The sequence below is a fragment of the Pan troglodytes genome, chromosome X (assembly GCF_028858775.2).
Source record: "Pan troglodytes isolate AG18354 chromosome X, NHGRI_mPanTro3-v2.0_pri, whole genome shotgun sequence".
NCBI classification, from domain to species: Eukaryota; Metazoa; Chordata; class Mammalia; order Primates; family Hominidae; genus Pan; species Pan troglodytes.
This window is the reverse complement of record NC_072421.2, coordinates 138,974,092-139,262,449: the sequence shown is the minus strand read 5'-3', so window position 1 is coordinate 139,262,449 and position 288,358 is coordinate 138,974,092. Positions and strand designations below refer to the sequence as shown.

General features: G+C 38.5%; 3 protein-coding genes across 3 annotated transcripts; 1 reads left to right on the top strand and 2 right to left on the bottom strand.

Annotated features, from left to right (window-relative positions):
- Nucleotides 1-55,588: 55,588 nt before the first annotated feature.
- Nucleotides 55,589-261,128, bottom strand: LOC134809307 (uncharacterized). The gene is made up of 7 exons (XM_063804242.1): nt 260,869-261,128; nt 252,545-252,585; nt 249,324-249,441; nt 243,644-243,691; nt 62,302-62,472; nt 58,331-58,399; nt 55,589-55,683 (listed from the first exon to the last, which is right to left on the bottom strand). Exons 1-7 carry the CDS (start codon nt 261,126-261,128, stop codon nt 55,671-55,673), a joined length of 720 nt encoding a protein of 239 aa, XP_063660312.1. The 3' UTR covers nt 55,589-55,670.
- LOC112206915 (sperm protein associated with the nucleus on the X chromosome C) lies at nt 78,802-79,893 on the top strand. The gene is made up of 2 exons (XM_024353218.2): nt 78,802-78,966; nt 79,618-79,893. Exons 1-2 carry the CDS (start codon nt 78,895-78,897, stop codon nt 79,837-79,839), a joined length of 294 nt encoding a protein of 97 aa, XP_024208986.1. The 5' UTR covers nt 78,802-78,894; the 3' UTR covers nt 79,840-79,893.
- Nucleotides 150,152-151,144, bottom strand: LOC741617 (uncharacterized). Its single transcript, XM_009439716.5, has 2 exons — nt 150,655-151,144; nt 150,152-150,465 (listed from the first exon to the last, which is right to left on the bottom strand). Exons 1-2 carry the CDS (start codon nt 150,952-150,954, stop codon nt 150,250-150,252), a joined length of 516 nt encoding a protein of 171 aa, XP_009437991.1. The 5' UTR covers nt 150,955-151,144; the 3' UTR covers nt 150,152-150,249.
- Nucleotides 261,129-288,358: the final 27,230 nt, after the last annotated feature.

Here is a 288,358-nt window from a genome sequence, read left to right as displayed (position 1 = left end):
ATGAGATCAATGTTTTTCTCTTCAATATATGAGTAAGAATATGCAATATTTGTCTTCCTGTGTCTGCCTTATTTCACTTAACATAATGTCCCCTAGTTCCGTCCATGTTGTTGAAAATGACAGAATTTTCTTTTTCTGCCTGAATAATATTCAATTTTGTGTTTGTACCACATTTTCTTTATCCATTCATCCATTTGTGGGCACTTAGGTTAATTCCGTATCTTGGCTTATTGTGAATAGTGCTGCAATAAACATGGGAGTGAAGATATACTTTTGATTTGTGACAAGGTCTCACTGTGTTGTCCAGGCTAAAGTAGTGATACAATTTTGGCTCACTGCAGCCTCTACCTCCAAGACTCAAGTTATCCTCCCACCTCAGCTTCCTGAGTAGATGGGACTACAAGTGCGTGCCATGATACCCGGCTAATTTTTTTGTACTTTTTGTAGAAACAGTGTTTTGCCATGTTGCCCAGGCTGGTCTCAAACTCCTGGGCTACATATACTGAGTTCATTTATTTTGCATATATACCTAGCAGTGGGATTTCTGGATCATATGGTAGTTCTATTTTTAGTTCTTCTGAGGAACCCTCATATTATTCTCTATAGTGGCTCTACTATTTTCCATTCTCTAAGGAGATTCTTGATAGAACTTGACATGTATGTGAACATGAAAACTAGTGTCCATATTTCTGAAAATTTCTGAAGGTTAACAAATTGGTAGAATAGTAACCAATACAAGGCAGGCAAGAAAGGACTGCAGAATAATAGGACAAGAAATTGTCAGGGGAGGAAGGATGTGGAGTGATAAGATAGCATCAGACAGGTCCTTAGTAGTTCTCATAGCTATATATAAAGAACACAGAGGATAGATACGGAGCAGGTTCCATTGGGTGACCCAGACAGACACCAGTTTACAAGATGTGCTACCTAGAGAAAGAGTTGGTGGGTACACTGCTGACAATATACTTTTACACGGGTCAAAGGGAAATACGAGTTTCTCTCTGTCTCTCTCTCTCTCACCTATAAGACCATGGAGCTGAAATAAGACTGAAGAACATCCAAAGAAACTACACACATTAACTGTGAGAAGACTGTAACACTAGAATAGGCCACCACTAGATGAAAACAGACTAAACCAGAGCAAGAACAGGGATGCTTTCTGTCCACCTATGGTGAATCCTGGTGCACTGGTCCCTCCTTGTGCTTTTCCTCCTAGAGAAGTCAGACTCAGGAAACAGGGAGAGAGATGATATTCCTGAGCCTGCCTAAAGGTGGTATGAAGGGTGAGGTAAAAGAATAGACCACTCTTTCCTCTTTCTTCGGGGTATATGTAACCTCAAACTAAAGATACGAGAAAGAGAGAAGTTGAAATTACATTTGAATCGAATTAGAGATTAGGGGAGGGGGGAGGGATAGCATTAGGAGATATACCTAATGTTAAATGATGAGTTAATGGGTGCAGCACACCAACATGGCACATGTATACATATGTAACTAACCTGCACGTTGTGCACATCTACCCTAAAACTTAAAGTATAATAAAAAAAAAAAGAAATTGCAAACTCTATTGGATTGAAAGTGACAGAAAGGGTGGAATTTACCCTAGATAGCATTTATGGATGCAAGCCAAAAATTAAAAGCAGTGATTTTTAAAAAACAGAACCATTTCATGTTTTCTCCATTAAGCTGACACTTCTTAATAAATTTGTTATATTTATTATATTCAATTATATTCAGTGAAAAGAAAACTCACTGTATGTAAACACACACACAGAGTTGTAATAAACCTCTGATATGTAGAAATAAATATCTATATTTACACCTGTGTCTCTATATGAATTCTTGAGTAAGGCAGTCAAATGCATGCAGTCTTTCTTTTTTTTTTTTTTTTTTTTGAGAGGGAGTCTCGCTCCATCTCCCAGGCTAGAATGCGGTGGTACAACCTCGGCTCACTGCAATCTCTGCCTCCTGGGTTCGAGCAATTCTCCTATCTCAGCCTCCCGAGGAGCTGGGACTACAGGTGCCTCCCACCATGAATGGTTAGTTTTTGTATTTTTAGTAGAGACGGGGTTTCACCTCGTTGGTCAGGCTGGTCTCGAACTCCTGACCTCAGGTGATCCACCCGCCTCGGCCTCCCAAAGTGCTGGGATTACAGGCATGAACCACCCGCCTGGCCATACATGCAGTCTTTCTATCTTCTCTTGGACACATACAAATGAGCCTTGGTCCAGGAGCACTTAGAGAAAAAGAATCCTCACAGCCTGTCCTAAACTTGTCACCTTGTGTGGGGATATTTTTCTGTTTTAGACTCAATGTTCACTCCTTTGAACTGGCCAACCCCAGTGGGGAGGAGGTAAAGTCCTTCTGCTGTGACACAAGAGGGATGTGTACAGGCCAATTGCCCTGTGTCAACGGCCAAGAGGGACCCACTGGCCATGGGGGACTGGCACCCACCACTGAAGCTGATCTTTCTCTGTTTCTTCTCTATGCACCAGTGCTTGACTGCCTTCTGCTTTCCTCAGTGACTCCAATACCAAGAAGTGGGCAGAAGTGCTCAGACTTCCACTCTTGATAATAAGCAGCAGATGTAACTTGCTCAACATGAAAATAATAATCAGTAGACAAACCATATGCATAAATACAAACTAAGAATAAGGTGACACTACTGTTTGGGAAACACTCTGTGGTGCTAGGCACTGTGTTCAACGCTTATTTAATTATCACTACAACCTCGTGTTGTAGGTACTACTCTTTAGCAATGAAAGCAGAGGTTCTGGTTGGTAAAGTGATTTATTTGAAGACTTATACCTTGTATGCAGTAAAAGCCGGATATAAATCCAATTTTTTCTCACCCCAAAGCCCATGCGATAAATCATTTGAAAATGGAAGACGTCTTTTCAGTTTTGAGTAACCTGGCTGGAAACCACATGGCCACATCCGAGTTTACTTCACCCTCACTCCACTTTCCCTTAACAAGGAAGAGGTAATGCAGTTGTCTTTTCCAATATGGAATGCATGTTTCTGGAAAAAGAGTCAGGGTCTGCACAATGTGGTTCCTGTTTCCTCTAGATCAAGAGTTGGCCCCCCTGTGACCTATGTGTTGAATTCTGCCTACTCTCTCTTTGTGTATGCTTTGTGAGACAGGAATAATTTTTTACATATTTAAATGGTTAAAAAAAGTCAAAAATGAACAGTATTGTGATGTGGAAAGTACAGAAGATTCAAATGTCACTGTTTATAAATCAAGTTTTGTCGGAACACAGTCACGCTAATTCTTTTACATATGGTCTATGGCTGCTTTTGTGTTGCATCAATGGAGTTGAGCAGTTGAGAAAAAGACCATAAGGCGTGTCAGGCATATCTGGCCCTTTACAGAATGAGATTGTCAACCTCACCCTTAACAGTACTTGATAATAGTTGCTTGAAAAGGGGATGGGTAGGGGGTCCTGCAGTCAAATGCTTTATTTTTCATTTATAGTTTTTCCATATGTATTGACATTGTAAAGTCTCAGAAAAGTCCTACAATGTTATGAGCTTATTTTGCCACGAAAGACCTTCCTTTTCTTTTTTTGTCTTTCTTTTTTTTCTTTTTAACATTAACACTTCTTAGCTCGCCATAAAATAAAATCTGAAGAACGCCGTTTTGAAAAGGCTGGAGTAGCTAATCGCTGGCATATTCTTTTCCTTTGGCCCTTTTATTTTCCCCTTCATAAGTCACTGTAGAACTTTCTTCTACTGTTATGGTATTATATAAAATGTGACAATTAGCTCACAACTTATTTGCATTGGTTTAGTGTGTAGCCTTTATAATTTTTTTAAACCAAGAAAATAAATAATCAAATAACAGACCAATTACTGAGGCTTAACTGGCTACTGAATTTGGATAAATTTTATTAGAAGATTGACAGCTATATATTTCTGACACGCCACAATGAGGAAACTACAATGAAAGGTCAGAATTATAAATGTTAATATTTTACTGAACTGTTATTTGTCAGATTCAGAAGTGGATGTAACCTGATTTTATTGTGTAAGTGGTGTTTATTTTTATGAACTATATATAGATTAGTTCTGTACAACTGTACAAGCTTTAATGGAGAGAGTGAAAACTAATGTTAATTTTCTTTTTGTGTATGACCTTAAGGAGTCTAAATTTATGAAGTAACTAATCGAAATTAAATTAGAATATGAACATTTTAATATAGCCAAAGACCTAGTTAATGGAAACCTTTCGCAGAAATTAATTTAGCTACTTCCTCACTTCAACTACTTTTGAAGGAAAGAACTCTGAGGCCTTCTGAGACCAATAAGGGCATCTCACAAGGGGGTCATCTGGGACAGTCACATTAGAAGCCTTTCAAATTAGATGCTAAGCTCATTGAAGACAAGTTTCATGCTTTATATACCCTCGTAGCTCCTTTACTGCTTAGCACAGCACTAAACACAAGGCACGTATTCAGTCATTTGAGTATTTAAAAATTTTCAGATTTCCTGTATATGCCAACTTAAAATTATCATAACACATTAGTTTTAAGAAAAACAACTTGCTACAAACTTTTAGAATTCTGAGCCACATAAATATTTAACTAGTTAGTGCTACCTAGTCATACATTCTATATGCATGTTCCTTAATATTCTATTATTTTGTGAAATAAAGGCTGGTGATTTCTCAACAGGTTTCTCTTCCATTAAATATCTTCTATCTTGCACATATGTGTATATATCTCTCTTCTTTTGTAAATAAAAATAAAATAATACATAAATAGAAATAGCTATTATATTTGGCTTAGTTGGATGGCCTTTATTTCTTCTTACCATATTTTTAGAAATTTGTATAGGAGATACGTCTTGTGATGTATCTCATGATGTATATGCCTTAATCTATAAATGGTACACTGTCTTATACAAATTACAATATTGTAGAGCTTGTTGGATCAGTTTCAAAATTTTTCCATACATATTGTTCTAAATGAATAAAGACAAGAATGAGTAAATGAATAACTGAATATTATGTCAATTGAGAATTTGATTTTCGGTAAGTCTCTAGTCAATGTTATTTTAGAGGTCTTAGGAGGAAAATCAATGAAGACATTGTAACTGTACTCCTCCTTTTCAGAGTATTTTGACAATCATTTGTATGAAGAAAGTCAGACATTTATTATGCTATATCTGGAACATTCTCTTTTTAATTTCTCTACATAAAGGAAAGATCATTCTTGGCTCAAAATTATAGCACATGAGGGAATGGTGGACATTGGCTTAATGACAGAGCAATATGCATCTAAGAAAACCACTTTTCAAAATGTTGTTTGAAAGTTCTTGGATTAAGCTATCTAGAAAAAGGCAATCCAAGCAACACAATTAATTCATACTTTATAGAGACCAATGCAAGTATGGATTGGGTATACTAAAATAGGCTTAATAACATCTTACTTAACTTATAACTCTCAGTTATCTATTGGCTGCAGGCCATGGAAGTTCAATGAGAAGTAACAGAATTGTTAGCACAAAGTCCTTTAAGGAGAAGAGTGAAAACAGTTGGCATTCCTGAAGCCAATTTATTGTAGAAAACTTGGGTTAACACTAAATCCCTCTGACCCCCATACTCAGCTGTGTCCCACTCAGATTCTCTGTCAAGCTTGTGGCTGTATTTTCATTTGATTTTGGAGAAAATGAGTTACATGAATGATATGTGTTGGAATGGTGTAGCATGGAATTTCTCAGCATTTTAAAAGAGGACTGAAGTTTTTTAAAAAGTTGAGGAAGAGTTTGATTTGTAGATGAGGAGTGTCAGTGCATCCAGGGGTTAAGAAAAAGACAAGCAAATACGTGGACATTTGATGTTAAGATATTTAGGTCATGATGTGTAGGCCAGTGTAGCCTGGCTATAAATAATATGGGAGTTAATGCACCATCTCTGTACTCAAAGTGGCTATTTTGCTTTGGGCAAGTTACCTATCCTTTTTGAGCCTCAAATTGCACATCTCAAAAATGAAAGCTAGTAAGAAGTTTGTTGTGAAGATTAAATTAGATAATGTATATAATGGGCTTAAAACAGTTAACGGCGCCTTGTCAGAAATCATCAGCAAAATGTACTATTAATATTAGCACTATTATTATCATTTAGAGGGATAATATGAGAAAAATGGTTTGGAGCCAAATTGTAACTGACTCTGAAATCAATGATAAATAATTTGCCTTCTAGTCTATACAATAAGGAGCTTTTGTCTGTTTTGAGGAATAAAGCAAGAAAAATAAAAAAGGTGAAAGAAAATTATATACTCTCACTGAAGAAATGCTCAGCAATGAAGTAAAAAAAAAAAGTCTGTTCTTTAAGAGTTAATGAACGTAGACGTGTCTCCAATGAGAAACTCAATTTAAATATTAATAGAACTTATCTTGGTTGTGTCTCAAGCCCCATTTCTTTGTTTCTCAGTTACGATCTGTGTTAACACCAACTTTTGCAACATGCCAGTGAAATTTCATTCTTTGTACATCCATAGTGGTTTTTCTCCGGTATGCAAATAGAAATATGATAAGAGAAAAACTCTGATGATTGACAGTCAAATTCAAAATCGAGAATCTATAGCGACTTCAAGAGACCTCAAGAAATGTATTCTTTTCCACTGTGGCCATCATAAATACCATATTTGATCACAAGCATATTTGCATAATGAGGATTACTTGATTTAATAAAGTATTCATTCTAGCAAAGAAAAACTTGTTAAATGCCATAAATACTCAGAGCTTGGTTCTCTCTTGAACATTTCTTTGCTTCCTGAGCTATCACAAATACACTAAGATCATTTGCTAATCTCTTCAAGTGTGTGTGTGTGTGTGTGTGTGTGTGTGTGTTTAAGAATCACTATTAAAAGGGGAAATTACAAGAAGGCTAACAGATTTCATTGACTAATAACTAAACTACCTTGAACGTTATTAAAAAACTAAAATTAAGCGTCAAAATATAAATAACGTGAACCACATTTGTAGGTCATAAGAACCGATGAGGGGCCGGGTGTGGTGGTTCACGCCTGTAATCCCAGCACTTTGGGAGGCGGAGGCGGGTGGATCACGAGGTCAGGAGATCGAGAGCATCCTGACTAACACGATGAAACCCCGTCTCTACTAAAAATACAAACATTAGCCGAGCGTGGTGGCGGGCGCCTGTAGTCTCAGCTACTCGGGAGGCTGAGGCAGGAGAATGGTGTGAACCCAGGAGGCGGAGCTTGCGGTGAGCAGAGATCACGCCACTGCACTCCAGCCTGGGCGACAGAGCAAGCGCCACTGCACTCCAGCCTGGGCGACAGAGCGAGACTCTGCCTCAAAACAAAAAACAAAAAACAAAAAACCGATGAGGAAAAGAGCAAGTTTCAAAAAGACAAATGGGGAAGAGAATATTAAAACCTAATTTACTAAAATAAAAGATGAAACATTAGCAACAATATAGGGAAATGTTCAACTTCACTAGTAGTAATCACACTTAAGTAGTAATCTTAGCTCATGCCCACTATTTCTTAGTATTTTATATTAGCTCAATTCTAGCTCCATACTTCTAACCTTGATTAGTTTCCCACATAAGGTGGATGACTGAGCATATACTAAAACTTCCTCCTTCACTGAAAATGTGGGAGCATGTGTGCGTTTCTTAAAAAAATTTAAAAATGCCTAACTGCACTGACATAGTAATGGTAGACTATCTGTGGGCCAGGGAAAGGGGAAACTCACAGTGCAGAACCCTAACTAAAGGTGAAAGACATCACAATCAGAAACAAGCAGCAGGGGTCTAGTTTTAATGTCCTGCAGTAACAGAGAATGACCTCATCCCTTAAGTGGATGGATAGCAAAACCAGGCTTCCTTCATGAAGCCAGGGCCTAGAATTGCGCTCTCTGACTGTTTAGGAGAAGACGTAACTGTCCATCCAAAGCTGCCTGTGGAACAGGAAGGAAGCTGAGACGCTGCTACGAAATTAGGACCCAGCCTGAACTGCACACAAACATAGTGACTAGGATTATGTTGTACAAATAAAGAGTTCCAAGCTGCTCACGTGACTCTCTTTTGAATCCCCAGATCGAAAACGTGTAGCAGAAGCAACCATGAAATTGCCAAATGTGGAAGAAGATGTATGATTTGAAACAAAATAAAACAGCCACCTCCCAGTCAGGACAGCCCTCCATCAAAAAGCACAAATGGACATCCAGATTCATGAAACAGATAGCATTGCAATAGGAAAATCTAAATTAAGAAAATCAAGATATTACAGCAAGCTGCCTTAGAAAGATAGACATACTAATATTAGATTTTTAATAAAAGCTTTGAGATAAAATATCATAAAACACACCCTTTTCAACTTTACAATTCAGTGTTTTTAAGTGTATTCACAGAATTATGCAACCATTACAACTTTCTACTTTTAGAACATTTTCAGCTCTTACATTTAGGTCTACGATGCATTTTGAGTTAAGTTTTACATACGGTTTAAGATAGAGATCACACTTCATTATTTTACAGGTAGATATCCAGCTGTCCCAGTAATTTCAGAGTTTTGTTTAAACGGTAAAAATGTAAGGTAAATTAGAGAAAGACTAGAAAATGAAAGTTTAATCTAATAGAGAAGTACATGGAATAAGCTCCACAATCCAAAATGAAATGGGAGAGGAAAACAGATGTGATGCTGAAGATGGTATATACAAACACACATGAAAACAGACCAGTGATCTCAGGAAAAGGAAATAAATTAAGCATGCCTATTAAAAGGCAAGTATTCAAATCAGAACCATAATAATTCCTGCTATATACTATCTACTACAGTCATATGTAAACAAAATAATATGTTTAAAATAAGATATCAAGTAAATTATTAACAAATAAATCAAAGAAATATTAGTATTCAGCAAAATAGAATTGAAAGTGGAAAAGCATTAATGTGAACACAGACAGATTCCACACTAGCAAAAAAACAATCCTCCAAGAACATGATAATCATGAACTGGTATGGACCAAATATCTAGATTTGAACAATATAAAACAAATCCACAAAGAATTACACAAACAAAATAGTATCGCCTGTCTTTTCTCACCTTCTTGTAATTTACATCATTTTGCCATATTACATGTGATTTGGAAGACACCATGCTTTATTGTGGCATTGTGGTATAAAGATGTGTATAAATAAATACATATGAGACAAATAATGATATAAAGAGACTATTTTCCACCTTTCAAATTTGGAAATGTCTTCAGAAGTGATAATATTCAAATGATGCTGGCAGCAGTGCTGTGCACAGCCATATTGGAACCTGAGGCAAAATGAAGAAATTGGAGCCTCTCTTTATTGGAAATGTGATTTTGTTCATCATGGGTTTTTGCTATAATTTTGTTTTAAAATATTGCATTTAAACACTATTAAAATCTTTTGTCCAAGGTAAATGCCTCCCTTGTACTTAGTACCCGTGTACTTAGTATCGACCTGCCTGGCAACATTCATAACCTTTGATCCAGTTATTCCACGTCTGAAAAGTGAACCAAACTAGAACATATGAAATAAGAAGAAAAAAGGAAAAAGAATTATTAAACAATAAGTCTATTTGCAGTATTATATATAAAGGAATCTAAAAGAATAATCAAATCAGCTACATGAAAAGGCATGGAATAAAAGGTCTATTTTTTTATTTTATTTACTTATTTATTTTTGAGACGGAGTCTTGCTCTGTTGCCCAGGCTAGAGTGCAGTGGTGTGATCTTGGCTGACTGCAAACTCTGCCTCCCGGGTTCAAGCAATTCTCCTGCCTCAGCCTCCCAAGTAGCTGGGATTACAGGCGCCCACAACCGCGCCTGGCTAATTTTTGTATTTTTAGTAGAGACAGGGTTTCACCATCTTGGCCAGGCTGGTCTCGAACTCTTGACCTCAGGTGATCCACCCGCCTCGGCCTCCCAAAGTGCTGGGATTACAGGCATGAGCCACCATGCCTGGCCAAAAGGTCTATTTTTAAATTTGACCAATATATGTCTGTGGTCAATTAAACAGCTCTAAGAAGTGTTTAAAACAGGGGTTCCAAAATTTGGGCCTTTGGGAAAGAGGGTCCATGAGATTCACATAGAGAACATATTTAACAAAACATTTAAAAAAACTACAGACCTCCAGAATATCTAAAGGTGGGGTCACAGTATCTAAAATATTAAATACCTCTTCAGAAGGTGTAGTAGTAGCAAGCCTGCCATTGGGAACAATTATTTATAATAAAATTTGTTCAGGCTTTAACTACTTCATTGACGCTTGTTAGAGAATTTTTTCTGTCTTATATTACAAATAAGTAAATTGAGTCCAAGAGTGATATAGTCTGATCTTACAAGGTAAAACCAAGACAGAAAGGCAAAACTTTGTTCTATGATCTCTATTAGATCTTGCTGTGTTTTCCTGAACAGAGAGATTGTCTCTAGACAGAAAATTTAACAAACCGAGTTTTTAAATTCACATTTGCATAAATTGGGACTTCATAAATTGGGGCACACTTATATTGATTTAAATCTACATTTCCCTTTGAGAAACAATGCACAATGTTGCCAAGTTTTCTATGAGAAGGGCAAGGAAAACCATTCAAAAATATATTTTTTCAAAATGTATATATTCAATAGCTGTTAATAACACACAGCTTCTTTTCAAACTTTTTATAATGAAAAGCTTTTAAAATGATTAGAATGGTCTCTTGATTCAGACTCTAAAAATGAAATGACAGGATGTTTTCGAGAACATCTGCAAATCAGTGAACACACAAATGGAATACTTAAAATGGCTCTTCCGATATTGGTAATTGTATCCACCATGTGTTAACATTCTGTCTGCTATCTCCTTTCATCCCAGCTGACCCTATACAACTGCCTACCAATTCCTTGCCACATCTGCTACTACACAAGACAGACCTATTTTATCGAATAAAGGACAAAAGATTATTCATAATGAGAAAATGCTATCAGACATGCTAGGCCATACTCAAGACTTTGAGAGTCACTGTTAAATAGAAAAAAAATTAAATCTACTCTGAGAGAAACATGATAACTCGCTTGCCCTTATGACACTGGGAAAACTTGTAAAGCATGGTTCTAATTCTGAATCATCAAGGGAAGTTTCTCAAACTACAACTCCTGCCCCAGATATATTCTTGGAACAGCTAGCCCACCTGTTGAAAACTGCTACTGTAGAGCTGGCACTGTGGGTCCTTTTTTCACTGATAACACACAATTAATATGCACCAAATAGTGAATGTTGAGCCATAATTATTCACTTGTGTATTCATTCAAGAAATGTTTACTGAGTGCATACTCTGGGCCGTGTACTGTCCAAGAAACTACAATTGTAGTAGTGAATAAACAGGCAAAAATCCTTTTTTCATGCTCCTTATATTTTGGTGTTGTGGCTCTAAGTATCTTCCACCTTAGGTTGAGTGGGAGATATTTTAATTTTACAAAATGCATATCTTATTTTCAAATATGTTTAAATTGTTGTTAATGAAAGTCTGAAATCATACTTAAATGGTAGCCAATAGAAAAATCAATAAGATGGTGCCAATTTTAGTAAATTTAAATTTCAAAATCTATATTTTTTCTCTAAGTCAATCAATTTTCCATCTTCAGTTTAAAGTAGTCAATATTTAATAAGCACTTTTATTTCCAGCTTGATATCTACAATTAAATTATATTATGGGTATTCTTATTGTCATACTAGAGGAATGTTTCTGAATAGTGGAATAACAGATCTTCAAGTTCATTTAATTCTATTTCAATTGAAACTAGAAAGTAAAGATTTCTTTTTTGTAAAGTGCACATATTTATAATGAATAACTGTTTTGTGATTGAGAAAATACTTTTGTTGGAGAGGCCTGAAGGTTACAGCAGACATGTCTGTAGACTAGAAATCTTAAGAATTAGGCAATGTGAATTGTAGTCGCTCAATGGTGTTGCCTTGGTAAGAAAAGATATTTGAAAGCAAATTGTCCAATTGTCCAAAATAACCTGCAGAGATAAAAGTTTGGCAAAAAGAAAAACACCTGGATAGTCAAGACTCAAGAAAATCAGTCAAAAATGAATGTTTCTACTTCACACATTTTGTCACTAATTGATATGTGTGTGTGTGTGTGTGTGTGCGTGTGTGTCTTAAAATAGCTTTACATCAGTTTTTATTCCTTAAATAGAACTTGGAAATTGTGTGTGTATATGTGAATGCGTGTGTGTGTGTATGTGTGTTTGTTCAATTTCCACATTTTTGCTGTATGTCTCAAAATGTAAACTGGGTCCAAAGCACACTTTGACCACTTAATAGCTCTTTGAACTTAACCAAGTTATTTATTTTTAGAGTTTCAGTTTCCTGAGTTATTTTTGTACTGCTCCATATAGATGATGTTAAACTGATGTCAGAATTTAACTATTATTATGAGCTATTAGGTTTACTTTTAAGTAATTTTCAGCCAACCAAGACTATTGTTGGTAATAGTGAAGTTTGGAAACCATCTGAATGTCCAACAAAAGTGAGTTGGACAAATGCTGACTTGTCAAAATAATTAATGGAACACTACGTGATTAAAATGATATGAGAAAAATTATTTATTAAAATATATTTGGATTTATTTTCTGTTAACAGGGAAGACTATATCTTCACAGAAAATCAAAACAGAACTGAAAATACTGAATAATACAAGTATATAATTTGGGATGTTGTGATTGGAGTTCAAGCATTCTAATATTTTCATATAATTTAAGGAAAGAGAAAGAAATTATTAATTTTAGAATTTTTGAGGTTTAAAAACATATTAAATTTCCTCAATTAACTACTAAATAAATAAAACAGAATGTACAACTTCCAGAACAGTACAACAAAAAATGAAACCAAGAGGAATAAACAGGATCAAACCAAAAGTAATCAAGTAAGCAAGAAAAAAAAACTATAAAAGTGGGACACACAGAAAATACTAAATAAGACAATAGAAATAAATCAAATGCCAATTATCCTGATTTAACCATTATGCAATATACACATGTATCAAACATCATACTGTACCCAGTAAATATGTATACTTATTATGTGTCAATTAAAAAGAAAATGAAACAAAGAATATACGTGTATATGCATGTATATATGCACGTATACATGCACCTATACATGCACCTATGTATGCACGTACACATGCACCTATATATGCACGTATATATGCACCTATAATATACACGTATATATGCACCTATATATGCACCTATACATGCACGTATATATGCACGTATACATGCACGCATACACGCACCTATACATGCACCTATATATGCACCTATAAATGCACGCATACATGCACCTATACATGCACCTATATATGCACGTATACATGCACGCATACACGCACCTATACATGCACCTATAAATGTATGCATACATGCACCTATATATGCACCTATAAATGCACGCATACATACACCTATATATGCACGCATATATGCACCTATATATGCACGCATATATGTGCCTATATATGCACCTATATATGCACGCATATATGCACCTTTATATGCACGTATATATCCACCTCTATATGTGCCTATATATGCACGCATATATGCGCCTATATATGCACCTATATATGCACGCATATATGCGCCTATATATGTGCCTATATATGCGCCTTTATATGCACATATATATCCACCTATATATGCACCTGTATATGCACCTGTATATGCACCTATATATGCACTTATATATGCACGCATATATGCGCCTATATATGCACCTATATATGCACGCATAAATGCACCTGTATATGCACGCATCTATGCACCTGTATACGCACCTGCATATGCACCTCTGTATGCACGTATATACGCACGTATATGCGCATGCATATACGCACCTATATGCGCGCGCATATATGCAAGTGTATATGCACGCGTATATGCACGTGTATATGCCCTGTACATGCACCTGTATATGCGCCTGTATATGCACGTATACGCACCTATATATGCACGTATATGCGCACGTATATATGCACGTATATGCGCACGTATATATGCACGTATATACATATACTACAAATCACAAACCAACTATGCTGTTCACTCTCAGATCATATTTTTAAAATATATTTGTGCATTGTTTACAAAAGTCATTTAAACATAAGGACACAAGAACTATATTAGTAAAATGATATACAAAATAAATGTGAAACAAGATATTTGGCACAGTTACATTAGTATCGGACAAAATAAATTTTAGGCAACATTTATTTCTATAGATAAAGAGGGCCAATATATATTTATAGAAGTATTAATTCATTATCGAGATTAAGCAATTCTAAACCTTATGGGACCTAGTAAAAATAGTTTTGAAAATAGTTTAAAAGTAAAATTTGACCAAACTACAAAGGAAAAGAAACTAACAAATCCAGCCGTCATATTTGAATTTTTTGTTTTCTTTTTTGAGACGGAGTCTCACTCTGTTGCCCAGGCTGGAGTGCAGTACAGGCTGGAATGCAGGGGCACAATCTCGGCTCACTGCAACCTCTGCCTGCTGGGTTCAAGCAAGTCTCCTGCCTCAGCCTCCTGAGTAGCTGGGACTACAGGGGCATGCCACCATGTCCAGCTAATTTATATTTTGTATTTTTAGTAGAGACAGGGTTTTACCATGTTGGCCAGGCTGGTCTCGAACTCCTGACCTCAAGTGATCCATCCACCTCAGCCTCCCAGAGTGCTAAGATTACAGGCGTGAGCCACTGCGCCCAGTCGCATATTTGAAAATTTTAACGTACCTCTCTAAATAGTTGATAGGTTAAGCAGAAAAATATCAGTGAATATCTGGAAGATTTGAATAGCATAGATAGCACGCTTAATCAAATGGACATCTAAATATAACATGATGGCACTGAACAACTGGATAATGCACATTTTAAATGCATAGAAAATATTAACATAAACTGACCATCTGCCAGACCTTAAGTCAATTCTCAAAAAAATTAGGAGACATGCCCTACAAGTTATTCCAGTATTTTTTTTATAGAGCTACAATAGTTACATTATGTGTTTTGGGCTCAGTGACAGATGATAGGAACAATGGAACTAAATGGAGATCCTGGAAGCCAGTCTATACACATGTGATGAACAAAAACTAATGTTAATATCAAAAGATAAGCCACAAAATGGGAGCCTATTATGCAACATATAAACCAACAATGGTTAGTATCCAGAACATATAAAGAAATTCTCTAACCCCTGAAACTGATAACACATAGAAAAAGGAGGCACAATACATAAGTGGGCATCTCACAGGAGCAGAAACACAAATGGTCCACAGTTATTTGAAAAGATACTCAACTTCATTAGTAATGTGGGAAACTGAAATTCAAACCACAATGATATAAAATTTGACACTCATCAAATTGGTAAAGTTCTAAAGTCGGACAATACTATGCATTAGTGAAGATACTAAGTGATGAGCATTCCAATAGAACCACAAATAGATATATAAATCAATATCACCAATTTGGAAATAAATTGAACACACTTATTTCCCAAGACATAACAATTACACACGTAGGTATCTATCCTACTTAACTTCCTAAAAATTTGTACCATGTAGAGTGTTGCCAGATTCGGCAAATAATAATACATGACTCTCAGTTAAATTTAATATGAATAATAAAAAATAGTGTACGTATGTTCTATGCAATATTGGGAATATACTTTTACTAAAAAAATTTGTTTATCTGAAATTCAAATTAAACGAAACATCTTGTATTTTATCTAGCAGCCATAACCATGTACAGAAATACAGGAACGTTGTTTGTGCCATCAAAACACTAAAATTAACCAAAAAATTCATGGACAATACAACCATGTTTATTTGCCGGGCATGGTGGCCCAAACCTGTAGTCCCAGCTACTAGGGAGACTGAGGCAGGAGAATCGCTGGAACCCGGGAGGTGTAGGTTGCAGTGAGCCAGTTCATGCCACCGTGCTCCAGCCTGAGTGACAGAGTGAGACCCAGTCTCAAAAACAAACAAACAAACAAAACAAAACAAAACAAAAAAAACGTTTTATGCCTACAACGGAATACTAAATACTACATACGTTACGAAAACTACATGAAATGTGGCTACTTGTATCAACACAGAGACAAAAATATAATGAGCACAAGCTGCAGAAAAACACTTAAGATTCCAATAATAAAAAGTCAAATACAGGAAAAATCAAACATTATGTCATTTAAAGATACATACATAGGTGGTGAAATATGAAAGAGGGCATGGGAGTAATTACCATAATATGCAGAATAGTAGTTACCTGAGAGAGAAGGGAATAACACTAAGAAGGAATAATCAGAGAGCATCATACATATTGGCAAAGTATATACATCAGTCTTTTATGTATATGATATATTTTATAATGAAGCTTAAAAATAAAAGATGTTTGTGAAATATTGTATTAAGTTAAACACGGACTGTAGATGAACATTCTTGGCATAATCTCTGTTAAGGGGGTGAGGAGAGTGAGAGCAAGACAAAAGGATCTAGAAAAATAGATCTTGAGGTCTCGATAGGTGAAGTCTCTGAGTTTTATGGGATTATGGGCATCAGTTGCATTCTTTTTGTTAGAAAGCCTTTTCTGACTTTTTTTCTTTTTTCTATAATAAAAAAGCAAATGAAAGGTAAGCAGTAAAACCATAAAACTCTTTTTTCTTTCATTTTCTAATTTTAAAATTCTACTTTCAAACCATGTTTCTTATTTGGTAGTGCTCTCATGATTTTAAATATCTTTCAAGTATATTGAAAATGATTATTGCTAATCACTAAAAAACAATTTTATGACTTACATGTAGCACCTCATAAAAAGGGTATATGTGGGATTTATGAGTATGGATTTTTGAGTTGTTTTTAATTTTCATGTGATGTATATTTAAGTTTTCACTTCTCATTATTGCCAATAACATAGAGAAGACGTAATTAGGTTAATCATGTTTTTCATTAATGAGAGAAAAAAAGAAAATAAATAAAAATCCAATAATTTGTCATAGTTGTTATCTAATAGCTTGCAGTTGTGACTAAATTTTCATCATGTCCAAAGTTGTTTGTATTCTATTTCTTTTTCCCAAAATTCCCTTCAGCTAAATTCTTTTCGATTGTCCTCTGCTACCACACTAACCTCCAGGGCACTACTAATTTGATTTCATATCTTATGCCAACACAATAGTTAGATTAAAGCATATATAATTTTGAGTATACTCACTTTCTAAAAAATGTCACCTAAAATACTGTTCTTAATAGAGTATTTTCACTGAGTGGGTGTGTGAAAAGCTCTCTTACTTCCTGCCAGGCATGGTGGCTCACGCCTGTAATCCCAGCACTTTGGGAGGCCAAAGCAGGGAGATCACGAGGTCAGGAGTTCGAGGCCCGGCAAACATGGTGAAATCCCATCTCTACTAAAGATACAAAAAATTAGCCTGGTGTGGTGGCGGGTGCCTGTAATTCCAGCTACTCGGGAGGCTGAGGCAGGAGAATTGCACGAACCTGGGAGATGGAGGTTGCAGTGAACCGAGATCGCCCCACTGCACTCCAGCCTGGGCAACAGGGCAAGACTCTGTCTTAAAGAAAAAAGCTCACTTACTTCCTAACTATGCAATTGGCCACAAGGGACCTTTCTCCACATCATGTGTCTGAGGAATGACTACACTAGCAAATGCTATGACACTTTGTTCATCTTGCCCTAGTCCACTCCATATGTACCCCTAAAGTCCCTTACCTTAAGAACTAAAATCACTGGGATTTTCATTGACAAACTGAGAGCATGTGTACCAGACATGAAGTAATCATGTTAAAGTATTGAGAATTCTAAGAAATATAAAGTTACCATATATTTTCTTTTGAACTCACTCTGGCCAATCTCAGAATCATCTGTGAAAAGTAGGTTAGACTGTTTTCTTACCAAAACACTTGAGTAATTCTCATGAACTCGAGGAACTTTGCTACTCATCTTATTTATACTGCTAAGGATGCCATCTACAATGATGCAGACAGAACATTAGAGCTGAGTGGCACATGGAGTGAGTGACTAACTTATCAGAGAAGAAAACTGGGACACAAGCATACCAGACAAAAATCTATACTAACATAAACTATAATAAAGTTATACCTATATGTGTTATTATTTAAACTTTGAGAAATGAATAGATTTTTGGAATTATACATTATTCTGTATTTACTTCTGTTACATAAATCCTATAATTTATACTTAAAAATCAAACAAGTTAACAGTGGCAATTAGTAGTAATTTATATAAATTAAAATTATGGGTGTGAGAAAAATATAATATTTTATAATGTATTATTGTGTCTTCTGATATAGCAATTCAACTCTTTTAAACACTACTGAATATTTAAACATTGTAGGCTATATTGTTGTATAGCCTTTTTGTTTTTTCATGTAGCTTTATTATTTTTGTTAATATTTTTAATTAATAAATACTAATTATATACATTTATGGGGCATAATGTGATATTTTGATGTATGTATGCAATATGAAATGATTAAGTCAAGCTAATTAACATATCCATCACTTTGCTTACCTTTAACATCTTATAGGTTGAGACATTTGAAAGACTCTTAGAAAAGATAACTCTCCCCAAAAGACACCAATGCATAGTTGAAAACACTTGAGTCTAAAAAAGACTCTTAAAAAAGAGAACACGACATGATTTTAAAAAGAATAGGACATGATTTTAAGTTACCTGTATTTAATAAATATGACTTTTTTTTCTGTCATATGATGTTTCTACTATTACTGATGCATTTCCAATACTACATAATGTCTGAATTGCCTACAGCCTTTAAGACATCCCTCTTTTCCTTTATATAATAATAAAACTGAATGCAGCCAAATATAACATTTATTTTGACTTGCAACTCTGCTCTTATCAAGACCACATTAAAATGATTACTGATGTCAGTCCAGTATGATGGCATCATGCTAACTATCCTCACAAAAACTATTTAAGGGTCGGGTGTGGTGGCTCACACCTGTAATCCCAGCACTTTGGGAGGCTGAGGCAGGTGGATCATGAGGTCAGGAGATCGAGACCATCCTGGCTAACACAGTGAAACCCTGTCTCTACTAAAAATACAAAAAAATTAGCTGGGCATGGTGGCGTGCCCTATAGTCCCAGCTACTCGGGAGGCTGAGGCAGGAGGATCGCTTGAACCTGGGAGATGGAGGTTGCAGTGAGCTGAGATTGTGCCACTGCACTCCAGTCTGGGCGAAAAAGCGAGACTGCATCTCAAAGAAAAAAAAAAAACAAATTCATCAAGTGCTACTGCACATTTTGGGAAACCAAAAATGTTCAATTACAAAAATTACAAAAGCCTTAATGGTACAAGTAAGCAAATCACACCCTTTTTCAGAAGTGCTGTGGGTAAGGCCTAAAGAACATTTACTAGATAAGATCTTTTAACCTTCTTTGGTAAGAAGTGTATACATTGAAAGAAATGTGCCAAAATTGAGCTTTGTACTCTCTGCTGAATATGCAGATAAATGAGCAAAATTTAATTTATATCTTTTATGTTTGCTATATCATTATTAAAGTCTTCATATAATAAGACTGGTTGAAACTCCATATTTCAAATCAAAGCACCTGAAAGCTAGAGACTTGTTGCCATGATTCAAAGTATCAATTGATATACTGTAGAAAGCATGATAGTTGGTAGAAAATGGACAGAATCAGCTTTACAGTGTAAGAAACAAACACATCCATTATCAAATCCCTTTTTTCATTCACACAGATGTTTTAGTTGAAACCTCTGAATCAGGAAATGTAAGTTTATTCAGATTTATAGAGCAATCAAAGGAATGATATGATAATGAATGTACTTTCAGGTGGTATGTCCAGGTTAATTCAGTGACAAGGGTTTTAAGCATTGGTGTCTTTTGGGGAGACAAAAACTTTTCTCACCTGTCTCACCCAAGACTTCTGAAATTCACTCTACATATGTGCTTTCACATCCCCTTCTCCATTATGTTTAATCCCAAATTCTTTTCTGCATATTGTACAGTATTCTCTGTTTGGGTTATTTACTTCCTTTATCTCATATCTGAGTCCTTCTGTCAGTATTAAAATCACACAGTCATTTAACCTTCATTTTCAATGATCTCCAGGTAAGTTCTGTGTTGTTATTGCAGTTGTCTCTTTGTCATTATCTGAACTGTTACAAAACATGGTAACATGACTCCCAATGTTAAAAAGTTATACTAACAATATCTTGATACAAAGCACAACAGCTAGCCTACAGGCAAAATAAAAACTGAACTGTTAACACAATTACAGTACACGTAAGTTGCACACACTCTAGTCTGTGTACCACAGATCAGGGTTGCAACATTAGCAATAAGCCGGCAGGGTTGGGGGGCGGTGGGGGTGGGCCGGGGGAACAACAGAAAACACAGAAGGCAAATAATCTGAGACTTATCCATTTAACACTGAAAATAGTATTACTTTCAGCCCCTATTGTGGAGGCTGCCCGTTTCCTCCCCATCCCTCTCCAGTGATAAACAGAATCTGGGTCTTTTCACATCCCAGGGTAGAGATTTTCTGGTAGGTGGGACCTTTGGGGCTAAAACCAAGACAGTCTCAGGAAAACCCAGTCATTTGGTCGTTCAAGTGATTCATTAAAATTACCATAATTCAGTTCATACTTTTTTTTCTAGTGAGTAAGGTAAGGCTAAGAAAGAGCAAGTGAAGGTTACACAGCAAATTAGTGCCAAATTTAACACTCCCCACTCTATATCACTGACTCCCAGTTTAAATCTCTTGCTACCACAGCACCTATTTTTGATAGATACAAATCTGGCTGACTGACCAAAATGTGTGAGTAGAGGAAAAAATAATGGCACAGCATAGACAAATTACTGAGATGTGGAGAATACATTTTTGTTCAACTTTATAGGAGGATATAAAGTTAGAATAAAACATAACAAGTAATTTCTTATCTCAATTATTTGAAATATTTAAAACTTTTTCATCAGCATTTAGCATAAATTTCACCATACACATATGGTGAAATATATAAATATTTCCCATATTTTACGGACTGAATGTTTGTGTCCCCCCAAAATGCATATGTTGAAGCCCTAACCCACAGTGTAATAGCATTTGGAGATAGAGCACTTGGGAAGTCATTAGGATTAGATGACATAAGGATAGGGCCCTCATGATGCGCCTTATAAGAAGAGACACCAGCTGGGTGTGGTGGCTCACACCTGTAATCCCAGCACTTTGGGAGGCCGAGGCCCTTGGACCACAAGGTCAGGAGCTTGAGACCATCCTGGCCAACATGGTGAAACCCCGTCTCTACTAAAAATACAAAAAAAAAAAAAAAAAATTAGCCAGGCATGGTGGCACTTGCCTGTAATCCTAGCTACTCGGGAGGCTGAGGCAGGAGAATTGCTTGAACCCGGGAGGTAGAGGCTGCAGTAAGCTGAGATCACGCCACTACACTCCAGCCTGAGTGACAGAGAAAGACTTCGTCTCAAAAGAAAAAAAAAAAAGAGAGAGAGAGAGACACCACACCAGAGAGGTAGTGTGAGTGCACTGTGAGATGGTAGCTGCTTATGAGCCAAGAGAAAAAGCTTCAGAATGAGGTCTTATTTGCTAGTACATTTTTTTTTTTTTGAGAAGGAGTCCCACTCTGTTGCCCAGGCTGGAGTGCAATGGTGCAATCTCGGCTCACTGCAACCCCCGCCTCCCGGGTTCAAGTGATTCTCCTGCCTCAGCCTCCCGAGTAGCTGAGATTACAGGCGTACACCACCACTCCTGGCTAATTTTTCGTATTTTTAGTGGAGATGGGGTTTCACCATGCTGGGCAGGGTGGTCTCAAACTCCTGACCTGAGGTGATCCACCTGCCTGAGGCCTGAGGCTGAGGCCTCCCAAAGTACTGGGATTACAAGCATGAGCCACCGCACCTGGCCATTTGCTGGTAATTTGACCTTGGACTTCCCAGCTTCCATAATTATGAGAAATAAAATTCTGTTGTTTATACCACCCATTCTACAGTATTTTCTTATGGCAGCTCAAGCAGATTATGATATAATATGTTTGGAACAAAACATTATATTCATCAAACTATATATTAGCTATCTACAAGTGTTACCAAAAAAAAAACCCTAAATTTCATGGAAGAATTCACACATAATATTAGATAATTTCAACTTGCAATATGATATAATAAAATTTTAAAAATACTCCTAAGGAAAAACTAGATTTGACATTGGAGATTAATGTGCGTGCGTGTGTGCGTGTGTGTGTGTGTGTGTGTGTGTGTGTGGTGGATTTGAAGTATCGACCACATATTCAGATCAACACACACCTGTTTGTTTACCACTATGTTTTAGTAGCCTTCTCATTCTAGCCAATTCTCACTTAATGAACTCCTCCTTGCTACCTCATGTCTTCTGAGTCCTACTGATCTAGCTTCGGAACTGTAATTAATGTAGAAGAATGAGCTGAAAAGGCCTCACTCCTTTATTTTTGCACCAGCATAGCTCTGCACCATGACCACACACTGATACATAACCTCAGTTCCCTTCCTTGGCCCACTGGGTTACAGCTGCACACTTTCCCTAACCGGTCAGATGATGACTTTATCTATTGTAGAACATACCAGAATGTTCTGGAATGTTCTTTCGTAGCGCTATCAACCTCTCTACACACCTCAGCCTTGTGACAGATGCAGGAGTACAATCTTCACATAGCCCTCAGCTTTTATACTTTCATGCAAGACTGCTTAGAAGAATCCCATGCCTATTCTGCTGTCCATTTACATTACCCTTGTTCTTCCAAACATTCTACTTCCTCTTTTCTATATTGTCTTAACAGTCAAGCTTTGATCCTCTTGCTTTTCACTCTGGATTTCTCTGCACTTCTATGGAGCCTTTCTTACCTACATACCCTCCAAAGAAGCTAGGGATTATGGGGATAAAGAGTATAAACTCTAGACTAGAGTCAGTGTGCTTGGGTTAAAATTCCTTCTTCCCCTACTTCCTACTTCAATGACCTTGAGAAAAGTTACTTAACCTCTCACTGTGCTTTATTTGTCCAGATCATAAAATGATAATGAGAATAGCCGTATTAAGATGTTGAAAGGATTTAGATGACGCATGTAAACCACTGATGTAACTGGGCCAAAATAAGTGATAAATAAATTGTAGTTGTTAACAATTTATTCTTTCTACTATCTTCAGGCTACAGGGCTAAGTGACATAGGTCAAACCTGTGATTTGAATGTATTTCGTGTTTAAGTTATAGCAATTTTGAAACATACTTCAATTCATTTGTTCTTTGGGATATATTGTTAACAACATTAACTAAAATAAATTTAATAAGTCCAAATCACATTGATCAATACAATATAATAAAACTGAACTAATAGTGACATGTAAATCTTCATATTTAGCAATAATTCAGCTGAATCATTAAGACGACTTCTAACAATACAACTGTTATTAAAATCTGTATGACTTTGAGAATGTGACTTAAATTGCATTGCAATACCCTCACATGATAAAATGGAAAAATTCATTTGAGCAAATATTTGTTGAGCATCTAATATGTGTCAGTGTCTACAGTAGATGATTTGCAAACATTATCTCAGTCATCCTTATAGCAGTACTATGTAATAAGAGTGACTATCCTGATTTAATAGCAGAAAAATGTATGTTTTTCTTCAACATTTATTTTAAGTTCTGGGGTACACGTGCAGGATGTGCAGGTCTATTACATAGGTAGGTAAACATGTTATGGTGGTTTGCTGCACAGATCAACCCATCACCTCGGTATTAAGCCCAGCATCCATTAAGTATTCTTCCTGATGTTCTCCCTCTCACCACCCCCAGACCCCAGTGTGTTGTCTCCCCAGTGTGTCCATGTGTTCTCATTATTCAGCTCCCACTTACAAGTGAGAACATGTGGTGTTTGGATTTCTGTTCCTGCGTGAGTTTGATGAAGATAACAACTTCCAGCTCCATCCATGTCCTTGCAAAGGAGATGATCTTGTTCCTTTTTATGGCTTCACAGTATCCCATGGTGTGTATGTACCACATTTTCTTTATCCAGTCTATCATTGATGAGCATTTGGGTTGATTCCATGTCTTTGCTATCATGAATAGTGCTGCAGTGCATATATGCATGCATGTATCTTTACAACAGAATGATTTCTATTCCTTTGGGTATATACCCAATAATGGGATTGCTAGGTCAAATGGTATTCCGGGTTCTATATCTTTGAGGAATCACCACACTGTCTTCTACAATGGTTGAACTAATTTAGATTCCCACCAACAACGTGAAAGCATTCCTTTATCTCCACAACCTCTCCAGCATCTGTTTCTTGACTTTATAATAATTGTCATTCTAACTGGAATGAGACGGCATCTCACTGTGGTTTTGATTTGCATTTCTCTAATCATCAGTGATGCTCGGGGTTTTTTTTGTATGTTTCTTGGACACACGAATGTCTTCTTTTAAGAAAAGGCCTTTGACAAAATTCAACAACCCTTCATGCTAAAAACTCTCGATAAATTAGGTATTGATGGGACGTATCTCAAAATAACAAGAGCTATCTATGACAAACCCACAGCCAATATCATACTGAATGGGCAAAAACTGGAAGCATTCCCTTTGAAAACTGGCACAAGACAGGGATGCCCTCTCTCGCCACTCCTATTCAACATAGTGTTGGAAGTTCTGGCCAGGGCAATTAGGCAGGAGAAGGAAATAAAGGGTATTCAATTCGGAAAAGAGGAAGTCAAATTGTCCCTGTTTGCAGATGACATGATTGTATATCTAGAAAACCCCATTGTCTCAGCCCAAATTCTCCTTAAGCTGATAAGCAACTTCAGCAAAGTCTCAGGATACAAAATCAATGTACAAAAATCACAAGCATTCTTACAAACCAATAACAGACAAACAGAGAACCAAATCATGAGTGAACTCCCATTCACGATTGCTTCAAAGAGAATAAAACACCTAGGAATACAACTTACAAGGGACGTGAAGGACTTCTTCAAGGAGAACTACAAACCACTGCTCAATGAAATAAAAGAGGATACCAACAAATGGAAGAACATTCCATGCTCATGGGTAGGAAGAATCAATATCGTGAAAATGGCCATACTGCCCAAGGTAATTTATAGATTCAATGCCATCCCCATCAAGCTACCAATGACTTTCTTCACAGAATTGGAAAAAAATACTTTAAAGTTCACATGGAACCAAAAAAGAGCCCGCATCGCCAAGCCAATCCTAAGCCAAAACAACAAAGCTGGAGGCATCATGCTACCTGACTTCAAACTATACTACAAGGCTACAGTAACCAAAACAGCATGGTACTGGTACCAAAACAGAGATATAGATCAATGGAACAGAACAGAGCCCTCAGAAATAATGCCGCATATCTACAACTATTTGATCTTTGACAAACCTGAGAAAAACAAGCAATGGGGAAAGGATTCCCTATTTAATAAATGGTGCTGGGAAAACTGGCTAGCCATATGTAGAAAGCTGAAACTGGATCCCCTCCTTACACCTTATACAAAAATTAATTCAAGATGGATTAAAGACTTAAATGTTAGACCTAAAACCATAAAAACCCTGAAAGAAAATCTAGGCATTACCATTCAGGACATAGGCATGGGCAAGGACTTCATGTCTAAAACACCAAAAGCAATGGCAACAAAAGACAAAATTGACAAATGGGATCTAATTAAACTAAAGAGCTTCTGCACAGCAAAAGAAACTACCATCAGAGTGAACAGGCAACCTACAAAATGGGAAAAAATTTTCACAACCTACTCATCTGACAAAGGGCTAATATCCAGAATCTACAATGAACTCAAACAAATTTACAAGAAAAAAACAAACAACCCCATCAAAAAGTGGGTGAAGGACATGAACAGACACTTCTCAAAAGAAGACATTTATGCAGCCAAAAAACACATGAAAAAATGCTCATCATCACTGGCCATCAGAGAAATGCAAATCAAAACCACAATGAGATACCATCTCACACCAGTTAGAATGGCAATCATTAAAAAGTCAGGAAACAACAGGTGCTGGAGAGGATGTGGAGAAATAGGAATGCTTTTACACTGTTGGTGGGACTGTAAACTAGTTCAACCATTGTGGAAGTCAGTGTGGCGATTCCTCAGGGATCTAGAACTAGAAATACCATTTGACCCAGCCATCCCATTACTGGGTATATACCCAAAGGACTATAAATCATGCTGCTATAAAGACACATGCACATGTATGTTTATTGCGGCACTATTCACAATAGCAGACTTGGAACCAACCCAAACGTCCAACAATGATAGACTGGATTAAGAAAATATGGCACATATACACCATGGAATACTATGCAGCCATAAAAAATGATGAGTTCATGTCCTTTGTAGGGACATGGATGAAATTGGAAACCATCATTCTCAGTAAACTATCACAAGAACAAAAAACCAAACACCGCATATTCTCACTCATAGGTGGGAATTGAACAATGAGAACACATGGACACAGGAAGGGGAACATCACACTCTGGGAACTGTTGTGGGGTGGGGGGAGGGGGGAGGGATAGCATTAGGAGATATACCTAATGCTAGATGACGAGTTAATGGGTGCAGCACACCAGCATGGCACATGTATACATATGTAACTAACCTGCACATTGTGCACATGTACCCTAAAACTTAAAGTATAATAATAATAAATTAAAAAAATAAAATAAAAAAAGTAAAAAAAAGAGAAAACAGTATCTAAACTATATAGATAAAAAAAGAAGTGTCTGTTCATATCTTTTGTCCACTTTTAATGAGGTTGTTTGTTTTTTCTTGTAAATTTGTTTAACTTTCTTGCAGTCTCTGGATATTAGACCACTGTCAGATGGATAAGTTGCAAAAATTTTCTCTCATTATGTGGGCTGTATGTTCACTCTGATGATAGTTTCTTTTGCTGTGCAGAAGCTCTCTAGTTTAATTAGATCCCATTTGTCAATTTTTGCTTTTGTTGCAATTGCTTTTGGCATTGTCATCATGAAATCTTTGCCCGTGCCTATGTCCTGAATGGTATTACCTAGTTATTCTTGTAGGGTTGTCATAGTTTTGAGTTTTACATTTAAGCCTTTAATCCATCTTAATTTTTGCATAAGGTATAAGGAAGAAGTCCAGTTTTAATTTTCTGCACATGGCTGCCCACTTCTCCCAGCAACATTTATTAAATCCTTTCCCCATTGGTTGTTTTTGTCAGGTTTGTCAAAGGTCAGATGGTTGTAGGTGTGCAGTCTTATTTGTGAGTTCTCTATTCTATTCCATTGATCTAATGTGTCTGTTTTTTGACCAGTACCATGCTGTTTTGTTTACTATAGCCTTGTAGTATATTTTGAAGTCCCATAGAGTGATACCTCCAGCTTTTTTCTTTTTGAGTAGCAGAAAAATATCAAGGCCCTGCCTATCTCCTTGGGTTAAGGGGATCAAATGGGCAAAAATGTGAAAGCGCTTTATAAATTAGAAAGTACTTACCAAATATAGTATTACTTTAAGTTTGATGTATTTGTTTTAACAAAGCATATTATTTCAGTAATTAAATTGTTGTCTCTTCTTTCCCCCTGTGTTTTGATGAAAACTCTGAATAATCATAACCACTGGTAATTATTTGTAGAGTTAGATATAATGATCAAATTAAAATCATAGTCTTATAATTAAGACTATTAACTGAATATTACAAGGAAGCTTTAAAAAATAAGTTTTAGATTAGATAAATGTCACTGCTCTAGAAACTTATACTATATACCACTAAATCTTTGTGCCACAAATTAAAACGGTTGTTTTATATATTTTTAAAATGTTAAGAACTTTTTATTTTAGCACAAATGTTGAAGAAAAAAAGGATTTTTGAAATCTACAAATTAAATTTAACTATTTTTTAAAAACAGAAGACGTTAAGAAAGATTAGTGTGAAATTGTTTTACCTATGATAGAGCTGCCCTTTCATTATTTACAACCTGGGGATTTCTTCTTAGAAGAAGTTGATGATATATATGGCATTCCAAAAGTTCCATGTCTTTGCCAAGGATATCCAACTATTTTTATTGGACAAGTGTCGCTTTTAAACTTGATGAATAGCAAACGTGAAGTAGTAATATCTAATACTGAAAAATGAAGCTACCCAAGGAGGAAGAAATGATAGATAACTTGGTGCTTTTTTAATATCATAAAAAGTTCATAAATGAGAAATATTTTTGATGATGCCTCAGTTTTGATTTGTGGCCTGTAACTCCACCACACCATTTCAGATTGACCCTTCTTTATAGTAGAATAAAAATGAAACATTTCATTTTCTCCTGAAAATACCCAATATGGCTACTTAAGTATATTTTTGTGGGTAATTGAAACACATTCCCTACTAATACTCCATAACATTCTGCAGGGGTCTGCTGGGACCTGGGATTTTGCCTACAGAAATCTGTAATAGCAATTTTAAGCAGTTGTAGGATAATGAGAAAATTTAGGCATTTTCAATAATATCATCCAATGCAGTGTATCTTCATTTCTTTAAAAATAAAGGAAAGTCCTGCTGATCCAGTATTACATAGCTTAAGGCTCATTCGGGGGCAAGTAATGGCAAAGCCTAATTTATGCCTTTAGGGTTCATCTCAATAATAACCTTTTATGATTCCAGTGGGGTTAGAGCTTAATAGAATGAGGTGAAGTTATTAAAACATATAACTCTATAATATACACTTTTTTCACTGTTCCCTCCAGAGTCTAAATGTTTCTTTCAATCTGAATGAGGCAGGCAACGATTTATCCATACAGTCTTCCCAGTTCACATTTATCCTTAATGAGAACTTTGCCAGTTAATTTATTTTTGTAATTAATAATACTGTGCTCCAGAAAGAAATGGATGTCAATCAATATTAACTAAAAGAGAGCCCATATAAGCTTAATTTATACACACACACACACACACACATTTATATAAAGTCCCTTTATTTTTATATATAAAATATATAAGGAATCTGGATTGCTGACACACACACACACACACACACACACACACATATATATATAAAACTGTTATTAAAATCTGTATGATCTTGAGAAAGTTACTTAAATTGAATTGCAATATCCTCACATGATTAAATGGAAAAATTCATTTCAGCAAATATTTGTTGAGCATCAACTATGTGTCAGTGTTTACAATAGATACTTTGCATACATCAGTCATCCTTATAGCAGTACCATATAATAAGAGTGATTATAGCTCATATCTAAGGTGATATATGTGTGTGTGTGCGTGTGTGTGTGTGTGTGCAATCCAGAGTCCTTGGATATGTGTGTGTGAACTTTGTATGTAGTTTTAGAATCACAAAGTATAACCTTCTTTTCCAATATTCCTTACTAAAGGAAGTTTTGCCAAAATGCTGCCTGATGCTTTCTGAAGGACAATTGAAAGTGAGTCTGTGGCATGGTCAGATAAGGGAACACTACCTGGAGCCATGCTATCCACATCATTAATCAGAAAGTGAAAAATTTAGAATGAGCCTGGAAATATGAGTTATGTGGGCTAGAGAAGAATGTATAATCCCGTTCAATAGAGTGCGAAAGTTTCCATATATCTGCTACTCCTAAATCCTTAATAGCTGAGGATGAAGCTTTATGAGCTTTTTAAATAAAATGCTATTCTTGATAATATATGCCAAATCTCTGAAGCAGTATGCAAGGACATAGTAAGTCACCACTCCAAATTTTTTTAGTAAGGGCATTATTTTGAATTTTGAGAGAACTGTATGTGTTATCATGTAGTTTTTAAAGTTGGATAATTCATGAAAGAAGTACAATACCACCAAATATTTTATGTTCTTCGGACTTCTCAGACATGAACTACTTAGGGTGTTGGGATGGTTTGGCAGGAACAAGAGACTAAGTAAAAATATACTGAAGTCCTAGTATATTCCACGTTGCTTTGTATATTATTTGATTTGCTCAGTACACACACAGATGCACACACATATGAACTATTGAGGTAGGAGTTTTCATCATTTCCACTTTACAGTTGGAAAAACTGGGACTTGAAGTTTAATAAATTGTCCCAGGTCAAAAAACATTTAGGTCACACACTTGCGTCCATATTAGTGTGAAATTAATGTTCTTTTCCCTACACCACGAGGCCTCCCTTAGACTACACTAAGAAAATGTATGCTGTGCTATATTTTACTTTTGTAATATATACGTATTTATCTTAGTGAAACCTTTATCTCCTGTAGGGCATAAACTTCAACTAGTTAATCTTTGCTGCCTCACAACACTTGACTCAATGCTGTGCAACTATCTGGTGCTCAATGGAGGGGGATTAGTGAAATGAACTAGTGAATAATGACCTCAAGAATTGGCAATAAAAATCTAAATGTCTGCTGAGAATGATGGTTTCCAGCTTCATCCACATCCCTACATATGTAACAAACCTGCACTTTGTGCACATGTACCCTAAAACTTAAAGTATAATAAAAAAAATTAAATGTAATGTGAGCAATCAATGTATTTTGGAAAATTGATCTTAAGGTACAAATATGAAGATACTGATCCTCCCCTCCGTATTCTATACTCTGAACTATGTTTCTCTTGTAGTTGGAAGGAACCTGCAGTTGGTGTCTCATTCTAGCACCACTGGCAATATGAATAACAAGAAACAGAGATATGACCCTTACTACGGAAACTGAACTAAACTTACCGGCTGATGTGAGCATCACATAAAGTAGACACTGGTGGGAAAAATAAAATTATTATCTTCACACTCTACCTGTGCTTTTAATGACAGGAACATTATTATCTCTATATTCCTGGTACCTGGCACAGACTAGGGTTCTATTTTTTCCTAAGGGTAAAGTGAAAGAGTTATATAATCTTTAAGATCACCTTTGGCTTTCACCAGACATCATTAATTTGAACAGGTTTTTCCCTGCACCTGCAATGTCTTTCTTGCTCTCCCCTTCTCTATCTACCTTGGTTATTTTCATACGTCGAATGTTACATCCTCTGAGTAACTTTCCCTGACTCCTCTAGTGACACTGAAGTTCTCCTTTCCCTATACTCCCAGTGTGCTTTAATTATACCTCCAAATGATGTAGGAAAATGTTTCTACATGTGTAGGGAACAACTGAACTGGCTTTGAATTCTGGTTCCACGATTACCATCATTCAGAAAGTCTTATGACTTTCTATTAATATATTTCAGCATTCTCAATTGTAAAGGAGGGTTTGGGTAAGATACAATGTTGCTCAGCTGAGAACTGGGGTAATAGCTCATATCTATGGTGGGAACCATTGAAAGCTCTGGTCAGAGAATGATTTGCACTGGGTTCTGCTGGTGCACTTTCTGCCTTTTTTCTAGTTCATTCTCGTTCTACTGAGGGGTGATGCTTTTAATGATAGAAGATTCTCATAACCAATTTCCACGTTAGTAACTCTAACACTTTATTATCATCAACCCAGAGAACACACCAGTTCACAGGAGAGAGAAAAATAATGGACAAAGCAAACCATACAGCTATGATAAGGGTTGTCCTTCCCCATCTCTGGTCAGAGCACTATAGCTTTAAATTAGTGGTTAAGTAAAAGAAGCCATAAGATAAATTTGGAAGGCCTATAGTACCAGCAACCTTTTCTCTACTTTGTCAGGCTGCCCTACTTGCTCCAGAGGTTGTAGTGTCTATACTGATTTTATATAACTTACTCTTGAGAACAGGTATCTAAAAGTTCCTTCCCCCTCCCCTGCACAACTGCCTTCTAAGTTGTAGACAGGTTTGGCATGACCTCTGAGTTTCAACATTCCATGAAGAAACCTACATAAGATACAGGCAATGTTTAAGAGAAAAGTTTTAATTTTTTTAATAAAAGCTTTTGTAAGAGGAAAGATACAAGCTTACGGCAAAAGAGATTTCTTAACTATTTTACAGGCCAATCATAGAAAACTTCATTTTTATTGTTTGTTATATATTTTATACAGTATGAGAAAAAGAAATAGGCAATATATGAAATCTAGACTGAGAGAAAGAGGATCCACCTTTCTGGCCTTGGTTTTCCATATGTTCCACCATGCCAGAAAATATATGTACGTGTCAGTGTGTGTACTCAACCTAGTAGCCTAAATACAAAAAGGGAAAAGTGCACATTAATAGCTATAACTGGTGTTTTTTTCATTCCTAGCTATATATTAAAATCATTTGTGGGGCTATATAAAACATTCTAATGTATGGACCCTACTCCTTACCAGTCGATGTATCTGAATTTACAGACACCAAGCTCTGATCATTAGTTTTTTGGTGGATCTTTTCAATCTGAAGTCCTGAGTCCCTAATCTCTGTACTACTCTCTCTTCATTAATTCCCATCTCCCTATATTCTCTGTCTGCTCTTTCAATGTTTTTCCTACGCTGTCTTGGGATTTCTGAAATGTCTGATCATCTCAGGGTTGCTTATTCACATTTAAGATTAAATCAGGCTGGGTGTGGTGGCTCATGCCTGTAATCCCAGCACTTTGGGAGGCCCAGGTGGGTGGATCATGAGGTCAGGAGTTCAAGACCAGCCTGGCCAATATGGTGTAACCCTGTCTCTACTGAAAATATGAAAATTAGCTGGTCCTGGTGGTGCAAGCCTGTAGTCCCAGCTGCTCGGGAGGCTGAGGTAGGATAATTGCTTGAACTCCAGAGGTGGAGTTTGCAGTGAGCTGAGATTGAGCCACTGCACTGCAGCCTGGATGACAGAGCGAGATTCCGTCTCAAAAAAAAAAAAAAAAAAGATTACATCAAACACATACTCGTTGAGAGCTCTGTTTGACTCTTCTTATTGAGAGACCACTGAATGTCAGTATCTGGAAATAATTTTTATGAGGTCAGTCAGTTTCTCAATAGAAAAATCCACCAATGTCATCTCAGGGTGCCATAACCTAGTGTTCTGGGAAGAAGAAATTGATAGACACATAGGAATCTCAGTATGCACGTCTTCACTTCATCCTTTTTTTTTGTTATCCACTCTGGATCTTGCCACTGCCAGCCAATGTTAGGTGTCTCAAAGTCTAGAACTTCACAAGTTCAACTTTCAGAAAGAAAACATTTAGTCTCTTATCTGAGAGGAGCAGAAAGTGGAGGGCAGCAGGGGGAGACCTGGAACTCTATCACCTATAAACACAGACTTTCAACAACTCTCTCTGTTTTAATTCCAGCTTTCCATACCTGTCTTCTGCAGTATCTGATGCCTCAAGACCTGACCTATCCTGGGTTCTGTGTGGCAAATTGTCTCACCTCCTTTTATGTCTGCCCCATGTTGACATTTTTAACTTCCTCTACTTTGCTAAATCAATCGCTATCCTTCCATCACTTTCAGGCTTCTTTTGGAAATGCGCTCTGGCCGCTAGAACATTGGATACATGATGGCAGGAATTTTTGTCTGTTCAGCTTACTGATTTGTTGTCAGCGTTGAGAAGAGTACCTGGCGCATAGCAAGGCATTCTGGACAGTTTCAAAAATGAATGGATGTTGAAATCTCTTTTGGGTCAGTGACTTCTCTTATTTTCTTTATCCTTGGGTTTTACACAATTTTTATTCCTTTACAATCATTTAAACAATGTTTTTGAAGAGAGGTGGTAAACATGAGAAGTTAATCAACCATATGAATAAGAAATAGAACTTTTTTTTTCATGGTAACTAAATCAGACCTTCTGAGTATCCTCTTAGAAGACATCAAAGGAGTTCATTTTCCTGACTCCTTAGGAGTTACATCCTTAGCCCAATCTGGCCCTTGCTGCTTTCCAGCCATTCCAGCTTCTATTCTTAATACTGTATTCATTCATTTATTTATTAACTTACCCATTCATTTACTCATTCCTTTACAGTTACTTACTCATCTATTTTAGAAATACTTACTGAGCACCTACCTTGTCAAATATCTTTGCCAGGTGCCAGGTATATAATGATAGGTCCAGTACAGGCCACACCATTGAAGTGTTCAAACTTCCAGAAAGGAAACCAGCAAAGGGTTGAGAGGCCCTCCAACTCTGTATTTTTAGTGAGCCTGTGCTCTAAGGAAAAAATTGAGATTGTGTCCAGGTCCTTGTTCGCAAGAGGACTCTCGGTGGTTAAATGAAAAGGATCTCTTCTAAATAAATGCATACACACACACACACACACACACACACACACACACACACACACCAAAAACAACCTTCTTCCACCAGTATTGTTTACATACACTATTTTTAGACCAAGAAGATACTGTTCCTCAAGTTACTATACATGTTGATGGAAGAAGAGCAAACAGAGACCATGCCAAAAAAAAACAATTTGGTACAAAATAATGGATTGAAATTCTGGCAATTTACTTTAGAGAAAGAAAATAATAATGAGTGGTTCTTCCTAGTCATACACCCAAATAATTTCCTGCCTGTTCCCTTCAGGAGCCCATGAAGTTGAAATTTCCAGCAAAGTGTAAAAACTAACAGACTATTTGGAAAATATCCTTGCTGCTGGAAGAATTAGAGAATAATGTGTAGAGAAATGAAAAAGGAAATGAGAGCAGTGCCTCTACAACAGTAGCTTTGTTTAAGGTATCTGTCTATTTGCAAGGCTGCTCGAAAAGACTCACAACCACAACAAACCACAGATTTTCTAGACCTTGTGCTGAGTATAGAATAGGTTCAGTGGAAAGAAGATGTTTAATATGAGAACGAAACCTGCTTGGGTAGCTCCACCCTAAATCTTGCACCATACAAATAAGAACATCATCCAACAAAGTCACTAACACTGAAGCCAAAAACTCTGAGTACCTGTATTATCAATTATTTATTAATTTATTCATTATCAAACCATTATGTTTCATTTTAGTGAGACAGTGTGGAAAAATGAAAAAAGAAGGATTTGGAGTCAAACAGAGTCAAATCGTCTTCCACCACTTGATGGTGTGTGATTTGTAGCTAATTATTTGAACTCTTTGAACCTTGATTCTTCCCTATGTTAAAATGGAGATTATACTAGCTTTGCTGTTTTCCTGGTTTGTTATGAAGTTTAAATGTGATAATGCATGTAAAAGTGGGCCAGTAGTACATATATTTGTAACTGACATTTTATATACATGGCTAGTACAATCAATCTGCAATAATAGTTCCCAAATGATTAAAATCCTAATAACTTAGGCCCTGCATTTGTCAGAGTTCTCCAGAAAAACAAAACAAATAAAAAACATATATAATAATATAAGATTCTTATATATGTAATATATATGTATTCTTATATATGTAATATAAGATATTTATATATCAGCCTCCAAATTCACGAGTCAATTCCATATTTTATTGTGAGAAGTCTCACAATCTGCTCTCTGCAAGCGAGAAAACAAGGAGAACCAACGGTGTAAATTCGAGTCCATGTTTAAGATCTGAGAACCAGGAGTGCTGACTATGTAAGTCCCAGTACAAGGGCAGGAGAAGACTGATGCCCCAGCCCAATCAGTAAGGTGGAGAAACAATTCTTATTCTGTCTTTTTGTTTTATTCAGGCCCTCAATTGATTGGATGATGCCCATCCACATCAGGGAGGGCAATCTGCTTTACTCAGTCTACCCACTCAAATCCATCCAAAAACACCTTCACAGACAAACCAGCATAATATTTAACTAAATATATGGACACCCAGTGGCCCAGTCAAGTTGGCAATTAAAATGGACTATCATAGACCCCATCTAAGCTTCAGGTATAAACCTCAAGAATGGAATTGCTGTCTTTATAGTGTAGGTGCTTTGCAGGATGTATTAATTTGGAAAAGATGATCATTACTTTCTTATTACAACATTTATCATATTAGTGTTATAGGTCTGCTTAGCATTCACCTTGGCTCTGAACTCTGCTCATTGCTACTCATAGGAACTCCTCAGACTTCCTGTCATTGATGTCTTATGTCCTCCAGGCTCCCAAGCTTTATCTCTTCATTAGGGCTTTATTCCATGCTTTTTTTTTTTCCAACTGGTAGAATTCATGCAGTAAATTCAGCTTAGCAGTCAGTGAAAGTAGAAAGCTAAGGAAAGTAGCACTGACTAAGGAATGAGATCAAAGATATGAAGGTAAAAAGAGATGTTTGTTACTTTGTAATAAAGTGAATCAAAATAAAGAACAGAGAGTCAATAAAATAAGATAAATGATCAGTACTAGGATGTGCAAGGAGATTATAGAATATGTGTTAGGTGTAAGGAATGTGAGAGGCATTTACAGCCACTATCTAACTTAAAACTCACAATTGACCTATGAGGGTTGTACTGGCATTATGTAGCTGCAGTCTTCCTACTTAGGAAATAACCTTCCATAACACAGTGTCAGTCTCTAGATAACTCAAAGGCAGGGCACAGACAGAGGCAGTGTAATAAAATGGAACAATGAACTTGCCTTGAGACCTGAGTTTTATTCCCAGGTGCATCATATTTGCTGCTAAGGGGTTATTTTGGACAATTTTCTAACCTCTCTGAATTTTCGGTTCCTCATCTGGAGAACCTGGATGCTATGTCATGCTTACCTTACACGGCTGCTGTCGATCTCACATGAGGTGACACGCTGCTATCATGGTTAAAGCTGTGAGCTCTATGGAATAGGGCTTGGCTTCCAACCTGGAGAACTAATTGTGTGACTTTGAGCAAATGTCAGCCACCTACGTCTTTCAGTCCCCTTTTCTCTAATATTAGGATAATAATGGAAACTTCCACTAGATTGTGGAAGAATTAAATTAGATAATTTATGTAAAAGTGCTTCTGACAGGGCCTAGTTAACACTTTTCTATGAATTCTTTTCTTTTTTTTTTTTTTTGAGACAGAGTCTTGCTCTGTCACCCAGGCTGGAGTGCAGTGGCTCGATCTCAGCTCTCTGCATCCTCCACCTCTCGGGTTCAAGTGGTTCTCATGCCTCAGCCTCCCAAGCAGCTGGGATTACAGGTGCCTGCCATGACACTTGGCTAATTTTTTTTTTTTTGGTATTTTTACTAGAGACCGGGGGGTTACTAGAGACAAGACCAGGCTGGTCTTGAACTCCTGACCTCAGGTGATCCACCCACCTCAGCCTCCCAAAGTGCTGGGATTACAGGCGTGAGTCACCGCACCTGACCCATTCTTCCTGTAATAACTCATTTAGCTAGTAGAGAAAGAACATTTTAAACAGGACACTATCCACTATACAAGTGTAAGAAATTATTCTTAACAAAACAATCTAACTTTTATGTATTTCGTTAATGGGTTGTATTCTTTAACAGTAGCAGCTTATAAAGAAGGTTTATACACACAATGTTAATTAATTGGTTTACTAAGTGACCTAGCTTCCAAATTTCTATTGATGAGAAACCACTCACACAAATATGAATTTATTTAAATGTGTCATTACATAGATGTAGTTGACACTATCCCAAAGTCATTTCTGCCAAGCTGAATCTTGCCCATTATTTGGGACTGAATGGTGTACTGGTTAGCAGGGCAATTGAAAAAGACTAATCAAGGCCTCAAAACCTTCTCTAGAACTTCTGAGAAAGGAAGTGGCATAACTGCACACCGACAATGCTTCCTCTCTAACAGCCACCAAAACAAACAAAATAAATATACCTCCACGAAGACCAGGAAAAGTCACAAGGACATACTAGAATCTCCAGATAATATTACTGGTCAAGAACAATACAGTTAGACCAAAAGGAGAGTGGATACAACAATTCAGACTCTGCAGGTTATGAATGCCATATATAACTGATTTTCTTCATTAAGTAAGTGGAAGAAGTTATTAATATTTCCAGTGATAGGTCTCAGCTTAGAAGGCTGGGGACAGGAAGCAAAAGCAAATCATAAGAAATAGCACACCCCACTTGCTTTGTACTCCTTGACCTCAGCTCTCTACAGGGAAGGGAGGGCTAGAGGAACAGCCACATGACTAAATGCATCACCATGTTTTTCCTGGCCCAGCTTCCTAAACAGAGTCTTGAGGCAACTCTTTTAGAGCTACGAGTCAGGGGTTACTGTGTAGAAAACAATGTACTGACCCATAAAGCAATTGATGATTATAGAATATATGTACACACACACACACACACACACACACACACACCCTTGAAAAATGAGCAAAATAGTTTATAAATAATTACAATGTAATATGTTATAAATAATTACAGCATAATGGGGCCAATATCCCCAAAATTTCAGATAGAAAATGAGGAGACTGGGTATGAACACAGAGGAACAACTATGAATATCTGTGTAAGGGCAGCTATTCTTTCATCTTTTCTTCGGGTTATAATAGAAAAAAACGGCCTTTCTTAAGCATGCACCGAATTCCTTTCATCTTTCATCTTCTAAGGGAATTAACTTTTTAGACATTCACCCTTTTTTATCTCCAGTTATGTCATTGATCTGTCACATCTCCATATAAATATGCTAACATATTTTTCATCTTAACCTTTGCTTCTCTCCAAATCCCACCAGCTACTGCCCTATATCTTTCCTCTGTCTTAGCTGAAAATTGCTTCACAGACAACTTCCCACTGTAATTGGAATTCTGTTCCTTCCAGTCCTCTGAAACTATTCTCATAAGTTCATTAATAATATTTCTATATTTCTCAGTCTTTTGATCTATGGCCACTTCTCATTGTGCTATGAGCAAACTCAGCCACTCCAATGGATTCAGTTACCATTGATGAAATGTTTCAATAAAAGCCCATAGAGTAATTATCAAAGTATCTAGAAGTGCATGATAGGGGAGAATACGTAGTTTGAAAAACACATATTACAAGTAGCAATCATTTTTAATATAGAATATTGAATATAAACAGTAAAAATATGAGATAGTAGATAAATAAAGTAGATTAAGGAAGAGCGCAAGAGTTACTTATTTAGAAAGGGTGAAAAACAATAATACTAATGAAAAGAAGTTCCAAATCCAAATTACCATTTGGACCAATTTCTTAATCTCCAACTCTTATACTGAACTGCCTCGCAGACATCCACTTGAAAATCTCACTAGCACTTCCAACTCAACTGTTAAACACAAATTTATCTTCTCCCATGGATCTGGTTTCTCCTCCTGTGTTTGTCAATATAGTGAATCTCAAGACTGTAATCCCTGTTACTCAATCCAGAGCCTTGGGTATTATGGCAAAGTGTTTTCATTCCCCATTCTGTCACATGAAATCACCAAATCTATCGTTTCTTAATATTACTTGCATAAACTGTTTTCTATACTTTCTTGACTTTAACAGCTTTACTGAGGAATAATTGACATACCATAAAGGTTATGAATTATAAATTACGCAATTTAATGATATTTAGTTCATTTATGCAGTTGTGCAATCATCATAAGAATCCAGTTACAGAACATTTTCATTGCCCAAAAAGAGCCCTAAGAGAGAATATGAGAACCAAGAGAAAGGGGTTTCCCCTTATAAAACCATCAGCTCGCATGAGACTTATTCACTACCACAGGAACAGTATGGGGGAAACAACCCCTAAGTTTCAATTGTCTCCCACCAGGACCCTCCCACAAGACACGGGAATTATGGGGGCTACAATCCAAGATGAGATTTGGGTGGAGACACAGCCAAATCGTATCAATTATTATAACCATTTTATAAATGTAAAAACAAAGAGTAGGTAGAAGAGTAGGTAAATCCAGATTTTGAATCTTTGCCTCTCTCTCTCTCTCTCTCTCTCTCTCCCTCCCTCCCTCTCTCCCATTCTCTGGCTAGAGAGGTCATTCCTTTAACCAGTATAATTGCTACATATTTAAAACTCTTTCAGAGTGTGGAAGACAACAAAACTCTTCTAATTGTTTCATTAAAGAAGCATAATACTAATACCCAAATGAACCTAAGAGCAATAATGAATGCAGAGAAATCTACTGAAAAATATATCTTAACACAAAAGTCTGAAATAAAGTATTTGAAAATATTTGTAAAAATAATCCAACAGTATATCAATAAAATAATATATAATGATGAAGTGGGAGACATTCTAAGAATGAAAAGCATTCAAAATCAGGAATCCTGTAAAGAATTACATAAATATAATTTACCATATTAATAAGCCAAAGGAGGGAAGAAATATGGTCATTCTGGTAGATGTCAATGAGGGAATTTATAAAGTTAAACCTTCATTTAAATATAAGTGCTTTCTTAAAATGTGTAACATATGATTCAAATTAAAAGCCTTATGTTTAATTGTAAAAATAATTGAAAAATTTAAAATTTATATATGAACAAGATTAGGATGCGGCTTTTGACAGTTATATAAAATTACTTTAAAATTGATAGATTTTATGCTGTATATGTGTATCTTATAACATCACATTTTATACCTTGAATATATACAAAAAATATTTTTTAACAATTGCTACATAATACATTTAGAAAAGAAAAGAAAAAGCCCAGGCACAGTGGCTCGTGCCTGTAATCCCAGCACTATGGGAGACCGAGGTGGGTGGATCAGCCGAGGCCAGGGGTTCCAGAACTGCCTGGCCAACATGGTGAAATCCCGTCTCTACTAAAAATACAAAAATTAGTTGGGCATGGTGATGTGTGCCTGTAATCCCAGCTACTTGGGAGGCTGAGGCACAAGGATCACTTGAACCTGGGAGGTAGAGGTTGCAGTGAGCTGAGATTACGCCACTGCACTCCAGCCTGGGCAACAGAGTGAGAGTGTGTCTCAAAAAAGAAAAAAAAAAAGAAAAGGGTAGAAAAATTTTACATGTTTGATATGAAAGTGACTGTAAAATTAATATATAATGTCTAATATCTTCCTTTCATACCAACAAAAAGCTAAAATGAAATGAAAAAGCCCATTCACACAAGCAGTCAAAACTAAAATGAAAAAAAAATAACAAGGAATAAATTAAATAAGGGATGCATGAGTACTAAATGAAGAAAACTACCATATAAAACTTTACTGGGAGAGATTAAAAGAAAAAGGCCTGAATCAAAGTAGAGAAACATAGAAAAGGCAGTGATTTAAAGATATCAGTTCTTCCTCTGTCTATAAAGAGATTAAAATGAGATATTTGACCTTTCAAAATGATAACAAAAACATCAGCAAAAAGGAAAGAACATAAGGAAATCTGCTGTCAGGGATGTCATGGAATGTGGGCATATTTATGCACACTGTTGCAAATGCAAATTTTTCTAGCTTTTTGGATGGGCAATTAGCATTGTGCTTTCTTAACAACTTAAAAATGACTCAAACTAAAAACAGCATATTTAATCATAAAAAAAAAGAAAGTTCAAAATTACTTCCAGAAACAAGTGAAGGATGCTTACTGTTATTGAAAATTCTTTTGGGTGGGCGCGGTGGCTCACGTCTGTAATCCCAGCACTTTGGGAGGCCGAGGCGGACGGATCACGAGGGCAGGAGATCGAGACCATCCTGGCTAACACGGTGAAACCCCATCTCTACAAAAAATACAAAAAATTAGCTGGAGTCCCAGCTACTCAGGAGGCTGAGGCAGGAGAATCGCTTGAACCGGGGAGGCAGAGGTTGCAGTGAGCCAAGATTGCACCACAGCACTCCAGCCTGGGCGACAGAGCAAGACTCTATCTCAAAAAACAACAAAAAAAAATATTTTGAGAGTACTCTAATGTTTTTGGAAAAGACAACATCATTTTTTTTACACATCAGAAATGAATGCAACTGACAGCAAAATTAATATATAATTATAATATCGTTCTTTCATTTAAAAAACAAGTTAAAAATATTACTGAATGGGATTCCGTGTGTGTGTGAATCTCAACCCAATAGTTCCAAAGTGTACCTGGAGGGAAATAATATGGAAGAATATCTATACAAAGACCAAGTAAAGTAGAGTAATGGCAGGGACCTTGCCCACTAGACATTAAAAACTACCCTAAATGCTCTTGTAATTCAAAAGACGTTACCCAGATGCGCAGGCGGAACAATATGGCAGATTAGAGGGTTTGAACATTTAGACATATATCTAATCGTATATTGTAATTAAGTATGTATTGAAGATAACATTTTCAATCTTTAGGTAAAAGGTAGACTAATCAATAAATCATTTGGGGAAAACTGTTTACTTACTTGGAATAGTAATAATAACAAGACAAAGTCCAGCTAACATTAATAATATGCTTAATATGTTCCAACATTTGCTCTAAATTCTGTGAACTGTCATTTTCATCACAAACCCGTGAGTTAGGGAGTATGATTGTCCCTTTTCACAGATTAAAAAAAAAAACAGGCTTCAAAGGGTTAAGTGATTTTTTTCAAGGTCACTTGGCAATTAAGTGATGGAGCTCAGACCTTAATACAAGTCTTTCTTATTATATAGCCTAACCACTAGTTACTAAGCTTGATTACAGTACCTCACTCCAAAGCTCTCAGATCAATTCCAGATAGAGCAAATATTTAAATGTTAAAAATTAAATTATAGTTGAAGGAGTTATGTATGAATGCTTTTTATAATCTTCATGTAGGTCATGCCTTTCTAAACCTCACTAGCATACCAAGAACTTCTAAAAAATGATAAATATAATGACATAAAAACGTAAGTTTCTTTTTAGCTAAAAAATACCATAATGAGAGTTAAAAGGCAATCTGGGAAACATATGTGTAATACATTTGACAGATTAATTTTCTTAATATTCAAAGAGCTTGTATAAATTAAAACTAAAAAGATGAGTAACATTTTTTAAAACTGAGCAACAAACATGAAAAGCCAATTAAGAATGGAAAATGCCAAAATAAGAATTGAATAAACCAAAATAAGAATTCAAAATTGTTAGTAAAAATGAAAACATGTTCACCTTCACTATTTATCAACAATTTAGATGAAAATGAAGGTTTTTTTACCCTTCATAGTGATAATTAAGAAAATATTAACAAAGCTGGAGGAGCCTGATGTCTCCCGCTGTCAGGAAAGGTGTATGATGTGGGCATATCTGTGCACTGGTGGGAATGCAACTTGTCCCAGCCTTTCCAGAAGGTGAATTAGCATTGTGCTTCAAAACTGTTTAAATTAAATATTATTTGGCTTAACAGATCTTGCAGGAATATTTCTGAAGATGATAGCAAAAAATGCGTAAAGAGTTTGCACAAGCATGATCACTCCAGCATTGTTTTATCAGGGAACCTCTGTTAACAAACCACCTAAATTCCAATCAAGAAAAGCATAGCTTAGTAAAGAACTGTAAAGCCATGAACCATTCATCAGCTATGAAAATAGTGATGTAAGTGGAAATAAAAAGGCATTTACGAGAAATTCATGAGTAAAAGTAGCAAAGTAGCAGATAACATATACATTATGGATTTATATGTGTAAAGGCGTGTGTGTGCACTCCTGTGCACATATATGAATGTATGGCTAAAATAATCTTGACCTTCATGTTCTCTCATTAAAGTCTATTTCCAGTGTTTCTCATTCAAAGAAACAACAGTCGTCTGGGCACAGTGGCTCACACCTGTAATCCCAGCAGTTTGGGAGGCCGAGGCAGGCGGATCACCTGAGGTGAGGAGTTCGACACCAGCCTGACCAACATGGTGAAACCCCGTTTTTACTAAAAAATACAAAAATAAGCCAGGCATAGGAGACTGAGGCAGGAGAATCACTAGAACCCGGGAGGCGGAGGTTGCGGTGAGCCGAGATGGCGCCATTGCATTCCAGCCTGGGCAACAAGAGCGAAACTCCGTCACAAAAAAAAAGAAAGACAGGAGCCAAGATGGCCGAATAGGAACAGCTCCGGTCTACAGCTCCCAGCGTGAGCGACGCAGAAGACGGGTGATTTCTACATTTCCATCTGAGGAACCGGGTTCATCTCACTAGGGAGTGCCAGACAGTGGGCGCAGGTCAGTGGGTGTGCGCACCGTGCGCGAGCCGAAGCAGGGCGAGGCATTGCCTCACTTGGGAAGCGCAAGGGGTCAGGGAGTTCCCTTTCTGAGTCAAAGAAAGGGGTGACAGACGGCACCTGGAAAATCGGGTCACTCCCACCCGAATACTGCGCTTTTCCAACGGGCTTAAAAAACGGCACACCACGAGATTATATCCCGCACCTGGCTCGGAGGGTCCTACGCCCACGGAGTCTCGCTGATTGCTAGCACAGCTGTCTGAGATCAAACTGCAAGGCGGCAGCGAGGCTGGGGGAGGGGCGCCTGCCATTGCCCAGGCTTGATTACGTAAACAAAGCAGCCAGGAAGCTCCAACTGGGTGGAGCCCACCACAACTCAAGGAGGCCTGCCTGCCTCTGTAGGCTCCACCTCTGGGGGCAGGGCACAGACAAACAAAAAGACAGCAGTAACCTCTGCAGACTTAAATGTCCCTGTCTGACAGCTTTGAAGAGAGCAGTGGTTCTCCCAGCAGGCAGCTGGAGATCTGAGAGGGCAGACTGCCTCCTCAAGTGGGTCCCTGATCCCTGACCCCCGAGCAGCCTAACTGGGAGGCACGCCCCAGCAGGGGCACACTGACACCTCACACAGCAGGGTATTCCAACAGACCTGCAGCTGAAGGTCCTCTCTGTTAGAAGGAAAACCAACAAACAGAAAGGACATCCACACCAAAAACCCATCTGTACATCAACATCATCAAAGACCAAAAGTAGATAAAACCACAAAGATGGGGAAAAAACAGAACAGAAAAACTGGAAACTCTAAAAAGCAGAGCGCCTCTCCTCCTCCAAAGGAACGCAGTTCCTCACCAGCAACGGAACAAAGCTGGATGGAGAATGACTTTGACGACCTGAGAGAAGAAGGCTTCAGACGATCAAATTACTCTGAGCTACGGGAGGACATTCAAACCAAAGGCAAAGAAGTTGAAAACTTGGAAAAAAATTTAGAAGAATGTATAACTAGAATAATCAATAAAGAGAAGTGCTTAAAGGAGCTGATGGAGCTGAAAACCAAGGCTCGACAACTATCTGAAGAATGCAGAAGCCTCAGGAGCCAATGCGATCAACTGGAAGAAAGGGTATCAGTGATGGAAGATGAAATGAATGAAATGAAGCGAGAAGGGAAGTTTAGAGAAAAAAGAATAAAAAGAAATGAACAAAGCCTCCAAGAAATATGGGACTATGTGTAAAGACCAAATCTACATCTGATTGGTGTACCTGAAAGTGATGGGGAGAATGGAACCAAGTTGGAAAACACTCTGCAGGATATTATCCAGGAGAACTTCCCCAATCTAGCAAGGCAGGCCAACGTTCAGATTCAGGAAATACAGAGAACGCCACAAAGATACTCCTCGAGAAGAGCAACTCCAAGACACATAATTGTCAGATTCACCAAAGTTGAAATGAAGGAAAAAATGTTAAGGGCAGCCAGAGAGAAAGGTCAGGTTACCCTCAAAGGGAAGCCCATCAGACTAACAGCGGATCTCTCGGCAGAAACCCTACAAGCCAGAAAAGAGTGGAGGCCAATATTCAACATTCTTAAAGAAAAGAATTTTCAACCCAGAATTTCATATCCAGCCAAACTAAGCTTCATAAGTGAAGGAGAAATAAAATACTTTACAGACAAGCAAATGCTGAGAGATTTTGTCACCACCAGGCCTGCCTTACAAGAGCTCTTGAAGGAAGCACCAAACATGGAAAGGAACAACCGGTACCAGCCGCTGCAAAATCATGCCAAAATGTAAAGACCATCGAGACTAGGAAGAAACTGCATCAACTAACGAGCAAAATCACCAGCTAACATCATAATGACAGGATCAAATTCACACATAACAATATTAACTTTAAATGTAAATGGACTAAATGCTCCAATTAAAAGACACAGACTGGCAAATTGGATAAAGAGTCAAGACCCATCAGTGTGCTGTATTCAGGAAACCCATCTCACGTGCAGAGACACACATAGGCTCAAAATAAAAGGATGGAGGAAGATCTACCAAGCAAATGGAAAACAAAAAAAGGCAGGGGTTGCAATCCTAGTCTCTGATAAAACAGACTTTAAACTAACAAACATCAAAAGAGACAAAGAAGGCCATTACATAATGGTAAAGGGATCAATTCAACAAGAAGAGCTAACTAACCTAAATATATATGCAACCAATATAGGAGCACCAAGATTCATAAAGCAAGTCCTGAGTGACCTACAAAGAGACTTAGACTCCCACACAATAATAATGGGAGACTTTAACACCCCACTGTCAACATTAGACAGATCAACGAGACAGAAAGTCAACAAGGATACCCAGGAATTGAACTCAGCTCTGCACCAAGCGGACCTAATAGACATCTAGAGAACTCTCCACCCCAAATCAACAGAATATACATTTTTTTCAGCACCACACCACACCTATTCCAAAATTGACCACATACTGGGAAGTAAAGCTCTCCTCAGCAAATGTAAAAGAACAGAAATTATAACAAACTGTCTCTCAGACCACAGTGCAATCAAACTAGAACTCAGGATTAAGAATCTCACTCAAAACCGCTCAACTACATGGAAACTGAACAACCTGCTCCTGAATGACTACTGGGTACATAACGAAATGAAGGCAGAAATAAAGATGTTCTTTGAAACCAACGAGAACAAAGACATAACATACCAGAATCTCTGACACGCATTCAAAGCAGTGTGTAGAGGGAAATTTATAGCACTAAATGCCCACAAGAGAAAGCAGGAAAGATCCAAAATTGACACCCTAACATCACAATTGAAAGAACTAGAAAAGCAAGAGCAAACACATTCAAAAGCTAGCAGAAGGCAAGAAATAACTAAAATCAGAGCAGAACTGAAGGAAATAGAGACACAAAAAACCCTTCAAAAAATTAATGAATCCAGGAGCTGGTTTTTTGAAAGGATCAACAAAATTGATAGACCGCTAGCAAGACTAATAAAGAAAAAAAGAGAGAAGAATCAAATAGATGCAATAAAAAATGATAAAGGGGATATCACCACCGATCCCACAGAAATAAAAACTACCATCAGAGAATACTACAAACACCTCTACACAAATAAACTAGAAAATCTAGAAGAAATGGATAAATTCCTGGACACATACACTATCCCAAAACTAAACCAGGAAGAAGTTGAATCTCTGAATAGACCAATAACAGGAGCCGAAATTGTGGGAATACTCAATAGCTTACCAACCAAAAAGAGTCCAGGACCAGATGGATTCACAGCCGAATTCTACCAGAGGTACAAGGAGGAACTGGTACCATTCCTCCTGAACTATTCCAATCAATAGAAAAAGAGGGAATCCTCCCTAACTCATTTTATGAGGCCAGCATCATTCTGATACCAAAGCCAGGCAGAGACATAACAAAAAAAGAGAATTTTAGACCAATATCCTTGATGAACATTGATGCAAAAATCCTCAATAAAATACTGGCAAAACAAATCCAGCAGCACATCAAAAAGCTTATCCACCATGAGCAAGTGGGCTTCATCCCTGGGATGCAAGGCTGGTTCAATATACGCAGATCCATAAATGTAATCCAGCATATAAACAGAGCCAAAGACAAAAACCACATGATTATCTCAATAGATGCAGAAAAAGCCTTTGACAAAATTCAACAACCCTTCATGCCAAAAACTCTCAATAAATTAGGTATTGATGGGACGTATTTCAAAATAATAAGAGCTATCTATGACAAACCCACAGCCAATATCATACTGAATGGGCAAAAACTGGAAGCATTCCCTTTGAAAACTGGCACAAGACAGGGATGCCCTCTCTCACCACTCCTATTCAACATAGTGTTGGAAGTTCTGGCCAGGGCAATGAGGCAGGAGAAGGAAATAAAGGGTATTCAATTAGGAAAAGAGGAAGTCAAACTGTCCCTGTTTGCAGACGACATGATTGTATATCTAGAAAACCCCATTGTCTCAGCCCAAAATCTCTTTAAGCTGATAAGCAACTGCAGCAAAGTCTCAGGATACAAAATCAATGTACAAAAATCACAAGCATTCTTATACACCAACAACAGACAAACAGACAGCCAAATCATGAGTGAACTCCCATTCACAATTGCTTCAAAGAGAATAAAATACCTAGGAATCCAACTTACAAGGGATGTGAAGGACCTCTTCAAGGAGAACTACAAACCACTGCTCAGCGAAATAAAAGAGGATACAAAGAAATGGAAGAACATTCCATGCTCATGGGTAGGAAGAATCAATATCGTGAAAATGGCCATACTGCCCAAGGTAATTTACAGATTCAATGCCATCCCCATCAAGCTACCAATGACTTTCTTCACAGAATTGGAAAAAACTACTTTAAAGTTCATATGGAACCAAAAAGAGCCCGCATCGCCAAGTCAATCCTAAGCCAAAAGAACAAAGCTGGAGGCATCACACTACCTGACTTCAAACTATACTACAAGGCTACAGTAACCAAAACAGCATGGTACTGGTACCAAAACAGAGATATAGATCAATGGAACAGAACGGAGCCCTCAGAATTAACGCTGCATATCTACAACTATCTGATCTTTGACAAACCTGAGAAAAACAAGCAATGGGGAAAGGATTCCCTATTTAATAAATGATGCTGGGAAAACTGGCTAGCCATATGTAGAAAGCTGAAACTGGATCCCTTCCTTACACCTTATACAAAAATCAATTCAAGATGGATTAAAGACTTAAACGTTAGACCTAAAACCATAAAAACCCTAGAAGAAAACCTAGGCATTACCATTCAGGACATAGGCATGGGCAAGGACTTCATGTCTAAAACACCAAAAGCAATGGCAACAAAAGCCAAAATTGACAAATGGGATCTAATTCAACTAAAGAGCTTCTGCACAGCAAAAGAAACTACCATCAGAGTGAACAGGCAACCTACAAAATGGGAGAAAATTTTCGCAACCTACTCATCTGACAAAGGGCTAATATCCAGAATCTACAATGAACTCAAACAAATTTACAAGAAAAAAACAAACAACCCCATCAAAAAGTGGGTGAAGGACATGAACAGACACTTCTCAAAAGAAGACATTTATGCAGCCAAAAAACACATGAAAAAATGCTCATCATCACTGGCCATCAGAGAAATGCAAATCAAAACCACAATGAGATACCATCTCACACCAGTTAGAATGGCAATCATTAAAAAGTCAGGAAACAACAGGTGCTGGAGAGGATGTGGAGAAATAGGAACACTTTTACACAGTTGGTGGGACTGTAAACTAGTTCAACCATTGTGGAAGTCAGTGTGGCGATTCCTCAGTGATCTAGAACTGGAAATACCATTTGACCCAGCCATCCCATTACTGGGTATATACCCAAAGGACTGTAAATCATGCTGCTATAAAGACACATGCACACGTATGTTTATTGCGGCATTATTCACAATAGCAAAGACTTGGAACCAACCCCAATGTCCAACAATGATAGACTGGATTAAGAAAATGTGGCACATATACACCATGGAATACTATGCAGCCATAAAAAATGATGAGTTCATGTCCTTTGTAGGAACATGGATGAAATTGGAAATCATCATTCTCAGTAAACTATCGCAAGAACAAAAAACCAAACACCGCATATTCTCACTCATAGGTGGGAATTGAACAATGAGATCACATGGACACAGGAAGGGGAATATCACACTCTGGGGACTGTTGTGGGGTGGGGGGAGGGGGGAGGGATAGCATCGGGAGATATACCTAATGCTAGATGACCAGTTACTGGGTGCAGCGCACCAGCATGGCACATGTATACATATGTAACTAACCTGCACATTGTGCACATGTACCCTAAAACTTAAAGTATAATAAAAAAAAAAGAAACAAACAAACAACAGTCTATTATTGCCAGTATGCACAAAGCAACTTTATTTTTTATTTCCTACTTTTGAAAATGTGCCAGAGTGGAAAATACATTCATAACACACAGAAGAGCTTATGACACAACTTCTTCCTCTTTTGGTTTATCTCTGTCTCCCTCTAGATCTTCAGTGCTTCTTCAATTCATGTAATCAAAAGTACGGCCTTAGAAATATCTGGTACATTGTGTGTTATAGGTTTAGTCACCATAGGGAAAGAAAGAGAGAGTAGATTCTCACTCCCAATGTCTTTCCCCAAATTTCCAGGGTCAAAGCTTATATTTGGCAGCTCCTCTAGTACTCAAGTATGGGTAGCAAAGAAATGGAATAGAATGACAGCAATTAATAGAAAAAAAATGTTCTGTGCAGATGTAACTACGAAGATAACTACAAACAAAAATATATATTCTTAATCAAATCCTCCTGGTCATTTCTCAAGGAAAAATATATTAATTTGGGTGCATTGTAAGACTCTCTACTTTGCAATTTTCTTAATATAAGAGTAGATTGAATACCATCAGAAACAAAGCTTCTAGCACTTTCCTGTAAAACTTTCCCATATGTACTGTAAGGACTTATGGCATGTTAAAGATTTGTGCTATGATATAGAATTGCTTGAATTATCTGTGTACATTTTTACATGCTTTTAGACCAGACCTGAATTTTTTAGACCTGGACACTGTTGGTAACTTGAACTGGATATTTTTGTTTTCCTTATTGGGGATGAGGGTCTGGACTGTGCATAGCAAGACCATTGGCAAAATCCCTGACATGTACCCATTAGATGCAACTAGTATCTCTCCCTGTCTCCTCTCACCCCAGGTTGTGAGAGCCGAAAATGTCTCCAAACATTTCCAAATGTGTGACATGGGATAAAACTGCATCTCATTGAGAACCAGTGGAATTGACAGATTCTTTACACGGCACCAGGTTGTAATAACAAAATGGATCATGTCAAAAGTAAGCACAATAATGTTGAAGCTCATACAATAAATACATATTTATTTATAAAATTCATGAAAGGTTGATCAGATAAAAAATCATGAGAAAAATGTCATTATCAGAAAAAAAAACAAACACTGATAAAAATGTTATCCAGAACTGAAAAATGCAGCTATCAGGGGTAAGGAACTGACAGAATTCAATTAAATCTAATTAGAAATATTCTACAGGGCAAATAGAAGACTACTGAAATTTATGTTTTAATCATTTTTGGTGTGTTTTTTTTTCATTCTTCAAGGCAGAATATGCTTAAGCTCATACTGGGCTTATTTCTGTATAATTCTAGAATGATGAAATGAATCAGAGAATTGCATAAACTCCCTGGTGAATTCACCATCTGCCCATGCCCTCTGAATATTTTCTATGACTGAAGTCACTGAGCAAGTGAAGTTGAAGGTATAGCAGAACAGAAACAAACAATGAGAATAGAAAATAAAGAGAACATGCAAATATCAAAACACTTGCTGATTTAGGAGCCCATACTGCAAGTCTTGCTTTGGGGATATTTGTCAATGTGCCCAAAGTTTCCTCCAGCTTCAGAAGTACTTCTTGCTGTGATGAAAACCTTTGGTGATACACATTGCCATCAGATTCATCTTTAGCACAAAGAGCTAGCTGAATTAAACAAGAGCAAAAGAAAAGAAAGTTCTAAAGTAATGCTTTAGTAATACTAATGCTTTAGTAATACTAAAGTAATACCATTGTTGAACTGGCCAAGCCATACATAAAGAAAAACTTAGAGTACACAGACCTAAAGTTATATTATTGTTCAAATGCTGGCTTCGACAGTGATTTCCAAGTCACTTTCCTGTGATGGTTGCTTAACCTAATCAAATACCTTTAACAGGCCATTTGTCCATCTACCATCTTCAGAAATACATGAAAATTCTTAATTCCCCTCTGTTCCCCATCCTTTGTGAAACATTCTCCTATAGCTAAGAAGCCTCATTAAAGACCTCTGTGCATTTCATAAAAGCAATACATTTGATAACTTAAAACACAATCCAACGTGTATTTTGATTGGTGTCAATATACTGGCTAGGATGCTGTGATAATGTAATCACACATAAAAATTGGAACAAATAGGTGAGAGTAGGATCTTAAATCTATCCAAATTCATAACTATCATATAACTTTTATTCATTAATGTTTTCTTCATTTCTGTCATGTTCATATGTAGAACATGATAGTATTCATGTATGCTTAAGATAGCCAATGCTGTTCTTAATAAGCTACAGCCAAAAACCTGTCTATTTACTTCTCAAAATTCTCAGCTTAATTCTGACTGAAACAAAAAAGATTGAAGCACATAAGTAAACTCCACTTCAACAGAGAGACACCTTTAGGCGAGGCATGAACAAAATTAGTTCTGACTATATTGATCCAAACAGAAAAAGGAAGAGTGGAATTGGTCACACACAAAATTCTTCATTGCTCCATAGACCAGGGCTCATCAAACTAAGTTCTCTGGGCTAAATTCAGGCCACAATCTGTTTTGTAAGTAGAGTTTTACTCTAATGTAATCATGCCAATTAATTTACATATTATCTACAGCTGTCTTTGTTCTGTACAGATAGAGTTGAGTAGTTTTGACAGAGACATTATGGTCTGCAAAGCCTAAAATATTTACTATCTGGCCCTTTGTAGAAGATAGTTGCCAATTCCCGGCATAGAATATCAAAGGGAAGGGTTTGCAGAAATAATCCAATCCTCTCATTTTAAGAAGGCGGCAGAAATGGGAGCACATAGCTTGTCTAAAGTCACGCATCTTATCAACAACAAAGTAGTTACTAGATGCCAGGTTTCCTGATGTCCTTTGGGAGAAATGGATATTGCCTCCCAGCATTACAGCTAAGGTTCACAGTTATTCAGAGTTCATATTTCAGCCTCTTCTATTATTATAATTCACAAAAGTTTTTGGTTTTTTAGATAGAAGAGTGAAAAGACAAGTCTGTGCACTAATGGTTCTTTGCTTTTTTCTGGAGATTAGATGAGACAATGTACATACGTCTGTAGCCCAGCTCCCAACCCAAGTTAATTTCCTTTCTACATTCATTTTTCCAGATGAGGAAACAGGTTTGACAGGTGGAGTGACTTGTAATGAGGACATATATGCAATAAGAGTTAAAGGTAGAATTCACCTTCCATGTTTAAGATTCCAAGTTCAGTCTTCATTCTATAATGCTAAATAAACAATTTGAATACAGATTATTAGGATTTAGGAATAAGTTGGATTAATGGTTTTTCTTTTTGCTGCTTATGAATGGTTTCTTAACTAGGAATGTCAAAAGTCCTCTCTGTTGCATTGTCATGTCCCGTGATGAGAACAGGAAGCAGAGAAGCACCCACATAACTCTAAGTTGTGGTGAGCATCTACATTCCTGTGCTTTGCACTTGTAGTTTCTAAAAGTAAAGTATCCTGTCTGTAAGCAATAGCAAGAGTAAGTTAATGCATAATGAATGATCTAAATAAAACAAATCTCACATGGAAACAGGGGGTAAAAAACCAACTTCCTTCACGCTGGTGGCTCTCGCTAAAGCACCTCTCATCTACTTCTACATACTCCCCTGTGTCATGGCATGCATTTTAGAATGATGGATCACTTTGCACAAATGTGGACCAAGGCATAAGTGTAGAAGGCAAGAAAACTAGCAAAGATAATACCACAAATATTCAGTGGAGAGAAAATGAGGTACTGAATTAAACGAAAATAAAGCCAGAAAAGATGAACTTTTTTGAAGATATTAACCCAGTAAGAACATTAAATCCTTTCTAAGACAACATGGTGGTGAGGGAGTGATAAGCCAACAAAAATTAAAGATAAAACCCACACAAATTTTCATTATGACTATGATAGAAATGGTGGAGAGGTACAAAGAAAAGTTAACGATGACTATCAGTTTCCTAGTGTTGCTGTAACAAATTACCACAAACTTAGTGGCTTAAAATAGCAAAAACGTATTATCATACAATTCTGGGAGTCAGAAGTATTAATGGATCCCATTGGACAAAAATCAAAGTACACAGAGCTATATTCCTTTTGAAGACTGTAGGGGAAAATCTGGATTATTTGCCTTTTCCAACTTCCAGAGGCCACCCACATTTCCTGGCTCATGGCCCCATTTTCCATCTTCAAGCCAGCAATGTCAGACCATGGCCTCTCACAGTGCCATCTCTTTAATTATCTTTTATTCTGCAAGCTCATTTCACTTTTAAGAACCCTTCTGATTACTTTGGCCATACCCAGATAATTTTTCTATCTGTTGATTAGCAACATTAATTCCATCTGTAACCCTAATTCCTCTTTGCCATGTAATGTAACAGATTTATAGATTACAGGGATTAGGACATAGATATCTGCAGGCAGGGTCCACTTTTCTGCCTACCAGAGTGACTTCTCAAATACTTACTTGGGCAACTGAGATATCATTGTAGTATAAAATATACATTTCATGCTGAGTAAAATCTAGAGTTCTGATAATGTTCTATATGGCTCTCTATGTAGTTAAGGACTATGACCGTGAATATACACTGAATTTGAGTAATGTTACTGTCACTTAATAGTTTGGTAAATATATATATATATATATATGTATATATATACACACATATATATGTGTGTGTGTGTGTATATATATATATATATCTCACAGCTTCGGTTTCCTCATCTGTAAAATGTGAAAACCAGCTATCTCTAACAAATAAGAGTTATGGTGAAGATCAAATAAGATAATGATACAGTGCTTAGCCTAGTGTCCTACTCAAAGAATTTTAGATACTAATGAGCACTGAATAGTAATGCAGGTGAAGGAAAGTTGGGATTTAATTTTTAGTATATAGATTTCAGTTATGTGAAAGACATCCAATCCCATCTCCTGTATTATTCCATTCGCACACTGCTATGAATAAGTACCTGAGACAGGGTAATTTATAAAGAAAAGAGATGTAATTGACTCACAGTTCCGCATGGCTGGGGAGGCCTCAGGAAACTTATAATCATGGTGGAAGGCACCTCTTCACAGGGAGGCAGGACAGAGAATGAGTACAAATAGGGGAAATGCCAGACACTGATAAAACCATCAGATCCTGTGAGACTCACTCACTATCATGAGAACAGTACGAGGGAAACCTCCCCCATGATCCTGTTACTTCCACCTGGTCCTGCCCTTGATACATGTGGATTATGGAGATTACAATTCAAGATGAGATTTTGGGTGGGGACACAGCCAAACCATATCATCTCCCTAGAACATACTTTTCCATCACCTAGAGGGCCATATTATACTTTCTTTTCTCTTTTCCATTTTTTAAAAGCTCTTTGCCCATGCTCATCCTCTGCAAAAGATAGAAACAGCCAAAATTTTCCAAAGCTCTTACTTCTTCATCTAGACACCCACCTGTGACTACGGCCATGTATTCTACCTTCTTTCTTGTTGCTATGTGTAATTGTCCATGATCCTGACTAACTACAGAGCTCACTGCCATTTACACGCTAGATTCGGTCCCTTATTGCCTATTCAAGCAATATCCCCTTTCTCGTCTGCATCATCAAATTCTTCCCTGCTATCATTTGAATGTGTTCCCAAAGTTCATACGTGGAAAACTTGGTTCCCAGTGCAATGGTGTTGGGTGGTGGGGTGTAATAAGAGGTGATTGAGTCACGAGGGCTCTGCTTTTATGAATAAATTAATGTCATTATTACTGGAGTCAGTTAGTTATCATGAGAGTGGCTTAACCTCACCTTATCTTGCCTTTCGGCCTTTCACCAGGAGATGACACAGCATGAAGCTCCCTGCCTAGATGCCAGGGCCATGGTCTTGGTCTTCCTAGCTTGCAGAACTGTAACACAAATAAATTTTTATTACACATTTTCCAATCTATGGAAATTTATTATGGCAACATAAAACAGACCAAAAACAACACCTCTCTGCTAGATCATTGCCTTTAGCATACAGACATTTCAATATTGCTCTCACTGTGTTCACAAAAAAGCTCCAACTGTACCTCATTTTAACCTGCAACAAATGCCCCATTTTCTTTTCCTCTTGACAGAAAAACTCCTTGAAACAGCTGTCTGTATTCCTTGCCAAAATTGTATCTCTTCTTGTTTTCTGTTGAACTATCCAAATAAGCTTTTTACCACACCACTCCACTGAAACTGCTCTTATCCCAGGTTGCCAAATAGTATTTCTATTGCTAGATGCAGTGATTATTTCTGTCTTCGTCTTATTTGAGCCGTCAGCAGGATATGACACAGTTGATGACTCCTGATTTCTTAAAATACTCTTCTCACCTGGCTTCTAAGACATCACACTCATTTTGTTTTCCCTGCGTTTTTGACCAGTCTTGCATGTCTCTTTTCCTAGTTCTTCTTCATACTCTGCCCCCTACACATTAGAATATTTCAGTTCCAGTACTTGAATTATTTTGCTTTCCTGTCTAGTTTTACTCACAAGCTGATTGTATTCAGTCACATGACTTTAGACATTTATCTGTTGATGACTTCCAGATTTATGTCTATAGTCTAAACTGAAATGCACATTCTTATATCCAACTGCCTAATCAACACCACCACTTAAAGGTTTAACAAGCACCTTAAAACATCCAAAAATGAGTTTTTGACAATCTCCTCTAATCTGAGGATTAATGTAATACAAGTATCAATCAAAATTTAGTCTGTTAGTCTTCCCTATCTACTCTTAGTCTTTTCTACAGTGGATGGTAATTCCAAATTTCCTGTTGCTTAGGCCGAAAACCTTGGACTATTTTTTTTCTTGAAATGGAGTCTCACTCTGTTGCCCAAGCTGGAGTGCAGTAGCGTGATCTCGGCTCACCACAACCTCCGCCTCCCAGGTTCAAGCGATTCTCCTGCCTCAGCCTCCCGAGTAGCTGGGACTACAGGTGTGCACCACCATGCCTGGCTACTTTTTTGTATTTTTAGTAGGGACGGGGTTTCACTATGTTGATCAGGCTGGTCTTGAACTCCTGACCTCATGATCCACCAACATCGGCCTCCCAAAGTGCTGGGATTACAGACTTGAGTCACAGTGCCCAGCCTGGACTAATTTTTAATTCCACTTTTCTTTTCAAAATGTACATTTAATCCATCAACAATCCTGTGGATTCTAACTTCAAAATATATGCAAGAGCTGACAACTTCTCGCTATCCCTACTCATACTATCCTGGTTTCAGCCACCATAGTCTATGACCTGGAATATTGCCAGTAGCCTCCTAGGTTTTCCTATGTTTACAACTGTGCTCTCAGTCTGTCCTTAACATGCAAGCTATAGTGATCCTGTTACATCCTGTTAAATCATAAGTTAAATTATGTTATTTCCTCTCCTAAAAACCCCCTCCATGCCTTCCTATCTCACAATAATTAAAATCCAGAATGTCACATAGGTTCTATGTCAATAGTGCACCAGCAATTCCTTAACACCCAGTTTTATATTAAAACAAAAATACTGCATATGGGTGTGAGTGGTGTGACATCCACCAGTATACATATGCACACATATTTACATTTAAGGTTTATTGTTTTAAAGAAGTACTAGCATATAATTTACAAATATTACTCAAATATACAACACTTTTTTGAAAATATCGAAGAACCTATTGATTCTTACAAAATGCTTTTATTGAATTTTGCAAAACTCTTGTTTCCATAACCAAACTATGGCTGCAGCTGATGAATGTGTTTAGTTTCTTTTCTTTTCTTTTTTTTTTTTTTTTTATTTTTGGAGATGGAATCTCCTCACTCTGTCTCCCAGGCTGGAGTGCGGTGGCGGGATCTTCGCTCTCTGCAACCTGTGCCTCCCGGGTTCAAGCGATTCTTCTGCCTCAGCCTCCCGATAAGCTGGGATTGGATTACAGGCATGCACCACCAAGCCCAGCTAACTTTTGTATTTTCGGTAGAGATGGGGTTTCACCATGTTGACCAGGCTGGTCTCGAACTCCTGGCCTCAAATGATCCGTCCGCTTCGGCCTCCCAAAGTGCTGGGATTACAGACGTGAGCCACCATGCCCAGCCATGTGTTTAGTTTCCACATAAATGTTGGTTGATATTTGTATGTGTTTTAATGAGTAAGATAAAAGTGAAACAAGAAAGATATCTGTTGGAACATCACTGGTTCATCAATGACAGGAATAGCTTCTTCATTGAATCAGATAGTAGTTTTCAAATAGTGGAAGGATATTTTCTCAGTTTTTTACGATTCACAATGCAATGCCTACAGCCATGACACCCTTTTAGGTTAATAATCTGCATTGTTAACATTTTCTCCATCATATTTTTAAGTGTAGATGATCAGAAAAACAATAAACTAGCCCTTATTTGAAGCATTTTTAAATTTCCCTAGTGTAAATATTCCCACCATGGTTGATTTCAATGTGATGTCACTAAATGCAGAAATATTACTAGATTTTTAAAATGCTGCACTGCCATCACACATACAAAAAATCTATACAAGCTGGAGTCGTGGTTACCTGTTATAGGACACGTGTTCAAGGTCATTCTTCTGTAGAGGAGTTGAACTGCTCCCTGAAAAATGGTAGCTGGATAACAGTAAGAGATTACAGATATAATTGCAAGGTGTCAGAATCAACCTAAGAACTTCCTGTGACTTTGATTGAAAGGTTTGAGGCTTAGGGGTATTAGAATATCTATAACTACAACACAATTTTACATATCTGAAATTTGAAACTTTTATGTTTTCTCCAAGCCTTTGTTAAAGTCTGGTTAAATTGTTTCAACACAGCCTCATCTTATGCTGTAGAGAACTGAAGAAAAGGCCTTTTTCTATACTTGTGGAAAAACAGTAAAGGGAAGAATGGCAGCTGAGCAATGGAAGCAAGTTAGGAGCTGGCAGTAAGGAGATAACAAGCTGGAATCAGACAACTGGTTGAGATGAAAAATGAGAACAAGCTGGATGCGTGAAACATGGACAGATTCCGTTGGGATTTCTAGAGTTACATAAGGAAAGGAACTTGGTAGAAGACAGAGCTAGTAAAATGTTGATAAATATTAACTGTATCATCTTGTGATGATAATGGTGCAGAGAAACTGGTACCTTTGAATACTGCTGCTAAATGTTCACAGGATTTTTTGAGAGGAAAATGATAATATTTATTAAAAGCTTAAGGAATTTATACCTCTGGACTCAGTAATTTCACTTATAAGAATTTATTTTAAGGAAATGTTCAGAGAGACAGACTTATGTACAATATTGTTGATAATAGCATTATTTATGAGCAAAAAACCATGAAAACAGCCAGGTGCGGTGGCTCACGACTATAATCCCAGCACTTTGGCATGCCAAGGCGGACGGATCACTTGAGGTCAGGAGTTTGAGACCAGCCTGGCCAACATGGTGAAACCCTGTCTCTACTAAAAATACAAAAAATAGTCGGGCATGGTGGTGCACATTTGTAATCCCGGCTACTTGAGAGGCTGAGGTGGGAGAATCGCTTGAACCGAGGAGGTGGAGGTAGCAATGAGCCGAGACGGTGCCACTGCACTCCAGCCTGGGCGACAGAGCCAGACTCCATCTGAAAAAAAAAAAAACACAAAACCAAGAAAACAACTTAAATTCTATGCAGATGAGACTAGTAAAATAAGATATGGCATATCCATATAATGCAATACTACTTCGGTATTATAAATCATATTTTCAAAACATATTTCATGACATTCAGAATTTACGAAAAATAATATATAGTATCAAAAGTAGGATACAATCCACATGTACCATGACTCTAGTTTTGTTTAAAAAGAGTAATAATAGCAGAATAATAAAATAAAATGTCAGCACTGGCTATAATGTGGAGATAGAATTTTGGGTAATTTTTAGTTATCTTTCTTTTTTCAACTATTCTAAAAAATATGTAATTATAAATATAATGTTTTTGCCATGATCCTGTATTTAAAAGTTTGTATTTAATATAGTACATATACAGAGAATCAAACACATTAGGAGGATTTATCTTGCTGAATTTTCACAAATTGAATGAACCCCATGTAACTTGCACCATGATTAAGAATAAGATATCACCATCACTGGTCCTCTTCATGCACCCCAGAGGTTTTCACTCACTAACCCTCCCAATACATACACGAACGTGCACACACACACACACACACGCACACATACACAGCCTTTTCCACCTAGGGTCACAATTATTCTGACTCTAACAGATTATATTAGCTTTACCTGTTTATACAGTTTACACAAATACAATTATATAGCATGTAGTCTTCTTTTTCCCAACAATTTAAGTTGCATTTCTCTATCTATGTTTCAATACCTGCTATGATTTGAGTATGTCCCTTCCAAAATTTTGGTGTTGCCAGTGTGATGGTTTTAAGAGGTGGAGCCTTTAAGATATAATTAGGCCTTGAGGGCGCCTCTCTCACGAATGGGATTAGGTGCCCTTTTAAAGGGGCTTGACAGAGGAAGTTCTTCCTCTCTTGCCCTTCTGCCTTCCACTACTGAGGACACAGCAAGAAGGTCCCCATCAGATGTTGGTGCCTTCATCTGGAATTTCCCAGCCTCCAGACCTGTGAGAAATAAATTTCTGTTCTTTATACATTACCCCGTCTCAGGTATTCTGTTATAGTAGCCCAGACAAAGACAATGAACTAAAAGGAAAACATGAGGCTGGAAATAACAATGAACACTTCTTGTCTCCTGCAATGTCCTTTGTGAATGAGTAGCTCACAACACAGCTACTCTTTCTGAAATGTCAGGATTGTTTAGTTTCTGGACAATTCTCCAAATCATCATAAACTGATCAATTAAAATACTACTGTGGCACTATTCACAATAGCAAAGACTTGGAACCAACCCAAATGTCCATCAGTGATAGACTGGATTAAGAAAATGTGGCACATATACACCATGGAATACTATACAGCCATAAAAAAGGACGAGTTCATGTCCTTTGTAGGGACATGGATGAAGCTGGACACCATCATTCTCAGCAGACTATCACAAGGACAAAAAACCAAACACCGCATGTTCTCACTCATAGGTGGAAACTGAACAATGAGAACACTTGGACACAGGAAGGGGAACATCACACACTGGGGCCTGTTGCGGGGTGAGGGGAGAGGGGAGGGATAGCATTAGGAGATATACCTAATGTAAATGATGAGTTAATGGGTGCAGCACACCAACATGGCACATGGATACATATATAACAAACCTGCATGTTGTGCACATGTACCCTAGAACTTCACGTATAACAAAAATAAATACATTTTTAAAATAAAAAAGAAATAATAATTGTGATAGTAAAAATAATAAAACATAAATTCTCAGGAGGAAAAGACAATCTGTGGGAATTTATTTTAAATTTATACATTAGATTCTACATGAAGATAAATTAGTTGAGAATAAGGCAAATCAATAAATTTTATATAGTAGCTACTATTTGCATGTACCTGTTATATGCTAGGCATTTTACATATATTGTCTCATTGTTTAACCTTTACAATAAACTAAAGGATTAGAAGATAATATTCCTATACTACAAATAAGTAAGTCTCTGAGAGGTTTTCTGCTCAAGATTGCTAAAATGCAGAGAACAGTATTATAATCCAGGTTTCTCTGATTTTAGAGCCTGGACTGTTTCTGCTGTGATGCTTACTGGTAGTTATTTCAGGAAATTGTGTTTTTAGTTCACTTCCTTTTGAGTTCACATAGTAGCATCTGATTTTGATTCAGAGTGTGATTAACGCAGGGAACTTTGAGCGGTAACAAAGTGCTGATTGTCAGGAAGGCCTGTTTATACCTTACCTGTTTTACTTTAATCAGCAATACACTTATAAATTATGCATCAATTTATACTGATAATAAAATTTGCATTTTTTAAACATCCTGGATTCCATAGAAACTGAATGCATTGTTGCTTTTCAGTTAGATGTGGCAAAAAAAATGCTCAGAATTATTGAAATGACTATTTCATCAGAAACCACCTTTCAATGTTCAATGAATAACACACCATTTCAGCTTTGTCATGCTCCCGGCATGCTGTGCAGGTCTGCTTGTTTCCTGAGGGCGTGGGGTAGCCATGCAGTTTTGGATGTCAAGGTCTCGGTCATTCAGTCTGGCCTAGGCTCTGGGCAGCTGGGGTCGTGATGCTGCAGGCAACCATACGCACCTGGTGGCACGACGGTGGGACCTCAGAGATGAAGAGAGTCCGTTGCTACTGGTCCCCAGAGCAGGATGCACTGTATTAGTGGGTCCATTTCAAGATGGTGCTGAGTCACAGCAGTTTAGGTCGCTGGTGCGCAGGGTGCTCATGTTGAGCTCCTACTCTGAGGCAATGCAGCTACACAAACTCCCAGCTACTCTCCAAACTGGATTCAGAGACTGTGAGGACTGGGGGACTCTCTTGTAGCAAGGATTGTTAATGTTTGTGGCATAAATGAGGACTACTGTGGATCTCCAGCTTACCTTTTAACTGTAAGATTAATTTCCTCCTGACTCTGAGCTGATCCCCATGGGGGAAACGGTGTTGCAAAGGCAGGCTTCCTCATTCCCCTTGCTATGGTGCTGTCCTGGATTTCATTGCTCTGTGGGGTTTTCACCACTCCCCTGGTGCTCTCCAGAGTGCTTCCTCGGTCACTGTACACAAAATATAGTTGTTCATTTGCTTTTTGTCCCTTTTTGTGGAGAAAATGGGCACCACTTAACTCTTGTTAGCCATCTTGGTGACGTCACTCTGTACCCTGGTCTTTTAAGTGGCCATAGTTTGCCCATTTCTATTATGGAGGGATAGAAATAACCCCAACTGTGTAACATTATTTATTCACATAATTATTTTGCTTTTTTTCCCTAGATTAGCCAACTGTCTTTATGGCCACTGCTTGTTCTGCCACCTGGGTCAGGCTGGCAGAACAAGCAGGAACATTTCTCAGCAGACTGCCTGCCTTCTGACTTCCTCATTCAACAGAAGCCAGGAGACTCGCTTGTCCTACAATTTCACTTTGCTTCCCTAATAACCATCTCATTGAATCCTTTAGACATCTAAGTCATAGGACCACTAGTTATCTTTCCTTGTCACCAGCAGTCTTAAATCAACACTGTTAAAACCTACCTTTAGTGACAAATAGCAAATTCAATGTGCTTTCCAGAGGTGAGCTGATAAAACCACTCATGTAGGTATATAAATGACGGGCAGAGTTTAATTTATAAGCTTTCATAAGGGTTTACTCCCCCAAAATGTGTATGTGGTGTGTGTGTGTGTGTGCGCGCGCGCGCGCGTTTGAGTGTTATTTTGGAGAATCATTTCATAGATGACTAACCCTGTCTCTGTTAGGTAATCATCCATTTTTAATACATTTTTTATATCGTGGAAGACTCGGACCTCTTCACCCATAGATATTCATTGTGTGAAATTAAGCTTTTAACATTATTTTTCTCATGAGGCCAAATGAGTGTGGTTTTAGAGTTAGGTTTACTGCACCTCCTGGGACAGATCAGGCACCTATGCACGGACTTCCCAGCGGACTGCATTTTAGCTTCCTGGTTAATCAGAAATCTGCAGCTTGTTCTGTCCTGCCACCGCGCTTTCCCACCACGAGAACATGACTGATGCCTTGATCTCAACAGATGTAAGACTGTATAAGTGATGAGACACTTTCATATTCACTTAACATTGAAACTATAACATAGATAGCACCAACTTGATTTTAGTAGAGAAGGAAGGGAAAAGGGACAAGTTAAAAAAATCCTGTTTCTCAGAGAGAAAGAAGTAAAAGAAAAAGAAACTTTAAGGCAGGTGCCATTAATTGCCTCTTTCCCGGAGGGAAGTGTTTAGAGAGCTTGAAGCTAACAGGAGAGAAGATAGCTAGATAATGGCTACACATCTGTGGCTTCTGATTTAGAAAAATAATTGTTACGATATGTTGTAATCATTTTCTCACCAGCAACATTTTCTCATTGGCTACTATTGCACCAGGTGACTATTCCTTCACGTTTTGGCATCCTCTCTTTCCCTAGCAATAATGGAAAAGACAAGGGAAATGGATTCTGCTGAGTTCTTCTTCAGCCAATCACCTTCTGACTGTCCCGGCCTTTAACATCTTTCCAATAGCCCCAGCTATTCCCATTCAGATTTCTGTGTGTCCTATAAGCTCTGAGGTAATCTGTCCTACCCCAATAGCCCAACCTAAACTAAGACAAGGAAGGCTTCATCCTACACCAGAGTTTTCATCGTCAGCACTATTGTTTTAAGCCTGATAATTCTTTGCACAGAGACTCTCCTGTGCATTGCAGGATATTCAGAAGCATCTCTGGCCTTCACCCACTGTTAGGAGCACTCACCTCCCACCAGTTATAGCAACCAAAAATGTCTCCAGACATTGAAGAATGTTCCCAGAAACAAGGAGGTGGAAATCACTCCCAGTTTGATAATGACACTGATGGGAAAACATAATTGCAGGAGAGCTTGCTGTGAGACAGTGGGTCTTTTGTCCTCCCCTTACATGGCACCAGGACATGCTCTGTGTCCAGGTGTGAGTCTACACTATGGATACAGCATGCCCAGAGCACTCAGCAATGGCTGGAGCTCCTATGAGCTTCTGAGAAGACGCTAAGCCAAGGCCTGAGCTTTCTTGAGTGGTTGGCCCTACAGAACACAGATAAAACATAAAGGAGTAGCAGCTGATAAACACACACAGGTTGACTGACCTCCTCTGATCACTCCATGTCTCTCAATTAATATCTGCTCACTCATCAAAACTATGAAATAATTCCCCAATGTGGCATTCCAGCAAACAACAAAATTTCCACATTAATTTCATTTTGGTTGACAAATTGTGTTACACCCTTTTAGGCAAAATAAGCACATGCCTATGTATGGATGAAATGGAAAGCCTATTTTTTTAAAAATACGGCCAATTAAGAAATTGTCCATTGACTATCTCTCTGTAGAACACTACTGGAGTTTGGGGGGGCTTCTAACATCCTGCACAGGGAAAAGAGTCAATGTTTGGGGTAGCAGGTATCTCCCTGGGCCTCTTAGCACCACTCCTGCTCTTGGCTGCTGAGCTCACAAAAACACTGGCCTCCTTTATTCTCATGGATCCCAGACCCTGGCCCTAACATTCCTTCAAAGCATCCATCCATGATGCAGTACTTAAAATCATGAACTCTGTAGCTGCACTGTCTCGGTTTGAATCTTGGATCCACTATTTACTAGCTGCATGGCATGGGCTAAGCTAGTCATCCTCTCTGTGCCTCAATTAGTAAATATTGAGTACTCATATGTTCCAGGAATTATTTCTTCATTGTTTCTAAAAACTAAATTAGCTAATACTTATTTAAAAATTTAATAGTGTTGAATATGTATTAAGTGCAAATGCATTAGCTATTATTATTATGCCCAACTCCTCTCCTTTTTTTACCCCAAATCCAATTCATCAGCAAATCCTCTATGCTCTTTTAAAATACTTTTCAAACTGGCCCACTTCTCACCATCTCTAACATTACAACTCTCAACCAAATCATCATTATCCCTCATCTGGATTACTGGAATAGACTCCTACTTGGTATTTCTGCGCCATCCTTATCAATCTGTAGTTCATTCTGCACACAGCTTCTAGAATGATCTTTTAAAAATTTATCACATCACTCCTTCACTCAAAACTGGCAATGGCTTTCCAGCTCGCTCAAAGCAAAAAAAAAAACAAAACACACTTTATGTCATTTGGAACCTGCTACCTCTGTGACTTTAGCCTCCATTATTGTGCCTGTTTCTTATTCTTCTTAGGTCGATATGACCTCCCCATGATTCTCTATATATGCCAAGCACATTTCTGCTTCAAGAATTCAGCCTTTGTTCTGAATGAAAAACAGTTCATTATTGTTTTGAACTGCTTTTCCTCAAATATCTACATTACTGGCTCCCTCATTTTCTCGCGGTTTTTTCTCAAATATCACCTTTTCAGTGAGGTTTTACTTGAACTCCCTATTTAAAACAACATCCCCTCAGCATTCCCTGAACTCCCATGTTCTACATTATTTCCCCCATTTCAATGTATACTATCTCAAATAGTATATATTTAGCATATTTATTTTCGCTTATTGCCTGCCCCCTCTCCCCAGAATATAAGCCACGTGAAGGAAAAAAAAATAAATGTTTGTTCACTGCTATATCTCTAATATCTAGAGCAGTGCTTGATTCAAAATATGTGCTCAATCAATTAAAGTATGCATTGAACATAATAAATAATTATAAGCTAATTGATTGGTTTTCTTTCTGAGATGGAGTCTCGCTCTGTTGCCCAGGCTGGAGTGCAGTGGCATGATCTCGGTTCACTGCAACCTCCACCTCCCGGGTTCAAGCGATTCTCCTGCCTCAGCCTCCCAAGTAGCTGGGATTACAAGCATGCACCACCATGCCCCAGCTAATTTTTGTATTTTTAGTAGAGACGGGGTTTCACCATGTTGGTCAGGCTGGTCTTGAACTCCTGACCTCGTGATCTGCCCGCCTTGGCCTCCCAAAGTGCTGGCATTACAGGCATGAGCCACCATGCCCGGCCAGCTAATAGAATTATTGGTAACAGTGATGTTAATGTAGCTGGAGCATGTGATACAGGGCTAAGTAAATATAAAGATTTTATATGAGATGTGATCTTTGGAAATGCTAACGAATGTTTATTGAAAGCTTACCTATTATCTCATTTAATCCTTGAAGCAACCATATAAAATTGATAATCTAATTATTATTTCACAGATGCAGAAAATAAGGCCAAGGTGGTTAGGGTCACACAGTAAGTGGCTTAGAGAGGATTTTAACTCAAGGTGTTTGGCTTCAGAGCCCTTGTGCGTAACAACTAAGTGTTTTATTGTCCCTAAAATGCAGTTTGGGTAATAGTTTGAAAGATGAATATTTAATCAGAGAGCAAGAGAGTAGAGAAACTGGCTTTGAAACTACACTTCATTGAGGAATTATGTACTCATTCTTTTGAACAGCTAATATTGATCAAGCTCTGTACTAATCGTGAATAATGTACAGAAGAAATAGCATATTTGCAGTCTTTCTAACCCACAGTTAAATGAGGAAACAAACACATAAATAATTTGTGAAAAAACATAAGATAAGCACTGTTCTACACATACATATGAGGATTTACAGAAATTTAGAGAAAGGATCAGTCAACCAGTCTCCAGGTAAGTGAAGGTGAGTTTACTAGAGGAGATGATATTTAAGTTATCTTTATAGTATAATTAAGAGTTCACATTGACCAAGACGGAAAGAATATTCCAAGCAAAGGAACCAATAGCATGTGGAAGTATTAGAAATCACAAAGATCATAGCCCACTCAAAAACTCAGAGAAATTCAAATTTGCAATTAAGGTTTTCTGAGGGGAAAACGTAGCAGGTGAAGACATGAAGGAGAATGGGGTGCAAATCCTAAATAATTTATATATTTTTAAAAGCTTCAGAATTTTTGTGCAGATCATAAAAACTCTTGTTCCCCTTCTCCTCTATCCTCTCAGGCATTTTTCCCAATAAATCTTTTGCACTTCTAATTATGCCTCGACATCTGCTTCCCAGACGTCCAGAAATGACACATAATGTAGTAAAGGGTGCTCTTTCACAAAATATTTTTAACTGTAATCCAATCAAGCCTTCAGATTGAACTACCAGTTTATAGAAAATACAATAGCTATCAAAAGTAAATTACACCATGAGTAAATAAGCACACAATTTCAGAATCCTGGGATCAAGATATCGGCCCATCTTGGTATTGCAAATGTTGAGATTACGGGCATGAGCCACTGTGCCTGGCCTTAGAAGATATTACTTTTGTTTGCTATCTTAATAGTATTGCAGTTTATTTTTTAATGTTGCTTTTTAGAGATACATACTAATATGGTTTGGCTGTGTTCCCACCCAAATCTCACCTTGAATTGTAGTTCCCATAATCCCCATGTGTCATGGGAAAAATAGGTGAAGATAATTGAATTATGGGGACAGATTCCCCTATATTGTTCTCATGATAGTGAGTTAGTTCTCACAAGATCTGGTGGTTTTATAAGAGGCTTCCCCCTTTGCAGGACACTGATATGGTTTGGCTGTGTCCCCACCCAAATCTCATCTTAAATTCCCACATGCTGTGGGAGGTACCCTGTGAGAGGTAATTAAATCATGAGGGCAGGTTTTTCCCATGCTGTTCTCTTAATAGTGAATAAGTCTCACGAGATCTGATGGCTTTATAAGGCAGAGTTTCCCTGCACAAGCTCTCTTTTTGCCTGCCACCATTCATGTAAGATATCACGAACTCTCCCTTGCCTTCCGCCATGACTGTGAGGCCTCCCCAGCCACTTGGAACTGTAAGTCCAATAGGCCTCTTTCCTCTGTAAAATTGCCCAGATTCAGGTATCTCTTTATCAGTTGCCTGAAAACAAATGAATACAGTAAGTTGGTGCCAGGGGCATTGCTGAAATTATACCCAAAAATGTGGAAGTGACTTTGGAACTGAGTAACAGGAAGAGGTTGGAACAGTTTGGAGGGCTCAGAAGAAGACAGGAAAATATGGGAAAGTTTGGAACTCCACAGAGACTTCCTGAATGGCTTTACTAAAATGCTGATAATGATATGGACAATGAAATCCAGGCTGAGGTGGTCTCGGATGGAGATGAGGAACTTGTTGGGAAATGGAGCAAAGGTGACTCTTGTTATGTTTTAGCAAAGAGACTGGTGACATTTTGCCCCTGCCCTAGAGATTTGTGGAACTTTGAACTTGAGAGAGATGATTTTGGGTATCTGGCAGAAGACATTTCTAAGCAGCAACACATTCAAGAGGTGACTTGGGTGCTGATAAAGGCATTCAGTTTTATAAGGGAAGCACAGCATAAAATTTTGGAAAATTTGTAGCCTGACAATCCAATAGAAGAGAAAATCCCATTTTCTGAAGAGTAATTCAAGTCAGTTGCAGAAATGTGCATGAGTAACCAGGAGCCAAATGGTAATCCCCAAGACAATGGGGAAAATGTCTCCAGAACATGTCACAGGTCTTCACAGCAGCCCCTCCCAACACAGACCTGGAGGCCTAGAAGGAAAACATGGTTTCGTGGGCCAGATCCAGGGTCCCTGTGCTGTGTGCAGTCTAGGGACTTGGTGCCCTGCATCCCAGCTACTCCAGCCATGACTAAAAGGGGTCAAGATGCAGCTCAGGCTGTGGCTTCAGAGGGTGCAAGCTCTAAGCCTTGTCAGCTTCCACATGCTGTTGAGCCTGTGGGTGCACAGAAGTCAAGAATAGAGGTTTGGGAACCTATACCTAGATTTCAGAAGATGTAAGGAAATGCCTGGGTGTCCAGGCAGAAGTTTGCTGCAGGGGTGGGGCTCTCATGGAGAACCTCTACTAAGGCAGTGTGGAAGGGAAATGTGGGGTTGGAGCCCCCACACAGAGTCCCTATTGGGGCACCGCTTCGTGGAGCCGTGAAAGGAGGGGTACCATCTCCCAGACCCAAGAATGGCAGATCCACCGACAGCTTGCACCGTGTGCCTGGAAAAGCCACAGACACCCAACACCAGCCTGTGAAAGCACCTGGGAGGGAGGCTGTACACTGCAAAGCCACAGGGGTGGAGCTGCCCAAGACCATGGGAACCCATCTCTTGCATCAGCGTGACCCAGACGTGAGACATGGAGTCAAAGGAGATCATTTTGGAGCTTTAATATGTGACTCCCCTACTTGATTTTGGACTTGCATGGGGCCTGTAGCCCCTTGTTTTGGCTAATTTCTCCCCTTTAGAGTGGCTATATTTACCCAATTCCTGTACTCCCATTGTGTCTAGGAAGTAACTAACTTGCTTTTGATTTTACAGGCTCATAGGTGAAAGAGACTTGCCTTGTCTCAGATGAGACTTTGGACTGTGGACTTTGAGTTCATGTTGAAATGAGTTAAGACTCTGGGGGACTGTTGGGAAGGCATGATTGGTTTTGACATGTGAAGACATGAGATTTGGAAGGGCCAGGGGCATAATGATACAGTTTGGCTGTGTTCCCACCCAAATCTCAACTTGAATTTCCACATATTGTGGGAGGCGCCTGGTGGGAGGTAATTGAATCATGGGGGCAGGTCTTTCCCATGCTGTTCTTTTGATAGTGAATAAGTCTCATGAGATTTGAAGGCTTTATAAGGCAGAGTTTCCCTGCACAAGCTCTCTTTTTGTCTGCCGCCATTCACATAAGATGTGATTTGCTCCTCCTTGCCCTCTGCCATGATTGTGAGGCCTCCCCAGCCATGTGGAACTGTAAGTCCAATAAACCTCTTTTTTTACTAAAATTGCGCAGTCTCAGGTATGTCTTTATCAGCAGCATGAAGATGGACTAACGCAACACTCATTTTTCTCCCTGCTGCCATGTGAAGAAGGATGTGTTTGCTTCCTCTTCTGTTATCATTTGTAAGTTTCCTGGGGCCTCTGCAGCCATGCTGAACTGGGAGTCAATTAAACCTCTTTCCTTTATAAATAACTCAGTCTTGGGTATGTCTTTATTAGCAGCATGAGAACGGACTAATACACATACCAATAAATTAAGTTACAAAATGTCAAAATGTCTATAAGTTTAAATACTTCATAATGTAAAAATATAGATGAAATAAACATGTAAAAGAAATCTCTAAAGGCTATCATCCCTAAGATAAAGAGCAAAATAAAGATGTTTACTTACACCACTATTATTTCTCTTTTCAAGTTGCGGCCAATAAAATAATATTAATAATGGCAGCAGCAACAAAAAAACCCTTTATAGTGCTTATTATGTGATAGGCATTGTTCTAAGCATTTTGTCTAAATGAACTCATGTGATCCTTTGATGGTCCAAATCACCTTGTGTGTTAAGTAACTGTCTCTCGGTTTTAAAGAAAGTTGAGGTTAAGAGATGTAAAGTATCACAGCTGGTAAGTGGTGAAGCCATATTAAAATATATGAGCTCTAGTTCCTATAAATAAATAAACAAATGAATATACACATATGTGTAATAACAATGTGTAATTCCTTATAAGATATGTAATTATCTGTAGATTACATTCTTATATACCGAGAAAATCTGAGAAAATTCATTCTATATCTTTTTAGAACTAATTAGAGGTTCAGTATGGTAAAAAGTGGGCATATTTATTATAGTAAACAACAACAGAATGTATTTAGGAATAATCAAAGTAAAAATTTCTATTTTATGTAAATGTAATTATAATTTTTATTCTGTTCCAATCAAAATATTATTTAAAAATAAACTGGCAAAAGGACTCAAAGATATACCTGGAATAACAGGTGATACTAAGATACTTTTGATAAAGACGAATGAGGGAAGACCGGTCCCAACATCAATGCCATTATAAAGATAGAAAAAACAAAACAGTTGGTATTGGCAAAGAGCAATAGCTAAAAGGAACACAGTACAAAGTCTGCATTTAGACTCAAGAATATATAATTTAGTATATGATAAGGCAGCATTTAAAACAAACACAGTCATATCAAATTGGCATGTAATGTACCCCATCTTGAAACTTGCTACTATCTTGTCTTGTGTGTGGATAGCATATTATATTAATGCCGAACAAATTAGTAACGCCGAAGTAGCTGGCACCTAAATGGCTTAAACGCGGAGAAACCACTTACTGATGATGGAACAAAAACTGACCAATCAGATTATAGAGCGGGCTTTTTAAAATTTAAGAAGCTTCTTTGTAGCTAAACCAACAAGAACAAAGACACAACATACCAGAATCTCTGAGACACATTCAAAGCAGTGCGTAGAGGGAAATTTATAGCACTAAATGCCTACAAGAGAAAGCAGGACAGATCTAAAATTGACACCCTAACATCACAATTAAAAGAACTAGAGAAGAAAGAGCAAACACGTTCAAAAGCTAGCAGAAGACAAGAAATAACTAAGATCAGAGCAGAACTGAAGGAGACAGAGACACAAAAAACGCTCCAAAAAACCAATGAATCCAGGAGCTGGTTTTCTTAAAAGATCAACACAACTGATAGACTGCTAGCAAGACTAATAAAAAAGAAAAGAGAGAAGAATCAAATACACGCAATAAAAAATGATAAAGGGGATATCACCACTGATGCCACAGAAATACAAACTACCATCAGAGAATACTACAAACACCTCTATGCAAATGAACTAGAAAATCTAGAAGAAATGGATAAATTCCTCGACACATACACCCTACCAAGACTAAACCAGGAAGAAGTTGAATCCCTGAAGAGACCAATAACAGGCTCTGAAATTGAGGCAATAATTAATAGTTTACCAACCAAAAAAAGTCCAGGAATAGAAGGATTCACAGCCAAATTCTACCAGAGTTATAAGGAGGAGCTGGTACCATTCCTTCTGAAAATATTCCGATCAACAGAAAAAGAGGGAATCCTCCCTAACTCATTTTATGAGGCCAGCATCATCCTGATACCAAAGCCTGGCAGGGACACAACAAAAAAACAGAATTTTAGACCAATATCCCTGATGAACATAGATGCAAAAATCCTCAATAAAATACTGGCAAACAGAATCCAGCAGCACATCAAAAAGATTATCCACCATGATCAAGTTGGCTTCATCCCTGGAATGCAAGGCTGCTTCAACATACACAAATCAATAAACGTAATCCAGCATATAAACAGAACCAAAGACAAAAACCACATGAGTATCTCAATAGATGCAGAAAAGGCCTTTGACAAAATTCAACAGCCCTTCATGCTAAAAACTCTCAATAAATTAGGTACTATTGGGATGTATCTCAAAATAATAAGAGCTGTCTATGACAAACCCACAGCCCATATCCTGCTGAATGGGCAAAACCTGGAAGCATTCCCTTTGAAAACTGGCACAAGACAGGGATGCCCTCTCTCACCACTCCTATTCAACATACTGTTGGAAGTTCTCGCCAGGGCAATCAGGCAGGAGAAAGAAATAAAGGGTATTCAATTCGGAAAAGAGGAAGTCAAATCGTCCCTGTTTGCAGATGACATGATTGTATATCTAGAATACCCCATCGTCTCAGCCCAAAATCTCCTTAAGCTGATAGGCAACTTCAGCAAAGTCTCAGGATACAAAATCAATGTGCAAAAACCACAAGCATTCCTATACACCAATAACAGACAGAGAGCCAAATCATGAGTGAACTCCCATTCACAATTGCTTCAAAGAGAATAAAACAGCTAGGAATCCAACTTACAAGGGATGTGAAGGACCTCTTCAAGGAGAACTACAAACCACTGCTCAAGGAAATAAAAGAGGACACAAACAAATGGAAGAACAGTCCATACTCATGGATAGGAAGAATCAATATCATGAAAATGGCCATACTGCCCAAGGTAATTTATAGATTCAATGCCATCCCCATCAAGCTACCAATGACTTTCTTCACAGAATTGGAAAAAACTACTTTCAAGTTCAAATGGCACCAAAAAAGAGCTCGCATCGCCAAGTCAATCCTAAGCCGAAAGAATAAAGCTGGAGGCATCACGCTACCTGACTTCAAACTGTACTACAAGGCTACAGTAACCAAAACACAGATATAGCATGGTACTGGTACCGAAACAGAGATATAGACCAATGGAACAGAACAGAGCCCTCAGAAATAATGCCACACATCTACAACTATCTGATCTTTGACAAATCTGACAAAAACAAGAAATGGGGAAACGATTCCCTACTTAATAAATGGTGCTGGGAAAACTGGCTAGCCGTATGTAGAAAGCTGAAACTGGATCCCTTCCTTACACCTTATACAAAAATTAATTCAAGATGGATTAAAGACGTAAATGTTACACCTAAAACCATAAAAACCCTAGAAGAAAACCTAGGCAATACCATTCAGGACATAGGCATGGGCAAGGACTTCATGTCTAAAACACCAAAAGCAATGGCAACAAAAGCCAAAATTGACAAATGGGATCTAATTAAACTAAAGAGCTTCTGCACAGCAAAAGAAACTACCATCAGAGTGAACAGGCAACCTACAGAACAGGAGAAAATTTTTGAAATCTACCCTTCTGACAAAGGGCTAATATCCAGAATCTACAATGAACTCAAACAAATTTACAAGAAAAAAACAACCCCATCGACAAGTGGGTGAAGGATATGAACAGACACTTCTCAAAAGAAGACATTTATGCAGCCAAAGAACACATGAAAAAATGCTCATCATCACCGGCCATCAGAGAAATGCAAATCAAAACCACAATGAGATACCATCTCACACCAGTTAGAATGGCGATCATTAAAAAGTCAGGAATAAACAGGTGCTGGAGAGGATGTGGAGAAATAGGAACATTTTCACACTGTTGGTGGGACTGAAAACTAGTTCAACCATTGTGGAAGACAGTGTGGCGATTCCTCAGGGATCTAGAACTAGAAATACCATTTGACCCAGCCATCCCATTACTGGGTATATACGCAAAGGATTATGAATCATGCTGCTATAAAAACACATGCACACATATGTTTATTGTGGCACTATTCACAACAGCAAAGACTTGGAACCAACCCTAATGTCCAACAGTGATAGACTGGATTAAGAAAATGTGGCACATATACACCATGGAATACTATGCAGCCATAAAAATTGATGAATTCATGTCCTTTGTAGGGATATGGATGAAGCTGGACACCATCATTCTCAGCAAACTATCGCAAGGACAAAAAACCAAACACCGCATGTTCTCACTCATAGGTGGGAATTGAACAATGAGAACACTTGCACACAGGAAGGGGAACATCACACACCGGGGCCTGTTGTGGAGTAGGGGGAGTGGGGAGGGATAGCGTCAGGAGATACACCTAATGTAAATGACGAGTTAATGGGTGCAGCACAGCAACATGGCACATCTATACATATGTAACAAACCTGCACGTTGTGCACATGTACCCTAGAACTTAAAATATAATTTTAAAAACTGTAAAAAAAAAGTACAAAAATAAAATAAAATAAAATAAGCAGCAAGAATGTCAATTATTTAATTTCCTTGTGATTACTAGTTAACCATTTGTTAAAAACTAAAACGGTTTCTCAACTCAAATAAATGCAAGGATATATCAAATACTTTAAAACATTAAAGATGAAGTGTTAACATAAATAATTACTAGTGACTTAACTACTAAATATCTTTAGGTAGAGTGGTTATTTCTAAGCATATAATGAAAGCTAAGAAACATAAAAAAGGTTAATAGAATTAAATGTAATATATAACCTTTATTTAAAAAAAGAACAAAATTTGTCAATGTATAAATAATAACTAAATGGGAGAGTATTTGCAATACCAGTAACAAAGGGCTAATATCTTGAAGGCAAAAAATCCCTTTCTACTAAAATATGATTACCCTCATAGAAAATTGCAAATATCAGTTAAAATATAGATGGACACTAAATAAGAAAATACTTTAAAATTGTAAGGTAATTAAAGATAATTCCTCATTTATCAAAAATTGTCGAGCACCTCATTGTATACAGATGCTGTTTCCTCTATCTGGGATGCTCTCTTCATAAATCCACTTGGCCAGCTCTTTCTCAAGATTAAATATCATCTCCTCATTGAAGTAGTTCCTGATCAAAAGCTTAATTTAAATATCTCCCCGAACAGTTTTCATTATAGCAACCATTACCATCTGACCTTATCTCACTCATTTAGTTGTGTTTTATTTGCCCCCTGAGGTTTCCCAAGGGTATGTGTAAATCCTCAGTGCCTAAAATAGAGCCTGATCCACACCAGACATTCAATAAACCTGTAAAAAATTGCCAAATGAATAATAGCTACCACGATTCCTTCCAGCTTCAAGATGTGATAGTGATCATAAGTAGAAATAGGGAAGCCAGGAAAGGTAAACTTGGGTAAGATTTGCCCAACTGTCTATTATACACACAATTGCAAAGTACCCACAAAACCAAGAGCATTGGAAATCTCTTTGCAAAAGGAATTATTTTCCCAAAATGAGTAAAATATTAGAGAAAAGTATATATTTTCAGATGATATACGTCATTTTTCTTATGTATTAGCCCCACCTATGTGTCTAATTTAGCCTAATATTTATTATCTAAGCAACAATTCCAAACACTTGGTGGGAAATTTTTAGCAATATCTACAAACTCAGACCTACTCGGCAGATTAGGAAACAGAAGTTTCCACGGTTTTATAGGTGATCGTGTGGCTGCATTTTGCAATTTAAATTTAAAAAATGTCTTGGTGATAAACAGACACCTAGAGCTTTTGTCTGATCAACTGGAATAAAATGTGAAAACTTTCTATGGAAACCTCAGGGGAACGAAGGTGAGGTTGGTGATTTCACTGTGTTAGCAAATGGAAATGCATTGGGAGTGATGACGAATGTTATTGTCTGTGTTCCTGGGAGATAACACAATTGCAATCCAGTGGCTTTTAATGAGTTTCCACTTGAGATACAGTGAGTACATCTGCATGTCAACTACAGAGACCAAAAATATATTTCTTGTCATCACTGCAGGAGGAGAAATCATTTCTGTGCTGTATAAAGTAGAAGGAAAGTAGGTTCATGTACTGCCTTTTGTATTAATGATAAATAATTGAGTTCAGTTAGCTTGTTCTTACACAATCTGAGGAAGAAGAACTGAGTACAGTGGCTCCCATTTTGTAACAGTTTGTTACTTTTTTCTGGGATGACCTGAAGCTAAGAACATGGGGGTAGACACATGTCTCATAATTTTTTTCTTTTTTTTGACACAGGGTCTCACTCTGTCACCCAGGCTGAGAGTGCAGTGGCACAATCTTGGCTCACTGCAACCTCCCCCTTCCAGGTTCAAGCAATTCTCCTGCCACCACGCCCGGCTAATTTTTGTATTTGTAGTAGAGACAGGGTTTCACCGTGTTGGCCAGGCTGGTCTCGAACTTCTGACCTCAAGTGATCCACCTGCTTCAGCCTCCCAAAGTGCTGGGATAACAGGTATGAGCCACAATGACAGGCCCAAAATTTTTTCTTCAAGGTCTAAAAAAGTGTTTTCTTCCATCTGTGTAACTTTCTGTATGTGCTTTTAAAGTCCTTGTGCCATTGAGCTATAGGGCTTTGACTTCTGGGTCTAAAAAGGACACCAAGTTCTGCTATATCTTAAACACTGACAGCAATTACAGCCTTATCTTCAGGCCCAGTAGAAGATGCTAATCAAAGTAAACTGCGTTCATGAGATGCAGGGCCAGAAATTAAAACTATTCAACTCCTCAAGGCCCAAGGACTATTGTGGAAGAGGTGGGCATGTGAGATTGTAAGGGCTGATATTAAGAGAAAAGTAGCTCAGTTTCTCTAGGAAGGAACCATTAATATCAAAGGCAAACTAAAGCAAAACCAGTATCTAGGTTGCTCTGTCAGTTTAACAAGGCTTTCTTGGAGCATTAACTCACTCCTTCATGCAAAATGATGAAGGTTACAAGGTTTATAGAAATTATATTTTATAGTCAAGATGATTAAACTTTTATTATAAAATTTCAAAAAAACAAATTTAATTTGCCGCATCCTGTTTTTAATTAGGGCTTATTGTTTGGGATATTAAGCCTCCTCTCTCAAAGAATAAAGATTTTCACCTTTTTTTTTTTTTCTTTTTTGAAATCTTTGAGTTACTGCTTTGGTTAAATGAATGACTTATTTTACAATGACCCATGACCCTATTTCGTGATATCAAGCATTTTAAACTTTTTATCTTTGACGAAGTTTCCAAAGTCAAATTCTAACTTCATTCCTCATTAATTTTTTGATATGAGTCCTCTGAAGTCCAAAAGAGACATATTGGTCTTATTTGGTATAAAAATCATACAAGAAGCATCGTCAAATATAAAATGGTGTTTGACTTTCTTTGGGCTGTATTTATAGAAATGTTATTGATATGTGCTCCAAAATTATGGGAAACTCTTATAATTCTGAAATAACTTCTGTATGTTATTAATTATAAATTTTATGTTAAATTGTTGTATGCTACAGAAGTAACCAAAATTTCCTTGTCAATGGTGTTTTAATAATGGCCGTCCTGGCTGGGTGTGGTGGCTCACGCCTGTAATCCCAGCACTTTGGAGGCCAAGGCGGGTGGATCACGAGGTCAGGAGTTCAAGACCAGCTTGGCCAAGATGGTGAGACCACCGTCTCTCCTAAAAATACAAAAATTAGCCGGGTGTGGTGGCACAGGCCTGTAATCCCAGCTACTCAGGAGGCTGAGCCAGAGAATCACTTAAACCCAGGAGGCAGAGGTTGCAGGGAGCTGAGATCATGCCATTGCACTCCAGCCTGGGCAACAAGAGTGAAACTCCATTTCAAAAACAGAAAAAAATATACACCCCTGATTTGAAACAAGACTAGGATACACGGTAAAGAATGTTGATTCACTAAACTTTTGACAGACTGAAGGCCATTATTTCAGATTGGAGATAGGAAACTTAAAAGAACTACATGGACATTGGGTAAAAGAACATGGGTTGAAATTTGCCTGGCAGTAGCCCAAAAGTAAATGGTCTTCGAGGTGCATGTGAAGGAACTGTAGGAGGGAAATGGGATAATTCACATCTCCACCAATAAATAAATGTAGCCACACTAGCTTGGGGGATTTGAGGTGAGACATCGAAATACTAAGTCATGGTGAGGGCTGGAAGACAAAAGAATGAATCACTTCATAGGAATGGCTGTGGGGAAGGGCTTGAAGGAATCATCCTCTGACTTCCATGTGAACCATGAACATTAAACATGGAGAAACGAGGAGCGGCAACAGATCGGTTTGGGATGCAACTTCAGGGGATGCTGAAACAACAACAGCATTTGGTTTGCTCTACACCCCTGTCACCCCTTGCCCGCAAGCCCAGGGAGTGGTCAGCAGTGGGGCTTTATGATGTGAAGCCACCCTAGGGCTGCCATTGGCTGGGACACTGCCTGTATGATCAAACAAAGCTCAAGGGTGTGGCTTTGCCTTGTCACCAGGAGGGTATATATAGGGAGGGCAAGAGCTCTGGGCCACTGCGAAGTTTCAAAAGCTACAAAGCCTCCCGCAGACATTGACAAACTAATATATACAATGGACGAAAAATCCAGGGCCGGCGGGGTGAAGAGAAGCGCCCCCTGTGATTCCAACGAGGCCAACGAGGCGGTAAGATTGTTAGGTTTTGAAGCGAAGGCGAGGGTGAAAGAAAGACACACAGAGCGGGGGCGGCTCAAACAACAACACAGGAATATTGCAGACAATTGTGGAAGTGGGGGACCCGCTTAATGCCAGAGCCCACCGCCGCTTACAGGCTGGGGTGCTTGTAGGTAGGGGTGGGAGGGGCCTGGGCAGTATGGCTTGCTGCCCGGCAGGATATTGATAAGATGTTCTTATGATCAGGTGGTTTGGCCCTTTTTCTGGTGGAATATCATTGTGGTGTTCCTTAGAACATTGCCAAGCAAGATATGATAGGGATCTTTCTTTAGTTGGGCCTTTGTCCGCCTTGCAGACAGGTGGTTAGGCAGGATGTTTCTCATGGCCTGAACCCCCATGGGATGTTTCACTTTGACCAAGGTCTGCAAAATAGCAAAGAACTTACAAAACGGTGCAGTTTGGACTAACAGATGACCCTACCCACGCTCCTCTTCTTCTTCTTCCCCATAGATCCCTACTCTGTGGTTCAACCTTGTTCTTCTCTGGATCAAACCCCTTCCTCAACCTGCATTCCTTCTTCTCATGAAGCCCCCCTTGCTATCCAGTCTCTATCCTGTTCACCCAAAATAATGTCCTCCTGGCCTCTCCCTGTTTTCTTAACAGATGCCGGAGACCCAAAGTGGGGACTCACACCCACAACCTGCTCCTAAAAAACTCAAAACATCTGAGTCCTCGACCACAATAGTGCTTTCCTACAGGAGGAACGTTAAAATAACATCTGCACAGGAACTGGTGAATGACCACGCCCGAGAGAACCGAATCAACACCCTCCAAATGGAGGAGGAGGAATTCATAGAAATAACGACTGAAATACCTGAAAAGTAGCAACAGGCTGCAGCCCTAAAACTTGGGCAATGAAAATAAAGTTTGAGAAGCTGATGGCTGTGCATATCTCTGCCTGTTTTCTGATGGTGGTGGGGGGGAAGGGAAGGGAAGAGGTAGGCATTTGAGAAGGGAGGGATATGAGGTCCTGTAGGGTTGGTGGACACACCCACAGGTGGACAGTAAGCCAGACATTGTAAATAAGGCCTGGGGGAGGACTGATTCCTAAAGAAAATTTCCTTCTTAAACTTTTATCTCACAGGAAGTGGAGATGTGTATATGTTCACGCAACTGTACCCGGCAGCACATAGTTCTGCTGAATGCACATATCGAAGGTATTCCCATCCCCTTTCCATTTGATATTTTCCTAGGTTAGAAATATATGCTTTATAAAGAGTAAATGTTCTGTAAAACACAAAGCACAATACAAAAGAAGATAGTAGATGTAGGAGTAAGTAAACGGCAGGAAAGCATTGCTTGTAATGAAATGATTGAAAAGCCAATTCTAAAACAAAATGTTCAATGCATCTTAAATATTTGTTACTGTTTTAATGACCTCAGCAGTCTTTAATCAAGATAAGTATGCTTTAGAAATGTGTTGATATCCGCAAAGTGTGAATATTCAAAATCGCCATGACTTGGGAAAAGGAAAATAAAACACTCTTAAGTATGAGGAGCTTTTTGCCATGGAATGTGAACTGCAAGGTGGTGAGAAGGGTTAGGTGTGATGTGGTGAGATCATTTTTAGGAGAGTGTGTCTATTATCGGCTTCCTAACACTTCCATTTTGCATGATAATTTCCTGATATTCATCATTTAATTAAGGCTATAGATTTTGATTACAATGTGTCTTAAAATGTCAAACAGTATAATATTTATAGTGAAAAAGAAAACTGCTTGGTGGATACACATCGGTTAGCGGGAAAAGACACCACAGGGATTCACCATGGAGTCACCCGTGGATGGGGTTTTAGTTTCTGTCTTTGAATTGACCTTCACATAGTGTCTACCTCTTGAGAGTTCAGGGGATGTTGGACAGATCATTAGGTAAAACAAGAAGGTCTTCTCAGGATACATGAGGGAGTTAAATAAAAATGCAGGCGCAATTACAATTTTAGTTATTTGTAACTGTTGTTTGCTAAGTCATAACACGGTCATGGATAACATGAAAAAATAAAATATACTAAATATCAATAGACAAAAACCAGTTTGCTTTTCTCCAACCAAATACCTAAATACCTAGCACTGATTTCCAGAACAAAATCCCCCACGTACCATCTTTGGAATAAAAGAATATTCTTTCAAGTTGTCAGACCACAAGGTAAAAACAAAAAATCCCAGTGCTTTTTTTCTTACTCTTTGATATGTATAATTGAAGGTATTCCTCATTGCAAACTAATATTTCCATCCAGCACGTGACATTAAAGAATTTTTCATATTTAGGATAGTACTACGGGATCACATTCTTTAGCCTTAGGCATTGCAGAGGAAAAACAAACAAACAAAAACAAACCAAAACTAAGCTGAGAGAGGCGGAGCAAGAAAAGCAGAATAGAAGGCTGCACACATCAGCCCCCTCGCAAGGACACAAATTTAACAACTATCCACACAGTAGAAAACACCTCCATAAGAACCCAAAATCAGGGGAACTCTCATAGTACCTGGTGGTATCACTGAAAGAGGCACTGAAGAGTTAGAAGAAACAGTCTTAAATCGCTGACCCCACCCCTTCCCTATCCTAGGCAGTGGCAGTGTGGTGTAAAGAGCATCTCTGGAAGCTGGAAGAGCAAGAGCAGAGCAGTTGTGGGTCACTGAACTCAGTGCTGTCTCTTACAGGAGAAAGGAAAACCAGACCAAACTTAGCTGACTCCCATCTGGGAAGGGAGCATTGAAACCACCTCTAGCCAGAGGGAAATTACCCATCCCAGGAATCAGAACTTGAGTTTCTGCAAACCTTGCCACCAAGGGCTAAAAAACGGTTCCAGGTTTCTCAGACAACCTTAAAGGCAGTCTAGGCCATAAGACCTGTAACTCGTAGGTGAGTTCTAGCGTAGAATTGGGCCCAGAGGCAGTGGATTGTGGCGGGTATGTGGAGGGGTACACATGACCTACTGAGATACCAGCTGGGGCAGCCAAGTGAGTGCTGGTGTCACCCCTGCCCTAGCCCCAGACTGCCCAGCTAGCGGCTCCATAAAAGACCCCCTCCTTCCACTTGAGGAGATGCAATAGTGAGGAGCGTTTTTTTTCTTGCATCTTGAATACCAGCTCAACTACAACGGGACAGGGCACCGGTCGGGGTTGTGAAGCCCCTGTTCCAGGCACTAGCTCCTGGATAACATTTCTAGACACACCCTAGGCCAGAAAGAAACCTGCTGCCTTGAAAGAAATGAAAAGAGAACACCTATACACTGTTTATGGCAATGTAACTTAGTTCAGCCATTGTAGAAAGCAGTTTGGTGATTTCTGCAAGAACTTAGAATTACCATTCATCTCAGCAATCACATTACTGGATATATACCCAAAGGATATATATCATTCTACCATTAAGACATATGCATGCGTATGTTCTTGACAGCACTATTCACAATAGCAAAGATACTGAATCAACCTAAAGGCCCATCAGCAGCAGACTGGATAAAGACAATGTGGTACACAAACAGCACGGAATACTATGCAGCCATAAAAAAACGAGATCATGTCTTTTGCAGCAACATGGATGGAGCTGGAGGCCATTACTCTAAGCGAACTCACGTGGGAACAGAAAATGGAATACCACCTTTTTCCATTTATAAGCAAGAGCTAAACATCGGTACGCATGGACACAAAGAAGGGAGCAACAGACACCCGTGTCTACTTGGGGGTAAAGGATGGGGAGGAGGGTGAGGATTGAAAAGCTACCTGTCAGCTATTATGCTGATTACCTGGGTGATGAAATAATCTGTACACCAAACCCGTGTGACACGCAACTTCCCTATATAACGAGCCTGCACGTGTACCCCTGAACCTAACATAAAAGTTAACAAAAATTTAAAAATAAAATAATAAAAAATTAAGAAGTCTCACAGAGGTAGAGCGTAGAATGGTGGTGACTAGGGGCTCGGTGGTGGTGGCTGGAAAGACATTGCTCAAAGGATACCAAATTTCTGTTAGACTGAAGGAATAAGCTGCAGAGATACATTGTACAACACGGTGACTACAGGTGATCATAATATGTTGTATTATTGATAAATGCTAAGAGAGTAGATGTTAAGTGTTCTCAACACAAAATGATAACTTTGTGGGATGATGCATATGTTAATTAGCTATATTTATTCATTCTACAATGTATATACTTCAAACATTAGATACATGATAGATACATTCCATTTTATCTGTTCAGTTTAAAATAATAAAAATAAAGAAGAAAGACATGTCCAAGCGTTCTGTCTGGGAAGATGGGCCTGAGAGAGTCTTACATAGTTAATCATGTACTATGTTTTTCTGTGCAGGACAGCAGAGGGAGTGGGGCTACCTGAGAGCAGCACATAGTCAGTAAATGGCCTATAACAGCTCTACTTCCTTTCTTGAAGAATCAGAATGGTGAAAGAAACCAGTTTAATGTTTCTCATGCCCCTAAGAAGGACACTAAAGTGTTTTAAAGAGAGTTGGATCTGAAGGCGCCCTGTGGTTGGGCTTGAGGGATGACATGAAAATGTTCTGCATGAATCAGCCATTTAGGGCCAGATGGGATGATACGCATCTCAGGAGATGTTCGTTGGATACGACATTGGGAAATTCTGAGATTCTGAATTGATTAAGTGTGAGACTCATGCATATTAAGTGCAATTACATAAAATGGCATTGCATTTCTCATTCGGCCAAGCATTGTAACCAGGTATATTCATGTGCCAGATATTTCAATAAAAAGTGGTATCTCTCACAACCGCCTGCATTCCAATACAATTTTCTGAATATAAGAGAAAGATATATAGTTACAAGCAAGGTGTTCATCAATGAGAATAGTTTGCATCTCATCTTCTCTATTCTGCAGAAAGGCCCTTGAAGAGCATATTGCATCATTTTCTTCATGGCCAAGAAAATCAAGAATCACTGATCTGGCCAGGCGCAGTGGCTCATGCCTGTAATCCCAGCACTTTGGGAGGCCGACGCGGGTGGATCACCGCAGGTCAGGAGTTTGAGGCGAGCCTGGCCAACATGGTGAAACCCTGTCTCTGCTAAAATACAAAAAAAAATTAGCTGGGCGTGGTGGCGGACGCCTGTAATCCCAGCTACTGGGGAGGCTGAGGCAGGAGAATTGCTTGAATCCAGGCAGTGGAGGTTGCAGTGAGCCGAGATTGTGCCACTGCACTCCGGCTTGGGTGACAGAGCCAGACTCTCTCTCAAAACAACAAAAACAAAAACAAGAAATCACCGATCCATTTGAAAGTCAGCAAATATTTTGTCATTGACTAAATATAGACCCTAGAGAGTGATCCCCATGCACCACACTACAACTTAAGACTGATTCTATTTCTTAATCATCCTTTGGAGGTCATCACGTTTTTGAACTCTTGTAATAACAGGGGACTTGAACTCATTTCAGACAGCAAACCTCGTCCTGTGTTATCTTATGCTCTGGGAGTAATCTAAAAGACAAGGAAGTAAGGAAGGAAGAAAGAAAGGAAGGAAGGAAGGGAGGGAGGGAGGAAGGAAGGAAGGGAGGGAGGGAGGGAGGGAGGAAAGGAGAAGAGGAGAGAAGACAGGATACGATCTCTAAACCTAAATTGGTAGAAAGCTTCACAAGTCTGAATACTTAAACAGTTAAATTAAGTAGCTAAAGATGTTTTTGAAAATCATCTGAGCAAACAAAAAAATGATTCTGAAAAATATTTGGTAATGTAATAATGACAATGGGTTATTTCTTCTATCTTTGATCTCCTACAATATATTTTAAGCCAGATCATGTTTTTCCTTTGATGAAAACTCCACAGAGTTTTCATCTTGATGAAAATAAAATCCAAATTCCTAATAAGGCCGTACATGATGTGGGCACCTATTACCTCTCTGACATTAATACTTATTCTTCTCATGAATCACTCTGCTTCTATCACACTCCCCAATCTGTGACTCTTGTAACTCACCACACATGTGATTCCTCTAACCTGCCATCCATATCAGGGTCTTTGCATACTTCTGCCTGGAAGGTTCTTCTCTAAAATATCCACTATGTATACTAATTTTCTTTTCTTTTCTTTTCTTTTTCTTTCCTTTTTTTTTTTTTTTTTTCTTGAGATGGAGCCTTGCTTTGTCGGCTAGCCTGGAGTGCAGTGGTACATTCTCGGCTCTCTGCAACCTCCACCTCCTGGTTTCAAGCAATTCTCCTGCCTCAGCCTCCTGAGTAGCTGAGATTACAGGCGCCTGCTAGCACGCCTGGCTAATGTTTGTATTTTTAGTATAGATGGGGTTTCATCGGTTGGCCAGGCTGGTCTTGAACTCCTGACCTCGTGATCCGCCTGCCTTCGCCTCCCAAAGTGCTGAGATTACAATCGTGAGCCACCACGCCCGGCCTGTGTATCCAAATTTTCTTAAGGTCACTAGTCAGAAGTCACTTTATTGGAAAGGCTATCCTCCATTTAATGGTGAAGTCGTTAAATGGTACTTGTACTTCTTTCAAAAAAAATGATACTTTTATCAGTTATTTTACTACAGTACCTGGAACATGTAAGCTTGCAAGAAATATTTGGTGAATGAATGCACGTTAATCTGAATTTAGTATTGCAGTCTTCATTACTAGAAAGCATTTACATGTTTTAACTGTCAGGGAGCAACACTGGTAAGTGATTAATTCCCTATCAATCAAATGGATAGAGTACTATTCATGCTACATGTTCTCACAGTTGTGGCAAGGGTTATTAAATTGCCAACTGTAGTACTAAACTTATATTAATGTTGTACTCATTAGTATTACTCTTGTTATGTTCAGAGGAAATATGGAATAAAAGTAAGATCATGGGCCTGGTTCAAATCTGAAATTCTGCTACGTCCTAGTTGGGTGATCTAGGTCAAGTTTCTTAACTCCTCTGAGTCTTAGATTCTTCGTATGAAAAATGGAAAAAATGCTAGCACCTACTTCTCAGGATTGTTTTGAAAAACAAATTAATTAATATATTTAAGCTTTTAGCACAGAGCCTAGTACATACTGTGTGTGCAGTAATTACAAACTATTACTAGTGAGTATAATAGGATGTGAAAATTCATGACATCAAACAACTAGAACCGAGATTTATACACACACACACACACACACACACGCAGACGTATGTATACACACACACACACACACACACATATTTTTTTTTTTTGCAACAGAGTCTAGCTCTGTTGCCCAGGCTGGAGTGCAGTGGCGTGATCTCGGCTCACTGCAACCTCTGTCTCCCGGGTTCAAGCAATTCTTCTGCCTCAGCCTCCTGAGCAGCTGGGACTACAGGCGCGTGCCACCATGCCCGGGTAATTTTTTGTATTTTTAGTAGAGATGGGATTTCACCATGTTCGCCAGGACGGTCTTGATCTCCTGACCGTGTGATCCACCTGCCTCACCCTCCCAAAGTGCTGGGATTACAGTGTGAGCCACCACGCCTGGCCAGATTTTTACAATAGAGAAAGCATTGGACATCATTTTATCATAGAATATTAAAGCTGGAAGAGACCATAGGATCATAGGAACCCACAGTCTCTTGCAAGAATCCAGGTCTCCAAACTCAGAAACATGCTGATTGTTCCTTCCTGAAAATGCACATTAGGCATGGCATAGCTTTTGCAATCAGTGACGATACCAAGGCATCAGGGGCTAGAGGCTTAGGACATCACCGACAAAGCAGGAGTATTGCCATCTTGAACAAGCTCTGTCATTTTAAAATTCACCTTAATCAAAAACCGCCAAAAGCCAAAGGGCATCAGCCTAATGGCTAAGGTCAGCATGACCATAAACCGCAAATAACATCTCCAACCAGAAACATTCCAGACTCCTCCCCGACCAGAGACAAGCTAGCCCCAAGATAACCCCACCCTGGCCAGGAAGATGCCAGCCCCAACATAACCTCCTCCCCTCCACCCAGAGGCGTGGTCTCGGCTCACTGCAACCTCTGCCTCCTGGGTTCAAGCGATTCCCCTGTCTCAGCCTGCCAAGTAGCTGGGACTACAGGCGCTTGCCTCCGCACCCGGCTAATTTTTGTATTTTTAGTAGAGACAGGGTTTCACTATCTTGGCCCAGCTGGTCTCCGAACTCCTGACCTCAAGATCCGCCCACCTCGGCCTCCCAAAGTGCTGGGATTACAGGCGTGAGCCACCGTGCCCAGCCGCGTTTATGTTTTTCTCTTCATAAATTTTGTTTTCCTGCAAAAGGTTTTTTCCTGGTCGACTAAATTACTTTTCTCCACTCTGTCTTGCCACTCTTGGTGCATGTATGAAAGACCCTGAAATGACTCCTGGTGGCCTGGGACTCCTTGGGAAAACAAAAAAGGTGCCACAAATCCCGTTTTGGGAAAAACCTCTGTTTTCCTTATGAAACCCCTAGACTTGAAGATAAATAAGTACCTCTCAAAGATCTGTCTTTGTCTTCCAACTGTACTTGTACATTAGGCCCTAGAAACTGTTTTCTTAGCCCTGTTCTTAAAAGGCCTCACCCGAAGGCCAATAATCCAATTGGAAAATGAGCAGGAAAAAAATCTTATAACTACTAAATCTTCTTCTGATTGTCTGTGTGGCTATATATGTTTTATGTGTGCGATGTCTATTAAAAGAACTCTAATTAACTGGCCAAAAACATAAGCACTTAAATCAAATATTTTTAAGGGAAAAGTAAAAGCTGTGGGACCTTTCAGTTCTCGTAATTTTAATCTTTAGAACTTACTGGTACAGCAAAGTTAAAAGTTGAGTTGAAAGTCGTTAAGAGTTGCCAGCGTACGTTTTTATTTGCATTTATTAATCAAGCAATTTCATACTTATGGCTGCAAAATACTATAAGGTGTCAACATTTGGCACAGAGGCTACAAAACGACAACTCAGCCCAAACAAAATAATCTTTGCTTGTGTAATTTTTTAAATAAATAAAGCATGAATATTGGTTTAATGAAGATAGCTATATCTTAAACTATTTAGTAAAATATGCTAACTTCCAACCTTGTGGCCTTAGGCAGTCTAGTCCACAGACATGAAGGAAATTTGTTTTGGGAAAGAACTGTTATCATCTTTAATATTAAAGAAAAGATAATTTGTATAAGAAAGAATCTTACATGGTAAATTTTTGTCCTAAAGTAAATTAACTGTTGTTTAAAAACAGGGATGACTTTACAACAAGTCAGAAAGGTAAGGCATGTCAGAAATTGTCTGTGAAAGTCGTGAAAAATTTTATAAAAGGGAATTTGTGCAAGAAATGTCACACAATTTAAAAGTAATTCGGCCTCCTGAATGCTGTATACAATTTCACTCTAACTCTTAGCTGTACAACTTGCCTGCTTTGCAGCTGAATAAAACCTAGGACACATGGAGTTAAATGCTGGAAGAAGCCAGACCTTCTCCGCACTTCCGTCTGGGTCCTAGGCCCTAAACCTAGTGCGAAATTAGATTCCCAGACTTACCAAGGTTTTCATCAAAAGTAAAGGTTGCTAAAAGTTAGCAGTGTAACATGTATTTAAAACTACAGAAGAAATAGTTTATGAGCAAGGTGTGTAAGGAAAGTAAAATATACTTTTGGTAAAAAGATTATAAGGAGGCCTAAGAATGTGGATTTTTGCCTGCATTAAAAGGTTAAAAAATTGTTTTAAAGGTTTAAGCAAGTTTTGGAAGGTTAATTGTAAAGAAAATTTCGTGTGTGTGCATACTGGCTAAAGTTGAAGGGGTATCATTCAGGTTTTCTGTAAATCGAGCATTAAAATAAAAGCACAATGGCTTTCTGTTAAAGCACTAACCTGCTCTTTAACAAAAAGTATAAACGGTTAAAAAGGGGTCTATAAAAACCTTACCTTCTGGTCAAACACGAAAATTGGGTAAATGCGTCTACAAGGTTTTATTAAAAATGGAGTTTAACATTAATGGCACACTAATACAATGGTAAAATTTGGCTTCTTTGATATAAAATCATACAGGAAGCATTGTCAAATAGAAAATGGTATTTGGCTTTCTTTGGGCTATAGTTGTATAAATATGCTATTGGGATGTGTTCCAAAGTTATGGCAGATTCCTATCATTCTAATATATCTTAGTGTACGTTATCAGTAATAATTGTTTTGTTAAAATTATTGTGTGCCACAGAGGTAACGGATATCTTTGTCAACTGTGTCTTTAACTATGGCTACCCTAAAACTTTTTGTCATCCATAAACAATTGTTGTCTTGTTTTAGTCCTCTTCAAAGGGTGGTTTTCTAATCAGCTATAAAGCTCTGAATGCAGGTTTCTGATAAAAAGCAGGACAGGAATTAACTGCATAAACCAAACTAATAGGAAACTAATCTGTTTAACGTTTTGCTTAAAATATTGCTAACCCTTTGTTTTGCCTTTCAAAGTCAAAGAAGCTTTTTTTAAGTGATTAACAGCTTTTAACTGTTAACTGCTAACTCCCATATGTATGGGAGTTAACTGTTCACTTTTAACTGTTTAACTTTTAACTGTTAACTCCCATCAACAACATTTGGAGGATACTTGTTTCTCTCTACCTGATTCTCTCCAAAATTTGGAAACTATCTATGAGTATTCTTAAGTTATGGCAATATAGTTATTTGCATAACTACAACAAGAATCTGTTTTCTTTTGTAACGGGACACGATTGGAAAAACTGGTTATTCTTACCAAGGCTTTAACTGGAATGGTGTGCTTTTCCTTTAAGGAATCCAGCTTTAACTTATAAAGCCAATAAAGCCCTTGAAAAACTCGCCTCATATTTTGTGTACACAGTCCCCGTACAGGGTTTGTGATCTGTGGTAAATAAAACATGTCACTTTCTAACAGGCCAGGAACCCTAAGTTATCTTGAAACATCAAGAGGAGAGGAATTCACCCAACTCATAGGTATTTAATGGTACAAATCCATGGCTGGGCTTGGCTTTAAAAAGTCTTTTATCTCAGATTGCTTCTACAAAACCAAATTCCACCAAAGCCCATTTAAAAGGCTTATGTAACAAATAATTATTCTTGCAGCACTGTATGCAAATAAGTAAGCCAAGTATCCTAAAGCAAACCTACCATAATTTGTCTTTTAATAAAAATGGGAAAGTGGAGAGAGGAAATTATGTTTCCAAAACTATGACACACCTCTTGTTACATTCTAGAGTTGCCTGATGTTTTTCAGTTATTATTTTCTACTGTTTAAATTAAGTTCTAATTTTTCTGACTACAAGTCTTCAAACTAAGCTGTGCTTTCTTAAAGCCCTATAAACTGGAAACTAGATGTTTCAGCAGGCACTGCCTCTAAGCCCCCTAACCCTCACAGGAGCAAATAAAGAAATAGGAAATCTTAAGCTAAAAATCATAAAAAATAAATAACCGAGAAAGAATTGCTCGTCTTACTCAGTCTCACCCCTACCTCACCAAACACTTTTGTCATTCCGACCTCTCCTTTCAAGCCAAATATTACAACTTTTTAATGGAAATTATTTACTACACCACCCTTGTGGAAACTGCTTTACTCACTCTACTATTTGCAGTAAAACTATATACTGTAGCACCCTCAGGGTAAAATGTCAGACAAAAACAATCTCAATTACTGTAGCATTTTGCTTAATTATTAGCCTCTTAGCAGGAATAACGCTTACTAACAGAAACTAACACATGGGCCTTTCCAAACATGTGCTTCTACCTCTCATTAGGTAAGGAATATTGTTTCTTTATCATCCAATCAGGCCTAGTAAAAAACGCTGCTAAAAAAAACTTACAGAAAAGGCTAAAAAGCTAAGGGAGTACCAAAACAACCAAATAAGTTCTTGGTTTGGGAACAAAATCATAGCATGGGTCATCCTATTTCTGGGCCCTCTCCTAATTATATGCCTGGGACTAATTTTCTTACCCTGCCTAATTAACCTTTTTCGGAAAATTTTAACTAACAGGATCACGGCCATTTCACAGACAACTACCCAAAAACATCTACAGCCGGCATTGCTCCTACTGTCAACCCAAAGCCAAAAACCTCTCCGTCCCCTCGTCAGCAGGAAGTAATTTTCATTTCAGGGAGATTTTCCAATTTATTGACATACACTTTCCCACGGTCACCACAATAGCCCTTTGAATTGTTGCAGCCTTAGCCTGTAATGTCTCCTTTCAATTTTGGACTTTATTTATCTCCATCTTCTCTCCTTTTTCTTCCTTAGATTGGCTACAGGTTTCTCAATTTTGTATAGCTTTAAAAAAAAACCCAACGTTTTGTTTCCTTGATAGTGTTTTGACTTTCTTCATTTTACTTTCATTTATTTCTGCGCTGGTCTTTTATTATTTCTTTTCTTCTACTGATTTGGGGTTCACTTTGAGCTTATTTTTCTGTTTTTTTAAGATGCGTCATGAATTATTTGCAGGTGTTCCTCTTTCTTAATGGAGGCACTTATAGCTATAAACTTCCCTCTTAATACTGCTTTTGCTGTATCCCATCGGTTTTGGTATGTTGTGTTTCCATGAACATTTATTTTGAGAAATTTTACAATTTAGTTTTTAATTTCTTCATTGACCTGTGGGTCATTCAGCAGCATTTTTTTTTTAATTCTATGGATTTGTATAATTTGCAAAGTTCCCCTTGTTATTTTCGGGATTTTCTTTTTTTGTTTTTTGGTGGTCAGAGAAGCAGCTTGATATTATTTCAATTTATTTGAATGTTGATGTTGTAAGACTTGTTTTATGACCTAACATATATTCTAACCTTGAGAATGATCCACGTGCTGGGTAAAAGAAGCTGTATTTTGCAGTCCTTCGAAGAAGTGTTTTGTAAATGTCTGTTACATCCATTTGGTCTGTAAAGTACATTAAGTGTGATGTTTCTGTGTTGATTTTATGTCTGGAAGAACTGTCCAATGCTGAAAGTAGGGTGTTGAAGCCCCCAGCCGTTATGCTATTGGGTCCTATCTCTCCCATTAGTTGTAATAGTATTTCCTTTATATACCTTGGTGCTACAGGGTTGGGTGCACATATATGTAAAGTTCTTATAGCCTTTTGTTGAACTGACCCCTTCATTATTATATAGTGACTTTTTTTCCTCTTACATTTTTTGTCTTGAAATCTATTTTGTTTGCTAGGAATATAGCTAATCCTGCTTCTTTTTGGTTCCACTCGCATGGAGCATCTTTTTCTATCCCTTTATTTTCAGTCTATGTGTGTCTTTAGAAGTGAAGTGTGTTTCTGGCAGGCAACAGATCAATGTGTCTCGTTTCTTCATACATTCAGCCAGTCTATGTCTTTTCATCGAAGAGTTTAGCCCATTTACCTTCAATGTTACTGTTGATAAGTAGGAACTTACTCCTGTCATTTTCATTTTTATGTTCAGATGTTTTTGTGATCTTATCTTCCTTCTTTCTTTCCTTTCTGTCTTTTCTTAGTGAGGATGATTTTTCTGTGGCTAGATGATTTAGTTCCTTGCCTTTGAATTTTTGTGTATAAATTGCATGTTCTTTAGTTTGAGGTTACCTTGAGGCTTGCAAATAATATCTTATAAACCATTATTTTTAATCTGATATTTACTTAAGACGATTTTGACAAACAAACAGCAAACAAAAATAAAACTAATAAAGCTGCATCTTAACTTTGTCCCACCGCTTTCTAATTTTTTGTCATTTCTTTTTGTATCTTATTGTGTTGACTATGTCTTGAAAAGTTGTGCTTTTCCATTTTCATTGGTTTATCCTTTAGTCTTTCTACTTAGAATAAGAGCGGTTTACACACTACAGTTACTTTTTTATAATATTCTGTTTTTCTGTGTACTTACAATGACCACTGAGTTTTGTACCTTCCGTTGATCACTTATTGTTCAGTACCGTCCTTTTCTTTCTGATTGAAATACTCCTTGTAACATTTCTTGCAGGACAGGGCTAGTGATGATGAAATCCCTCAGGTTTTGATTCTCTGGGCCCATTTTTATTTCTCCTTCATGTTTGAAGGACAGTTGTTTCAGATATATCATTCTAAGGTTAAAATTTTTTTCTTTCAGCACTTTAAATATGTCATGCCACTCTCTCCGGGCCTGTAAGGTCTCCACTGAAAAGTCTGCTGCCAGACATATTGGAGCTCCATTGGATGTTATTTGTTTCTCTTCTCTTGCTGCTTTAAGAAAAATTCTTTATCCTTGATTTTTGGGAGTTTCATTACTGAATAACTTGAAGTACCCTTCTTTCAGTTAAGTCTCCTTGGTGTTCTATAACATTCTTGTACTTGGATATGTGTCTCTTTCTCTAGGTTTGGGAAGTTCTCTATTATAATCTCTTTGGAGAAACTTTCTACTCATATGTGTTTCTGTACCTCCTCCTTAAGGCCAATAACTCTTAGATTTGTCCTTTTGAAGCTATTTTCTAGATCCTGTAGACATGCTTCATTGCTTTCTACTCGGTTTTTCTTTTGTCTTTTCTGACAAAAGACTATTTTCAAATAGCCTTTCTTCAAGCTTATTAATTCCATCTTCTGTTGATTGATTCTGCTATTAACAGAATTTGAGAGATTCTGCAGCCTATCACTTGCATTTTTCAGCTCTACAATCTCTGCTTGATTCATTTTCATTCTTTGAAACTTATTGTTAATTTTCTGTCTCGTTGATCTGTCTAATGTTGACAGTGGGTTGTTAAAGTCTCCCGTTATTATTGTGTGGGAGTCTAGGTCCCTTTGTAGGTCTCTAAGGACTTCCTTTATGAATCTGGGTGCTCCTGTATTGGGTGCGTATATATTTAGGATAGTTAGCTCTTCTTGTTGAATTGATCCCTTTACCATTATGTAATGGCCTGCTTTGTCTCTTTTGATCTTTATTGGTTTAAAGTCTGTTTTATCAGACACTAGGATTGCAATCCCTGCCTTGTTTTGTTTTCCATTGGCTTGGTAGATCTTCCTCCATCCCTTTATTTTGAGCCTATGTGTGTCTCTGCACGTGAGATGGGTTTCCTGAATACAGCACACTGATGGGTCTTGACTCTTTATCCAATTTGCCAGTCTGTGTCTTTTAATTGGAGCATTTAGCCCATTTACATTTAAGGTTAATATTGTTATGTGTGAATTTGATCCTGTCATTATAATGTTAGCTGGTTATTGTGCTCCTTAGTTGATGCAGTTTCTTCCTAGCCTCGATGGTCTTTACACTTTGGCATGTTTTTGCAGTGGCTGGTACTGGTTGTTCCTTTCCATGTTCAGTGCTTCCTTCAAGAGCTCTTTCAGGGCAGGCCTGGTGGTGACAAAATCTCTCAGCATTTGCTTGTCTATAAAGGATTTTATGTCTCCTTCACTTATGAAGCTTAGTTTGGCTGGATATGAAATTCTGGTGAAAATTCGTTTCTTTAAGAATGTTGAATATTGGCCCCCACTCTCTTCTGGCTTGTAGAGTTCCTGCCGAGAGATCAGCTGTTAGTCTGATGGGCTTCCCTTTGTGGGTAACCCGACCTTTCTCTCTGGCTGCCCTTAACATTTTTTCCTTCATTTCAACTTTGGTGAATCTGACAATTATAAGTCTTGGAGTTGCTCTTCTTGAGGAGTATCTTTGTGGCGTTCTCCGCATTTCCTGAATCTGAACGTTGGCCTGCCTTGCTAGATTGGGGAAGTTCTCCTGGATAATATCCTGCAGAGTGGTTTCCAGCTTGGTTCCATTCTCCCCATCACTTTCAGGTACACCCATCAGACGTAGATTTGGTCTTTTCACATAATCCCGTATTTCGAGGAGGCTTTGTTCATTTCTTTTTATTCTTTTTCTCTAAACTGCTCTTCTCGCTTCATTTCACTCATGTGATTTTCCATCACTGATACCCTTTCTTCCAGTTGATCGCATTGGCTACTGAGGCTTCTGCATTCGTCATGTAGTTCTCGTGCCTTGGTTTTCAGCTCCATTAGGTCCTTTAAGGACTTCTCTGCATTGGTTATTCTAGTTAGCCATTCATCTATTTTGTTTTCAAGGATTTTAACTTCTCTGCCATTGGTTCGAACTTCCTACTTTAGCTCAGACTAGTTTGATCGTCTGAAGCATTCTTCCTTCAACTCGTCAAAGTCTTTCTCCGTGCAGCTTTGTTCTGTTGCTGGTGAGGAGCAGCGTTCCTTTGGAGGAGGAGAGGTACTCTGATTTTCAGAGATTCCAGTTTTTCTGCTCTGTTTTTTCCCCATCTTTGTGGTTTTATCTACCTTTGGTCTTTGATGACGGTGACGAACAGAAGGTGTTTGGGGGGGATGTCCTTTCTGTTTCTTAGTTTTCCTTCTGGAATTCAACTCAGCTCTGCACCAAGCGGACCGAATAGACATCTACAGAACTCTCCACCCCAAATCAACAGGATATACATTCTTCTCAGCACCACACCGCACTTATTCCAAAATTGACCATATAGTTGGAAGTCAAGCACTCCTCAGCAAATGGAAAAGAACAGAAATTATAACAAACTGTCTCTCAGACCACAGTGCAATCAAACTAGAACTCAGGATTCAGAAACTCACTCAAAACCACTCAACTACATGGAAACTGAACAACCTGCTCCTGAATGACTACTGGGTACATAACGAAATGAAGTCAGAAAAAAAGATGTTCTTTGAAATCAACGAGAACAAAGACACAACATACCAGAATCTCTGGAACACATTCAAAGCAGTGTGTAGAGGGAAATTTATAGCACTAAATGCCCACAAGAGAACGCAGGAAAGATCTCAAATTGACACCCTAACATCACAATTAAAAGCACTAGAGAAGCAACAGCAAACACATTCAAAAGCTAGCAGAAGGCAAGAAATAACTAAGATCAGAGCAGAACTGAAGGAAATAGACATACAAAAAACCCTTCAAAAAAACCAACGAATCCAGGAGCTGCTTTTCTGAAAAGATCAACAAAATTCATAGACCGCTAGCAAGACAAATAAGGAAGAAAAGAAAGAAGAATCAAATAGACACAATAAAAAATAATAAAGGGGATATCACCACCGATCCCACAGAAATACAAACTACCATCAGAGAATACTATAAACACCTCTATGCAAATAAACTAGAAAATCTAGAAGAAATGGATAAATTATTCGACACATACAGCATCCCAAGACTAAACCAGGAAGTTGAATCTCTGAATAGACAAATAAAAGGATCTGAAATTCAGGCAATAATTAATAGCTTACCAACCAAAAAAAGTCCAGGAACAGATGGATTCACAACCGAATTCTACCAGAGGTACAAGAAGGAGCTGGCACCATTCCTTCTGAAACGATCCCAATCAACAGAAAAACAGGGAATCCTCCCTAACTCATTTGATGAGGGCAGCATCATCCTGATACCAAAGCCTGGCAGAGACACAACAAAAAAAGAGAATTTTAGACCAGTATCCCTGATGAACATCGATGCAAAAATCCTCGATAAACTACTAGCAAACCGAATCCAACAGCACATCAAAAACCTTATCCACCATGATGAAGCGGGCTTCATCCCACAGATGCAAGGCCGCTTCAACATACGCAAATCAATAAATGTAATCCAGCATATAAACAGAACCAAAGACAAAAACCATATGATTATCTCAATAGATGCAGAAAAGGCCTTTGACAAAACTCAACAACCCTGCATGCTAAAAACTCTCAATAAATTAGGTATTGATGGGAGGTATCTCAAAATAGTAAGAGCTATCTATGACGAACCCACAGCCAATATCATACTGAATGGGCAAAAACCGGAAGCATTCCCTTTGAAAACTGGCACAAGACAGGGATGCCCTCTCTCACCACTCCTATTCAATATAGTGTTGGAAGTTCTGGCCAGGGCAATCAGGCAGGAGAAAGAAATAAAGGGTATTCAATTCGGAAAAGAGGAAGCCAAATCGTCCCTGTTTGCAGATGACATGATTGTATATCTAGAAAACCCCATCGTCTCATCCCAAAATCTCCTTAAGCTGATAGGCAAATTCAGCAAAGTCTCAGGATACAAAATCAATGTGCAAAAACCACAAGCACTCTTATAACACCAATAGCAGACAAAGAGAGATCCAAATCATGAGTGAACTCCCATTCACAACTGCTTCAAAGAGAATAAAATACCTAGAAATCCAACTTACAAGGGATGTGAAGGACCTCTTCAAGGAGAACTACAAACCACTGCTCAATGAAATAAAAGAGGAGACAAACAAATGGAAAAACATTACAGGCTCATGGATAGGAAGAATCAACATCGAGAAAATGGCCATACTGCCCAAGGTAATTTATAGATTCAATGCCATCCCCATCAAGCTACCAATGACTTTCTTCACAGAATTGGAAAAAACTACTTTAAAGTTCACATGGAACCAAAAAAGAGCCCGCAATGCCAAGTCAATCCTAAGTCAAAAGAACAAAGCTGGAGGCATCACGCTACCTGACTTCAAACTGTACTACAAGGCTACAGTAACCAAAATAGCATGGTACAGGTACCAAAACAGAGATATAGACCAATGGAACAGAACACAGCCCTCAGAAATAATACCACACATCTACAACCATCTGATCTTTGACAAACCTGACACAAAACAAGAAATGGGGAAAGGATTCCCTATTTAATAAATGGTGCTGGGAAAACTGGCTAGCCATATAGAGAAAGCTGAAACTGGATCCCTTTCTTACACCTAATATGAAAATTAATTCAAGATGGATTAAAGACTTAAATGTTAGACCCAAAACCATAAAAACCCTAGAAGAAAACCTAGGCAATACCATTCAGGACATAGGTATGGGCAAGGACTTCATGACTCAAATACCAAAAGCAATGGCAACAAAAGCCAAACTTGACAAATGGGATCTAATTAAACTAAAGAGCTTCTCTTCTGCACAACAGAAGAAACTACCATCAGCGTGAACAGGCAACCTACAGAATGGGAGAAAATTTTTACAATCTACTCATCTGACAAAGGGCTAATATCCAAAATCTACAAAGAACTTAAACAAATTTACAATAAAAAAATCAAACAACCCCATCAAAAAGGGGGCAATGGATATGAACAGACACTTCTCAAAAGAAGACATTTATGCAGCCAAAAGACACACGAAAAAATGCTCATCATCACTGGCCATCAGAGAAATGCAAATCAAAACCACAATGAGATACCATCTCACACCAGTTAGAATGGCGATCATTAAAAAGTCAGGAAACAACAGGTGCTGGAGAGGATGTGGAGAAATAGGAACACTTTTACACTGTTGGTGGGACTGTAAACTAGTTCAACCATTGTGGAAGACAGTGTGGCTATTCCTCAAGGATCTAGAACTAGAAATACCATTTGACCCAGCCATCCCATTACTGGGTACATACGCAAAGGATTATGAATCATGCTATAAAGACACATGCACACGTATGTTTATTGCGGCATTATTCACAATAGCAAAGACTTGGAACCAACCCCAATGTCCATTGATGATAGACTGGATTAAGAAAATGTGGCACATATACACCATGGAATACTATGCAGCCATAAAAAACGATGCGTTCATGTCCTTTGTAGGGACATGGATGAAGCTGGAAACCAACATTCTCAGCAAACTGTCGCAAGGACAGAAAACCAAACACCACATGTTCTCACTCATAGGTAGGAACTGAACAACGAGAACACTTGGACACAGGATGGGGAACATCACACACTGGGGCCTGTCAGGGGGTGGGGAGAGGGGGAAGGGATAGCATTAGCAGATAAACCTAATGTAAATGACGAGTTAATGGGTACAGCACACCAACATGGCACATGTATACATGTGTAACACACTTGCACGTTGTGCACATGTACCCTAGAACTTAAAGTATGAGAAAATAATAATAATAATTAGAGGAAGACACACACACACACACACACAAAGAAAAAAAAAACAAATACTAGTTGTTAATACCTTCAAAACACATTTCCTTTTTTTTTGTTTTGTTTTGTTTTTTGAGACGGAGTTTCGCTCCTGTTGCCCAGGCTGGAGTGCAATGGCGCCATCTTGGCTCACCGCAACCTCTGCCTCCTGGGTTCACATGTTTCTCCTGCCTCAGCCCCAAGTAGCTGGGATTACAGGCATGTGCCACCATGGCCGGCTAATTTTGTATTTTTAGTAGAGACGAGGTTTTTCCATGTTGGTCAGGCTGGTCTCAACTCCTGACCTCAGGTGATCCACCCGCCTCAGCCTCCCAAAGTGCTGGGATTACAGGTGTGTGCCACCATCTCCAGCCTAAGATAATTTTAGAAGAAGATTAATGAGAGGAAGTTATATCCTACCAGATATTAAAACCTTATAATCATGTATTTAACGAGGTAATTACACAAGTATATGTAGATGTAAAGATGTGCCATAGGGAGTGCTCACAAAGATTCTATGTGTTTCCCTATATTTTATAGCCTGTTTTATAATCAGATTGAGATGGTTTCAAAATTGACTAGCTCTGGGCAGTGAACCGTGTGCAGAAAACATACACATCATTTTAAGGTTGAGGCACTTATGCCCCCATGTGGCTTTTTCATTCTCTTCTTCTGTCACAGTGACCTTGACAACCACGAGTTGACAAGGAAATGAACAAGATGGAGGAAGCCTGGCTCCATAAGGTATTGGATGGAAGAGTCTCTGCTCACCCAGATAGAAGTTTCATTCATCAGAAAACAAACCTTTGTTATGTTAAATCACTGAGATTTTATTTTGTGATTGTCGTGGAGTCAGCACAGCCTAGCATTACTCTTACGAATACAAACGCCAATAAAAAGATATTAGTATTTCTCTACTGTTAAAAATAAACTAGTAGAAAGAGAATGTGCTACTCACTAAATGGAAAACTATTTTAACCATTTCCACAACAAACTGTAGGCAAACTAGGAAAATGTATAATTTTTAAAGTATGCATAAAAGAGCTATCAAAACTAATAACTATATAGGAAAGATTTCTTTTTTAGCTCACTTTCTTTTTCTTCTACCAACTTTGTGTCTTTTTCTTCTTTCCTTTTTTTTTTTTTTTTTTTTTTATCTTTTTGAGACGAATGCTCGCTCTGTCACCAGCCTGGAGCACAGTGGCGCGATCTCGGCTCACTGCAACTTCTGCCTCCCAGGTTCAAGCAATTCTCCTGCCTCAGCCTCCCGAGTAGCTGGGATTACAGGCACATGCCACCACGCCCAGCTAATTTTTGTATTTTTAGTAGAGACAGGGTTTCAGCATGTTGGCCAGGTTGGTCCCAAACTCTTGACCTCAGGTGATCCACCTGCCTCAGCATCCCAAAGTGCTAGGATTACAGGCGTGAGCCACCGTTATATCTTTTTATGCAATGATTGCTAATTCCTATGCATTTATGCAATGCCTTCCTGTGGTAGATAGCAATGATGGACATATTATTTTACCCCTTCCTGAATCTACCCTTACATGATTTTGCTTTCTAAAGAAAAATGTAAACTTTCTAAAGAAAAAGCACAAGGTCGTCACAATTTTAATATAAACCTGATATTTGCTAATACTCTCTGTCATGCCATAGAATTCAAAATAAGATGGGCTCTTGGATTTAATCTAAGAGGATTTACTTTTTCAAGCATTACAAGGCCTTTTACTTGTTGTTTCCTTCCACCTGTGTGATGATAGTTCAACAGGAATCCCAAAGTTACTGCTGAAGTTAGACTCTGGTATATTATGAGAACATAGCTGTGTCATCTTTGGGTTTCTCTTCAAATATTGAACATGTCCAGCAATGCACTTCAGCTACGTAGTCAGCTGTCGTCAGATTTACACGTTTGGCCCAAACAAGCAAGTAGCCCTTGGTGGAGACAGATGGAAATACTTCTGGGGAAAATATAATGATGGTTTATTATAAATAGAATTCCATATCATACTGTACCAGAAGAGATCTCAATTTCAAGGAAATCTGTTTCCTTAAAATGAAATATTATTGACTTGTTTTTTGTATTTAATTTTTGTTTGCATTGGGTTCATTAGAATTTTCTGAAACAAGGCCTCAATAGAATGTTAGAAACAGCCTTCCATTCCACAACTTGTAATTATGCTTGATAGTTACGTTTAAGCAATTATGCAACAGCCCTGATTGAATCTCTTCGTTTCCCTCCCCCGATCCCCTGCATTACCTTCACTTATGAGGTAATACCAAATCCCTACGATCATTCCTGACCTCGTGCTTGCACACTTTTATGGCCTTATCTCGTGCCACTTTCTCCCTTGAAGCTACACACATACCAGCCAAACCAAGCTACTGCCCAATCCTTAGGTACTTCCCAAGTGTTTTTTTTCATGCCTCCCTTCATTTGCATAAACTTTCTCTTCTGCTTAGAGATCCAGTTCATATGTTATCTCCTCAGCGAAAACCTTCCTAACCAACTATCCACCTGCACTTAGCAACAGGCAGTACTAGTTATTTTTCCTTCTGATGTCTCTAAATACTTTCCACATGTCTCAGCACTGCATTGCTCAAATTGTACTTTTAAGTTGTTAGCATATCTGTCTCTTCAAGCAAAATGTATGCACCTTAAATTTCAGGCAAAAATATATCTTAGCTATATTTTGATTCCCTAATGTGGCTGGCACACAACTGACACCAAATAGGAGAACACTAACTGACAGACTGAATGAATAACTGCTGTTACATAACCCACTTGAATCCTGAGAGTAGGTCCTGGGGGTGGGGCCAAATGAGGAATTGTCTCTGGAAATTTACAAACATAATGGGATTTCATTTATCAAGAGGCAGAAAAGGGAAGGAAAAAAGTGTCTTGAAAAAAAAAAAAGAAAGCATACACTCATTCACCTGCAAACTATATGCCCCCTGACTCTAGAATAACTTCCTCATCATACACCCAGGCCTACTTTGGAAAACTATGGTGTTAATGCCTTAAACCAACGGTTTTCTCAACTGTTCTCATCAAATTTTTAACCATCTCAAGTTTTTGCCTTTGTTCAGTCTCATTCAGAATTAATATCTTCTGCATTTCCAGAGCACTTCGGGATGGCTCTATCTTATTGCTCACATTCGCCTATATGTTATGAGCTTGGGATCCTCTTGAACGCAAGAATCATTCTTTCATCTTCTTTCGGTGTTCAAGACAGATGATTACACAATGTAAGGATGTATCACAGAAATGCTAATTACAATGAATAGTGTGGTCTTCTTAGTATGTTAAGTAACAGTTTTGTTCAATTCCTTTCTGCTAAATTCCACTTTGCTGTGCTATCGACAGAAAAATGAGAGACTGCATGGATGAAGGTGAACTGTGGGTATGGGAACTACAATGGAAGAACCAAATTACATAGATCAATAACAAGGAACTATCTCCTTGGGAATAAGTGTGTACAGCTTCCTAGTGACATACTAGATATTTGCATGTTACTCAGGATGCATGTCAATATGTGCATCATTTTTCTCTGGCCAAAGTGATTAATACAGAGGTGAGCACCTAACCTAACTTGATACAATCACATGACTCTTGCGACATTAAGATGGGAATGCTTGAATAAACATTTTTGTTTTTTCCCACCAGATAAACATGTTGGAGTATGTAGATGTGGGAACTGATGAAAGCTACCTTGAAACTCCTTGATAATGGAGTCAACAAAGAGAAGCAGGGCACGTGGTGGGAGTGATTCTGAAGATATCATTTAATAGCCTTTATTTAGGTACACCAGAAGCAAGATATATCCCTTCATTGTTAAATTACTTGCACCAGTAAGTCCTCATATTTACTTAAATTTGAGACCAGATTTCAGTCACTCTTAGGAAAAGTGAATCCTAAGATGCAACTGAAAATAATTACAATATAAGCTACCATTGATTGTCTGCATATGTGACACATACTATGCTGAATACTTTGCTTTTAATATTTCATTTAATACCGATGACAACCCTATGAGTCAAATTCTAGTCTTCCTGTTTTACACATTAACAAATAATTTTATAAATGTTGCTGTTGCTCATAATAATAACAAGGCTATCACTTATTGAGCACATAGAGTTTTCCAGGCATTATACTAAGATTGATATACACGTTTATATATTCATTATCAAATAATATATTGAGGTAGGCACTGTCATTAGCCTTAAGGAAATGGAAACTCAGAGATTATAGGACTTGTCCAAGGTCACATATGTAGTAAGCAACAGATAGTATATTGAAATAATAACTTATTGACCTTTATTTGAAAGATATATTCATATTAAGGAGAATTGGATTCCATCCCTGCATCCAGCTCTTATTAAATTTGCAAGTCTATTTTCTTTGAGCCCTACTTTCTTCAAAGTAAAATGAAGACAGTAACTCCACACATTCTCTACCTTCCAGAGATATTAAGAGACTCAAATGGGAAAGTGAATATAAAAGTAAGGCATAATGCCCCACATAAATGTAAGTTACTATAATTATTATAATTCAGTAATAAAAATGGGTCCCACATTGTGATTATTAAACATATCAAATCAAGAATTGTATCTTAATACTGACATTTATTATTGTATGGATGTCTTAACTATTCAGCTACAAATTCAATTTCAAAAACCAGAAATTTATAGAGTATACCTTTTCTCATCCTGCCATGTTGGTTATCAATAAGGGACTCCCATTCCATTACTTTCATTTCAGTGATATGTACAAATTTAAATTAGTGTTATTAAATTTATCACAGAAGGGTACTATATTATGTCACTTAGTGTCAATTATTTTCACCTTCAACATTTTTGTTGCACAATTTTTTAGTTCACTATCGCTACCAGGTTAGAATGCATTAGGACCTAGAAGCAAGATCATTGCTAAGAAAATTTGAAGCCTGAGCACACTTAGTTATATCACTTATAAGCTGTGATCTTGATCAAAGTACAGATAAATTATCAGCTCGTGTATACACTTTTAAATTTGACAATTGATGATACTGCATACTGAAGAGAAATCGGAGATTTTGCTAGAAAAAAAAAAGTCTAATAGCCATAAATATGCTCTGAAGAAACAGAAGCAATGGAATAAATCCCATAGGAGACAGCTCAGAGTCCTGTCTCTGATTGCAGTTCTAATGGGTAGGGATAGAACTTGAACAACATTTACCTTGCGTAAGAACAGAAAATGCAGAATCCTGGCTAGAGCGAAGATGCAGCAAGAATCATCTTGTAACGGTAATAGTCAAATGGGCAGTTGCCTCCCATGAAGGACAAACCTCTGATGTCAGCAGCTTTGGGGAGGAAGATGGGTAAGAAGATTACTCATTGCCTCGATGTTATAAAGCAGAAGTTCTAAGGGAAAGGAAACCATCTCCCAGCTTGTCTGTGCCTTCTATTCAACCCCTTTCTCTCTATTCAAGGGCAGAAAGGCCTCCGAGAGGTCAATGGGAAAACAAAGAACTGGACATGAAGCAAAGGATGGGTTCAATTGCCTATAGAGTAAGCAGATGACTGTCAGCCATCTATATTCATTATTAGGGTGATTTTTCTGAATCTGGACCAGAATGCCCTCAGCTATTCTCATGGCTCACTTTCTCACCTCCGTTCCAAGCATTAACTCAAATGTCACCTCCTTAGTGAGGCCTGCCCTGACTGCCCTATATAAAACTGCAATTTTCCTCCCCTATACATTCTCCACTTCCTATCCTTTAGCAGTGTTCCATTATCTTTTATCCTTTCCCATAGCATTTTAATACACTATATAATTTACTTACTAAGTTTATTAATTTTTTTATATCCCCTTCTCCCAATGAGAATGGATATATTGCCATCTGCTTTGTTCTCTAATGCTTCCACTGACGCACCACAATTGTCCAGCAGTGAGAAGGAGAAGAGCAGCCCTCACATCAGAGAGCTGACCTGGTCCCATCAGCTTGGCCTGGGTGTTGCTAGGAGCTGGCCTGTCGCTCATGGCAAGGTCTTGGTGTTCTCCTGTTGAACATGAACAATTTCACACAGTATCAACATCAAATAAGGCCACTCTGTTACGATGATGGATCAAGACAAAAACAAGACCACTCCATAATCACATCTAAACCCGTACATAATGGAAACATTGTTCAAGTCAGAAAAAAATGACCAAATATCCACCTATCCTGGCTAATGTGAATGATCACTTCTTCTTCACCAACTGCCACTTTAACGTTGCTCTATTTTCCCCTCCATCTGCATAAGACTTATTGAAATACCCAGTCATAAAATATCTCCTGCTTTCCGACACTGCCTTGCTTCCTTAAACCTTCCCCCAAATCTCCTAATATAAACCCAAATCCTATATTTTCTTTTATCTTACTAAGACATCTCATGGTGTGCATTCTCCTTTCTTGCTTCAGTGAGCAATAAACCCAAGTGGTTCAACCACAGAAGTGTTTCTGGTGGTCTTTGACTGGAGGGAATGGGAAGTGGGTAGACAAATAATTTTCATTGAATCAGTATTCTGGATATCCCTCCTAAACACCAGTGGTTTAAAGTTATGGTTACTCCAGATATATGCAAAGTTCCAACTTTATGCTTTTGTGCACAAAGCAATGTTAGAGCTCTCCTGCCTTGCAGATTACATTTCCTTATCTAGTGAATAAAGCAAATTAATGACAACGATCCTTTCCATTGTCTTAGGAGGATTTTTCAACTTTCCTGTGGTTGATACGTGAATCTCTAAGCCACGGTATGTGCCAGCTGACATACTGATTCTGGATATGAAAAAAAGATCCAAGCATCAAGCTGTCTTGTGAGCCAGGAGCCTTCAATGCCTATGGGAAATGCTGAAGATCATAAACTCAGAAGGGCAAAGAAGAGGAAAATTGATGGAACAGGGAGAGTGTGGTTCAAAGGACAAAGAAGGATAGTTGTAATGGCAAAAGTGTTATTTCGATCTTTTAAAATAGTTTTCTCCTCTACCCCCATTTTTTAAACATGGATTATTTAAGTATACAGTTGGGAGAGGGCTGATATGAAGATAATATTGTAAAATATTATGCTGAAATACTTCTTGTGTCATAAAAATTATATCAAATATTTACAACTTGGAGTGAATGGATGAATGAATGAATGAACATTTGTACACAGATCTTATATTTTTCTAAAACTGTTATGATCTGATTGTTTTTATTCCACCCCCTCACAAATTTATATGTTAAAAAACTAATCACTTATGTGGTGGTATCAGGATGTAAAGTCTGTAGAGGGTGATGAGGTCATGGAGGTGGAGCCCTCATAAATGAGATAAGTGCCCTTATAGAAGAAGCCCCCAGAGAACTGCCTTTCCCCTTCTACCATCTGAGGACACAGCTAGAAGACACCATGTATGAACCAGAAAGTGGGCCCTCACCAGACATCTACTCCACTGTCACCTTATTCTTGAACTTCCCAGACTCCAGAGCTAGGAGAAATACGTTTCTGTTTTATTATAAGCCACCGGTTTATGGCATTTTGTTATAACAGCCTGAATGAACTAAGACAAACATCAACTGTGATTCCCTCAAACAATACATTATGGAGTGGCTTCTGCAGACATGCAATGGGTTCCCAAATCTGAAAGTTCTTTCAGGGTATAGTAAATACCAAAAACAAATGCATCAGTGAGTCCACATTATCTGGATACTTACCTCAATTTAAAAATATTAATTAGCTTATAATTGTCACCAGGTGGAGAAAGAAAAACATCTGTGGAGGATGGGATGTGAGAACTTCCTTCCAGTAATAGATTGACTCTTATTTCACAAGAAAGAGGACACTAGTTCTATAAGGCCTCAAGAGGCAAGGTTAGGACATTAGCAAAGAAGATGTGAAGACAGATGTTGGCTCATCAAAGAAAAAGTTTTCTCACAGATACGTCTGTCTCAAACTGGTCTAGGCAGCTCTCTGGATATTGTGGGCTTCCTCCCCCTGAAAGACATCAACTGAGACTGGATGACCACCTGGCAGGAGTGATCTAGAGGCCATTCAAACACTAGAACTCAAGTAGGAGAATATGGCATTTGCTATCCTCTCCCAGGCCCAGCAATCTGTGAGACTATTAAAAAGAACAAAATGAAAAGTGGCACCAATTGAACAGAAGTAAAGTGATTACACTTTACACTTGACCTCATGCAATTAAAAAGAATGACTTCAGGCAGAACAGCCAGGTTTCAGTTTTTCTGGCAGTCCTCAAGCATCTTACGGCCAGAAGGCAAGGGCTATTACAATGTCCACTTCACTGTGGAGTTAAAAGAAACTTCTGAAAAATGAGTCACCACTCCAATGTCTTTTTGCCTGAGAACACAGCTGCTACTTGACAATTTTCCTTTTTACATTTTTTTTTTCATTTTTGGGGACTTAATTCAAAACCAGCACTTTAAAGTTAGTTTTAGAATTGTAGTATAGTAGTCAATACAGAAAAGGAAAAATATATGAGGAAAAGGACTCTTCAAATGAAGCAAGGAGGCATGGAAAGGGAGGAGTGATTTGGTGCAGAATGGGACTATTTACTAAATGTCTGTTTTATGCCACACCCTTTGCTAGGCATTCTGCCTACATGGTCTAGTTTTCATGGCAGCCCTGTGAAATCAATAAGCTTGACTCCAACAGAAACATACATTGGGGTGATAATAATATAGCTCACATTTATTGCATTCTTATTACCTGCTCAACCCTATTCTGCGCACTTTGCATGCCTTATCATTTTTCATTCTCATTGCAACTCAGAGTTGGTAGATGCTTTCAATTATCTCATTCTACAGATGAGGAGACTAAGATCCAGAGAGATGTGGCAACCTGCTCATAAGCAGTGGAGCCAGGGTTTAAATCCAGACATTTTGACTCTCAACCATATTGAGCACTTAAAGACAATGGAATCGGAAGTTTAAATACTGCTATTTTAACGATTGCTATGTACGTGGTAAGAAGGGTCAGAAGGTGATAGGAAGGATAAAGTGGTGAATTGGAACTAAAGTACAAAGGCCAGTGCAGAAGGAAACATGTTTTCAAATATAGTCAGATTACCCACAGGCAAAAAGCAGACATGTGCCTGAGTATGATATCTCACATCTGGGTCCAAAGTGAACTTCAGAAAACATTTGTAAAGAGCACTTGAGCAACTGCAGTTTCTTTTTGATGACACCTTGAGAACCAGAGAAAACTATTGAAAGATAAAGAGCAAATGGTAGAATTGAGGATGAAAAAGAGTCTGGTGAGGCCAGATTCCTTTCTGCCTCAGCGTTCAGGGAGGTAGACATAAGACATTAGGAAGGACCCAGTTCCCTGTCTTTGGTAGTGCCCAGATTACAGTTGGGAAGAAAATCCCACTCTGTACATTTGAAAAGCATGTGATCCTGTTCTTACATTGTTCTTTTAAAAATAGTCATAATAGAAATAATTCTGAATGATAACCTAGATTTAAAAGCTGGCTTTCTGAATTATATGGAAACTTGCGCACAGAGTAATCCTTATAACAACCATAGCTACAGATGGCAGGGCAGGAGAGGGGTTTTTAAGAGGCAGTGATCCAGCATGTGCTGTTAGTTGGCTAGAGAGTTTCTCCCACAGGTCACGTCCTGTGGGCATGTAAGGTATCTTCGGTAAAACCACGTGAACCACGTGGGGTTCTTGCTCCAGCACTTTCTCTACTGAAAAACAAAGGGACTTCAGTATAGTTAAGGTTCCAAGTAGAACAGTGAAAATTACAAAGGTTTCCATGGCTAAAGTGTCAAGATTCAAGCAGAGCTTTGAAGTCCCAGCTCTCAAACAGCAGGAACAGTTGGAAAAAGCAAATGAAAATTTCAGGAGCCTTGTTGAACTGCAAATAAACAGGCTCCCAGGGACCGGAAAAGAGAACACAAGATAAGACAAGCCACAAAATTGAGTGAGCTACCTTGTCATTATAATCAGAAATAGAAACAGATTATACTAGGTGAGGTTTTGACCTCAGGCTACACATTCCCATCTCTGGGCCTTGGTTTTATTATCAGTAAAATGATAATAACACCTCCCCTATATAGGATAATTGTCAGGCACAAATGAAAATGTGTGGTAAAACCCTTTAGAAAGTTTAAAGTATGTTAACATGCCAATGAAAACACTTGATCCTTACTTACATTTGGTCTATTGATTTTTTCTCATAATAGTTAGAAGTCTTTGTTTTCCTTTTATATGCAGTAATATTTAAAGAAGAGCTAAAATTAATTGTTTGGATTATTCCTTTAATGTTGGGTTCCATAAATTCAGTAGTGGAGTGGTTAAATTTGTATTTGGAGGATTGCTCAGTAAAACTTCTGTCCTTGAATGCCAAGAGAGGTTAAGAGAAGAGCTGAAACATGGAGCAGATACTGAGATACTCAGGTTGACAATTGTGTTGCTTACTGAGGAGATTAGAAAAGTTGGTGAGAGAATTCAGGAAGTTTGATCCCTGTGAAGGGATCAAAGCAATGGAGTGAGGGGAAAGGATTGCTACTAACCAAATTTATAGAGGTATAAAATTGTATCTACAATCTGCATACCAACCGGTTCAACCTAACAAGAAGGAAGAAAGCTAAGATCTATGAGAAGCTATAAGTCAAAGAATATGTGACATTTTCATTGATCAGTACAAAAAGACCAATAGATCCAGAGTTATCAATCTATTCACAACTGAGCCCAGTATCAAGATCCCTGGAATAGATCTATACTAGTAATTCAATATGATAGGGTCAGAAGCAAGATGCAGTATCCAATTAACTAAAAATCATTTATAACACTTCCTTAGAAAAGTATTTCCTGAATTCTCACTCCCAACCAATCAGGTTCCCTTATAATCTTTCCTTGCAGCCTTTAGTATTTCTTCATATTGTCAATGAGCTGTAATGATATTTTCATGTAACTGTTTATTTAATATCTGCCCTCTTTCCCCATTAACCTATAAGCTCTTTAGAAGGCAGGAACTATAGAGCATGCTAGATGAATAAATGGAGTAATATAAAAAATAAAATATCAAGCGATGAGCAAAGGCTTTTTTTTTTTTTTTAAGTCTTTGCATGTCTTTATTCTCTCTTCATATTTGATTTGGCTCGATAATTTCCTCTCAGAATTTTGGTAGATTTTTTTCCACTTTTAGCTTCTGGTGTTGGTGTTAAGAAGCTCAATGCTATTTTGGTTTCTATTTCTGTTTTCTTTCCTTTCTTGAAAGACTTTAGGATTTTCTCTTTACCCTTCTTATAAAACTTCTCAGAATATGCTGTAGGTTGATGTCTTTCTGCACATTGTGCTGTGCCTTGTGAAACTTATGTCTAACAGATCTGGGAAATTTTTCTTTCTTTTTTATTCTTTTTTTTTTTTTTCCTGAGATGGAGTCTCAATCTGTCACCCAGGCTGGAGTACAAGGGCACGATCTCAACTCACTGCAACCTCTGCCTGGGCTATCTTCTCGAACTGACAGTGGATGATTGACTGGTACTCCCCTTAGAAAATAGTTCAGTGCCTAACAATGCTTAAAGAAAGGGTATACAATCATCGAGTGCTGATTATTTGAATTGCAGGCATAGCTCCCGGTTAAACTGAGTATCCAGTCCAAAGTTTCCTAAACTTTTCTGAAGATAAAAATCACCCATGGATATTTACCAAAGTACACTTGCCAGGCCTACAACTCACTGATTTGTCAATCACCCAAGAATATTCTTAGCAGCAAGAAAATTTCAGCAAGCCTGATCTATAGCAAAGTACCTTTAAGTCTGTTCCTTAGTTATTCTGCATGAGAATTACCTGGGGCAATTGTGAAGTGCACAGTGTCCTAGGATATACCCCAGGCTGACTAAATTAGAGTCCCTGGGAGGGGTACATAAAATAAATTTACATTAAAACAATATTTCCCCAATAAAATTCGATGGATCAAAATTTGATAAAGTTTTTCTGTAAAGGGACAGATAGTAAATATTTTCATCTTTGCAGGCCATACAAACTCTATTACACTAATCAACTCTGTCATATCACTGCAAGGCAGTCAGAGATAATACCAATTAAGAGATGTGGCTAGATTCCAATAAAATATTATTTATAAAAGCAGGCATCAGGCTGCATTTAGACTTTGGGCTATAGTTTTCTGACCTCTCATCTAAATCATTTCAAACTTGTTTTATTGATGGTAATGTCTATACTTCCTTGATTCTAAGGCATCATCAATTTTAAGACATAATATCTAATTTTAAAACAGTGTTTACATACCTGGCTAGCCATATGCAGAAGAATTAAACTGGACCCCTCCCTTTGACCACATACAAAAATTAACTCAACCTGAATTAAAGATTTAAACGTACTATTTCAAATTATAAAACTCCTAGAAGAAAACTTAGGAAATACCCTTCTGGAACATTAGCTTTGGCAAAGAATTTCTGGCTAAGTCCCCCAAAGCAATTGCAACAAAAACAAAAATTGATAAATGAGACTTAATGAAACTAAAAAGCTTCTGCACAGCAAACAAAACTATCAATAGAGTAAACAGAAAACCTACAAAATGGGAGAATATATTCTCAAGCTATGCATCAGACAAAGGACTAATAGGTCTAATATACAAAATCTACAAGGAAATTAAACAAATCAATAAGCACGAAACAAATAACCCCATTAAACAATGAGCAAAAGACATGAACAGACACTTCTCAAAAGATATGTACAAGTGGCCAACAAACATATGAAAAAAATGTTCATCATCACTAATCAGCAGAGAAATGCAAATAAAAACCACAACAAAATATCTCACACCAGTTAGAATGGATGTTATTAAAAAGTCAAAAAACAACAGATGCAGGTTAAGTTACTGAGAAAAGAGAACACTTATACACCATTGGTGGGAATGTGAATTAGTTCATCCACTATTGAAAGTAGTTTGGAGATTTCTCAAAGTACTTATAACAAAACTATCATTTGATCCAGCAATCCCATTACTGAGTATATAACTCAAAGAAAATAAATCATTCTACAAAAAAGATACATGTACTTGTTTTTTCATCACAGCACTATTCGCAATAGCAAAGACATAGAATCAACCTAGGTGCCCATCAATGGTAGATTGGATAAAGAAACCGTGGTACATAAACACCATGGAATGCTACACAGCCATAAGGAACAACAAAATCATTCCCTTTGCATTGACATAGATGCAGCTGGAGGCCATAATCATAAGCAGATGAATGCAGGAAGAGAAATTCAAATACCACATGTTCTCACATGTAATTGGGAGCTAAATATTCAATACACATAGACATAAAGATGGAAACAAAAGACACTGCAGACTACTAGATGCGGGAGAGAGGCAGGATGGTTTGAAAAACTAACTATCCGGTACTATCCTCACTACCTGGGTGAGAGGATCTATACCTCAAACTTCAGCATCACACAATATACCCATGTAACAAATCTGCACATGTACCCAATATATCTAAATAAAAGTTGAATTTTTTTTTAAATAAAGGCCTTTACGAAATGTTATCAAATACATATAAATGCTTACTGATTATAATACATCCTGAAACTTGCACCACAACAGGCCAAGACTCCCAGCTCATCCCCCCATCTCCACAGTGTTCTAAGCCCAAAGAATCTTTCACTGTATACCTTGGAACTCACTGTCTATTATGAACCATATCTACTTTATTCTAAATCTCCTTTCATAATGTTTATCTTACATATATGCTCTAACTTGATTTTAGATAACCCTTCAGAACCCTGATTCCCCATTACCACTTAAGTGAAAGTTGTTTACTTTCTTACACTCCTCATATCAGTAGGCTCAGAGGTTGGAGTGGACGTCTTCCTATTTCTATTGCCATTCGCAAACCATTCATCTCTCGCTTCAAAATCCGCAGCTCCTGTGTAGTACAAGCCATCAAATCACACCAATTCCAATTCTTGTTTTAATTATGGAGACTTCTCTATTCTACTTACCATTTATTGAACGATTTGTCCCCTAAATGATTTTTATACCATTTTTAGTGGCTTCAACACCCATATCTTAGACAATTCCTCAAATAATATGATTTCTCTGATCTAATTTCAGTCCAAATGTCATCCATCTTACCTTAGTGATATGTGCCTATGGCTATTTCTTAGACGTTGTCATTACTTAAAATTTTACCTTCTCCCAAGTATCAACTTTATATGTCATTATCTGCCACCTCGTATTCTTCTAAGTCACTCCCTCTAGTGCCTTTAAAACAATTCTTTGACCACATTGGGACTACCAACACATTGACTTTTTCTATTAATTGCTCATCATGAATGTCCCTCACTCCCACGCATTCAACTCCAACTCTTTTTTTACTCTATTCCTTCATTCAACCTCTTGCTCTTTAGAAAAAAACCCTTCAAAAGTGCTGTCTATATTTTTGGTTTCAAATTACCTTTTTAGTCTACTCCAGTTAGACTGTGGATCTCATTATTCCATTTTTAAACAGTTCTTTTCAGGGAGACCATAACCTCCATCTTGCCATGTCCAATGGTCAAGTTTCTTTCCTCATTTTATTCAACTGCCAGTCACATTTGACATCACAGATCACACCCTCTTTCTTGAAACACTTCCATCATTTGTTTTCTGGGCCACTACTCTGTTGATTTTCCTCCTACCTCACTGGCAACTCCTTCTAAGCCTCTTGTTGGTTTCTTTCATAAACCTCAAAACAACTGGGTGCCCCAGGACTCCTCCCAGAAGGAATCCTCTTCTCTTTTCAGTTTATATTCACTCTTTAGACTATCTCAACAAGTCACATAGTTTTAAATACCATCTGCATACTAGTAGCTTTCAACTTGCAAATGTACAATTTTAGCCCAGAATTTTCTCCCAAATCTGGACATGTATATCGAGATGATACAAATCTCTATTTGGATGTCTAATAGGCTTCTAAATTCTAACATAATCCAAGCATGATCCTTTTGCAACTCCCCAGCAATATCCTGCTCTTCCCATCATCTTCCTTATCCCATTAAACTTCAACTCCATGCTTGCAAATGCCTAGGCTTAAAACTTGGAATCATTTTTTAGCTTTCTCTTACACTACACAATTAGTCCATCAGCAAATGCAGTCTGGCACATTGTCAAAACACATTCATAATTCGATGACTTCCACTGACACCCACGTTCACATCATCATTGTTTCTTATCTGAATTGCCTACTCTAAGAGCTGCCTAATTTGTCTTTTGGCTTCCACCGCCCCACGCCTCAATATATTCTATACACACTGTAATGAGACTTTTATTTTTAAACAAGTGCCATTATGATTCCCCCACTGCTTAAAACCATCAAACGATTTCTTATCTTACTAAGAATAAAACTCAAAGTCCTCAATATGGTCTATAAGGTCTTGCATCATCTGGACTCTGGATAAATCCCTAGTTCTCATTTCCTACCACTCTCCTACTCACTTACTTTGTTTCTGTAGCAATAGACTCCCTGCTGTTCATTGAACAAGCCAAGCACATGCCTATATCAGAGACTACGCACTTGCTGTTCCCTCTGCCTGCAACTCCCTTTTCTCCAGATAACTACCTGACTTCCTCACATCACTCAGGCCCTCCCATCATTCAGGTGCCTGCTAAAATGATATATTTTTAGAAAAACTTTTCCTAATCCCTTTGTATTAAATAGTATCCCACCCACCTTCTATCTTCTTAACTGCTTTATTTTTATTTCATAGCATTTATGGCCACCCAATCTAGTATTTTTTTTTTTTTTTGCTTGTTTATTGTCTGTCAACTCTAAAAGAATGTAAACTCCATGAAGGCAGACATTTCTACCTACCTTGTTCACTGCTAGGTTCCCAATCCTTAGCAGCCATTCAATAAATGTTAATTAAATAAATGTGTAAGTAATCATTAAAAGGTCAAATAAGACACCTTATAAGTCAGAAAATAGCTTCAGAAAAGGATTTAAATAAATAATAAAGCAGGGCGGGAGGCTGAGGTGGGCGAAGTCCCTGAGGTCAGGAGTTCGAGAACAGCCTGGCCTACATAGTGAAACCTAGTCTATACAAAAATTACAAAAATTAGATGGGCGTGGTTGTTGTCACCTGTACTCCCAGCTACTCGGGAGGCTGAGGCAGGAAAATCGCTTGAACTCGGGAGTGGAGGCTGCAGTGAGCTGAGATCACGCCACTATACTCCAGCCTGGGCAACAGAGTAAGACTCCGTCTCAAATAATAATAATAATAAAATTATACTATCTTAAAGATTTAAATAATAAATTAAATTAAATGCATCAAAAATTTTAAAAGAATCCAAGGGTGGCATTGTGGAGCTATTAGTCAAAAAATGTAAATAGTCATTAAAAATGCTGAAAGGATGATAGTTGGCATCTATAAGAAGAGTTTTCATGGAGATTCTAAAGCCAAAGAATGACAAATTTTACCCGCATATGGGGCAAGTTACTGTGACATTGACATTCCACTATATATAAGTTAACTGCTTTATTCAAGAAGACATAATATATTCATGAAAAGGGAATTTCCTTTACGTTCAGCTGATTAACATGATTGAGCTCTTCATAAATGTGAATAATTAATAATATCAACAATATATAACAAGCAGATATGTTATTTTCATTTTCAAAGTACCTTTACATAATCGTCAACTGGAGTTACCACGAAGTTGAGAAGCTGTTTTTGCCATGAATAGAGAATTGCCTTATAAAACAAGGAACAAAGACTAAGGGAAAATTGCTCTGGACAGAAAGTACAAATGGAGAAATCTCCCAGGGTTCAGCCTAAGCCGACAGTTTTTGTAAGTGATTTGAAGGAAAGAATGCAATTGACATTAAGCTCTTCTGGAGACAGTGAGATGCCAAACTGCCAGGGACAGAATGCAAGAAAATTACATAAGGCTACATCAAAAAGAAACAAAATTATAGATAAGTTTCATTACTGACAAGGGCAAGAAAAAAATTCTCACGATTCTATTTCAAGCTATGAACTATTACATTTTTACTCTAAGAAAACTTATATGTCTTTGGGCACTGTTTTTTAGAAACAAAAAGTTCTAGAAAATATTAAGCTTTATTAGAAAATATATTGGAATAAGCCAAAATGCAGCATCCAATTGACATACAGGATTGTGGTGAGTGCACGCCAGGAGCATAGTGTTATCACATCTCAAATAAGATATAAATGAGATGAAAATTCAGAGGAAGGCAACAGAAATGATCAGTGAAAAGAAAGAAGTGCCTTCTAAGAATCAAAAGACTGTGTGTCTTCAACCTGAAAGATAAAAATACTGAACATATATTATTGAAGTCTGAAAGATCTTAAAGGGGGGTGGAGAAACAGGATGTAGCCATGTCCACCACATTGTATTATATCAAAACCAGTAGACCTCTCTTGAAGTATGAAAAAAAGTAATTTGAGGGCACAAAGAGGGGAATTCCACTATAGATAGCAAACTTATTCATCTATTTGCAGATTTCATGAGTGCCTTCCATGCACCAGATACTCCAAATTATGGAAAAATATTTTTCATTGAATATGCATAGATGGGAATGAAAATTCAGTGATTAATATAACATAGATTATCCCTACATGGGCGCCAGACTGAAAGGGAAGAAAGACAAGTAAACACATAATTGTAATATTACCCAACCAGATATACCTGAAAATATCTCTTCAATTACTTCATTTAAATTTCTACCACCACTACTCTAAGCCACCTCCACATTTCTTGCTTGAACTACTTAAATATATTTTTATATTTAAAAACATCTTCCTTCTCCAACTCCTTCTCTTGAATTCATTCTCCTTACAATATTCAGAATAATTTTAAGAATCAAATCATATCATTACACACTTCTGCATAAAAGCTTTCACTATCATTCCACTTCTATGTCCTGAACTATAACAACCTGCATGAGCTGGGCTATTTCTCTCAAACTTCATCTCACGCCCATACCAATATCCCCTTTTTGTCCTGACATTGATCTGTTCCTGTAACATACCAATAAGTGATTTCCACATGCTTTTTTGTTTGGTTTTGTTTGTTTTTTGAGATGGAGGCTCGCTCTGTCACCAGGCTGGAGTGGAGTGGCGTGATCTTGGCTCGCTGCAACCTCTGCCTCCCAGGCTCAGACAATTCTCCAGCCTCAGCCTCCCGAGTAGCTGGGACTACAAGCGTGCACCACCATGCCCAGCCAATTTTTGTATTTTTCATAGAGACGGGGTTTCACCATGCTGGATAGGATGGTCTCGATCTCTTGACTTCGTGATCTGCCCACCTCGGCCTCCCAAAGGGCTGGGATTACAGGGTGAGCCACCGCGCCGGGCCGTTGTTTCTTTTTATCTGGCATATTCTTGTGTGTGCTTTTTGAGTGACTAACTCCTTCTCATCCTTCAGATCTCAGCTTAAGTTTCACCTCTTCGAAGAAGACTTCTCTGTCCACTAATCTAAACTACTGTCCTGCCCCATGGGCTCTATTACCAAATACTATTTCCTTCCTTCATTGTTCTCAAAACAATCTACATGTTTATCTATTTGTAATTGGTCTATAAGGTTCACTGGGGCAGATACCATATCTGTCTTGCTTGTCTTTGTGTCTCCAATATACAGTTCCAGTACCTTGTACATAGAACTTCATAAATTGGAATTAAAAAACAAATACATGAATATGATAACTTCTACAAAAATGAGGTCGAATTTTTCAGCTACTTAGGAAAGACAGCATAATTCACACTATATTTCTATGTACTCATGCATTAGGAATAGCATTTCACATAAATTAACCTTGAAGAGAGAAATACAAAAGAAGAAGGAAATTTTCCACCTTACACAACTACATTACTTTAAGAGGTAATGGATACTGAAAAGATGCTTAACTAAGTTCACGGATAAGTCACTATGATGTGTTATTAATGAAAACTAAGATGTTTGGAATGACATTGTAGCCTCTGAGGTCTGTATTATTGAGACAGTCATACCCTTAAACATCATTCTTTTAGTTCTCCATGGGTCCGACCCAGGCAGAAACGGATGTTTATTTAAGATCTCATACTCTTATTATATTTGCTATTTTTCTTTTCAATTTTCCATAATTCCTGACATATACCCTTAAATATTTACATCCACAGCAAAGAACATGCTTATTTCAAAATAACTGTCGAGTCTAAGACTTTAAAGAGTTATACTTTACATCAACATTTTTAATGAATTGAGTCATATTAAATTTTTATTTTTATTTTTTATAATTTCAACTTTTATTATAGATAAAATGGTGTGTGTGCACAATTTTACCATAGATAAAATGGTGTGCGTGCAGCGGTGTACTTACATGGGTACATTGTGTGATGCTGAGGATTGGGGTACAAGTGATCCTGTCACCCAGGTAGTGAGTATAATATCCAACAGATGTTTTTATAGCTTATGCCCCCCTCCCTCCTTTCCCCAACTAGTAGTCCCCACTGTCTGTGGTTCCCATCTTTATGTCTATGTGTATACGATGTTTACAATGTATACACACTATTATATACACATAGACATACAGATGGGAAGAATAGACAGTGGACACTACTAGATGGGTCCAGTTTCACTCTTCTGCATATGGATCACCCGTTTATCCCAACACCATTTATTGAATAGGAAGTCATTTCCTCCTTGCTTATATTTATCAATTTTTTCAAAGATCAGATGCTTAATCAGATAGAATGCGTGGTATTTGGTTTTCTATTCTTGCATTAATTTGCTTAAGATAATGGCCTTCAGAAAATGGCCTTCAGTCGCATCCATGTTGCTGGAAATGATATGATTTTGTTCTTTGTTATGGCTGTGTATTATTCCATCGTGTATGTGTACCACATTTTCTTTATCCACTCCACCATTAGTGGGCACCTAGGTTGATTCCATGTCTTTTTCTATTGCTGCAATCAGCATGCCAGTGCATGTGTCTTTTTGGTAGAACAATTTGGTTTCTTTTAGGTATATACTCTGTATGAAACTGCTGAGTTGAATGGCAGTTTTGTTTTAAGTACTTTGAAAAATCTCAAAACCGCTTTCCACAGTGACTTAACTAATTTGTATTCCTACCAACATTGCATAAGCGTTCCCTTTTTTACTACAACCTCGCCAGCATGTGTTACCTTTTGATTTTTTAATAACAGCCATTCTGACTGGTGTGAGATAGTATCTCATTGTGATTTTGATTTCTATTTCTCTAATGCTTAGTGATCTTGAGCATTTTTTCTTATGTTTGTTGGCCACTTGTATGTCTCCTTTGAGAAGTGTTTGTTCATGTCTATTGCCTATTTTTAACTGGATTTTTTATTTTTTACTTTTTGACTTGTTTCTTTTAGTTTCTGGATATTAGACCCTTCTCAGATGTATAGTGTTTGTTTATGCTATTGACAGTTTATTTTGCTGTACAGAGGCTCATTAGTTTAATCATGTCCCTCTTGTCCATTTTTGGTTTTGTTGCAATTGCTTTTGGGGACCTAGCCAAAAATTATTTGCCAAAGCTGATGTCGAGAAGGGTATTTTCTAGGTTTTCTAGAATTTTTACAGTTTGAGGTCTTACATTTAAATCTTTAATCCATCTTTAGTTACGTTTTGTGTATAAGAAAGGAATCCAGTTTTACTCTTCTGAATATTGCTCACCAGTTTATCTCAGCACAATTTATTGAATAGGAAGTGATTTCCTCATTGCATATATATATATATATATATATGCACACATGTATGCATATATATATACACACACGTATATATACATATATACACATGTATATATATACATATATATACATGTGTGTATATATATAGATAGATAGATAGATTTTGTCAAAGATCTGATGCTTGTAGCTTTGTAGCTTTATTTCTGGGTTCTCTAACCTATTCTGTTAGTGTATATGTCTCTTTTTGTACCAGTACCATGCTGTTTTTCTCACTGTAGCCTTATAGTATAGTTTGAAGTCATGTAATGTGATGCCTCTGACTTTGTTCTTTTTGCTTAGGATTGCTTTGGCTATTTGGGCTCTTTTGTGGTTACATATGAATTTTAGAATAGATTTTTCTAATTCTATGAAAAATATTGTTGGTATTTTGACAGGGATAACACTGAATCTGTAAATCACTTTAGGCTGTGTGGCCATTTTAACAATAATGATTTTTCCAATCCAAGAGTATAGAATTTTTTTTCTTTCATTTATGTCATCTCTCATTTCTTTCAGCAGTGTTTTGTAGTTCTCCTTGTAGAAGAACTATCCACCTTTTTGGTCAGATGAATTCCTAGGTGTTTTTTTTCTTTTTTTTTTCAGGTTATTGTAAATGGGATTGTGTTCTTAATTTGGTTCTCAGCATGAACATTATTGGTGTATAGAAATGCTACTAATTTTTGTACATTGACTTTGTTTTCTGAAGCTTTACTGAAGTTGTTTAATAGTTCCAGGAGCCTTTTGGTGGAGTCTTCAGAGTTTTCTATGTATAGAATCATTATCATCACTAAAGAGAGATAGTTTGACTTCTTATCTTCCTATTTGAATGCCTTTATTTTTCTTCCTTTGCATTGATTGCTCTGGCAAGGATTTCCAGAACTACCTATAATAGGAGTGGTAAGAGAGGGCATCCTTGTCTTGTGCCAGTTCCCAAGAGCAATGGTTCCATTTTTGCCTATTCAGTATGGTGTTGGCTGGGGGTTTGTCGTATATGGCTGTTATTATTTTGCATGTTGTTTCAACATTACACTAAAGAAGATAAACTTTCCACAAAATTCAAGCCACAAGCTCTCTAAGTTAGATGCAAGTTCTTATTTTTTTGACTTCTCAATACATTTGCATATTCCTCTATTATATGAAGTACATTTGTTCATTTCTTCAGAAAGTGTTTATTAAGTCTATTTAACAAATAGATCTAATGTATCTACCATGTCCAGTTCTAACTTATATCATTACTGTGTAGATAACACCTTAGACCAATACTATGTAGACAGTCTAACACTGAAGCCATCTTCCTTGAGACCAGAGTATGTAGCTAATTTTTTCTGCATATCTGCCAGGCAGATCTCCTAACTCAGTGATTGACACAAATGAAATGCATGTTAATGAGAACTGATTGAATCAAAGCAGTCCCTCTAAGAAATCTCCCATGGATTTTGATTTCTACACGTTGGCTCTAGACTTAAACTATAAAAATCACATAAAAAACACATAAAATCACTTCTGGTAAGCATCCTGTCTCACATTCAGCTCAATAAAATGAATGTAGAAGCAAATTTAATGAATATGAAATCTTCACACTAACATTGCAAGTTGGGGATTCAGCCAAGAAAACCATTATGATACCTTATAAAACTGTTATTCCAGAGAAGCAAAATTGCTATTCTGAATAACTGCTCTCTTAATCTAGGAGATGTGCTGGATCTAATTAGACTACATTAGCAAGATGAAATGGCAGAAAAAAGAAGAAACTTTTAAAGGTTCCTAATACATATTTGCATAATAGTTGTTAATGGCTCCTCAGATACTGTTAGAAACTTTCAAACACACTTTTATGCTTAAGATGACCCAAAAAGCGTATCTACATGATAAACTTAATGGATCATGTGGGGAAACTAAAATCCTATAGGTAAATAATGAGCAGTTGTAAAAGCCTCTTGTTACATGTTCACTAAATGCCAGAAAGGCATTGTAATTGCTGACATGGTGACTTGGACAACCATGTACTTTTTAACAAGTGCGGCTTAATTGTTCAATCTCTGCTATAATTTTTTAAATTTTAATATAAAAAAGATAATTTTAAAAATATTCTAAAGCTACTGAGTGCTCCCTGTTTTAGTAAATTAGATGAACAATTTCCAGTTACAGAGACACTGCGTTATGAAAGGAAACAAATACTTTTTTTCTTTATCATTTAAAAAATATTATGTATATTCACCTATTTTCAGAAACAATTTTATCTAAATTAAGGTGACCAGATAATTAGGTATACCGAGATTTGATTCATTGACATTGTCTATAGAAAGCTGGTTTTTATTTAGGGGTTAATCTATCTTTCTCTTAACAATCTTGCTCGTTTTTGATTATCTTGGATGCTTTATCACAGCTGTAAAGTGAGTCTTTATACTTTCCCTCTCAAGAGCTACTAGTTCTCTTTTTAAAATAAAATCACCAGAACTTAGCTGTGTAGAAAAGACAGCATACTTTATATTTCCTGTTTTAAGGGTTATTATTCAAAATTTATTTACCTACTTTGAATGAAATTTACCATCAATCAACCAGAGTAATGAAGCATCCTTCTGTTTTAAGTACACAATCTCTGGTTACTTAATATTAAACCACTTAAATTCACTGCGAACCAGGGCACCCAACTCTACCTAGAGATATCTTGTTTAGAAACATTAAATATCCAAAAGCTTTAACACAAGACTTGCACTTTAAAGCATTCTGTAAGATCAATTTGGAAACTCTGCTTTGTAAATAGAATTTCTTTGTGATAAGAAAAATTAGCATGAGATCTACCCTCTTAACAAGTTTGTATGTGTAAAATACAGAATTGTCAACTATAGGCACAATGTTGCACAGTGGATCTCTAAATGTATTCATCCTCAGTAACTGAAACTTTACACCCATTGATTAGCAGCTCCACATTTTCCCCTTCCCCTACCTGCTGGCAACCACCATTCTATAATCTGTCTCTATGAGTGTGACCATTTTATATTTCTCATGTAAGTAGAATCATGCAGTATTTCTTCTTCTGTAACTGGCTAATTTCATTTAGCATAATGATTTTGCTTCATTTTTAAAATACAAGTTGTAATAGATGTAGTATTGCATTTTGGAAGCCATTGAGCAAATAATAAGCTAGCACAGGATTATAATTGTAGACTAGGGAAGATACCCTTTTGTAAGATTCATGCTGAGGCTGGTTAAAATTCACTTTCCCTCTTTAAAGAAGCTACACAAACAAAACTCTGTCAACTACCCGAACAATTTTTCTGTGGAAAAAAAAAAAAAAAACTTAGACACCGTGGGAACTCTAAAAAACGTTCTCTGATAAGCATGCTGATTGGGCCAAAACATTATAAGACTGCATTCCTAACCAGTCCTGATTACTTCCTGAGAACAAAATATAAATAAGGAAATTGGTCATCACCTCATAGAAAGTCATTTTCATCTGTCTTCTCTTCAATTTTCACATCCCGAGGGATGTGTTATGGGACACATAGAGGCTTGTCTCCTTCCAGTGTTCCGTTTGTGGTTTTGATAATTGTGATTTCAAAATGACGTCCAAACAAATGACTCTGTTCTGCCTTTAGCAATCTATCAGTATCAGCGGTCCTTTCCTTCTACCTCTTCAAGTTTGTCTTATTTTCTTCTCCTTGCTCTTCCCTCTAGCCACTGTTGCTTTTCTCATGTCAACCAAACTTCCTTGGGCTTTGGAAAGAGTCACTCGTTCTCCAGGCGTAGATGAAATAATCATGCTCTAAGGGCAGTAAGGGACAGTAGCACACTTGCTCCTGTAACGTGCCCGTGTAATGTAGACATCCGAAACTCATGCACTTGGCTCATGGGGCTCACCTCTTACCACAACTGCAAAGGCAAGTCCGTATCAGAAGAGACCAATTTAATACCCTGCAAGTAAGCAGTTACACGACACAGAGCCGCTCACAAATATGGGAAGCAAGATAAATCAAATAATTTAATAATGCATGAAATTTCTACAGGAATCAGCCCAATTATGAAGAGACTGAAAATAAAAGAACACCAGGGAATTACAGTGAGTCAAACTGAGAAATGACTTTTAATAAATTGCACTCAGGATTACTTTAGAGTCATATATTGTGAAAGCTTGGGCTAAATGAATGCTGAGTTCCCTTTCATTTTTGTCATTTTGCAGATGAGGTCTTGAGTGGTGATTTCACCAAAGTTTGAGTTGTGTGATCCTGATCAAATAATTTAATCTCTCTAGGACTCTGGTTCCACATCTATAAATGGGGAGAACTTTTGGGAAAAATAAAAGTGACAAATTGCAGTGCTTGACAGGTCACGTCGTGGGGTTGGTGACTGAATAGTCTATAAACAGGAAAAGGTTTAATGCTTTAGTAAAATATTGCTGAGTGACATTCAAGGGTAATAGTAATTGATTATTAATTCAATAAATAAGTGAATTTAAAATTATGCATGCTAGCTGTCTTCTAAATGCTAGTCACTTTGCAGCATTACAGAAATATGAAGATGGATAAAATAAAATCACAGGCCTCATCTGCCTCATTCACATCCCTATTTTCATCCTAATTAACATATTTCCTACCTTCTTCTCACCTATTTCTTGTTATTTTGTTGTACAGCCTTTTAGTTGTCTTAAATTCTTGCCAAAATAAGGTCCAGCATAAAAAAAATAAGGAAAGTGTTTAGTTCATTTATACATACATGCACACATAAACCAGTCCTTACCCTTGTAGAACGCTTTTAGGAAGACACACCCATTAACAATTGCAACATAATGTGATACACAGTGCAATTGAGATGTGTGCCATAAAGCATATAGAGGAGGTATAACTCACTTTGGAATTAGGGGGTGTCCACTGGAGATTTCCTAAAAGAGGTGACATTTGAATGGAGCCTTGATGAATGAGTAAGCATTAATCATGGGAAAGAAGGCACGCTACCCTCAGGAAACAAAAAGAGGCAGGAATACGCCTAGGGAATGAAGAACTATATCGTATAGCTAAAGCATAAAGGAGCAGGGCAGGGCACTAGTGTGGTATTCTGGTGGCTAGGACGTGGTAAGCGGTGGGAGAAGACAATGCAAAATAAAACCATTAATCAAAGCACAGCACAACACTGTTTCAGGACAGTAAACTCAGAGCCATTTATCTTCAGTTATCATTAGGTACACTGCAATGGCTTTCCCATGTCCACCTGAAACTGTGCACTAAGCAAGTACATTCTTTATCAAAGTAATTATCTAAAATGCCAAGTCCTTTTGTTGTTTAGGCATTAAACACTCAGATTTCCAGCAAGAATTCAGAGATTTCCAAGTGAAATCTTTTCATAGTAAAATAGATAAAAGTTTTGCTTTATTGACCTTAAACAAGGACATTTTAAAGGAGCCTAAGCATGGTTAGAAGCACTTATGCTCCGACACCTTTCAGTCAGTTAAAATATAAGGGCTTCCTCTCACCACACAAAGCTGAACAAAAGGCTGTCATAGTTGCTATTGTGGAAAAACTTGCTTAATCACACAAATGTTTATTTTTATTTCAAATAAAAATGACCTTTTAGTCCCTCAAATATCCATGTCAAAGTCAATCACAGAAGCATGCCATATTTTTCCTTTCCTGAATTTTTTAATAACCCTCTATCCCAAATTCCTCCTAAAAAGGTATTACAGTGATAAGGAGGTGCCTATTGACTCCTCCCCAGCATTAGGTTATCAGTGGCCTGCACTCTGACTTCACACAACCAAAAGTATGGCTCATCTCCAGTGGCTTACATTTGAAGGGAAATTCAAATTAACACCAGAAGAATTTCTGGTTCACCTTACAGACTACAGAAATTGCCTGCCAAAATGATGATCAGCGCATTATTATGTAACTTTGGGGCTCCGAATAGCCAGTAAGAATGTCTTGGAATACAAATGGACACATCTTTTGTTTAACTAACCTATGTAGGAATGAATGTGCTTCTCCAGTGAAAAATTATATATGAAAAAATATTATGGGACTATGTAACCAGGTAACCAGTGGCGATTTAATTCCCATTTGCGTGAACTTAAGTCACTTGCCTTATCTTTGTTTCAGTCTTCTCATCTATAAAATGGATGTTATAATAAATTCGGGGAATATTTTGTACAGTAGTTAAGGAAAGCACTTAACACTATGCTTGACACTTTGCCTGTGTCATCATAGATAATAGATATTATTATTATTGCTATTATTTCTCTAGAGTGATCCTACAGAATCATCAATACTAAGGCCACTAGAATTCCTTAAAAATAAGTACTCAGTCACCATATACTGAAGTTTTTTGAACTGAGGTATTTTGAACATTATTTAACTCAATAAGCATCTACTGTTATTTTACAATATTCAGGGATCTGTGGTAATGACAGATAATTTAGACAGGTTTCATTCCCAAAGAGCTTCCAATTTAAGAGTAAATATAAATGCACGCGTGGACAGTTTGGTACAGAATTGTCTGTGAAGGCTGCTATATTAGATGTGGAGAGGAGATTATAAGAATTTAGAAGCCATAGGACTTGTCTCTATTGGGCAGTGAGGGGGGTGGTGGTAAGATGTTGCCTCAGAACAAACATTTATTGAAAATCTTCTATAGGTCAGACTCCATAGGAGGCACCAATTATACACAGTAAGAGTAAGATATACATTATCCCTGCCCTCATGGGATTTACTCTAAAGTAAAAAATACGGGAGGATTTGGTTTGGTAGGGGGAGAGGAAGTCAGTTTTAAACACTTTGAGTTTGAGATCACTATGGAACATTGAGGCATAAATATTCATTTGGCACGTAGGATGATGGAAATGGAGCTCAAAAGAAAGCTAAAGACTGTAACCTCCTTGAGAGGAGGAACTTTGTCGTACTCACCATTTTACTCACAGCACCAAAAGGGCTTTGGCATGTAGCAGGCACTTGGTCAAATTTGTTGAATGAATTGATACACAAAGACAAAAAGTCACTACTCTTCCTATTATTATTCCTATCATTATCATTTTCATTATCATTCTTCTTTCTGTATATTGACCAGACAAAATCACCCAGAAACAAAGCTACTAAAATTGGCCTTGGTAAAATCTTGAGATTCAATGAGATCATTGGGGGTGTTTAATGCTTTGTGTATGTAAATCTATATAGCTACTGTTGGATTTGAAATTTTCTCGATAAAATATAGACATTCTTGGGGAATCATTTTAACCTATATTTTCTTCTTTATAGATTTAACTAACATTTCTTGAATACCTTCCTTTACCAGACGTCATGCTAACCGCTGGGAACACAAGCATAAACTAGTTATCTGTCTTCAAGAAGCTTGCAATTCTCAAATGGCATCGCTCACATCAAGAAAACAGTGGCAGAAAAGTGTAATCAAAATATATTATGTTCGTGCAAAAGTAATTGCACCAATCCAATAAAAAGAAGAAACAACATTGGGCAGTAGGATATCATACCAGAATTGTTAGATTACTGTTTATTTCCAAGAGCTGTGCTAGCGTATTTTCAAATACCAAGTATGAAATGTCACTCTTTTTAAAATAAATCCCCAATCTAATTTTTCCATCCAGATATCTAGATATAATAGAAAAGCATATTCCAATATGTCTTGGTATAACTTTGGGGAGGGCTGCTTTTCATCTTCCAGAACACAGCTTAATTCTTGAGGGGAGACTCAAGATTCATCACAATGAGCTCAAGGAAATAGAACAATTCTTTCAGAAAAGGTAACAGCTTTGATTAATAAAAATGATGGCATGGTCTTATGCATTCACACTATTTTGTTAAATGAGGAAAAGTGTCTATCCTCCAAAGTGGCCATGTATGCAAGCTTTTCCATTATCTGTAACACAGCAAAAATAAAGAATTTGTTCTATTCTAACAAAAAATTCCTGTTCGTATAACTGGGGACATGAACAGAGGGTGGGAGAAATGAACACTTGCTATAATGAGTCCCATGAAATGGGCTAAACTTGTGGCTGCTCAAGATATTCAGGTAGTTAGCCTTAACAAATGAGGTCCTAAATATGGTATGATGATATATGATCCAAAATGTATTAAAATAGCATTTCATAATTACTTTTGTTTCTAGAATTTTTTTTAGAAATAGATGGTAATTACATAGATTTTGGAGTATAAACATATGTGTATCATGGGATTTAACACACCTGATTTCTAGTATAAATATGGTATGTAAATTATGATATGAATTAGCATACATAAAAATACGCATATATACACATCCTCATGGATAGTGTGACCAACTTGTCCCAGTTTGCTGGGGCTGTCCTGTTTTTAAAACTATAATTTTCTTGTCCCAGAAACTCCTTTAGTCCTGAGGAAATCAGGAGAGTTGGTATCTATACTCAGGAAATACATCAGTGGAAATGACAATGCTATACTAAGTTGAAAGTCTAGCATGCTTTTGAAGTGTAAGCAGAACAAAGTACTACAGAAATCTCACAGAACTGCACAGATTTTCATCTTGATTCTCTTCTTGGGTGTCCAACAATTCAGGATTACTGGATGAACATCCCCTTGACACTGGTTCTTGCCAAGATCTGGGCTAAGGGATCGCTTTCTTTGGTGAACATATCAGAAGAGATTGCCAAAAAAAAAAAAAAAATACACAGAGAAAATTATCGTCAAAAATTTGCTCAACAGTACCTAACACAGAGTTTAGGCTCTCAATAAATATTTTTTGAATACAATAACTTAATATTCCCACTTCCAAGGATTCAATTTGTGACAACACTAACTTGCAAGATCACAGATTGGCTGATGTAACATAATCTTATTTATGATAAAAAATGCATTTTCGAATAGCTAGCATTAAGCTTTCTGTGTTAAAGCTTTCCTGATTATCCTTGGCATTTTGGCAATGCCAAGAATTACCACACTAATGGTAATAATTTTCTTCTTTAGGCACTTATAACACTATACGATATGTTTGAACTTTTCCATATACTCTTTAATTCATACAGAAACTCTGAGAGGATAAGTACTGTTATTATCCCAATTTTTCAAATGAGGAAACTGAGGTTCAGAAAAGTAACTTGTTCAAGTTCACTTAGAAGTTAAATTTATGTCAGCTATAATTACCTAACCACTTAGATATACTATCTCTTTAATGTATTTCTTAGATCCAATTACTCATTCATTCTATAAATATTGGTTGAGTACCTATGAAATTCCTAGCACTGTTATAAGCTGTGGGAATATAACATCGAGTCAAATAAAATGTCTGTATTCTAATGGAGACAACACTTTGGTAGGGAGACACAAGAAATTATTATTCCATATAATATCAGCAAATAATAGGGGTCACTGAGTGTTTTAAAGTGAGAGTTCTGGGAAAGAGGGGGGCTATTATAGATTAGGTGGTCAAGGAAAGCCTTTCAGTGAAAGTAATATTTGAACATAAGAGAGAGTTGAACAAACAAGGGAGTTAAAAGCATCCCAGGCACAGAGAAGGGCAAGTGTACAGTCCCAAAATATACACTGCAAAATGTACATCCAAAATGATCATGCTTCTCAAGTTCCAAGAAAAGGCCAGTGTAGCTAAAGCACAGGGGTAGCGGGCAAAGTAAAAGGAGACAGAGTCAGAATATACATGGCAAAGCTAAAACAATGCTCTTCTTGGTAATGATATATTCCATTGGCACATACAGGCAATTTTACCCAGTAATGTGGACATGCGATAATTTAAATCAATTAATGTGTTCATTTGAACTACCTTATTTATGGGCACAAATGAGAATAATAAAAGAGGGGATATACAAGTGAGTTTGGAAGATACACATAAAATTTAACAAGATATGAATACTGGCCACTGAAGGTGGATGGAATTCTATCAGACAATGTAGATTAACAGTTTTTTGAGGGGATCACCAAACTTTTATGTAAAAAGCCAGATAGTGATTTTTTTTAGCTTTGTGGGCCATATAGTCTCTGTGCCAACTACTCATTTCCACTATCATAGCACAAAAGCAACCACAGAAAATACATAAATTAATGGGCGTATCTTCATGCTCAAAAAAGCTTTATTGACAAAAGCTGGTAGCAGACAAGATTTAGCCCATAGGCTATGGTTTGCTAACCACTGCTATAAGATATATTTTATTTCTTTCTGTGCTACATCAGATTTTTAATGTTCCCTCCTGAAAAAAAAAAAAGAGAGAAGCATGCATGAAGATGAAAACGTAAAAGTGAAGGGCACCAAGAACGTCTTTTATGAGATCTTCCCAGGGGGGCAAAAATGTGTTCTCACCAAGTCTTGCACCCTCCCATTCAGCACAGAGGTTGCAGCCCAGTATGTATTAAGTCAATATTAGTGGAATTTGATTGGCTGTTTCTGTCTTTAACTGGTCACTTGGTGATATTTCATTTTGTCTGGATCATCCCTACCATTATCACTATCGTCAAAAAAGGATTTAATGAGTGCGCGTGAAAGTACCTTACTATATGCTGTGCAAAGAATGATAATTCGAGAACTTTTGCCCTGGCTATTATATTAATTGTGAGAAGTCAAAGTCTTTTAATAAAGGGACTATTGATTATCTAGACTCTTTATCAGGTGGTCTCCCATTCTTCATCTTGCAGATATACACTACTGTTTTCTCCACAATTTCCTATGAGAAAAATATTATCTAATTTGTTAAAGTGTAATTATTCATCTGGGTTTGACCCACACCACTGAGGCTTTCCCCTTGCGGAGATTTATCTGAACAGCCTGGGTCTGAATATAGTGGATTTCCCACTCACTCTACCTATTTAGCACTAAGATAATCCCTTGAAAAATGGTATATTCCTACACCTAAATTCAGTTTCTTCTACCCTATAACATAATATTATCATTTCTTGAGGGTTGGAAGAAACAAAAAATTAAACAGTACATTCAGATTCTATGTATATAGTATAAAACTATGTTGATAAACATATTAAAGAAACATAAACTCGAAGCATTTTAGCTAATGATAAAAGCTATAATTAGTAGTTTAGCTTGAAGTTAGTCTGCATCCATTACTAGGAATTAAGACAAGTGACAGTTATGGTGATAAAACAGAAAATAGACTAAAGAGACATTAATATACTTATTTTATACAAGGGCATTACTTATTGGCAGAAATAAGAGGGTAAAGTTTTGCTTTATTAATACAACTTTTTGAAAAGACTATGAAATAAGAAGTAAAGATAAGTCAAAACACTGAGAAGTACAAGGAGCCTCCAGTTGGTTAAATGAAAAAATGAACAAAAACTATTTAAAAACAACATCAAATTTTAATGGCAAAATGAAAACCTTTGCTTGAAGCAATAAAGAGACAAAATAAAAACATCACCAGTCAAGCTAGCAATGAGAATGACAAGCTTAAGAAACTTCACCACAATGTAGAGATAGAGAATGAAGAAATGAAAATGATGAGAGAGGATTGTAGATATGGACAGATCCAGGTATGCAGTGTCCAGAAGAAGAAACAAGAAGTCATGGAACTGAAGCTATCTAATCCAAGGCATCATTGTTTCTGAACTGGTGGAAAAGCTGAATAAATACTTTGAAGAGTATCATCATGTGATAAGAAAAGTCAATGAAAAGACAACCGGGGTTGGCCATAAACTGGCAAACTGTTTTTGAGGTACAAGCACAAAAATTTACAAACATCTGAGCAGGAATACAAGTTATCTTCGAAGGAAAATAAATTGGGCTTTTCTCAAATGTTTCATCTGGAACACAAAATGGAGACTGTAAATCATGATTTCAAGACCTGGTCTTAGCTTCCCTCTCTTTTCTCTGTACATTTTCTCCCTATATGATCTTGTCTATAATCACATTTTTCCATACATTCAAAACAATTGCTAAAAGAAAACAATAATAAATTTTACTACATTACATATAAGAACTTCTTTTCTTGAAAAGACTTAATAAAGTGAAGAGGCAAATCACTAACTAGGAAAATATATTTTCAATGCATATACTAGACAAAGGATTACCATGCAGCATATAAAAATCTTCAATAAATCATTAAGAAAATGGTAGACTACTCAATAAATGAGAAAACGGGTGAAAATTTTAACAAAAAAATAGAAATTAGCAAAGGGCTATGAATAATAAAATGATATATCCAATAATAAAATAATATATCCATAATGTGGAAGAATAGGCATAAAGTTGTTCAAGAATAAAGTCATATATACTAACATGGTTTGTTACTCAAGATTTAGGAGACATATAATATATTGTGGGTTTTCCGTAAAAAGAACACACAAAAAATAAAACATTATGTACTTTTTACATTGTGTGTTTGTGTGTAACAACTTTGTCCTTCTCTTCCTAATCATCATCCACACTGGCCTAAATTTATTCCTTAAACAAACCAATAAAACCATTTTTGCTATTCTTGTTTCCTGGAAGATCTTTATTTCATTTACTCATCTTTCAGCTCTTATCTCAAAACTCACCTCCTCAGAAGGTCTTTCCTGGTAACCTAAAATAAAGTAACAACTCTCTTACTGCTATCATTTTCTAGCCCTTTGTTTTTCTGCCTTTACAGCACTCACACTTAAGACTCTTAACGATTGTGTTTTTTTATGTTTTACCCCTGAGTGGAAGACAACAGAATGGGAGAACATTATTCTTATGTTTTAAATGTCCAACAATCACACACATAACTGATCTTCAGAGTACAGGTGCCCTGTCCCTCCTTAGTCGTCCCTCTCCAGGTTAGATAGCCTCAGTTCCTTCCATCATGTTGGAAAATCATTCCACTCTGAATAGTCTTCATTTCTTATTATTCACTTTAAACATTTTAACACCTCTCCAAACTGAATAGACTGTTAATTACTATTGGACAAAGTGAAGTTAAGTGTCTCTCTCATTTTAGTCACTATACTTTCATTCATGCAGTCTAAGATAGCATTCATTCTTTTGGAAAATGACACAAATTATACTGTGATTCACACTGAGTTTACCACTGACACTAAACCGTCTTCTGCAAGTGCTGCTATGAAATGATGCCCCCAAACATGAATATGTGTATTAGATTTTTGATCTCAAGGGTGTAGATTTATATCAATTTTTATTAACTTTCATTCTGATATATTTTGTCTATCATCCCAGCTTGTCAATATGTTTTTAGATTCTAATTCCCTCACCAAAGCTATTTGTTCTCCCTTACAACTTTATCCATGAATTTGATGAGCAAACACTTAACTGCTTTATCTAACTCACTGAAAATAACCATAATCAAGACAAGGTTTGGGCTACTGTCCTGTGGTATACAATTATAAATCTCTCTCTAGTTGTATTACAGTACAATCAGCTATAATGCGGCCAGTTAGAAACACAATCATGCTTATATTTCTTCATATTGTCTACAATATATTATGAGAAATAGTTCCCAAATGAGCTGCCGAGGTCCATATGTATTTTGTTACCTGCATACACCTTATCTAATAAGCTACTAAACTACCTAATAATAATAAATATACCAAAATGACAGTACTAACAGTTAATATTTGAGTGCTTATTACGCACTATACAGTATAAGAATTTTATATGAAAGAGTACCTCTAATCCTCCCTATGAAACCAGAAATATATGCATTATGTTCACATTCTGAAGATGAAAAACTGAAGTCCAGAGAAATTAAGTTAGAAAAAAATATAATTACTCAGAAATAAGTTATTTTTGTACACTCAAAGTTTTTATTTTTTTGTAAGCGAAGAGTGCACTTATTTTCTTCAAGGTATAGTATTTTGCCATGTAGCATATTCTCAAAATAATTTGAAAATTAATATAATACTTTCTGAAACAACAGTATTAATCACATTTAAATATCAAATTGCTGAGGTATAAGAGAATGAAACATACAGACATTGTTAAATATGAGATATAACATTTCCTCATCCGGGAAGAAATTACTTGCCATTTGTAAAATCCCATAAAAAATTTGCTACCCATCTACCGCGGGAATTCTACAAAATAATCAATTGCCCATTCTAATTTGATGTTTATAATTCCACAAAACAGACGTTCTCTTCCCATGAGACTTTAGTGCAAATCTTAACTCCTCTTACCCATTTACTGTCACTGGCTAAGATTACTTAAAGGGCTTCATCTCTCTTCTCAGCTATCAGAATTGGGAGCTCTATCCACAGTTTATTGGTCCATGCAAAGCAGGAAGTAGGGACACGCTCCAGTTGAAATATGAGAAGAGTAAGAGAACTCAGCCATGTGGAGCTAATGAGAACTGTCCTTTAAGAGCATAAAAAATGTACAAACGCTGCCCTCCTAAAACCTTGTTTTATTAACCTTTATCAACTGCTGAGAAACTGGAACATGATGGAATTTTTGAACTTTCCTGTCAGCAGCAAAAGGGTAATGCTTTTTTGATTGCTGTTTGGCAAAAACCTGGCTTCTCATTCCAAAAGGTCTCAAATTAACTTCATCCTCAACTGATTAGAGAGCACAAGGATTACATGGTTTTATTTTTTCACTTTTGCCACCACTGTGTAATATGCAGGTGAGGAACATTTGTTGCTCTTGATGTAGAACAATTTATTAACGTTTGTCAATAGCTGGCAAACTATTTACTACCACTGAGTTAATGCAGAAAGTTGCAGGGAAGTCACTGAGAATGTATTCGAGTTGAAATGAAAATGATGAAATTCCACTTTTTTCTTGTTTTACTCAATGGAAATTAAAAGCAGTTCTTATTAACAGTTGCTGGTTGCCAGGCACAGTGGCTCACGCCTGTAATCCCAGCACTTTGGGAGGCCAAGGCGGGCGGATTATCTGAGGTTGGGAGTTCGAGACCAGCCTGACCAACACGGAGAAACCCCGTCTCTACTAAAAATACAAAATTAGCCAGGCGTGGTGGTGCATGCCTGTAATCCCAGCTACTCAGGGAGGCTGAGGCAGGAGAATCGCTTGAACCCGGGAGGCAAAAGTTGCAGTGAGCTGAAATCACGCCATTGCGCTCCAGCCTGGGCAACAAGAGCGAAACTCTGTCAAAAAAAAAAAAAAAAACAGTTTCTGGCATTTCCCTACAGTAGGATCACTTATCATTTGTTTTTTAATCCTGTCAATAAGAGCTGTTGTTTTCTCCCAATGATAACACACTCTAATATGTGACAGTGCAGAATAACATACTTGTCTGTGCCTATGCCTGAAAAAATATTTTTTTTAAAGGTCAAAGACAAATTTCTATTTTAGACTCTGAATCTCCCCAAGCAGCAGGTTTTAGCTTTTTGCATTTTAGTGTGGATTATGGCTGTGGACTTTGGAGTCAGTCTTCCAGGATTGAAATTTTGATTCTACTGACTGCTATTTATGCGCTCTCTGCCTCTATTTTGTCATCTGCAAAATGGAGATAATAGTCATATATCAACTACGTAATAGCCTGTTGTAGAATTAAATTCATTAATTCATATTAAGTGTTTAGAACAGAGTCTACTACCTACTGAATGTATTTGCTGTTGCTGTCACTAATGAGAGGCCACAGAAGTGTGTGATCTAGATCCAGGTTCTGGCTCAGATTTACTATTTGTAACCTATATGACTTTAAGCAGTACATCCTACCTAACCTCACTGGTTCTCAGATTCCCCATCTGTAGCTTGGGGTTAGGGATGTGTATCTCAAAATGCTGTTTCACAATAACATGAAATAATTCAGGTAAAGTGTTTAGCATAGTATCTAGCACCAAACAAGTCAGGAGTGTCATTTACCGCTAATATTTCTTGCATGAGAATCATTTGTTTATTTACAAACACGAATAAGAAAAACTTTGCATTTTCCAGGATACAAATGCAATTAACCTTTCTATGTGTTTACTAGTTATTCGTATGCTTATCCTCTGAATCATTTCTTATTAAAGTTATTAAACACTTGCATGATTTTTTATTAGCTCGTTTCTGTTTTCATCTCGATTTGTAGGAATCTGTACATATACATATACAATGATGCATCACTTAACTATGGGAATGTGTTTTGAGAAATGTGTTGTTAGGCAGCTTTCATCATTGTGTAAACATCATAGAGTGTACATACACAAACCTAGATGGTATAGCATACCATACACCTAAGCTATACGGTACAGCCTATTTCTCCCAGGCCACGACGTGTACAGCATTTTACTGTACTAAATACTTAGGCAATTGTAAGACAATGGAAAGTATTTGTGTACCTAAGCATAGAAAACTTAAAGTAAATGTATGGTATAAAAGATAAATATGGCACACTTGTATAGGGCACTTACCATGAATGGAGCTTACAGGACTGGAAATTAGTCTGCGTGAGTCTGTGAATGAGTGGTGAATGGATGTGAAGGCCTTACTGTGAACTACTACAGATTTTATAAAAATTGAACACTTAGACTACACTAAATATATTAAAACAGTTTTCTTCCTTCAATAATAAATTAACCTTATCTTGCTGTAACTTTTTTACATTATACACTTTCAACTATTTAAATCCTTCATAATAACATTGAGCTTAAAAACTAAACACATTACACAGCTGTACAAACATATCTCAATTATTTATATATTTATTCTATAAGCTTTCCTCTATTTTTAAATTTATTGCACTTTTTAAACTTTTTCTTTAAAGACATAAACACACATTTGCCTAGGGCTACACAGGGTCAGGATTGTCAATATCACTGTTGTCCACCTCCACAACTTGTCCCACTGTAAGTTTTTCAGTGGCAATAACAGGAATGGAGCTGTCATCTTTTATGATAACAATGACTTCTTCTGAAATACCTCCTGAAGGACTGACCTCAGACTGTTTTATAGTTAACATTATTCCAGAAGAAGTACATTCTAAAATCGTGATGAAAATTACGGATAGCATGGTGAATACTGTGAACCCCAAATATCTGAAACAGGTCTCAGACAATTAGGAAGTTTATTTTGCCAAAGTTAAGGATGCAGACCCATGACACAGCCTCAGGAGGTCCTGATGACATGTGCCTGAGGTGGTCGGGGTACAGTTGGTTTTATACATTTTAGGGAAACACAAAACATCCATCAATATATGTAAGATGAACAATGGTTCAGTTCAGAAAGGCAGGACAACTCAAAGCAAAGGAAGGGGCTTCCATGTCACAGGTAGATGAGACAAATTGTTGCATTCTTTTGAGTTTCTGATTAGCCTTTCCAAAGGAGGCAATCAGATACACATTTATCTCAGTGAGCAGAAAAATGACTTTGAATCGAATGGGAGGCAGTTTTGCCCTAAGCAGTTCCCAGCTTAACTTTTTTCTTTAGCTTAGTAATTTTGGGGTCCCAAGATTTATTTTCCTTTCACAATATACAACCAGCAACATATTTGTTTGTTGTCATCATCAAATATTATTTACTACACATAATTGTATGAGCTACACATTTATATTACTGGTAGTAGAGTAGGTTTGTTTATACCAGAATTATCACAAACATATGAGTATTGCATTCTGCTACAATGTTACTAGGCAAAAGGAACTTTTCAGCTCTATTATAATCTTAGGAAAACACCATAGTATATGCAGTGCATCATTGACTGAAATATTGGTATGCAGCACATGACTCAGTATGCAGCACGAGAGATACAGACTATATATTTATGTCTTCCCAAAATCCATATGTGGAAGCCCTAATCCCCCTGATATGGTTTGGCTCTGTATCCCCACCCAAATACCATCTCGAATTGTAATCCGCAGGTGTTGAGAGGGGAATCTGGTGGGGGATGATTTGGATAACGGGGGTGGTTTCTCTCATGCTGTTATCATGATAATGAGTGAATTGTCACGAGATCCGATGGTATTGTAAGTATTTGGTAAGTTTCTCATTCGCTTGCTGGCTCTCTCAACTGCCACCATGTAAGATGTGCCTGCTTTCCCTTCCACCATGATTGTAAGTTTCCTGAGGTGTCCCGAGACATGCAGAACTGTGAGCTGATTAAACTTCCTTTGTTCATGAATTACCTAGTCTTGAGAATATCTTTATAGCAGCGTGAAAATGGAAAAATTCAGTAAATTGATAGCACAGAGTGGGGCGCTGCTATAAAGATACTTGAAAATGTGAAAGTGACTTTGGAACTGGGTAATGGGCAGAGGTTGGAACAGTTTGGAGGGCTCAGAAGGCAGGAAGATGTGAGAAAGTTCGGAGCTTCCTAGAGACTCGTTGTATGGTTTTGACCAAAATGTGGATAGTGATGTGAACAGTGAAGCCCAGGCTGAGGTGGTCTCGGGTGGAGATGAGAAACTTATTGGGAACTAGAGTAAAAATCACTCTTGCTATGTTTAGCAAAGAGACTGGTAGCATTTTGCCCCTGCCCTGGAGATTTGTGGAACTTTTAACTTGACAGAGATGATTTATGGTATCTGCCAGAAGAAATTTCTAAGTGGCAAAGTGTTCAAGAGGAAGCAGAGAATAGAAGTTTAGATTATTTGCAACCTGACAATGCAATAGAAAAGAAAAACCCGTTTTCCTGGGAGAAATTTAAGCCAGTTGCAGAAATTTGCATAAGTAATGAAAAGCCTATTGTTAATCACCAAGACAATGGGGAAAATGTCTCCATGGCATTTCAGAGATCTTGCTGGCAGCCCCTCCCATCACAGGCCCAGAGGCCAAGAAGAAAAAACTGGTTCACTGGGCAGGGCCCATGGCCCCCTGCTGTGTGCAGCATCAAGAATTGATGCCCTGTGTCCCAGCTGCTCCAGCTCCAGCCTTGGCTAAAAGGGGCCAAGGTACAGCTTGGGCCGTTGTTTCAGAGGGTGCAAGACCCAAGCTTTGGTGGCTTCCATGTGGTGTTGGGTCTGTGGGAGCACAGAACTCAAAAATTGAGGTTTAGGGACCTCTGCCTAGATTACAGAGGATTTATGGAAATACCTGATTGTCCAGGCAGAAATTTGCTGCACGGGTGGAGCCCACATGGAGAACCTCTGCTAGGGCAGTGCAGAAGGGAAATGTGGGGTTGGAGCCCCCACACAGAGTCCTCACTGAGGCACTGTCTACTAGAATGAAAGAAGGCGGCTGCCATCCTCCAGACCCAAAAATGATAGATCCACAGACAGCTTGCACTGTGCACCTGGAAAAGCCACAGATACTCAATGCTAGCCTGTGAAAGCAGCTGAGAGTGGGGCTATACCCTGCAAAGCCACAGGGGCAGAGCTGCCCAAGATCATGGGAACCCACCTCTTGTGCCAGAGTGACCTGGATATGAAACATGGATTTAAATGAGATAATTTTGGAGCTTTAAAATATCATGACTGCCCTGTTGGATTCCGGACTTGCGTGGGGCCTGTAGCCACTTTGTTTTGGCCAATTTCTCCAATTTGCAATTAGAACATTTATCCAATGGCTTTACCCCCTTTGTGTCTGGGAAGTAACTAGCTTGCTTTTGATTTTGCAGGCTCATAGGTAGAAGGGACTTGCCTTGTCTCAGATGTGACTTTGGACTGTGGACTTTTGAGTTACTGTTGAAATGAGTTAAGACTTTGGGGGGCTGTTGGAAAGGCATAATTTGTTTTGAAATGTGACAAGACATGAGATTTGGGAGGGGCCAGTGGCAGAATGAAATGGTTTGTCTCTGTGTCTCCACCCAAATCTCATCTCATATTGTAATTCCCAGGTGTTGAGGGAGGAAGCTGGTGAGAGATGATTAAATGAGGGGGGCAGTTTCACCCATGCTGTTCTCACGATTGTGAGTGAGTTCTCATGAGATCTGATGATTTTGTAAGTTATTAGCAAGTTCCTTCTTTGCTCTCTGGCTCTCTCGCCTGCCGCCACGTAAGATGTGCCTGCTTCCACTTCTGCCATGATTTTAATTTTCCTAAAGCCTCCCCAGCCATGAGGAAATGTGAGTCACTTAAATCTCCATACTTTATGAATTATGTAGTCTCAGGTGGTATCTTTATAGCAGTATGAAAACTAATACACCCTCCATGGTTGTATTTGGAGATGGGGCCTCTAAGGAAGTAATTAAGATTAGATGAGTTCGAAACGGTGGGGCCTTTATCTGATAGAATTAGTGCCCTTGTAACAGACACTAGTGAGCTTCCTCTCCCTTCCATGTGAGGATGCAGTGAGAAGGCCACTGTCTATAACTAGGAAAAAAATCATCACCAGAACACATCATACTGGCACGCTAATCTCAGATTTCTGGTCTCCAGACAATGAGAAATAAATTTCTGTTGTTTGAACAACCCATTCTGTGGTATTGTGTTATAGCAGCCAAAAAAGACCAATAAAGTGCAGTGGCCAAAAACTGGAATCAACCTGAATGCCTGCAATAGAGAAATGGCTTAATAAGTTTCATTTAAGCCATCCTCATTCACATGACTACATTTAAAAGTATGATAATTCTATATCAGAAAATGTGGATAGATTTTTATGTTGTGTTTCTAAGTTATATAACCAAGATGCATTAAAGAGTAAAATAGTGCTTCTATACAGGTGTACGTATATGTATATATGCTATATTACTATATGAAATCGGCAAAGATATGGAAAAATGCACAATCACCTTTTAACATTGGTTATCCAATTGGAGGAGAGAGTAAAGAAATGCAAAATTTTATAGAGATGGTCTTTCTAAACATTAAATATATACATATATGTATATACGTGTATACATAACTCTTACATAAATTCACATGAGCGTTTATACGTATAAAGCTATGTATATATGAAAAGACAGTTGCCAATATTGTGCATATTGCTGGATATTTTTGGTTTTCAGTGTTTTATGTATTTTTGAACTTTCTTGTAATTTGAATTTTTTTTTTTTTTTTTTTTTTTAGATGGAGGCTTGCTCTGTCACCCAGGCTGGAGTGCAGTGGTGCGATCTCAGTTCACTGCAACCTCCACCTCCCGAGTTCAAGCGATTCTCCTGCCTCAGCCTCCCGAGTAGTTGGGACTACAAGCATGCACCACCACATCCAGGTAATTTTTGTATTTTTAGTAGAGATGGGGTTTCACCATATTGGTCAGGCTGGTCTTGAACTCCTGATCTTGTGATCCATTCGCCTCAGCCTGCCACAATGCTAGGATTACGGGCGTGAGCCACCATGCCCCACCCTGAATTTTTTTTAAATAAAATTTTTAAATGATTTTAAGCTTTAACCTTTGTCTTAATCCATTTTATCTTACTAAAATGTAATACTACATACCGGCTAAATTAAAAACAATCGGACTTTATGGCTGGGCGTGGTGGCTCACGCCTGTAATCCCACCACTTTGGGAGACCAAGGTGGGCAGATCAAAAGGTCAGGAGATTGAGACCATCCTGGCTAACATGGTGAAACCCCATCTCTACTAAAAATACAAAAAAAAAAAAATTGCTGGGCATTGTGGCAGGAGCCTGTAGTCCCAGCTCCTCAGGAGACTGAGGCAGAAAAATTGCTTGAGCCCCAGGCAGAGGTTGCAGTCAGCCAAGATCACACCACTGCACTACAGCCTGGGTGACAGAGCGAGAATCCATCTCAAACAAAACAAAACAAAACAAAACAAAAAGTTTATTTAGCTCATTTTTCTAGAACTGGGAAGTCCAAGGGCATGGTGTTAGCATCTGGTGAGGGCCTTCTTCCTACATCATAAGATGAGAGATGGCATCACATGGTGAGAGGGCAACAGCATTGGAGTCAGCCCAGGTATCTCTACCTCTTCCTATAAAGCTACTATTCCCATATCATAGGGGCTCCATCCTGATGAACTTATCCAATCCAAATTACTTCCCAAATACCTCACTTCCTATTGACATATGAATCTGAGGATTATATTTTCAATACATGCAATTTTGGGGACACATTCAAACCATAGCCACATTTCTAAATAAAACATTATACAGCAGATTCAGAAAATAACCTAACATGTATAAAATTGATGATTGTTTTGTCTTCCATTTATTCATCAAACATACATTGAGCAGCCACCATGATGTTGTGATAAGTGTATTAAGGTGGTTGCAATTACAAAAATGAATGAAATATGCTTCTTCCTGGTGTATATTGTATAATGAGGGAGACAAAGTTGTAAATCAATGATTTTAATACAACATGGTAAGTGCTCTAATACAAGCAGTAGTAGGACAACAGGAGCCACTAACTGTGCTGGGGTTGGTGGTGGGGAGACATCAGAGTGGGAGCAACATTTGATCTTAGCCTTGAAGAATGATTAAGTTTTCATCACTCATCAGACATAGGTGGGGAAGAGAAAGCAATTAATTCAAAGAGGAAGGAAAAACACGTAGCACTATTTTACTTGCTCATCAGTGACATGTAAGGAGCAGTAAACAGCTTGGTTTTTTGTTTGTTTATTTGTGTGTGTGTGTTTTTGAGATGGAGTCTCACTCTGTCGCCCAGGCTGGAGTGCAGTGGCATGGTCTCGGCTCACTGCAATCTCCGCCTCCTGGATTCAAAAGAGTTCTTCTGCCTCAGCCTCCCGAATAGCTGAAACTACAGGTGCATGCCACCACGCCCAGCTAATTTTCGTTGTTTTTATTAGAGATTCGGTGTCACCATATTGGCCAGGCTGGTCTCGAACTCCTGACCTCGTGATCTGCCCACCACACCTTCCAAAGTGCTGGGATAATAGGCGTGAGCCACCATGCCCAGCCTACAGCTTGTTAATTATAGTTCTAAATGACAATAATGTGGAAAGATAGTGTATTAGTCTGTTCTTATACTACTAATAAAGACATAACTGAGACTGGGTAATTTATAAAGGAAAGAGGTTTAATGGACTCACAATTCCACATGACTGGGGAGGCCTCACAATCATCGCAGAAGGCAAATGAGCAGCAAAGTCACATCTTACGTGGCAGCAGGCAAGAGAGCTTGTGCAGGATAACTCCCATTTATAAAACCATCAGATCTCCTGAGATGTATTCACTACCATGGCAACAGTAGGGCAGAAGTCACCACCATGACTCAATTATCTCCACCTGGCCCAACCCTTGACATGGGAATTATTACAATTCGAGGTGAGATTTGGATGGGGACACAGCCAACCATATCATTCTGCCACCGGCCCCTCCCAAATCTCATGTCCTCACATTTCAAAACCAATCATGCCTTCCCAAAAGTCCCCCAAAGGCTTAAATCATTTCAGCATTAACTCAAAAGTCCACAGGCCAAGGTCTCATCTGAGACAAGGTAAGTCCCTTCTGCCTATGAGCCTGTAAAATCAAAAGCAAGTTAGTTACTTCCGAGACACAATGCAAGTATAGGCACTGGGTAAAGATGCCCATTCCACATGGGAGAAATTGGCCAAAACAAAGGGGCTACAGGCCCCATTCAAGTCCAAAATCCAACAGGGCAGTCATTAAACCTTAAAGTTCCAACATGATCTCCTTTGACTCCATGTATCACATCCAGTTCACGCTGATGCAAGTAGTGGACTCCCATGGCCTTGGGCAGCTCTGCCCCTGTGGCTTTGCAGGGTACAGCCCCTCTCCCAGCTGTTTTCACAGGCTGGCATTGAGTGTCTGCAGCTTTTTTAGGTGCACGGTGCAAGCTGTCAGTGGATCTACCATTCTGGGGTCTGGAGGACAGTGGCCCTCTTCCCACAGCTTCACTAGGCAGTGCCCCAGTGGGGACTCTGTGTGGGGGTTCTGACCCCACATTTCCCTTCCACACAGGCCAAGCAGAGGTTCTCCATGAGGGGTCCACCCCTGCAGCACACCTCTGCCTGGACAGCCATGTGTTTCTATATATCCTCTGAAATCTAGTAGAAAGAGGTTCCCAAATCTCAATTTTTGTCTTCCACATACCCACGGGACCAACATCATGTGGAAGCTACCAAGGCTTAGGACTTGAATCCTCTGAAGCAATGGCCTGAGATGCACCTTGGCCACTTTTAACCTTGGACTGAAGTGCCTAGGAAGCAGGCACCAAGTCAAGAGGCTACACACAGCAGAGGGTCCCTGGATCTGGCACAAGAAACCGTTTTTCTCTTCTAGGCCTCCAGGCCTGTGATGGAAGGGGCTGCAATGAAGGTCTCTGACATGCCCTGGAGTCATTTTACCCATTGTTTTAACAATTAGTATTTGGTTGCTCATTACTTATGCAAATTTTTGGAGCTGGCTTGAAGTTCTCCCCAGAAAATAGGTTTTTCTTTTCTATTGCATTATCAGGCTGCAAACTTTTCGACGTTTTATGCTCTGTTTCCTCTTGAACACTTTGCTGCTTAGAAATTTCTTCTGCCAGATACCCTAAATTATCTCTCTCAAGTTCAAAGTTCCACAGATCTCTAGGGCAGAGGCAAAATGCCATAAGTCTCTTTCTATGGCAAGAATGACCTTTACTCCAGTTCCCAAGTTCCTCATCTCCATCTGAGACCACCTCAGCCTGGACTTTATTGTCTATATCACTATCTGCCTTTTGGTCAAGGCCATTCAACAAGTCTCTAGGAAGTTCCAAAGTTCTCCATATCTTCCTGTCCTCTCCTGAGACCTCCAAACCTCTGTTCCAACCTATGCCTGTTACCCAGGTCCAAAGACGCTTCCACATGTTTCGATATCTTTACAGCAGTGCTCCACTCTCTGCGGTACCAAGTTGCTGTATTAGTCTGTTGCTGTATTAGTTTGCTGCTAATAAAGACAAACCCAAGACTGGGTAATTTATAAAGGAACGAGTTTAATTGACTCACAGTTCCACATTGCTGGAGATGCCTCACAATCATGGCAGAAGGCAAATGAGGAGCAAAATCACATCTTACATGGAGGCAGGCAAGAAATCTTATGCAGGGGAACTCCCATTTATAAAACCATCATATCTCATGAGGTATCAGATGTCCAGGATAAAAGCATGGGGGAAACAACTAAAAGCACCAAGGGACAAAGATATTTAGAGAAAGTTCTGATTTGAAAGTAATAAAATGAGAACTGGCTTCAAAAAAATGCAAACATTGTTTTCTGGATGAAGAAACACTCAAATATGCATTTAACAGAAAAAAAAAACACCAAAGAAATCTGGCTAAGTTAAGCAACTTGTCTGCAGTTAGGTTAGAAATATGGGTTGCTGCTCATTTACGCCTGTGGAAGGAGGTTGGAGAGGAGAGATGTTCAAATGATGACTCATCAGGTACAAAGAGAAAATGTCATAGATCAGCCACTACCACAACTTCATTTTATAAATTAATCATAACCCATATATGACCAGTTATTATGAAGTATCTAAGGTGATATGGATTGGCTGTGTCCCCACCCAAATCTCTTTTTAAATTGTAGTTCCCATAATCCCCACATGTTGTGGGAGGGACCTGCTTGGAAGTAATTGAATCGTGGGGTCAGTTATCCTCATGCTGTTCTCATGATAGTGAGTTCTCAGGAGATCTGATGGTTTTATAAGGGACTTTTTTCCCTTTTGCTCAGTACCTCTCTCTTGTTGCCTTGTGAAGAAGGATGTGTTTGCTTTCCCTTCCACGACGATTGAAAATTTCCTGAGACTTTCCCAGCCATGCGGAACTGTGAGTCAATTAACACTTGTTTCTTTACAAATTATCCAGTCTTGGATATTTCTTCATAGCAGCGTGAGAATTAACTAATACATAAGGGTACCAGAATGCCTAGCTATTGAGCACAGGTGACCAAAGATAATTGTGTCTTCAATAAAAACAAATAAGGGCTCAGTAATCATGAGTTAACAGCAGCTTATACATGACATGCTAGCACTTGGAGAGTTGGCAAAGAAAAGCAAGAAGTAGCTTGCTTTTATTTATGTATTTATTTATATTATGGTTGTTAATAACAGTAGCCATTTTATCAAATGCCTATTATGTGTCTAATATAGTACCAGGTTTTTTACATAAATTACTTCATTCAATTCCAGAGTGACCCTAGGACATAGAGGCGTACCATTATCATCTCATTTTATACATCAGGGAATTAATCCTTACAGAGGTTAAGGAACTTGCTCAGGGACAAATAGCCTTTAGGTGGTGATACTTTAAAATGAGGTCAAACTTCAAAGCCTATCCTCTAAACTGCTATGTTAGATACTAAGTTATATTCTTCCTGCTACAAGCCTAGTCTTAGCCAATATTATCTTATACATGCATTGTTGCTACAATCTGTCACATCTGTGGTCTTATCAAATCCGCAACATCCAGTGATCTTTCTAAAAATTAAATCAATCTACATCACTGTCATGCATCAAAGCCAAAATGGCTTCCACTACATGTAAAATAAAACCCAAGTTCTTAACACTACGAGTCTCTACGTGTCTTTATCTTTGCCAAGCTCTCTAGTCTCGGTTGTCTATTTCCATTCTTCCTCCTCTCACTCTACTCCAGGCACACTTGCCTATTTGCTGCTCCTCAACACTTTGTCCTTATTCTTACTTCATGACATTGCTACTTGCTCTTCTTTATATCTAAGATGTTGTTTATAAAGTCTTCACACAGCAGATTCTATCTCATTGTTTAGTTCTGAATTCAAAAGTCAACTCCTCAGAGATTTTCCCACATCTCCTAAGTAAAATGTTGGCCTCTGTCCCACTACCACCATTCTCACCCTTCCCTTTGACCATGTAAATATAAATTAAACAACTGCATAACTATAGACTATACATTCCTAACTGTAAGCCCAGGAACTAGAACAGGTCTGACACATATCAGGCACTCCATAAAATATTTGTTTCCTGAGACATTGGTACAATAAAATGTCATATTCATATGACCACTAATGCATATATTAGATAAATGCATAATATGCGTAAATATATATGCATATATATATATATATATAGTATGCAGTATATGAGCTTCTTATAGTCATCCTGAAGAAGTGGAATTTATACCCAACACTCAAAATTTGGTTTCAAAGTCAAGACTAATGGTGCCACACATGCACCAAGAGGGTACAATAAGGATTATTATTTACATGAGTCAAACAACAAAAATGGAGTAAGACTGTATGAAACTTCAGCCCTGATGCTTGACTGACAACTGAAATTTGCCATGTTGTATTTATTTTGAACTAGTTTAAATAACATTCTATGAGGCCTCCTACCTAAAATCAACAAGGAAGGTAAAAGTTCCATTGCCTTATTCAAGAGCTGAATGTTGTTTATTTTAAGAAGTGAAATGAGTATCTTGGTCACTATCAATGATGTCTGGAACTCAAAAGTCTACAACACCAAACACAAAGGAGTGCCTTGGTAAGAACATGGTATTGAGGTTTTCATATGTACAGAGAAATGCATAATCTTAATTTATATTTGGGGCATCTATGAGTCAAAATAACTGAAGAGTTCTTTAACCCAAATGGGGCAAACTTGGATAAAGAATTGTTTTCTCAATGGCCAGACTATTGGGTAATCTGCCCCAATATTCACGTAGGTTCTTTTCTATTTTCCTCAAGCGTCGGCCAGCTTGAGAAATAAAGGGACAGAGTACAAAACAGAGAAATTTTAAAGCTGGGCGTCCGGGGGAGACATCACATGTCCGTAGGTTCCGTGATGCCCCACAAGCCACAAAAACCAGCAAGTTTTTATTAGGGAGTTTCAAAAGGGGAGGGAGTGTGCAAATAGGTGTGGATCACAGACATCAAGTACTTTACAAGGTAATAGAATATCACAAGGCAAGTGGAGGCAGGGTGAGATGATAGGACCACAGGACCGAGGCGAAATTAAAATTGCTAATGAAGTTTCAGGCACCATTGTCATTGATAACATCTTATCAGGAGACAGGGTTTTGAGATCAACCAGTCTGACCAAAATTTATTAGGTGGGAATTTCCTCTTCCTAATAAGCCTGGGAGCACTATGAGAGACTGGACTCTATTTCACCTCTGCAGTCTCGACCAAAAGAGACAACCACGCCCAGGGGGGGCAGTTCAGAAACCCACCCCCAGGTACGCATTCTTTTTCTCAGGGATGTTCCATGCTGAGAAAAAGAATTCAGCAATATTTCTCCCATTTGCTTTTGAAAGAAGAGAAATATGGCTCTGTTTCAACCGGCTTACCAGCGGTCAGAGTTTAAGGTTATCTCTCTTATTCCCTGAACAACTGCTGCTATCCTGTTCTTTTTTCAAGGTGCCCACATTTCATATTGCTCAAACACACATGCTGTACAATTTGTGCAGTTAATGCAATTATTACAGGGTCCTGAGGCGATATACATCCTCATCAGCTGACAGGATTAAGAGATTAAAGTAAAGACGGCATAGGAAATCACAAGGGTATTGATTGGGGAAGTGATAAGTGTCCATGAAATCTTTACAAGTTATGTTTAGAGACTGCAGTAAAGACAGGCATAAGAAATTACAAAAGTATTAATTTGGGGAACTAATAAATGTCCATGAAATCTTCACAATTCACGTTCTTCTGCCATGGCTTCAGCCGTTCCGTCCATTTGGGGTCCCTGACTTCCCACAACACCAGACCAAATAGTCAGACCATTGACAATAGCTCAAAGGTCTCTAAAAATGTTCAGATGAGGTCAATTAATGGCCAGGACATCCAGTGTTAAGATGATTGTTTAGTTTGGCCGACTGAATCTTGGGATTGGTCCTTTATCAGGGAAATCTTGGTTAAGATATGAAAAGCAGCAGTTCCCAAGCAACCTCTATTAGGGGTGAGGGTGGTAATGCCATTGGTAATAGTGAATGATAATCCTTTGGTAGTCACTCTGTTGATTCTAAGGGACTCCCTGGTTATCCAAGGAGTCTGAGAGAGCAATGTCCTCTTACAGAACTGTGGAATCTAGTGAGGGACTGAGGACAGAGGAGTTACCGTCTCCTGTAGGTGGGAACATACAGAAAAATCAGGTGTGGCTCCATCCTGTAGTGAGGAAGTTTCACTAGCCATGATGAGCTAACTGGTTGCTAATTCCAGGACCCAGGCATAATGAACACCTAGATGTTGAGGGTCACAGGTACAGGGCCTGAGAGAACTTATATTTCTGGTCAAAACCCAGTAGATTGCCACCAGTTGCCACACTAATGGCATATAGCATAAAGCCAAACAGAGCAGTTCCTTGTATCAGAAGCCCATGGGCAACTAAAGGCTATCATCGCTGGTCTGGTGACTTCAGTAAGTATGAAATGAGGTTGCTAAAATCTCTACAGTGCTTAAGTCTCTGGGGAGACCTAACACAAGTGCCTGTTGCATACCAATTTAGACAAATTCCAGAGCCTTTTGTTGCAGGTGGCTTCATTCAAGATGGACCAATTTACAAGTGACAGAACAAATACACTTAAATAAATTTGTATGTAGGGAATATATTACCTCCAGGATCCAAAAATGTCTAAATGATATTAGACTTGTTTTTAAAATGTGGGTGCTGAGACTAAAAGCTTTTTCTTGACACTGTTGCATTGGAGCAGCCCTCAGATTACCAAATAATTTTCAGAAATATAACTGATGTAGTGTGGCTTTGTACTATGTGTGAGGGCAATGGCTGATTTCCTTTCTGTGATCTTTTTTGCTAACATTTTTATGTCCTGAAGAAGTGTCTCATAGGAAACTCCTCAGAAGAGGTTGTCATCAGTGTAATGTCATACCTGAGCATCTAGGAAAATCTAGATGTAGTTAATATTCTGCCTGTGAAGATTATATGAGATGACGGAAGTGGAAAGATACCCCACCAAGTACCCTGGTAGAGTTGTATTGTGTCCCTTTGAAGGTGAAGGTAAGTACACTGCAGGTGAGAGGCTGTTGAAACAGGAAGTGAACAGGACATTTAGCCAAATACTTTGCTATTACTGCAAATTATTTACCAGATACGTATTGGACGGAATCAGTAATTTGAATAATATTAGGTATGAAGACCTGATGAGCGGAACCATGGCATTAAGGTTACAGTAATATACACTGAGGCACCATTTATATTTTCCAGATTTAAGAACAATCCAAATTTGGCTGTTAAATGCATGAGCAGTGAGGGTAATCATCTATACAGGTCTAATTCTCTAAATAGGTCTTATATAATGGGTTTCAATTATTGAAGATTCTATTTTAATTTAGATTGGGCTTTTTAAAAAGCAACGGAGGAAGATGTTAATTATTAACTTATTTTAACTGCGTGAGGCAGTCCATAGGGTCCCATTTTTCAAGCTGATCACAAGTACCAAAGACTTAATTTTAATTTATTACTCATTAGGTTAGATTGTCCATGATCAGTAGGGGATATTAGGAAAGAATTGATGCCATGGATATGGGGATTTTAGGCAAGGGAATAATTAAAATAGTTGAGGCTGGGCATATCTGTTCATTTCCATTTTAAATTCGGTAACTCTCCAGTTGTTTTTATCAGCTTGATCAGATGTGGGGTAGGAGAAGGGAATGAGATGAAGCTTAAAATCTGGCGGCAGACAAACATCAAAAACGGAATCAAACCCATTGTTGCATACTACCACCCCACACACATCACAACTCTCCCTATCTACACACCCTCCCACACACACAGAAACACCAATTCCTTTTCCTCTTTTACTGTGGAATAAATTATTAAGCAGGAAATTTGTCTTCAGTGCTCGTTCCTCATCTAGTCCTTAATCCCAATGTCTGGCTAACTGTGGCTGCCAGCCTGTCTCACAACCTGGAAGGTTCTCAACTCCCTCCCTCCTCATACACATGCTCTTCCCCTTCTTTCCCTCCCTCTCCATTATTAGAAAACACCACAGAGATATACAGAACTTTTCAAAATCTTTTGGTTGAATTTTAATCACCAACATCCAAGAATCTTGGTGCAATATGTAGTTTCTCTGCACAGGAGACCATTTCTAGAGGTTAACCTAGAGATGAGATAGGTCTTGGTCTTCTGATGAGCTCTCAGAATCACCTGAGGTGGGAGACTCCTCGTGGCTGTCTTCATCCTCATTTGGCTGATTTTCATCCCTTTTTTTATTACTGTGGTAATAAAAAATTAATACAGTTGACTTTTTCCCCGCTTTACGTCTTTCTGAATTCTGCTGAACAAATGATCTTATCTTCTTTGCTGCCTTCAACAACTGGAAGAAAAACAGAGTGAGCCAAAAGAGACATTAATTTGGAGAAGTGGATGGGGAATGTGTGGAAAGGGAGATTTTGTGATGATGTGTAAAGGTTGAGGAAAGATTTTGTGCCAGATAAGGACAAGATAGGAATCTTGGGTTAGGTATCAATGGGGAGGAAGAGTCACATAATTAGGGATATCTCACCTCGTCAGTTTCACCTTCTTTAGCTTCACAAGTAGTTTTCTTTCTCCATTTCATGCTGGGATTTTCTTGGCTTGTGCTTGTGGATGGTTCAGGCATGTCTGAACTAGCTTCTCCTACTTCTTCGGTAACCTTTGGGATAATGTAGCAATGGTGGCCTATATTCCCTTCTGGCTCCTTGTTCATCTCCGCCATCTTAGAGCAAAAGTAGGCTATAGCCTCTTTTATTTCTTTAGGAACATCTTCTATCGTAGAACAACAGTAGCGTACAGTGTCTTCCTCTTCTTCACTAAACTCTGCCATCCTAGATGAACAGAAGCCTACAGCCTCTCCTGATTTTTCCCTAACCTCTGCCACCCTAGAGCAACAGTAGCCTACTCCAGGCCTCCTGATCTCTCTCTATATATACTCCTCAGGACAATGAGATTCCACATTCTTCAGTTTGATTGGCCAGCAAGAAATTACTCTGCCAATGGTAGCCCTGGGGTGGCTTAGACATCACCAGGCAACACTCCTGACAATTTCATGGCTTACACATCACAAAGCACCACTCCTGACAATTCCATGCGGGGAGGGACAGGGTACAGAGGAGTCTAAACGGTCTGGTTAGAGAAAAAGGAGAGCTTCCTCAACACCAATAAGGGTCATTCCAAAGTGACCTCTCACCCTTCTTTGTCTCTCCTAGTTTAATTGTGGTGTGTCACATGGCTTAGAAGGGTGTTTCCCCCAAGCCATTCCCCATGGCTACCCCAAACAGTCATTCATTCTGTTGTCTCCCAGCCTTCACCAATACTGGATATTTTGTATGTCTTATCGAAAATCCTTCTGAGCCAGTGTACCCATATTTAAGTCTAAATACAGATGTGAGTTATCTCACTTTTCTCCAACAACACGTGCCTCTACCAGGCAACTTTCCCAAGGTGTGTGTGTGTGTGTGTGTGTGTGTGTGTGTGTGTGTGTGTGTGTGTGGTTACTGCATACAATTCATGGACATTCCTCTCTACCTTATTCATATAAGTTTCTTCTTTCAGAGAACCTCATATCAAGTCAATATCATCAGGATTATGGGACTCCTTCATGAAAATGGTTGAATGAATCCCCTGTTTTTTTCCACAAGGGTGTCATGGATGTTTCTCCCTAAAACTCTGATGATCAAAATCTTTTTTGTGACACTGACCTAAACAGTATCGCAAGAAGCATTTTTAAAATTCCTAGTGAGTTATCTGCTTTTAGGAGTGTGTTCTCAGCATTTCAAATAGTAACTGCTCTCCCTCCATACGAGTGACCACCCAGTGGGCCTATATATTGAAGAGACTCTCAGTCTTTCTCCTCAACTATCTAAAGAAAGAATACTAACACCTGGTTTAGAAACAACTGATGGTAAAAATGGAAGAGTTCATCCTTGAGCCTAGTTTCAGTCATATCTTATATTGGAATTGAGACACATGATTCAATCTGAATTCACAGATCCAGGCTGAAACACAAGATTCAGGGCTGCATTAAGAAGGGCTCCAACCCAATATTCCTGTCAATAAATGTCAATTCGTTAAACTGCTGACTTACGTTGTTGAAATCTTTAGCACAGGCTTGGTAGAACCCTACCAATGCTGCACAAAGCAGTACAGTTTAAAGTACAAGCTAGGCGGCAGGCAGTAGCTCAAACTGCATGTCACCAGCAGGTAGCAGGGCCAGTTAGGAAGCTAAAGCAAGAGAAAAAAGACCCCTGGTGGTAGTGAAGAGTGCCTAGATATCCTGTTCACAGATTCAATGTGACAGGATGGATTCCACACCAAAAATTTGGTTTGGATGTCAAAACTGATGATACATGCACCAAAAGGGAATGGAAAATTTTATTACTCACATAATGAGGCTTTCTGGGGAGATGAGGACAGGTTTCCAAGCAGGTAAAAGAATGCTTGAGAGAACAGAGAGAGAAAAAAAAAAACTGGCTTGGCTTTTATGACGGTTAGGGGGTAAAGCTGGTATGAGTGTCCCACACACAGACTAGAGCTTGCATGGTTTGACCTTCACACTAGCCCTAAAGAAGGAATCACCTGGGCTTTCTTATCAGATCTAGGTAAGAAGAGGAAGAGGAAGCGGTGGGTCGTGAAAATTGTTAGCCGTCAAATGTAAAACATGGAGTCAGATTCTATTACAGAGCTATTTTACAGAAGTGTTGTGTAAATGAAAAACGTTCCAGCAAAATTTAGAATTTTCAAAACCACTGTAACCAAGCTTCTCATATTGTTTTTGGTATAAGCTGCATTTCATTACATTAGCATAACCAAAATTATGGTCCTTTAAATATTCTTTAAGAAAGCTTAGGATTATCTTGGTTCATCAACAGAGAAACTGTGCAGAAAGACAAAGCTGTTACCATCAGCAAGTCTGCTACTCTGTCTACAGCAGTGCAGACCTAATTTCACTATCTGCTGAATTATGTGAGGCTTTTTACCTTCTTCCTATCTCAGATCATTAAAGACTGTAATCATAATTACAGAAGCCAACATTTATTGACCACTAAATACATGCTGAAATTAAGCTAAATAATTGTCATACCTGAGACTGGGTAAGTTAGAAAAATCAGAAATTTATTTCTCACAATTCCAGATGCTGAGAAGTCCAAGATCAAGGTGCCAGCAGGTTTGGTTGTCTGGTAAGGGCTTGCTCTCTGCTTCCAAGATGGTACCTTTTTACTGCATCCTCTGGTGGGGAGGAACGCTGTGTCTTCACATGGAAGGTGGTAGAAGGAAAAGCCAGTCTAAAGTTGTATGAAGACTCTTTTTAAGGGCCCTGATCCTATTCATGAGCAAGGAGCCCTCATACCCTAATCACCTCTTAATGACCCTGCCTCTTAATACTATCACATTGGCAAAATCTGAATTTTGGAGGAGACACATTTAAAGCATAGTTATAACCACATCCATATTCAATGCTTGTCACAACCCTATTGGGGTAATTTGCAAAATAACACTTTTTGCCACCTCCATTCCAATTGTGGAAGCAGAAAAGATCATTGAGGAAAGTACATGGGAATATTTATAGGCCAGGTTGAAAGGGACATGTATCACTCCCACTAACATTTCATTGGCAAGAGCTCACATAGCCACATTTAACTGCAAGAGAGATGGATAAATGGAATCTACCAAGAAGAAGATTATTTGAGTGTTGGTGATCAGCTAGCAATCTCCTACAACTGTCCCATCATCACTTTATTCCTAGTGCATAGAGTAGGGACTGGTATGTAGTAAGTGGTCACAAATATATCTGTTGAGTGAATGAGTTTGAATATTTGGTCAGAGTTACATATAGAAACATATAGAACTAGGTCAGAAACACATAAAACTTGGTTAGGTAATTTTTTAGATATGCCACCAAATGCACAAGCAACAAACAAAGATTAAACTGGACTATATCAAATTTAAAAATCCGCTGCAAAAAATATACAAAAAAATGAAAAGGCAACCCAAAGAAAAGGAGAAACATATTTGCAAATCACGTATTTGGCAAAGACCTACTAGGCAGAATATGCTTACAACTCAAAAACAAAAAAATAAAACACCCAATTAAAAGTTGGGTAAAGAACTTAAGCTGACATTTATCTAAGGAAGATGTATAAATAACCAACAAATACATGAAAAGCTGCTTAATAGCATCAGTCATTAGGGAAAATGCAAATCAAAATCACAACAAGATACCACTTCACACCTACTAAGATAACTATATTAATTTTTTTTTTTTTTTTGAAACGGAGTCTTGCTTTGTCACCCAGGCTGGAGTGCAGTAGCCCAAGCTCGGCTCACTGCAACCTCCACCTCCCAGGTTCAAGTGATTCTCCTGCCTCAGCCTCGCATGTAGCTGGCACTACAGGCGCGTGCCACCATGCCCAGCTATTTTTTTTTGTATTTTTAGTACAGATGGGGTTTCACCATGTTGGCCAGGCTGGTCTCACACTCCTGACCTCAGCTGATCCGCTCGCCTTGGCCTCCCAAAGCGCTGGGATTACAGGCGTGAGCCACTGTGCCTGGCCTATATAAATAATTTTTTAGATGAAAAATAACAAGCGTCAGTGAGGATGTGGATAAACTGGAACCCTCATACACTTCTGGAGGAAATGTATAATGGTGCAGTCTCCATGTAAAACAGTTTGGCAATTCCTCAAAAAGTTAAACATAAACTTACTATATGACCCAACATAATACTCCTAGGTATATAACCAAAATAATTGAAAACAGAAAAAAACAGTTGAGTGGAGCATTACAACAGCCAAAGGCAAATGATGTTTTAAGAAGAAAAAATAGTTTCATGAAATACTTCTCACAGGTAATATGGGGCAACACAAGTGACCATTGAACTTGATAGTATGGAAGTTATTGGTAATCTTGAAAAAAAAGGAGAATAAAAGAATGGAAAATATTTAGTGTAAACCTGAATGATGTATATTAAGAACACAATATGAGGTGAGGAAGTGAGAGGTTTCATGCTAAGAAAAGGAAAAACCATGGAGTTGGACGTTGATTTGGTGTCCCGAGAGTGGTTTTTTTTGTTTGTGTGGTTTTTTTGTTTGTTTGTTTGAGACAGAGTCTCACTCTGTCGCCTGGCTGGAGTACAGCAGCGTGATCTCAGCTCACTGCAACCTCCGCCTCCTGGGTTCAAGTGTTTCTCCTGCCTCAGCCTCCTGAGTAGCTGAGATTACAGGCATGCACCACCACACCCAGCTAATTTTTGTATTTTTAGTAGAGACAGAGTTTCACCATGTTGGTCAGCCTGGTCTCGAACTCCTGACCTCATGATCGCTTGCCTCAGCCTCCCAAAGTGCTGGGATTACAGGCATGAGCCACAATGCCCTGCCGAGAGTGTATTTTTAAGAGGGTAGATTTAGAGCATACCTTTATGCTGATGTGAATGATTAAGTGAAATCAATGATTGTAAAGAGCAAGAGGATAACTGCAGAAGAAAAAAAAATATTGACATCAGAGCACTAGTAGATGGGACCTATACTAAAAGTAGAAGATCTGGCCTTACATGAGAACAGGTTATTTTATACATTGCACAGAAGAAAAGGAAAGGATTATGACATGGTTACAAATGCAGGTAAGATGGTGAATTTGGTGGTAAAGATATAAGGGAATAAATCTCTGTTGATTCTTCTATTCTCTCAGTGAAGGAAGAGGAAAGGTCATAAAATGATAGGCATGAGAGGCTGGGTTTCTGAAGAACTCAGAAGAGAATAAGGTGTTGAATAGTCGGTTTTAATAGTAGAAAAGGACACATAACATGGAAAGATTGCTCATTTGAGATATGTGGTCAAGAATTTCAGGTGACATCAGTCAGTCTACTCTTGAAAATTTCTATACTTCAAATGACCTCTGGATTTTGAACAAGAAACAGAAATGATTTGTAAGTGACAAAAAGGAGCAAAGTGGCCACTTACTCCACCTCTAGTCTCTGGGGTAGGTGAGGGAAACTGGTGTTCACATGAAAGAACAGCTACATTCCAGTTATAACTAGAGGAAGGGAAGAGTTTGAAGCTACTGTGGAGTTTCTTAATGGCAGACTATGAGTTACAGAGGGCAGAAAAGAAGGGCTAATGATGATGGAGAGAGAGCTGGGTTTACTTTTGTTATGTATATAACAATATGTGGATAAGTGATCAGGCAATGAATAATCTGCAGGTAGGTGACTTAAAAGTGATGAGACAAGATGGAATTAATCCTGATGGTCTCAGAAGAAGGTCACTAATCAGATAAGCTACAGTCCAGAGTATTTATCCGGAATATGAGATATACTTAAGACTATTCTTTTCTGTACCTTGTATGGCAGTCTGGGAAGTGAGTAAAGACCTGCCTGTTGACTGCTTAATTAAGAGTGACCTAGAGCTCAGAGGAATCCGAAAACATCAATAAAAAAACCTTTCCCTAAATACCATGTATTCTGCTTTCTGATCCAGCCTTCCAAAGATAAACTATTGAGAACATTTGAGAGGGAAGATTTGAAAAGACAGGAGTGTGTGTGTTTAGGAGTGTGGGTGTGAATAACAAAGACCAGCCCTGGGTTGCTATTATAGGCATATGAAGCACTGCATTATTCTTGAACAACCCAACATGCCTGTACATCCAGGGCCCAGATATAGACACCAACACTTACTGGGCACCTGCAAAGCCGAAGCTGGGGATGCAGAGAGGCTGAAGGGAAGCGTATTAGCTCAATGTAGGAATGTATTTACTTGGGCTTTCTAAATGGCAGATGGGAAAAAAAATGAAAGAAAGGTAAGTGAGGTTTTTTATCTAACTTCTCTCCTCAGGAAGCAGCACTTAAAAGTTCTATTTCCTACATAAATTCACCTGCTAAAACCCCAGGGAGCTCATCAGTGGGCAGATGTTCTCACATAAGTATAGTTACTAGCAAACATTTAATCAAAATCATGACTGCATCTGGCTCCCATTAAAAGGTTTATCTTTGTTATTGTCTTTTAAGAGAACAGTTCCCCATGCTTATAAATCCTGACTCAGAATATGAATTCAACCTGCCTCAAGTGCTTTGTGATTACACCTTCCTGCTAGAAATCAGCAAAGTCCACAGAGAATAAATTTGGGGAGTATTGCCAAAGTGTTCTTTTTGTATGTTTTTCAATGTGTATACACTGGAATGTCTAGGAGTTACGCACAGTCAGGGGAATGCATTCCTAAGATTTAATTGTTTTTGGTCAAATGCTTACAACGTATGTGCGCATCATGGCAGGAGAAGGGAAGCATTCATTGAATCCCCAACAGAGATATGAGCTCAAACCCAGGAATCCCTTAGTCACATTTTTGGTTAAGTGCTTACCCACTCAGTCTACTTTTGCATTTCTAAAAAAATTTTAAAAGCTGGAGATGAGTGGATAATTCCTTATGAGGCTATTGTAAAGATTAAGGGATCCATAAAAAGAGTGTAGCACCACAATCCATAGATGAGAGAAAATAATTTTAAATTATATACCTGATAAGGGATTTGTATCCAAAATATATAACGTACATATACAAATCAATGAAGAAAAGATAAGTAACCAAGTTTAAAATGGGCAAAGGATATGAACAGGCATTTCTCCCAAGGAAGATATGCAAATGGCTAACAAACACATTAGAAAATCCTTGACATCATCAGTCATCATGGAATTGCAAATCAAAACCACAAAGATATTACCTCACACTCACGAGGATGACTAGAATTCAAAAGTCAGATATTCACAAGTGTTGATGAGGATGTAGAGAAATCATAGCCCTCATACAGGGATAGTGGGAGTGTAAAATGGTGCGGCTGCTTTGGAAAATAGTTCAGAAGTTCCCAAGAAAGTTAAACATGAAATTAGCATATAGTCCAGAGATTCCTCTCCTAGGTATATATCCAAGAAACTGAAAATATTTTCACACAAAAACTTTTACATAAATTGTCATAGAAATAATATTTACAATAACCAAAAGGTGAAAACAACCCAAATGCTCATCAACTGATGAATGCATAAAAAAATTGACAATCCATGTAATAGAATATTACTTAACCATCAAAAGGGATGAAGTACTGGTACATACTACAGCATGCATGAGCCTTGAAAACATTATCTTCAGTGAAATAAGCCAGTCACAAAAGACCACATACTATATGATTTCATTTATATCAAATAACCAGAACAGAAAATCAATAGACAGAAAGTACTTTAAGAATTGCTTAGGGCTGGGGATGGGAGTTGGTGGCATGGGGAGTGATAGCTAAAGGGCACAGGGTTTCTTTATAAAGTGATAAAAATGTTCTAAAATTGACCGTTTTTGATGATTGCACATACCTCTGAAATACTAACCAACATTTAATTATACATTTCAAATGGATACATCCTATGGTATGTTAATTATATCTCAATAAAGCTGCTTTTAAAAGCCTGTGTGCTAGCAGGGGACAGCGGAGCAGAATTTCAGTGACTCAAGAAAGAAATAGTGTGTAGCACAGTAACCCAGAACACAACAAATGCTAATTAAGTATCACCCATTATTATTCTACCATCATTTACTATATTCCTCAGACCAATTCAGTTTGTCTGTCTCAAAATCAATCCATAGCAAATGATTAAGTTAGTAGTAAGAAATTAAATGTGACCCATAGATGATAATTATTGAGAAAATGATCTTTGGAACCAGACAATTATGGATCTACCATCTGTAACATATGAGCATATTAAGTTCCCATTTTCCTCATCTATAAGATGGAGATATTAATGGTGCCTGCCCCGTATAATTATTATTAGAAGTAAATAAAATATGTGCTGAGAGCAATACAGTGACTGGCACTCATCAAAAATTACTTTCCCCTGTTTGGAGCCAATATCCGACATCTTCAAATGCCCACAAAAGATCTTTCCAATCTTTATATGTTAATAATTTTATTTAAAATGTAAAACTTTTCCTGGAAATTGCTTCTAATAACAATGTTTTGCTGCTTAAATATTGTCAGCTGCCGAAATGTAAAGTATACCAAAAGGCTGCATTTTTTTTGTTTGTTTTTTTGAGATGGAGTCTCGCTGTCACCCAGGCTGGAGTGCAGTGGCGTGATCTCGGCTCACTGAAACCTCCCCTTCCCGGGTTCAAGCGATTCTCCTGCCTCAGCCTCCTGAGTAGCTGGGACTACAGGCGCCCACCACTATGCCTGGCAAATTTTTTTGTACTTTTAGTAGAGACGAAGTTTCACCATATTGGTCAGGCTGGCCTTGAACTCCTGATCTTGTGATCTGCCCACCTCGGCCTCCCGAAGTGCTGGGATTACAGGCTGGCTAATTTTTTTGTATTTTTAGTAGAGACGGGGTTTCACCATATTGGTTAGGCTGGTCTTGAACTCCTGACCTTGTGATCCGCCCACCTCGGCCTCCCAAAGTGCTGGGATTACAGGTGTGAGCCACGGTGCCCGGCCAAAGCTGCGTTTTTATACTCATTGTCCTCTATAGGTAACTAGTAGATAGAAAAAAGTCACTGATGCTCATTGAGTTAGAAGATACTCTTTTTTTTCTTTTTAATTTTGTGGGTACATAGCAGGTGTATATATTTACGGGGTACATGAGACAGGCATACAATGTGTAATAATTACATCAGGGTCAATGAGGTAGACATCATCTCAAGCACTTGTCATTTTTTTGTGTTACGAACATTCTGACTGTACTCTTTTAGTCATTTTAAATTGTACAATAAATTATTATTTATTGTAGCCATGCTTTTGGGCTACCAAATACAAGATTTTATTTCTTTGGTTTAATAAGCCACTGGTGTTCCTTTGCTGCACTCTTTGGCTACCTATAAGAAAATCGTTCATTGAAAAGTCAAAGAAATAAACGTGATTTAATGAATATGGTTGCTAACATCAGAAGTGAAAACTCTTACGAGCTGATTCAAGATTGTACTATTGTGAAGTCTTTTAGTTTTCTTTTTTTTTTTTTTTTTTTTTTTTTTTTGAGACAGAGTTTCACTCCATCGCCCAGGCTGGAGTGCAATGGCGCGATCTCAGCTCACTGCAACCTCCGCCTCCCGGATTCAAGAGATTCTCCTGCCTGAGTCCCCCAAGTAGCTGTAACTACAGGCACCCGCCACCACGCCCGCCTAATTTTTGTATTTTTAGTAGAGACGGGTTTTCACCATGTTGGTCAGGCTGGTCTCAAACTCCTGACCTCGTGATCCACCCACCTCAGCCTCCCAAAGTGCTGGGATTACAGGTGTGAGCCACCGCGCCCGGCCCAGATGTGTGACTTTTTACAAAATCTATGAAGCCTTCCACATTTCATTCTATACAGTAGAAATACATTCACTGAATTTAAAAATAACCATATGTACTTTTGTAATCAAGCTTAAATTTTTCTACAGTGGAATAAAACACATTTTTATACCTTATAACTTTATTCAGAAATGTAGCAAAGAATTGTCTATAAAAGTCTCAGTCTTCATATATAGCTCCAACATTATGCTGTAGCTCTGAAATTTTAGCTGTTTTAAACTAACTTAACAGAAACATTAACAAAAGCAAAACATACATTACAAGCTGTCTGGGGGAAAGCTGTGCCCAGCAGCAAGTCTCTACACAGAGAATGGCATATGTCAAGTGTATTGTCTTCTCAAGATGTAAGCAAGTGACAGGCCAATGTGAAAATTTTAATCCTCGGAAGAAATGGCACGATGCTGCTTCTGAGAACAGGATGACCTGAAGGTCACAGAGATTGTCCCTGAGATGAAAATCTCTTTATAGATTCACTGTGGTCTGGTAGCATTATTTATGTTCACTCTTTGCACCTACTGTGTTAATTCATTGGGCTCACTTGTGCTTATGGAATCAGATGCACTTTACTATCTTTTTGGCTTTGTCTCCTCTGAAATGCCTCTTGTCCATACTCTTGCTGGGCCATACCAATGTCACTCCCATGCTGCCAGCTTCACTATCAGATTCCTCAAAGCCACCTCATCTTGCCCTACCACCTTGCCACTATCCTGAACAATTTCTTCACATTAATTAGTAATCATGTCATTAGAGCTAGCATTCAACAAGCTGTTACCATGTCCCAGACACTGTTGTAAGCACTTTACATGCATTGCTTTAACTGATCCTCCTAACAACCCTATGAAGTAGGTTTATTAGTTTTACTTTATGAATAAGGAAACTGAGGCTCAGAGGTTACATTGCTTGCTGAAGGACACAAAAGGAGGCAGCAGAATTGGTATTTGTAGCCAAAACTGGTGACTCTAAATGTTATACACTACTGTCTCATTCATTTTTTGTCTTTTGCTAAATTCTAGATGAAAACTATAATATCTTAATTTACATTCCTTGATTTCTACTACAGCACATATAGAATGCCCCAAAATACATAAGGCATGATATATTGTTCATGTTTTCCTTGCTTTGTTATTTTTAAATAATATCAAACCTGGAACCTTAGAAAGTAGAATTTGGGACAACAAAGGTGAGGTTATTGGATAATGAAACTGATCTTGATAAATATCATGGCTTTTTTTGCTGTCCAGCAGCACCGTTAGATTATAGTTCTCCATAATTTCTAGGAACTGTTGCTTCTGTTGACTATAGAGATCTCCTTCCCAATAATGACTCTCAGGATCTCAGCGGTGTGGCTCCCCCACCAATGTTCTCCAAACCACAGCTGTCCCACCTCCTCCAGTCATTGGCATACAAAGCCCTGCCACCTTGAGGCACAGCTTGTAAACCCAATATAAATGTCTGACATCAGAACTTACTATTCCTTGTCTTTTCTCCTAGTCTGAGAGTGTCAACCTTTCTTGATGGTATACTTTCTTCTTGAGCTCTTCAAACCATATAGCCTTCAAATCTCCTCTATAAGGGTTGGTCAGATCAATCTCCATTCTTTCTTGGGCCTAGACTAAAGATTGCAAACTTTCACCCTATGAATCAAATGCAGAGCTACATGTCAAATTTAAGTTCTACAAGACAAATGAAGATGCACTTTTGAAATCCCTCACATGGTTCTTTATATATATATATATATATATATATATATATATATATATATAAAAACATTAGTGTCCAACAATTAAGAACTTTTACTTAAAATTGCACACTTACCAGATCTTTCAGTTGTGGTCTCCATGTCAATGACACACATCCTACCAAATTTTTTCCAAATATCTTTCCCTAAAGTAGAATTAACTTGACCAGGAGATTCTCTACTTCAAATTACTCTTTGAGAGCCAGCAAACTTTTTCTGCAAAGGACCAGACAGTAGTTTAGCCTTTGTGAGCCATAGGGTTTCTGTTACTCCTTCTAGTCTTCCTCCTTTTTTTGGTCTTTTTCTTCTTCACCACACATTAAAACTATGTTTAATAAATATTGTTAGCTCAATGGCCATGCAAAAGCAGATCACAGGCCATAAATTGTCAACTTCCACTTTTTTAAATTTACTTGTATTTTTTCTGTATGTAATTACATCAGCTTAGAGAATAAAACATGAACAAAAGCATAAACATTATTTCAGTAATAGGCATTTTTTTTTACCCTAGGACCACCTACCTGTTCACTGCTTTTATAGGCATCCCAGATTAGGCATGATCTGCTGATTCGAACCAGCCTCAGAGAGTTGTTTGTGTATGTCTCTTCATATCATCTTTCCTCTACATGTGTCTGTTTCTTTTCACATGGCATTCTTTTTATAGGGACACCAGTTATATTGGATTAAGGGCTCACCCTACCCCCTTATGACCTCATTTTAACTTAATAATTACATCTGCCATGACTTTATTTCCAAATTCTGAGGTACTGAGGTTGGGACTTCAACATATACATTTTGCATGGTACACAGCTCACCCCTTAACACCAGGGCTTTACTTTTGCAGAGAGCCAGTTGTTAAACATTTACCAGGACACTACTGCACACAACCCTGAGATTGTTCTCTTTCTAAATTAGGATTCTGCAGAAGGATGAGAGGCAAGCAATTTCAAGCAGAAAGGCATAGAACTGATGAATATAAGTTACTAGTAAGAACTAGTGGTACTATGACTATGAACCCAGTGTTTCTCTTAATCTAAGATACTTAAGAAATGTAGAACAAGTAGATAAAACTCCCCCACAAGATAAGAGAGTATTACCTAGCAATACATTGTATGTGTCTTGTCATAAGGCTTCAAAAAGGGTGACTACAGTATTTGTGACACTAAAATAGTCGGTGACCTTTCAAACATACCTGACTTCAGTTTAGAAAGTATAATAATTTGGCTGGGTGCAGTGGCTCACGCCTATAATCCCAGCACTTTGGGAGGCCTAGGCAGGTGGATCGCTTGAGGTCAGGAGTTCGATACCAGCCTGGCCAACATAGTGAAACCCTGTGTCTACTAAAAATACAAAAATTAGCCAGGCTTGGTGGCGCATGTCTGTAATCCCAGCTACTCGGGAGGCTGAGGCAAGAGAATCACTTGAACTCCGGAGGCGGAGGCTGCAGTGAGCCGAGATCGTGCACTCCAGCCTGGGTGACAGAGCGAGACTCCATCTCAAAAAAAAAAAAAAAAGAAAAGAAAAGAAAAGAAAGTACAATAATTTAATACACATCGTTCAGTTATCCCTAAAACATGATTTTACTAAATGTGAATAGCAACAATACCATTGCAGCAGTATATCCACCTGAGTCTAAAACAGGTCAATCTATCAATGAATTTAAATGAAGTTTTTGGTACTGTATGATTCTATTTATATAAAATTATAGAAAACGCAAAACTATAATGACAGAAAGCATATCAGTGGTTGGCGGGGGTAGGGGCTGGGGAACTCACCTTCAAAGGGCAGGAGGAAGATTTTAGGATGAAGGAACTCTTTTATGTCTTGATTGTGGTTACATACTGTATACAATCACCAAATTCATCAAATGCTACCCTTAAAATGAATGAATATTATTATATATAAATAATACCTCGATTTTTTTTTTAAGTGAAAACATGGAGCTAAGAAAAAAGATTTAGGAGGCAGAATCAATGGAACTTGGTATGTGTATACTTTGCTTTACATGGCGGCTGTGTTTCTAGAAAAGATGTATAAAAATGAAATTGAAAATGCCCTAAGGGAACTATCCAAACTAGTATTCAAACTAATTTCTAATAGAGAATTTCAAACATACACTAAAGTTGACAGAATGACTTAATGAAACGCAATATACTGACCATCCAGCTTTAACAACTGTCAATTTATGGCCAATTTTGTTTCATTTATATCTCATTCTATTTTTACCCTGCTACTCAGTTATTCTGAAGCAAATGCTAGACATTATATAATTTTAACCATTAAAATTTTAGTATGAATCTCTAATAGGTAGAGTTTTTAAATGTAGCCAAAATACCATTATCACACCTAAAAAATTAATAGTAATTCTTGAATGTCATCTAATATTCAGCCATAGTTCAAATATCTGATTATCTCACAAAGTTATAAATTTTCATTTTTACAGTTTGTTTGAATTAAAATCCAAATAAGGACCATGCATTGCAATTGATATACCTTTTAATTCCATTTAAAAAATTATAATTATGGCCAGGCATGGTGGCTCATGCCTGTAATCTCAGCACTTTGGGTAGATTGTTTGAGCCTAGGCAACATAGCAAGCCCCCACCTCTACAAAATAATCAGTGAAACTGGTAAATTAATACCTATCAATGGAATTTTCTGCCTTTTAACCAACTAATTATTTTGAAATCACATTGGCCACAAGGTAAAACTCCAAAGCATGCTAGCTTAGTAGACTGAAATAGAGTAAAACTGACAAGGGGCATGAACAGACCCATTCAGAACTACACTGATTTTTTTCAGAAATAGGGACTGAGCAAAGGCATGTAAGCTTTCTGTGGCAACAGAGAGCCTAATAACTTTTCTGAATGAAATCACAGTTTCAGTTTGCCCCTCCAGAGTCATAGGGCATTTTTGTTTCTCAAAGCAGCCCCTAAGGTATAAGGCGGGCACACTATGAGAGCTCTGGAGTCATATTTATATAACTATCAACACTTTATCTTTTTCCATTGTATTGTTTAGAAACACATAGTGACTCTGATTATTTTTCTGTAGTGCCATTTGTTTGGTCCACCAATTCATTAGCATATTTTAGTGAAATTATTTACCTCGTGTTAAAAGTGAAGGCAACAGCATTCATGGTCAAATAGATGTGATGTTTGTCATGATAGTGGGCTGGCCATATTTGATGGTATGACTATACTTGTTAAAATTAGCCCAACTATACTCAGTGTGATTTTTGATTATTTTTCTTCTTGGAGGACTGCAAGCCTCACAAAGAAGCAAACCGGGATTATATGATTATGTCTTTTTCCTCTTTCATTTTGCCTTTCTTACCTAGTGCTAAGCAGTTAGTTAATAACCAATACAAAACTTGAAAAAATGAATCAATCAGTGAATCAGGCAATCAGTAATCACAGACTTAATATTTGCTTTGGTCCTGCCATCATGGGAAAGCTCTGTTATCTCTGGAGTCATTACTGAACCCAAGTTCCTTTGATTATATAGAGGAGACAAAAAATAATAATAATAAGGAGGTAGGCATTTTCCATATAATAGGAACATTCAGTATAATAAAGTAAATTATAACATAAACTGATAATTTTTCTTTATCATAACATATTAGGTAAACCAAAATATACAATTAGTTCACCAAAATAAACTTAAATTTTATAGCATTTACAGATAAAGTTAAATGCAATTTATTTCTTTGATAGGATAAATTAATAGGGTAATGTCTTATTCAAATTTTTTCCTGTTTATTCAGGCCTTACTGATAAGCAATTTCAACTTCCATGTCCAAAGAAATTAATCACATTTAATGTGTTCATTGGTGCAATGACATGCCTAAAATAAGTAGGTGGAAACTGATTTTGCCAGTGTCATTGGAATGTGTTTTTCCCCAGCTCTGAATGATCATACTTAATGGCAATGCTAAGACAGATGATACATGCGTTTTTGTTGAAGGAATTTCTTTTACTAAAAATAATTAAATGTGTAGTTAATTCTGTTTCCATATGCATGTAGTAAGTTACTTAAAATCTTACATCTATTCTGAACCAGCTGTGCTTCGCCACATTTTTTTCAATGTTGAAAAAATAGATATGAGACTAAGTATGTTATATTAATCCCTTTTTAGTGACTATGTAGAGAGAATAATGACTGCCCAAACATTTCTAAACTTTAATGATCAGAAATTGCAAATATATTACCTTACATGGTAAAAGGAACTTTGTAAATATGATTAAAGATCTTGAGATGAAGGGATTATCCCCGCTTATCCAGGTGGGATCAATGTAATTGCAAAGGTCTTTCCTTAAATGAGGGGGAGAAAGACAGATAAGTCAGAACTAGAGAGATGGCATCATAACAAAGACTACACTGGCCATTGCTTGCTTTAAATGTGAAAGGGAGCTACAGGTCAAGGAATGTGGGAACCTCTAGAAGCTGGAAAGGGGCAACAGAACAGATTTTCCCCTAGAGCCTCAAGAAAAGAACACAGCCCCGCAGACTCTGCAGAATTTAGCCACTTGATATCCATTTTCAACGTCTGATAGCCACAATGGTAAGATAATAAATTTATGTTGTTTTAAGCTGTAAAGTTCATAATCCTTTGTTAAAGCAGCCACAAGACACTAATACAGTTGTTACAGTAGGTAGCTAGTCAGGCATGAACAGGGCAGGAGAGGGCTCCACCTTCCTCCCCCCGCCACACACCAGGAATGTCAAGCGATCATCAGATGATAGTCAGGCAGTTGTTAACTGTCTCTCTAAAATAATAATTGGTTACAGCCAGTGCCAGAGAAAGGCAGTCTCCTGATAGATAGAAAATACCTGAAACTGGTGATCAGCAGCTTCCTGATAAGATCTCAGAAATTAGGCAAGTGGCCTCAAGCATGCACTCTTAGGGTCCCAATTTGTATATCTTAACATTGATAGCGATTAAAATAAATTGAAAAAAGTTACATGCTTCCACTAGCTTCTCTTCCAACTAAGGCAGATACTCACAATGGTTCACTGCACCCTTTTCCCTGAATCCAGATAGCTTCACAATCCTAAACCCAACAATCCAGGCAGCTGCTACCAGACTATCAGAGTTAACATGTCAAGGTGAAACTTTTTCATCTTTCTTGGAAATGATCTCTAAAATGGCTTCCAGTTCCAAGAACTTAAGTTTCTGTGTTTTTCCAATTTAATGATTCTGCCCCAGCTATTTAAAAATGACTTGATAAGAGTGAATCTTCTCCTGCAGTTTCATTGACTCACTTCTGAGAGTTCCTTTACAAGTTTTCATGAAATTGAGGAGGACACAAAGTTTTTGCAGTATAATAAACCTGATTTAGAGAGTTGTTTCTTGTGCTGACAAAAAAAAGACAAGCTACAGAGAATAATAGGACAGGTGATTTATGCTGGTGCACTTGACCTTAATCTGTCCCTGTTGTTCTACTGAAAGTTGATAGCAGTTGAACAGTAAGCATAATGATGACCTGAGAAAGAAACAAAATAAATCTGGAAGGCTGACATTTAGTTAAACTATAAAGTTAACTAGAAGGAAGAAAGCAACTGCCCCCAAATAAGGAGGCAGTGTTATGTAGTGGAAAGAGCACAGGATTTGTAATCACGCAGGCCTCGATTCAAAAAAGAACTTGAAACCTGTGTGAACTTAGGGAAGTCACTGAACTTCTCGGAATCTGGGTCTTTACATGTAAAAATGAGGCATAATAACTACCTCAAGGGGTTGTGATGAAAGTCAAATGAGCTGAGTTTATTAAGGTCAGTGAAAACGTCCAGTACATGATTTGACAGGTAGTAAGTGTTTGATACATGTCAGTTTCTTACCTTCTTTCCTTCCTTCCTTCTAAAGGGAAAACATGATCTGAGGCACCTTCCCTTATGCAAAATTCTATCTACAAAGACTGCTGCATGCTTTCTTCCTGAGGTGAATCTTTTAAATTTAGAAATAATTTTAGAAACTATTTTTTGATGTAAAGAAATCACTGTAAGATTAACTGCTGCCTATAGACCCTTTCTGCATATTTCTCTCAAGGTGGAGATTAAAAACTAGAATAGGAGGACATTTTGTAGCTCTGCTCTGAGAAAGTCTGATTGAACTGGGATTTTCTGATTAGGTTGGTAACATAAAGATGTTATTTGGTGGAAGATAAAATCACTGGTAGTAATTCTATATAGGGCTGAATTTAAAAGGCAAATAATAGTGTCTGTTAACTGACTGAGCTGGGGAAGAGGTTTGAAAATGTGGCTTGCAGGCCTTATAGGTCAGATGGTCAGAGAAAGTGGACAGAGAAACTGTCCCTAGAAAAACAGCCTTGTCACAGGATACGTTGCAGTGTTGGCCAGCAGGACCACTGGGAGCTTCCAAGAGATACCATGTTGTCTTAAACATCACCATGCAAATACAGGAACACAATTAAAGCATATAAAGTAATGCAAAATCATGAAATCTTTCACCCCTTGAAAAGAATGGGAATGAAAATGTGCAATATTGGGACCTTTGAATTCCACATGCAAGCTGTTTCCAGCACAACATGGATGTATTGAATTAAGAATTTCATCAAGATACCTAGGGAAGTATGATTGCTATTTGCACCCTTGCTCCCATCTCAATTGGCTTTGTCTGTGGCATCTGTATTTGCACAGCCAAATATTTCAGTGCAATTTGAAGAGCTGAGTATATTTGCTGAAAACTTAATGGGGTTTTTAATCTCTTAGAAACTCGATAGTTTCAAAAAAAATTATTTCTGTTTATGCATAAAGAACAGAGGCTTGTCATTTGAAAGATTTTATATGCATAAATGTAAAGTTCAACAAGGCTTTAAAAAAATCTTTAATGCAATTCATAATGTACAGCAGGCATTCAATAAGTTACACTTGCACAACTTATGAAGAGCTGCAAGTAAAATATGGCTGATGGGGAACACAGGAGTGGTGCTCTTCCAGTTAAAACTTTTTTTTCTTACCCTACATCTAATTAAAGATACTTTCCTGGCACCATTTTATTCCCTTCAAATTGCTACAAGAACTGTGTTAACGAAAGGGAGAAATGTTTCTGGGCTATGAGGCAGGTATACAGCATAAAGTGAACAAAATATATTTCCCAAAGACACTGATTTCACCTCACCCTGGGGCATAAAACTATATAACCCATATAAAGGTCACCTTCTGGCCTCAAGGTCCAGTCGCACAGAAGACTGCATTCAAAGAAACAATTGTATGTTGATCAAAAAAAGTTAAAAATTGAAATTCTTTTTTTTCTTCTCTCCTTGACTTCAAAAATGCTTATTGGGTCCTTCCCTCCACTTGGGGTGGCTGAGGCCTACAGGGCCTGTGGGCCTGGGGCCACTGGACACTAATGGGCCAGGCCTGAGAAGGTAGTTGGGGTCAATGAGGCAGAGTGGGAAACAGAGCTGAAAGATAAGGGACAAAGAGGAGGTTAAAGCCAAGAGGCAGCTAAAGCTAAGGAAGTAATTGGGGCTGAGTTTTTGGCCGGGGCTGAGGGGGCAGCAGGTTACATTGGGGCCCACAGAGCCAGGATGAAAAATGCAGTCAGGGCCAGAGAAGGTACCTGGAGCAGGGTGGAGCTGGGGATGACATTGCAATTAGGGCCTCTAATTGACTACCATTGAACTGGGTCACTCTATTTATGCAGATTTTAGACAGCTTCTTCCTTCCTGGAATAAACATATTAGAAGTGCTTCCACTTGGCTCTTCTTCAGACAGTCATATTTTTATTCTGTCCCTGCCTTCCAACCTCAGCCCAACAATCCCAACTACCTGTTGTTTCTGTGGCCCACAGGTCCTCAACAGGCCTGACTCCACCTGTCCAATCCCTTGGTGCTTAAGCCTGAGTCTAGGTGAGGTCACCAGGAATGTGATGGGAGAGCTTGTCGTGGAGTCGTGGGTCTTTTGTCCTCTACACTCAGGGCAACAGATCTCCTCTGTGTCCAGATGTGAGTGCACAATCTGGAAGCAGTGTGCACAGAGAACTTAGCAATGAATGCATTTCAGGTGAAGGAGGCTAAGCCAATGCCTCGGCTTTCTCGAGGGCTTGGGCCCCACAGAACACAGATGGGACTTAAAAAGGCAGATGATGGTAAACGCAAAATGCTGAGACATGTTGAGTGGCCCTCTCTGATCACTCCATGTTTCTTAATTAAGATTTGTCCACTTATATCAGAAGGCAACATTCCTACATAAAGTTCATGTCAGCTGGCAAATTATGCTATCCTCTTTCAAGCAAAACAACTGTATACACAGGTATGGATGCAATAAGATCTAAAAGGCTTTACTTAATATAACAGATCACAGTTTTAAGCGCTTACATGCATAATATAATAAACTTATAAGGTTTAAAATATAACCAAAAACAAAGGGACAATTCTAGTCTCCCAATGCTATTACATTAAGATACTTTTTCTAAAACAGGACCATTTCCAGCAGGTGATTATTTAGGGATTATGACAACGAAACATTATACATCTCAGTAAATTCCAGAGCACAGTTTAGGCATCCTAGCTTTTGTATAGAATTGTAATTACTGATTCCAGAAAAGAGAAAATACAGGAGCTGACAATGATAGCACAAAATATTTTTTCCATGTTAAGGCCTGTTGTGGAGATGATGGTCCATTTTGTTATTTCTTCAGGAAACACAGTTCAAAAGGCAATGGGCTATTTCAATACATAGGTAGCCATCTTCTCTTTGTACCCAAGTGACCAAACATGCTGGTTATAGCTCTCATTGCATCCTATCGATTTTACTTATTTATTAGACCTACAAGGTTCTATATGCTACTTATCACAGATATAATCAAATCTTCTTTCTTTCTGTCTGTTTTAAAATGTCTACCCTGATCGATTTTAAACTTCATGAAGACAACAAATACATTTGATTTGCCATATTTTCTCTACTGCCTGGCATAATGCATGATTCCTAGCAAATGCTCCATAAATATGTGGAGAGAGAGAGAGAGGAAAGAAGGAAGGATAAAATGAAGTAAAAATGGAAGGAAGGAAGAAAGGAAAGAAAACGAAGGAAGATACAGATGTAACAAAAGAAGAAAGAAGATGGAGGAAAGGAGATCAATATAAAAGTTTTGCGGCCAGGCACGGTGGCTCACGCCTGTAATCCCAGTACTTTGGGAGGCCGAGGTGGGCAGATCACCTGAGGTCGGGAGTTCAAGACCAGCCTGACCAACATGGAGAAACCCCTTCTCTACTAAAACCACAAAATTAGCCGGGCGTGGTGGCACATGCCTGTAATCCCAGCTACTCGGGAGGCTGAGGCAGGAGAATCACTTGAACCTGGGAGGCGGAGCTTGTGGTGAGCCATATCGCGCCACTGCACTCCAGCCTGGGCAAAAAAAGCGACACTCCATCTCAAAAAAAAAGTTTTTTTCTACAGTGCAATCAACGTGACTTATGAATAAATAGGTTAATAATGATTAACGATTTTAACCTACAAGACAATTCACTTGGCAATGCATGACATTTACAAGATAGCAACATTTTAGTCCTTTCGTACAGCAGATATGTGGACTATAAATTATTTGTAGAATTTTGGAACGGTCTTGGTTTACTTATACTATAACCTCTGTTTCCAAATGAATTCTGATCCTTTTTTTAAAATAGAAGTGTCCTATCCAGAAGTCTTTAATGTCTCTGTATCATTCCCATTAAGTAGTGCTACTCAAAAACCTCAGTCATTCTTGAAACTTTTTCTTGCCACACATTTCCAATCCATTATCAAGTCTGTCAAGGTTCCCTCCTTGATAATTTTTTAACCTGTCTTTCCCTTTGTCTCCATTGTTACAAGTCTAACCAAAGCTACCATTATTTTTCCCTTAGTCAACTGAAATAACCTCCTAACTGATCTCCTTGCGTCTACTCTGGATACTTCAATCTACTTACCCTCCTGCAACCAGAGTGTTTCAAAACACAAAATTGAGCATGCCAAACTGCATGCATAAAAGTCATCAGTTTCTCACTTCTCATGAACAAATAACTAAAATTCTTAACATGACCTACAAGGCTCTGTATGGAATGACCTCCCCACACATTTCCAGCGATGTCTAGCAGCATTCTCATCCTCACCCTCTACACTCCAGTCCCTCTAGCCTGATTTTGGTGCCTTTAAAGTATCGGTCTCTCCTGCTATACAGTTATTATACATACTGCTTTCTTCTGGCATGTTCTCATACATCTATGCCCTTTACCTAATTAAAGCCTACTGATATTCTCGGTCTCAGCTCAAGTAACGATCCTGCAGAAAATTTCCCCTGGACAACCTTTCTCCCTAGTCTAGGTTAGGGTCCTTTATAATATGTTCCATGTAATCATGTTCTTGGCCTTAATAAAATTTGTTTTATTTGTCAATTACTTATGTAATTGACTAATTAATATCTATTTTAACAATTATAAGAAGTATGAGAACCATGTCTATTTTGTTCAACATTGTATACATATTTTCCAGCATAATGAGTACCACATAATTGATAATCAATACATATTGCTGAAGAAGTTTATACTCAAATATGTATGGTTTTTTAAATGATCTCATAAACATAGGGGACATTTTTAGAAACCCATTTGTAACCCAAAATGAAAACTCCGATTTGGTATTTTAATTAACCACCTCTATGATTAAAAAGGAACAGTAACATCAATATTGTACTTGGTGACACTTTTTTTATGAAAAAATGTTGAAACATTGGGTTTTCATATAACTTTGTGATGAAACCAAATTAATATGCTGTACATTTCGATCTCATCATCAAATCACCTTGAATTTGAATAATAAAATTTCTCCACTGAGCCAAAGTTTTATTCTCATTTCAAATGTCTACCTATGAGAGAATGGTACAAGTGTCTATTCAAATGATATCAAAGAGTTAGGTGGTATTATGGACTTCTACACAGAAATTTATTCACTGATGTTTTGATAGAAAAATATCCTCAAAGACTTTTTTACATTAAAAGTTTGGAGTCAGTCTTTGCAGCTACAAGTCATCTGAATTGCTATCATTGAAAAATCCCAGGCTCCTTTGGCTAGAACAACAACAACAAAGAAAATAGTTTTCTTTATTTAATTGCACATATTGTATCTTGTCCTTATTCTTAAATGATGGAAAACATGAAGGTTAGATGAGGATTATACGATGAAGGTATGCATACTACTAGTGCTGAATGATTATAGTCTAGGTTTGGGCCAAAAGAGAGCCAAATCAAATTAAATTGCAAGGTAGGATATAAAATTCATACAAGGCACAACATTCATAAGAAAAAAAATAAAAATTATGGGAAAATGGTGGACGCTCTGCGTGTAAAATAAAAGTGTTGACAATAAGAAAAATAAGAAATAAGAACTTTACTGACTCATTTTGTAACCAAGTGCCCCCATTTTTCTAAGAGATAGTGTAATGGCTTTCTTTTCTCTTTTGCCCTTTCCCTTTACTTCCTACTTAGTGCTTTTTGAAATGCAAAATAAACTCTCACCTCTCCCTCATCAGACATTCTCTGCAGGGCAAGTTCATCTGTGTGCTCTGGATCTCTCTTCCAGAGTTTACAGCCTATTTGCAGATCAAAGCATGTCCCCTTGGAACTGCCAACTCCAGGGTTTCACCTCGAGAAGATATGCCAAAAGCATGTCCACTTGGACAACTGCACAGTAGATAACTGCCCAGTAGCAGGGAGGACCCCTCCCCTTGATCATTTCTCCCTTACCTTATAAAACTGTCTGCTTTTTGACACATGAAAAAATGCTCATCATCACTGGCCATCAGAGAAATGCAAACCAAAACCACAATGAGACACCATCTCACACCAGTTAGAATGGCGATCATTCAAAAGTCAGGAAACAACAGGTGCTGGAAAGGATGTGGAGAAATAGGAACACTTTTACACTGCTGGTGGGACTGTAAACTAGTTCAACCATTGTGGAAGACAGTGTGGCGATTCCTCAGAGATCTAGAACTAGAAATATAACTACTTTCTCACAGTTATATTTCATTTGACTCAGCGATCCCATTACTGGGTATATACCCAAACGATTATAAATCTTGCTACTATAAAGACACATGCACACGTATGTTTATTGCAGCACTATTCACAAAAGCAAAGACTTGGAACCAACCCGAATGTCCATCAATGATAGACTGGATTAAGAAAATGTGGCACATATACACCATGGAATACTATGCAGCCATAAAAAACGATGCGTTCACGTCCTTTGTAGGAACATGGATGAAGCTGGAAACCATCATTCTCAGCAAACCGTCACAAGGACAGAAAACCAAACACCACATGTTCTCATTCATAGGTGGGAATTCAACAATGAGAACACTTGGACACAGGGTGGGGAACATCACACACCGGGACCTGTCGTGGGGTAGAAGCAGGGGCAGGGACAGCATCAGGAGACATACCTAATGTAAATGATGACTTAATGGGTGCAGCACACCAACATGGCACATGTATACATATGTAACAAACCTGGACGTTGTACATGTGTACCCTAGAACTTAAATTATGAAAAAAAAAGTGTCTGCTTTATGCTCCAAAAGCCAGACAGCACATTTAAATCTTGGGGCCAGCATGTCTCGGGTCGCGGAGGATTTTGGAATATTTACGATTCGAGATATTATTTGTGGTTTATGCTCATGCTGACCTTAGCCATTAGGCTGATGCCCTTTGGATTTAGGCAGTTTTCGATTAAGGAGACTTTTAAAATGACAGTGCTTGTTCAAGATGGCGATACTCCTGCTTTGTCAATTCAGACCCTATAGTTATAAAAAGGACAAGGGGCAGCGTGTTCTTTTTGGCTACTTCCTGCAGACGAGGGGACGGAGAGTTTTTTGGCTTTGGGTTGACAGTAGGAGCAATGCCGTCTGTAGATGTTTTTGGGTAGTTGTCTGTGAAATGGCCGTGATCCTGTTAGTTAAAATTTTCTGAAAAAGGTTAATTAGGCAGGGTAAGAAAGTTAGTCCCAGGCATATTATTAGGAGAGGGCCCAGAAATAGGATGACCCATGCTATAATTTTGTTCCCAAACCAAGAACTTATTTGGTTGTATTGGTACTCCCTTAGCTTTTTAGCCTTTTCTTTAAGTTTCTTTTAGCAGCGTTTTTTTTACTAGGCCTGATTGGTTGATAAAGAAACTATTCCTTACCTAATGAGAGGTAGAAGCACATGTTTGGAAAGGCCCATGTGTTAGTTTCTGTTAGTAAGCGTTATTCCTGCTAAGAGGCTAATAATTAAGCAAAATGCTACAGTAATTGAGATTGTTTTTGTCTGACATTTTACCCTGAGGGTGCTACAGTATATAGTTTTAGTGCAAATAGTAGAGTGAGTAAAGCAGTTTCCACAAGGGTGGTGTAGTAAATAATTTCCATTAAAAAGTTGTAATATTTGGCTTGAAAGGAGAGGTCGGAATGACAAAAGTGTTTGGTGAGGTAGGGGTGAGACTGAGTAAGACGAGCAATTCTTTCTCGGTTATTTATTTTTTATGATTTTTAGCTTAAGATTTCCTATTTCTTTATTTGCTCCTGTGAGGGTTAGGGGGCTTAGAGGCAGTGCCTGCTGAAACATCTAGTTTCCAGTTTATAGGGCTTTAAGAAAGCACAGCTTATTTTGAAGACTTGTAGTCAGAAAAATTAGAACTTAATTTAAACAGTAGAAAATAATAACTGAAAAACATCAGGCAACTCTAGAGTTTAACAAGAGGTGTGTCATAGTTTTGGAAACATAATTTCCTCTCTCCACTTTCCCATTTTTATTAAAAGACAAATTATGGTAGGTTTGCTTTAGGATACTTGGCTTACTTATTTGCATACAGTGCTGCAAGAATAATTATTTGTTACATAAGCCTTTTAAATGGGCTTTGGTGGAATTTGGTTTTGTAGAAGCAATCTGAGATAAAAGACTTTTTAAAGCCAAGCCCAGCCATGGATTTGTACCATTAAATACCTATGAGTTGGGTGAATTCCTCTCCTCTTGATGTTTCAAGATAACTTAGGGTTCCTGGCCTGTTAGAAAGTGACATGTTTTATTTACCACAGATCACAAACCCTGTACGGGGACTGTGTACACAAAATATGAGGCCAGTTTTTCAAGGGCTTTATTGGCTTTATAAGTTAAAGCTGGATTCCTTAAAGGAAAAGCACACCATTCCAGTTAAAGCCTTGGTAAGAATAACCAGTTTTTCCAATCGTGTCCCGTTACAAAAGAAAACAGATTCTTGTTGTAGTTATGCAAATAACTATATTGCCATAACTTAAGAATACTCATAGATAGTTTCCAAATTTTGGAGAGAATCAGGTAGAGAGAAACAAGTATCCTCCAAATGTTGTTGATGGGAGTTAACAGTTAAAAGTTAAACAGTTAAAAGTGAACAGTTAACTTCCATACCTATGAGAGTTAGCAGTTAACAGTTAACAGTTAAAAGCTGTTAATCGCTTAAAAAAAGTTTCTTTGACTTTGAAAGGCAAAACAAAGGGTTAGCAATATTTTAAGCAAAACGTTAAACAGATTAGTTTCCTATTAGTTTGGTTTATGCAGTTAATTCCTGTCCTGCTTTTTATCAGAAACCTGCATTCAGAGCTTTATAGCTGATTAGAAAACCACCCTTTGAAGAGGACTAAAACAAGACAACAATTGTTTATGGATGACAAAAAGTTTTAGGGTAGCCATAGTTAAAGACACAGTTGACAAAGATATCCGTTACCTCTGTGGCACACAATAATTTTAACAAAACAATTATACTTATTACTGATAACGTACACTAAGATATATTAGAATGATAGGAATCTGCCATAACTTTGGAACACATCCCAATAGCATATTTATACAACTATAGCCCAAAGAAAGCCAAATACCATTTTATATTTGACAATGCTTCCTGTATGATTTTATATCAAAGAAGCCAAATTTTACCATTGTATTAGTGTGCCATTAATGTTAAACTCCATTTTTAATAAAACCTTGTAGACGCATTTACCCAATTTTCGTGTTTGACCAGAAGGTAAGGTTTTTATAGACACTTTTTAACCGTTTATACTTTTTGTTAAAGAGCAGGTTAGTGCTTTAACAGAAAGCCATTGTGCTTTTATTTTAATGCTCGATTTACAGAAAACCTGAATGATACCCCTTTAACTTTAGCCAGTATGTACACACACGAAATTTTCTTTACAATTAACCTTCCAAAACTTGCTTAAACCTTTAAAACAATTTTTTAACCTTTTAATGTAGGCAAAAATCCACATTCTTAGGCCTCCTTATAATCTTTTTACCAAAAGTATATTTTACTTTCCTTACACACCTTGCTCATAAACTATTTCTTCGGTAGTTTTAAATACATGTTACACTGCTAACTTTTAGCAACCTTTACTTTTGATGAAAACCTTGGTAAGTCTGGGAATCTAATTACGCGCTAGGTGTAGGGCCTAGGACCCAGACGGAAGTGCGGAGAAGGTCTGGCTTCTTCCAGCATTTAACTCCATGTGTCCTAGGTTTTATTCAGCTGCAAAGCAGGCAAGTTGTACAGCTAAGAGTTAGAGTGAAATTGTATACAGCATTCAGGAGGCCGAATTACTTTTAAATTGTGTGACATTTCTTGCACAAATTCCCTTTTATAAAATTTTTCACGACTTTCACAGACAATTTCTGACATGCCTTAACTTTCTGACTTGTTGTAAAGTCATCCCTGTTTTTAAACAACAGTTAATTTACTTTAGGACAAAAATTTACCATGTAAGATTCTTTCTTATACCAATTATCTTTTCTTTAATATTAAAGATGATAACAGTTCTTTCCCAAAACAAATTTCCTTCATGTCTGTGGACTAGACTGCCTAAGGCCACAAGGTTGGAAGTTAGCATATTTTACTAAATAGTTTAAGATATAGCTATCTTCATTAAACCAATATTCATGCTTTATTTATTTAAAAAATTACACAAGCAAAGATTATTTTGTTTGGGCTGAGTTGTCGTTTTGTAGCCTCTGTGCCAAATGTTGACACCTTATAGTATTTTGCAGCCATAAGTATGAAATTGCTTGATTAATAAATGCAAATAAAAACGTACGCTGGCAACTCTTAACGACTTTCAACTCAACTTTTAACTTTGCTGTACCAGTAAGTTCTAAAGATTAAAATTACGAGAACTGAAAGGTCCCACAGCTTTTACTTTTCCCTTAAAAATATTTGATTTAAGTGCTTATGTTTTTGGCCAGTTAATTAGAGTTCTTTTAATAGACATCGCACACATAAAACATATATAGCCACACAGACAATCAGAAGAAGATTTAGTAGTTATGAGATTTTTTTTCTGCTCATTTTCCAATTGGATTATTGGCCTTCGGGTGAGGCCTTTTAAGAACAGGGCTAAGAAAACAGTTTCTAGGGCCTAATGTACAAGTACAGTTGGAAGACAAAGACAGATCTTTGAGAGGTACTTATTTATCTTCAAGTCTAGGGGTTTCATAAGGAAAACAGAGGTTTTTCCCAAAACGGGATTTGCGGCACCTTTTTTGTTTTCCCAAGGAGTCCCAGGCCACCAGGAGTCATTTCAGGGTCTTTCATACATGCACCAAGAGTGGCAAGACAGAGTGGAGAAAAGTAATTTAGTCGACCAGGAAAAAACCTTTTCCAGGAAAACAAAATTTATGAAGAGAAAAACATAAACGCGGCTGGGCACGGTGGCTCACGCCTGTAATCCCAGCACTTTGGGAGGCCGAAGTGGGCGGATCTTGAGGTCAGGAGTTCCGAGACCAGCTGGGCCAACATAGTGAAACCCTGTCTCTACTAAAAATACAAAAATTAGCCGGGTGCGGAGGCAAGCGCCTGTAGTCCCAGCTACTTGGCAGGCTGAGACAGGGGAATCGCTTGAACCCAGGAGGCAGAGGTTGCAGTGAGCCGAGACCACGCCTCTGGGTGGAGGGGAGGAGGTTATGTTGGGGCTGGCATCTTCCTGGCCAGGGTGGGGTTATCTTGGGGCTAGCTTGTCTCTGGTCGGGGAGGAGTCTGGAATGTTTCTGGTTGGAGATGTTATTTGCGGTTTATGGTCATGCTGACCTTAGCCATTAGGCTGATGCCCTTTGGCTTTTGGCGGTTTTTGATTAAGGTGAATTTTAAAATGACAGAGCTTGTTCAAGATGGCAATACTCCTGCTTTGTCGGTGATGTCCTAAGCCTCTAGCCCCTGATGCCTTGGTATCGTCACTGATTGCAAAAGCTGTGCCATGCCGAATGTGCATTTTCAGGAAGGAACAATCAGCATGTTTCTGAGTTTGGAGACCTGGATTCTTGCAAGAGACTGTGGGTTCCTATGATCCTATGGTCTCTTCCAGCTTTAATATTCTATGATAAAATGATGTCCAATGCTATCTCTATTGCAAAAATCTGGCCAGGCGTGGTGGCTCACACTGTAATCCCAGCACTTTGGGAGGGTGAGGCACGTGGATCACACGGTCAGGAGATCAAGACCGTCCTGGCGAACATGGTGAAATCCCATCTCTACTACAAATACAAAAAATTACCCGGGCATGGTGGCACGCGCCTGTAGTCCCAGCTGCTCAGGAGGCTGAGGCAGAAGAATTGCTTGAACCTGGGAGACAGAGGTTGCAGGGAGCCGAGATCACGCCACTGCACTCCAGCCTGGGCAACAGAGCTAGACTCTGTTGCAAAAAAAAAAAATATGTGTGTGTGTGTGTGTGTGTGTATACATACGTCTGCGTGTGTGTGTGTGTGTGTGTGTGTATAAATCTCGGTTCTAGTTGTTTGATGTCATGAATTTTCACATCCTATTATACTCACTAGTAATAGTTTGTAATTACTGCACACACAGTATGTACTAGGCTCTGTGCTAAAAGCTTAAATATATTAATTAATTTGTTTTTCAAAACAATCCTGAGAAGTAGGTGCTAGCATTTTTTCCATTTTTCATACGAAGAATCTAAGACTCAGAGGAGTTAAGAAACTTGACCTAGATCACCCAACTAGGACGTAGCAGAATTTCAGATTTGAACCAGGCCCATGATCTTACTTTTATTCCATATTTCCTCTGAACATAACAAGAGTAATACTAATGAGTACAACATTAATATAAGTTTAGTACTACAGTTGGCAATTTAATAACCCTTGCCACAACTGTGAGAACATGTAGCATGAATAGTACTCTATCCATTTTATTGATAGGGAATTAATCACTTACCAGTGTTGCTCCCTGACAGTTAAAACATGTAAATGCTTTCTAGTAATGAAGACTGCAATACTAAATTCAGATTAACGTGCATTCATTCACCAAATATTTCTTGCAAGCTTACATGTTCCAGGTACTGTAGTAAAATAACTGATAAAAGTATCATTTTTTTGGAAAGAAGTACAAGTACCATTTAACGACTTCACCATTAAATGGAGGATAGCCTTTCCAATAAAGTGACTTCTGTCTAGTGACCTTAAGAAAATTTGGATACACAGGCCGGGCGTGGTGGCTCACGATTGTAATCTCAGCACTTTGGGAGGCGAAGGCAGGCGGATCACGAGGTCAGGAGTTCAAGACCAGCCTGGCCAACCAATGAAACCCCATCTATACTAAAAATACAAACATTAGCCAGGCGTGGTAGCAGGCGCCTGTAATCTCAGCTACTCAGGAGGCTGAGGCAGGAGAATTGCTTGAAACCAGGAGGCGGAGGTTGCAGAGAGCCGAGAGTGCACCACTGCACTCCAGGCTAGCCGACAAAGCAAGGCTCCATCTCAAAAAAAAAAAAAAAAAAGGAAAGAAAAAGAAAAGAAAAGAAAATTAGGATACATAGTGGATATTTTAGAGAAGAACCTTCCAGGCAGAAGTATGCAAAGACCCTGATATGGATGGCAGGTTAGAGGAATCACATGCGTGGTGAGTTACAAGAGTCACAGATTGGGGAGTGTGATAGAAGCAGAGTGATTCATGAGAAGAATAAGTATTAATGTCAGAGAGGTAATAGGTGCCCACATCATGTACGGCCTTATTAGGAATTTGGATTTTATTTTCATCAAGATGAAAACTCTGTGGAGTTTTCATCAAAGGAAAAACATGATCTGGCTTAAAATATATTTGTAGGAGATCAAGGATAGAAGAAATAACCCATTGTCATTATTACATTACCAAATACTTTTCAGAATCATTTTTTGTTTGCTCAGATGATTTTCAAAAACATCTTTAGCTACTTAATTTAACTTGTTAAGTATTCAGACTTGTGAAGCTTTCTACCAATTTAGGTTTAAGCTCGTCTCCTCTCTTCTCTCCTCTTCTCCTTTCCTCCCTCCCTCCCTCCCTCCCTCCCTCCCTCCCTTCCTTCCTTTCTTTCTTCCTTACTTCCTTGTCTTTTAGATTCCTCCCAGAGCATAAGATAACACAGGACGAGGTTTGCTGTCTGAAATGAGTTCAAGTCCCCTGTTATTACAAGAGTTCAAAAACGTGATGACCTCCAAAGGATGATTAAGAAATAGAATCAGTCTTAAGTTGTAGTGTGGTGTATGGGGATCACTCTCTAGGGTCTATATTTAGTCAATGACAAAATACTTGCTGACTTTCAAATGGATCGGTGATTTCTTGTTTTTGTTTTTGTTGTTTTGAGACAGTCTGGCTCTGTCATCCAAGCCGGAGTGCAGTGGCACGATCTCGGCTCACTGCAACCTCCACTGCCTGGATTCAGGCAATTCTCCTGCCTCAGCCTCCCCAGTAGCTGGGATTACAGGCGCCCGCCACCACGCCCAGCTAATTTTTTTTTGTATTTTAGCAGAGACAGGGTTTCACCATGTTGGCCAGGTTCGTCTCAAACTCCTGACCTCGGGTGATCCGCCCGCCTCGGCCTCCCAAAGTGCTGGGATTACAGGCATGAGCCACTGCGCCTGGCCAGATCAGTGATTCTTGATTTTCTTGGCCATGAAGAAAATGATGCACTATGCTCTTCAAGGGCCTTTCTGCAGAATAGAGAAGATGAGATGCAAACTATTCTCATTGATGAACACCTTGCTTGTAACTATATCTCTTTCTCTTACATTCAGAAAATTGTATTGAAATAGCTGGCACATGAATATACCTGGTTACAATGCTTGGCCGAATGAGAAATGCAATGCCATTTTATGTAATTGCACTTAATATGCATGAGTCTCACACTTAATCAATTCAGAATCTCAGAATTTCCCAATGTCGTATCCATCGAACATCTCCTGAGATGCGTATCATCCCATCTGGCCCTAAATGGCTGATTCATGCAGAACATTTTCATGTCATCCCTTAAGCCCAACCACAGGGCACCTTCAGATCCAACTCTCTTTAAAACACTTTACTGTCCTTCTTAGGGGCATGAGAAACATTAAACTGGTTTCTTTCACCATTCTGATTCTTCAAGAAAGGAAGTAGAGCTGTTATAGGCCATTTACTGACTATGTGCTGCTCTCAGGTAGCCCCACTCCCTCTGCTGTCCTGCACAGAAAAACATAGTACATGATTAACTATGTAAGACTCTCTCAGGCCCATCTTCCCAGACAGAACGCTTGGACATGTCTTTCTTCTTTATTTTTATTATTTTAAACTGAACAGATAAAATGGAATGTATCTATCATGTATCTAATGTTTGAAGTATATACATTGTAGAATGAATAAATATAGCTAATTAACATATGCATCATCCCACAAAGTTATCATTTTGTATTGAGAACACTTAACATCTACTCTCTTAGCATTTATCAATAATACAACATATTATGATCACCTGTACTCACCGTGTTGTACAATGTATCTCTGCAGCTTATTCCTTCAGTCTAACAGACATTTGGTATCCTTTGAGCAATGTCTTTCCAGCCACCACCACCGAGCCCCTAGTCACCACCATGAGTGTGAGACTCATGCATATTAAGTGCAATTACATAAAATGGCATTGCATTTCTCATTCGGCCAAGCATTGTAACCAGGTATATTCATGTGCCAGCTATTTCAATAAAAAGTGGTATCTCTCACAACCGTCTGCATTCCAATACAATTTTCTGAATATAAGAGAAAGATATATAGTTACAAGCAAGGTGTTCATCAATGAGAATAGTTTGCATCTCATCTTCTCTATTCTGCAGAAAGGCCCTTGAAGAGCATATTGCATCATTTTCTTCATGGCCGAGAAAATCAAGAATCACTGATCTGGCCAGGCGCAGTGGCTCATGCCTGTAATCCCAGCACTTTGGGAGGCCGACGCGGGCGGATCACCGCAGGTCAGGAGTTTGAGGCGAGCCTGGCCAACATGGTGAAACCCTGTCTCTGCTAAAATACAAAAAAAAATTAGCTGGGCGTGGTGGCGGGCGCCTGTAATCCCAGCTACTGGGGAGGCTGAGGCAGGAGAATTGCTTGAATCCAGGCAGTGGAGGTTGCAGTGAGCCGAGATCGTGCCACTGCACTCCGGCTTGGGTGACAGAGCCAGACTCTCTCTCAAAACAACAAAAACAAAAACAAGAAATCACCGATCCATTTGAAAGTCAGCAAATATTTTGTCATTGACTAAATACAGACCCTAGAGAGTGATCCCCATGCACCAAACTACAACTTAGGACTGATTCTATTTCTTAATCATCCTTTGGAGGTCATCACGTTTTTGAACTCTTGTAATAACAGGGGACTTGAACTCATTTCAGACAGCAAACCTCGTCCTGTGTTATCTTATGCTCTGGGAGGAATCTAAAAGACAAGGAAGTAAGGAAGAAAGAAAGGAAGGGAGGGAGGGAGGAAGGAAGGGAGGGAGGGAAGGAGGGAGGGAGGGAGGGAGGAAAGGAGAAGAGGAGAGAAGAGAGGAGACGAGCTTAAACCTAAATTGGTAGAAAGCTTCACAAGTCTGAATACTTAACAAGTTAAATTAAGTAGCTAAAGATGTTTTTGAAAATCATCTGAGCAAACAAAAAATGATTCTGAAAAATATTTGGTAATGTAATAATGACAATGGGTTATTTCTTCTATCCTTGATCTCCTACAATATATTTTAAGCCAGATCATGTTTTTCCTTTGATGAAAACTCCACAGAGTTTTCATCTTGATGAAAATAAAATCCAAATTCCTAATAAGGCCGTACATGATGTGGGCACCTATTACCTCTCTGACATTAATACTTATTCTTCTCATGAATCACTCTGCTTCTATCACACTCCCCAATCTGTGACTCTTGTAACTCACCACGCATGTGATTCCTCTAACCTGCCATCCATATCAGGGTCTTTGCATACTTCTGCCTGGAAGGTTCTTCTCTAAAATATCCACTATGTATCCTAATTTTCTTTTCTTTTCTTTTTCTTTCCTTCTTTCTTTCCTTTTCTTTTTCTTTTTCTTTTTTTTTTTTTTTTTTTGAGATGGAGCCTTGCTTTGTCGGCTAGCCTGGAGTGCAGTGGTACATTCTCGGCTCTCTGCAACCTCCACCTCCTGGTTTCAAGCAATTCTCCTGCCTCAGCCTCCTGAGTAGCTGAGATTACAGGCGCCTGCTACCACGCCTGGCTAATGTTTGTATTTTTAGTATAGATGGGGTTTCATTGGTTGGCCAGGCTGGTCTTGAACTCCCGACCTCATGATCCGCCTACCTTCCCCTCCCAAAGTGCTGAGATTACAATCGTGAGCCACCACGCCCGGCCTGTGTATCCAAATTTTCTTAAGGTCACTAGTCAGAAGTCACTTTATTGGAAAGGCTATCCTCCATTTAATGGTGAAGTCGTTAAATGGTACTTGTACTTCTTTCCAAAAAAATGATACTTTTATCAGTTATTTTACTACAGTACCTGGAACATGTAAACTTGCAAGAAATATTTGGTGAATGAATGCATGTTAATCTGAATTTAGTATTGCAGTCTTCATTACTAGAAAGCATTTACATGTTTTAACTGTCAGGGAGCAACACTGGTAAGTGATTAATTCCCTATCAATAAAATGGATAGAGTGCTATTCATGCTACATGTTCTCACAGTTGTGGCAAGGGTTATTAAATTGCCAACTGTAGTACTAAACTTATAATAATGTTGTACTCATTAGTATTACTCTTGTTATGTTCAGAGGAAATATGGAATAAAAGTAAGATCATGGGCCTGGTTCAAATCTGAAATTCTGCTACGTCCTAGTTGGGTGATCTAGGTCAAGTTTCTTAACTCCTCAGAGTCTTAGATTCTTCGTATGAAAAATGGAAAAAATGCTAGCACCTACTTCTCAGGATTGTTTTGAAAAACAAATTAATTAATATATTTAAGCTTTTAGCACAGAGCCTAGTACATACTGTGTGTGCAGTAATTATAAACTATTACTAGTGAGTATAATAAGATGTGACAATTCATGACATCAAACAACTAGAACCGAGATTTATACGCACACGCACACACACACGCAGACGTATGTATACACACACACACACACACATATTTTTTTTTGCAACAGAGTCTAGCTCTGTCGCCCAGGCTGGAGTGCAGTGGCGTGATCTCGGCTCACTGCAACCTCTGTCTCCCGGGTTCAAGCAATTCTTCTGCCTCAGCCTCCTGAGCAGCTGGGACCACAGGCGCGTGCCACCATGCCCGGGTAATTTTTTGTATTTGTAGTAGAGATGGGATTTCACCATGTTCGCCAGGACGGTCTTGATCTCCTGACCGTGTGATCCACCTGCCTCACCCTCCCAAAGTGCTGGGATTACAGTGTGAGCCACCACGCCTGGCCAGATTTTTGCAATAGAGAAAGCATTGGACATCATTTTATCATAGAATATTAAAGCTGGAAGAGACCATAGGATCATAGGAACCCACAGTCTCTTGCAAGAATCCAGGTCTCCAAACTCAGAAACATGCTGATTGTTCCTTCCTGAAAATGCACATTCGGCATGGCACAGCTTTTGCAATCAGTGACGATACCAAGGCATCAGGGGCTAGAGGCTTAGGACATCACCGACAAAGCAGGAGTATTGCCATCTTGAACAAGCTCTGTCATTTTAAAATTCACCTTAATCAAAAACCGCCAAAAGCCAAAGGGCATCAGCCTAATGGTTAAGGTCAGCATGACCATAAACCGCAAATAACATCTCCAACCAGAAACATTCCAGACTCCTCCCCGACCAGAGACAAGCTAGCCCCAAGATAACCCCACCCTGGCCAGGAAGATGCCAGCCCCAACATAACCTCCTCCCCTCCACCCAGAGGCGTGGTCTCGGCTCACTGCAACCTCTGCCTCCTGGGTTCAAGCGATTCCCCTGTCTCAGCCTGCCAAGTAGCTGGGACTACAGGCGCTTGCCTCCGCACCCGGCTAATTTTTGTATTTTTAGTAGAGACAGGGTTTCACTATGTTGGCCCAGCTGGTCTCGGAACTCCTGACCTCAAGATCCGCCCACCTCGGCCTCCCAAAGTGCTGGGATTACAGGCGTGAGCCACCGTGCCCAGCCGCGTTTATGTTTTTCTCTTCATAAATTTTGTTTTCCTGGAAAAGGTTTTTTCCTGGTCGACTAAATTACTTTTCTCCACTCTGTCTTGCCACTCTTGGTGCATGTATGAAAGACCCTGAAATGACTCCTGGTGGCCTGGGACTCCTTGGGAAAACAAAAAAGGTGCCGCAAATCCCGTTTTGGGAAAAACCTCTGTTTTCCTTATGAAACCCCTAGACTTGAAGATAAATAAGTACCTCTCAAAGATCTGTCTTTGTCTTCCAACTGTACTTGTACATTAGGCCCTAGAAACTGTTTTCTTAGCCCTGTTCTTAAAAGGCCTCACCCGAAGGCCAATAATCCAATTGGAAAATGAGCAGAAAAAAAATCTCATAACTACTAAATCTTCTTCTGATTGTCTGTGTGGCTATATATGTTTTATGTGTGCGATGTCTATTAAAAGAACTCTAATTAACTGGCCAAAAACATAAGCACTTAAATCAAATATTTTTAAGGGAAAAGTAAAAGCTGTGGGACCTTTCAGTTCTCGTAATTTTAATCTTTAGAACTTACTGGTACAGCAAAGTTAAAAGTTGAGTTGAAAGTCGTTAAGAGTTGCCAGCGTACGTTTTTATTTGCATTTATTAATCAAGCAATTTCATACTTATGGCTGCAAAATACTATAAGGTGTCAACATTTGGCACAGAGGCTACAAAACGACAACTCAGCCCAAACAAAATAATCTTTGCTTGTGTAATTTTTTAAATAAATAAAGCATGAATATTGGTTTAATGAAGATAGCTATATCTTAAACTATTTAGTAAAATATGCTAACTTGTAACCTTGTGGCCTTAGGCAGTCTAGTCCACAGACATGAAGGAAATTTGTTTTGGGAAAGAACTGTTATCATCTTTAATATTAAAGAAAAGATAATTGGTATAAGAAAGAATCTTACATGGTAAATTTTTGTCCTAAAGTAAATTAACTGTTCTTTTAAAAAAACGGATGACTTTACAACAAGTCAGAAAGGTAAGGCATGTCAGAAATTGTCTGTGAAAGTCGTGAAAAATTTTATAAAAGGGAATTTGTGCAAGAAATGTGGCATAATTTAAAAGTAATTCGGCCTCCTGAATGCTGTATACAATTTCACTCTAACTCTTACTGTATAACTTGCCTGCTTTGCAGCTGAATAAAACCTAGGACACATGGAGTTAAATGCTGGAAGAAGCCAGACCTTCTCCGCACTTCCGTCTGGGTCCTAGGCCCTAAACCTAGTGCGAAATTAGATTCCCAGACTTACCAAGGTTTTCATCAAAAGTAAAGGTTGCTAAAAGTTAGCAGTGTAACATGTATTTAAAACTACCGAAGAAATAGTTTATGAGCAAGGTGTGTAAGGAAAGTAAAATATACTTTTGGTAAAAAGATTATAAGGAGGCCTAAGAATGTGGATTTTTGCCTACATTAAAAGGTTAAAAAATTGTTTTAAAGGTTTAAGCAAGTTTTGGAAGGTTAATTGTAAAGAAAATTTCGTGTGTGTACATACTGCCTAAAGTTAAAGGGGTATCATTCAGGTTTTCTGTAAATCGAGCATTAAAATAAAAGCACAATGGCTTTCTGTTAAAGCACTAACCTGCTCTTTAACAAAAAGTATAAACGGTTAAAAAGGGTCTATAAAAACCTTACCTTCTGGTCAAACACGAAAATTGGGTAAATGCGTCTACAAGGTTTTATTAAAAATGGAGTTTAACATTAATGGCACACTAATACAATGGTAAAATTTGGCTTCTTTGATATAAAATCATACAGGAAGCATTGTCAAATATAAAATGGTATTTGGCTTTCTTTGGGCTATAGTTGTATAAATATGCTATTGGGATGTGTTCCAAAGTTATGGCAGATTCCTATCATTCTAATATATCTTAGTGTACGTTATCAGTAATAAGTATAATTGTTTTGTTAAAATTATTGTGTGCCACAGAGGTAACGGATATCTTTGTCAACTGTGTCTTTAACTATGGCTACCCTAAAACTTTTTGTCATCCATAAACAATTGTTGTCTTGTTTTAGTCCTCTTCAAAGGGTGGTTTTCTAATCAGCTATAAAGCTCTGAATGCAGGTTTCTGATAAAAAGCAGGACAGGAATTAATTGCATAAACCAAACTAATAGGAAACTAATCTGTTTAACGTTTTGCTTAAAATATTGCTATCCCTTTGTTTTACCTTTCAAAGTCAAAGAAACTCTTTTTAAGCGATTAACAGCTTTTAACTGTTAACTGCTAACTCCCATATGTATGGGAGTTAACTGTTCACTTTTAACTGTTTAACTTTTAACTGTTAACTTCCATCAGCAAAATTTGGAGGATACTTGTCTCTCTCTACCTGATTCTCTCCAAAATTTGGAAACTATCTATGAGTATTCTTAAGTTATGGCAATATAGTTATTTGCATAAATACAGCAAGAATCTGTTTTCTTTTGTAACGGGACACGATTGGAAAAACTGGTTATTCTTACCAAGGCTTTAACTGGAATGGTGTGCTTTTCCTTTAAGGAATCCAGCTTTAACTTATAAAGCCAATAAAGCCCTTGAAAAACTCGCCTCATATTTTGTGTACACAGTCCCCGTACAGGGTTTGTGATCTGTGGTAAACAGAACATGTCACTTTCTAACAGGCCAGGAACCCTACGTTATCTTGTAACATCAAGAGGAGAGGAATTCACCCATCTCATAGATATTTAATGGTACAAATCCATGGCTGGGCTTGGCTTTAAAAACTCTTTTATCTCAGATTGCTTCTACAAAACCAAATTCCATCAAAGCCCATTTAAAAGGCCTATGTAACAAATAATTATTCTTGCAGCACTGTATGCAAATAAGTAAGCCAAGTATCGTAAAGCAAACCTACCATAATTTGTCTTTTAATAAAAATGGGAAAGTGGAGAGAGGAAATTATGTTTCCAAAACTATGACACACCTCTTGTTACATTCTAGAGTTGCCTGATGTTTTTCAGTTATTATTTTCTACTGTTTAAATTAAGTTCTAATTTTTCTGACTACAAGACTTCAAAATAAGCTGTGCTTTCTTAAAGCCCTATAAACTGGAAACTAGATGTTTCAGCAGGCACTGCCTCTAAGCCCCCTAACCCTCACAGGAGCAAATAAAGAAATAGGAAATCTTAAGCTAAAAATCATAAAAAATAAATAACCGAGAAAGAATTGCTCGTCTTACTCAGTCTCACCCCTACCTCACCAAACACTTTTGTCATTCCGACCTCTCCTTTCAAGCCAAATATTACAACTTTTTAATGGAAATTATTTACTACACCACCCTTGTGGAAACTGCTTTACTCACTCTACTATTTGCAGTAAAACTATATACTGTAGCACCCTCAGGGTAAAATGTCAGACAAAAACAATCTCAATTACTGTAGCATTTTGCTTAATTATTAGCCTCTTAGCAGGAATAACGCTTACTAACAGAAACTAACACATGGGCCTTTCCAAACATGTGCTTCTACCTCTCATTAGGTAAGGAATATTGTTTCTTTATCATCCAATCAGGCCTAGTAAAAAAAACTCTGCTAAAACAAACTTAAAGAAAAGGCTAAAAAGCTAAGGGAGTACCAATACAACCAAATAAGTTCTTGGTTTGGGAACAAAATCATAGCATGGGTCATCCTATTTCTGGGCCCTCTCCTAATTATATGCCTGGGACTAATTTTCTTACCCTGCCTAATTAACCTTTTTCAGAAAATTTTAACTAACAGGATCACGGCCATTTCACAGACAACTACCCAAAAACATCTACAGACGGCATTGCTCCTACTGTCAACCCAAAGCCAAAAACCTCTCCGTCCCCTCGTCAGCAGGAAGTAATTTTCATTTCAGGGAGATTTTCCAATTTATTGACATACACTTTCCCACGGTCACCACAATAGCCCTTTGAATTGTTGCAGCCTTAGCCTGTAATGTCTCCTTTCAATTTTGGACTTTATTTATCTCCATCTTCTCTCCTTTTTCTTCCTTAGATTGGCTACAGGTTTCTCAATTTTGTATAGCTTTAAAAAAAAAACCCAACGTTTTGTTTCCTTGATAGTGTTTTGACTTTCTCCATTTTACTTTCATTTATTTCTGCTCTGGTCTTTTATTATTTCTTTTCTTCTACTGATTTGGGGTTCACTTTGAGCTTATTTTTCTGTTTTTTTAAGATGCGTCATGAATTATTTGCAGGTGTTCCTCTTTTTTAATGGAGGCACTTATAGCTATAAACTTCCCTCTTAATACTGCTTTTGCTGTATCCCATAGGTTTTAGTATGTTGTGTTTCCATGATCATTTATTTTGAGAAATTTTACAATTCAGTTTTTAATTTCTTCATTGACCTATGGGTCATTCAGGAGCATTTTTTTTTTAATTCTATGGATTTGTATAATTTTCAAAGTTCCCCTTGTTATTTTCGGGATTTTCTTTTTTTGTTTTTTGGTGGTCAGAGAAGAAGCTTGATATTATTTCAATTTATTTGAATGTTGATGTTTTAAGACTTGCTTTATGACCTAACATATATTCTAACCTTGAGAATGATCCACGTGCTGGGTAAAAGAAGCTGTATTTTGCAGTCCTTGGAAGAAGTGTTTTGTAAATGTCTGTTACATCCATTTGGTCTGTAATGTACATTAAGTGTGATGTTTCTGTGTTGATTTTATGTCTGGAAGAACTGTCCAATGCTGAAAGTAGGGTGTTGAAGCCCCCAGCCATTATGCTATTGGGTCCTATCTCTCCCATTAGTTGTAATAGTATTTCCTTTATATACCTTGGTGCTACAGGGTTGGGTGCACATATATGTAAAGTTCTTATAGCCTTTTGTTGAACTGACCCCTTCATTATTATATAGTGACTTTTTTTCCTCTTACATTTTTTGTCTTGAAATCTATTTTGTTTGCTAGGAATATAGCTAATCCTGCTTCTTTTTGGTTCCACTCGCATGGAGCATCTTTTTCTATCCCTTTATTTTCAGTCTATGTGTGTCTTTAGAAGTGAAGTGTGTTTCTGGCAGGCAACAGATCAATGTGTCTCGTTTCTTCATACATTCAGCCAGTCTATGTCTTTTCATCGAAGAGTTTAGCCCATTTACCTTCAATGTTACTCTTGATAAGTAGGAACTTACTCCTGACATTTTCATTTTTATGTTCAGATGTTTTTGTGATCTTATCTTCCTTCTTTCTTTCCTTTCTGTCTTTTCTTAGTGAGGATGATTTTTCTGTGGCTAGATGATTTAGTTCCTTGCCTTTGAATTTTTGTGTATATATTGCATGTTCTTTAGTTTGAGGTTACCTTGGGGCTTGCAAATAATATCTTATAAACCATTATTTTTAATCTGATATTTACTTAAGATTATTTTAACAAACAGCAAACAAAAATAAAATAAAGCTGCATCTTAACTTTGTCCCACCGCTTTCTAATTTTTTGTCATTTCTTTTTGTATCTTATTGTGTTGACTATGTCTTGAAAAGTTGTGCTTTTCCACTTTCATTGGTTTATCCTTTAGTCTTTCTACTTAGAATAAGAGCGGTTTACACACTACAGTTACTTTTTTATAATATTCTGTTTTTCTGTGTACTTACAATGACCACTGAGTTTTGTACCTTCCGTTGATCACTTATTGTTCAGTACCGTCCTTTTCTTTCTGATTGAAATACTCCTTGTAACATTTCTTGCAGGACAGGACTAGTGATGATGAAATCCCTCAGGTTTTGATTCTCTGGGCCCATTTTTATTTCTCCTTCATGTTTGAAGGATAGTTGTTTCAGATATATCATTCTAAGGTTAAAATTTTTTTCTTTCAGCACTTTAAATATGTCATGCCACTCTCTCCGGGCCTGTAAGGTCTCCACTGAAAAGTCTGCTGCCAGACATATTGGAGCTCCATTGGATGTTATTTGTTTCTCTTCTCTTGCTGCTTTAAGAAAAATTCTTTATCCTTGATTTTTGGGAGTTTCATTACTGAATAACTTGAAGTACCCTTCTTTCAGTTAAGTCTCCTTGGTGTTCTATAACATTCTTGTACTTGGATATGTGTCTCTTTCTCTAGGTTTGGGAAGTTCTCTATTATAATCTCTTTGGAGAAACTTTCTACTCATATGTGTTTCTGTACCTCCTCCTTAAGGCCAATAACTCTTAGATATGTCCTTTTGAAGCTATTTTCTAGATCTGCAGACATGCTTCATTGCTTTCTACTCGGTTTTTCTTTTGTCTTTTCTCACAAAAGACTATTTTCAAATAGCCTTTCTTCAAGCTTATTAATTCCATCTTCTGTTGATTGATTCTGCTATTAACAGAATTTGAGAGATTCTGCAGCCTATCACTTGCATTTTTTAGCTCTACAATCTCTGCTTGATTCATTTTCATTCTTTGAAACTTATTGTTAACTTTCTGTCTCGTTGATCTGTCTAATGTTGACAGTGGGTTGTTAAAGTCTCCCGTTATTATTGTGTGGGAGTCTAGGTCCCTTTGTAGGTCTCTAAGGACTTCCTTTATGAATCTGGGTGCTCCTGTATTGGGTGCGTATATATTTAGGATAGTTAGCTCTTCTTGTTGAATTGATCCCTTTACCATTATGTAATGGCCTTCTTTGTCTCTTTTGATCTTTATTGGTTTAAAGTCTGTTTTATCAGACACTAGGATTGCAACCCCTGCCTTCTTTGGTTTTCCATTGGCTTGGGAGATCTTCCTCCATCCCTTTATTTTGAGCCTATGTGTGTCTCTGCACGTGAGATGGGTTTCCTGAATACAGCACACTGATGGGTCTTGAACTCTTTATCCAATTTGCCAGTCTGTGTCTTTTAATTGGAGCATTTAGCCCATTTACATCTAAGGCTAATATTGTTCTGTGTGAATTTGATCCTGTCATTATGATGTTAGCTGGTTATTGTGCTCCTTAGTTCATGCAGTTTCTTCCTAGCTTCGATGGTCTTTACAGTTTGGCATGTTTTTGCAGTGGGTGGTACAAGTTGTTCCTTTGCATGTTCAGTGCTTCCTTCAAGAGCTCTTTCAGGGCAGGCCTGGTGGTGACAAAATCTCTCAGCATTTGCTTGTCTATAAAGGATTTTATGTCTCCTTCACTTATGAAGCTTAGTTTGGCTGGATATGAAATTCTGGTGAAAATTCTTTTCCTTAAGAATGTTGAATATTGGCACCCACTCTCTTCTGGCTTGTAGAGTTCCTGCCGAGAGATCAGCTGTCAGTCTGACGGGCTTCCCTTTGTGGGTAACCCGACCTTTCTCTCCGGCTGCCCTTAACATTTTTTCCTTCATTTCAACTTTGGTGAATCTGACAATTATATGTCTTGGAGTTGCTCTTCTTGAGGAGTATCTTTGTGGCGTTCTCTGCATTTCCTGAATTTGAACGTCGGCGTGCATTGCTACATTGGGGAAGTTCTCCTGGATAATATCCTGCAGAGTGGTTTCCAGCTTGGTTCCATTCTCCCCATCACTTTCAGGTACACCAATCAGACGCAGATTTGGTCTTTTCACATAATCCCGTATTTCGAGGAGGCTTTGTTCATTTCTTTTTATTCTTTTTCTCTAAACTGCTCTTTTCACTTCATTTCACTCATGTGATCTTCCATCACTGATACCCTTTCTTCCAGTTGATCGCATTGGCTACTGAGGCTTCTGCATTCGTCATGTAGTTCTCCAGCCTTGGTTTTCAGCTCCATCAGGTCCTTTAAGGACTTCTCTGCATTGGTTTTTCTAGTTAGCCATTCATCTATTTCTTTTCTCAAGGATTTTAACTTCTCTGCCATTGGTTCGAACTTCCTCCTTTAGCTCGGAGTAGTTTGATCGTCTGAAGCATTCTTCCTTCAACTCGTCAAAGTCATTCTCCATGCAGCTTTGTTCTGCTGCTGGTGAGGAGCAGCGTTCCTTTGGAGGAGGAGAGGCACTCTGATTTTCAGAGTTTCCAGTTTTTCTGCTCTGTTTTTTCCCCATCTTTGTGGTTTTATCTACCTTTGGTCTTTGATGACGGTGACGAACAGAAGGTGTTTGGGGGGGATGTCCTTTCTGTTTCTTAGTTTTCCTTCTGGAATTCAACTCAGCTCTGCACCAAGCGGACCAAATAGACATCTACAGAACTCTCCACCCCAACTCAACAGGATATATATTCTTCTCAGCACCACATCGCACTTATTCCAAAATTGACCACATAGTTGGAAGTCAAGCACTCCTCAGCAAATGGAAAACAACAGAAATTATAACAAATTGTCTCTCAGACCACAGTGCAATCAAACTAGAACTCAGGATTCAGAAACTCACTCAAAACCACTCAACTACATGGAAACTGAACAACCTGCTCCTGAATGACTACTGGGTACATAACGAAATGAAGGCAGAAATAAAGATGTTCTTTGAAATCAATGAGAACAAAGACACAACATACCAGAATCTCTGGAACACATTCAAAGCAGTGTGTAGAGGGAAATTTATAGCACTAAATGCCCACAAGAGAACGCAGGAAAGATCTAAAATTGACACCCTAACATCACAATTAAAAGCACTAGTGAAGCAACAGCAAACACATTCAAAAGCTAGCAGAAGGCAAGAAATAACTAAGATCAGAGCAGAACTGAAGGAAGTAGACATACAAAAAACCCTTCAAAAAAACCAATGAATCCAGGATCTGCTTTTCTGAAAAGATCAACAAAATTCATAGACCGCTAGCAAGACAAACAAGGAAGAAAGAAGAATCAAATAGACACAATAAAAAACAATAAAGGGGATATCACCACCGATCCCACAGAAATACAAACTACCATCAGAGAATACTATAAACACCTCTATGCAAATAAACTAGAAAATCTAGAAGAAATGGATAAATTCTTCAACACATACAACATCCCAAGACTAAACCAGGAAGATGAATCTCTGAATAGACAAATAAAAGGATCTGAAATTCAGGCAATAATTAATAGCTTACGAACCAAAAAAAGTCCAGGCCCAGATGGATTCACAACCGAATTCTACCAGAGGTACAAGAAGGAGCTGGTACCATTCCTTCTAAAACGATCCCAATCAACAGAAAAAGAGGGAATCCTCCCTAACTCATTTGATGAGGGCAGCATCATCCTGATACCAAAGCCTGGCAGAGACAGAACAAAAAAAGAGAATTTTAGACCAGTATCCCTGATGAACATCGATGCAAAAATCCTCAATAAAATACTAGCAAACCGAATCCAACAGCACATCAAAAAGCTTATCCACCAGGATCAAACGGGCTTCATCCCACGGATGCAAGGCTGCTTCAACATACGCAAATCAAGAAATATAATCCAGCATATAAACAGAACCGATGACACAAACCATATGATTATCTCAATAGATGCAGAAAAGGCCTTTCACAAAACTCAACAACCCTGCATGCTAAAAACTCTCAATAAATTAGGTATTGATGGGACGTACCACAAAATAGTAACAGCTATCTATGACAAACCCGCAGCCAATATCATACTAAATGGGCAAGAACCGGAAGCATTCCCTTTGAAAACTGGCACAAGACAGGGATGCCCTCTCTCACCCCTCCTATTCAACATAGTGTTGGAAGTTCTGGCCAGGGAAATCAGGCAGGAGAAAGAAATAAAGGGTATTCATTTCGGAAAACAGGAAGCGAAATCGTCCCTGTTTGCAGATGACATGATTGTATATCTAGAATACCCCATCGTCTCAGCCCAAAATCTCCTGAAGCTGATAGGCAACTTCAGCAAAGTCTGAGGATACAAAATCAATATGCAAAAACCACAAGCATTCTTATAACACCAATAACGGACAAACAGAGATCCAAATCATGAGTGAACTCCCATTCACAACTGCTTCAAAGAGAATAAAATACCTAGGAATCCAACTTACAAGGGATGTGAGGGACCTCTTCAAGGAGAACTACAAACCACTGCTCAACGAAATAAAAGAGGATACAAACAAATGGAAGAACATTTCAAGTTTATGGGTAGGAAGAATCAATATCGTGAAAATGGCCATACTGCCCAAGGTAATTTATAGATTCAATGCCATCCCCATCAAGCTACCAATGACTTTCTTCACAGAATTGGCAAAAACTACTTTAAAGTTCATATGGAACCAAAAAAGAGCCCGCATCACCAAGTCAATCCTAAGTCAAAAGAACAAACCTGGAGGCATCACGCTACCTGACTTCAAACTATACTACAAGGCTACATAAACCAAAACAGCATGGTACTGGTACTAAAACGGAGATATAGACCAATGGAACAGAACAGAACCCTCAGAAGTAACGCCACATATCTACAACCATCTGATCTTTGACAAACCTGACAAAAACAAGAAATAGGGAAAGGATTCCCTATTTAATAAATGGTGCTGGGAAAAATGGCTAGCCATATGGAGAAAGCTGAAACTGGATCCCTTCCTTACACCTTATACAAAAATCAATTCAAGATGGATTAAAGACTTAAACGTTAGACCTAAAACCATAAAAACTCTAGAAGAAAACCTAGGCATTACCATTCAGGACATAGGCATGGGCAAGGACTTCATGTCTAAAACACCAAAAGCAATGGCAACAAATGACAAAATTGACAAATGGGATCTCATTAAGCTAAAGAGCTTCTGCACAGCAAAAGAAACTACCATCAGAGTGAACAGGCAACCTACAACATGGGAGAAAATTTTCGCAACCTACTCATCTGACAAAGGGCTAATAGCCAGAATCTACGATGAACTCAAACACATTTACAAGAAAAAAACAAACAACCCCATCAAAAAGTGGGTGAAGGACATGAACAGACACTTCTCAAAAGAAGACATTTATGCAGCCAAAAAACACATGAAAAAATGCTCATCATCACTGGCCATCAGAGAAATGCAAATCAAAACCACAATGAGATACCATCTCACACCAGTTAGAATGGCGATCATTAAAAAGTCAGGAAACAACAGGTGCTGGAGAGGATGTGGAGAAATAGGAACACTTTTACACTGTTGGTGGGACTCTAAACTCGTTCAACCATTGTGGAAGTCAGTGTGGCGATTCCTCAGGGATCTACAACTAGAAATACCATCTGAACCAGCCATCCCATTACTGGGTATATACCCAAAGGGCTATAAATCATGCTGCTATCAAGACACATGCACACGTATGTTTATTGCGGCACTATTCACAATAGCAAAGACTTGGACCCAAGCCAAATGTCCAACAACGATAGACTGCATTAAGAAAATGTGGCACATATACACCATGGAATACTATGCAGCCATAAAAAGTGATGAGTTCACGTCCTTTGTAGGGTTTGCTGGAAACCATCATTCTCAGCAAACTATCACAAGGACAGAAAACCAAACACCGCATATTCCCACTCATACGTGGGAATTGAGCAATGAGAATGCATGGACACAGGAAGGGGAACATCACACACCGGGGCCTGTTGTGGGGTGGGGGGAGGGGGGAGGGATAGCATTTGGAGATATACCTAATGTTAAATGACGAGTTACTGGGTTCAGCTCACCAACATGGCACATATATACATATGTAACTAACCTGCACGTTGTGCACATGTACTCTAAAACTTAAAGTACAATAAGAAAAAAAAAGGTGAATCTATTTGCACCTAGAAATATGCTTCTTAGAGTACAACCGATGTCTTGACATTGTACCCACAAAGGAAGACATTTAATTAAGCACACTATTTTTCAGAGTGAATAATATTTATATCATCATAATAACATACACACTCATGGTTTTCTACCCATACAATCAACTAGCTATAGATTTTAAAAAGTACTTAAGAGTTACATAAATTTAGTGCTTACAGAGCCTCGGTGCTAGCAGAAGGCAAGGATGGGTACAGGAAGGATATAAAGAAAGAAGAAGGAAAGAAATACTGATACTTCATCCTACAAACTCGGGAGTTAAGAAAATCTGTTTCTTGTTGGTAGACAAGAAATCGAAGAAACGGAGCCATACAAAAGCAAACTTTTTATATACTTTAAAAACTAAATTGTCACTAATTGAAGCTAGATACTACAAATTAGTATGTTCATTGCAATCCCCTGAGATACCACAAAGAAAATAATATACATAAAGAAACATTAAAATGGTACATTATAAAATGTCTATTTAACACAGAAGAAAAAAGTAGTGAATCAAGAGAGACACAAAAGAGACACCATGCAAACAGAAAGAAAATTTTTTAAATGGCAGACATAGATTCTATCTTATCAGCAGTTTCCTTAAAGGTAAATGGATTAAATAACTCAATTAAGAGGCAGAGGTTTCTAGAACATATTTTAAATAGTCCAACTATATGCTGTGTACAACAGAGACACTTTAGATTCAAAGACACAAATGGATTGAAAGTAAAAGGATGGAAAATGATATTCCGCGCAAACAGTCACAAAAGAACAATGAAGTGGCCATTGACAAAACAGATTAAAAGGCAAAATTTGTGGCTAGGGACAAATAAGGACATTCTATAAAGGTAAATGTGTTCATCTGTCAAGAATATGTGACAATTATGAAAATATTTGGACCTAGCCAGAGCCCAAAAATAAATAAACCAAAAACTGACAAAATTGAAGATAGATATAGAACAACTCAACTGTCATAACTGGAAACTTTAATGTACCACTTTCAATAATGTATAGACAAACAAAAATGTGTTGATTGCCTTCCTTATCTGAAGCACTATTCTAAGCCCTAGGAATACAACAGTAAAAAAAACAAGAAAAAATAACATTTTTTACTTTCAAAAAGCTTAAATCCTCATGGTGGTGTGCTATGATTTTACTATTCATAGCACTTAACATCACTATACCACCTAGCTTAGATTTCATTTCTCTGGTTTGTTTTCTATCGCCCTTCATTGATTTTCTGTTGCTTATAACGTAATACTGAAAACGTGGTAATTTACAACGAAAATGACTTTCTTTCTTACAGTTATGGAGGCTTGGAAGTCCAAGTTGAGGGGCACATCTGGTGGGAGCCTTCTTGCTAGTGTGTTCTCTTTAACGAGTCCTGAGATGACCAAGGGCATTGCACGGCAAGAGGACTGAGTATGCTAACATGCTATACTCAGGTCTCTCTTCCTCTTATAAAGCTACCAGTTCCCCTCCCGTGATAACCCATTCATCCATTAACACATTAATCCATGAATGGATTAATCAATTCATGAGGCCGGAAGCCTCATAATCCAATCATATTAAAGAGGCCCCGCCTCTCACCACCTTTCAATACTGCCACATTGGGGATAAAGTTTCTTTTTTATTTATTTATTTATTTTATTGGGGATAAAGTTTCAACATGGATTTATGGAGGTGACATTCAAACCATATCACAGCACCATGAGAATTTAAGCTTTTTCAAAGGAAAAAATGTTATGTTTTCTTATTTTTTTTACCGTTGTATTGCCAGGGCATAGAATAATGCTTCACGTAAACAAGGCAATCAACAGATTTTTGTTAACTAAATACTATGGAATGAACTAATCAAACACAAGAAAAAATTCCCAAAGTTTTACAGTGTTTTGTTTTTGGAAAACACATCAGTCTCTATTAAATAAAGCAATTGAGTATTTTATGATCATAAACATAGGACATAATATTATTGAGTAAAAAACTAAGAATGAGAATAAAAGAATTAGGAAAACTGGCAATAGTTTTTAAACATAATGCAAAATATTTATTACAAAGAAGCTGAGGTTATCCATCATACTTTCTGATTCACCAAGATTGTGGAAAGAGAGTCACCTGTTCTGGTAAAAAATAAAAATAAAAAAAATAAAAATCTTAAAAAAAAACCGTGCTGAAAAATAATTTCTAGAGTGCAGCTGTGTATGTTAACATGCCCTTGAGGCACTTACTTGACTGTTGGACCATTGGATTTCAGGAGGCTTGCTTCAAGTCCAGCATGTTTTTATCCTGGCTTTGGCATAAGATAAAAAACAAGAGCTTTAGTCAGGAAAAGCTGACTAAGCTATGCACCTCCTAACTACGCAAAATTGGAAGACTGACTTAACTTTGCTGAGCCTCACTTTCTTATTTATTAAATGGGCCATACTACCTATCCGTGAGAGTTTTGAAAAATAAAGTATCATTTAGAAATCTATGGCTGGGTGCGGTGGCTCACGCCTGTAATTCCAACACTGGGAGGCCGACGTGGGTGGATCACGAGGTCAAGAGATCAAGACCATCCTGGCCAACTTGGTGAAACCCCATCTCTACTAAAAATACAAAAATTAGCTGGGCATACTGGCTCATGCCTGTAGTCCCAGCTACTCAGGAGGCTGAGGCAGGAGAATCACTTGAACCCAGGAGGCGGAGGTTGCAGTGAGCTGAGATCGTGCCACTGCACTCCAGCCTGGGCGACACAGCAAGACTCTGTCGCAAAAAACTAAATACATAAATATCGGTCCTAGTTGAGACTCTGTCTCAAAAAATAAACAAACAAACAAAACATAAAGTTAGTAGGTGTTCATTAAACGACAGCCATTATGATTAGTTTTACATGATTATTTCATTGCTCATGATTATACACATGACTGGTTTCGGAGTATGCAGTATTATTCCCTTAATGGATTTGCATCTGTTATAATTAAGAAATGTTAGTTATCTAGCTACCAACACATACAAGTGATTTCATGAATAAGGACTGTTACCACTGTGGGGGAAGGCAGTTTAAAGTTTAAGTCACAAGGTGACAACTTGAACAAAGTAATTATCCTTGTGTCTAGGGATGTGGTATAAGATTTTCAAAAGGACAATTCTGTCTTGCTAAAACTTTCGATAGTCTATTGACAGATTGGCAAAGTTAGTGATCTGAATTTCCTACTTTGTATTTGAATTGAGATGCAGTTTAATTTAAATGTCATCCAAAATAAATTTTTTTTTTTTTTTTTTGAGACGGAGTCTCACTCTGTTGCTCAGGCCGGAGTGCAGTGGTGCGATCTCGGCTCACTGCGACCTCTGCCTCCCTGGCTCAAGCGATTCTCCTGCCTCAGCCTCCCGAGTAGCTGGAATTACGGGCGCCCACCACCACGCCCAGCTAATTTTTGTATTTTTAGTAGAGATTGGGTTTCACCATGTGGGCCAGGCTGGTCTCCAACTCCTGACCTCAGGTGATCTGCCTGACCCAGCTTCCCAACAAAATAAATTCTTAAAAAGAGAACGACTTGCAATGATCCTATTTTGGCACATTATAATTACATCTTTCATATTACTCCTTCATTTCGATCTTCTCTCAGGTAGAAAGTATAATTTATAAGTTTTCTGTCTTTTAAACGAAGACACAGTAATCACAAAGGGGGAAAAAATTTGAATCAAGGAATTAGCCAACTTACACCCCAAATAAAACTTATTTTTACTTTGTCAGACTACTGTCTTACTGCTCCCTTCACAGTAGCTCTCAGAGCAACAGTGTAAATGCAAAATACGGTGTCATCAAAGAGTGTGGGGTCCTGCTTAGAGTCTTTTACCACATGAGATATAGTGCCATCAAATGCCACGATCTTGCAGAAAAAGTCAATACAATCTGTTCCTGAAACATGCATCTTTTACAACCAAAACCACAGAGGGTATACGTGGTAAACAACCTAATTCTAATGTGGCAAAATGAAGATTTGGGGACAAACACCAGAATAAGCTGTCTTCAGTACTGGTCAGCAGGTTATTTTTATCCTAATTCAAAAAATTTAATTCACTTAACATTGACTGAGTTTGTCATGTACCAGGCAATATGCTAAGTAGGTGCATAGGGAGGATTTGGATAGGACAGAGGTGGGCAGGGCTTGACCCTGGTTATCAAGAGACTTTCAGTCTATTAAAAGATAGAAGCTTATCTTTTGGTTAACCGCTAAACATACTTGGCATATTCCAAGTTGTGTGTTATGCATTTATTCATAAATTAACTAATCAGACTTTCAAAACAACACCAACGAGTGGTTACTGCCCACGTTTTGTTTATGAGAAGATTGAGGACCCTGTGGCTAAAGTTTGATGCCACAGGTAACAGATCTAGTAAATGACAAAGCTGGAGTGTGCATCCTGACCTTCACATTCTAAGTCCAAAAGCTATTTCCACTTTACCACACTTTCCTCCTTATATTTCATGTGTGAAGTGCTATAGGAGAATGATAACGCAATCTAAGAGTTTAAATAAGCCAATCTTTAATCAGAAGTTTTGCCCATCCTTCCTGGGAGAGTTATTTCAACTAGAACTTGTCGGGTAGGCATAATTTCAATAAACACATGTGAGATGGAACAGAGGGGAGAAAATAGGCCTGTCAACTTGGGAATATCGAAAATGACAGCCGACTTTCGAGCACAGAAACCCGTAAGGATGATGCCACCATTAACCACAATGGGAAACTCAACCAGGATAAGGCATGAAGCACTTGATATCTGTCAGGACTGCAGGATACCTGGTCCTCTATTTAAAAGATTAAATAATTCAAAGTCCCGTATTATCACATTTGTGCTAGACCCTACGGTATGGAGCTGGGAAAGAGATGAATAAATAGAACTTGCCTTTTACCTTTTAATTGTGTCTCTATCTTATTTAACTTTCAAAAGTAATGCATGCTTACTGTTTTTGAAAAAATAAACCTTACAAGATAAAAAAGTTTCAAAAAATTACATTCCTCGACCCCATGTCTACAGCGCAAACGTAATCAAATAGCCTAGTATGCACTCCTGCACTTCATTCGCCACCTCTTACAAACACATGCCAAAATACACACACATACATATGTAAACATTGAAAATCAATTGCATTGAGTTATACTTTATGTACAATAGAATGGAACTATTTAAGTGTACATTTTGTCATTTTAACAAATTTTTACACCCATGCATTCACGCTGACAATCAAGATATAGAATATTTTCTTTGCCTTAAAAATATTTTTGTGGCCCTTTGCTAGAAGTCCTCGCTATTTTCAGCCATATCATTGATCTATTTTTTCCAATAGATTAGTTTTACTTCTTGTACAATCTCATAAATAGGATTATACTACTTGTATACTTTTTTCCTCTGGCTTCTTTTACTTAGCATAATGTGTTTGATATCCATCTATATGTTGTATATATCAGTAGTTAGTTCCTTTGGATTCCTGAGTTGTACTCTATTGTATGAATATACCCGGATGATCCATTACCAGTTGATGGGCATTTGAGTTTATTCTAGATTATTAGCTATTGCAAATGAAATTCCTTGGAACATACACGTGCATGTATAGATGTTGCCGTATATTTTCATTTATGTTGGTGAGCCATAAAGTGAGTGTATGTTTATTTTAATTTAAAATGCTAAACTTTTCTGAAAGCTATTATAAATTTTTACTTTCCCACCAGCAATTTATGAGCATTCTGGTTTGCTGCATATCCTCACCAATACTTGTAATTTTCTATCATTTGCAAGTTAGCAATACTACCAGGTGTGAAATAGTATCTCATTGCAAGTATAATGTGTATTTCTTCGATGATTAAAGACTGATAATTACACTTAATGTGTGCCTTGGCCATCTGCATATCTTCTTTTGTGAAGTCACAAGTGTTTTCTCAGATAAGTGTATTGTGAATATTTTCTCCCAATGTGCCATTTCATTTTCTTAATAGTGTCTTCTCAAAAGCAGGAACTTTTAATACTGATAAACCTAGCTTAACATTTTTCTTTTCTTGTAGAGTTCACAATGTTGGTGTCCCACATTAGAAATCTTTGCCCTTTACAATGTCATAAACATTTATATTTCCTTCTAGGTCTATTTTTGGACCATCTATTATCTTCCACTAATTTGTCTATCCTTATGTTAATACCATGCTGTCCTGATTATTTTAGCTTCATATTAAATCTTCAAATCATGTTGTACATGTCCTGAAACTTTTCTTTTTTTCAGAATAATTTTGAATCGTTAAGTTCTTTTTATTTCCATATGAATTTTTTATCTCAGTTTCTCAATTTCAATTAAAAGAAAAGAACCTGCTGACATCTTAATAGAGATTGTATTGATCAATTTTAGGAAAACTTACATATTAACAATATTGACTTTTTCAATCCATGAACACAGTATAGCTGTCTATGTATTTAGTATTCATAAGTTTATTTCACCAGTGTTTAATAATTTTACGTGTACAGGTCTTACAAGCACATTTTAGTATATTTACCCATATATATATTTCATACTGTTATAAATGGCATTTTAAAACTTTTAATTTCTAATTCTCCATGCCTAGGATACAGGAATACATCTAATCTTATACATGGTGGCTTTTTGTCCTGTCATGTTGGTAAATTTACTTACCAGTTCTACTAATTTTTTAAAGATAATTTAGGATAATCTATCTATCTATCTATCTATCTATCTATCTATCTATCTATCTATCTACAGAGATGTATTCTGTGAATACAGTTTTAATGTTCCTTTCAAAGCTGTATATATCTTATTTTTTTTCTCTTAACCAGAAAGAATTCAGTGTTAAATCATGAGCATGCTGTTAGTTTGCTAGTTGGAGTAGTTTTTTCACAGATACAAGTTAACTGACTGAGAGTTTACTTTTCTGCCCAGTTTTCTGAGAATTTTTATCATGAATATATAGTGAATTTTCTCACAAGCCTTTGCTGCATTTATTGAGATTTTTTTCTTCCTTCATTGGTTAATGAAGTACAAAGTTTGTTTTTCAAATGATAAATCAATCTCACATTACTGAGATAAAAAACATTTTGACAAGATGGATTATTCAGTTTGCAGATATTTTGAAGGACTTTTGTATTTGTGCTCCTAAGGGAAGTTGTATTGTGATTTTCTTATCTAGTTATGTTTCTGTTTAGATTGTGTATCACGGTGTATTCGTTTCCTATTGCTGCTTTGAAAAATTACCACAAACTCAATGGCTTCAACCAATAAAAGTATATTATTTTACAGTTCTGGAAGTCAGAAATCTAAAATGTGCCTTATAGGGCTAAAGGAGAGGTATCTAAAGGACTGCACCCCTCTGGAGGCTTTAGGGGGGAAGCCTTTTATGGGAGAAAGCTTTTTACAGATTCTAAAGATTGTCTGCAATTTTTGGCTTGTGGTCTTCTTCCAGCAATTACATCACTCCGCTCTCTGCTTCAGTTATCAAATCTCTTCTGACTCTCCTGCTTCCCTTTTCCCTTTAAAATAACCCTTATGATTACAGCGACCCCACAATCCAGGATAAATATTCCATTATAAGCATCTTAACTAATCACATCAGAAAAATTATTTTGATGTGTAAGGTAACATAGTCACAGGTTCTGGAGGTTAGGGCTTCGAAATTTTTGTGGAAGAAGCAAGCATTATTCTTCACACCACACTGATTGATGCTAGCTGGTATGGTTTGGCTGTGTCCCCACCCAAATCTTATCCTGAAGTTCCATGTATTGTGGGAGGGACCTGGTGGGAGGTAACTGAATCATGGAAGCAGGTATTTCCTGTGCTCTTCTTTTGACAGTGAATAAGTCTCACGAGATCTCTGATGGTTTTATTTTTTATTTTTTTGACAGAGTCTCACTCTGTCGCCCAGGCTGGGGCGCAGTGGCGCCATCTCGGGTCACTGCAACCTCCGCCTTCCGGGTTCAAGCGATTCTCCTGCCTCAGCCTCCCTAGTAGCTGGAATTACAGGAACCCACCACCATGCCTGCCTAATTTTTATATTTTTAGTAGAGACGGGGTTTTACCATGTTGGCCAGGCTGGTCTCAAACTCCTGACTTTAGGTCGTCCACCCGCCTTGGCCTCCCAAAGTGCTGGGATTATAGGCATGAGCCATGGTACACCCGGCCTTGCTGATAGTTTTATAAGGTGGAGTTCCCCTGCACAAGCTCTCTCTTTGCCTGTTGCCATCTATGTTAAGATGTGACTTGCTCCTCCTTGCCTTCTGCAATGATTGTGAGGCCTCACCAGCCATGTGGAACTGGAAGTTCTTTAAACCCCTTTCCCTTTTGTAAATTGACCAGTCTCGGGTATGGGATTTTTTTTTTTTTTTTTTTTTTTTTTTGAGACTAAGTCTTGCTCTGAGGCCCAGGATGATGTCAGCTCACTGCAACCTCTGCGTCCCGGGACGAAGTGATTCTCCTGTCTCAGCCTCCCAAGTAGATGTGATTATAGGTGTGCACCAACACACCCAGCTAATTTTTTGTATTTTTAGTAGAGACGGGGTTTCACCATATTGGCCGGGCTGCTCTCGAACTCCTGACCTCAAGTGATCCACCTGCCTTGGCCTCCCAAAGTGCTGGGATTACAGGTGTGAGCCAAGCACCCAATCCAGGTATGTCTTTATTAGCAGTATGAAAATGAACTAATACAGTAAATTAGTACCAGTAGAGTGAGGTGCTGCTGAAAAGATACCCAAAAATGTGGAAGCTACTTTTGAACTGGGTAACAGGCAGAGGTTGGAATAGTTTGGAGGGCTCAGAAGAAGACAGGAAAATGTGGGAAAGTTTGGAACTTCCTAGAGACTTGTTGAATGGCTTTGCCCAAAATGCGGATAGTGAGATGGATAATAAAGTCCAGGCTGAGGTGGTCTCAGATGGATATGGGGAATTTGTTGGAAACTGGAGCAAAGGTGACTCTTGCTATGTTTTAGCAAACAGACGGCAGCATTTTGTTCCTGCCATAGAGATCTGTACAACTCTGAACTTTATTGGGGGAACCCACCCCCAATATTTCCACGTAGGTTCTTCCTATTTTCCATAAGTGTCGACCAGCTGAGAAATAGAAAGAGAAAGAGTACAAGAGAGGAATTTTACAGTTGGGCCGCCAGGGGTGACATCACATACCAGTAGGACCGTGATGCCCACCTGAGCCTCAAACCAGCAAGTTTTTTTATTAAGGATTTCAAAAGGGGAGGGGGTGTAAAACAGAGAGTAGGTACAAAGATCACATGCTTCAAAAGGCAAAAAGTAGAACTACTAATAAGGGTCGAACAAAGATCACATGCTTCTGAGGGAACAGGACAAAGGGAAAAAGCAGAACCACTGCTAAGGGTCCAACAAAGATCACGAGGCAAACGGCAAAAGCAGAACCACTGATGAGGGTCTATGTTCAGCGGTGCACGTACTGTCTTGATAAACATCTTAAACAAAAGAAAACAGGGTTCCAGAGCAGAGAACTGGTCTGACCACAAATTTACCAGGGTGGAGTTTTTTCCCCACCCTAGTAAGCCCGAGGGTACTGCAGGAGACCAGGGCGAATCTCAGTCCTTAGCTCAACTGCATAAGACAGACATTCCCAAGCGGCCGGTTATAGACCTTACCCCAGGAATGCATTCCTTTCCCAGGGTATTAATATTAATATTCCTTGCTAGGAAAAGAATTTAGCGATCTCTCCCCTACTTGCACGTCCATTTATAAGCTCTCTGCAAGAAGAAAAATATGGCTCTTTTGGCCCGACCACACAGGCAGTCAGACCTTATGGTTGTCTTCCCTTGTTCCCTAAAAATCACTGTTAATAATCTGTTCTTTTTTAAGGTGCACTGATTTCATATTGTTCAAACACACATGTTTTACAATCAATTTCTACACTTAACACAACTATCACAGTGGTCCTGAGGTGACGTACATCCTCAACTTATGAAGATAACAGGATTAAGAGACTAAAGTAAGACAGCTTTTGAAATTATAAAAGCATTATTTGGGAACTGATGAATGTCCATGAAATCTTCACAATTTATGTTCCTCTGCCAGAGCTCCAGCCAGTCCCTCCATGTGGGGTCCCTGACTTCCCGCAAAAGAACCTGAGGGAGATGATTTAGGGTATCCGGCAGAAGAAATTTCTAAGCAGCAAAGCATTCAAGAGGTGACTTGGGTGCTGTTAAAGGCATTCAGTTTTATAAGGGAAGCGGAGCATACAATTTTGGAAAATTTTCAGCCTGACAATGGGATAGAAAATAAAATCCCAGCCAGGCACGGTGGCTCACACCTGTAATCCCAGCACTTTGGGAGGCCGAGGCAGTCGGATCACAAGGTCAGGCATTTGAGACCAGCCTGGCCAACATAGTGAAACCCCATCTCTACTAAAAATACAAAAAAATTAGCTGGGTGTGGTGGCACACGCCTGTAGTCCCAGCCACTCGGGAGGGTGAGGTGGGAGAATTGCTTGAAACTGGGAGGTGCAGATTGCAGTGAGCCGAGACCACGCCATTGCACTCCAGCCTGGGTGACAGAGTAAGACACCATCTCAAAAAAAAAAAAAAAAAGAAAAAGAAAAGAAAAGAAAAGAAAATCCCATTTGCTTAGGAGAAATTCAAGGCAGCTGCAGAAATTTGCATAAATAACAAGGAGCCGAATGTTAACCCCCAAGACAATGGGTAAAATGTCTCCAGGGCACGTCAGAGGTCTTCACGGCAGCCACTCTCATCATAGGCCTGGAGGCCTAGGAGGAAAACATGGTTTTATGGGCTGGGCCCAGGATCCCCTGGTGTGTGCAGCCTAGGTATTTGGTGGCCTGTGCCCCAGCTGCTCCAGCTGTGGCTGAAAAGGGCCAACATAGAGCTCAGGCCGTGGCTTCAGAGGGTGCAAGCCCCAAGCCTTGGCAGTTCCCACATGCAGTTGAACCTGCAGGTGCACAGAAGTCAAGAATTGAGGTTTGGAAACCTACGCCTAGATTTCAGAAGATGTATGGAAATGCTTGGATGCCCGGGCAGAAGTTTGCTGGAGGGACAGGACCCTCATGGAGAACCTCTTCTAGGGAAGTGCAGAAGGGAAACGTGGGGTCACGACCCTCACACAGGGTCTCTACTGAAGCACCACCTAGGGAGCTGGGAAAAGAGGGCCACTGTCCTCCAGACCCCAGAATGGTAGATCCTCCGACCACTTGCACCACATACCTGGAAAAACAGCAGACACTCAACACCAGCCCATGAGAGCAGCCAGGAGGGAGCCTGTACCCTGCAAAGCCACAGGAATGAAGCTGCCTAAGACCATGGCAACCTACCTCTTCTATCAGTGTGACCTGGATGTGAGACATGGAGTCAAAGGAGATAATTCTGGAATTTTAAAATTTGACTGCCCCACTGGATTGCAGACCTGCATGGTATCTGTAGCCCCTTAGTTTTGTCTAATGTCTCCCACTTGGAATGGCTGTATCTACTCAATGCCTGTACCCTCATTGTATCTAGGAAGTAACGAACTTCCTTTTGATTTTACAGGCTTATAGGCACAAAGGACTTGCCTTGTCTCAGATGATACTTTGAACTTTTGACTGTGGACTTTTGACTTAATGCTGAAATGAGATAAGACTTTGGGGGACTGTTTGGAAGGCATGATTGGTTTTGAAATGTGAGGAGGACATGAGATTTGAGAGGGTCCAGGGACACAATGATATGGTTTGGCTGTGTCCCCACACAAATCTCATGTTTAATTCTTAAGTGATGTTGGAGGGACCTGGTGGGAGGTAACTGAATCACAGGGACAGGTCTTTCCCATGCCGTTCTCATGACAGTGAATAAGTATCATGAGATCTGATGGTTTCATAAGGGGGAGTTGCCCTGTACAAGCTCTCTCCTTACCTGCCATCATCCACGTAACATGTGACTCTCCCCTCCTTGCCTTCTGCCATAATTGTGAGACCTCCCCAGCCACATGGAACCGTAAGGCCATTAAACCTCTTTCTTTTGGAAATTGCCCACTCTTGGGTATGTCTTTACTAGCAGTGTGAAAATGACTAATACACCAGCCTTATGAAATAAAATTAGAACTGTTTCCCCAAACCTTTTCTTCTTTTTTCTTAGTTCTCTTTTGGTTGTAAGAGACAGCATCTCAGTATATCTCCAAGGTTGCTCTTGAACTCCTGGGCTCAAGCAATCCTCCTGCCTCAGCCCCCAAGTTGCTAGGACTATAGGCATATGTCACCACCCCTGGTTCCCTGACCTTTAGTTTCTGAAATAATTCACATATGATTTTTGCATGACTTCTATTTTAACATTTGATAAGATCACCAGTAAAGTTATCTTGTCTTGGAGTTTTCTTTGTGGCAACGGGATTCATTTTGAACTCAATTACTTCCGTGTGAATATGGATCCTCAGAGTTCATATTTGGGATTGTAGTTGTTTGCAAAGTTGTGTCTATCAAAGCAGTTGTCCCTTCAATCTATGTTACAAATGTATTGTCATAATCTTGTTTGGAATGTGTTTAAATATTTTAATGACTACAGGATATATAGTCACATTCTCCTTTGCACTCCTTATATTTATACTTTGTCTTCTGTATTTTTCTCCTGATCATTGAAAAAAAATTCTTCTAAACTTACACGATATAATCATGATCTCAAGCCCCTTCAATTTGTGTAGCTCCAAAACTTGTATAGTACCCATCATTTTCCTTCAATCTGAAAAACTTCCTTTAACATTTCTGATGTTTCAGGACTGCTGGTATAAAATTATCTCTGCTTTTGATTTGTGTTTCTGAAAATGTCTATATCTTAACTCCAAAATTTTTTTATTTGATACAGAAATCTACATTGATAGCTGGATTTGTTTAATGCTTTACAAGTTTCATTAAAGTGTCTTCTGGCTTTATAATTTCTGACAAGAAGTCTGTAATAATTCTTTTTATTCCTCTACATGTAACACATCTTTCTTTGTTCTGTTTTTAACTTCATTTGCCATCTCCTGTTTTATAAATTTTACTATGATCCATTTGGTTTGGTTTTCTTTGTTTATTCTCCTGTGTTTTACTGAACTCCTTGGTTCTATGAATTTAGCTTTTAACCACATTTACGAAATGTCCATTATCTCCATATATATATATACACACACACACACACATACACTTTAGATGGAGTCTCGCTCTGTTGCCCAGGCTGGAGTGTACTGGTGCAATCCCGGCTCACTGCAACCTCCGCCTCCTGGGTTCAAGCGATTCTCCTGCCTCGGCCTCCCCAGTAGCAGGGACTACAGGTGTGTGCCACCATGCCTGGCTAATTTTTTGTACTTTTAGTAGAGATGGGGTTTCACCGTGTTAGCCAGGATGGTCTTGATCTCTTGACCTTGTGATCCATCCACCCTGACCTCCCAAAGTGTGACCCAACACACCTCATCTCCAATAATTTTTCTAATCTGGTCTCTCTTTTCATTCTTGATCTTTTAATATACATATACAGAATCATGTAGTATTATTCTACTGGTCACTAGTGCTTTTGTTAATTTTTTTTTTTTTTTTTTGAAATGGAGTCTCGCTCTATCACCAGGCTGGACTGCAGTGGTGCGATCTCGGCTCGCTCCAACCTCCGCCTCCCGGGTTCAAGCAATTCTCCTGCCTCAGCCTCCCGAGTAGCTGGGACTACAGGCACGCACCACCACGGCCAGCTAACTTTTGTATTTTTAGTGGAGATGGGGTTTCACCATGTTGGCCAGGATGGTCTCGATCTCTTGACCTCCTCATCTGCCCGCCTCAGCCTCCCCAAGTGCTGGGATTATGGGCGTGAGCCACCGTGCCTGGCCTGTTAATATTTAATAAACATTTCAGAATAGTTTCAGATTTACTGCAAAGATATGAATATAGTATAGTAACTTCCCACATAAGAAAATCTCATACCTCGTTTTTTTATTATTAACATCTTACACTAGTATAGTGCATTTCCCAATACTAATAGCCAATATTCATACAATATTATTAACTAAAGTCCTTGTATTACTCAGTATGCCTTAGGTTTTACCTGTTGCTGCTTTCTGATCCTGTGCAAGATACCATATTACATCTACTCCTCAAGTCTCCTTAGGCTCCTCTTGGCTGTGACAGTTTTTCAGATTGTCCTTACTTTTTATGACCCTGACAGCTATGAGAGGTACTAGTGAGGTGTTTTATAGAGCATCCTTCAGTTGGGATATGTCTGGTGATACTCTTATTATTAGACTAACATTATGAGATTTGGGGCAGAATCTCACAGAGGCAAACTATTTTCTTTGTCATATTATATCAGGGTTACATGATATCGCATGACAAATTGCTGAGGATATTAGCCTTAATCACGTCGTCAAACTAGCGTATGACAGGTTTCTCCGCTGTAAAGCTACTCCTTGTTTTCCATACATTGCTTTTTCAAAGCAAATCATTAAGTGAAGCCAATACTAAAAAGAGAGGGGGATTAAACACCACTTGTTGGATTAGGGAGTATCAACATAAAATATTTGAAATTCTTCTATATGGATTTCTCTATTCTCCATTATTTGTTTTTTTTCCAATAATTAATTTATATCACTATAAAATCCCAGATACTTATTGTATGCTTTGGGGTAAAATTTAATATTGCCTCATTAATTTTCTTCCTCAAATTATTTCAACTTTGGCCATTGTGTGCTCTTTCAGTTGGCTCCCGTGTCCTTTTGATATGCTCTCATTTTTCTGTTTTTAAAAATTTCTTTACTTTCGGGTACCATAAGAAGCTTCAGGCTCATCTTATGTACTTCCTGCCCTAGTTCTAGAAACAGCCATTTCTTCAGGCATTCCTATTTTGTTTTTCTCTTTAATTAGATAATGATATTAGAAACCTAGACCTGGGTCCTACCTTTGTTGGTTGTCAATGGGTTGCCATTGTTTTTAGGCTCTCGCAGTTGACAAAGCAAGAAAATAGAGGTATGTGTACTAGGCTGTGTGTATCAGCCTATCTATAAATATTTCTGTATGTATGTTACGTTAAACATGACTTTATATTGATGTCTTCAGCTCTAATCCATTGCTACATGCATCATTCTAGTTTTTTGCCTCATTTGTCTACAACCTTTCATTCTAACTGTGAGAAACTAGGCTCCCACAGTCCATCATTTATTTGCTCACTTGGTTAGTTGCAGTGTCAATGTATACTGCTTTCAGAATTGTTAACCCATGTTCCCATGGGAAACAATGTTATACTACAGAATGCAGTGTTTATGTGAGCTCCTTTTACATTTAATCTCCTAAGCTCATTTCCACCTTTTCTCCTAACCTCCCCGGTAAGATGATTTAATAGATTTGTAAATCAGTCATATTCTATTGTCACAGTCTGAATTTTCTATCTTTGCTTCAGTTTAAGTAATTCCCATATCTTTTATTTTGCAGTGTCTACTGTGATAGTAATTACACACACTTTGCTTTCAGTATCAGATGGCATATGTTTCAGCTCAAAAATCCCATGTTTTGTCTTCCATTACTCTCATTACAGTATTTTAATAACTATTTTAGGCTGGGCCTGGTGGCTCACGCCTGTAATCCCAGCACTTTGAGAGGCCAAGGCAGGTGGATCACCAGAGGTCAAGAGTTGGAGACCAGCCTGCCCAACATGGCGAAACCCCGTCTCTACTAAAAATACAAAAAAATAGCTGGCCTGGTAGCAGGCACCTGCAATCCCAGCTACTTGGGAGACTGAGGCAGGAGACTAGCTTGAACCCGGGAGGCAGAGGTTGCAGTGAGCCGAGATCGGGCCACTGGAGTCCAGCCTGGGTGACCAGAGCGAAACTCCATCTCAAAAACAAAAACAAAACTATTTTAAAGCTTTGCCAGCCAATTTAATTATCTCTGATTTCCTCCAGCTTATGGGTCACAATTTGCTGTTGCGCTGGTTGTTTTTTTGTTTGTTTGTTTGTTTTGTTTCGTTGTTGTTGTTGCTAGGCAATAAACTGAAGATCAGCTTAATCTTTTTGGATACTAATTTTAAAGTTTGTTTATAAGCGTCACTAGGCTATACCTAGAATAGCCTTTACTCTTGGGATACTTTAGTCTTCTGGTGCCTACTGAGTGCTTAGAGCATTAAGTGACGTTTCTCTATTTCACTGGTAGGGTATTAAAGATGTTTCAGTCCTATGTGGTAGGAAATTTTGAAAAGCAGTCTTTGACAGCCAGCAACTGGTCAGACACTCATAGCTAGGCCTCAGTGCTATTAGAAGCTGGGCTGCCACTCACAGCTAAGCCATATTATTCTCTTGGTGAAGACGGACAATTTCACAGAACACCAATTTCAGACCATGATAAAGTAAGATAAAATAAGGTCATTTCATAATTTTGTCTGAGGACAGACACAAATAAGATTGCTGTGCAATGCAAAAACTGCAAAATATCCCACTTACCTGCTAATTTGAGTGACTGCTACTTGTTTTCCCAATTACAGCTTTATATTTGTTCTAGCCTGCCCTCCTTTGATACAAATTCTACTCAGATACCCAGTTGTAGAATTGCTCCTGTTTCCTGACAGCAGTTAATCTAGACAAAACTCCCTCTTCCTCAGACCCTTTACAAAATTACCCAGCCAAAGCCCAAATCCTATAAGAAGTTCTTTCTAAGACTCTATATCTGAGTTGTCATGTACTTACACAACTTTTCCTCCCAATATAAACAACTAGAAAACATATTGGAAAACAATTTATTTTCTAATCTAGACAAAGGGCAGTGCAGGATTATGATCACTAAAAGAAGGAAAACAAACGAGATGGTGTTTATTCTCCTTCACCGCAACGAATGAGTAATAAACCCAACTTCTTTAACAACAACTGTGTTCTTGTAGGGCAGTGACAGTGAGCTCTGAAAAATTTTCAATTGATGATTCCCAGGCACTCGTTCTTTCTCTTGCCTCATGGGACTCACCCTGCAAATGTGTTGATTAGTAGTGAAGGATTCAAAGGGCCCACAGAAAGATTTCTGGAGCTTTTTTTCTGCATAGCTCCCTCCTCTCTATTATTCTGCTATAAAATTCCAATTCATTTCAAATACCTAAATTCTGATTTCTATCTTTTCAATTTCGTGAAACAAAAGTCTCTCTTACTTGAATTCTTTCTGTGTCATCGTTCTAAAATTCCTTCCTGATAGGAAGCTGGAGTGATTGTAGAGCTCACCTCTTTGTTTCTCTTAGTGAACACAGTGCTACACTGCCCATTATCCTGATTAATGAAAACATCTGTTTCAAATATTTTTTCTCATTTTCTGGTTGTTCACGTTGGGAGAGAACATGGACAGAAGTAGAAGTTAGTAAACAATAATGGATTACATAGCTTCGAACAACTCAAAAGAGGTCATTGAACGTTCCTAACACAAATAAATGATAAATGTTGGAGATGATGGATACGCTAATTGCCCGAATCTCATCACTACACATTGTACATATCAAAACATCACTATGTACTGCATAAATATGTACAGGTATTATTTATCAATTACAAAGATTAATTTAAAAATTTAATCATACCATATAGATTTCTTTGCTATTTTCAATCCCCACCTCACCCCTTTGTAAACATATCAAAGATATACTATAGATGAAATTCTACTTTACTTTATTTAATATCTGGTTAATATTTTAGAGGTTATATTCACTAATATGTATATAATCGATGCATTTTTAATGAACATTTCTTCCAATGTATATGTCTGTGCATGTGGTATCTTGTTATCCCTATACATAATGTTGCATTATTTTATTAATTCTTACGTCCATATGCTCAACAAAATTATTGAGATGCTACTATATGCTAGGCACTATGTATTAAAATGGTTATGGCTTCTGTTGCTGTAGCTATGAAATGAAAAGAAAAAAAGCAATGACTTTGGCTACTTCTGAGAAATGTACTTTAATTTTCCAGAGTGGAATTTCTTGACGCTTATCAGAATCCTAGTTTATAGAATCAGGTAGATCCACTTTACAAATCTGCAAAATATCTTATTTATTTCTCTCACAAATGCATTTTTAAAGTTTATATGCAAGCTGTGATTGTATTGTATAAGTGTAATTTTAAATAACTTTTTTGATGACAAGATTATAATCAGGTGAGTCAAAGCCGCTTGCTACATACATTTCATTTTCTAATATGCTATTTAAGGCAGGGTACTGATGGAACCAATGGGCTAGAGATAGTTTTAGGCAGCAGGTGGTATGTGGTTACATTTTAAAAATGAACAAAAACAGAAGTAAAAATCCTTAAAATGTTTGATTGAAGAAATAAAATCATAGAGTTTCTTACTAGTCAATAGCTTCGCACTTTGGGATGAGAACACGATATCAAGAACCAGAAAAGAGTTACAGCCTTTTCTTCCCTCTTGGTGATTTCTTGTCTGTGCTACCTAAGGAGGGGAGAAGGTAGGCTTACCGGAAGGGTGTAATAGTCCATTCTCATGCTGCTATAAAGGACTGTCTGAGACTGGGTAATTTATAAAGAAAATAGGTTTCATTGACTCACAGTTCTACGTGGCTGGGGAGGTCTCAGGAATCTGACAATCACGGCAGAAGGGGAAGCGAACATTTCCTTCTTCACATGATGGCAGGAAGGAGAAGTGCCCAACAAAAGGGGGAAACGCCTCTTATAAAACCATCAAATATCATGAGAACTCGCTCACTATCAGGAGAACAGCAGCATGGGGGTAACTGGCACTGTGATTAAATTACCTCCCACCGGGTCTCTCCGACAACACATGGGGATTATGGGAACTACTGCAATTCAAGATGAGATTTCGGTGGGAACTCAGCAAAACCATATCAAAAGGTAACTAAAACCTGTTATTATTGGGAAACATTTTTTTTCTACCTAGAAAAGGAAGAGCAAAGGCAAAGGTATTGAATGTGAAACTGGTTTTGAATCGTGAACAACAATCATAATATAGTGTTTACTGTATTCGAAATGCTACTCTTTATGACTTCTCTTTTCACTCATTATGGTTTTTACTTATTCTAGTAATAAAAAAATCAGGACTTTAGAAAAAAATGGAAAGAAGAATATTTGAGTAGAACAATATTAGATTTCCTTTTCGGTTAACTTTTTGCAATCCAATTTCCTTTCTAATTTATTAAATCCTTATTATGTACTGTTTGTTATACATTGGGAGTGAAAATATGTTTTAAAATGAAGGGAGGCAACAAGTAGAGAAGAAATTAGTAAAATCCATTCTTGGCTCAGGCATCTTAAAATACCAAGTCAGCAATACAAATAGGCTTTCATTTTCAAGCATTTACCAAGCTATCCATAGCTTTTTAAGTACTATTATATTTCATCCTAAAGAGGGTTCTATGAGGTTAAGTACTTTCATTATTCCTGATTCACACATGAGGAAATGGAGGCTTTGAGAAGTCAGGTAGCTTGCCTAAGCTTACACAGCTAGTAAAAGGTAAAGCTAAGTTTCAAACCCAGGTCGGTGTGAATACTTCATTTTCATTTTTTCCTAAGATTTTCTACTGTTTTAATTATACAGAGTTCTTTGTAAAGTCCTTAACCTTTTTAGAGGTAATTTTTTTTCTTATGGTTAGCTTCAATTGGATGTTCATAGGTAAGACATTTTACAAAATATGTATGACTTTTGGCCCTATAACAATGCTTTGACTCCATGACTTTAGACGATGTCCCCCTAGCCTTCCTGTTTTCGCACAAAGTTAATGAGATGAGGTGGGCAAGGCCCATGGTAGGAGCCAGAAGATTCCCCTTAATCTAAGCTCTGCCTCCGATTGCCCTGGTGCTCTTCGTTGATATTTGACTTTACTCTGCCGAGGGGCAAGGAAGAAGCACTTATTACACAAAGATAAATGATCAGATGTTTCTCAAAGTCTGACTTTGGATCATTTCCAGACTTCTGAAGAGGTTTATTTATTCTGACTATTTTTGCCAGTCTTCTTACCGCTTTTACGGAGGAAATGATTTCAAAAGTCCTTGTTTTGCCATTTTACTTAACACGGTTAACAGATTTGTTACTTTTCAAATTTAAAGAAAAAATACTCTCACTTATAAATATTACCATAACAATGTTACATAAAATATTAGAAATTGAATTATGCAGCGTTTTAAAATAAATAATACACTAGGGCCATGTAATGTTTGATGAGGAAATTAAAATAATCATCCTATATTTGAAAATTAAAAATAGAATCAACCATATTCACGTGACGGTGGTAGGTAGTTTTTTAAATGTCCTCCAGTGGTCCCTATCTCTTAGTATTTATGCCCTTGCGTAATCCCCTTCTGCGATAGTTAATTTAAACGTTAACTTGACTCGGTTAAGGGATGCCCAGAAAGCTGGTAAAACATTATTTCTGAGTATGTCTGTGAGGGTGTTTCCTGAAGTGATTAGTATTTCAATCAGTAGACTGAGTAAAGAAGATCTTCACTCACCAATATGGGTAGACATCATTTAATATGTTGAGAGATAAAACAGAATCAAAAGGCAGAGGAATGGAGAATTCTTTCTGCTTGAGCTGAAACATCCATCTTCTCCTACCCTTAGAAATTGGAGCTCCTTGTTCTTGGGCCTTTAGACTCAGACTAAATTATACCACTGGCTTTCCTGGTTCTCCAACTTTTGGACATCAGATGGTGAAACTTAGCCTTCACAAATGCATGAGTAAGTTCCCATTCTCCGTCTCCCTCTCTCTCTCTCTCTCTCTCTCAAACTCTGTCTGTCCATCCATCCTACTGGTTCTGTTTCTCTGGAGAACCCCGACTAATTACAAGTCTCTTTCTGTGTGAGCTGAACCCATGGATTTCCTTCTAATAAGTAGAATAAGGCATGAGTGACGGCGTATCAGTTGCAAATGACATGACAAAAGACTTTGCCTGTTATGTTACTGGTACTCTTACTGACACTCTATTTTGCCCTCTCACCTGCACGTATTGATGAAACCAGCTGCCTTGATGTATGCTGAACAATGGAAAAACCCACTTCCCAACAAGCACAGAATTATTTCCTCCCCCAGCTCGTCCATAAAATGACTGCAACCTTGACTGGATCCTGTCAAAATCCCTGAGTCAGAGGAACCACATAAGCCACATGCAGATTGTTGACCTACAGAAACTGTTAAGGTAATTCAGGTTTTTCTTTTAAGCCTAAATATTAGAGTAATTGTTTATGCAGCGATATATAATGCAATGATAACTGGAAAATTATATAATGATATTTACTGCTGTCATCACTGCATTGAGTTTTAACTGAAAGAACATAGTAAATTAAGACTAGGATACATACTTCCTCAATGACAATGACAATCCCAAATCAACAGCTGAAACTATATTTAAAAGTAAACTCTATAGGATCCTCAATTGACATCGGGACATGAATTATTCAAGGTACTGGGTGAAATAGAACACCATTTGAAAAGAAAAGAATGTCACATCATGCACCAAAAGAAATAAAAATAGGTTAAATAATTTCTGAAAATAAAATTATAAAAGTGGTAAAAGGAAATACTGGTAAATATTCATACAATCTTGAGTTTGGAAACTCTTTTAAATACAACACCAACCAAGGTCAAAAACCTTAAAGAAAAATATTAATATATCTGGCTACACAAAATTATAAATTTTAGGATGTCATAAAACTACATTAAAATTTTAAAAGAAAATTAATCAATTGTAAAAAATTTGTTGAAAATGCTAGGTGTGAAGGTTCCAAGATGGCCGAATAGGAACAGCTCCAGTCTACAGCTCCCAGCACGAGTGACTCAGAAGACGGGTGATTTCTGCATTTCCAACTGAGATATCGGGTTCATCTCACTGGGGCGTGTCAGACTGTGGGTGCAGCCCATGGAGCGTGAGCCCAAGCAGGGCAGGGCATCGCCTCACCCGGGAAGCGCAAGGGGTCGGGGAATTCCCTTTCCTATCCAAGGGATGCCATGACAGACGGTACCTGGAAAACCGGGACACGCTCACCCTAATACTACGCTTTTCCAACAGTCATAGCAAACAGCACACCAGGAGATTATATCCCACGCCTGGCTTGGAGGGTCCCACGCCCACGGAGCCTCACTCACTCATAGCACAGTAGTCTGAGATCGAACTGCAAGGCAGCAGTGAGGCTAGGGGAAGGGCGTCCACCATTACTGAGGCTTGAGTAGGTAAACAAAGCAGCTGGGAAGCTCGAACTGGGTGGAGCCCACCACAGCTCAAGGAGGCCTACCTGCCTCTGTAGACTCCACCTCTGGGGGCAGGGCATAGCAGAACAAAAGGCAGTGCAAATTCCTACAGACTTAAAAGTCCCTGTCTGACAGCTTTGAAGAGAGTAGTGGTGCTCCCAGCATGGAATTTGAGATCTGAGAATGGACAGACTGCCTCCTCAAGTAGGTCCCTGACCCCCGAGTAGACTAACTGGGAGGCACCTCCCAATAGGGGCCAACTGACACCTCATACGGCTGGGTGCCCCTCTAAGACAAAACTTCCAGGGGAAGGATCAGGCAGCAACATTTGCCATTCTGCAATATTTGGTGTTCTGCGGCCTCGGCTGGTGATACCCAGGCAAACAGGGTCTGGAGTGGACCTCCAGGAAACTCCAACAGACCTGCAGGTCAGGGTCCTGACTGTTAGAAGGAAAACTAACAAACACAAAGGACATCCACACCAAAACCCCATCTGTACGTCACTATCATCAAGGACCAAAGGTAGATAAAACCACAAAGATGGGGAGAAACCAGAGCAGAAAAGCTGAAAATTCTAAAACTCAGAGAGAGCCTCTTCTCCTCCAAAGGAATGCAGCTCTTCGCCAGCAACAGAACAAGGCTGGACGGAGAATGTGCATGCACAAGCTTCAGTAGCTGATTCGATCAAGTGGAAGAAATGGTGTCAGCGATTGAAGATCAAATGCATGAAAGGAAGCGAGAAGAGAACTTTAGAGAAGAAAGAGTAAAAAGAAACGAACAAAGCCTCCAAGAAATATGGGACTATGTGAAAAGACCAAATCTACGTCTGATTGGTGTACCTGAAAGTGACGGGGAGAATGGAACCAAGTTGGAAAACACTCTGCAGGATATTATCCAGGAGAACCTCCCCAACCTAGCAAGGCAGGCCAACATTCAAATTCAGGAAATACAGAGAACGCCACAAAGATACTCCTCGAGAAGAGCAACTCCAAGACACATAATTGTCAGATTCACCAAAGTTGAAATGAAGGAAAAAATATTAAGGGCAGCCAGAGAGAAAGGTCTGCTTACCCACAAAGGGAAGCCCATCAGACTAACAGCAGATCTCTCGGCAGAAACTCTACAAAAGCCAGAAGAGAGTGGGGGCCGATATTCAACATTCTTAAAGAAAAAATTTTCAACCCAGTATTTCATCTCCAGCCACACTAAGCTTCAAAAGTAAAGGAGAAACAAAATCCTTTACAGACAAGGAAATGCTAAGAGATTTTGTCACCACCAGGCCTCCCTTACAAGAGCTCCTGAAGCAAACACTGAACATGGAAAGGAACGACCGGTACCAGCCACTGCAAAAATATGCCAAACTGTAAAGACCTTCGAGGCTAGGAAGAAACTGCATCAACTAACGAGCAAAATAACCAGCTAGCATCATAATGACAGGATCAAATTCACACATAACAATATTAACCTTAAATGGAAATGGGCTAAATGCTGCAATTCAAAGACACAGACTGACAAATTGGATGAAGAGTCAAGACCCATCACTGTGCTGTATGCAGAAGACACATCTCACGTGCAGAGACACACATAGGCTCAAAAGAAAGGGATGGAGGAAGATCTACCAAGCAAATGGAAAGCAAAAAAAAAGCAGGGGTTGCAATCCTAGTCTCTGATAAAACAGACTTTAAACCAACAAAGATCAAAAGAGACAAAGAAGGCCATTACATAACGGTAAAGGGATCAATTGAACAAGAAGAGCTAACTATCCTAAATATATATGCACCCAATACAAGAACACCCAGATTCATAAAGCAAGCCCTTAGAGACCTACAAAGAGACTTAGACTCCCACACAATAATAATGGAAGACTTTAATACCCCGCTGTCAACATTAGACAGATCAATGAGACAGAAAGGTAACAAAGATATCCAGGAATTGAACTCAGCTCTGCACCAAGCGGACCGAATAGACATCTACAGAACTCTCCACGCCAAATCAACAGAATATATACTCTGCTCAGCACCACATCACACTTATTCCAAAATTGACCACATAGTTGGAAGTCAAGCACTCCTAGGCAAATGTAAAACAACAGAAATTGTAACAAACTGTCTCTCAGACCACAGTGCAATCAAACTGGAACTCGGGATTGAGAAACTCACTCAAAACCGCTCAACTACATAGAAACTGAGCAACCTCCTCCTGAATGACTACTGGGGGTACATAACGAAATGAAGCCAGAAATAAAGATGTTCTTTGAAATCAACGAGAACAAAGACACAACATACCAGAATCTCTGGGACACATTCAAAGCAGTGTGTAGAGGAAAATTTATAGCACTAAATGCCCACAAGAGAAAGCAGGAAAGATCTAAAATGGACACCCTAACATCACAATTAAAAGAACTAGAGAAGCAACAGCAAACACATTCAAAAGCTAGCAGAAGGCAAGAAATAACTAAGATAACAGCACAAGTGAAGGAGATAGAGACACAAAAAACCCTTCAATAAATCAATGAATCCAGCACCTGGTTTTCTGAAAAGATCAACAAAATTGATAGACCGTTAGCAAGACTAATAAAGAAGAAAAGAGACAAGAATCAAATAGACGCAATCAAAAATGATAAAGGGGATATCACCACTGATCCCACAGAAATGCAAACTACCATCAGAGAATACTATAAACACCTCTACACAAATAAACGAGACAATCTAGAAGAAATGGATAAATTACTGGACATATACAACCTCCTAAGACTAGACCAGGAAGAAGTTGAATACCTAAATAGACGAAAAACAGGCTCTGAAATTGAGGCAATAATTAACAGCCTACCAGCTAAAAAAGTCCAGAACCAGACAGACTCACAGCTGAATTCTACAAGAGGTACAAAGAGGAGCTGGTACCATTCCTTCTGAAAATATTCCAATTAACAGAAAAAGAGGGAATCCTCCCTAACTCATTTTATGAGGCCAGCATCATCCTGATACCAAAGCCTGGCAGAGACTCAACAAAAAAAAAGAGAATTTTAGACCAATATGCCTGACGAACATAGATGCAAAAATCCTCAATAAAATATTGGCAAATGGAATCCAGCAGCACATCAAAAAGCTTATCCACCATCATCAAGTTGGCTTCATCCCTGGGATGCAAGGCTGCTTCAATATACCCAAATCAATAAACGTAATCCAAAGACAAAAACCACATGATTATCTCAATAGATGCAGAAAAGGCCTTCGACAAAATTCAACAACACTTCATGCTAAAAACTCTCAATAAACTAGGTATTCATGGGACGTATCTCAAAATAATAAGAGCTATTTATGACAAACCCACAGCCAATATCATACTGAATGGGGAAAACCTGGAAGCATTCCCTTTGAAAACTGACACAAGACAGGGATGCCCTCTCTCACCACTCCTATTCAACATAGTGTTGGAAGTTCTGGCCAGGGCGATCAGGCAGCAGATAGAAATAAAGGGTATTCAATTAGGAAAAGAGGAAGTCAAATTGTCCTTGTTTGCAGAGGACATGATTGTATATTTAGAAAACCCCATCATCTCAGCCTCAAATCTCCCTAAGCTGATAAGCAACTTCAGCAAAATCTCAGGATACAAAATCAATTTGCAAAAATCACAAGCACGCCTATACACCAATAACAGGCAGAGAGCCAAATCATGAGTGAACTCCCATTCACAACTGCTTCAAAGAGAATAAAATACCTAGAAATCCAACTTACAAGGGATGTGAAGGACCTCTTCAAGGAGAACTACAAACCACTACTCAATGGAATAAAAGAGGACACAAACAAATGGAAAAATACTACAGGCTCATGGATAGGAAGAATCAACATCGAGAAAATGGCCATACTGCCCAAGGTAATTTATAGATTCAATGCCATCCCCATCAAGCTACCAATGACCTTCTTCACAGAATTGGAAAAAACTACTTTAAAGTTCATATGGAACCAAAAAAGAGCCCGCATCGCCAAGTCAATCCTAAGCCAAAAGAACAAAGCTGGAGGCATCACGCTACCTGACTTCAAACTATACTACAAGTCTACAGTAACCAAAACAGCATGGTACTGGTACCAAAACAGAGATATAGATCAATGGAACAGAACAGAGCCCTCAGAAATAACGCCGCTTACCTACAACTATCTGATCTTTGACAAACCTGACAAAAACAAGCAATGGGGAAAGGATTCCCTATTTAATAAATGGTGCTGGGAAAAATGGCTAGCCGTATGTAGAAAGGTGAAACTGGATCCCTTCCTTACACCTTATACAAAAATCAATTCAAGATAGATTAAAGATTTAAACATTAGACCTAAAACCATAAAAACTCCAGAAGAAAACCTAGGCATTGCCATTCAGGACATAGGCGTGGGCAAGGACTTCATGTCCAAAACACCAAAAGCAATGGCAACAAAAGCCAAAATTGACAAATGGGATCTCATTAAACTAAAGAGCTTCTGCACAGCAAAAGAAACTACCATCAGAGTGAACAGGCAACCTACAACATGGGAGAAAATTTTCGCAACCTACTCATCTGACAAAGGGCTAATATCCAGAATCTACAATGAACTCAAACAAATTTACAAGAAAAAAACAAACAACCCCATCAAAAAGTGGGTGAAGGACATGAACAGACACTTCTCAAAAGAAGACATTTATGCAGCCAAAAAACACAGGAAAAAATGCTCATCATCACTGGCCATCAGAGAAATGCAAATCAAAACCACTATGAGATATCATCTCACACCAGTTAGAATGGCAATCATTAAAAAGTCAGGAAACAACAGGTGCTGGAGAGGATGTGGAGAAATAGGAACACTTTTACACTGTTGGTGGGACTGTCAACTAGTTCAACCATTGTGGAAGTCAGTGTGGCGATTCCTGAGGGATCTACAACTAGAAATACCATTTGACCCAGCCATCCCATTACTGGGTATATACCCAAAGGACTATAAATCATGCTGCTATAAAGACACATGCACACGTATGTTTATTGCGGCATTATTCACAATAGCAAAGACTTGGAACCAACCCAAATGTCCAACAATGATAGACTGGATTAAGAAAATGTAGCACATATACACCATGGAATACTATGCAGCCATAAAAAATGATGAGTTCATGTCCTTTGTAGGGACATGGATGAAATTAGAAACCATCATTCTCAGTAAACTATCGCAAGAACAAAAAACCGAACACCGCATATTCTCACTCATAGGTGGGAATTGAACAATGAGATCACATGGACACAGGAAGGGGAATATCACACTCTGGGGACTGTGGTGGGGAGGGGGGAGGGGGGAGGGATAGCATTGGGAGATATAACTAATGCTAGATGACGAGTTAGTGGGTGCAGCGCACCAGCATGGCACATGTATACATATGTAACTAACCTGCACAATGTGCACATGTACCCTAAAACTTAAAGTATAATTAAAAATAAATAAATAAATAAACAAATAAAAGAGCCCGCATTGCCAAGTCAATCCTAAGTCAAAAGAACAAAGCTGGAGGCATCACGCTACCTGACTTCAAACTATATTACAAGATTACAGTAACCAAAATAGCATGGTACAGGTACCAAAACAGAGATATAGACCAATGGAACAGAACACAGCCCTCAGAAATAATACCACACATCTACAACCGTCTGATCTTTGACAAACCTGACACAAAACAAGAAATGGGGAAAGGATTCCCTATTTAATAAATGGTGCTGGGAAAACTGGCTAGCCATATGGAGAAAGCTGAAACTGGATCCCTTTCTTACACCTAATATGAAAATTAATTCAAGATGGATTAAAGACTTAAATGTTAGACCCAAAAACCATAAAAACCCTAGAAGAAAACCTAGGCGATACCATTCAGGACATAGGTATGGGCAAGGACTTCATGACTAAAATACCAAAAGCAATGGCAACAAAAGCCAAACTTGACAAATGGGATCTAATTAAACTAAAGAGCTTCTCTTCTGCACAGCAGAAGAAACTACCATCAGAGTGAACAGGCAACCTACAGAATGGGAGAAAATTTTTACAATCTACCCATCTGACAAAGGCCTAATATCCAGAATCTACAAAGAACTTAAACAAATTTACAATAAAAAAATCAAACAACCCCATCAAAAAGGGGGCAATGGATATGAACAGACACTTCTCAAAAGAAGACATTTATGCAGCCAAAAGACACACGAAAAAATGCTCATCATCACTGGCCATCAGAGAAATGCAAATCAGAACCACAATGAGATACCATCTCACACCAGGTAGCATGGCGATTATTCAAAAGTCAGGGAACAACAGGTGCTGGAGAGGATGTGGAGAAATAGGAACACTTTTACACTGTTGGTGGGACTGTCAACTAGTTCAACCGTTGTGGAAGACAGTGTGGCTATTCCTCAAGGATCTAGAACTAGAAATACCATTTGACCCAGCCATCCCATTACTGGGTACATACCCAAAGGATTATAAATCATGCTATAAAGACACATGCACATGTATGTTTATTGCGGCATTATTCACAATAGCAAAGACTTGGAACCAACCCCAATGTCCATCGATGATAGACTGGATTAAGAAAATGTGGCACATATACACCATGGGATACTATGCAGCCATAAAAAAACGATGCGTTCATGTCCTTTGTAGGGACATGAATGAAGCTGGAAACCATCATTCACAGCAAACTGTCGCAAGAACAGAAAACCAAACACCACATGTTCTCACTCATAGGTGGGAACTGAACAATGAGAACACTTGGACACAGGATGGGGAACATCACACACTGGGGCCTGTCAGGGGGTGGGGAGAGGGGAAAGGGATAGCATTAGCAGATATACCTAATGTAAATGACGAGTTAATGGGTGCAGCACACCAACATGGCACATGTATACATATGTAACAAACCTGCACGTTGTGCACATGTACCCTAGAACTTAAAGTATAATAAAAAATAAATAATAATTAGAGGAAGACACACACACAAAAAGAAAAAAAAACAAATACTAGTTGTTAATACCTTCAAAACACATTTCCTTTTTTTTTGTTTTGTTTTGTTTTTTGAGACGGAGTTTCGCTCCTGTTGCCCAGGCTGGAGTGCAATGGCACCATCTTGGCTCACCGCAACCTCTGCCTCCCGGGTTCACGTGTTGCTCCTGCCTCAGCCCCGAGTAGCTGGGATTACAGGCATGTGCCACCATGGCCGGCTAATTTTGTATTTTTAGTAGAGACGAGGTTTTTCCATGTTGGTCAGGCTGGTCTCAACTCCTGACCTCAGGTGATCCACCCGCCTCAGCCTCCCAAAGTGCTGGGATTACAGGTGTGTGCCACCATCTCCAGCCTAAGATAATTTTAGAAGAAGATTAATGAGAGGAAGTTATATCCTACCAGATATTAAAACCTTACAATCATGTATTTAACGAGGTAATTACACAAGTATATGTAGATGTAAAGATGTGCCATAGGAAGTGGTCACAAAGATTCTATGTGTTTCCCTATATTTTATAGCCTGTTTTATAATCAGATTGAGATGGTTTCAAAATTGACTAGCTCTGGGCAGTGAACCGGGTGCAGAAAACATACACATCATTTTAAGGTTGAGGCACTTATGCCCTCATGTGGCTTTTTCATTCTTTTCTTCTGTCACAGTGACCTTGACAACCACGAGTTGACAAGGAAATGAACAAGATGGAGGAAGCCTGGCTCCATAAGGTATTGGATGGAAGAGTCTCTGCTCACCCAGATAGAAGTTTCATTCATCAGAAAACAAACCTTTGTTATGTTAAATCACTGAGATTTTATTTTGTGATTGTTGTGGAGTCAGCACAGCCTAGCATTACTCGTACGAATACAAACGCCAATAAAAAGATATTAGTATTTCTCTACTGTTAAAAATAAACTAGTAGAAAGAGAATGTGCTATTCACTAAATGGAAAACTGTTTTAACCATTTCCACAACAAACTGTAGGCAAACTACGAAAATGTATAATTTTTAAAGTATGCATAAAACAGCTATCAAAACTAATAACTATATAGGAAAGATTTTTTTTAGTTCTCTTTCTTTTTTCTTCTACCAACTTTGTGTCTTTTTCTTCTTTCCTTTTTTTTTTTTTTTTTTTTTGAGACGAATGCTCGCTCTTGTCACCAGGCTGGAGCGCAGTGGCGCAATCTCGGCTCACTGCAACCTCTGCCTCCCAGGTTCAAGCAATTCTCCTGCCTTAGCCTTCCGAGTAGCTGGGATTACAGGCACATGCCACCACGCCCAGCTAATTTTTGCATTTTTAGTAGAGACAGGGTTTCAGCATGTTGGCCAGGTTGGTCCCGAACTCTTGACCTCAGGTGATCCACCCGCCTCGGCATCCCAAAGTGCTAGGATTACAGGCGTGAGCCACCGTTATATCTTTTTATGCAATGATTGCTAATTCCTATGCATTTATGCAATGCCTTCCTATGGTAGATAGCAATGATGGCCATATTATTTTACCCCTTCCTGAATCTACCCTTACATGATTTTGCTTTTCCTCTTATGACTTGCTTTGGCCAATAGAATGCAATAGAGTTTCAACGTGTCCATTCCAAGCCTAGTTTTCCATGACTCGTTGTGTGCATCCTCTTGCTTGCTGTTGCCCTCTGCTGTTGACTTCAAAACATGCCCAAGCTAACACACTTGTCTCAGAAAAAGAAAAGGAGACGAGGAGCAGAGCCCGTCATCAGGTATGGGAGCAAGCTCAGGTAAACCCAGAGTACATCAACTGAACCTCACAGACACATGAGAAATTATTGGGTATTGTTATATGCCACCGGTTTTACAGTAGTTTGTTACACAGCAATATTGTGCAAGTAGATAATTGATACTTATTCCACAAGAAAACCTGGGCACAATGATACTTTATAGGGATTATACTCTTACAATACATGTACAAAGAGATAATTTTATGTGTATTATCCGTTCATTGGAGGAAGGAGGATGTGAGCCAGAGTGAGATTTTATTGCCATAGCCTCTTCAGAATGCAATTTCAGAACATATAGAATCAATTTCTCAGTTTACTGACTGCTGAGTAAGACCTTGGGACAAATTAAGACTAGAAATGGGGGCTGGATAAATATTTCACTTCAGGCTGGTGGGTTTCTCAAGCAGCAAAGTGTTTCAAATCTGCTGCCAATAGCAATTTTTTTTTCAGTACTGTTAGTAGAAACTCTTCCCATCTTCTGGCAAAAGGTTGGATGTTAGCTTTACTTTGAATTACGTTAAGGATTCCATCCCCTCTCTGAATCTCTCTTGTATTTTGGTGAGAACATAAGAAATGCTGAGAATGCAGGATAACTGCCTTAAATTGGAAGCCTCACATTATGGCACTCATGAGGAAACGGTTGAATAAAAATAATTTAGATGGGAGGGACCGGGCAAGAATCTTCTCTGGATGGAGGGTGCAAAAACGGGAAGACGGGAATCTACATGGAAACTACAAAGAAAATAAGGGAACAGAAATACACCTGCTCTTCAGGATAAACAACAAATCAAAGAATATGAAATAATACTGTTTTAATCAGAACATATTCATAATGGAGGACCTCAACTCATCCGTATTTGGCTAAATCCCAAACTTAGGAACTCAGTCCAAGGAACGCCATAGAAATGCAATTAATATAACTGCATTTCTCTATTTTTTAAATTGGTATTCAAAACATTCTTTTCAATGATCCTGCAACTGTGCGATTTTCAATCCCCATGTCTGACCATGCCATGTCCTTGCTCAAAATCATTCATTTCCTCCAGTGCTTATACAATAATGCCCACAACTCTTTTTTTTAAATGTTTTCCAGTTTTTTTATATTTTGGTGGGTACACAGTAGTTGTGTATATTTATAGAGTACATGAGATGTTTTGATACAGGCATGCAATGCGAAATAAGCACATCCTGGAGAACAGGGCACATCACGGAGACTAGGGTATCGATCGTCTGAAACATTTAGACCTTGAGTTACAAATAATCCAATTACACTCCTTAACTTATTTCAAAATGTGCAATTAAATTATAATTGACTATAGTCATCCTATCATGCTATCAAATAGTTTTTATTTACTTTTTCTATTTTGTGTACCCATTAACAATCCCAGCCTCCACCATCATCCCCCACTACCCTTTCCAGCCTCTGTTAACCACCTTTCTACTCTCTATGCCCATGATTTTAATTCATTTGACTTTTAGATCCCACAAATCAGTGAGAACATGCAATGTCTGTCTTTCTGTGCCTAGCTTATTTTGCTGAACATAATGATCTCCAGTTCCATCAATGTTGTTCCAAATGACTGGATCTCATTCTTTTTTATGGCTGAATAGTACTCCCCTGTGTCTAGGTACCACATTTTCTTTCTCCATTCATCTGTTGATGGACACAGGTTGCTTCCAAATCTTAGCTATTGTAAATAGTGTTGCAACAAACATAGTAGTGCAGATATCTCTTCAATATACTGATCTCCCTTTTTTTGGGTGTGTATACCCAGCAGTGGGATTGCTGGATCATATGGTACCTCATTTTAGTTTTCTGAGAAACCTCCAAACTGTTCTCCATAGTGATTGTGCTAATTTATATTCCCACCAATAGTGTGGAAGGGTTCCCTTTTCTCCATATCCTCGCCAGCATTTGTTATTGCCTGTCCTTTTGATGTAAGTCATTTTAACTGGGGTGAGAAATCTCACTGTAGATTTGATTTGCATTTCTCTGATGATCAATGATGTTCAGCACCTTTTCAAATGCCTATTTGCCATAGTATGTCTTATGAGAAATGTCTATTCAAATATTTTGCCCATTCTTCGATCAAATTATTACATTTTTTCCCCTATAGAGTTATTTGAGCATCTTACATATTCTGGATATTAATCCCTTGTCAGACGGGTACTTTGAAAATAATTTATCCCAGTCTGTGGGTTGTTTCTTTACTTTTTTTACTGTATCCATGTTGCCCAGGACAGGTCCGGAAATGCCATTCAAGAGTCAAGTCCCAGGCCAGGCACAGTGGCTCATGCCTATAATCCCAGCACTTTGGAAGGCTGAGGCAGGTGGATTGCTTGAGCTCACGAGTTCAAGACCAGCCTGGGCAACATGGTGAAACCCCGTCTCTACCAAAAATACAAAAACTTAGCTGGGTGAGGTGGTGCGCATCTGTGGTCCCAGCTACTTGGGAGGCTGAAGTTGGAGGATCGCTTGAGCCCGGGGCAGAGGTCGCAGTAAGCTGAGATCGTATCACTACACTCCAGCCTGGGTGATAGAATGAGACTCTACCTCAAAAAAAAAAAAAAAAAAAATTCAAAGATTCAAGTCCTGGAATTGGGGACCCTAGGAGCCCACTTGGCTCTCTAACCCCCTATAATGGTGCTGGTACCTAAAGTGCAAGACAAGGTCCCCTCTGCCTTTCCCTCTGCACTTCTCAAGCAGAAGGAGTTTTGTCCCATAGCCACCACAACTAGTAATATGCTGAGTCTTACCTAAAGCCAGCAAGTCTCAGAGGCTCACCAAGGCCCTAAACATAGTACCTGGGTATCACTGTTCATTATTCAGGGCCCAAGGGCTCTTCAATTAGCAAATAATGAATGCTGTCAGGACCGGGTCCTTTCTTTCAAGGTAGCTTGTTCCCTTCCGGTCCAAGTGTGCTTAGAAATGTCATCTGGGGCTAGAGCCTGGAACAGGGGCCTCTTGATTCCGACCATTGCCCTATCTTGCTGTGGCTGAGCTGGTATCCCAGATGCAAGCCAAAGTCCTACTCACTCTTCCTTATCTTCTCTTCAAGTGGAAGGAAGCGGTCTCTTTCGAAGTTGTGAGCTGTGCAGCCTGGGGTCAGGGGAGTGGCGATGCCAACACCCCCTTGCCTGCCCCAGCTGATGTCTTGGTATGCTGTGTGCCTCTCTAGTCCACAGTCTCTGGGCCTAATTCAAGACTAGGACTTGGCTATGAGTTGCAGATCTTATGGATTAGACTGCCTTTCATGTTTACTTAGGGACCAACAGCAGTTTGCCTTTCAGTGGTGAGGCTTCCGAGCACTCGAGTTCAGATAGCTGGGATTGGCGATTCCCCTCTGGCTAGAGCTAGTTTAAATGCTCCTTCTGTGTCATCTGAGTTTGGTCTAGTTTTCCTTCCTGATTTAACAGGATGAAACTTAGTTCAATGCCTCACAGTTGCTGTGTTCTCCTTCTCCGCTCCCAGAAAGTCTCTCTGTACCACGCAGCTGCTACCCAGGGTGGAAGAGGGGTCGCGTAGGCGATTCTGGACATTTTTTTCTATCTCTTCATTGCCTCTTTCAGCCATATGAAGTTAAGCCAGGTACTATGAGTGCCCATCTAATTTTTGGTTCTTATAAAGGTGTTTTTATCTGTGTAGTAGTGGTTAACCTGATGTCCTTGTGCAGGGGACGAATGGTGGAGCCTTCTATTCTGCAATCTTGCTCCACCTCTCCCTGTCGACAGCTCTTGCCATCACACTGTGGATCTTTCACATCTGCAGGATTTCCCATTAGAGTTCCCTTGAAACTCTAAAGTAATTTTACAAAGTTCATTTTACTAATCCTGACTGAGTATCAATTCAAATGGGAGTAGCAGCTGTTCCACTAACTTGGCTCCTACTTTTGCCTTATTCCCTTTCTTACATTCTTCCTTCTGCCTTTAATGCTTTACTCGCTTCTCTTTCTTCCCATGTTCAAGTATTTCCTGAAGCTTTCCTTCATGCCTCTAGCCTGTCTTCTCTGAATTCTACTGGCACTTCTTATATGTTCTTTGTTTCGAAGCTGTTATTTGTATCTGTATGTGGCATCTACTCCTGAACTATTAGCTTCTTTCCAGTTTTGCTCTTGTTGCCCAGGCTGGAGTATAAAGACACGATCTTGGCTCACCATGACCTCTGCCTCCCGGATTCAAGTCATTCTCCTGCCTCAGCCTCCCGAGTAGCTGGGATTACAGGCGCCCACCACCACACCACGCCCAGCTAATTTTTGTATTTTTAGTAGAGACGGGGTTTCACCATGTTGGCCAGGCTGGTCTCAAACTCCTGACCTCGTGATCCACCCACCTTGGCCTCCCAAAGTTCTGGGATTACAGGCTTGAGCCACCGAGCCCAGCCTATTAGCTTCTTAGTGAAAGGAACTAAGTGTGAAAAAGTCAGAGAATTCGTTAATGTACAGAAACAAGCAATTTGTACTCCTTGAGGAGCTCAAAGTACTCGACAGCGTTTCCAGTCCTCTCCATCGTTACGGGAAATAGATGAGAGAACGTGGCTTTGGGGAACATGCATAGGCGAATAAACATAATGGGGCTTGAAACACGAATGAAGAGGAAAAATAAAGGTGTTGAATGATCTCCTTAAAAGACTCCTTTCTTTCTTGGTACCTTCTACCCAGCCTAGTTCCTCTTTATCTCCCATTTGAAAGCATGGGTGCCAGATGAGAACTTTCTCTCACATAGGTCAGCAGAAACACATAGAGTATTATTATATGGATTCCATGGAGTAATAAACTAAGGCCCCAAGTTATGACAGGTTCTCCGTGTCATCTGGTAATATTGTAACCGAGCGAGTTATAGAGAAATGCCACACTACGAGATTAATTCACGAGTCCTTTATTGCCGGCGACTGAGACACGGCTAGAGCTCAAAATTCTCTCGGCCCCGAAGAAGGAGCTAGATTTCTTTTTATACCTTGGTCTAAATAGGGGAGGGGGAGTGTAGCCGAAGCGATTTTTACAGAAGCAGAACAGGCAAAAAGTTAAAAAGATTAATGGTTACAGAAACAGTTCCAGAAAAATAAACAGTTCCAGGTGCAGGGGCTTAAACTATCACATAGAGATAACGCAGGGGCTTTGGGTACCACCCACCGAGCGCATCCCCAGGAGCTGCTGGTTCAGTTTGCCTCTATATCTTATCAGTAACTGCATTCCTGGACGTGCTTGGAGTCAGCTTGCACTAGTTATGTCCTTGAGGGAGGGGGATAAGGGGGACTGCGAGAGAAGAAACAAAAATGGAGTCTGTCCAGCTCTCTCAGCTAAGAGAGACAATCAGGTTAAAATAAGGTAAGGCATCACAGTAAGCCATCACTATGCCTCAAAGCCCTCATCTTCTCATCTGAACCGAGACTCTTCATGTGAGAAGCTGGGTATATTCTAATGCAAAATCAAAGTTAAAATTCCAAGAAGGGTGATAATCAAAGAGTTTAATTTTGTAGACAGGGGAGAGAGAAAACTGAGAGATGAGAATATTTTATTTATTAGATAAGGATGACAGAAGAGTGGCTCTTTGCAGGTTCCAGAAACCTATGTTAGCATATTCAAGAAAAAGAATAATCAGTATCAGAGGGTAGACACATGCAAAATAAAATCCTGACTAAAGCAGAAGCTTATTTGCCACTTTAGAAATGGACATTCTAACTGCCTAGTAGACCAGCAACACAGAGTCGCATAACAGTACCACAGTATGTCTGAGTTGAAAATTATTCAGTCATCACATTAAACCTTCTCATTTTATGATGGAAACAAAATGAGATAAGGAGGCCGAGCGCAGTGCGGTGGCCCACGCCTGTAATCCCAGCACTTTGGGAGGCCGAGGCGGGCAGATCACCTGAGGTCAGGAGTTCGAGATCAGCCTGACCAACATGGCAAAACCCCATCTCTACTAAAAATACAAAAATTAGCCAGGTGTGGTGGTGGCCGCCTGTAATCTCACCTACTGGGGAGGCTGAGGCAGGGAGAATTGCTTGAACCCGGGAGGCGGAGGTTGCGGTGAGCCGAGACCACACCATTGCACTCCAGCCTGGGCGAGACAGCAAGATTCTGTCCCCCTCCAAAAAAAAAAACAAAGGGATATGGAAAGAGGATGTGTTTTGTGCAAGATCGCAGAGCTAGTTGGGGCGGAGTTGGAAATAAAACTCCTTATTTCTGAATCTCAAGCCAATGAATTACAACGGTAAGTCATTACTAACTCAATAAACATTTATGGAGCACTAAATATGAGTCAAACACAATAAGTCACAAATAGTAAAATGTGACCTGGGGCCTGTCTACAGCACACTGACACTGGCATTTTTCTGATGGAGGACCAGCAGCTGACTAGCTTTTCTGGAGTAGCCCAAGTCTTTCTTGAAATCCTCTCTAACAGAGATAATAACAGCAAAAAGCTTCTTATCAACTGGTCCTTTAAGTCATTTAAAAATCTATTTTCTCTATCCAAGTGCTGATTAATAGAAATATAACATAAGCTAGTTATTTCATTTAGAGTTTCCTAATAGCCATAATAAAAACATAAAATAGTTGAAATTATTTTAATTCATGTTTGATTTAACCCAATATAATCTAACATATTGTCATTTCCTATGTATTTGATATAAAATGTATTAACGTCATATTATCCATTATCTTCTTTGTACTAAGTCTTCAAAATCCAGCATGCATTTTACATTTGCAGCACATTCCTATTTCAACTGGCCACATGACAAATGTGCAATCGTTTGTGACCAGTTGCTACTATAGTAGACGACACAGCTTCATATCATCTATTACGTTAGTCCCTGATGTATTTCTGAACAAGCAATTAAAATGCAACCAAAACATGTTATATTTATAAAACATATTATATTTAACACAGTAAATTACAACAGGTGGAAAATTCCTTTTCAGATAGATTCTTATGAACTTCAATTAAGTGTACTTCTTTCTTTAGTTATTCTATGTCATGCCTGAACATGCTAGGTCACTGGAAAGCTTAAATGAAAAGAAGCAAAAAGAACATTAAAGTAAAATGTTATATTAAACCCCGGAAGTTTTTAGTGATTTGTGGTCTTCACTTATTGCAAGTCTTTAGAATTGAGATTAAACATTATTTTCTCAGTGGTAAGTCAGAACAGAGAACAACAGGAATGGAGCCACCTCTCTGGTAACACATTAGGGAATTATCTGTCCATTTAAATTACGGGTTTTTTTCTATATCACTGTCAAGACTAGATTTTCATAAAAGGAAGATCATTTTACATGGAAGGAATTGCTAAACAGGCTAGAGGTTCGAAATCCATTACCTATTCATCACCTAGTTAATAGATGTTCATCCTCTATAACCTTCAAGAAACTCTGCCACAAAATTCAAAGGCAACATACAGGTCATATTTCTGAACCTAGTGCTACAAAATATGGCTGGACAATATTACAGAATCCTCCAAATTAAAACTTTCTAGAAAATCCAAAATCTATGGTCACACTAGCTGTAAGTCAATGAAATGCTACAGTAAATTTTGGATCCCAGGAAAAAGCGGCCTAACATTATAGTAGCTACCAGAAGGTACTTTCTGCAAAATGGTTAAACACCGTCCTCTTAGGGGTCCATTTTTCTATCACTCTAAAGAATACATGCTTTGGGGAAAATGAGCTATTTTTATGGTTTGGCTGTGTCTCCACCCAAATCTCAGCTTGAATTGTAGCTCCCATACTTTTTTTTTCTTTTTTTTCTTTGAGATGGAGTCTCGCTCTGTCACCCAGGTTGGAGTGCAGTGGCACAATCTCAGCTCACTGCAACATCCGTCTCCCAGGTTCAAGCGATTCTCCTGCCTCAGCCTACTGAGTAGCTGGGATTACAGGCATGTGCCACCACACCTGGCTAACTTTTGTATTTTTAGTAGAGACGGAATTTTGCCACGTTGGCCAGGCTGGTCTCGAACTCCTGACCTCAGGTGATCCGCCCGCCTTGGCCTCCCAAAGTGCTGGGGTGAGCCACCGCACCCAGCCAGCTTCCATAATTTCTACGTGTTGTGGGAGGGAGCCAGTGGGAGATAATTGAATCACGGGGGCTGTTTCCCCCATACTGTTCTCATAGAGATCTGACGGTTTCATAAGGGGTCTTCCCTTTTGCTTGATTCTCATATGCTCTTTGCCTGCCACCAGGTAAGATGTCCCTTTGCTCTTCCTTCATCTTCCACCATGATTATGAGGCCTCCCCAGCCATGTGGAGCTGTGAGTCCATTCAACCTCTTTCCTTTATAAATTACCAAGTCTCAGGTCTGTCTTTATTAAAAAGATGAGAACAGACTAATACTGGTATGAACACTGGATATTTCATTATTTTTTGTTTTCATTTATGTTGCTTCCTGCATTGACACTTGACAAAGTATCACTTTTCTTTTCCTGAAGAGTTGTAAAATATTTTATTTCATTTCCAGGTCTCTGGGGGTAAAAAAATATTACTTTACCTCTATTTTGCCTGCAATTTAAAACTTTCCTGCTCTAATTATTAAGAAGATAAACAATTAAAATTTATATGTAATTTAGTTTATGATAACTGAAATCATATGGGTTTTAAGGAAATGTCAGGAAATTTATTTTCTCAGAAGTTTATTTAATTTATTTCTTTTTAGATGGAGTCTCGATCTGCTTCCCAGGCTGCAGTGCAGTGGCACAATCTCGGCTCACCACAACCGCCGCTTCCCGGGTTCAAGCGATTCCTGCCTCAGCCTCCCGAGTAGCTGGGATTACAGGCACCCGCCACCATGCCCAACTAATTTTTGTATTTTTAGTAGAGATTAAAATTTCTACTATGTTGTTTCACCATGTTGGCAAGGCTGGTCTCGAACTCCTGACCTCAGGTGATCCGTCCGCCTCGGCTGCCCAAAGTGCTGGGATTACAGGCATGAGCCACCACGCCTGGCCCCAGAAGTTTACTTTCAAATAGAGTTATCTTCAAGTTTCCAAATATGAGTGTCTGCAGTTGTTTGGGGGCGGAAAACTGTCAATCACAAATTCTACAAATACTTACTACTATGACCTGGAGGCATTTACAAATTGGAGGGGTTTTGTGAGGAATTGTTGATGGAATCAGGAAAAAGGCTGTGGGAAGATGCCGCCTTTAACATTTATCTGTGCAACCCTCACCTCCCAATTCTAATCCAACTACAAGTCTACTCTATTTACGAGATTGCCGCTGAGGCAGAAAGATCTATGAAACTCCAAGACTATAAAAACTAAGCCCCTTGTGTGCTGGGGTCCTCACAAAATTAGAGGATGACTGTGTACCTATCTGCTGAGACTAGAGCTTCATGATCTGCCAGTCAGGGGTGAGAAGCTGCTAGAAAGAGTTTAGCCAGAAAATATCTGTGAGTCCTCCTGCAGGATGGGAAGTGGTGTCCCTAGCTCCCACTGGGCTACGGAAGTTTATAAGGTGCTTTGAGCCTTCTATATGCCTAATGGGACAGAGTGGAAATTTTTGCAACTGAGACCAGAGGGCAGAAATACATTATACGAGTATCGCCACAGAGGACTAGTGACCTGCACAGGGATAAAGACTACCATGCCACACGACACAATCACCATTACCAGTGCTTAAGGTACCGTATAGCTTGATCTGAGCTCTGATAATAAGTATATCCACGACTAAGCAAAGGAAAGTAAAAATTCCCTTAAGACGACCCATTGTCAAGTAAAGAATGAAAAAGCAAGAGAGCAAGTTACTAGTGAAATGAAGCTGCTGGCAGAGATGGATGACAATAAAAATACGTTAATAAAAAAACACTTAAAGAAATTCAGCCAGGCACAGTGGCTCATGCCTGTAATCCCAACACGTTGGGAGGCCGACGTGGGCGGATCACAAGGTCAGGAGTTCGAGACTAGCCTGGCCAAGATGGTGAAACTTCGTCTCTACTAACGAAATGCAAAAATTAGCCCGGCATGGTAGCGTGTGCCTGTAATCCCACCTACTCGGGAGGCTGAGGCAGGAGAATTGCTTGAACCCGGGAGGCAGAGGTTGCAGTGAGCCGAGATCACACCACTGCACTCCAGCCTGGGCAAGAGAGCAAGACTCTGTCCCCCCCACAAAAAAAAAACCAAAGAAATTCAATTATGGCATTAAAAGATTGTGAAAAATAAAAATATCAGTTGTGAATTAAAACATTTAAATGATGGAATGAGACGGGATAATACTTCCCAAACACAAATTACATCCTTGGAAGATCACGTAGAAGAAAAATCTCAAAAGATAAATGATGATGGGAAAACTTCATCTCCACATGCAAAAAAATAAGACTAGGTCCCTACATCTCATCATATACAAAAATCAACTCAAAATGGATTAAAGGCTTAAATGCAAGACCTGAAACTATGAAACTACTATAAGAAAACAGTGGAAATGCTTCAGGACATTGGTCTAGGCAAGGATTTTTTGGATAAGAACTCAAAAGCACAGGCAACAACAGCAAAAATAGACAAATGGGATTAAGTCAAACTCAAAAGCTTCTGCACAGGAAAAGAAACAATCAACAGAGCAAAGCTACAACCTACAGAATGGGAGAAATACTTGCAAACAATGTTCTGATAAGGGATATGATGTATATCTGGAATTTATAAGGAATTCAAAGAATTCAATAACAAAAAAATAAATACTTTGATTTAAAAATGGGCAAAATATCTGAATAGACATTTCTCACAAGAAAACATACAAATGACCAACAGGTATATGAAAAAATGCTGAACGTTACACTAATTATTAGGGAAATGCAAATCAAAATCACAATAAGATCATCTCGCACCTTTTAGAATGGCTATTATGAAAAAGACCTTTTAAAAAACCCCACAAACGTTGGTGTCTATGTGGTGAAAGGCGACCTTTTATATGCTGCTGATGAGCGTGTAAATTAGTACAGCCATTATGGCCAATAGTATAAAGGTTCTCCAAAATGTTACAAATGGAACTACTGTATGATCCAGCAATCCCAGTACTGGGTATATATCCAAAGGAGATAGAATCATTATGTCCAAGACATATCTGCATTCTCATGTTTATTGCAGTACCATTTACAGTAGCCAAGATGTAGAATCAACCTAAGTGTTCATCAGTGAATGAATGCATAAAGAAAATGTGGTGCATGTACACAATGGAATACTATTCAACCATAACAAATAACAAAAACCTGTCTTTTGCAACAACACGGATGAACCTAGAGGACATTATTTTAAGTGAAATAAGCCAGACACAGATGGACAAATACTGCATAACCTCACTTATATGTGGAATCTTAAAAACGCTGATCTCATAAAAGTAGAGAGCAGTTACCAGTTGCTGAGGAGGGTACTGGGGAGGAGAGATAGGGTGAGGTTGGTCAATGAGTATGTCACAGTTAGCCAGGAGAAAAACGTTCTGGTACTTTATAGTGCACCATGGTGAATATAGTTAGCAGTAACGTGTTGTATATTTCAAAATAGCTAGAAAAGAGGATTTTGAATATTCTTATCACAAAAAAAATGGTTAAGATTACGGATATGCTAATTGCCCTGATTTTACTTCTTTTATTTCCTTTTGTCTTTTCTTTTTTTTTTTTTTTTTTTTTTGAGACAGTCTCTCGCTCTGTCGCCAGGCTGGAGTGCAGTGGTGCAATCTTGGCTGACTGTAACCTCTGCGTCCCGGGTTCAAGTGATTCTCCTGCCTCAGCCTCCCGACTAACTGGGACTACAGGCGCGTGCCACCACGCCCAGCTGATTTTTGTATTTTCAGTAGAGACGGGGTTTCACCATGTTGGCCAGGATGGTCTCAATCTCTTGACCTCCTGATCTGCCTGCCTTGGCCTCCCAAAATGCTGGGATTACAGGAGTGAGCCACCGGGCTCGGCCCCCGATTTGATTTCTAAACGATGTATACATGTATTGAAACATTACATTGTACTTCACAAATATGTACAATTATATGTCCATTAAAAATAAAATAAAACTAAAATAAGATATGTAAATCTGGCTAGAAAAGCTGAGGAACTTTGAGCATAGACCCTGAAATTAATAGGGGTTCCAGAAAGAGAAAAATCAACAGATGAAGAAGTAATCATTAAGGAAATAATTGAACAGAGTGTACCTACTGAAAATAACATGGGGGTTTCCAGAAGGGACTCATTAAGGAATATACAGCTAGGTATATCCTGATCTTAAAAAAAATAGAAAATGAGTATAGCATCTGGAGAGGGAAGTAACTTTTTAAAAGAGTAAATTAATACTGGACTTGTCATCTGTAATACCAAAAACTAGAAGTTGTAGGCTAAGGGGCAAACCACTGTGAAAAAAACAAAGTGTGACCCCCAAATCCAGGCAAGATATACATAGTGCCCATAGATCTCTTTGAGTAATACTTTCAAGAAAAGACTAATGGACACCGATCAAACATCTAATAAACTCTGCCAAAGCCTTAAGAGAGGAAACAATGATGAAAGGAAAGAAACAGAGGTGACAATAAATACTGAAATATATATAAGTAAATCGAAATGCAATATGCCATTGTGACTGTGAATGTGTAGTATACATGAAAGAGAAAAGATATACTACAAAAGAAATCTAATCACAATCTGGAACTAAAAATATTATCGCAGGAAAGTTGAAGGGAGGATAACAATAGGAGCAAAATCCAAATTCCAAACCAGGTGAAAGATGGGAAAGAAGGAAAAAAATAAGCAAAAATAGAAGGAGAAATAGAAAACATAGACTATGATGACAGATATATAAGTCCCAATATGACACTAACTATAATAAATGTAAATAGATTACACTCTAGAACCAGTTTCCACAAACTGTGACCTGAGGGCCCAACAGAATATAAAATTTCATAGGGACCCCACCTGTTTACATATTGTCTATAAATGTTCTTATCCTATAACGGCAGAGTTGAGTAGTTGGAAAACATACCAGATGGCCCACAATGCTGAAAATATTTCACTATCTGGCCTTGTACAGAGGAAGCTTACAACATCTGTTTTAGAATCAGAAAAAGAGATTCAATGATTGGATTATTTTAAGAAACACATATATGCCAAGATATTATCTAGAGCAAATGCATTTAGACCAAAAAGATAGAGTGATTCAAAAATAAAAATACAGGAAAATGTAAACTGAGCAAATGTGAACCAGAAAAAAAAGCAGAGGTAAAAACTTTTCATTTCAAGAAAAGGTCATTATGTACCAGTAAATGGTCAAGAGATCGAGGGAAATATACAATGACTATGAGCATGTATGCACTCAGTAATATAGCTTTGAAATAAAGCATGTGGCTGAACTATGCAGCCAAATAATTAAGTTGATAAATGTACTTGGGAGATTTTAATGCACCCCTCTCAGACACTGGTAGTTCAAGCAGATAAAATTTAAACGAGTGTAATCAACTGTAGATTTGTTTACATTTAAAATTTATATTCGGCAAACGAAATACATACTTCATTTTATTTTTTTATTTTTAAGACGGAGTTTCGCTCCTGTTGCCCAGGCTGAAATGCAATGGTGCGATCTCGGCTCACTGAAACCTCCGCCTCCCAGGTTGAAGCGATTCTCCTGCCTCAAGCCTCCCAAGTAGCTGGAATTACAGACACGCGCCACCACGGCCGGCTAATTTTTCTATTTTTAGTAGACATGGGGTTTTCACCGTGTTGATCAGGCTGGATGGTCTTGAATTCCTGACCTCAGGTCATCCACCCATCTCAGCCTCTCAAAGTTCTGGGATTACAGGCTTGAGCCACCGTGCCCGGTCTCATTTTCAAGCACACGAGGAATATTCTCATTAACTATACTAGGCTGTTTCACAGTATGTATCAAATACCTTAAAATTACACAAATCCTTTAAACCAGCAACTTCTCTTTCAGGCATTTACCTTAGGGAACTAATCAGACTTGCACATAAATATATTTTCACATAACGTTCATTGCAACATTGTTTATATTAGAAATAGATTGCTAATAACCCACGGTCACACAACGGAGCAGTGATTAGATAAATCACTGGTGCACTCACATGCTGTAACAGCCAGGAATGCCCTTTCTTGGACATGAATAAAAAATTGCTAGTTCCCATATAGGCACAGACAAAGGACCATTGTATAACCTGATGCACAGACCCAGATGAATGAAAATGCTATGCTTGCGAATAAATGTGAAAGAACAACAATTTTAGGACCCGGAATTGTAACGCTAAGCCTTAGTAATGAACGGTACTTCTTGAGTCGCAAAAGTATTCACTTTTGGGCTAGTATATGATGCTTTGGGGCACTTATGTGACCCTTTAAGCAGAGGTCAAAATAAAAGCCTACAAACTCTTTTGCTCAGGACACCACGGATCTAACAAACTCCTGCCAATGGACAGTAAAGGGACATTCAGAAGCTACCCTACCTCAGATATGTCCTGTGCGTATCTGTTCTCTTACCTTTTTTAGCTTGATAAAACTTAGGAGTAGAAGTCATAGGTATCCATACCTTTCATTTTCAGCATTCCTCACATCTGGTCTGATCTTTGTCCAGCACCTAAGGCATAATTACACCAAAAATGATAAATCCATTAAGAGTAATGTTAGACAAATCTTGAATTCTTATAGCAAAAGTTTATTATGATATATCCAAAAAGCAATCACTAAATAGCATTACAGAATGAGACACCATTAAATTACAGCTATCCTTTGGACACATACATCGAAAAAATAACTAGAAAATGTATACCAGCTTGTTCACAGTTCTCCAGAACTGAGATTATCATTAGTTCACTTCTTTTTAGTCTTATGTGTTTGCTACATTGAGACCAATTAATATGTATTACTTTGGTAATCAGAAAAATTGATGTTATTTCACAAATGAATGCCATAAAATTATTGTGTAATATTTCATATGGTAGTTCTTAATTAGCCCACTTTTTTCAACAATACGCTGGAAAATTCCCACTGAGTTTGATGGGAATTATAAAGCCCGTGGGCGAGGGGAAGAACTGATTCAATTTCTGTTTCTAATGCTAGTGTAATAGATAACTTCTAATTTTGGATTCTAAAACTAAGATACATTGAATTTATATCTAGGAATGTAATTCATATAAATGTTTCCATACATAAAATTAAAACTCTAATTTTAAACATATAAATAATTAACAATAATTTAGGACAGCTCATTTAAAATCCTTAGGATTAAATCTCTGAACTTAAATAAAGAAAATATTATTTCCATGATTATATTGTTTTCCTGGGAAATACAACATAGTTCCTACAATGGGAAAAAACAGTGACCTGGATCTGCTAAATATCTCACTGTGAGTTGGACAAGTCAGATTTATCTCCAAATCCTGCATCTGAATACAATTATGCATTTATATCTTTATACATACATTATCTATTTATTTATGTTTCTACAGAGCAGCCTTCTAAAATACACCACTATTTCAAAGTTTATTCACTGAGCAGGTTCTATTTTCTTCATGTATGACGTGAGACAGTTGGAATAAATGATCTCTGATGATTGCTTAAATGGGGCAATTGTCACCCTACAGACACAGCAGCTCTATGAAGGAATCTGTGTTGATATAAAGCCATCCCGGTTTTATACAGAGATTCACAGATCTAACTTAAGAACAAATTTGTCCCCATAAAGAAACCTTCTTTGCCAATCTGACCCAATGACCACATTGAAACGTCCCGGCAATGATAAAGCACACCCAGGCTTACCCATAGGAATGCCTCCTGCTCCACAGAAACTGAATTCCTTTAAAGAATTCCTATAATCTCCTGCCATTTGTAATCTCTCCAATATGTGAAAGGGTTTCTCAGTCACCATGCAATTAAAGGTCCTCCTACACATCCAGATGTACTCATTCACATCATCATTTCACATTTTGGTTTTATAGGTTAATTTATACAAAGGTCTCACTTGCAAGTAAAGGAATGCATTCTACTGGTTTTCAGAAGTATCTAAAGGCTGCAACTACTTACCGCTTTCCATAATGCTATCAAAATACACTACGTTTATTTATTATTTCTGCAAAGCAAATCTAAAACTGAAATCCACAAAAATACAGCCAGTTCATTTAAATAGCATTAAAATTCCTCGCTGTATCTAGGTGAATACTATCATGGTTAATCCCATACTATCACTGTCACAGCAACACAATTAACATTTTTTTTCATTTAAAATGTTTTCGAGAACAAAAGATGAATGCTTCCAAGTTAATTAATGCTCAAATAATTATTTTAAAAATTAAATCAGAATTTCTAACACTGCATCTCAGTCACATTATCATTTAGTGAATTCAACATGAGTTATAGCACCCCTATGACTATTCGATGAACTAATAAATGATCAGCTACTTTAGTTTTTTTTTTTTAACCATGAAAGCTAAAATGTATATTTTTATCCCTTTTGCATGTGATTTTTCTTCTAGCTCATTCCAATAAATGAACTCTTCAATCCACCATTGTTTCACACATAATCTAATTTGGGTAATATAGTTCTCTATTTCTTTATCTTACGACTCATACTACCACATTATTTCTTTAATTGTGTAACTGACTGTAATGCATTTATTACAAGAGTTAAATGTTACTATAATGATAGCTACTGCATTATTAGATGATGTCTAATAGTTAAACATTTCTTGATTGCCAAACATTCATTTTATTAGGAATGTAAATTTTTCTAGTGTAATCATTTACTGATACAGCTTTAAAGGCACCAACATGTCTCTGGCAAATATTGGAACACATACGGTCATGGACTTTAGCTATTGGTAAAAGTCAAGTACCACAGAGTACTATAAAATAACCCTTTGAAGCCAAGTCCTTGATGCTGTTTCACGGACTCTATGAAATAACATCAGACTATACTTAGATATCTTGCTCTGCTACGTAATTTTACGGGTTGATAAGTCTTGCGCCTCGTTCTTTGTGTGTAATTCCTCATGACCTGGCCAGCGACATAGAAACACTGTAATGCTAAGTCATTATCACTGGCTAGATAGCTTAGATTCAGCCTTCAGTAGGCCAGATGCTGTTGCGATAGCCACCATTACAGGGAAAATCTCTTTAAACCAAAAATCAAAGCTTCATCCAAACCCTACTTGTTTCAAATAAACTGGGTAAAATCAAATATAATATTTATCAAATGCTAGGAGTGTGGCAGACACAAAATATACTGCCCAGCTCCCACTTCAAGGAAGGACTTGCTGCCCATCTGCAGGAAGTGTGGTTCAGCACACAGCCTCTAGCTGTCAACTCCTTCAGGGTCTGCCTCAGCCGCAGAGTCACCTGGCTCAAGGTAACACCCACAGAAGCCTACATCTGGCATCTGAACAGGTGGCTTTACAGCCATAAAGCCTAGACCATTCCAGACCAATGCCCGGTATCACTGATGCACAATGCTTTCTCAAGAGCTGCCAGTAAGGCTGAATGAGGCTTTGTTGCGCCTGCATAGAAGTTCCACCTCTTTCTCTTCCCAATCCTGCTCCAGCCTCCTCCCTCTCACAGCTGTTGATCCTTAATAAATATTTGACACCCCATGCACTCAACCTCAATGTCTGTTTTTGAGATCCCAACCTCCAGCAACATATCAGGTGGTATATATTTATATGTGCTTGTGCATTGTAAATGTCAAATTCTGTTAATAACATCAAGGCAAACTAAACTTCCCTTCACTGCAAAGCAACTAAAAAACCATGTATAACCGATTTTTAAAACTTTTCAAATGTATCACCCATCCAAAAAATGAGGAAAATCCTTAGAGGCCAAAAAATGAAGCTAAAATCTAAGTACTGCTCCACGTAGAGCACCTAATAGGAACTAACATGACTCAGCCAAGGAATTTATAACTGGCCAAGTCCCTATGTAAAGACGTCAGGAACAGGTAAATATACTGTGGTAGCCTCTGTAACTATTCACCAAATGTTCCAGTGTTTCTCCTTTAGTCTTCTTCCCTGTAGAAGGATACATCCCAGTCCAAATGAAATCAGGAGAGCCCACGGGACTCGCTTGGGCTAGTGAAATGTGCAAGTGATATGTGTCTTTTCCGGGCAGAAGGTTTAAGAGAGTGGTTCACTTTGTCTCCTTTCTCTCTGCCATGAAGACTGACAGTATTCCAGAAAGAAGATACTCCCTCAGCTTGTTTTCTGAAGTAAAGATGACATAGCATAGCAGCTGGGCGCGGCGGTTCACGCCTGTAATCCCAGCACTTTGGGTGGCTGAGGCGGGCGGATCACCTGAGGTCAGGAGTTCAAAACCAGCCTGACCAACTTGGTGAAACCCTGTCTGTATTAAGAATACAAAAATTAGCCAGCCATGGTGGTGGGTGTCTGTAATCCCAGCTACTTGGGAGGCTGAGGCAGGAGAATCACTGTAACTACAGCTACTTTAACTTCAGCTACTTGGGAGGCAGAGGTTGCAGTGACCCCACATCGCACTACTGCACTCCAGCCTGGGCGACAGAACGGGACTTCGTCTCAAAAAAATGACATAGCACCGAGAAATAGCCAATCCACAGTAGACTTGTAGCATGAGTGAAAAGTAGATATTTATAATTATATGTATCCAAAATGTAGGATACATTTGTTACTGAAGCAAAACCTTGTGAATCTTAAATTTAATTTTATTCAGCATCTACTTAAATGTTATCTCATCTAGTCCTCAAATCAACCTTATTAGGCAAATAATTATTCTAGTTGGTGCTTTTATTTGCGAACAACAGACACCAAGTCTGGTAATATAAGCAGAAAAACAATTCGTTAGAGAGATAACACATTGTTCTTAGAGTCCATGAGAAGAGCAGAGAGTCAGGTGAAGAATATATGGCAATAGTCAAGGGAGGAAGAGCTCACCCAGAATCACCCCAGAGAAGCAGTTTTCTTAGGGTCCCACTGGAAGCACTGTCACTTCTCAATACTCTCTGTCACACTACTGGACTCTAGCCTCTGCCACAAACACTGCAAATAAGTGTTGACTTTCTCTACATCTTAGTATACCTCCTAAAGTGTCAGAGCTCCTGGCAGAAGCGTCCACATGGCTATGCTCGTCCCCTGGGTCTATGCCAACAACTTGAAGTTAAGAATATCTGCCCCTCATTCAGTTTCCAAGTAAAAGGTAAGGCCCTGACTCACATTTCTCTTTGGATTACCCCCAATGTTATTTAGATACTATGAAGACAAAAGTGATTGATATAGTATTTTCAGAAAAAAAAGCTGAGAAAATTGAACCTTGGAGAATTTAAGTCACCAATTCAAAATCACACACCAAGAATGACTTGTATCAGTCAGAATGCTTACAGCTGCAAGTAACCAAAATCCACAACTCAAGCAATGAGGCGTATGTTATCACACACAAAAGGGATTTCGAGTGAAGTGAAGGCTTCTGGGTGGACTGGATCAACTCTTTAATAATGTAATTAGTTCATGTAATTTCTTAGCCCTCCTGTCCACATTTTCAGCTTTGTATTAATAATGCTAGTACCCCTCATGGTTATATGATACCTGCAAGAGCCATCAAAGCTATGCACGTCTTTGTTCATTTTCTACCAGAGAAATTCTACCACCCTCTTTATAGCTTCTTTCTTGCTGAGCCAAATTACATCACATCTTCATCCCTAGACATTGCCACATACTGATTAGCTTAAGCTTGGCTTCCTGAAATAATTGCTGGCAAGAGGAAAGGCGTTCTTATGATTGATTAGTTTATCATTTCTTCTGAAGCTGAAGATAAGGGCACCTTTTTTTCAATTACATGAGCTTCATGAAGGAAGGTAAATGCCTTAAGAAAATTACGGTTCTCTTAAGAAGAAAGAAGGGGGAAATGGATAATCTGTAGGCAAACAACAACCATGTTCTGCGTCCTTCTAATACATACATTTTTAAAAGTGTCCACACCTACATGAAATTCCTTCAAGTGTCCCTAAAGACAGGCTCCCTAAAGCTTCTTCTGGGTAATGCACTCAACTCAAGTCCATAATCTCTACGTGATGCATCAGTGATCCAAGACTAAATAGTATTATACTAACCCCAAACACATTCATGTATCCATGATGGAGGAAAAACAAGGCAACATTAATAAAAGTGATTATTTTAGACCATCCTGGCCAACATGGTGAAACCCCGTCTCTACTAGAAACACAAAAATTAGCTGTGCATGACGGCACCCACCTGTAGTTCCAGCTACTCGGGAGGCTGAGGCAGGAGAATCGCTTGAACCCGGGAGGCAGAGGTTGCAGTGAGCCAAGATCGCGCCAATGCACTCCAGCCTGGTGACAAGAGTGAGACTCTGTCTCAATAAAAAAAAAAGTTATTATTTTTGGAAAACGACAGGAGGGAAAATAAAGTGATAATGCTTTACAATACAATATACTCTGTTAGATAGCAATAGAGAGGATGTTCTGTCCTAGAAGTGAATTGAGTTTCCTGATCACCCAAGCTGGCTTCCCCTGGTTCTGTTCTGGGAAAATATCCCTCATCAGTATTTCCCCAAAGTCAGATGCAGGATAATCATTTTCCAGATTATTCCTCATAAGAGGCTTCACTGCTTTAGTAGTCTACTTTGTATTGGTATAAGCATACAGACAAAGGGATCAAGGTTGTTGGCTAGGATTTTTGTTTCTTTGGCAGTAAAGCACACATAAATTAACAGCCTATTTACTTTTCAGCCATTCTACTGGCTAGGAACTCCAGCCAGAGATCTTGTCAAACCATGGGCTTGGAATCTGACAATATCACGTTCCTTGCTAGAGCTTTCCAAGTGCTACATTCAGCTTCTGTTTAGCTATTAGACGACATTTATGAAGACAGGAAGAAGAGCTACCATACTCCAACATTCAAAATGTCCTCTACTAATACATTCTATATAGGAACATGATGATTCCCAATGTCAAATGCCTAGTAGTTTAACAAAATGCTTTTTAATCATATGAAGCAACATGTGCCAAATATTTACAACTCATTTCATTCATTTAATGATAACTTATTGAACACTTAGAGCCTAAAGTAGCTATTGGTACAGTAAGGCTACATAACAAATAAGTATAATAGCTCAGAGGTAAACAAAAATACTCATTTTTCTCATCCATGGGTCTTCAAAGTCAATGAGGGCAGAATAAATTCAGGCTGAAAATTGAATATAGGTGTGCTTCACTATGTGCCTCATTCTGGCATATAGGTTGAAGCAGTCGCAACTAGACAGGGCATCTTTTTTTTTTTCTCACAGCAATGGCAGTAGACGAGACAAGCCCAGCTTTAAAGGTACTTCAAAGGTACATTTCAACTCTCTTCTCAGATCATGATAATCTCCTCTAGAAACACGTTCAAAGACATACCCAGAAGTAATGTTTAATTTGAGATCTCGGTACCAGGCGACCCAATCAACTTGACATATAAAATTAACCATTACATCATCCAACTATCATAAGGCCATGGCAGGGAAATGTATGTATAATACCAGTACTACAAGTGACTGAATAATTATGACAATTTAATCTACCACATCTGCTGCATCCCAAGAGTTGTTACAAACACTGAGGACAGAGCAGTGCTCAAAACAGGCAAAGCCACAACGCTGCTGGGTTTTAACTTGCAGTTGTGGAAACATGAAAACAATGAGCACAACCCCAGGTGTATTTATAAAATGTTACACAATGTTAAAAATGTTCAGAGTAGGCCAGGTGCAATGGCTGACGCTTGTAATCCCAGCACTTCGGGAGGCCGAGGCGGGTGGAACACCTGAGGTCAGGAAGTCGACCAGCCTGAACGACATGGAGAAACCCCATCTCTACTTAAAATACAAAATTGGCCGGGCATGGTGGCGCATGCCTGTGATCCCAGCTACTCGGGAGGCTGAGGCAGGAGAATCACTTGAACCCGGGAGCCGCAGGTTGCAGTGAGCCGATATTGCACCACTGCACTCCAGCCTGGGCAACAGGAGCGAAACTCCATCTCAAAAAAAAAAAAAATGTTAATGGTAGAATCGATGGTGGGTAGACAGGGAAACGTTTGAAAAAGCGACGCAGGTTAAGGGGTTTATAAAGTGGATGCGTTTTTGACATTTTGGATGGGGTGGTCAGGGAAGCATCTATGAAGAGCTTACATTTGAGCAGAGATCTGACAGATGGGAGGGATGGCTCCAAACTGAAATCTGGGAGGAAAGATTTCCAAGCAGTTGGTAGAGCAAGCTGAAAGGACTTTAAGATGAAACATGACCTGCTGTGTTTTAGGACAGCAAGAAAGCCAGCACAGCTTAGAAGACTGGTGGTGGATGAGCCCAGAGCGTTAAGCAGTTGTGTGATCACACAGGGCCTTGCGGCAATAAAAAGAACTTTGAATTTCATTTAAAATACTATGGGTAATATGACGATGTTTTCATATAAATAGATGTGAACATTTTAATTTATTAATAAGGGAACCAATAGGGAAGAAAGAAAAGTGAGTTCCAAGAGTATTTGACAAGCAAGAATTTATATAGTCAAGGCAAAAAAAAATGCCTATGTAAGACTTCTAAGTTAGATATATGGTTGTATGCTTTTCTACAGGAAAAGAAAACCATAGCAGTTTGGGTATTAACTTTTCCAGCAGACTACACAATTCTAACACCTTATCAATTTCTTGGTTAACCTCTAACTTCACAGGGTTCTAAACTGACTTCACTGTTAATAGCTGTGGATGATTATCAGCCAAATTTTGACAAGGCTGCCATCAGATGAGAATGTGTGTCAGACGAATGTCAGATGAGAATCAATCAGGCTTCTTAGGACATATTATAACATGATATTAACATATCAGGTCATTCATATTTTGTGATTTTTCCAAGTTTTGGATAAAGCTTCCTTTCACAAAGACATTGGAGGGAGTACGATATAGTTTGGATGTTTGTCCCCTCCAAATTTCACATTGAAATGTGACCCCCAGTGTTGGAGATGGGGCCTGGTGGGAGGTGTTTGGGTCATAAGAGTGGATCCCTCATGAATGGCTTGGTACCCTACCCATGGTTCTCATTCTATCAATTCACGGGAGAGCTAGCTGCTTAAAAAGAGCCCAGAACCTTCTCCTCTCTCTCTCTTGCTCCCTCTCTCACCACGTGGCATGCCTATTTCCACTTCACCTTCTGCCATGAAGAAAAGTTTCCTGATGCCTCACCAGAAGCTGAGGGTGCTGAAGTGACGCTTGTACAGTCTGCAGAATTGGGAGCCAAATAAACCTCTTTTATTTACCAATTACCCAGTCTCGGGTATTCCTTTTTAGCAACACAAAACAGACTAATACAGAACAGAATGTTGATATTCTATGACTTCTTTTTTAAAATAATTTCTTTTGCTGTTATGTGGTGAAGAGATTGCAAGATGCAACCATCAAAGTAGAATCACCACTTAGGAGCGTCTTACGGGAATTCTGATGAGAAACGATGGCAATTTGGACTAAGACACTGTCGGTGCAGATGGAAAAAAGCATAGAGATTCATAAGAAATTTGGTTGTTGAGTTTGCAGGAATTGATGATCTGTGCCTTTTTCAACATATCCCCTCTTCAGACCATAAACATTACTAGTAGTTTATAAGGCTTATCACTAGTGGGGAGAGAGGCAAGCTCCAAAATAACCCCTTTCCCTGATTTGTTTGCAACGTTACTGGTAATTTGTCTTTCCAAGTTCAATGTCAGTACTCCATTTTCCCTGTTACATAGCTAAAGTCTTCAGGGACAGCGAAAAGCAATGTCTTCTCTCCAGTAATGTCGACAAACATGTCTTAATCGCATCACTCCAGCAGTTCTCCCCTCTATCTAGCATTGCTCTTTTCCCACTCTTCTGGGTCAATATCATCAGATACAACTATGCTATTATTTCTACCATCTTAAGAAAAACTTGACTTGATCCCACTTCTTTGTTCAGCTTCACCCCCATTTCTGTCCTTCTCTGAAAAACAAAAGTCTTAGAAAGTATTGTCTATATTCTGTTTCTAATTCATTTTAAACCCAAATAAAGCTTGAGCTCCCACCATTCCAATAAAACTGCTCTTGTCAAAGTCACAAGTAAATAAATTGAATTGAAATAAAATGAATTAAAACCTACTCTTTCTATTCTGAGGCCTCATGTTATTAAAGTTAGCAACAGCATTTCAACAAGTTGGTCATATTCCCTCCTCTGATAGGCTTTCTTCATGTAGCTTCCAGAATACCACACACTTGGATTTCTTCCCAACACTCTTTCCACTGCTTCTTGGTTCCCTTTCAAGGTTCCTTGTTATTTCCGAGGCTTCTAAATGGCAGAGCGTTTCTGGCCCTTAAAGAGTCTCTCTACATTCATATATTTGATAGTCTCTTTGTATCCTGGCCAAAATACCATCTACATGCTGCTGTCTCCAAAATATATGTTTCCAAACTAGATCCCTTCTCTGAACTTTATATGTATACCTTTATATTTTATATATAACAATATTCTTATATATAAATATTCTTACATATTCTTGGCTGGGCGCGGTGGCTCACGCCTGTAATCTCAGCACTTTGGGAGGCCGAGGCAGGTGATCAGGAGGTCAGGAGATCGAGACCATCCTGGCTAACACGGTGAAACCCCGTCTCTACTAAAAATACAAAAAATTAGCTGGGCATGGTAGCACACTCCTATAATCCCAGCTACTCGAGAAGCTAAAGCAGGAGAATCGCTTGAACCCGGAAGGCGGAGGTTGCAGTGAGCCGAGATTGTGCCACTGCACTCCAGCCTTCCAGCCTGGGCAACAGAGGGAGACTCCATCTCAAAAAAAAAAAAAAAAAAAAAAAGTGGCCAATAGACATGAACAGATCTTTTTCAGAAGAAGACATACAAATGGCCAACAAACATGAAAAAAGGCTCACCACCACTAATCATCAGAGAAATGCAAATTAAAATAACAATGAGTTGCCATCTCACAACAGTCTGAACGGCTATTACTAAAAAGTCAAAAAACAACAGACGTTGGTGTGGATGTATAGAAAATGGAACACGTACTCTGTTGGCAAGAATGCAAATTTGTACAGCTTCTTTGGGAAACAGTATGGATATTTCTCAAAGAACTAATAATAGAACTACCATTCAATCTAGCAATCCCACTACTTGGTACCTACCCAAAGGAAAAGAAACAGTGATATCAAAAAGATTCCTGCACTCGAATGTTTATCGCAGCCCTATTTGCAACAGCAAAGTCATGGAATCAGCGAGTGCCCATCAATGGATGATTGGATAAAGCAAATGTGAGAGAGATATATATGTGTGTTATATGTATATATATCTATGTGTGTATATATGTGTGTGTGTATGTGTATATGGAGCACTACTCGGCTATAAAAAAGAATGAAATGGCCAGGCGTGGTGGCTCACGCCTGTAATCCCAGCACTTGGGGAGGCTGAGGCAGGTGAATCACCTGAGGTTAGGAGTTCGAGACCAGCCTGGCCAACATAGTGAAACCCGTCTCTACTAAAAATACAAAACATTAGCTGGGTGTGGTGGCAGGTGCCTGTAATCCCAGCTACTCGGGAGGCTGAGGCAAGATAAATCGCTTGAACGTGGGAGACAGAGGTTGTAGTGAGCTGAGATCGCACCACTGCACTGCAGCCTGGGCAACAAGAGCGAAACTCTTGAAAGAAAGAAAGAAAAGAAAATGAAATCATGTCTCTTGCAGCAACATGAATGAAACTGAAAATTTATTATCTTAAGTGAAATAACTCAGAAACAAATAAAATATTGCATGTTCTCACTTATATGTGGGAGCTAAATAATGTGTACACATAGATATGGAGGGTGGAATAATAGATATTGGAAACTTGGAAATGTGGGAGGCTTTGAGGGAGACGAGAAACTTCGTAATGGGTACAATGTACACTATTAGGGTGATGGTTACATTAAAAGCCCAGACCTCACCACTATACAATATAGTAAGATAACAATACCACATTAGTACCCCCTAAATATGTACAAATTTTTAAAAGGCCTAGTTAACATCTCAACTAAAATATCTAATAGTAATAATAACAATAATAACAACCGATGCTTCTATGGTGCCATTAATGACTGAGTCTTCCTGTTCTCTCAAAATTAATATGTTGAGATCCTAACCCCTGATGTGATGGTATTAAAAGAGACTTTTCAGATGTAATTAGGTCATGAAGACACACTCATCAATGAGATTTATGCCTTTACATAAAGATGCAAAACAGTTGCTTTTTCTCTCTCTGCCATTTGCATATTCAGTGAGAAGTTGACAGTCTGCAACAGGAAAGAGGGCCCTCACCAGAATCTGACCATGCCAGCACCTTGATCTTGGACCTTCAGCTTCCAGAAATGTGAAATAAAAGTCTATTGTTTATAAACTGCTCAGCGTGTGCTAATTTCTTATAGTTAAGCTAGGTTCTTCTTATTTGCAGACTTTATCATAAGCACTTTAAAAAATATATTAATTCAATTCTCACAAAAACCTATCATGTGTTGCATTAGCTCGTTTTCACACTGCTGATAGACATACCCGAGACTGGGAAGAAAAAGAGGTTTCATTGAACTTAACAGTTCCACATGGCCGGGGAGGCCACACCTGTATTCCCAGCACTTTGGGAGGCCGAGGCAGGTGGATTACCTGAGGTCAGGGGTTCGAGACCAGCCTGGCTAACATGGTGAATCCCCGTTTCTATTAAAAATACAAAAAAATTAGCCGGGCGTGGTGGTGTGCGCCTGTAATCCCAGGTACTCGGGAGGCTGAGGCAGAAGAATCGCTTGAACCCGGAAGGCAGAGGTTGCAGTGAGCCGAGATTGCACCACTGCACTCCAGCTTGGGCAAAAAGAGCGAAACTCCGTCTCTCTCTATATATATACACATATATATAGATACACACATACATATATATGTATATACAACACACATATATATACATATATATAGACATATACACACACACACACACACACACACATATTAGAGTCACCATTTACTCCCTACCACCTCACAAAACCCACATGTGCTTCATCAACAAATCTAACATTTCCACAACCTCCACATTTCCACAACCTCCACTGCTGCCATTTTGATCCCAAAGACCTCAGCTTTCATCTAGAACACTGCAATAGTATCCTAACTTTTCCCCTCCCCCTCCTTCCATTTTGCCTCTCCTGCATCAAACTCTCCAGTGGATTTTCATCTCACTCACCGTAGAAGTTCCAGTCCTTACAATAGTCTATAAGGTTCTACATGATCTTCCTCTATGTATTTCTCATTTCATTTCATCCTACTCTCCTGCTCACTCATTATGATCCAGCCGTACTAGCCTCCTAGCTATTCCTTAAAAACATCAGGCTTGCTCGTGCTTCAAGGTTGTTGCAGTTGCTGTTCCTTCCGTATGCCTAAATGCTATCGTTTAGATATCTGCATAGTTCACTTCCTCACTTCCTTCAGGCCTTTACTCAAATGTCGTTTTCCTAGTGAAGTTTCCTCGGCCACCCTATCTAAACTTAAACTCTGCCCAACCGCTGCACAATCTCTCCTCATGCTTTCTTTTTTTTTAATTTTTCTGTTTCTCATTTATTGCCTATATCCTTCTATTAAAAGGTAAGTTCTATGAGAGTAAGGATTTCTATTTGTTTTCTTTGCTGCTGTATCCTCCGTGTCTAGAACAGTATTTGGCACATAGCTGGCACTCAATAAATATTTGTTGAAACAAATAAATGAATGAAATCAAGTAAGTAATTTTTAACAGGGAATCTCAAGTGAGGTAAGGTATCCCTTGGTTGATGGGTATGTATTATCCAAGGTGTCTTTCTCTTAAACAATCTTCAGATTCCTCTCTCATTTCAGCCATGTGAATCACACTTCTATAGGCCCTCACTGACCTGGAAGTAAATTTATGAAGTAGATTGCCATCACCAATAGGTGAAATTTGATCTGCATAGAGTTAACTGATGTAAGTAATCGTAGTTATTACATAACTTGGTTAAGTTTTTTCTTTTTTTCTTTTTTTTGAGACAGAGTCTCACTCTGTCGCCAGGCTGGACTGCGGTGGTGTGATCTCGGCTCACTGCAACCTCCACCTCCCGGGTTCAAGCGATTCTCCTGCCTCAGCCTCCCGAGTAGCTGGCACTACAGGCGCGCACCACCATGCCCAGCTAATTTTTGTATTTTTAGTAGAGACGGGTTTCACCATGTTGGCCAGGATGGTCTCCATCCCCTGACCTCGTGATGCACCCACCTCAGCCTCCCAAAGTGCCGGGATTACAGCGTGAGCCACCGTGCCTGGCTAAGTCTTTTTCTTATAAGGACTTTCCCAGCAAATATCCTTGTAGCTTCTAGATTGGAAAAACACAGGCCTCAGATACATACCAGTGAGTTTCTTGTACCCTGTGTGGTAGGTATTCTTTTAAAATTCAGTCAACTAGTGTGAGTACTCTAAGGGGAAAGCTCCTTTCTTTTAAAGTTTTTAAACCTCTGCATTTAAAAAAAAAATTAACTTAAGGAAAAATCCTTGTTAAACTTTAATTATTAACATTGACTACTGATAAAAAAGGAATGAAAAAATATTCTCTTCTTATCAATCCCTTAATTCTATGAAGAGATGTCCAGCTGAAACCCTTTCTGGCACCTGAGCTTCACGGGTAGAGGAACTTTAATTGAACTCTAAAAGATGGAGCCTCTATAGAAAGTATGAATATTTTGGTACACATCTTCATGAGCCATTTGCTCCACAGTATTTTTCTTAATGGAGACATTCAAATATTACATTTGCTATTAACATCAACGGAATTCAGTTATACCTTTTAAATAAATACATGTTATAGAGTACCTAGTTTAACTAGGAATTGGCATGAAAGAAAATCTGTTGCAATTTTAAGACCGGTGTTCCGAGCATTTTATAGAAATATCTGTATTAAGATACTGCATTGCCCCATTATTTGAGCTGGCACTTTGGTCTTACCTGGAAGACACATAACTGACACAGAGATCATTCTGTGATTATCAGACAGTGACTGCTGTAAAACAGTAAGTGAGGTATTTTTTTCTCAGCTCCAGCGTTATTAGCCTTAGACAACTCAGATACAGCAGCAACTGCTGATCCAGCTATAAAGTGTGAAGGGAAATGAAGCCTGTGATCTCTGGGAGAGTCTGATTCTCCCATTTCCTGCCATTAGCAAAAGTAAGTTTTATTAAATACAGAGTTATTTAGTAAACGGGGACACCAAGTAGGCTTTAAAGTTGCTTCTAAAGTGTGCTTATACTGGTTATTCATTTCAAAGTAAGTTGGAAGAACCGAGGGGAAAATAGTATTCCAGAAACTTTTACCTCCATCTACATGACTTTGGATTGACTGGACACATTTTGCATACAAATGGAGATTCCTAATATTCTTACCCCAGAGGATCCAGCCCAAACCCATATGGTACAGAAGGAATTGTAAGTAGAAAATATAAAATAAGATGACATCATTCCAAATATACAAAATGAAACTAAATGTTGATTATATTTGCCTATTTAACAAGAAAGATAGTAATATTTGAATCTAAAAATATAGCTATTTACTACTTACAAGAAATTCACTTTAAAAAAAAAAAAAAGCAACAACACCAGAAAGGTTGAAATAATTAAAACGACATAAAAAGATATATGAGGCAAGAGATCATGCCACTGCACTCCAGCCTGGGCGACAGAGTGAGACTTCGTCTCAAAAAAAAAAAAAGAAAAAGATATATGAGGCAAATAATTAAGTTGGTACATCAACAATCAATATTAATATGAAAATAAGTTGAATTCAAAGAAAAAAATACTAAATATATGAAGAAGTATACTTCATCATGATAGAAAGGACAATCCACCTAGCCCACGTAGCTCGAATTTGTGAAAACTCAACAGCATGACCCAAAATCACATGAAACAAAACTTGAAGAAAACACAAAAAGAAACCACTAAGGTAGTTTTAACATGAATTTCTTTTCAAAACTGAACAATTAAAATATCAAATTATACAAATTATTTGAACAATGCCATTAATATACTTGATCTAACGTGTGTGTTCATGCATGTATGTGCATGTGTGTAGAAAAAGACGAAAAGGAGAAAATAGAGAGAGACATAAGAAGAAAAGTTTGTTTTTTTTTATGCACACAGTGAACATTTACAAAAATTGACTGTGCTCTGGGTCAGGGGTCTGCGAATTTTTTCTGTTTAGAATCAGATACGTGGCTGGGCGCGGTGGCTCACGCCTGTAATCCCAGCACTTTGGAAGGCCAAGGCAGACAGATCACGACATCAGGAGATCAAGACCATCCTGGCTAACACGGTGAAACCCCGGACTCTACTAAAAACACAAAAAATTAGCCGGGTGTGGTGGCACATGCCTGTAATCCCAGCTACTCGAGAGGCTGAGGCAGGAGAATCGCTTGAACCCGGGAGGTGGAGGTTGCAGTGAGCCAAGATGGCGCCACTGCACTCCAGCCTGGGAGACAGAGCGAGACTCTGTCGCAAAAAAAAAAAAGAAAAAAAAAAAATCAGATATGTAGTAGGCTCTGTGGGTTATAAGGTCTCTGTTTTACAAATATTCAACTCTGCCAATACAGTACAAAAGCAGCCATAGATAATACCTACACGAATGAGCGTGACTGTGTGCCAAAAAATCTTTACTTATAAAAATTTGCCAATGTGACTGTTTCACCTCATAAAAAATTTTCAGCTTGGTCACAATGGCTCACGCCTGTTATCCCAACACTTTGGGAGGCCAAGAAAGATGGATTGCTTGAGCTCAGGAGTTGAGACCAACCTGGGCACCATGGCAAAACCCCATCTCTGCCAAAAAGAACAAAAATTAAAGATCAGCTGGGCATGGTGGCATGTGCCTGTAGTCCCAGCTACTCACAAGGCTGAGGCAGGAGAATTGCTTGAGCCTTGGAGGTGGAGGCTACAGTGAGCTGTGATCACACCACTGCACTCCAGCTGTGGCAACCGAGTAAGACCCTGTCTCAAAAAAAAAATCTAAATAAATTTAAAGAATTTACATCTTAGGCCTCATTTACACACACACACAATACACACACACACACACACAAAGAAAGTAGAAATCAGAAATTAAAAGATGAGTTTACATTTTTGGAAATTAGCAAATTGCTCTCATATTACTCACATATTAGAAAAGCATCATACTGGAATTTACAAAATATTTTAAACTAAATAATAAAAACCCACACATAAAATGTGTGGCTCTTTTCTTTCAATTAGATGTAAAAGGATGGAAGAAGTTTTTTCAAGAGATTAATAAATTTGTTAATCTCCCAATAAAACTGAAAACAAAATAAGAGAACATACAAATTCCCAATGTCACGAAACAAAGAGGAACAGCACTAAGAGACAGGACTAGCTGGATTTCCTAGACCGACTAAGAGTTCCTAAGCCTAGCTGACGAAGGTGACTGCACTCACCTTTAAACACGGGGCTTGTAACTCAGCTCACACCCGACCAATCAGGTAGTAAAGAGAGCTCACTAAAGTACCAATTAGGCTAAAAACAGGAGGTAAAGAAATACCAAATCATCTATCGCCTGAGAGCACTGGGGGAGGGACACTGATTGGGATATAAACCCCAGGCATTCAAGCCGGGAGTGGGCAACCCCCTTTGGGTCCCCTCCCGTTGTATGGGAACTCTGTTTTCACTCTATTAAACCTTGCAACTGCACACTCTTCTGGTCCATGTTTGTTCCGGCTTTCGCTCACCGTCCACCACCGCTGAAGGCCGTCCGTCCACCACCGCTCAACACCCTCCGTCCACCACCGCTCAACACCCTCCGTCCACCACCGCTGAAGGCCGTCCGTCCACCACCGCTGAAGGCCGTCCTCCACCACCGCTCAACACCCTCCGTCCACCACCGCTGAACGCCGCCCTCGCAGACCCGCCATTGACTTCCACTCCTCCAGATCCAGCAGGGTGTCCTCTGCCCTTCTGATCCAGTGAGGCGCCCAGAGAGGCTCGCCATTGTTCCTGTGCAGCTGAGTGCCGGGGTTGGTCCTAATCTAACTGAACGCTAGTCGCTGGTTTCCACGCGAGAATTCTCTTCCGTAACCCAGGGCTTCTAACAGAACTGTACGGATCACCGCGTGGCCCAAGGTTCCCTTCCTTGGAATCCGTGAGGCCAAGAACCCCAGGTCAGAGAGCAAGAGGCTTGCCGCCATCTTGGGAGCTCTGGACGCAAAGACACGCCCATAACAGCACTACCGGCCCTACTGAAAGTGAAATACTACTAATAGAATATGAGAGCAAGCTGGTCGGGCACGGTGGCTCGCGCCTGTAATCCCAGCACTTTGGGAGGCCAAGGCGGGCGGATCACCTGAGGTCAGGAGTCTTCTGAGACCAGCCTGACCAACATGGTAAAACCCCGTCTCTACTAAAAATACAAAAGTAGCCAGGCGTGGTAGCGCGCACCTGTAATCCCAGCTACTTGGGAGGCTGAGGCAGGAGAATCACTTGACCCAGGGAGGTGGAGGTTGCAGTGAGCAGAGATCATGCCACTGCACTGTAGCCTGGGCAACGAGAGTGAAACTCTGTCTCAAAAAACAGAAAAAAAAATGAGAGCAACTGTATGCCAATAAATTTGAAAATTCAGACTCAATAAAAAAATTACTTGAAAAATACAACTTACAAAAACTAATAATGAATTGAGATATACAAATATACAAACAGCCCAAAATCTGTTAAAAATTGAACTTTTAAAGGTTATATATATTACGTACATGTAATTTAACTCCCCTCCACAAAAAGACTCCAATGTTTTCACTAGTGACTTCTGACATATTTAAAGAAATAATACCTAATTTACATAAATTCTTTCAAAAACAGGAGAAAGAAATGTTCCTCAACTCATTTTATGAGACTAGCAAATCCCTGATATCAAAATCTATCAAAGATATTATTAGAAAACTAAAGATCAATATACCTCATGAATGCAGGCACGAAAATCATTAAAACATGAGCCAACAAAATCAAGTAAATAAAATCAAGTAAACACAAGGGTAATTTATCATGACTGTGCTAAGTGTCCCCAAGTCCAAAAACCAGCCTTGGTGATTCACTAGAAGGACTTACAGGACTGACTCAGGATATAGACGTTGTATTCATGGCTAAGATGTAATAAAATGAAATGATATAAAGCAAAATCAGCAAAGAGAAAAGGTATGGAGGGAACCAGGAATAAGTTTCCAAGTCTTCTCCTGGGAGAGTCACATAGGATGCACGCACTTCTTGCAGCAACAAGCTGTAACAAAATGTGTGAAATGTTTTCTACCAGACAATTTCTTTAAAGACTCAGTGTTTATTAGAGGTTGATTATGTGGTGACTTTCTGCCTAGGGCATACCAAAATTCCAGTCCCCCGAAAGTAAAGTAGGTGTTCAGTATAAACCACATTGTACGGTTTAAGCACAGTAAGCCACTCTTATCAGTTCCTTTGGGGAGAAGTCTCCCAAAATCCAAGTTACCAGACACCATCCAATGGCCAAACTTGCAAGCAAGCCTTTCTAATATCTAGGCCTACAATATTAACATTTTTCTGAAAAATGACCAACTGAGTTTTATTCTGAGAATAAAAAGAAAATGTTTTAACAATTAAAGTCCAACCAGTGTATTTCACCATCTTAACAAAATAATCCAAATAAAGAACATCTGATTGTTTGAATAGATGCAGTAAAACTACTTGGCAAAATTCAACATTCTTGATAATCTAGTTATAGACAATAATTTCCTCATTCCAATAAAAATCATCTATAAAAACTTATGGCTAGTATCATACTTCCTGTGAAATTGTAAACAGTTTGCATAAGACTTCCAAAAAGGAAATGGTTTTACAAGCAGTCCTAGACAGAGCAATAAAGCAAGAATATTAAATAAAAGGTCGACATTTTAGTATGAAAACAGTTAAAACTTTATTAGCAGACGACATGGTCATTTGCACAGAAAATTCTATGTAATATACAAAACAACTAGTAAAATTAAAAAGTTAATCTAGCAAATTTACAGCATACAAAGTTGACATAAAAAAACTATTGTTTATGTACCAGCAACCAAAATTGCAAAATAAACTTAAAATACCACTTTCATAATATTCAAAAGCAGAAAATGCTTAGAAATGAATTTAATAAGTATCTAAAACTTCCACACTAAAAACTGTAAGACATCATTGAGAGAAATTAAAGAAGACCTAAATAAAAAGAGACATGTACTATGTTCATCAATTGGATTACTTAATATTGTTTAAATGCCTGTTCTCTCTAATTTAATTTATACATTCGTCATGATCTCAATGAAATCACAGCAGAATTTTTTAGTGGAAAACGAAAAGTTGGGGAGCAAGATGGCAGAATAGACAGTTCTACCAGTCATCCACCTCACAAAGACATCAGGTAAACAATTATCTACACACAAAAAAAGCACATTCAGAAGAACCAAAAATCAAGTAAGCACTCACTATGAAAGGAAAATAAATCTTGGAACCCCCAAATCACTACACTAAAGGGAAAAGTCAAGCTGGGGACTGCTTCAGGCAAACCTACCTCCCATTCTAGTCAAAGTCATCCCTCTGCTCACTGAGATAAATGCATATCTGATTTCCTTCTTTGGAAAGGCTTATCAGAAACTCAAAAGAATGCAACCATTTGTCTCTCACATACCTATGACCTGGAAGCCTCGTCCCCACTTCGAGTTGTCTTACCTTTCCAGGCAAAACCAGTGGACATCTTACATATATTAGTTGATGTCTCATGTCTCCCTAAAAATATATAAAACCTAACTGTAGCCGTGCGTGGTGGCTCATGCCTGTAATCCCAGCACTGTGGGAGGGCTGAGGTGGGCGGATCACGAGGTCAGGAGTTCGAGACCAGCCTGACCAACATGGTGAAACCCTGTCTCTACTAAATATACAATAATTAGCTGGGCGTGGTGGCGTGTGCCTGTAATCCCAGCTAGTCAGGAGACTGAGGCCGGAGAATCGCTTGAACCCGGGAGGTGGAGATTGCAGTGAGCCAAGATCACACCACTGCACTCCAGCCTGGGCCACAAGAGCAAAACTCCGTCTCAAAAAAAAAAAAACACAACAGAAAAACCAAGCTGTGCCCCGACCACCTTGGGCACATGGGCACATGTTGCCAGGACCTCCTGAGGCTGTGTCACGGGCGCACGTCCTTAACTTTGACAAGATAAACTTGCTACATTGACTGAGACTTGTCTCAGATACTTGGGGTTTACACAGAATACATGGTTTTAATTTCAAATTGCTGTAAGAGTCACTGAAGAGGTAAGAAAAAGTGCCTGGAATCACCAATGCCACTTCTCCCTCATCCCTCAGCAGCAGTGGTGTGGTGTGGGGAGCATTTCCGTGTGCAGGAGGGAGGGATAGTGCAGCAATTGTGAAGCACTGTAACTCCTGCCCTGTAATAGCATAACATAAAACCAGACCAAATTCAGCTGATGCCTGCCCACAGAGGGAGCATTTAAACCAGCCCAGCCAGAGGGAAATCACCGATTCTTTTGTTACCAGAAAGGGGTCCCGATCCAGACTCCAAGAGAGGGTTCTTGGATCTGGTGCAAGAAATAATTCAGGCCGAGTCCACAGAGTACAGTGAAAGCAAGTTGAAGAAAGTGAAGGAATAAAAGAATGGCTACTCCATAGACACAGCAGCCCGGAGGGCTCTGGTTGCCCATTTTTACGGTTATTTCATGACTATATGCTAAGCAAGGGGTGGCTTATTCATACCTCCCCTTTTACACCATATAGGGTAACTTCCTGACGTTGCCATGGCATTTGTAAACTGTCATGGCGCTGTCGGAAGTGTAGCAGTGAGGACGACAAGACGTCACTCTATGGACATCTTGGTATTGGTGGGTTTGCTTGGCTTCTTTAAAACTGCAACCTGTTTTATCAGCGAGGCCTTTATGACCTGTATCTTGTGCCGACCTCCTAGCTCATCCTGTGACTTAGAATGCCTAACCATCTGGAAATGCAGCCCGGTAGGTTTCAGCCTCATTTTACCCAGCTCCTACTCAAGATAGAATTGCTCTGGTTCAAACGCCTCTGACACCAGTGGTCTACACATGAGTTCCTGCAAGCCTCACCACTGCGGGACAAAGTGCCCTGGGGCTCTAAGTAAATTTCAATGGTAGTTTAGACCACAAGGACTGCAACTTTTCCGTGAAACCTAGTGCTGAACTGGGCCCAGAACCAGTGGACATGACCCACCCAGCAAACAGCTGGAGCTTCTTTCTTTTTTTCTTTTTTTTTTTTTTTTTTTTGAGACAGAGTTTCACTCTTGTTGCCCAGGGTGGAATGCAATGGCGCGACTTCGGCTCACTGCAACCTCCGCCTCCCAAGTACAAACGATTCTCCTGTCTCAGCCTCCCAAGTAGCTCGCATTACAGGCATGTGTCACCACGCCTAGCTAATTATTTTGTATTTAGTAGAGACGGGGTTTCACCACGTTAGGCTGGTTGTGAACTCCTGACCTCAGGTGATCCACCTGCCTCGGCCTCCCAAAGTGCTGGAATGGCAGGTGTACGCCACCGCGTCCGGCCTTCAGCTACGGTTTCTAAGGAAGTGCTGGCCTCACTGCTCCCCTAACCCCAAGCTGCACAGCTCATGGCTCTAAAATACACCCCTTCCTTCCACTAAAGGGGAGGAGAGGAAATAGTTGGGAGGACTTTGTTTTGCATCTTGGAAACCAGCTCAGCCATAGCGGGATAGGGCACCAGTCAGAATCATGAGACCCCCTCCTTTCCAGGCACTAGCTCCTAGATGATATTTCTAGATGCACCCTGGGCCAGAAGGGAACCTGCTGGCTTGAAGGAAAGAATGCAGTCCTGGCAGCATTCATCACCTGCTAACTGATGAGCCAAAAGTGCAAGCAGGTGAAGCAAAATTAAACAAGTGGTACTACATGAAATTGAAAAGCTTGATGTACAAAGGATACCATCAACAGAGTGAAAAGACAACCTACATAATGGAAGAAAATGTTTCCAAACCATACTCCTGACAAACGAGTAATGTCCAAATATATTAGGAACTCCTACAACTCAATAGCAAAAGAAAAACACACACACACACACAAAAAACCTGGACAGTGGAGTTGAATAGGCATTTCTTCAAAGAAGACATACAAATGGCCAAAAAATAGATTAAAGATCCTTAATGTCACTAATCATAAAAGCAATGCAAATCAAGACCACAACGAGATATTAACTCATGCTTTTAGGATAGCTGTAATTAAAAAATCAAAAGATAACAAGTGGGGCAATGATGTTGAGAAATTGAGAACCTGTAAACTCTTGGTGGGAATGTGAAATAGGGCAGCCGCCATGGAAAGCAGTGTGATGGTTCCTCAAAAAAATTAATAATAGAAAAACCTAAATGTCTGTCAGTAGATGAATAAATAAGAAAAATATATATGCATTCAGTGGAATATATTATTTAGCCATGAAATCCTGCCATATGCTACGACATAAATAATCCTGAAGGATGTTATGCTAAGTGAAATAAATCAGTCACAGAAGGGCAGTTACTTCGTGTTTCTACTTATATGAGATATCTAAGATAATCAAACCCATAAAAACAAAGAGGGCCGGGCGCGGTGGCTCACGCCTGTAATCCCAGCACTTTGGGAGGCCGAGGCGGGCAGATCAAGATGTCAGGAGATCAAGACCATCCTGGCCAACATGGTGAAACCCCGTCTGTACTAAAAATACACAAATTAGCTGGGTGTGGTGGTGCGTGCCTGTAGTCCCAGCTACTCGGGAGGCTGAGGCAGGAGAATTGCTTGAACCCAGGAGGCGGAGGTTGCAGTGAGCCGAGATTGCACCACTGCACTCCAGCCTGGCAACAGAGCAAGACTCCACCTCAAAAAATAAAAAAAATAATAAAACAAAGAGTAGAATGGTGGTTTCCAGGGTCTGCTGGAAGGAAAAATATGTACGGTCACTGGTATACTTCCTCAGGTTCCTCTCTCAATTATATTTAAATCTATACTTCTTTGGGGCAGCTCTTTCTTCTATCTTGGGTTGGTACCTTAAAATGTTTCCTAGATTTTGCTAATATCGAACTTGGCTATCTTAATATTTTCTCTGCTATATTTGGGTTATTTCAGAGTGGAGAAGGTAGAAATGCCCATTACTCTCCCATTTTCAAGCATCAAGTCCCTTTAAAACATGTATTTAATGACATAAACCTAATTAGACATTCTGGTTCTTTTAAAACAAAATGAGGAACCATTTTAAGAAGTATACAGTTTGGTGGTGTTATCATATTCAGAGTTGTGCAGCTCACAACACTAATTCCAAAATATTTTAATCACTCTAAAAAGAAACTCCATACTCATCAGGAGACACTCATTATTCTTCACCTTAGCTCCTGGCAACCACTAATCCATTTTGTGGCTCTGTGGATTTCCCTGTTAGAATATTTCATATCAATGGAATCAGACAATTCATACAATTTGTGGCCTTATGTGTTGGGGGGCTGTTTTCCTTTAGCATGATGTTCTTGAAGTTCCTCCATGTTGTAGCATAATGAATACAATTAATTGTATTAATTAATTAAATTGTATTAATACAATTAATTTTTTTATTGTGTTAAGAACCCTTAACATGAGATCTACCATCTTAACAAATATTAAAGTGCACAGTACAATATTATTAACCGTAGGCACCAACGCTGTAAGCAGAGGTTTAGAACTTACTCACTTTGCCTAACTGAAACATTATACCCATTGAACAGCAACTTCCATTCATCTGGTGCTCAGCTGCAGCTTACAAATGTTGCAGAATTAATGTCCCGAGCACCTAATTTCCAAGGATGGTGGGAGGGAGTAAGAAGGTAATTGCCCCAGCCACCTTATCTTTCAGAGGTGTCTTACTCTCCTTGCTCCCATACTCGGAAGACCAATGCTCACCTCTCAAACTTCCTGCACCCGTTCTTGCACTCATTCTTAGAATGAAAAGAAAAGGACAAATACTCTGCATTGTAAATATCCCTAGAGCAGCCAATGTCTTTATTGACATAGGGGAAAATGAAGCTTCAAAAGAAAAAAAAAATACACTCATACACATCAACACACATACACATACATGCACACACGTGCAAAATTCTGAATATTAAGGAAAATTCCTACCATCCCCAAACTCTTCCCATGCACTTTCCGTAGATAGATAGATGGAAATGATTTGGCCCAGAAAAGCCTTTTTTCAATCAAAAAGGTGCTCAAAACAGGGCAGGCACAAATAAATAAAAAGTACCCTATGAGGGCCGGGAGGGGTGGCTCACACCTGTAATCCCAGCACTTCAGGAGGCCGAGGCGGGTGAATCACCTGAGGTCAGGAGTTCAAGACCAGCCTGACCAACATGGTAAAACCCCGTCTCTACTAAAAATACAAAAAGTTAGCTGGATGTGATGATGAATGCCTGTAATCTCAGCTACTCAGGAGACTGAGGCAGGAGAATCGCTTGAACCTGGGAGGTGGAGGTTGCGGTGAGCCAAGATCGTGCCACTGCACTCCAGCCTGGGGCACAGAAGGAGACTCCGTCTCAAAAAAAAAAAAAAAAAAGGTACCCTATGAGAAACAAAGGTGAAGAGAACAGAAAAAAAAAGTCAGAAAAATAATACCCACTGCTAAAGTTTGCCACAGGAAAGATTAAAAATTTCACCAATTTCCACGTTCTATAAGGGAAGCCAAGGTTAGTTGGACCAACCTGTATTAGTTCATTGTCACGCTGCTGATAAAGACATACCCGAAACTGGGAAGAAAAGGAGGTTTAATTGGACTTACAGTTCCACATGGCTGGGGAGGCCTCAGATTCGTGGCGTAGGACCAAAGGCTACTTCTTACGTGGCGGTGCCAAGAGGGAATGAGGAAGAAGCGAAAGCGGAAACCCCTGATAAACCCATCAGATCTCCTGAGACTTATGCATTATCACAAGAATAGCACGAGAAAGACCAGCCCCCATGATTCAATTACCTCCCCCTGGGTCCCCCTCCCACAACACGTAGGAATTCTGGGAGATACAATTGAAGTTGAGATTTGAATGGAGACACAGCCAAACCATATCACCTCCCAAACAATTGAAAATTCTGAATGGAAGAAACATTAATTGTATCCAAAACTGATGGGCCAGGAAGGAACTATCAGCCTCCTATCTCTAGAGAGACAGTAGTCAAGGCCCAGTAGTCAAGGCCCAGGGCGTACTTATGAAAAGAGTTTAATAGCCGACTCTCTCCAGATGGATCTGGGATTCCATAGGACTGTATCTTCATGTTAAGGGTGAAACAGAAGGAAACCCGTCCCTATTTCCAAACTCAAGGAACTTTCGCAAAAGTTATCTTGGAGCTCAGCAGAACAAGGAGGAAAACAGAAAAAAATTTGTGTCCCTGAGAAGTCATGACACAGGCTGGCTATCACACAGATTGTCAAGCCAGCTCCGTATTGCTTGGGTATTACGGAAAATCTCAAAACATACATTTGTGTGTGTGTTGTCCCAGAGTAGCAGGATCTGGCAGAAACAAATTTCAACCCAACCCTCAAAGAATCCACATGAATCTTTTTACATTTGGGATTTTACCATTTGTTTTATGAATGAGAATGGACTTTAGTTTTAATATCTTTTTACATACTCAATTTCTGTGGTGTTGGTATCAAAGTTCTGCTCGCCTCATAGAATAAGTTTAGGATTTTCCCTTTTTTATTTTATAGAATCCTTCATATATATTGAAATGCTCTGTCTGGGGAAAAAAATCTGGGCCTACTGTTTTATCTGTAGGAACAATCCTTTATTTCCTTTAACATTTATGAGACTATTCAGATTACATACTTCTTATTTCAATTTTACTAAGTTATATATTTATAAAAATCTGTGTATTTGATCTAGGCTTTCAAATTTGTAGCATAAAGTGTTAATCATATTTTCTTATTAGCTTCTTAATCTATACTCTATCTGTAGTTATGTATCTTTTTAATTCTTACTTTTATTTGTGCTTTCTCTCTTTTTTTCTTAACTTCCCTGAGGTTTGCGCCTTTTATTATATTTCTCCAACAACCAAATTTTAGCTTTGTATGTTTTACTAATTTTCTCTACATCATTATCCCCTCACTTTAGTTTTTCAGAATTAATTCTGTTGTTTCTTTTCTAATTCTTTATTTAAATACGTAGTACATTAATTTTCAACTTGTAGAAACATTTAAGTCTATAAACTCCTATTGTAATATCACTTTTACTGCTACTCACACATTTACTCTGTAATATTTTCAATATCGTTAAGTTCTAAGTACTTTTAAATTTATATTATGGTAATCCATGACTTGCCGAGAAATATTTATGTTATTGATTTTGTTGTTGAATTTCAACTTAATTTTATTTTAATTTGTGCTAACTCAATTGAAAATTCTTTACTAATTTTTTAAATCTCATATCAAGACTTTTATTCACATCAATTGTTGTGTAAATGCTCTCACCTTGAAGGACACTCTCCTGTAAGCTGCTTCCCTGCAACAGTCTTGACTGCTTGCCCTCTAGGCCTGATTCAATTTTCTCATCCTAGGATTTTCCATCACTACACTTTTAAGAATTTCTCTCTCTCTTGTGTTGTGTCTCCTATTTTCCGCATTCCACATCTTCATCTTTCTTGGTTTACTTCTTCCTTTTGGTAGGAAAAAAATCTCTAGTAGCTTCCTAAGAAAAGGTTCACAGGGAGACAAAATTTTAGAGATCTCATATGTCTGAAAAGTGTATGTTTTCTACTTGTACATTTCATTTTAGTCTACGTGGGAATAGAAACGTATGCCAGAAATCATTTTCCTTTAGAATTTTCAAAGCATAACTCCATTGCGTTCTGGTTTATAGTGATGGCGTCAAATTATTATTATTATTATTTTCTGAGACGGTGTTTCACTCTCGTTGCCCAGGCTGGAGTGCAGTGGCGCGACCTTGGCTCACCACAAACTCCGCCTCCCGGGTTCAAGTGATGCTCCTGCCTCAGCCTCCCGAATAGCTGGGATTACAGGCAAACGCCACCACACCCTGCTAATTTTGTGTTTTTGGCAGAGACAGGGTTTCTCTATGTTGGTCAGGCTGGTCTCGAACTGACCTCAGGTGATCCGCCCACCTAGGCCTCCCAAGGTGCTGGGAATATAGGCGTGAGCCACCATGCCTGGCTGGTGTTGAAAATGTTTAAGCCATCTGATTCCTTGTTCGTTGTACCTTACCTATTTTTACCCCTCTGGAAACTTATACAATTTTCTCTTTGTTGTCAGTGTCCTGAAACTTTACATTGCTATATCTTGACACAAGTCTATTTTCATCTATTTTGCGAGGTGCTAGCCTTTTAATCTATAAATAAGCATCCTTAAATTCTCAGACTTTTTACTGAATTATTTCACCAACGATTTAGTCCCCTTTGTTTCTTATTTATTTTCTTTCTATAACTCATATAATTAAAATGTTGGAAGAAATTATCTTGGAGAAGAAGATAGCGCCACACTGATTCTATCTGTGTCAAACTATCACAGCTCAAGATTTTCATATTTTATTAAGGAGAATTGTATTTCTTGGTATTCACATTGTTACCTCAAGAAGGGCAATGACTGGTTAAAAATTGAAATGTATGAGTAATAGTTAGAAGATGCAAGCACTGTATCCTCCAGAACTTTAGCATATGAAAACCATTAAATTCCAGGCAAGCTGATTTAAGCTTCAACATTCTCCCAGCTAAAATGAATCTATTTGTGCTACGTTCTGAGATCAAAGGTGAATAAGACATTGTTTCTGCCTTCGGTGATATCTCAGTCCAAAGGGAGACAAGTAAAAATGATATAAAAAGAGAGATATCTAGGCCGGGCGTGGTGGCTCACGTCTGTAATCCCAGCACTTTGGGAGGCCAAGGTGGGTGGATCGTGAGGTCAGGACATCGAGGCCATCCTGGCTAACACGGTAAAACCCCGTTTCTACTAAAAATACAAAAAATTAGCTGGGCATGGTGGTACACGCCTGTAGTCCCAGCTACTTGGGAGGCTGAGGCAGGAGAATCGCTTGAACCTGGGAGGCAGAGGTTGCAGTGAGCCGAGATCATGCCACTGCACTCCAGCCTGGGCGACAGAACGAGCCTCCATCTCAAAAAAAAAAAAAAGAGAGACAGAGATATGTAAAGTTCTATGAAAACTGAGAAGAGGGACAGAATATCTGTGACAGATAACTTGGTTGCGGCAGTTGGAAACAAGGAGGTCTCAGTGTGTGCTTTCACTGTGTCACATTTGATTATAGGCAGAAACAAATGAATCTTAACATTTAAGGGTCACAGACCCTTTTAAGGATGTAATGAAATTTATAATGATTCTTTCAATAAAAAATTATATAACAAACATACATTTTATAATAATAAAAAATTATATAACAAAACATATATTTTGCTTACTAACTCAGAATGTGCATCATCAAGAACTCTGGGTATAGGAGAATGAGTAGGAATGTTTCAGGCAGACAAGAAGGGAAGGTGAGTCCACACAGAGGAAACAGCACGTGCAGGAGCCTGGAGACACAAAAGCTTGTGCATTATTGGAATCAAGGTGACTATAACATAATTCAGGGTGATTGGAGCATAAGCTGGAAGATTAACCAGTCATGGTATAAGATGAAAATAGAAGGCTGGGCCTGGTGGCTCATGCCTATAATCCTACACTTTGGGAGGCCGAGGCCTCCCTCAGGTAGATCCCTCAGGTAGGCCTCCCTCAGGTAGATCACCTGAGGTCAGGAGTTTGAGACCAGCCTGGCCAAAATGGTGAAACTCAGTCTCTACTAAAATAACAAAAATTAGCCGGGCATGGTGGCAGGCGCCTGTAATGCCAGCTACTCAGGAGGCTGAGGCAAGAGAATCACTTGAACCCGGGAGGCAGAGGTTGTGGTGAGCTGAGATGGCGCCATTGCCCTCCAGCCTGGACAAAAGAGTGAAACTCCGTCTAAAAAAACAAACAAAAAAAAAGCCCGCATGCGGTGGCTCACGCCTATATTCCCAGCACCTTGGGGGGCCGAGGTGGGCGGATAACCTGAGGTCAGGAGTTCGAGACCAGCCTGACCAACACGGAGAAACCCTGTCTCTACTAAAAATACAAAATTAGCCAGGCGTGGTGGCACATGCCTGTAATCCCAGCTACTCGGGAGGCTGAAGCAGGAGAAGCGCTTGAACCCGGAAGGCGGAGGTTGCGGAAAGCCGAGATCGCACCATTGCACTCCAGTCTGGGCAACAAGAGCAAAACTCCATCTCAGAAAAAAACAAAAAAAAGTAGAAAATATAAGATAAGAAGATAGCCAGGGATAAAGCATGAACTATCTCAAATGTCAGTCATGCACTTTGTTTACTCAGAGACAAGACCATGATTGATTACAATTATACACATCATGTCAACCCTCTTCTAACTGTTAACAAATATAACTGGAACAGCTAGTACCCAATGGAATACTAATTAACATTCTGACTGTAGGGTTTCACTGGCATTCACTACTTGTGTTGAGTGTGGAGTGCTCAAACCTCAAGCTTAAAGCTTCATGAAAGAAAAATCAACGTTAGAATGAAACACAAAGCTCCTCAACAACTACATCAATTATTTTATTCCTGAATAACTTACAGCAGAATGGCAATCTTCAATGAGTAGAAACGGTTCTCAACCATAGAAACAACTTAGATTTACCTGGGGAGTTTACAAAAAGCATACCACATGTGAGATCTATCCCAGACCAATTAAACCAGAATTTATGGGGATCAATGGATCCTGGACATCTGAATTTTGGAAAGCTTGACAGATAACTTTAATGCGCATTCAAAATTGAGAGCTTCTATGTTAAGAAAAATAATCCATGAAAGTAAGTTCCTATCTACTCATCTGCCCTTAATTATACTACACTGTTCTCATGCAGCATGATACAAGTCAAAATTATTAATTTTTTTCTGAGATGGAGTCTAGCTCTGTCGCCCAGACTGGAGTGCAGTGGCACCATCTTAGCTCACTGCAACCTCCGCCTCCCGGGTTCAAGGCATTCTCCTGCCTCAGCCTCCTAAGTAGTTGGGATTACAGGCGCCCACCCCCACGCCCAGCTAATTTTTGTATTTTTAGTAGAGATGGGGTTTCACTGTGTTGGCCAGGCTGGTCTCGAACTCCTGACCTCGTGATCTGCCCACCTTGGACTCTCAAAATACTGGGATTACAGGCGTGAGCCACCGCACTCGGCCAAAATTTGTATGTTTAAATATTTAAAAATATATGTGGTAGGGCGCAGTGGCTCACGCCTGTAATCCCATCACTTTGGGAGGCCGAGGTGGGTGGATCACTTGAACTGAGGAGTTCAAGACCAGCTTGAAAATATGGTGAAACCCTGTCTCTACAAACACTACAAACATTAGCCGGGCCTGGTGGTGCGTGCCTGTGGGCCCCGCTACTCACGAAGGTAAGGCGAGAGGACTGCTGGGGAGGATCACTTGAGCTCAGGAAGCCGAGGCTGCAATGCACAGAGATGGAGCCACTGCACTCCAGTCCAGTCTGGGCAACAAAGTGAGTATATATATATATATGTACATTTGGCCACTTTAATTCCTCTGCAATGGAAGTCTGAGCAGCATGCTTGAGGGTCAATATCAGGACCTGCAGGCAGCCAGCCTGTGCTAGAACTGTTCAGAGTGGGTTTTTTCACATACAGTTTCATCTTCTGAGTGTACTGCCTGAGGCTGTTGTTCTCTTCATATCTTGCAGATCTTTCTGGGGAAAAGGCCACATGCATCAACAGTTTTCTTGCTAAGGGTCTTGTAATTAATTGGATGCCCTTTCATTCAAAGAATTTCTAAGGACAAGATTTTTCCTATTTTGGCTCAGGAAACTGCAGGCATCAGTTGCACAACAATATTTAACATTAGCACAGCTGATAAGTCATATCCGTTGCATTACACAAAATGTACAGAACTTAATATTTTTAGTTACACCCAAACACTAGATAGGGTTTGCAATTAATCATTTTTATATTCTATATTCTGTTTGACACTGATTGTGCAACTTCAAGAAGAGGGTCACACAATGATTTATTCAGTAAATATGTATAGAGCTTGTGTGTATCAAAAACTGTGCTAAGTGCTGAAATTAGAAAACATACCATGTACCTGCCCTCAACATGTTGTCATTCTATTAAATGGTGTAATAACACAACACTGAGTCATAAAAGTTTCGAAAGAGAAGTTCACACAAAAAAAGAGCTCGGCAAATACGTGTGACATTATATCACTTATAGCTGGTATCAGTTAAAGCCAGGTCTTCAAGGCCCATGAATGCCAGGATAGAAAACTTAGAACAAACTGTCTACACAAAGGGGAGTTTGTTTTATTTGGTTTTGTTTTTCCCAGGAAAATAAGATCAGAGTTTCAGGAAGGGTATAAGACTAACTGCAATATATAGGATGGATTGAAGATCAACAAGAGAAGACAGAAGGTGAGTTATGAGTTTTATTAAATGGTTAAACTAATAGATGATGGTGGCCTGGGCAAGGAAAGCGGAAGCAAGGACTGGAAGAAAGAGACAGATGCGAGAATCATTGCAAAGATAAAGTGTAAAAGTCTTGGCATGAGTTTTCAAGTTGGGGCTAGTAAAAAATATTGTGGGATTCTTGGCATTCATCTATCCATCAAATTATTCAACGAGTCTTTATTAAAAAAACTACTATGCAACAAGCACTGTGCTGGGTTCTGGAGGTACAGCAATGAATATGGGATTCATAGTCCCTGACTTCATAAAGCTTTATGTACAGGGAGAGACAGATAATAAATAAAAGACACAAGCAGTTGTAAATGCTGTGAAGGAAATTTTGGGATGCTGCAAGAGAGTAACAGACAGCAGTGATGGTTAGTGTAATGGACAGAACTACTGTATATTGGGTACTAAGTGAAGCTTTCTCCAAGGAAGTCTTATTTGATGTATCAGAAAGAGCAAGCATTGAAAAAGAGGGGAAAAAAAACAGCTGCCAAGGCTCAAAAATAGGACAATTTTGGCATAGTTCTGTGTTTGAAGAACAGAGAGTTGCCAATGTGCAGAATAATGCCGAGAATTTGAGTAAGAGGAAAATGATAAAGTAACCAGTGGTTTTAATAGTGCAGATGGTAATGCTGACCTTGATAAAAGCAGTTCCAGTGGAATGAGAACAAAACCAAATTGAACTGAACTGAAAAGTAAGTGGGAAGAAATGAGGGAAGTGGGTACAGTGTGTTTAGTGGAGAAAACAAATGAGGGGGTAGGTGGCAGGGGGATACACAACGGGGAAAATTCTAGTTTGTAAAAGTGATATAAGAATTTAGATCACAATTGTACATGTATACTGAGCTGGCAGAGAGGGAGAGATTACCGTACATGAGAAAATAAAATTGAGAGCAGTGGATTGTGGTTTCTAGCACCAACAGTTCACTCTCACCTTGCCTTTGAGTTGGATAAATGGCTGAAAGCTGATTCTTTTTCAAGGTTGGTTTCTATTTGGGAGAGAAGGGAGTAGGGAACAAAATGAAATTGTAAACTGCATAGAAAAATAAGGATATTGAGTACCGTAGAGGAAGAAAAGAGCTCAGGAACAACAAGATCCTGGTCCTCAAACCGAATGCTGCCTACTTTCTAATCTAGCTTCACATCACCCCTACTCCAGTTCCCGAAAGAACAATGCTTGTTTCATTTAATCTGACCAAGAGCACTTTATACATCCCACCATATACATCTGTCATCTCAAAGAAGAAAGAGTATTTTAGGACTAAAAATAAAAAGAATGTAATATTAAGATTAAAATCAAATAACAAATCTAGCTTCATTGAAAACCTGTCTATACTGTTTTCTTATTTTTCTTTTAATTCTGCCATGGATTAGTGAAAATATTATCCCAGTCTTGTGTCTGTCTAGAAATCAGTATTGGGAAATCACTAGACTGATTGCCTTATGAAATCTCTTCCAATTCAATTTCTATGATTCAATTAATAATTACAAAACATATCATATTTGAAGTAAAATAATTTCCTTTTTATCTTCCATTGAATGATCTTATAAATAACTCTTCGCCAAGTCACCTTTGCAGTTCTCTCAGCTATAGGGATCTAAAGCGACATTTTGACACCCTCATCAGTTTCAAGGGCCTATTCTCCCAACTTTTCAGAGAGCCAAGAGCATTTACCATAAACATATCTCTCAGCACAAAAGATAATAGCTGGTTCAACTGTTCTCTGTCAGCCTGAATGTTGGTGAAGACCTCAGTAATCACACTCCACTCTGCACAAATCCAAAATCACAAATGCAGATTAATTTATGAGAACAGAAGGAAGGAATTGAAAGAAAAAAAAGGCTGTCTTGCTGGAAGAAAGAAAAACACAAAAGAAGTCCCACTGGCTAGCTCATTTGGATATTTTTATTTCTAAAGTGTTCAAGCATCCTGATATTTTTTCAGCACTCTTAAAGAGACAATTAAATATTATATCAAATAGGATATTTAAAAAGATGACTTAAGTTATAACAAGTGGACTCTGAATACCAGAATGACCACTGGCTTACTAAGACCTCTGATCTGCAGGCATGTGCCTGATGATGCCTTTCTAATTGCAACAGCATGGGCCTGGAGCAAAGTTTATTTTACTGCAAGGTCTACTTTATTGAATTTACTGCCTGTCCTAATTCTATGTATTTCCGATTAGCTGGCCTTCAAAGCTGATGTTAGTAGAAGGAAACTGTTTTCTGACATGCTAACATTTTAAAGCTAATAGGTTTTTAATAAGCAATTGAGTTTGCAGCATTCTGCTCCTGTTATGTTTTATTGGTTTTTGTGCTTTAATTTGGTATGTGTGTTTTGGCATAACTCCAATGGCAGGTGCAATTTTAAAAATGGAATCAATTAGATTCACTGTGATGTCTGATAAAAGCATTCCAAGCTTAGCTTTTCAAACAAAATGCTAGGCTTGCCTCTTTCCAGAGTCCTGCCAAGAAAATGTATTGATTCCATAGGGCTTTCTCTACTGTAGCTTTTTGAAATTTTGTTCTCACTCTTCAAATGTCCAAATCCACAATCCCTTAAACAGCTTTTATTGAGAACCACAACCTCATCTCCTCCTTTTTTCGAAGCGATTAAGTCCATCTAGCAGGAGAGCCCGAGTACAGTTTATTTTCCTCTTTAAAATCTCTCTCTAGTGCTTTCTACAGTACTGCCAATTAATAGGGGCTTAATAAATCTTTGTTAAATGATAGGTTGAATGAATTTGTCGTCTCTTCTCTTTTCTCTGACTTGCAGTAAGAGAAATTTCTTTTTCTCTAAGACTAAACCTTGTCAATGATGTAGGATTTATCTGATTCTTTCCACTCATGCCTTCTTCAAGACTTTGATTCATATGATGTATTTCTTCTTAGTCTGTCTTTGGTCTTCATTTCTTCATTGGCCACTTAGTGGCTTCCTATTAACACAGACAAATGTCTTAGTTTTGTTAAACGGCCTAAAGGGAACGGTGACTGGGACAAGGTATCTGCATTGGAATACTAGGTTGGGTAGCAATATTGTGTTGCTTTATATCTGCGTGGCGGAAATAAAACTATACACTTTTGTCGTGTGCTTTCCATATCTGAGTTTTCTCTTAAAATAAAAAGGTAACAATAAAAACAACAAAAAAGAAACACGTTGAGGACAAGAGGTTGATTAAGGCTGAACCAAATTAAAATAGAGACGAGACCTGAAGACTCTCTTAGAAGAAAAACACAGTTAGGCCTCAGAAGTGACTTCAACCTTGCTTGATTTGCAAACATAAGCAAAACTTAACTTGAGCTATTTCTCAATGTTTATATCACAGAGAAACAGAATGTAAACTCAACCAATCAGAAGCAGTTAACAAACTTATATAATTAGGACTTTCCAATGGGATAGATCAAATGAGGCAACTGTATAACTGTAACCAAATACCATCTTCTTTACTTTCGTGTCTGTTTTATAAAATTCTCCCCATTGTTTTCCCTTGATGGAGCTCCCGAATGGCTTCTGGTTTGCAGCTGTACAATTCAGGGAATATTTTTTGCTCAAACTCTTTAAAAATGGTATTGTGCCTCAGTTTACCTTTTAACATTAGGAATATTACTCATTGACTTGACAAGGTGAACAATTTCTAAAGACTAGATAGCAACTCCTTTTGTAAGTCAAGCAATTTCCAATGCTTTGTTTTCAACAAAATTGAATGACTTGCAATTGTCATGTACATAGTTTTTGGTATGTAATTCATGAAGAATTCAAAGAATTGAGTGAAATTGCTGTAAAAAAAAAATCCTTCTTCCATTCCTATATACATATTCATGGAAACAAAGTCTATTTTTGACAAAGAAAAAAATCAAAATAGAATTAATAATGAACCCTCTCTTATTCTAGCAATTAGTAATAGTTATCTATGTCTACAAGAATGAATGGGAGTAAATGAGAGGGGAACAGGAACAATATGGGCCATCTCATTAAGAAATGTAGTTTTGTTTTTTTTTTTGAGGCGGAGTTTTGCTCTTGTTGCCCAGGCTGGAGTGCAATGGCGCGATCTTGGCTCACTGCAACCTCCGCCTCCCTGGTTCAAGCGATTCTTCTGCCTCAGCCTCCCGAGTAGCTGGGATTACAGGCATGTGCCACCACGCCCAGCTAATTTTGCATTTTTAGTAGAGATGGGGTTTCTCCATGTTGGTCGGGCTGGTCTCGAAATCCCGACCTCAGGTGATCTGCCCGCCTCAGTCTCCCAAAATGCTGGGATTACAGGCATGAGCCACCACGCCCGGCCAAGAAATGTATTTTCAATAAATATTAACATTGTATGTTTAGCAATTATTTTCCAAAAAAAACCTAACATACTCTTTTCAATCAATTTTATGTTGCTGTTAATTGAAACCTGCAAGTATGAAAATTATCAAAACAATAAGGGTGGTTATTTTTCTGTATTGTTGCATTACATGTGGTTTTTTTACTTTCTTCTTTGTACTTTTTGTATTTTTAAATCTTACAATAGGCACATATTTTTCACTGAATAAAGCAATAACCTATTAAAGGTATTAAAAAATACTTTCCCTTGAAAACACCTCCCTAAAGCTATTTATCTTCTTTCTTTTTTGCTTATCTCCTTTTCATCATTATTCAGTCATCTCATTTTCTCCAAGAATCCTGCCCCTACTACTCCACGGAAAATATACTCTTCAAGGTCAATCTTATCATTACAAAACCTTCAGTCTTTACTTCCCTTGACAGCTCTCCCAACATTCAGTATAGTCAACTTGTTTGAGCCTTGCGAAATGTGTCCCTTGGCTATTCATTCCCTTTTTTTTTTCCCTTTCTGCTCGCATGTTCTCTCTCTCTTTGGCTTTATTATGTCACCTGCTAGTTGCGAAATGTAAACCTCAGCCTAAATATTTAGGACAGTACTACCTATGTGTCTCCAGGCCATTATATCATGGTTGAATGACTTTCCAGTCTGCATTCACCATTCAGAGTGTTCTTTGACCTTGAGCCACAGTTCTGTAACTGCCATTTTCACTAGGATATCTTGACACCACCTTAAACCCAACATGTCTAAAACCACATCTGTTGCTCCAAGTCAGGTTTCCCTGTAGACCATACTTGTTCTGCCACAGAACTAGGTCATAACTTCATTGCTTTTGCAAAAGCCTTTGGCCAAAAACAAGAAAAAGTCACAAAGTGATCTTTAGCTACAGTAAAAAGATGAAAACAGAACACACAGAAAGTCTGAATACAAGAATATTTATTTTTAGAGCTGATTTCATAAAAGAAATCAGACCAATATATCATTATGTCAGTTTAAGCACAGCCATAAAAGTAAATTTGGCTTCAAATTTGGAGTCAGTCAGTCTCTGGAGAGAAATGTGTTCATTACCAGTATTAGCAGCACTTTATCCTCCAAGTCATTTGGATTAAAAACCATGGGGAGGTACAATTCTCTGTTTTTTAACCCTCATATTCAGCCGTTTGCCTACTCTTGTCAAGTATTTTTGAATGTCTTTTGTTGTTCATTACATTTGCACTCCCACAAAATACCTAATTCAGGCCATGTTCACCTTACGTTAAGATGTTACAACACTCAAACTCTTTTAACTGACAGACTTCACCTCCATTGTCTTCCATGTTCTGTTCCTGTTTGTATAAATTCAACCTGCTTTAAAAATTATATTTGGTACTTGATGACTATAAGATAGAGACTGTAAACCTGAGTATTCAAGGCGTATAAAATCTGATCAGAAACCACCCTCCAATCTAAACCTCAACTATATTCCTTCACAAACTATGTCTAATCAGCTTTTGATAAATGCTATGTATGAAGTGTGGGATATGATGAAGTTTCTCTTCAAATAACCTGATCAATCTTTTATTCTTTAATTCATAGTACCCTCCTCCCTTCTTTTCTCTTTTTTCTCCTTATTTCCTTTTTGCCTTTATTAGATGCCCAGGCACGCCACAGTACCAGGCGTTATCAGTACCAGCTCACATTCCTTTCCTTATTTGGAAAGAGGACTAACTTTCTAGCTCATTACAGCCACCCCTTCCCCTTCCCTCTCTGCTTTCTTTTACCTGCCCACCTTGTCTAAAAAAAAATCAAATGTTTAGCCAACCGGGATTAGTTTAGATTGTACGACCCGACCCCAGCCAATGGGGAAAGGGTACAGGGGCAGGACTTGCATCAGGAATAAAGGCTCTGGTGCCCCTTTGTTCAGGTGTGTTCTCATGGCGACTGGCCAAAGAGGCACCTCACTGCACAGAAGTAAAATTGCTTTGCTAAGAATCCTTTGTTCGACTGTTCGATTTCCTTAGAATTTTGAGTGTTATTCCCAACAGTTCGAAATAAAAATGGTGGACACACAGTAACACAAAAAAAATGCATATTGGAAGCAGAGGTGAGGTGGAATCTAGTGAAAGTAGCAAATAAGTAGAGAGCCTAAGACAAATGTTTAGGGGTTGAATAAAGCAGGAGCCAGTAAAGGAGAGTGAGAAAGAGAATTCAGTGAGGTAGGAAGAAAACAAAGTTCAATGTGAAGTTATAAAAGACAGGGGAAGATGATGTTCAAACAAAGAGAGAATGACCAACTGTTTAAGAGTGGTAGGTCACTGTTAAATTGGAAATATGGAAGTCGCTGATGACCTTGACAAAAGCAAGATCAATGGAGTGGACAGATTGAAATCAGGAGTGGTTTAAGGAGCGATAGGAATTTTGAGAAAAAGAAACAGTGAGTATCAACAACTCTTTTTTCTTTTTTTCTTTTTTTAGATGGAGTCTCACTCTGTAGCCCAGGCTGGAGTGCAATGGCACGATCTCAGCTCATTGCAGCCTCTGCCTCTCAGATTCAAGCAATTCTCCTGCCTCAGCCTCCTGAGTAGCTGGGACTACAGGCGCACGCCACCATGCCTGGCTATTTTTTTTTTTTTTTATTTTTAGTAGAGACAGGGTTTCACCATATTGGTCAGGATGGTCTTGATCTCCTGACCTCGTGATACGCCCACCTCGGCCTCCCAAAGTGCCGGAATTACAGGCGTGAGCCACCGCCCCCAGCCAACAACTCTTATAACAGGTTTCGCAGTGAGGAGAGCAGATAAATTAGACTATAGATGAGATTTAGGGTGAATAAAGTTTTTCATTATTTTATTTTGAAGATAGTAGTTATTTTAACACATTTGGGTGTTAACAGACATGATCCAATAGAGGAGAAACTGATGTTGCAAGAGAAAGATGGTGCAACTGAAAGAGCAAAATCCTTGGGGAGGTGAAAGAGAATGGGACCCAGTGCAATTGTGGAGGGACTGCCCCTTCATAGGAACAGGGACAGTTTTTGGTTTGAAATAAAGAAAAGGGGTATATTAACATGAGGCTTGGAGATATCACAGTCAAAAGATGGAGCAGACCTCTTTCCATGGCTTCCTTCGATTTTCTCAGTGAGGTATACAACTGGAAATAAGGGGATTGGGACAGGTGGGTATATGAAGTTTAAGGAAAGGGAACATATGAAAATGAGTTCTCAGTGAAAAAGTGAACTTGCTATAGAAAAACAGTTGAAATTCCAGGAAGTATTGAGACCTGACTTGAGTTTTGAGAGCATTAAAGTTAAACCAGGGTGCCTGATGATTTGATTTTCTCCAGCTATGAAGAAATGGTAATTAATGTGCAAGGCAAAAATGGGACCCAACTTCATGATTTCCGACTCTAAGACCAATATTCTTTGTACTATACTATATTAATGGTATTTTATTTTAAATTCACTAGAAAAATCACAGCTCAGGTTATAATTGAGTAAGATATTTTCTTCAAATTAAAAAATATATATCCAAGTGGAGTATGAGCAACCATACGTATGGAAATACATTGAAGAAGCTTACAACAGGAAGCCATTTGCAGCCTGTATGCCGATCAGCATACATTTCCTCCTGTAAATATTGCAAAACGTCCATATGCTCATGTTGCAAAAGCCCTCTTGGAGCCTTGTAATCAGGCCAGTGGACCATATTGTTAGGCGCAATCTAACCTCTTTCATTCTTGGCCCCAAACAAAGGACAGCAGGCTGATAGAGCTAGAGCTAATTAGCACCCCATTCATCTTGCCTTATGCTTAGAATGCCTAAAGGAAGCTTCCTGTTTCTGGCTGATGATAAAACAGAATCAGTCTCTTTTGCTTTCTGATTTGAGTCATTTATCAATCATCATTCCGCAGACTCACTGAGAAGCAAAGAATGTATACACATATACATGCTTATGTTTAAAATGTTTTATAGGGGGGTATATATGTTTTTTAGCAGGTGTGTATGTGTGTGCTTGGCACCCTAATAGAATGAAAAGAAAAGTGGGAGGGGTTGAGGGAAGTGAAGTCTGGAAACTGAGTACAGCTATTCCTGAAGAGACAGAATGGTGTAAAGTTAAAAGCATCGACTCTGGAGTCAAACTTCTTGGCCTGAATCCTGGCTCTGACACTTACTAGCCACAGGGCCCTGGCCAAGTTACTTACCTTTTCTGGACCTCAGTCACCAATTTGTAACATATAAATAATAGTAGTACTTAAAATAAAAGGTTGTTGAAAGAATTAAATGAGTTGATGTTTGGAACTCTAGTATTTACCAGCTGGTGATCCTGGGAACATCATTTAAACTCTTAAGGTTCCATTTCCTTATCAGTAAAACTTACCTCCAAAGTGTCCTCTGCTTTTGCAATTTTTTTCCTATCACAAGATTTTACATTTTCTGGTATTTTGGCAACAGATTCATGGTTAAATAAATACTGTATTAGTTACAAAATTTCCTCAAAATTCTGTTACCTATACCAATGTCCTCATCAGCGGCCAGATACATTTATGACCATTAATGTTTGATTCAAGAATGACATATGTTGGCCGGGCGCAGTGGCTCACGCCTGTAATTCTAGCACTTTGGGAGGCCGAGGCAGGCAGATCACGAGGTCAGGAGTTCAAGACCAGCCTGGCCAATATGGTGAAACCCCGTCTCTACTAAAGATACAAAAACAAGACAAAAAAAAAATTAGCCGGTTGTGGTAGTGCGTGCCTGTAATCCCAGCTACTCAAGAGGCTGAGACAGGAGAATGGCTTGAACCCGGGAGGCGGAGGTTGCAGGGAGCCAAGATCGCGCCATTGCACTCCAGCCTGGGCGACAGAGTGAGACTCTGTCTCAAAAAAAAAAAAAAAAAAGTCATATGTTAACCTGAAAAGCAGATGTGTCTTCCTAAGAATATATCTACATTAATATCCAATTTGGTTTGCAGTTCTTGAGGCCTTATCAATGGAATCCAAAAAGGCGTACGACTAATGAAGCTCAGTCTATGTAGTGGAGTGCATAGAAGATGCCTCATCTACAAAGCTCAGAGGAATTATAGAATTGTCACTATCAACAGGCAGCTCTTTGTCTCCCTGTCATGTGTCTCCCTATACTTACTTCATAATAAGGGTAGTCCTATGTCTTGCTCACTCTGCATTCTCATGCCCAGAACAGAGTCTCTGACACTAAATGGAAACCATCATTCTCAGCAAACTATCGCAAGGACAAAAAACCAAACACCGCATGTTCTCACTCATAGGTGGAAATTGAACAATGAGAACACTTGGACACAGGAAGGGGAACATCACACACCGGGGCCTGTTGTGGGGTGGGGGGAGGGGGGAGGGATAGCATTAGGAGATATACCTAATGTAAATGACGAGTTAATGGGTGCAGCACACCAACAGGGCACATGTATACATATGTAACAAAGCTGCACGTTGTGCACATGTACCCTAGAACTTAAAGTATAATAAAAAATATATATACATTAAAAAAATTGCGTGAAAAGTGAATGAGGAAATGAATGAAGAAAAGGCTCACTTGACTATTTGTCTCATCTTTCATCCACCTTGCAGCCAATTCTCATTATCCAAAACCTTTTAAGTAATGCTATAATAAACATTTATTCTGACAACATAGAAGAAGAATAATGGATATGCTTGAGTAATCAATTCCTGAGCAATATTCAGAAGGCTCACAAGAAATATCTGATTATTTACAATGCCTAAAGTACCATCTTTGCCTACGGCATAAAATGTTGCTTCTTATAACAATTTTGGTGCCCCCCCCATCACTCACTTCATACACAATACACGGGGGCATGTGCACACACACACACACACACACACACACAATTAATTTCTTCAGTAAAGACTTCACTTCCGTAGTGATAAAAGACACATTGCTAAAATGGTAAGGAAGAAAGCAAAACAACAAAATGCTGTTTCATACTTAAGGTTCTGGGCTTTTGTGTTCCATATGGTAACTGAGCTTGCAACATAGCAAATACAGATTCCAAAAGATCTTTTTATCCCTCTATTTTGTGATTTGTGCAGCCAAGCATGTTAGAAAGAATAAGTAACCAGAACAAAGAGCTGACAGGCAAACAGAGAGCAATCTGCCATCAGTGAAGAGAACACTTTCCTCAGGCTCCAAGATTATTATTATTTTTTTCTTTTTTAAACCTATACTGCTGGGCAGAACAAACATAAGAACACAGAACCCAATCACAACAGGTGAAATCATGATGAAATAAGACCCCGAATCTTGCTTAGAAAGAAGATAGTCAACATACTATAAACAAGGGTGGGAGGTAAATCCACAAGAATAATTTGGATATGAAAAGTCTGGAAATTATTTTTTAATAGACTTTTGTGGCTTAACTTCACTTAACCATAATCTCATAAATACCCGGGAGTCATTAACTTTGCAAATTGTTTGGAGGACTCTGAGGAGTTAATCCCGGAAGATAGCATGATGTACCAAAAAATCATTTACAAGAATTTTTTATTATTACAAAGAAGCAAAAAGAAATAAAATAGAAAACAGTTTCCATGAAGTATAGAGGATGCTAGACTAGGAGTCAAAAAACCTGGAGTCCATCTCCACCTAAAGTAAAAGAATTCTCCTTCTCTGTGCTTTCTGTTTCCCATGAATAAATAAGGGGTGATGAAAGGAGATGTGAGTTCAATCAGTTCCATCCAAGCTCAACCATTACTATTTTGAAAGTCTTTCCTATTTACAGAACTTTAGCTTTAGTTTACAAAAAGCTCCCTCATTGAATCCTTACAACAATAGTGTTAACATAAGAGTTGTTATCTCCATTTACAAATAAGGAAGCAAAAACTTAGAGTGATTAACACATTTCCCCAAAATCCTCCTTCTAGAATGTTGTAAATCCAGTTCTCATATCAAATACAATGCTCTTCAAGGATCCTATACTGACTCCCTGATACAATTTATCCTAATATACATAGTATCTCTCAAAACTTAAACTAGTATGTGACCTACACGGAATGGGGCTTTAAAACAGTAATGGATTTCATCAGACTGGAAATGACTCATTCTAATAAAATATAAGGGTCGGGAAGATGTTGATCAAAGGATACAAAATTTCAGCTAGATAGGAAGGATTAGTTTAAGAGATCTATTTTGCAGATAGCATGGTGACTGTGGTTCATAAAAACATTATATTCTTGCACGTTGCTAAGAAAATAGATTTTAAATGTTCTTACCACAAAAAAGATAAATATGTGAAGCAATGTATATGTGAATTAGCTAGATTTAGCCATCCTACAATATATACATGTTTCAAAACAATATGATGTACACAATAAATATATACAATTTTTACTCATCAATTAAAATAAATAAATGTTTAAAAATGAAATAAAATAAAAATAAAAAGCAGTTGGACTATATACCACAATGTTTTCATATTATTATTTGAAAGCCCTCTAGGTAAAGACTATCAGGAACACACTCTAGTTGAACAAATCGGGTTTATTACTCATTACAGTAGGAGAGAATATACATCATAGAGAACTATTTTTATCAATTATGGGGGCATCTCAGTAAGAAGATAATAAAAGGACTTGTTATAGTGTTTGGATTTGTATTAGGTGATTTGGGGGAGATTTTGAGGAAACAGAATTTTTCTCTGGGTTGAATACTCTCGGGAAGTCGGGGTAATATGATGATTAGGTATCTTAATACACCTTATCTATTGTGAGGGCAGTCTAAAGCAAGGGTAGACTTGTAATTGGTAAAAGAAAAAAACCCAGCAACTTATATTAGTCAGAATAGTGAGATAACTGGTCATTTTTGTGACTTGCACAATGTGCATGTTCTGTCTGTGTTCAGACATGATTGCAGAGCGGTCTTGTTTTCGCCTTCATCCGTCATGGTCACGCAGCGGCCTCATTTAATGCTGATGTTCCTGATAGAGTAATACCAAGGCCTAGCTGTGAGTGCCAAGCCAGCTCCTAGCAACAACTGGGCATAGCTTGTGAATGTCAGAAGCTGTTTTTCTCTTTCTCAAAACCAGTTAAACATTTAGTTCAGTGATTTGTCCTGCAGCTGGTGGATGAGATGGAATTTTCAAAAGCGGAAAAAAATAGAACAAGGTATGTTCTTTCTCAAAAGACATGTTTTCCAGCACTATTTCTATATGGCAAATTATTTCTTATACAAAGTTAAAATATAAAGAAGAGATTAGGAGAAAATACTTGTGATATGTATAACAAACAAATGACTATACAAATTTTTTCTATAAATAAAAAATCAAACAACCCAATAGAAAAATATGGCAACAATTCACAGATTAATAACTACAAATAGATAACAAAACATATTC

Excerpts from the sequence above, each read along its gene's own strand:
- LOC741617 (XM_009439716.5), bottom strand. The coding sequence starts at position 150,954 with ATGGCAGAGTTTAGTGAAGAAGAGGAAGACACTGTACGCTACTGTTGT. Across the intron at positions 150,466-150,654 it reads AAGAAGGTGAAACTGACGAG|TTGTTGAAGGCAGCAAAGAA; the intron begins GTGAGATATCCC and ends TTTTTCTTCCAG.
- LOC112206915 (XM_024353218.2), top strand. The coding sequence starts at position 78,895 with ATGGACGAAAAATCCAGGGCCGGCGGGGTGAAGAGAAGCGCCCCCTGT. Across the intron at positions 78,967-79,617 it reads CCAACGAGGCCAACGAGGCG|ATGCCGGAGACCCAAAGTGG; the intron begins GTAAGATTGTTA and ends TTTTCTTAACAG.
- LOC134809307 (XM_063804242.1), bottom strand. The coding sequence starts at position 261,128 with ATGGCGAGCCTCTCTGGGCGCCTCACTGGATCAGAAGGGCAGAGGACA. Across the intron at positions 252,586-260,868 it reads GCCTTCAGCGGTGGTGGACG|TGTCTTAGTCCAAATTGCCA; the intron begins GTGAGCGAAAGC and ends CTGCACCGACAG. Across the intron at positions 62,473-243,643 it reads AGGAATGCTGAAAATGAAAG|TGACCGAGGAAGCACTCTGG; the intron begins GTATGGATACCT and ends TTTTGTGTACAG.